At 39.2% G+C, this 288358-nt stretch overlaps 1 long non-coding RNA gene across 1 annotated transcript; it reads left to right on the top strand.

Annotated features, from left to right (window-relative positions):
- Nucleotides 1-85249: 85249 nt before the first annotated feature.
- On the top strand, nt 85250-194364 carry LOC137155584 (uncharacterized). Its single transcript, XR_010920554.1, has 3 exons — nt 85250-85438; nt 97121-97196; nt 193782-194364. It is a non-coding gene; the product is annotated as an uncharacterized lncRNA (long non-coding RNA).
- Nucleotides 194365-288358: the final 93994 nt, after the last annotated feature.

The following is a 288358-nucleotide window of genomic DNA, read 5'->3' as shown; positions in this document are numbered from 1 at the left end:
TATGGAGGGAAAAATAACTTGGCAGTTTTTCTTAAATTATCAGGCTTTCATCAAATAGAATTTTTGGTTTTACAGTTTAAAAAACTTTTGTAGTTTTTGGAAAAACTTGGAAACTTGGGGGGAGGGGAGATTTTTTTTTCCGCACAGATGTCATTGTTTCAAAGAAACACTTTGGATAGAAGTTTGATGGGAAAAAAAATCAGTCAGTTGAACCACAGACTTCGCATAGCCTGTACAGAGCTGGCACTGAATGCCTCTCTACTGAATGCAAGATGGAGATTCAGCTCCACAAATTAAGCTCCATGGTCACTAAGCAGTTTTCCACAGCTAATGTATCTGGCTAAGACTACATTTAATTAAGCCTTAAGTAATAAAAGTTAGTGCCGCCTGAGTCTGCTTCAATTAATGCACTTAGTTTTAAGAATACTTTTCTAAGTTTGCAAATTGCAAAACTTGCTTTTATGTTAAATTGCCTTCTTATCTTTTCTCACCCACCCCCTCATTTAAATTTGTGCTTGCTCTTAGTGTGTCTTAACTATAAAAGTTAACCTTTTCAAATAAAATAGTAGATAAAGGTGACTCAGGAGACATAATATAAGTGGATTTCCAACAGCTTTTGATAAAGTCCTCATGGGAGACTATTAAAGAAAATAAAAAATCCTAGGCAAAGAGGCACTGTTTTACCATATATGTAAACCTGGTTAATAACAAGGAACAAAGGCATAGGCAGCTTTCTCAGAGTGGGGAGAAGTTAACAGTGGAGTATCCCTGAGGCTGGTATTTGGACTAGCATAACTTAATGCATTTACTGTAGGCTCATTTAATGTTGCAAGTGTTCTACGAAGTGGTGTTCATGCACTTTTTAATCTGATATAACACTGAACACTCCTTCCTGCTATTTTAGGAGAACACTAGGTTATCATCCTTTTTGGCAGTTTTTTCCTTGAAAACACTTGAATAAAAACTTGAATTATTTTCAAAATAAAATGAAAACTTTTTAACTTTTAAATAATTTTTTTCCTTTCTTGGTGTCTTCATTTCATTCCCTCTCATTTCCTTTCCCAACTTAAAAAAAAAAAAAAATCCTGAAAAAAATTTGAATAGAAAATTTTGCTTTTTTGTATCAAAAGTGAAATGAAATAGTTTATTCATTTAATTGTGAAATTGCATATAAAAGGGGGAAAAAATAACAATTTCATTTCTCAGACATTTTTCAATGAAGTAAATTTTATTAAATATGTCCAGCCAGCTGAAATGTTGTCTTAACTTCAGGGATCCCCTTAGAGATGCAAACTACTTCACACATTCACCCTTCCGCAGAACTACAGATGGGCTATTACAGAAACCAGTTTTATTTGATTGGGGAAACATGGCTGCTCCCTACTTACATTAACACTCTGCTGGAACAACATTGTGTAATGGCGTATCTCAGGATATACTTTGATTCACAACATCTGATCAAATTTTCTTGTCAGATTTTGTTTGAATACCTTTTTTTGCCTGTGAAGGAAGAATCTCAGTAATGTCTGTTGGTCAATGTGCTGGTATGTGGAGGGACTCTGACTGCTGTTAAGAGATGCTGTTCTTCTTGAAATAGTCCATATTGTCTTCAAGTTCATAGCCCAAAAATACAGGGAAGTTTAACCTCAGGTCCGGTTGCTGCCTAATATTTTCCTTAAGCTGCTTCTTAGTTTCTGCTCCTGCCCCTTACTGCAAGTGGCTTCGGTCAGGCCTTTTTTCTTCTGTGGGATGGAGAGATTCTGCTCCTCGCTGCAGATCATTCCAGCCAGGCCTCTTCATCCGGCTGGGGTGGAGTGTTGATTCCCTGCAGGAGTTTCCCTGTAGGTAGATCCCTATCTAACTGAGAGAACTTAATCTCTTTGGAAGTACTGCCCCCAGCCTACCATGCTCTGATGGCTGATCATCTGACTCAGCCATCAGACCAAGATCAATCCATTTACTGGGAGGTCGATAACTAGTCATGGGTGGGACATAGTGTTAAGCCCTCCTGTGACAGTGGGCTATGTCCGTATCAAATTAGACTTCATTTGGTATTATGTATTGAACACATGTCGAAACTTGCCCAAGACCCCTGTTGAATTGCTTTACAGCTAGAAAGACTGAAATCTAGGGCCATAAACTTTGACTTTGTCTGTCAGCTACTGGATTACCCCGCCTAGAACAATGGCTCTTCCGACACAGAAGCCCGCAGGTGGAGCAGGCATGAGTAGGGGAAGGGGCTGGCATGTCCCATTGGAGCACATAGCAAGGAGATGGAGGTTACCTAAGATACCTCAATACAGGAGGTCTGATCATCACCACACAGCAGAAGGACTTACAGGGGAATGGAGAGAGGACTGGAGAGACACTGTCCAGCTGGAAATGTTAACAGACCTTGGATTCATAGATGGGGTGAGCTCAGATTAGGGCAAGATGCATCTCAGGACTTTTATTATCCAAGTTCTGTAACTCTAGATTTTTTTAAGAGTAAAGTCACTGTGGTTAAATTACTCTGTTGCTACATCTGGGTCTCTTGCTTTATGCCATGTTGTTCCCAAAAGGACTAAGCTAGAAGCCAGAGTGCTCACAGATGAAGTGGAGCTCTGTGGGAGTATATATGTGCTGTTGGGCTTGAGAGGTTGAATGCACTAATTTTCAGATATAGGGCAGCTGGACTGCAACATCCCATGGCCAAGGAAGGGTGTCAGATGAGGTCTGAGCCTGAGTCCTAGAGCTAGGAATGTGTGTTCTCCCCAGACCCCACTGGCTTGAAAGCCTGTTGTCCCAAGAATTGGGTCTCCCCCAAAAGACTAGTGACTATACAGAGTGGTACTGGGCCAAGTTGTAATAAAGCCTATTAAGAAAGCAAAAGGGAAGCACAAATAAAAGAAACCATTTTTCACACCATATAATAACCTTCCAAGAAGCTGAGTCCACCTTTCTTCAAGTTGGGGGAATCAGGTTAGGAGGACTCCATTAAGGGTGAGTGTGATCAGGTGTTTGATTTGTCAGAACCATAAGTCAGGAAACATGAGTCACGCTGGGGTCAAGATGCCAGGAAATCAAGCTGGGAGAGGGAGAATTGGAACAGGAAGCACAAAGCGTGTGGTCCAGAACAGGAAGGAGTTCAGTTTTGACAACTGCCTATTCCTGCTGTTGGTTTAAGTAGCACCAGCAAGCCAATCAGTTATTCTGGGACTCTGCCAATAGGACTTCAGGGGTGGAGCCTCAAACTGGGGCTGTGCTTCATTGATCCTAGAGAAGCAGTTGTGATCGAGCTGCTAGATGGAATGTTGGAGCATGGCTACCCTTATGAATCCTACAGATCTGGGGTCAAGACCATGGGTCATAACATCATCCCTCTCTCCTAGGGATGCCCCGTGAGCAATGTGGGTCCGAGTTTCTCAGGATGGCTTCTGTGAAAGTTCTGAACCAGGATGGGAGTGTGAACATTTTCAGCTGGCTCCCCATGTGTGCTTTTCTGGGATGTTACCTTCCCAGTTCATTAGATATCATTTGCCCTGCTTGATCTTAGAACTGAGACCTTCATGGACAATATATTCCTCCTGACCTGGTACTTGCATTGGTAGGGATGACTATTAGGGTATATGGGGAAGTGTTCTGAGTGTAGGGTTCTAAAAGTGAGCCATGGAATGCTCAGTGGACTCTAAAGGATCAAGGGAGCTGGAGCCAAAGGTGCAGGCCAAGGAACTGGTAGTCTAGGCTGCATTATAGCATGCCAGGTTCTTGTATAATAACAGTGAAGACCAGTAGTCCTGGTGATGTTTGGTGCAGCATCATAAATATTGCTTTAGGATCTGGTTGGTGTATTGTTTGGGCATTTGACTGAGGATGGTAGGCAGAGGACAGGAGTGCATGGACCCCTAATAGATGTAGGGCTTTGTGCCAGAAGCAGGAAGTGAACTGGCACCCCTGCTCTGAGGTGATGTGATCAGGAGGCCATGAAAATGGATTATGTTGTTTATCCAGAGCTGGGTGGTTTTCCCCTGCAAAGGGTAAACCTGTGCAGGGAATGAAGTTGGTCATTTTGGAAAAGCAATCCACTACTGTCAGGATGGTTGTGGAAACCATTGAATTCTGGTAGTTCCACCAAAAAGTCTAAGGAAATGGCATCCCAGGGATGAAATGGGGTGTCCAGAGGTTGCAGGAGACCACAGGATTTCTGGCAGGGAATCTTGGTCTGGGCATAAACCTGGCAGGAAGTGATAGAGGTCTCCTGTGGGGTGCATACAGGGACCCCAGAAGTACCAGCGTGTTAATTGTCATATTTTATATTGCCCCAAGTGTTCTGTTATGGTGGAGTCAGGGCACAGTTGAAGATCCTTCACTCACAGGTCCTGGGGGGGTAAATAGAAGAGGTCCCTTATGAATGTGATCCCCCTCATGGATGTCACTGTTCCTTGGTTTATAAAGGTAATCTTTTCAGGTGGAATTCCAGAGACAAAGGCAGAGCAGATGAGCATGAGCTGGTCCTGGTAGTGGGTCATGTTGAGGAAATTATGGGACTTCGGAATGTGGGCTGGTTTCAGCCTGGGAACTTATGGGCTGGAGCCATATGTTCAGGACAAGGCATCGGTATTGCTATGTCTACTTCCAGGGAAGTAGAGCAAGGTAAAATTGAACTGGAAGAAGAATAAGGTCCATTAGAGCTATCATTGGTTTAGGGCCTTGGTTCTTGTGATTTGTAAACGCTTGGACTGGATGATGGGCCCCTTCCAAGTAGTGTAACCAATCTTTTTTTAAGGTAGTCTTAATTTCCAAGAGCTCTTTGTCCAAGATCTCGTAGTTTAACTCAGCAGGGGTAAGCTTTCTTGAATAGTAAGTGATGGGGTACAGTATTTGCTTGTGTATGTGCCTCTGGGAGAGGACAGCCCCTATCGCTATGCTAAAGGAATCTGCTTTGGCAATGAAAACTTGTCATGTCTGGCTGGGCCAGTAGTGAAGCAGTGGTGAAAGTAAGCTTTATCTGTTTGAATGCATGCTGGGCTTTGGCAACCAGTGGAATTAGGTGTTCTTCCAGAGTAAGGCAGTGAAGGGCTCGGCTTGTTTTGAAAAATGTGAGATGAACCTCTGGTAAGTTTGCAGACCCTTAAAATTGTAGAGCGTGCACACATTTCAGGGGTCTGTCAAGTAGCAGAGAGACTGGACTTTGTGCAGCTCCATCTTGATTTCCTGGGTTTCATCCTGTCCCCAGAAGGACTCAGCTGAGGTCTGATCAAATGCATGTTGTCAAGTTTAGTGTGGAGACCATGTTGTTGCAGTCTCTAGGACTGTGCGGATGTGCGTGGTGTGATGGTGCAGCTCATGTGAGACATTCAGTATATTTAAGTACCCCACTACAAACTGGTCCCGTATGTCTCATAGCACATCATTAATGTCCCAGCAATGTTCTAGTATTTAACTAATCAATCCAAGTGACATGACTAAATCTACAAAGTGGCCATAACAGGGTTCAAAAGGCAGTCTTCCATTTGCCGGCCTCTCAGATATGGATGAGACTATAAGCTCCCTAGGTATTTGGTTCAGTAAATAGGCAGGTAGCCAACCCACCTGGTCTGAACAGTTGGGTCATGGGAAGCTAGACCTAGTGGTCAGAGCTGGCGTCCACACTCACGAGACAGGGTTTGGGTCAGCTGGTATCAGGAAATCAGAAGCAGGAGACAATTGATTGGAAACCGTGTCAGCCCCAGTCAGGATACCAGGAGGTCAAAGACAGGAGAAAAACTGGACATCAGAACCATGAATCAGATGCTGTCAGGATGCCAAGAAATCAAGCCTAGGGAACACAAGACGCAAAGTCCAGAAAAGGGAGAAGCCGAGGTGTTCAGATAGCTTCCTTTTCCTGCTGCTGGCTTAAGTAGGGCCAGTAGGCCAATCACCTGATCTTGGACTCTGCCAATAAGACCTTGGATGGAGCCTCAAACTGGGGCTGGGTTTCATGGGTCCTAGGTAAGCAGTTGTTGTCAAGATGCTAGGTGGAATGCTGGAGTGTGGCTGTTCTCATGAACCTGGGGTTGTAGGGTTCAAGACCTATGGGTCATGACATACTGATAAGATCCCCTCTGTCCATTGTGGAAAACTTGCTGTAATCTTGCTGTTTTTAAATGCTCTAGAAAATAATAAAAATCGGTATCTCACCAATAATTCATCTAGTTCAGTAACGTTCTCCAGAAGTAGCCATATAAAGTAGTATACTTTAGAGGAAAGTGTGAAGCTCTAAAAAATTGCAAATCCATGATTTTATCCATTTTTGGGACCAGATTGCCATAGATACATCTTGTGAATTGTTGCTGTAGAATAATGCCATACTCGTTCAGAAAGTGGAGTACTTTGTATAATTACAGTATGTTGTGCTTATAGACAAAATGTTCACTGGTGTTATAGTTTGGGCTAGCAATGAAAAAATACTTACTGCTAAAGAGGAATACATGCAAATATACCTGCATCACTTTGGAAAAAAAATTATTCAGGCTTCCAGAGTAATTGCATCAGGAGAGAAATTAAAGCAATCCAGTCAGTGTAAGAAAACTGGAGTGACTTAGAATGTAAATGCAACCTGAAAGTGTGCAGTAATCACATCAGGAAAAAAAAACTCAAATAAGCTTTTAACACTAATCCAGTGTTTTAGACATCTGCGAAGATTGTCATAATGGAATGTCACATTAACACTGATTATGATCATCCCATAATCAAATTTGCCTGCTACTAGAAGGCTATTTAAACACAACTGAAAAACATGCTTTAATGTCTGAATAGTCTAACTTGTAGTGCAGAGGCATCATCATTTTAGAATATGGAATAATTTGCTCATTTACTGGCGTACACAGGAAATTAAAGTGTCACCACCAAAAATTAATGCTAGAGCTGACTGTTAACTAGATTTTAAGCTAATACATGCTAGGCCCTTGACTACTAGGGAGATGGGGGGTAGGGGCATAAGAATAGCAAACTAGATTGATAGATATTAGGGCTCAATCCTATAAGTCTACTAGACTTGAAGCTCCTGTTGGGAGTTTATCTGGAGGATTTATGTGAACGAAGCCCTATGAGTAAGCCCTGATCTTACTCTTGTTGAAGTCAATGGGAGTAGGTTTGAGACTACTGGCAGGTAGCTCTAGATGAAAAGCCATGTGAGCCTTTTCTTTAACAGGAGATTTTAAACCTTAAGTTTAACTGAGTGGATCATATGATGCCAAATGTCACTTGTCTACGTGGATTGCAAAGCTGTGGGCAGCATCGTGCTAGCTATCTCGATTGTTAAAAATCATGTTTAAAGAAGGCAACATTCCCTACTGTAGACAAGTCTATAATTCCATGATCTACATGTGCCACTTCCGCTAATGCTAAAGGGAGCTGTGCTGTGGATTTAGAACCCAGACTGCAAGTTGTAAACTAGTTGTTATATAAATTGGGTTGTTTTTTTACAGTGTGCTCTTGCATTAACAAATGAACACGTGGTGTTCCAGAGATAAGGAATAGTATCTTAGAGAATTGTGTAAAACTGGTAGAGTCTACTTTAGCTGAAATTAGACAAACATGTACTCCTGGATATCAAGAGCAATTTAATTTTTGAAAGGCAGGTAAATTATTTAAGGCAGGTTTTGCTTCACATGGAAAGGGGTTTACTCTAGGATAAGGCCACAGCTGCTAATCTGTCTAGGCACAAGATGAGTTGAGAGCACACCAGCCTCTCACCCCAACTGTTCTGGGTTTGATGTAATCAGCAGAAGGAGCAGGTAGAACAGAATCCCACATTACCCTCATTCACCAAGTCCCTGCTGTGCCTGATTACAGAAGGAATTTGAACCTGGGTCTCCCACATCAGAGCTAGATGCAGAGCCAATCTCTGGCTGATTTTATAGCCTGGTGGCTAGGACTACTATAGTGCCTGGTCTCAAGTTCATCCTGGACCCAATAAACCTTCCTGATTAAATTTTCATCAAAACTGGCTTTGACAAATCAGCATTTTCTGATGAAAAACATGGCCAGAAAAATTTCAGCCAGCTCTAACCATAAGGTCTCAGTAATTTGTTTCACAGCTATACTGGTACATTCTTCCACTTACTAGAGGATAAATTATTTTTTTTCTTTTCTCCTTCAGCCCCAAAAGGGTGCAGTTATCTTCTTCCTTTGGATCCCATGACTCTATTTAAAAGCCCCCTGATTTATAATTAGGATTTCTGCTTTTAGGTTTTAATTAAATAGCTCAATTTTTTGTCAAACATTTAATAGAAATAGGCTGTTTGGCCAAAACCAAAATGTTTGGAGACATCACTTTGGACTAATTCTCTATAGCCTGGTAATTAGGGCCTTGGCCTGGAATATGGGAAAACCCAAATTTAAGTCCCTGATGTGCCTGATTCAGAGCACAGTTGTTCATCCCAGTTTGCTATGAATCAGGCAGAGCAGCAGCTTCCTGAGGCAGATGCAGATTCATTCCAGGCCAGTGTTCTAACCACCTGGTTATGTGCACACAGGTTTTGTTCCAATATGGAATGAAAACAAATCTTGAAAGTTTCTATAGAATTGGTGTCTGATGGCCAATTCTTGGGGGGTGTGTGAAATTTCCTACTAAGGTGAAGGCATTTTTCACATCAGTTGTTTTTGTTACCTAATTTAAAAATCAAAACAAACTGATGTTAGTTACATTAAAATTACAATTTGCCTTTCCAAATTTCTGTTGGATTGTTTCAAGATTAGTTGCTGACCAATTAAATATATCTAGGGAATGATCTTTTTAATCCTGTATCTTCCGTATTACATGAGAGGAAAATTTAAATTAAAACTCTTTAGTCCAAATTATGATCACCTCACTTATGTCTATGAACCTACAGAAGTCAAAGTAACTTAACTAATTTTCCAGCTGTATGTTAAAAATATCCATTATTTTTTTTTATGTCTCAATCCTGCAAGATTTAGAGCACTCTGGGCCTGGTGCACATGCTTAACTAAGTACAAGAGAACTCCCATTGAGATCTGGTCGGTGATCAACTCCTGTGCTTACATCTAGGCATGTGTTTACGTGCTTTTCTGAGTTGGGGGACAATGTGCTCAAACTTGCAGAATGAAGCCCTATTTGCATAAACTAACACACCTCTAACTGTAAACCCATTTTACAAGTAAGTCCTTGCAGCCCCCATGTAGAATATACATACACCAAAATAATATTGTTTTTTGGCTATTCCTGTACGGAATTATGGATTTTGAGTTGCTCAGTTGTGAGGAATTTCCAAGGCCTCATGTAGCAGCTGGAGTACCATAAAGAATTATCGGTGACTCAGAAAATTCCTCCAGGGAATATGAGAGAATGTACTTCTTGGGGTGGTTTTTTTTTTTTTTTAAGTGACACTTTCTCCTTGATCTGGCTTAGAGTTGTGGAGCAGTGTTGCAGGATTGTGCCCGAACATTGGCTTTTTGGTCACAGTCTACTACCACCTACTGGAATTGCAGGTGGCTGCTGAACCAGGGCACAAATGGGTGAGTGGGAAAGAAGGCTTCTTGTGTTCTTCCCAGCTATCTGGCAGTTACAATTGGTCCTTAATACCTGAAGTACAATTCCTACAATACACACCCGTGCTCATTATTAGAAGTATATTTTGCAAGATCTTCAGATATTTTTGCAAGGATGCTTCTTCCTCTTTTGACCGTTACATGACTAGGATTTCAGTGGAATGATTTATAGAAGATCACACTTAAGCGCTGAAAATGGTACAATGTTTTTAAAGACTGCTTCCCCTCCCTCCTCCGCAAGTCTCCTGGAAAAAACAGAGGAAGCAACAAAGACTTGTTCAAGAACTCAAAATGTTGAACATAGCAGTTTAAAGACTAAATGTTTTGAAATATATTTACTTAGAAACCTCTTCAGGGAAGGAAGCTTTATTAACCTAAAATTGATCTTAATTATCTTTTGGAAGCAGTGGTTAAAAAGTGAATGCATTCAGTTTCTGCTGCTGGGAAGGATTGATCTCTAAATGATCACTTGCTTGGACCAAAAGTTGGGTTTCACAGATAAAATACCATGGGTTTTAGCACAGAAGCAGCTAAAGTCAGAAACCTCAAACTGTGAACCCACTTCTCTGCCTATGGAAAATCTGAAACTTGACATTTTGAGCTAATCTTACTTTCATTAAATATGTGGGGGAGACCTTTTATCACTAAATATCAAATGCTTTGCATGAATTTAAATATCAAACACATTTTGCATTAAGTACATGACATGATCTCTTTATATTTTTTCTGAATGCAAATAACTAAAAAAAAATTTTATATAAGAGAATGGGGTGTCCCGTTCAGAAACTTGATATATTGAAATATTGTGCAAAAAACAAAACTGTAAAAGTTTATTGGTTACAAGCAACATAAATCGTAAGGAAAATCAGTGAGGTATCTATATAGTTACATTCTTAGCCTACCTCTTCATAAGCAATTTAGAGGGCTGGACCCAGAGTGTGCTTTTCAAAGGTGCTAAGAACTTGCATGCCAATTTAAGTCTATAGGAAGTACAAGTACTCGGCACTTCTGCAAAGGTTTCTAGGGCCAAATGTTCAGAAAGGGATGCCTGAGTTCCGTTCTCCATTGCACATGCAAATATTGGGTCAGATCCTCTGTAATGATAGTTTATGCCAGCTGGCGGTCTGAAGCCTGGTGACTGCCTGTGTGGTTGGTTATCAGTTCATTAGATGTCTGAATAGCTAGAGCATGTTTAATCAATCAAATTGCAGCTTTGATCAAAATAAATGAGGTAAATTCAGTCCCCTCCTCGGAATTTTGGCAGTAGAATCAATATGGCAAATCAAATGTAGGAGGAGAATGCATTCCCCTCTGTGCGATAGACCTCCACACCATGTGAATTCTGTGTATAACACACTAAAAGGGCTTTCCAGACATTTCTATGACTTATCTTAAAATGGGTCTCTTTTTTTCCTTTTGGGGAAGGAACTTTCTAGCATAATGGGACACTGATTCCCATTTGAGGAGTCTGAGCACTACTTTAATACATTACATAATAAGTAATGCACATTGAGTTTCTTCCCCCTCAATATTGTGTGGCTCTTAAATTTGTAAACAATTATTTTTACTGAATTGTTTCCATTAATGAATGATTGAGAAGATTACAACTTGAATTGATTTGTTCAAAACTGTTAGTCAAATAACTTCTGAAAATATTTCTTGCTCTGAAGCTTATTCACAAGCATACACATCACTTAATATATACACCATTTGATGAGACAGAGTTCCCTTGGCATGTTTTTATGCTATTATAGGATCAATTTTCTAATGCAAATACTCATGATTACAAAATTTGAAATTAGCTTTCCATGAATATTCTGAAATAGCCTTTATTTCTTTGAGTGTTCTTGTTAGCTAAACTAATTTGCTATCATGCAATATTCATGGAAAGCAAACATCAAAAGGAAGTTATTAAAATTCAATGAATATTTAGTGTTTATTATATTGTACTTATCCAGCTCGTGACCATGTCTTCATTTTGAGGATAACAGAAAACACACATGAAACTGGATAAAATGAAGGCTTGATTCAGAAACAAACATGAAGGATAAATATGCTTTGATATGTTTTGGTTAATGTGTAAAAAGGAGGTAGCAGTTCACTCCATAGATGAAATTTCCATGGGGTGTGTAGGCTTTGTCTGGCTGAGCTTTACTGGGGGCAAGATCTGGGGGAGCAAAGGTGGCTTTTCATCATCTTTGCTGGTCTCTGATACACTAAGGGCCAACCAAGAGCTGAGGCTTATGTAATTAAGACTACTATGGTAGTCTATGCAAGACCTTGGATCTTGCAGCCCATAGCTAGCTTGCCTTCATTATATTCACTGCTTTGCATTATATTCTGCTCTTATTATATTCAGCAGTAATGCAAGGAACATACATGCCTACATTAGCTTCAGCAGTTAGCATAAGACTTGAGGCCTAAGAACTTTGGCACAGATAAACAGCCTGTGGAAAACCAAGTATTAGGGAGCTGAAAAAGTGTTTAAGGGGAATTTCTGACCACAAGAACATGAGTCCGACCACAAGAGTGTCATGGTGATGAATTGTGGTACATAAGTTGAGATCATTAATGTCCTAACCTATAGGAGAAGAGCACTCCAGCATTAGTAAGGTGTGAAATACAAATAAGGAAGGGGGAGGGGGGGAGGAACCCCTACTGAATATGGCTCAAACATAGTGGCATCAGCATTACATATTATAAAAGTTGTATCCCAGCATATTGGTTGGAGGAGGAGATGATGTATCCCTTAGGTGCCAGAATGATGACCATGGTGAGGAGAGGGAAGGTGATGGTGATGAGATGGTGGCTAATATTTCAGATGGTTTTTGCAAGGGATGGTGTGAGTGTATGGATGTGCAGATGTACATTCTGTAAGAATTTCTATCAACCTCACTGACCTGGGGTGTTTGTGACCATGCTAAATGTATTAAGAAATTATTGGTAAATATAGTGGAGTTCTTGTAGTGTGAGTATTGTGGTTGTGCACTTTGGGGTTCCCAACTATATAATAATTTGAGTTATACTGGGCTTTATCTTGGGACAGGAACCCATCAACCTTCAAAGTAATAACTGGGAATTCTTAAGTAATCAATATAATTGATACATAACCTATATATCAGACTAGTCTATGCTCCAGAAGGAGCTGTGCTGGCAGCCAGGAGTAGCCAGAGCACAGCAGGCTAGGTTTGCAAGAGGTGGTAGTGTTAGTCATTACACCAACACTACACCACCTGTGGTTTACTATACACTAAGGGATTCCAAGGTCACCAAATGTGCTAGGTTTATGGCCTCTTTGCATCAAGAGCTGAACCATAGCAGAGAATGTGTTTGTTGGGGCCAGATTAAGGAATAGGCACAACAGACTCGTGTGATTGTCAGACCCTAAACTTTACTTTTTAAAAGTAAAGCAGCTGCGAAGAATGAAAGTAACAGCTGCCTGAGTCTGCAGAGAGCCTGAAACAATGTTTCTGGGAGTTGTGTGTAATCTCAGACTCCCTGCTTTGGGCAGCCCCAACACCACCATCCAAAAAGAGAAGGAGTGCAGCACACTCATCCAAGCAGATATGCCTCAGCTACTAAGCAATGCCTCTTCAGGAGGGGAAGAAAGGAACAGTCTGTTATTGCCTCCGTGGGAGCAGTGCTGGAGCCAGCTATTCCAAGTGGGGAGCAAGACTATGGTGTAGAAGCAGTTTCAGGGGGAGAAACAAAGGGGATCCCAAGACATAATGTCTCTGGATTGCCTTTGTTTGAAACTAATAGGCCCCAAGGCCAAAGTGGTATTTACTCCTTTTCCACAAACTAACTATACTGTGATGGGAAAATATTCTGTATCTGGGGATTAGAAGACTCTAGTCTATGGTCCTATACCATCCTCGTCATTGTCATATGTGAGCATCTTGCGGTAGTGAATTAAGCAATGTCACTAATTGCTTAACAGGGGTTTGTTCTTCCGCCCCCTCCCTGGAGAATCTTGTGTGCAATGTCTTGTTTTAGGGGGAAGGGTGTCTGAGGCTATGGCTACACTGACACTGCTGTCAGATCGATTTCTCTGGATCGACTGAGCGGTCAATGAAGACCTGCTCAGTCGATCCAGAAATCGACGTACTAAGACCACCTTCACAAGTGGCGTAGGGCTGCATTGATGGGAGTGTGGTTCCCATCAGCGCAGTGCAGTGAAGACGGCGCGCAGAACCGAAGCAGAGAAGTCGACGGGAGTTACTCAAGTATTTTGCGTAGCTTGTGTAACTCCTGTCGACTGCCACCAAATCTCGGAGGTAAGTGTAAACAGGGTTTGAGAGAGCGTGTTTCTATGTATGTTACACTTTCTTGCTTTCTGTATCTTGCACTTGAAGTTGAAGGTGGTGAGACTTGGTAGGGTCCATAGTCCCACTGAGTTCATTCCATACTCTTATCAGCCCCAGAGAAACCCGTCTCCCATGCAGATGAGCTGTACGCTTGTGGCATAAAGTTCCATAGTGCCTGAGTCTGCTGACCACTGTCATCAAAGGACTTTTGGTGAGATTTTAGATAGGCTGCGTCCAGGCCACTGAGCTACTACAAGATAAGGAGCAAGAACTTGAACTTGACTCTCTAATGCATGGGGAGGCCAGTGTAAAGCGTAGAGGACAAATTGATTTGCTCGCGATAACCTGAGTTGCTGAGGAGACTTGCTGGTGTGTTTTGTCCTAGAGTTTTTAACGGATAACTGCTTTCTGTTCAGGTGTATTGTTGCTATAGTCTAGATGGGAGCTGACAAAGTTGCTGTATAACTGAGGCCAGGTCATCTGCCAGGATGGGAGTGGAGTTTCTCAGCCTGTCAGATGGCAGAAAACATTACTTGTAGATGCTGCTATGTTACAGTTTAGCACCAGGAGCAGTCCTAAATTATGGACTGGAGTGACCAAATGCAGGTGTCCTACAGGGTTCTTAAGTATTTACTGAACATGTATGACTTGCGTAACTGGATGTCAAGTGTTTCTGCAGTACTCAATATATTAAAATGGAGATTGTCTAAGTAGTCTTGAATGTGATGTATTTACACCACTTCATTCATCCTGCATTGGCGGAGGGATGGACTTAATAGTTAGGGGAGAAAATACCTACAGTTCACTGAAATATGCAATTTTCAATACTAAACCTGCAAACCTTCACTCATCTTTGGACACACAATACTTGTGTTAACAGTATTGCAGGACCAGGCCTTTAGATGTCTCCCTGTGACAGTTCTAAGCACTATTTCCAGTACTACTCAAAATGTGCTAAGTAAAATTTGAATGACTGAGTACACGATACTCAATTTCAGTCAATTTTTCAGTTCGATTCTGATATCGAACAAGGATGTATGTAGCACCAAGAAGTGGAACAACATTTTGGAGAGGCTAGAAATTGCCTGAGATGAAAACAGTAGCAGTGTCCGAATTTAGAGCCATGCAAGCAATAGTAATAAATCACTTATTCACTGAATTGAGCACATTTTTTTCATAAATCTGCAACCAGATTGGTTTTATGAATGTGTTCATCATTCAAAACTATTTGAATATTTCGTATGCCTAAGCGACAACCAGAAATGGTGGCCCCTTCATGCTAGGCACTGTATAAACAGAAGGAAGCAGACCCTACTCCGAAGAGCTTGCAATTTAAATAGATGCAGGTAGGGGAAAGGGGTAGAACAGGCAAGCAGAGTGAACATGATGGTGGCAACAGTAATGCTAGTTCCCTGATATTTTGGGCATTGGGGGTGGGGTTTACTTAGGATGGGATTGCCCAAACCTGGAAAGGAAAGGAGGTAGGGAGACAGAGCAGAACAGGAAAAGAGAGGAAGGTGTGTAGTAAAAGTCAGGTGAAGGGACTGAGGGAGAAAGAGGTGTTGGTACAAACAGCCAATCAGCATAGGACAGAGAATGTTGGAAAATTTTGTCACTTGAATGGAATGTCTAAAGATGGAAAAACATCCCTGCTTTAGCGGCTTCTGACCTTGCTGGCCGGAGTTCCTCTCTGCAATTTTCCCCCAAGACCACGTCTGTAGGGAGAGGATGCACCAACTAGATCCTAGTGACACCAGAGTTTCATAGGTGAGTGTACTTCTGCTTGAGTACTCCTCCACATAGTCAGTATTGCTAATTTAGTATCTGAACTGTTCTGATTGGCATTTAGGTCACGTGATAGACACTTGATCCTTGACTGAGTGAACATAATTCTTCAAATTAGATTGCTGGTGTTAATGCTCCTAACTAGAAATTTTGCTTTCCTTAAATATTTGCTGAAAATGCACAGTTGATGGTGACTTCCAGAAATATTCACAGAAGTAAACATTCAGAAATCAGTAAAGCAAAGCAATTATGAAAGTGCTCAACTTGAAACCCGTGATGAATCTCATTGAAGTCAGTAAAAGTTGGATTTATTGGAGGAGTGGTTTTAATTGCCTGGTTTATTAGTGGTGGGTTATTTTGCATTGTATTGACAAATTCAGGATGTACATTTAGTTTATGCAAAGGATGCCTAGAACATATGGATTAGGTACTTTATCTAGATCTCTGGAGAAACAAAATATCAACAGGTAATTTTTATACTTGATCTAATTCTAGGCAGAATATTGCTGTTGCCCAGTTTAAACAAATGCACATTCTTTGCTTTTCCTTTCCTAAACCTTGTGTACACTGTTTAAAAATTACTTGCATTAAAGTAGTGTTTGGGGTTCCAGGTAAGTTCAGTGCTCTATTATGTATGGTAAGTTCAATACAAACACATAGTAAGATGCAGTCCTGGACCCAAAGAACTTACCATCCTAAACAGAAGAAACAGAGGGTGGGAGAAATCACATTTTTATTTCCATTGGAGAGGGGTGGGGGAAGAAAGATTGTGACTTGCCCAAGGTTATATAGGATGTCTATGGCAGAATGTGGAGCTGAACCCAGATCCGAGTCCACGTCAGTGCCTTAACTACTACACTATTCTTGGTCTCTTGTAAACATCCTGAAAGTCTTAAGGGAAACTGCAGTGCGTTTTCTTGGCCTTGGGCACATTTTAGGTCAGAAGAATAGTTTGAAGTTTTTTTTTCCAATAATTAGATTTAGGCCTTGAGCAGGAAGTGACTCCATGCAAGTGATGTAGTGGACTGTGTCCATAAGAGGTGCCATTAAGGTCTGTTCTAGGAAAAAGGATGATTCTGGTCTATACACAGCTCCATTGAAGTCAAAAGTCCACCTGCATGAGACCAGTGACAGCATCCAGGCCCTAAACAATCAGACTGAAACTACAGTAATCTTCATTAGCAGTGTGGACTCCCTCAGATTCTGGATCATGATGTATTAGCAGCACCCCTAGTTACAGAATCTCACGTCCTAATGACAATTCATTGCACATAGACCTGGTCAAAAATGGGGAGAAATTTCTTGGGAAATTCTGAAATGTCATAGCTGGATCCATTCTCTGTTCTTCATAAGGTTTATAATTTGACTTAAATCAAATTTTATCAAAATCTTGCTCAATTTGTATTTCCTGTATTTATCAAAAATGCAAGTGTTTGATTGAAAATTAATGAAATCATAAGCATATTTGTTTACAAAAAGTTTTTCTTTGGAAAAAATGCAATGATTTAGCGCATGATTCAAATCCGGACTTCTTTGATTTTTAAAATACTGATTAAAAAATTATGGAAACTTCTGCAAAATTAAAATTTTGAGAATCTAAACTCCATTAAAGTGTCTTTTTCAAGATAAGCATGATTTTCTGAGAAGTCTGTGTGGAAAATATTGACCAGCTCTAATTACAGCACTTTGCATTGGTGAAATTGTATTGCTAACTAAATATCATCATGAAGGTTGGGAGAAGAGAAGAAAATACATCAACGCTTCCACTCATAGCTCTGCATTGAGTTAACATGCATTATTCACCGTATCTGCTTTTTTATCAGCAATGAGATTAAAATCTAAAGAACTGCAGCTTGAAATGACAGATTGCAAATTTCATCATGGCTGCGCTCAATCAACTCATTTGTCACTTGGGGTACAAAGTGACACATACTTCTTGCTGATTCATTTAATTGTCTCTAAATCTAGGTCAACTTCCAATTTCCAGTTAACAAACTGGAAATTTCCATTCCCTTTTCTATCTTTTTTTTTACTTTTGGAGTGTCTTCCAAAAGCAATATCAATTTCAAGTATTGTCAGTAAGGTTTTCTTTTTTCTTTTCAGTTTTTGGCAGCTTATCTGAGATAATAAGGGGGGAGAGCAGAGACTTTCTTCTACGTAGTCATGTGAATTGACATAACACGGCTGCAAGGACTCAATATTATGTCTCAGTGAGCATCTAATGACTGAAAATTCCTTTTTTTTTTGTAAGACATTTCCCATCATTATATGGTATGTATGATCTTGCTAGCTCCCAAAACATGATGTATTTTTCCAGCAAGTAATCAACTTTTCATCCATGTTGTTTATCACATTTTGTCAGCTCCCTACAAGAATCTGGCTACCAATCCTGAATACCTTAATTACAATAGAATTTGGTTCTACTCTATATAGTGCCTTTAGTATGCTAAGGGCCTAATCTTTTTATCTCTGAGCTAAAATGTGGGAGTTGATGTGGGAGCCAGCCATCTCTTTGTTCTAGCCTTCTCCTTCTTTGGGAGTCGTAATGGGTTCTTTCTGGGTCAGGACTATGTATAGGGAACGGATAGGCACACTGCAGCATGTGCATATATGGGGTGTGCTCAACAGCTATATTAGAACCTGTTTTATTGAGAGGGGAAATGCTTTTTTCCCTCTGGATTTATCTTTTATTCCCTTCTTGTAAATCACCACAGGACATTTAGACTAATGTAAATGAACTGGATATTAAATTCACCCTGGGGCCTTTTCAGGCAAGATATTTACCTCATTTATACATCTCAATTTTTGCCATCAATTTTTAGATGCCTATTGAAATCCATGGGACTACTATGTTTAAGTTAGGCATATGTTTAAACACCTTGCTGGATCAGGGTCTTAAACTCCCTAGGGAACCAGCCTGACCCAGTGAGGAGGTTGTAATGATACTTAATAGGTTGCTTCACTTTCTAATTTGTGATTCTATAATTAGTTTTAATTAGAGCTGGCCAGAAAATAGAATTTCTTTCACAGAGAAAATTTAAGGGGAAAAAATTTCATACTGAATAGCACAAAAAGTAAGGGTTTTTTTTTTTTTTTCCCCCCACATGAGGAAAAATTCTGAAAGTCCCCTTTGGGAGAACCAAAATGGAATTGTTTTGGCTTCCCCCAATTCCCCAAGGAGCAAGCAGCCTGAAGAGATGTCTGCTTGGGGAAGCTGCTATGTCATAAAACAGGGAGCTGGGGGAGCCTGGGCTGACAGAACACCAGGTAGGCTGGCTAGTCTCCTGCTTGCCTAGTTTCTGTGAAGTTTTGATGGAACTGACATGTTCCATACTGATGGTGAGAACACTGAATGTTTTCTAATAGCCTGAGGTATTTACATCAGTGTAACTGTTGAATGTAACTACTAGATAAGATAATATCTTAGTGTGTTCTATATTAAAATTAATTTCTCCAGTAATACAAAAAGTTCAAAAACAAACGAGATAGAATGGCATATGATGTATCTTATAAATGGCCTGTCAAAAATCCTTTCTGGGCACTACTTCTGGGAGTTATATAAAATAAATTCAATAATTTACTCAGAATTCTCCATATTATCGCTAATCTGAACATAATACACTTGAAGCAAATTGAATCTTCTTGTGACTTTAGGGGGTATGAAAAAAAGAGTATTTGAATAAAGTTCTGCCTGCACTAAGCAAAATGTGATAGAGCCTTATTTTGCATTGCCAAACATATTCTAATTTATAGCCACATATAGAGAGAAGGGGTTGGGGGAAGAAGGAGGAAGGAAGGGACAGAAAAAACAGAATAATTGTAAATAGTATTTATTTGATTCGTCCCATTTTGGAGGAGTAAAATGTGCTTTAGCTATCAACTAATTACTATGCAATAATATTTTAAAGCAGAAACAGAGGGTTTTTCAAAGAAAATTACTCTTTTTACCTATAGCCAAGCCAAGAAAATTTGGCAATAAGACTAGCCTTATTCCTGAGATCTGGATGATGAGGGAACTAATGGACAAAATAATACAGAAGTACTTAAAGTTTGCCTGGCAGGTGTAGAGCTAAGGTGATTTGAATCTGCCACTAACAGACAAAGCTGGAGGTGGAGCTCCCAGTTAGATCACCACTCCACAAACTGAGGAACAAATGAAGAGAATTTGGGAACTAAAAGGGGGGGAAAAATCTCTTTAAAAAAGACTATGGGGAGATAGTGTTTCTGAAGTTGTGGGATGCTCTGTTTCTAGTTGATGTACTGTCTAGGATACACCCAGACAGTGGCAAGGAGGCATTCAGTTAGATATGAACTACTTCAGAACCTATTCAGGTCACCTGTGCCTATGGAGTTTATCAAACTGAGCTCTTTGACTTCATCTGTTAAATTGGCAAAGGAAGACAGAGTTCATGGTCAGATGCGTTGTCTCATAACAGTAACAAGAATTTAAGAGAAGACAGCTCAAGGTCAGACTTCTCAAGCTTCCAGAATAGGAGCCACAACCCTGGTTTGGGCCATAAATAACTTGAGGAAAAGAAGAAGAATCCCTGAATGGATTTAAATAACTTGAATGCCAGATGGAGAGAATCACTCTCTCCATGTGCTATAGTGCCTCAGCAGTCATCAGGAAAGGTGCTTGAACTAGAATATCTTTGGTAGGAAAGAGGGCAGTAGAGCTGGTTAGAGAAATTTTGGTAGGTAATCTAGGATAAATATCTTGTAACGTCTTTCCCAATAATGCTTTTTGTAAATGAAAGATGAATGTATTTGATTGTAATAGACATATTTTAAAGCCTGTTGTCTTTTTAGTAGGTAATCTTTCATATTCCATCCCGTGCCTGTTTACAAAATCATTTGTCATTCAAAAAGTTCTGAGTCAATTCCTAGAACGTGAGTGGTGTCCAGCATTTCCAGAAGAAATAGGGTACAAAGTGGTTATTTATGGACTGTAAAAGCGCCACATTAGTATTTCACTTGTCTTAAGGTCATATAATTTGGGAGGGAAGCCTTCTTTCTCCTAACCATTGTAGAGCCATTGAGGCAGATTCTGATCTCACTTGCACAGGCTTACATCAGGTGTAATGCCAATGAGTTTTAAGGAATTACACTGGTTTAAAATTGCTGTGAGCAAGCTTAGAATCAAGTCCAAATACCCTATGGAGGAGTGAACTGGTTTCTATTCTGTCACATACATCAGGAAAATTGACATCTGAATTCTGGCTGCAGAGGTTTTATTAGTGGACAAGTCTAAGCATGCTGAAAGAGCACAGTTTGGTAGTATTGCTTTTTCTGACTGGCAGTTTTAGAACACCCTGCTTTTGACTTGTGAATTGACATCTTCTGATAGGGAAGCCACTGATGGAGAATAAATATAGAACAATGTAATGTACATTTTATAGATAACCATCTTAGAGTGCAGTTTTGTTTAGAGAAGGTAATGTTAAAATTCTGCTGAAATTCACTAAATGAATTTTAATACAGCTGGATGAGTAACTCCTCCTACTGCCTGGGAACTTGCTTTTGATTTAACATGAAGAAAAAAGCAATGAGGTCATTGTGCAGATGTACATGGGAAGAACTCAAGGAGTTCTTGCACTTTGTGGCCCATCCAAGGGCCTGGCATGGTGGTGGTAGTTCCTATAGTCACAAGAAAGTAGGGAATATTCTCTTTCAGAGGTGCATGGAACCCCAACAGGACTAGGTAGGGCTATGGCCCTCCCCTCAACACACGCACACTGGCCTGCAGGCAAGGAAAACTGGCTGCACCATCACAGCTTGCACAATGTTATTTGGGAAGATGTTGAGCTTTCTTGAGCCACTTATGGCCTGTGCTGATCTATAATGCCCTCTACTTGAGCCTTGGTTAAACTACACAACATGATTCGTGGTTGCGAAGGCTGCCATGTTTCACAGATTTCAAGGCCAGAAGGGAGACCATTGTGATCATCAAGTCTGACTTCTGATTTCAAAATGTTAGGCTACATTGGGTTGAACAAATAAGTAATGTACAATGTAGTATGTTAACTATTTATTGAAATTTTGCCTTTGAACTTGCCAAAAAAAATCCCAAAACCCTGATGTTTTTAAATATGAAATATTGGAGGGTTTTGGAATCAAATAATCTAACTTCAGATAATGCTACACTAATACCACACTTTGTTGAAATTTTGTTTTAGTTAGCTTTCTTTTTGGCTTTTCTTTTTATGTTCCAAGTATTTCCTCTCATACTTTTTCAGTGTTTGAGATAAACATGCATTCTGGGGATTGTCACCTTTAATTTGGGATGTCTGCTGTCATCTTGTATGTAGGACATATTTGAAAAATCTTTCTTTTGGATTTAGTCACATCTGCCTTCAGTCTCTCTCTAGTACATTTTAAATGGTGAATATAACAATTAGAATATAGTTAATTTTTTAAACTTTGTGCTTACACAAACCTTTCATGGATCCTAATTGCTTTTTAAAAAGCTCAGTCTTTTTTGTTTTTTATAGTCTCAAATAAGGCAAACTAAATAATCTAAAATCTTTTCACTATTCCTTTTCATTGTCCTTTACTGGTTATTTTCTTAAAGTATTTAGTGTTTCAGCAATTCCCTACCCCAACCTTGTCTCAGTTATTCTGATGCAATCAATAATCTAGCCTCCCTCTGTCTTCCCCATCATAAAAAATTCCAGTAAATAATAGTGTTCTTATTCTGAATGACCTTTCCTCTCAGCAGCACAACTGGCTCCTGTGCTTGCAAAATTAAAATTTGTCTGGCTCAGTGGTATGAACTTCTAACTTTGTCTTCGGGCTTTTTTTCTTTTCATCATAAGCCTGATGGGCACATTCGTGTCCACAGTGAAGTTCAAGGCTGCCAGGTCAACAGCAATATACTGCAAACTCATGAAGCTGAAGAAGCTTGCCCCTTCCATCTTGCTGCCTCTTTGAACAGTTCAATGAAATTATGGTAAAACTGAAGGGCTGTGTGAATTAATGGAATAGTGAGGAACAACATTTTTCATGGTTTTATACTGAAATCGATCAAAGAAAATGTTACATTTTTCGGGCTAGTCGTGAGGCAAAGCTTATTATATTTATTATACTTACAAAATATAAATCAGATTATATCACTAGCCTGTTTCTCACTTTGTTTTTGCTTAGCAGAAATTCAGAGTGGCATAGCTCCAGCTGTGGAGATTTAATAGCTCAGCAGCTGGGAAGCATAATCCTGAGGCAGGAGTCAAAATATCTTCGCTGAAGTTATTCTCATTTAGGCCCACATTCAAAGTCCCTCAATGTCAATGGGAGTCTTTCCATTGATTCAAATGCCCTTTGATTAAGGGCCATCTCACTGCACATAAAAGTTTGCAACCTACTTACCTAATTTTTCTGATAAATTCTGGTAGGCTTTTCACATACCTGCTCACTAGAAAACTCCTACTCAGCAGCTGGAGTGTAGGAAAGACATTTGTTATTTAAAGCCCCAGTGTGAGACAGGCAGCTCACTGAAATATAGACATGCTCTAGGCCCTGACGCAACACACAGCAAGTCAGAGCAATAAGACAACGTGGGAGGGAAATAAGGTTTTTACTATAGGTGTATGTGCACATCTTGATCACTGCATGTCTATATATGTATAAATAGATTCATACAAACATATACATAACTTAAGGCTTTGAAATATATATTTCAATTTATAACTTTTTTTGGTGGGTGGTCTTCAAAGGCACAAATGGTAGCTTGTTGCCAAACTCCCCTTGGAAAAACTCAATCTCTCCTCCCCCCCCCCCCCCAAAAAAAAAAAAAAAAAAAAAAAAAGGCAGCTAGGTGCCTAATCTCCCCTTAAGCTAACTTGATAAGAATAGGGGCTGCATCCCTTTCCGGATCCTACTTCAAATTTGTGGATGGTTACTATGCAGGACCTCTGATAGGTGGAATTTTTAGAGAATATGAATAGATGCGAGTTAGAAGGAAGGAGCTGTCCAGATCAGTTCACTACCTGAGTCCATCCCAGGGTACAGGCAGCAGTGAAAGGAGGCAATGAGCCAGGGCATCCTCTGTGCAGTTTCCTTCAGAAGACTCCACCAGACTTTCAATCACTATTAATTGGCTCACATGGTGTGATCTCCTTAGGGAGGACAGATTTCCTCCTGCCAATCCTGGTGAGCTCACAGGGAAGTCTATAGCAGCTGTTCTCAAAGTGGGGGGTCTGAGATAGATCATGGGGTGGTGCCATGGGTAGAGTTTGGAGGGTGTACTGGGTGAGGAACTGGACCTGCTCTATTCTCTGCTCCGCCAGCTGCTGCCACCCCTGCTTTCCGCTCCCCTGCCACTACCAGCAGTGCCGGGCTCACGGCCCGCAGCAGCCTCCCCCCACCTCTGCTCCCCTCCTAAACATCCCCCATGCCCAACGCCTGCCTGGACTGCTCTGCTGGCGGAGTGGGGGACAAAGCTGGTCCAGTTCTGCACTTTGCACATCTGCTGCTGCCCGCCACTGCTAGGCATGCTCCCTGCTTGGCACGCTGCCACTGCTCCCAGCAGCCGCCTCCTGCAGCAGTAGCCCCAGCCCCTCACCGCTGCCGGGCACACTTCCCCCGCCCCACACTGCTGTTGCCCCTCTGACCCCCACTTCCCTATCTGCTGCTGGTTTTTTTTTTTTTGTTTGTTTCATTCCTTCTCCATCTGTATATTTTTCTCGTTAAATGATTAACACCTCAGGACAGTGATTTTCCCCCCCCCCCCACACACACACACCTTATCTGTCCCAAGTGCTTAGCACATTGCTGTGGCTATATTACTGGCTTGGCTCATCCTTCAGAGATACAGGATCCATGGAGACTTCTGGTACAGGCGTTCCAATGGGAATTGCTGGAGACCAAAAAGTAACTCTTTAAAAGCAGTTGGTTTTGACTTGTCTGTGCCAGCCATACAGCAGAGGGAAGGTGCTGAGTCTATTTTGGCTTCAGTCCTGATACTGACTCGCAGAGACTAAAAATTTCTGGGTCGTGGAACCCTATGTAGCAGTACCAGTTCTCAGGGAAGGGCTAGATTATCTATTTTCATCAGTTCCCTGACTTCATCTGTGTATTGAGTGGAAAAAAATTTAGGTAATGGGGGAGGGGAACCTATTAGTCAAAACTTATTAAATACAGTGTTGATGACCTAAAATCAGTATTCAAAGCTACCTGCTTTTCCAATTGATTTCTATGCAGAATTAGTTTCTCCTTATTGAAATTGCCTTTGCTTCTTGAGACTTGGATGTTTCCATAATGTTATATCAGAGCCATTCACTTGCATAAAAATGCTGAAAATCCTTCTCCTAATTAATCAATGGTGGTAGTGCTGGAATGTTATTTATATGCTTTTTTTAGAAATATTTCAGTGTCTATTTTGAAGAATACTAGTGATATTTCCCCATTTTTTTATTTTATAAAATTTGTATAGCGTAAATGACAATAGTGAACAATATTAAATTCCTCTCTTGGCCTAGAGGGAACAAACCTTCATATATCATGCAGCCTCTTCAGCCATGGAGTTATAGGTTTATCTCTTACCATAAATGAGTCATGACATTCCTTATTGTTCATACTCCCTTGTTTATGACAGAGAGCAATAAGAATTATACAGTTTCTCCAAGTCTACCCTATAAAACTTTTTAGCTACATTTGAATGAAATATACAGAAGTACCATACAACAAAAATGGGGAAATGTTTTGATATTTTCTTTTAATCTAGACCTTGAAAAAGCATACTGGATATGTATGGTCATCAAATATGTAATCTGTTTCCCAGTGTTAGCATTCTGAAAGGCACCACTGTTTCCATGCCATCTTGTTAATGTCTCACTGAATTGTCTTGCAAGATCTGTAAGGGAAAAATCAATAACATTGGCAGAAAACGGATGTCCTATGGTATGCCATGAGATAATCATATCTTAATCTCAGACCAGAGGTTTTACACTTGTATTGCTCCTTTAATACTAGAAGATCACAGAGCACTTCCCAAATTAATGATCACTGAAGAGAACAATTTGGTAGATACCACAGAGCCAACTGCCGAGGAGTGGAAGGAAGGAAAACTTTAGTCAGGGGCCATTGGTGCAGAATGGCACAGTTTATCCAAAAGTGCCAGAGAGCTCTAGGACCAAATTTTTAGAAGCCATGCAAGGAGCAGAGTTCATGGTTTTTCCAGACCTTTGATTATATGTATGATAGTTTACATTCACAATTTGTTCACACGTACTGTGTGCTCACATTGCAAATATAAGTGGGTTTTGCAGGTATACAGTCCAGCATTTAAATCTGAAAGCTGGTGTGTAACCATTTTAAAATTGAATGGAGGTGCATATAAAGATATAGGTCATATTTTGAAAATGCGCATCTCACTGCCCCTCCATATCAGAACTCAAAATTTGATATTGTCTCTGCAGTAAACGTCATGGAACTCATTTGAACTTTGGTTCCCATGAAGCACCTATGTACCAAAAGTAATACTCCCGATTTCTAAGACATCCTCTTTTTTTGTACTTTAGGTTAGGAGAGGGAGGATGTTTTGAAGGAAATTGATCAGCAGGACACAGAAATCTAAAAGGGAGGAAAACTGACCCAGTGGATATGGCACTGGCCTGAAACAAAGGATACCTATGTTCAATTCTCACTTCAGCTACAGACTTCCTATGTGGCTTTGGTTAAGTCACTTAATTCACCCTATATCACTGTAATCTGCAAAATGGGGATAACACATGAGGGTAAATCTGACTGAAGTACCCAGATGCTATGGGGAGGGCCATATAAATATTCAGTTTGGAATATGCTTCAGTAATCCGTTAAAGGTTTAATGTCTCTAAATATATATTTTTATAGCATGATCCCCAGCCAAACAAATATTAATGTGTTTAATCATGGATGTTTATCAGTACTAAGTTGATTTGTGTTCTGAATCTATTTTTAAAGTGTTAATGACTAAACTATGTATGAACTCATCATTAAAATTTTTTATTTTTTCTAAACTCAAACCTAAATTGAGGGTTTTTAAAGAATTACTAGGTTTGATTGCATATGGGAAACCCATGAATGCTTTGCTTTTCAGGCTCACCCGAAGATACTGCTGTATCCATATTTGTATGCTTTTATTGCATCAAAAGCAAACTCTTGGGACATAAGTATAGCACCTCTGAACAGACACCACACTCACAGTGCTAAAAATATATGGCATAAGAACATTCACCAAACAAGAAAAATAGTTTGTCAATTTAGGCGCACACCTTCAAGTGTTTTTACGTTAAGGCCCTGATCCTGTATTGAGATACATTTGTTAGCATTGACCCTTGTACTTACTCAGAATCCCATGGACTAAATACCTACTTGCAAATAAGATCTACATTAATGTTACTTTTTATATTTGATGCTTTGCTCCACTTGAATTCTGTAAGTCACTCCTTGCAAAAATGCAATACTAGGTAATGAGGCTGCATGACTAAATGAAAAGAAATATAGCATATACATTTTATAGTTGAGTTTGTTTTGAAAAGCTCATTATATTTTCAAGAAATAAAACGGGGCTGGAACTGATCAATATGTAGTCTCTGATCCTGCAGTTTCTGCAGTCAGATCCATGCACTCTCATTGAGACTCAGTAAATTCCATTGGGTTGTGTGGGTGGATGGTCTCCCTGTATAGATCCAATTGCAGATCCAGGTTCTAACTGTCCTGTCTCACTTTATCTATTGGGCTTTTCTTAGAAAGGAAGGATTTTCTGGATTAAAGTAGTAGTGATTTAAGACAGCCAAATTCTGCCCTCCTCCTATAAACATGTAACATTTTCATTGAACTCAGATGAGTATCATGTTTCTATCTAATGTCTGAATTTGGTCCAAAGAGCTTAATGAATTTTAAAGATGGGAGGGAGGGGAGGACTTATACTACTATAATTTGGAGCTGGCAGACTTCCAGTGATGAGTCTCTGTTCTGTAGCTGGCTTGCATGGGACTTGCTTTGATTTTTGTCACATAGCTTTTCTTAAATGTAAATCATAATTGAAGCAGATTGTTTGCTTACATTTTGTCTTTCAAACATCAAGTATATTTGAGAAGTTTGAATATTTTTCTACAGCTCTTCAGAGGGAAAAAACCTTTAAAATCAACTGACAGAACACTTTCTCTGCTCTTGCCTATTTTTCTTGGCCTCGTTAACCTGAGTTGGCATTCCCCATAACCTGCTTTCCATCTTGTAGCACTCTTTGTAGTGGGCTCTGTTTTCATACGTCACATGGCTGAGAGTGAAGAAATATCCATTGGCTTCTGCGTGGTCCTGAAGATGACTGAAAATGTAAAATAATTCAAGGCTGTGGTGAATTCCATTGCACTTCAGACACAAACTTGTTTTTGGTGAGGGTTGAGGGGAGGAGAGTGTTTCCTTGGAACAGATCACCATCATTAATTAAATGCATTTTGCTTGTAAAGATGGCAATGAAACAAAACACTAGGTCCCAATCATGAAGTCCTTAACCATTCCTACGGAGGCAGAGCTTTCATTGAGATTAATGGGAGTTTTGCCTGAGTCAGGGTTTCAGGATTAGGCTGATAGTGTCTGATTTAAGAAAAAGAGCTCTCCTTTCATGGCCAGACAAATACTTTTGTAGCCGCTCACACTGAAGGTGGAAACACTTCCTGTTCTTGTTTTTAATGTTTTTTAAATATACTTAAGTTCACTCTGCAGGATAACATAATTGAAGTGAACGGACCACTTTAACTGAGAGGCTAGTGTGAAATAGATAATGTTTTAATCTCACTTTGGAGATTAAATGGAAACTTGCACCATTACTTGGTAGGAATAGGTCTTTGTAAAGACACGGGTAAGATTGTTATAATAGCTATCAGCTTTCTTTCCTTTGTGAGCCTGCTTCCTGCTTGGTGGTAACAGTACAGAGCTTCTAATAATAGTGGAGATGACCATGCACATATTTCAACCAACTCAGTCAAGTGGGCCTAGGGGAGGTGGTAACACAACCAAAGAGATGCAGCCACAAGAGTGGCATGTGTGGGAGGATTCCACTCCCCTCAGCTAAGTGCGTGGGGAGTGCAGCATGCACAGACCATTTTGTGAATCGATGTCCTTTACATAGTCCATCTTTGGAGAGTAGGAGGGATGGGGAGAGGAGTTCCACCTCTCAGCAACACCTTGTTCTATCTTTTGTCCCATTTTAAAATGCCTGTAGGATTTGTACATTCCTGCACTGGCCCCATTCTCCAGCCCCAATTTTTAAAAACACACCAATATCCACACCACAGTTGAATTCACATGGAGAAAAAATGCAGAGTGCTTTTTGAATCTGGGCTGCTCTTTTTTTAAAAGCAGAGTTACTGTAGGACACTTGGTATGGTAGTTTGACTTATTTTATTCACTGACAGTCTCCAAATGAAGCTCTCTACCGAGCTTTGCAAATTGTTTATAACCTCAGGTGACCTCTTGCTGAAGGGAGAGGTAACTCAGTCACCATAGTGACCAAGCCATGGGTACTTGCACTGCCCACTGTTCTGAAATGTTTTGCATAAAGTGCTGTCCCGAGGGACTGAGCTGCGATGACTAAAACAAAGCTCAAAGTGAATGAAATACTATAGTCAAAGGGCCAAATTTAAAATAATTAGTGTCTAGAATTTTTTATGTAAAACTAGTCAAATTTGTATACAGAGATTACTTTCACACAAGTCAGGAATTGTGCATCAGCTTTGGGGTTTAGTGGGTGCAAAAAGTAATAAATAGCAACTTGTGTTAGTATCAAATATACTTTGAATATGATGTCCCATATTTGACGTCCTATTCATATTTCCCCCAACTGGCAAAAATTAAATTGTATAAAGGAAATGTTTGTCTCCACACAGAAGGCTCTCTGCAGAGGAAGGATGGTCCACTGACACAGGCATTAACCTGAAACTTGAGGAATCTGAGTTTGATTCCTTACTCTGAAACAGAGTTCCTGTGTGACCTTGGGCAAGTCTTTTAGGCTATATCTACACAACCTCCAGTGATGAGCCTCCCAGCCTGGGTTGAAAGAGTTGGTCTAGCAGGGCTCATGCTAGTGGTATAAAAATAGCTATGAAGAGTATGTAGTTTTTTCAAGTTGTGACTCAGGCTCTGAAGCCCCCCGGCCTTCCCTAGACTTCAGAGCCTGAGCCACAACTTCAAAGCACTATCTGCCCATCTATTTTAAGAGCATTAGCATGAGTCCTCCCCAGCCCAAGTCTGTTGACATGGGCTGGGAGTCGAGCTGCCATGGGCTGTGTAAACAAACACTTGGGTTATGTCTACACAGCCGCTGGGATTGTGCTTGCCAACTCAGGTAGACAGATATGCACTAGCTCTGCTCAAGCTGGCTCACATTAAAAATAGCAAGGTAGCCAGGGTATCCTGGGTAGTAGATCAAGCTAGTTACCTGCATACATAGCCAAGGGGTCCAGATGCATTTGTATTCAGGTGGCTAGCCCACACTAATCCTGGTCTCACTGCTATTTTTAATGTGCTGGTTCAAGCAGAGCTAGCACAGGTTCATCTACCTGAGCTGGACACATGGACTCTTGTGCCTCAGTTTACCTTCTTAAAATGGGAATAGTAGTACTTCCTTACCTCCACAGAGGTGATGTGTGGATAAGTAAATACATTAGACTGTGAGGCACTCACAATGTTAATGAAAGGCATATAATAAAAATACCCCAGGCAAGCTAAATACTAGCTGTGCTTAATTTTGGTGAGTTCTTGTCCTGGAGGCAGAGGGAGGTTAGAGGCAGTGGTCACAATGAGTGACTAAAATTGCAGCATCCTGTTTCCTTGTATGCTTTTGGTATACTATTTGTATCATACACTATGCGTAACTTGAACATATAGGCATGGTAACCTGCTCTAAGGAACTTACAATTGGATTTTAGACATGGTTATGGAGTGGGAGTAACTAACAAAGGGGGGAGATGGAAATGGTGTGTGCATGGGAGAGGGGAAGCACAAGAGTTGGCAAACCGTGTGAAGTAATGCAAGGATTGATTGTAGATCTGCCTTTTAGTTAATATCTGTATTATTCCTAGGCCAAAACAGGGTTATAACACCTTGTTCCTGCAGTGAAACTGAATCAAGGTTCCTGATCCATGTGATGTGATTATGCCAAAGGTACATTTGCTTTGATAGTAAGAATTCCAATAACTGGAGAAATACAATGGGCCATGCCATTTTAAAGCAAACTTTTACATTCCAGGTAATCCCCAGAGTTCTAGTTTCATGCACAAAGGATTGTTTACAATTCTGATTAGTGCTTAACACTTAAATATGCTGCTGTGGAACATCAGTATGGTTCCCAAGTTGAAGAGTGACAGCCATGGCAGAGATCATGTTAAAAAAGCTAATATTCAAGGAGGGTAATAGACCACAGGAATTTGAGGAATAACCTTCCAAGAGATCAGATCAGTGATGCACTGACTTTGTAGCTAGGGTTATCTATTTGCAGATGGAATCCTCAACCTAAAAGGAAGCATTAAGAAAACAAGTGCACATTCCTTTATTCCTTATTTTTATTTCTTCTCTTGACTTTCTTTATCTGTTTGCACTCTTCTAGACAGCTAGTTCTGTTGCTCTGGATTCCTTCAGCGTCTCCTTTGCTTAATTGCAAAATAAACCCACATCCAAAACAATGATTCCTGTACTCTATTGGCATCATAATTGGTTTTTGATTTTTCAGTTCAGCCAGCAGACCAAATAAGTCATTTCAGATTGATGTGCAATTATTATGCCTGTAAGAACGGCCATAGTGGGTCAGACCAATGGTCCATCTAGCCCAATATACTGTTTTCTAACAATGGCCAATGCCAGGTGCTTCAGAGGGAATGAATAGAACAGGTAATCATCAAGAGAGCATCTCATTGGCCATTCTCAGCTTCTGGCAAACAGCAATCCCTGCCTATCCTGATTAATTGCTGTTGATGGACCTATCCTCCATGAACTTATCTAGTTCTTTTTTTGAATCCCATTATAGTCTCGGCCTTCACAACCTCCTCTGGCAAGGAATATCACAGGCTGTGACTGTGAATTGTGTGAAGAAATACTTCATTTTGTGTTTTTTTAAAACTTCCTGCCTATTTAATTTCCTTTGATACCTAGTTTGTGTTCTGAGAGAGTAAATAATACTTCCTTATTTATTTTTTCCACACCAGTCATGATTTTACAGATGTCTATCATATATCCACCTTAGTCATCTTTTCCAAGATGAAAAATCCCAGATTTATTAATCTCTCATCAGATAGAAGCTTTTCCATACCCCTAATTTTAGTTGCCCTTTTCTGTACATTCTCCAATTCCAAGACATCTTTTTTTTTTTCGATGAGGCAATGAGATCTTCGAACAGTATTCAAGATGTGGGGGTACCATGGATTTATAGAAGCAATGATATTCTGTCTTATTTTCTATTTTTCCTAATGATTTTCCAACGTTGTTAGCTTTTCTGACTGCCACTGCATGTTGAGTGGATGTTTTCAGAGAACTATCCACAGTGACTCCAAGATCTTTCTTGAATGGTAACAGCTAACTTATACATATATAAAATGATTGAGTTTAGTTGGAATTATATTTTCCAGTGTGTTACTTTGCATTTATCAACACTGAATTTTATGTGCCATTTGTTTGCCCAGTCACCCAGTTTTGTGAGATCCCTTTGTAACTCTCCGCAGTCTGCTTTGGACTTAACTATCTTGAATAATTTTGTATCATCTGCAAATTTTGCCACCTCACTATTTACCCCATTTTCCAGATAATTTACAGTACTGGTCCTAGTACAGACTCCTGGGGGACACCACTATTACCTCTCTCCATTCTGAAAACTGACAATTTATTTCTACCCTTTGTTTCTAATCTTTTAACCAGTTACTGATCCAGGAGAGGACCTTCCCTCTTATCCCAGTACTGCTTTCTTTGCTTAAGAGCCTGGGGGCAAGACCTTGCCGATGGCTTTCTCAAAATCTAAGTACGCTATATCACTAGATCACCCTTGTCGACATGCTTGTTGACACACTCAAAGAATTCTAGTAGATTGCTGAGACATGATTTTCCTTTACAAAAAACATGTTGACTCTTCCCCCAACAAATTATATTCATCTAGTGTCTGATCATTGTGTTCTTTACTATAGTTTCAACCAAATTGCCTAGCACTGAACTTAGGCTTACCAGCTTGTGATTGCCAGGATTGCCTCTGGAGCCTTTTTAAAAAAAAAAAAAAAAAAAAAAAGACATCACATTAGCCCAGTTTCTTAACCGTTCCAAAAGGATCAGGTTTTCTAAACTTCATCATTTTTTGTTGCTCTCCTCTGTACAGTTAGTTTACCTCTTTCCTAAAGTATAGTGCCCAGTATTAGACACAGTACTCCAGCTGAGGCCTCACCAGAGCAGACTAGGACAATTGCCTCCCGTATTTTGCAATCAACACTTTGTTAATACACGTAGGACTACTAACCTTTTTAGCAACTGACTGGGATGGGGGTAGTTAGGCCTGGTGGTCAGAGCAGGAGTTGGGAGTCAAGCTGGATCAGATACTGGGAGGTCAGAGTCCAAGACAAGCCAGAGGGTGACCTGAGTCAGTCATCAGGAGACAAGCAGGGTCAGTTTATCAGGAGATCCAGGTCATGCACCGGGTTACAGATAGCAGTTGAATAGTGAAGTTGAGGACAAACCACGGTTGGAAGCCAGAGTCTAGGGTATATTGCAAGCAGGATCTGGAGCACACACAGACAGGTAGTCTGTAGTGTTGCTCAGATAAATTAGGAAGCCTTGAGGAGAAGCTAAGTACTGGTATCAGCCAAACAGGGAGCTCTGATGGGCCACCGCTCACGTCCTGCTAGGTGGTACTTTCTACCAAGCCCAGTTTTGCAGGGTCCTCTTGGTCTGAAATCCACAAGATGAGAACATCACCACAACTCTCCAATTTGTTGAGGCTGTTCTGAATTCTAATCCTGTCCTCCAAAGTGCTAGCACCCCTCCCAGCTTGGTGTCATGTGCAGATTTTATAAACATACTCTCCACCCCATTATCTAAGTCCCTAATTAAAATGTTGAAAAATAATGGACCCAGGACAGACCCCATTAGAAATGTGCCCCCAGGGTTATGCCAAACCATTGATCATACTGCTTCAGTTCAGTCTTTCAACCAGTTGTGCCCCTCTTACAGTAATTTCATCTAGACTGCATTTCTTAAGTTTGCTGATGTCATGTGGTACTAGCAAAAATGCCTTATTAAAATCAAAACATATATCATGACTGAAGTTTCCCCCTTTAAACCCCCTCTACTTGGCTAGTAACTCTGTCAAAGGAGAAAATCAGGTTAGTTTGGCATAATTTGTTTTTGACAAATCCATGATGGCTATTTACTTATCCTTTAGGTACTTACAAATTGATGGTTTAATTTGTTCCAGTATTGTTTAACTAATTCTTTAACTAGATCCTAACTAGATATTTAACTTGGTTTTTTCCCTATTTTGGTTTGCATTCTTTCGCCCTTGTTAATATTAAATGTGTTAACTATCTGGTCAAAATTTACCTTTTTTAGTTGTCTGATGCAAAATAGGCATTCAACACCTTATCCATCCTGATATCATCCATTATTAGCTCTCCTTCCCCACTAAGTAGAGGAGCTACACTTTTTTCCATCTTTTGTTTGTTCCTAATCTATTTATAGAACCTCTTCTTGCCATATGTCTCATGCTAGGTGTAACTCATTTTGTACCTTAGTCATCTTCTGATTTATTTTTTTGTCCCTACATGCTTGTATTATTTTCTACTCCCTCTCCTAAGCAATTTGTCCATGTTTCCACTTATTATAGTATTCCTTTTTGACTTACAGGTCACTGGAGCTCCTGAGATCACCCAGCTTTAATCATAGTCATCTAGAATTCTAACTTCATAGTACAGATAATTACAGTGAAAGGGGTTAGTGGAACAAATGGAGAGAATTGTATACCTTGATTATACTGCACATGTTACTCTCTTCTGTTTATTTCATGGCCATTATGGCTAATTGTGAGTAGATTTTCATGGCCTCCAGGGAGAAGCTTTTCTCCCCCTTTCCCCGTCCCTTTCTACTTCTGCACAACTTGAGATGAGCACAAAGACATGGTGGGACTCCTATTGACAGTACAGCTAACCTCTTCAAAGGAATATGGAGAGGTGACAGAGGCCATGGTCCCTCTTCCCTTCCGCTTCTGCCACAGGAACAATTTTAGTTCTGTGGGGGAGGAAAGCTTGCTTAACTCAACTAGGCTGCCTGTGATCCTTGATGGATTGTTAATTAGGCCCAATGCCCCTAAAAGATGGCATCAGTACACCTCCATATCCAACCCTACTTCAAGGCTGTGGCTTACACACCAAAGTTTCTCTGCTCATGTAGTAATAAAAAATATTTTTGAGAATTGCAGCATCTGTCTTCCAAAATAAATAAATACATTTGATTCTCCAAATACTCAGAACTGTAACATTCCTTCAGAGTTCCAGAGGGGTAGCCGTGTTAGTCTGTATACAGCAAAAACAACAAGAGTCCTGTAGCACTTTAAAGACTAACAAATTTAATTTGTGCAGGCATAAGCTTTTGTGGGCTTGTCTGATGAAGTGGGTTACAGCCCACGAAAGCTTATGCCTGCAGAAATTAAATTTGTTAGTCTTTAAAGTCCTACAGGACTCCCGTTGTTGTTCCTTCAGAGCTTTCATTAAGTATGTGCCTCTCCAAATAATTTCTGAATGTAATGAGTGCAGTCCAACACAGTTAAATAGTTTGGACTTGCTGCACTTCCCCTAAAAGCTGTGCAGCACCCTTCTCGGAGGTGTTTTCAGTACATTTTAGCATTGCTTTGGAAAATGCACTTCAGAGACTTCAGGCTAGGTCCTCCAAAGGAATAGATGCCTAACTGCTACTTTAGGCATCTCAGTCCAACATTAGGCACCACTGAGATCCTCAAAAACCCTGCTCAGCTGCCTCTCAACCTGCAGGCTTCTATAGCGTCTAACTTTCTGCTGGCAAAGTCCCCTAAGGACCTACACTTCTGCCAGTGAGCACGTGTTATTGACTATAATGGAATGAAGGGATCTCTCTCAAAAAACTGTTGGGGGGGAGGCTGACTTGACTTGGTTTAGATGCTTAATTCTAGAGAGAGGTTCATGGCTGTGACTCCCAAGCAAAGAGATGCCTAAACCAGGTCAAAGGAAGGCAGCTATCTACTTTGTGGGGTGGGGCTTAGCAACACATTCTCTCCTGACATTTTCTATTTGTTACCTTAGGAGGCTCCAGGCTCGGCTTGCTGGCTTCTGTGAATCCTATTCTTAAATTTATGCCTCCTACATGGGAGAATTAGTGCCTGGGTGGCAAGGTGCCTAGAAGTTGGGAGCTGCAGTGCTGAGTGTGGCAATGCTTACATCCCTTTATGGATCCAGCCCTTTATCACTCTGTTCCAAAAGAAATGGATTTGATGTAACCCACTGCCATTTTTATGCACTGAGCCACTAAAAGCTGGAAGGGAGGACACCATGCAGCGAGAGAATTTGGCCTTACTTAAGCAGACAAAAATCGCTGCAGCAGCAGTATTGCTAACAAGGATAGTTAACCTTGAGTCTTTGTGCCTTTGATAAATTTTTGCTGAGAAGTTACTTTGCTGATCAGTAAAGATTGAGTTCTTTGCTGCTGCTATGAAAATGGTTAGCCCATTAGGGGTTATTATGAGTTGCTTTGTTTTAAGTTACCTATAAAAGCGTTTAGTCAGTGTACTTGAGAAAAATTTTGGATTTCAGGGAGTAAGGAGACACACGCCTCTCCCCAGTGGTGGTGTGGAAGAAGGTTGGCCACCTGACACCTGCTGCTGTCACTCAATACCACCTAAGATTTTGGGTAACTCTATTTTGGGGTGCTTCAAAACTATTGCTAAATTTTGATGTGTGCTTTGACTCCATACAAAAGGATTTTTGAGTGAAGCACTCGTGTGTGCCAATCATTCATCAGAAGGAGGTGCTGTCCCCCTCTGACATTGACACCCCCTGGAAAACAAATTAGTTACCATAGCTTTGGGTTCAGATAACCTGGGTAACACAATATAATTTATTTATACTGTTTAAATTACGTGGTTCAAATGATGACCACCAACCTTTAAAATGTGCATGTATAAGTGGAACATAATAACCTATAAATTCTTTATTCTTGTGCTAGTAGAGTTCATATATATCACAAGTGACTGGGTGAAACACTAGATCAATAGAGGTGTTTGACCCTATTTCTTATGGTCATGCAGTTTACCCTCAGGGGGGGCAACAAAGTATGTCCTTTGCACACTGATCCCCCTTCCTGCTTCTCCACGTGGGCACCAATGACACTGCCAAGAATGATCTTGAGCGGATCACTGCAGACTATGTGGCTCTGGGAAAAGAGATAAAGGAGTTTGAAGCGCAAGTGGTGTTCTCATCCATCCTCCCTGTTCAGGGAAAAGGCCCAGGTAGGGACCGTCGCATTGTGGAAGTAAATGCGTGGTTACGCAGGTGGTGTCGAAGAGAGGGCTTTGGATTCTTCGATCATGGGATGTTGTTTCAGGAAGAAGGACTACTAGGAAGAGACGGGATTCATCTAACGAAGACAGGGAAGAGTATCTTCGCAGACAGGCTGGCTAACCTAGTGAGGAGGGCTTTAAACTAGTTTTGACGGGGGACGGGGACCTAAGCCCGAAGGTTAGTGGGGAAGAGGGACACCGCAAGGAAGCAGAAGGAGGAGGGGGCAGCAGGGGAGGCCCCCCGATTCATACTGTGAAAGTAGGCCAGTCGGCTACTTATCTCAAGTGCCTGTACACAAATGCAAGAAGCCTGGGAAACAAGCAAGAGGAACTGGAAGTCCTGGCACAGTCAAGAAACTACGACATGACTGGAATAACTGAGACTTGGTGGAATAACTCTCACGATTGGAGCGCGGTCATGGATGGGTATAAACTGTTCAGGAAGGACAGGCAGGGGCGAAAGGGGGCAGGAGTTGCACTGTATGTAAGAGAGCACTATGACTGCTCTGAGCTCCAGTATGAAACTGGAGATAAGTCAGTTGAGTGTCTCTGGGTTAAGCTTAGAAGCAAGAACAATAAGCGTGCTGTCGTGGTGGGTGTCTGTTACAGACCACCAGACCAGGAGGATGAGGTAGATGAGGCTTTCTTTACTCAACTGGGGAAAGTTTCCAGTTCACAGGGCCTGATTCTCATGGGAGACTTCAATCACCCTGACATCTGCTGGAAGAGCAATACAGCAGAGCACAAACAATCCAGGAAGTTTTTGGAGAGTGTTGCAGACAATTTCCTGGTGCAAGTGCTGGAGCAACCAACTAGGGGCCGTGCTTCTCTTGACCTGCTGCTCACAAACAGGGAAGATTTGGTAGGGGAAGTAGAAGTGGGTGGCAACCTAGGCAGCAGTGACCATGAGATGGTCGAGTTCAGGATCCTGATGAAAGGAAGAAAGGGGAACAGCAGGATACGGACCATGGACTTCAGAAAAGCGGACTTTGATTCCCTCAGGGAACTGATGGGCAGGATTCCCTGGGAGGCTAATATGAGGGGGAAAGGAACCCAAGAGAGCTGGCTGTATTTTAAGGAGACCTTATTGAGGGCACAAGAGCAAACCATCCCGATGTGCAGAAAGAATAGCAAATATGGTAGGCGTCCAGCTTGGCTTAACAAAGATGTCCTTGGTGAACTTAAACGCAAAAAAGAAGCTTACAAGAAGTGGAAGCTTGGTCAGATGACTAGGGAGGATTATATAAACACTGCTCGAACGTGCAGGAATGAAATGAGGAAGGCCAAAGCGCAATTGGAGTTGCAGCTAGCAAGGGACGTGAAGGGGAACAAAAAGGGTTTCTACAGGCATGTTGCCAACAAGAGGAAGATTCGGGAAAGTGTAGGCCCCTTAAAGAAAGAGGGAGGCGACCTAGTGACGGAGGATGTGGAGAAGGCTGAGGTACTCAATGCCTTTTTTGCCTCTGTCTTCACAGACAAGATCAGCTCCCAGACTGCTGTACTGGGTGGCACAGAATGGGAAGGAGGCAAACATCCCGCAGTGCTGAAGGAACAGGTTCAAGGCTATTTAGAAGGATTGGACATTCACAAGTCCATGGGGCCGGATGCAATGCACCCGAGGGTGCTGAGGGAGTTGGCTGAGGTGATTTCAGAGCCATTGGCTATTATCTTTGAAAGCTCGTGGCAACAGGGGGAGGTCCCTGAGGACTGGAAAAAAGCAAATATAGTGCCCATCTTCAAAAAAGGGAGGAAAGAGGATCCGGGGAACTACAGACCGGTCAGCCTCACCTCAATCCCTGGAAAGATCATGGAGCAGGTCCTTAAGGAATCCATTTTAAGGCACTTGGAAGAGAGGAAGGTGATCAGGAACAGTCAACACGGATTCACCAAGGGAAAGTCATGCCTGACCAACCTGATTGCTTTCTATGATGAGGTGACTGGCTCTGTGGATGTGGGGAAGGCGGTGGATGTGATATACCTTGACTTTAGCAAAGCTTTTGATACGGTTTCTCACAGTATTCTTATCAGCAAGTTAAAGTATGGGTTGGATGAATGGACTATAAAATGGATAGTGAACTGGCTAGAGCATAGGGCTCAACGAGTAGTGATCAATGGCTCCATGTCTAGCTGGCAACCGGTCACAAGCGGAGTTCCCCAGGGGTCGGTCCTGGGGCCGGTTTTGTTCAACATCTTTATTAATGATCTGGAGGATGGGGTAGATTGCACCCTCAGCAAGTTTGCGGACGACACTAAGCTGGGGGGAGTGGTAGATACCCTGCAAGGTAGGGATAGGATACAGAGTGACCTAAACAAACTGGAGGATTGGGCCAAAAGAAATCTAATGAGGTTCAACAAAGAAAAGTGCAGAGTCCTCCACTTAGGAAGAAAGAATCCCATGCACAGCTATAGACTGGGGACCGACGAGCTGGGCAGCAGCTCTGCAGAAAAGGACCTGGGGGTAACGGTGGATAAAAAGCTGGATATGAGTCAGCAGTGTGCCCTGGTTGTCAAGAAGGCCAATGGCATATTGGGCTGCATTAGGAGGGGCATTGCTAGCAGGTCACGGGAAGTGATTATTCCCCTCTATTCGGCATTGGTGAGGCCGCATTTAGAATATTGTGTCCAGTTTTGGGCCCCCCAATACAAAAAGGATGTGGACAAGTTGGAGAGAGTCCAGCGGAGGGCAACAAAAATGATTAGGGGGCTGGAGCACAGGACTTATGAGGAGAGGCTGAGGGAACTGGGCTTGTTTAGTCTGCAAAAGAGAAGAGTGAGGGGGGATTTGATAGCGGCCTTTAACTACCTGAAAGGGGTTCTAGGGAGGATGGGGCTAGGCTGTTCTCGGTGGTGGCAGATGACAGAACAAGGAGCAACGGTCTCAAGTTGCAGGGAGGGAGGTCTAGGTCGGACATTAGGAAAAAGTTTTTTACTAGGAGGGTGGTGAAGCACTGGAATGGGTTACCTAGGGAGGTGGTGGAATCTCCATCCTTAGAGGTTTTTACTGCGGCTTGACAAAGCCCTGGTTGGGATGATATAGCAGAGGTTAGTCCTGCTTTGAGCAGGGGGTTGGACTAGATGACCTCCTGAGGTCCCTTCCAACTCTAATATTCTATGATTCTATGATTCTATGATTTCCAGAACTCCTCTTCCCCTCACCTCACCCACCTTGGCTGCAGCAAATTCAGGAATGAGAGTTCTGGATGGGAAACTCCATTGCACCTCCTTTTTCTGATAAACTCAATGCCCAGTCCTTCAAACACTTACATGTGGTTATAACTATAAGTAAGTGAATAGTCCCATTTTGTTAGGTCTTGTCTATGCACAAAGGTGCATGTATTTAACAAAAATCAGTTCAAATTTCTGTGTGGACATATTCAAAGCTGATTTAAATCTAGTTTATATTGATTTTACTTGTACCGATTCCTTATTGAATAACTTAAACACACAACATTGTGGAAGCTTCTGGGGAGGCCATGGAGTCCGACAATATTTCAAGAGGTGTTACTTAAACTCTATTGTGTTGATATTTCCCTACCATTTCAAGTTGGAGGGTTCATTTACTGCTATTTATTTTGTGTGTGTGTGAGAGAGAGAGGGGGGGTTATTGGTTTATTTTAACATTTGCTCTGTTTGTTGTAAGTATTGTATGCTATAGTGCTGCTTGAAATACAAATTTGTGTACCAGTGTATTCTGATTAGGCAAACCCCTGCTATTCAACATTCAGATTATCCAACCTTTAGAGATGTTCCCAAAATTTGCTTTTCTCAAATTTTATTGGTTTGTGGGTTTTTTCTGAATTTCAGAGAGATCCTCTGAATTACGGGGGGTTTATCTGGATAGCCACTGGAGGTGGGTAAAACTGCAAAATTCTTAAATTTTGCAGAGGAGTAAATTTAGGCTCAGATTAGAATGTGAAGTTGAGATTCAGGGTTTCAGTCCAGACCTAGGCGTGGTGTCTTAATGTGGATAAGGACTATGGGAATCAGAGCATGGATACAGTTGCTTAATATACATTTATGGATGGAGATATGAACAGTTAATTTTAACTTGTCAAAAGATCTGGGTTTAAGCTAATATATTCAACATTGATAAAGTGATAACAGAAATATATACTTAAGGAACATAAAGATGTACTGAATGAATTGTCTACTTGTGATACTTTTTGATTGTTTCTGGTTCTAGCTCTCAAAATTCTGTTGTGACCTTGGGCAAGTCATACAGCCTCCCTGTGCTTCCGTTTCCCCTTCCACCCTTTTTGGTCTTGTCTATTTAGACTGTAAACTGATAGTGTTAAAGACTTTCTCTTACTATGGGTTTGCATAGTGCCTAAAGTGATGGGGTTCTTCTGGGACGTAGGAGATGTGGATTCAGTTTTCTCTCTTCCTGATTCAGAGATGGGAATTGAATCCATATATTCTACCTCCAAGATGAATGCCTTAATCACAAGCTAAAGTCATTCTTTCTCTTTGGCCCAATGAATATTTATATATTTATACAAAGACTAACAGCTTCAGTGGGAGAGATGGGGAGCAACCCACTCCAGAATGGCCTATTCATAACTTTCCCACAGAAAATTTAGATTTCATGGAAGCTGCATTTTCCATTGAAAAATTGCTCCAACAGAAAATTACTGAACTCTCCTTCTCTCCACTTGATAAAAGGAGATTGTTTGTTTTTGTTTTTTTGTAATAAGGCATGGTGAGGAGAATAGAAGAAACTTGCAAGTATTTCAAAGGGAAAGCTTTTATATCTTTTGGGTGAGAGATAATTTGACAAACTAAAAATCTATATTTTAATTTACCATTACAAATGTCTTCAACAAAATGACCATCCATCTCTACTGAACTACATTTCCCCCAAGATTAGGATGCTGGTTCATACAGTCTTCCTAGATATAAAACTGCAACTTCCAGCTACACCTGAACTACAAATTGCTCTGAACTTGCAGAAAGAAGGACTCGTGTAGCCCCATATATAACCTACAAGGTTAAGATTTGAATTTCCTTCAAAACAAATACAAATGCTTTTTAGTAAGAAGTGTAGCTGTCTCTCACACACATGCATACACTAAGTACATACTTTTTACATGACTCTGTTTATTGCAGTTAGACATTGGGGTTTTTTGTTGTTTTTTAACAAATAAGCAATTTATTTTAATTTTAAGTCAGTTGAAGTTTTATTTGTGCCTGATTATCTGCATTCTTTGCAGAGCTATGAAATGACTGGTGATGGTTTCGGTGTGTTTTATGTGATAGAAAAGCTGTAGCATCTGTGCTTAAATCTGAAAAAGACTGAAGCATATAGTGTATATGGAGGGGTGACATTACTAGAATGTCAGACACAGTCCCACAGGCAGTCTAAGCACAGCTAACGCTGGAAGCATTCAAGAAGCAAATCACACAGATGTCACTGCCTGAAAGGTTCATGGACTATATAAATTTGACATTTGGGTCTCATGTTTTGTAAACATACCTCAGTTTGTGGATGTCGGTACTTACTGATTGCTTTTTGGGACTGAGGGAAATGTACTGTAACATTACTTAGATTCAAGAACAAGATTTGAGTGAGCTACAATGTGCTACGGTGAAATTGCCTTGGCCATTTATGTCTACGCAACACGGCAGCTTGGACACATGCTACCACTGCAGGTAGCTAGAGTTGTGCTAACGCTGCGTGAGCTAGCGATCTAAAAAACTGATATAACTGGGGGTAGCATGGGCAGCAGCTCAGGCTTGTTGCCCTAATTTGTGCCCCCGGGCCTTGGGTGAATATGTTGCCAATGGCTGGTTCTAGCCACTAATATTTTTAACACACTAGCTCAAGCCGAGAGAGAATTAATAAATCTATATGAGTTGGGAATAACACCTCCCATCTCAAATGTAGAGCTACTCAAGGATGTGGTATGGTTAGTGACCCACCCTTATAGAGTTATTGAACCATATATGGTTGGTGGGGGTGTAATTTGCATAACTTTGTTTGTTTTTTTTAAATGAACTTAAAGTATGTAAAACTGCCTCTGGTTACTGCCCTTAAAAGTCCATCTGCATAAATCCATCACAAATAAAGCTGCCTCAGTTTCTTATCCCTCCCCCTCTGTTACCTCACCTCCTTCTCTGGAGGAAGGTTAAACCCATACATACATACATAAGTCATTTATTTTAAATTGTTTAATTTTAAAAATCTTCTCTCCTCCCTTAGCTTCAGAAACAGAGAAGTGGGGAAGGGGATGTATTCCAGTAACTCTGGCACAGATGCACTGTTCACCCGTTAACTAAATATTCACTTAGGCATGGTGAATGAAGGAAGAAGAATGTGGCTGATGAGGTAAAGGGAGGTGGGACCAGAGAGCTTTTAAAATGCAAGTATGTAAAACAAAGTTACTCCTGTGAGTAGAGCAATACCCTTCCTAAGCCGAAGTGGGTTCAGAAGAGCAAGGCAATTGTATACATCCTGTAATTCCTCCAGGGTAAATGAGGCATATTGGCAAACAAGTATAGGGAAGTTCATAGTGCAAAGTCAGAAACAAAATTTGTTCTTCATGTAAACAGAGGAGCTGACCTTTAGACTACTGATCAGCTCCATGCATGCTCCTTTAACCCTATAAAGAGACCCACTGAAGTCAATGGGGCCATGTGTGGGTGTGAGTCTAATTACAAATTGGAATCTTTATAGGCACTGTAGTTGACCAACACAGACAATTTTTAAAAAAAAGTACTCTGGACATACCTCCCTCCCCCAGCAAAAATCAACCTGGAGATCACACAACATGGAGGACTTTTGCCTCCTCTTAATGGTTTTTGAAGTGGGTTTGTACTCTTGTCTGATGTTCTGTCCATCTAATTTGGTGATATCCAACGTTACTTATATCACAGAAGACTCAATTGCAGGCAACTAGCAAGTGTTCTGCACATGTCTGTAAACTAAAACCTAACTGCGCAGAATAGAGCTTATCCATTATTTAAATTGATTATCCCTAATCACACTTACACCAGTTTTTAATAGATATAGTGAAGTAGATATAATGTTCTGATCAAGAATAACCTTGCTTTCAACAAAGCTTTAAATTATGCTACAGAAGAATGGCGAATACTGTGCCAACAACTGACAGAATTCTCCCACTGTGTGTTTTGAAGGCACCAGTAATCCCTTGTGTCACAAAAGCCCAAGGGTCAGAATGTTTGACTGGCTAGTCTTTGCTTCCTCAATAGTACTGGGAACTGTAAGTCATATCATCAAATTATAGTACATAGAAAAGGGCAAGTTGTTGAATGTATTTGTTTATATTTAGATTTTTATCTAGCATCAAAATAATTGAAAATGACCAGCAGCAGCATGGTGTTTTTTAAACTAGCTTGCACTGAACTGGCTTATTCAACACAGCTTGCGTGTCAGAATTCTGGACAATGCTATATTGCCTGCAGATGTTTCCTCATGTTTCCCAGACTGCCTCTCGGCGCTGACTAGCCGCAAAACGAGACAGGGTCTCTTCTTGTGGAAAGCTCTACATGTTGCTCTAGGGCAAATACGAAAATAGAAAAGCTTGCAACTGGTCCTGTTTGGCTCATTACTATAGATTTGCTCATAAGAAAATAGGGATGAAGTCAGCATTAGTGGTATCTTAGGTTTCATAATGCAATTGCAGGATTTTATGCACATTATGATGACCTATATGGTTAGTGTCAAAATTTAGATTGGTTTTACAGAGCAATGACCGATCTGATTAATTTAAAGGGTTTTGCAATCCTTCTGCATGGAAGACTGGTTAATCTGCACAGGGCATGAAAGGCTCACCAGGAAATTAGAACCAATAATATTCAACCATGCAAAAAGGCATAAATGTTTGTAGAGTTATGTAATGCAAAAGTAAAATTCCCAGCAGTTCATAACAATGATGGGAACAAAATGTATCGTCTCCTGGCTTTCAGATAAATCTGAGCCATCTCTGAAGATGAGGAATAGAACTGGGAAAGTCTTCCTCACTTTCTCATCTACAAAATCTCCCAATCTAGTTCAACTCTTGCACAGAAAACTCAATTTTCAGAATCAAGAAATTTCATTAAAAGCTAGGGTGTTTTCAGAAGCACAACATCACAAATATGGATTAGCAAAACATTTTGTGTTGCAGTTAGTGACACTTTCATCTATTTTTGCCCAGCCCTCTGTTGTAGCATCCTGGAACCAATCTCACTCTAAAGTGCCCTGCGGTAAGCAATTGTCATGGTTGTAGACCTTACCTTTAAAACTTTGCATTTTCCTGAGAGAAATGTCTAGAGTCAAAGGAAAAAGGACTTTTGCATACGAGTCTCTCCTTTTAACTATAGCTGCCAAGCTGAAATAGTTTTTCACTGCATTTCAAATCTGATACTGAATCTCACAACAAATGGGGGATTCAATGAGAATAGGTGATATAGGAAGTGAATTAGAAGTGCAACAGCTGTCAGTATCTCTACTCCTAGATAGATATTAAAGAGCTGGGAGACAATATGCTTTGATGCTTAAAGTTTTCAAAAATTTTTGAAGATCTTCTTTAGGCCACTTAAATCTCTTCAGTGCAGCCAGCTTCGAGGGTATTAAGAAACAAGTATGTAATGTAAGTTCATATAAGTATTTAGGCCTGTGTATTTGCCTGAGATGGGAACCTGGGCCTGTAAGTCTGCCTGAAAGTCAGTCTCTGAGCGACACATGTTAGCGAAGAACAAAGACAGTGTTCCTCTTGCCTGTTTGCAATTGGTTTTTCTTATTAGTGTGAAAAGATAAGGGATGCAGTTAAAATGTTTCCAGCATAGTGAAGGTGTGATATGAATGTGCAAGTGAGGGAAAGCTCTGACTCCTCTTCAAGACAGATTTCAGAGACAGGCCGAGCAATGTCTGGGAAAGCGAGGGAGGCGTTAAAAAAGAAACAAACATAGGGCCATAAACTGACCATGGCCAAGATGTGACCCCACTCCCTGCCCCTCCCATGGAGTACAAAAGGGGTTGCATCAAAGCCTCAGGCCACCCAGAACCTCCAAAGCAGAATAGGCCCCTACATTAGAAGGGGTGGTACCGGGTGGGAGCTATAGCTATAACTAAAGCTATCAAGAAGATGGAGGGAGAAGGGGGTTTTCATCAGTGTACGGAACTATTGCGGGGGAGAGAGGGAGTTCTATGAGGGTATAGAACTAGGATTGGGGAGGGAGGGAAGAAAACTCTGTTGGTGTACGGAGAAACAAGGCCGACTGGGGGTGAAGGGCTTGGATGTGGTTATGGTTTTAAGCTTGTCAGTGCAACCCTCAATAAATGCTTCACAGAGTGCCTGCAGATTGGCCTCTGGACTGTTGCTTTCCAGTGAACTGTGTCTGGGAACTGAGAGGGGAAAGGGCATGGGAGCCCTACGAAGGCATTAAAAAGACACTCATTTGGCAGAAATCTGTGTTCCTGGCACCTACCTGCTGTGATGAAATGCACAAGATAGCGTAATTGTCATTAGTCGGAGCCTGATAGGTAAGGCAATTGAAGGTTATGCAAGAAAGATCTAACAAAAGTGTGTAGCTCCGTTAATTGAGGCTGTTGCCATGAGAGAGTGTCTCAGTCACATTTTTAAATAAGTAAAGCTAAACAGAAGCTGGTTTTATCAGTGCTTGAGTAAATATAAAAATACTGCATAGGAAACAAGTGAAAAGTAGCATTTTCTTCGCTTTGCTTAAAACTTCCAAGAATAATCCCAAATCTTTGACGTTCTTGCTGCATTATATTTGACTATAGAATGTCACAAACATTGGGAATCGGTGGTTGTCTTGGGTAATGTTCCTCACATCCATGCAACACCATTTACCTGTTAGAGGGGCCATGGTATATATTTTGGAAAGCAGCAATCCCAGGGGGCAATTAAAATCCAGTTGTGACAAGTCTCCCTGAATCTGTCTGTAATTCATCTTATAAATCCCTTTTTAACTTGGTCAGATAGATGAGTTCTGTCTCTTTAAAGGCAGACAGTGGTTTGGCTTCAGGTAGACATTTTAAGCAAGGACAACTAACATAACAAGTGGTCACAAGCTTGGGATGATGTGAAAGAAAGCTTTCTTTAGAAATAAGATGTGTAGTGCACAGGAAAACAGTTGAGACTAATTGTTCAGTGCATGATTACAATGGTGAGAGTGGCTTTGTTAAAAACATGACAGGCATTCACTTCTGCAGACACCTGAAATATACTGCTTTGCAGGACTCAAGGGCTGATTTGATGAGCCAGACACATCAGAGTAAAGTGAGAAGTATCATAGCACTGGGAATCAGATGTAGGAGGGTGAGTGGGTGAAAGAAAATGACACCGACTTCAGACAGGAAGCTGTATCTGACAGGGAGCCAGACCTGAAGGGGGTCTGTTAGAAAGGACTAGCTGGAACAGAGAGGTATTTTTAACATGTAAAAGGAGACAGATCTATATTTGTTCTAGAAACTTACAGTAGCTATGTAAGGCATACCATTTCTTTTGTTTTAATCTGACAATTTGCCTATATTCTTAACATATTGAAACCAGACAACTCCGATTTGAGGCTTTGTTTGAAGATTTTAAGTAGATCATGAGAAACCTTTTAATACCAAAGATTGAGAAGGAAGGGTATCTAGAGATAGGAAAGGATTTGGCTGGAAAATGAACTAAATCTTCAGTCTTGTAACTATCCGTGAGGAATCAGAGTCCAGGTAGAGCTGTGTGCAGGATTAGACAAAGGTTTTGGATAGCACAGGTTTGTGAGAGGATATTGAGGCTTAACGCACTGTACCCCATAGCACTGCTCAGGTAGCATGATAGCACATGTTAGCACTACAGCCCTCTGGGTCTTAATTAGTTGAAAACTCACTTGTTCCAAAAAGAAACCATTCTACCTTAAATGGATTGCTAGAAATGAAATTTAAGCTTTTTTAGGTACTTCTTGTAATTACTCACTCTTGGGATCAACGGATTATCATTTCTCGTACCAGGCCCCTGCACCCAAACCATATTTTCCAAGACTTGCATGCAAGAGTCTATTACTTGGAGATTGAGTCTGTTTATTTCAAGCTACAGGAAGGCCTCATAACGCTAATGATATTTAGTTATGATTTATGAACACATTACATTGATTTTTTTTTTTTGAATGGCTTGTAGATCCTGGTGGTAATCTCTTGAGATTCCATAATACGTGATGTGGAGTCAGTTATTAAATGCCTTGAGGTAACACAATCCCAGTGAGCTACTTACAAGACATAGCGGTTGATTATAAAAGTAAAAATGATTGGATTCTAGTTGTGAAGAACCATGTAAAAAAAAAAAAAAATTCCAAAATTGGTTTCTGAACAAAAGTTGAATGAAACAATTAAAAAAAAAAAAAAAAAAGTACTTAACTTTTCTTTTCCCTGTATAGTAGGGAACAATTCTGCCCTTTTAGATGCATGTTCTAGATGTCTTCTATAGACCATAGCCATCTCTGATATCACTATAAAGTGATTCACTCACTCAGTTCATACATTTGTTCAGAGGTTTTAGAACATAAGAATGGCCATACTGGGTCAGAACAATGGTCGGTCTAGCCCAGTATCCTGATGTCCAGCAGTGTCCCCTGATCTTTGGATAAATTTTGATCAAGATCTGAATCTAGACTTTGCTGATCTGGCCCAATTTAATTTGAAGTGGAAAAAGTCTCTTTCCCAGTGTCAGTTCATTTGGGGGTAATTGTGTGAGACACGAAATAAACTTCCAAAATCAATTTCTGAATGAAAATAAACCCAAATCTATGTACTTAATATAGCCACATAAGGCAAGGCATTCATGAGGCACAGGAATATGAGTAAAATACTCATTGCACAGCTGAACCAGTAATGATCCATGGTCTTAGACAGAATGCAGTTGCTGCTGTGCAGGGACAAGCTATGGATGTGGGATGTGGCCTTGACCAAGGTGTCACTTCTTTTTTTTTTTTTTTTTTTTTCTTGTCTCCTCTCCAGTGGATGCCTAAATAGGGTAATTCTTCGATGAGTTTTTAGCGCACAGTCAGACTGCCTATATTTTTCCTGCTAAGTAAAGTTTTTAATTGGGTAAAATGGACCTGAACTGATTCCAACACTAAAATCAAAATCGATCTCAAGTCAGCTGATTCACTTATCCACTTTGCTATTTTGGACCATAGCATTTTATGAAGCTTGGGGTCATAATTGTATTTAATGAGTGCTAAGCAACACGCACTCAATTTTTAAGTGGCCCCCTCAACTTCTTTTAGTCTCAGTGAGAGTTAAAAATGTTCAGCACTTCAGAGGGCTGGGCTCCTACTCAGGCTTCCATGGGTGACTCTTGAGATGAAATGTTGGCTCTATTGAAGAAAGTGGTGAAACTCCTGTTGACATTAATGGTGCCACAATTGTACTTTCAGACACTGAAGACAAGTTCTGAAAACCAGCAAGCACCTCATTGCTACCTGCCATTGAATTTTAACAAACTCCACACCCCCACCTCCAAATAGGTATTTCAAACAACTATAATGAACTCTCAAAAAGCCTTTCAGTTTGAAATATCTTGATTGAAGTCTGGAAATTTGATTTAATAAGACAACATTGGAATTAAATATTTCACTGAAAATCCAAATGATAGGCCATGACCTACAATCCTTCCTCATTCATAAAACTATTTCTATTCAATGGCATATTGACCAAGTACAGCAAGACTGTCTGATTTGACCCTGTGTCTCTACTGCTCATCTCCCTGTAAATACTCTCCCTTCTATAAAGAAATTACTTTATCTGATCCTGTAGCTTTCTGAAATGCACTGACAATTCATGGTGGCTTTCATTCAGAGGGAGAGGAACCAGTATCCTCTAGATCATCAGGAACCTTTCCTAAGCACCACCCTCATTTTCCTTTCATGTGATAACATAGGAGACGAGAGTAGATGTCTTGGATAAAACAAATGGGATAATAAGGAGAGTGGGTTTGGGGGAAAATGGTAAGTGGATTTTTAGGGGATGTGAGTTTGCAAGGAAGTAGAGGAAGGCAGAAAGTGAAGATGGAGTCGATTAGGACTGAAAAAGTGCCATTATGCTTGTTGAAATTCAGTCATGCATCCCAGAGGGATCCCAGTATATTTGATAATTATCAAGATCAATTCTAGTTGCAGATAATATCCAATGTTTTGTTCACAATACTCAATCACAATGCATTTAAAAATGTTTGATTATGAAGGCAATTAGCACATTTTTCTATGCTACAATTTTGTAACCACTTCTGTACAGATATAGAAAGATAATACCTGCCTAAACAGGTTGGAGTCTAAATTAAATTAATGATGTATCCTCTGTTATATCAATTTAGATAGTAAGACTTTATCACCCACGAGAACAGTGAATTATAATGAAACCTTTTTCTCTGTTCAGCATTTATCTATTATTGCTATCTCAAATAAGATAAAGTAACTATGCAGTAAATCTTACATTTGTATATCCTGCTGTATTTCAAACCTCTGGAATAATCACATTATTGATGTGTAACTTATTTACACTCACTTTGCAAAGGATGAATTTCAGTAACTATAAACAAATTTTTATATTTTGCTTTCTTAACCTAAGATTTGTTTGATACAATTAAGAGTTTTATGTTAATGGCACAACCAAACAAGTCTGGTGCATGCCTGTGCAAGTGTGTGTGTATATATATAGTGTATATACCCAGTGTGTATAGAGCTAGGACAGAGGCACTGACAGAGATGGAGTATGCTTACAATCAGTCTCTTTAGTATTGCAATTTCCTAAATCCCCAGAGTGTTTGTTTGGTGGAAAGCTGCACAAAGTACAGGACACAGTAATGTTTGTTTTTTTCCCAGTGGTCTGAAATTGCTTGTAATAATCAAGGCTTGAATGTCGGAAGTTACCTTTACCTAGCTTCAGTCTGAAACGAAGATCTTAATAAATAGACTGATAAACTGGAAAAATAAAGATAAGCAAATAGACAAAGGTTAAAAAAAAAAATTCAGATTCACTTGAATTAAACTAGTTAATCATTAACATAATGCAATACTGACTAATTAGGATTTAGTTAGATTTGAACTTCTCACAGCCTATTTATTACTCTTCCTCTTGCGTTGCAGCCATCTTGCAGCTTTCCAATCTGACATTCTAGGGTGCAACCCAGACCAGTGAGGGATAGTCTCACCACCTGCCTTGAAACCTGTGGTGCCTCACAGTTTTTCTGTTGTAGTTCCCATCCAGGGCCCTTCACAAACAATATGTAGGTCACACACTCTGTGTGTGCGCACAACTGAAGCCTGCTCTAATCAATTTTGGTTTCCACCAGCATTGGTTACCAATTGCAGGATGATGCAACACACACATTTTGGGGAAAAATTTAGGACTGGGAGTATTTTGCACTGTCTAGCCCTCTCCTAGACAGATGAGATATTTCTGGTCCGTTGATCTTCCTAGAGGGGCAATGTACAACAGTTTTTTTGCTATTTTTAAATGGAGTTATCCATACAATTTAATAGAACACAACATTGGTTTAGTTTTGATTTGAAAAAAATCTCTTGTTTTATTCAAGTGAGTACAAGTATAAGGCATTTATAATAAAAAATGTGTTCTAGTGATAAAACTTAACAAATATAAAATCCTTACCATATCTTCTAACAGAGCTGACCTAATTTCAGGTCAAGATCTGTCATATGGCTGTTTCTTTTGCCTTAAGTGAAAGAGAGAGAGACTGTGTGGTGGTTTTGCCCCTTACTGTTATAATCCAGTACCCTTTGAAATACATTTTGCTGAGGATTACCCCTCGATAAAGTTCATTCCCACGGTGTTGGAGTCATGGAATCTCATGTTTAAGATCTGTTTTTTCTGCCCCCCTTCCTTGCCAAAGAGAGGTGACTGCCCATCAACTTTGACACCTTTGTCTTTGAGCAACTGGTTTACCCAGACATGTCTGAACACATTTCAGACCGAATTTCAGCTTGTTTATAACTTTACATATAATGTCACTATAAACATTTTATCAAATTACTGACCAGTTAGTTACTAGTTTGCAAATTACACCTCAAAAGGAATATTTTGTACAAAGATTATTACAGTAGTGTGCAGTGTGTGAATACAGGGGTGCATAGTTATGCAGTCTTTTTCCAATTACTTACCTTTCCTTATGAGCCAGCAGAAGTTACATGCTTTCACGGTATATTCACTACCTCTGCCTTATCACCTCCTTTTATTGGAATTTTGCAACCACGCAGTCAAGTATCACCAGGAACATCCATCAATATAAAAATCTACACTGTTGGTTGAATATTTTTAATTCTCATTGTAAAAAAATATTTAATTCTTTTCAGATATAGGGCCAACTCCTGAAAGTCTCACTCAATCCTTACTCAAGGTAAATTCTCATTTACTTCAGTGATAGTTTAGGCTGAGGAAGGACTGATGTGGCTCATGAGAAGTCTCAACAGATGTGAGAGAAACTTCTTGTAATGGGCTAGGGACAGCATACTAACCTTGTCTCATATTTATAAATGAGATAATCTTTTACTGAAGCAACTTCTGTTGGCAAGAGAGAACAGAAGTTGATTCAGGAAAAGATATTACCTAGTCTCTCTCATGCTCTGGGGTCAACATTGCTACAGCCACATTGCACACTTATAAATGCATCATTTTTAACCTGTGCTGAAACTTGGACAGTGGATGGCTCAGTGGTAAAGGGATAAAGTGCTTTACATCCCTAAGATAGTGGTTTGAACTCTTACGTGTCGTAGTTAATGGAAATCATTGTCATCTTACTGCTATTTTGTTACCAATGTGTTTCACACAAGCAGTCTGAGGCCTGGTCTACACTGACAATGTTGGTCAACATAATGCAGCTTATGTCGACCACCTAAACTGTGTCTCCATTGGCATGAAAGATCTGCTGACCTAAATAGTGGTAAAATTTGACTTAATAAAACCACCTCCACCAGTAGTGTAGCACTGAAGTCAAATTCCCTGGGTTGAACAAGCATCAGAGTAGGCATAGTCCCATGTAAATTGAAGTCATTGGCCTCTGGTAGGTATCCCATAATGCTCTGTTGTGACCGCGGTGGGTGTTCGTACTCTGCTGCACCATGGCTATGTAAACAGGAAATAACCACTCCCCTCAAGGCCTGGGAAATTTTGAATTCCCTTTTCCTGTTTGGCCAGTGTGGAGAGAGCTTTGTAGCTGAACTGCTCGTGGCTATTGCATGCCCCAAATGCGCTCCAGCCTGGAGTCACCCTGAAGCCTTAGATATTATCAGCCTGTGGGGCAAAGAGTCTATTGTGGCTCAAGTCTGAGCTAGCAAAAGAAATTTAGATCTCTACGAGAAGATATCGCATGTTATGGTGGAGAAGGGCCACAACAGGGATGCACAGCAGTGCCGTGTTAAAGTCAAAGAGCTAAGGTATCAGAATCTAGGGAGGCAAATAGTCATTCTGGCTCATCACCAAAGACATGCTGCTTTTATGAGGAGCTGCATTGGATTCTCAGTGGTGATCCCACCACTGCAACCACACAGCATTGATACCTCTGAACAATCCCAGGCCAGGATGAATGAGGAGGATGCTGGAGGAGGAGAACGGGATAGGAGAGCAGGGTATCCATTCTTCCTGGGAGCCAGGACTACTTTGTTACCCCAGAGTAGTACAGCCAGGAACAAGACAAAGTTAGAGGGAGATTCCTGGAAAGGCACATCTGATGAGTGTGTATAGCAAATCATATTTCTGTGGTTATTCCCCAGTCCAGCGTCTTATTTTTGGAGAAAAAAGGGTTTTGTTTTTTTTTTGGTTTTTTTTTTGTGGGGATGGGCTTCCTGGAGGTTGGTAAACTTCAGCAGAGGGTAACCTCCTAAATAGACTATTTATGTGCAGAGGGATGCTCTAAGAATCCTCCATGGATATCTCTAGGATACTTACGTGTAGGTACTCTGCAACCATTGGCAAAAGGTTTCTAGGGAGGACAGCCTTATTTCTTCATGGTAGGACACTTTTTTTTTTTTACACTGCCACTCTGCTATTAAATGAGCAGGCATTGCAGAACACAGCATAGCAGCATAAAGGCCAGGCCTGTCCCCCCAGGGCTTGCAAGAAATCTTCCCTTTCTGCCTGCATTACCATCCGTTTCCTGAGGTATCACACATAGTCACCTAGGTAAGATAGTGCAAGTTTACAGTACATGACCAATATAGCCACTGCGTGTTATTCCCCTGCTGTGGACAGTGTCTCTGCATCCATACACAGACCACTCATAGCCATGATATTGTTGGTTTGGGGTTTGAGTGTGGGAACTAGTGCCCCTTTTATTTTATTTTTATTTTTTTTTTCAGAAACACTTCATCCACACCCTCCTCCAATCCCTTTTTGACCAATTGCTCCCAAACCAGTCTTTGGGATAGTAAAGAGGAGCCCACTGATCCTTCTCCTTGATTGTGTGGATTGGGGAAATTAGTGCTATACAGACTTCCCTGTAATGGATGCAGTTCTCCAACCCATGCCATAGGTATAGATTGGTATGCAGGTCTGGCTTTGCCTTGTGAATGTAAGGGAGTTCTTTTTACATTGTAACATTTTTTACTCCATGGGGTTAGCTAACAATGGCAACTTTGTGCTTTTCTTGCTTTACAGTGGACACCTCTGCCTTCACTCCATCTTCCATTCCCACAGAGCACCTATCCCAGATTAGGAAGCAGGGGAAAAAATATTTGACATGTTTAATGAACACCTCCGGGGCTGCTGACACGGAGCATGGAGGATGTTCTTGTCAGAAAACCTAGTTATGGAACACAGAAAATCAGCACAGGAGTGTGCAATGCAACAGGAGATGTTGCGTATGAGGGATCAGTCTGACATGCTGAGGTGTCTGGTAGAGCTCCAGGAAGATTTGCTGTTTGCACAGTCACACTTTGCACTGGCTGCACAAGGAGTCTTATGCGTGTTAAATTATTTTCCTTTCCTCCTACCCCCATAACTGATCACCAGTACAACTTTATTGTTCTAAAAAACATATCATTATAGATGGAGAGCTTGGGGATTGCAGACAGGGAAAGAAGGAGAGGGGGCTGATGGTGTGATGGTGGGGGATGGGAACAGAAGGCACAGACTACGGTTCATGGAGCAAGCAGCACCATCTTGCCTTTAAGTGCCTGAACACACATTCTGCCACCATTTTGCACTTACTGAGCTTATTGAAATGCTCCTTCTTGCTGTCCAGGTGTCGGGTGGATGGATCCATTAACCAGAGGAGTAAGGGCTAGGCAGGATCCTGTGGGATCATTACTGGCATTTCAACATCACCAATATTTATTTTTTGGTCAGGGAAGAAAGTGCCCACCTGCATCTTTTTTAACAGACCTAAGTTCTTAAAGATGCATGTGTCATACATCCCCTGTGAACCACAAAGGCCTGCAACACCATTGCGCTGTATCCCTTCCAGTTTTACTATGGCAAGGTGGTCCAGTGCTAAAATAAAGATAGGCATGCCCTCTATCACCCCCTGACACATAGAGTTTGGGAACCCCATTGCGGCAATCCCATCCACTATATCCTGCATATTTCCCAATGTCATTACTCTTCTTAGCAGAAGTCTATTAATGTCCCAGCATACTTGCATCACAGGGGCTCCCACGGCGGCTTTACTGACTCCAAATTGATTCCCAACTGACTGGCAGCAATCTGGGGTTGCTATCTTCCACAGAGTGGTGGCTACTCATTTCTCCATAGTCAGAGCAGGTCTCAAGTGAATATTTATGTGCTTCAGGGCTGGGACAGCTTTGCTCGAAGTTCAAGAAAAGTGGCCTTTCACCTATTTAATTTCTGCAGCCACTGATCATCATCCCACATCTTCATAACGATGTGGTCCCACCAATCAGTGCCTGGTTCCCGGGACCAGAAGTGGTGCTCCACTAACTAAAGATGCTACGTGACCGCCTGTAGCAAACAGAAATTGATTCGCTCTATGGCTTGTAGCAGGGCAGCCTCGGTACCATCACAATTTTCTGCACTGCGGCTCCTGTCTCGGCCTTGAGAGTACTGCAGGATATGTCCTGAGATGTTTGTGATGCTCACAATGATAGTGCAGAGCTGAACAGGCTCAATGCCTCTACAGCAATGGTGTGAAGGGTTTAGAAAAACTGCACAAAAAAGCATTTGTCTTTGTGTGGGACAAGAAGGGAGGGAGAGGGAGCACATTGCATCATGGGAGGATAACAACCTTCCCTAAAGCCTCTGTCTAGTTGCACTGTGGGATAGCTACCCATGGTGCACTGTTTTGATTGTCAACCCAAGCATGGCTAGTGGGGATGCAATACCCCGATGCGATGAGCATGGTGTGATTATGCTCCTGTGACTTCTAAAATTCAGCAGGTGAAAGTTAATTTAAAATAAATAGACTTCACTCTGTAGTATAGGCATACCCTCAGCCTATATTTTGAGTACCCATTTAACAATAGCACAGCTGACACAAATTAGCACCAATGTTAACTATTTCACCAGAGAAGCCAACATTTGAATTGGCATAAGACTTAATGACCCTCTTGTAACCCATCCATGCCTAGGGTAGCCACCTGAAAATGCCAAGGTCAGGGCAGGCTGTAAACAGAGAGCAGATTCTCCCAGCACTGGAGGGTGACACTGAAGTCAGACTTCCCAACCAGCCACAAACAATGATTCGAATTCCCTACATTGGTTATCAAGAAGCTAAAACAAAATATACACCATTTCCTTTACTGCATTTCAGCCTCTGACCCCCAAAAATCAGCCACTAGGTCCAGTAAAGAGAAAAGTTATTTAAAACTCTATGCTCTTTACCAAGGATCTCCTGACCTTAAAGGCTCAGCCACAGTACCAGATCAAGTTTGGATCTTATCCAAAATACCACGCTGACGGCCAATCCTTTAGAAACTAAAGACTTCTTATAAAAGGAAAGAAACTGAGAGAGAAATGTTATCTGATTAAAGCAATCAGATACAAATGATTGGAAAGTCCATATATATCAGGTTTCCAGTGGAATTGTGGCGTTTGCAGGCTTGTATAATCTCTCTGGTTTACATCCAGTACCTGGATGGGTCTCAGTCCTTTGATTCACAGCTTCAGTTGTAGATGAGTTGATTCCGAGGTAGATGAAGAGTGAAGACAAACTGAAGACAAAATGGATGTGGGGCAGCTGCCTTTTATGTCTTAGTCTTTGCCATGCTGGTTTGGAAAGGTACAGGAATAAGATGGAGTCCAGGGTCACATGAGTAAGTCCAGGTGACTTATCAGGTGTATCCCTGGCTTCTCCCCCTGGGCCCATTGTACCTGTGAATTTCCTTAAGGGGCCATTAAGCAGGCTAGTGCTGTAGCCATCCTGTCTGGGGTGTCACCCAGAAACACAGCACAAGATGAAATATGGATACATCAAACATAGCCATAACTTCCAACACAAATATGACACATGCACATAAACAATATAATCATACTTAGCAAATGATAACCTTTAATGGTACCTCACATGGCCTATCATGTGAATTATTGTAATTTTGAAAGTGATAAATATCATAAATGGTCCCCTTAATCCAGCCAGCGTCACACCTGTCATACCTGGAAGTGTTCTCTGAAGGTCTGTGCCATGGTGGGGAGATGTAAGAAAACTTGTAACTGTAAATCACACAGTGGGGAAAAATTTTGCTTTGGCTGATGTTAATACAATAATAGCACTTCATAGTGCATGCTCTTATATTTTGGAAATACTGCTGTAGATCAAAATATAAATAGTTTTTATCAGGAATTACTGTGATACCTGAGAAACAGGTTCTGAATATTCTCCCTTTTTAATCCACTGTTTCCTAGAAATATGCTAATGCTGAAGTATTTTTCAAGAGCAAAACCAAACTATTTTTGTATGTCTTTGCCCCAGTGCATATCGTTCTTCAGTTTCAGTTAATCTGACACAATAATGACAAAATCAATAAGCAGTGCAGCATTTTATTCTACTGATCATAAAGCCTGAAGCTGTGAGCAACAAATGTACTGATTAACAAGGAGGAACAATACCTTATCAATTTGTTCTTAATGTATCTCTTGAGGGGCAAACACAAGCAGCGAAGGGAAGGAAAAAAGATTGTGGTCCAGAAAAAGAATGCGGAAGAGATGCAGAACATGCCTTTATGTAAAGCTATGGTCCGTTCTTTTTTTTAAAGCAACTTCATTTTACCATCTTTATTTAGTTGCACATTACTATACTCAGGTTTTATTTTAATTCTGGGATTTTGCAGAAATGAATAAATTACCTACACCTGCTGCAGAAGTACAATCTTACATTCTATAAACAATGAAGCCATGTGTTTCTGTGAAATACAGAAATCCCAAATATATCATTACATTTATTCTGAAATAAAGGGGTTAGTTTTGAAGGTAACACCACTGCTTCCTTTAGATCAATTTCATTATAAACTCTTTTCTCCCATATCAAGAGTTCCTTTAAAAAAAATTAAGGAAAATAAAATAAAATGGAGAATATTTTAAAAACCTCATGTATTGATAGAAAAAAATCTTGCTAGGAAAATAGATGTTTTCCTAAAATCACCCTTGCAATTTGATCTCCAGATTAATACCCTTGCCAAGGTCTGTCGTAGACTAAAGTTGCCTCTACTTTGATTTCCACCAGTGTTTCAAGATGTTATAACACCCTTAATGCTTTAAGGAGTGGTGTATGTAAAAGAAAAGAGTTCAAACTCCAAATTTAAATCGTTTTTGCTACAGATGCTTCCATTTTTGCTATGACAAACACAGAGAATGAATGTACTTAAAGCTTATGGGTACAAAATTTCTAGACAGAACTTAATCATTTGAGGCTGTTACTCTGCATACAGCCTTTCCCCTTCCAGCAGTTTAGGAAGGTGAGAATTTGAGTGCCAACCAAGTGACTTCCTTCCATATGTAGAAAGGCAAAAAGAATAGGGAGGAAGAAGATGCTGAAATATAGCAAGTAACTGGAGAAAAATGTGGCACAGAGATGTAGTATATGAGAGTGCTGGTGCCATTGGAAGTTGAACGTCTATGTTAATGTGAAGTGTTAACGAGCAGAATGCAAATTGGAAGTTGGTTCAGCCCTGTAGCAGGATTTTTAGTAACAAGTATGGAGTAGAGAAAAGTTGTCTATCTCACTGCATATGCAGTATGTAACAATGGTGAGAAGTGCAAAAAGTCTTACCTTACGATGATGAGCATCACCTAGTGGCTACTTCCCAATATCCACAAAAGTGCAGCCAGTTGGTTGAGGAGTTGCACAGAGGCTGTGCCCAGAGATGTGTACCTCTGGATAAAGGGAAGTGGCCTGTGTCTGAGGAGGAGAATTAATTCAGGGATGATCCTAGATATCAGACTTATCTCCTCTATAACAAAATGTAGCTGAAGGAGCACATGATATAGTAGTCAAGGGTAGCTGTAACTGGCTTTCCATAAGTGCAATCTCACTCTGCTCCTCTTAAAGTCTGCAGCTGACTTTATAGCTGCAGCTGACTGATGGCTGGTGTCTGCAGCATTTCACAAATGTCACCAGATATTCTGGTTTAAAAAGTAGATGGTAGTGGGGAAATAATGTTTTATTCCCAATTACCTAATTTCAATGTTCATGTGATTATGAATCAAAGTTCATAACTTAGCTTCACTTGATATAGCTTCTGTCAAAATTTCAATAAATCCATCAAGCACAAATTGTTGTGCACAATTTGGCACATACTACTTTTGATGCAGTACTGATTCACATTTCTACCTGAATTTAAGGCACTATTACTTAACTAATCTGAAGCTCTGCCAAACATCTTTTGTTCTGGTCTAGAGTCTTCTTCAAGTTGCTCTCACTTGCTTAAATTCATCATTTATGTTCTTTGTGATATTACCTTTTGAAACAGGGTCAGAACACGCTTGATTAGAGATGAGTGAATAATTCATGATGAATTATGTATGTGAATTTATCCTTTCTGCACATCTAATGTGCTCCCACAGATTAAGTAATGCACAGTGTCATGGAAATAAAATTTATTGAACAAATATTACTTCAAATATATTTTATTCTGTGGCTTGATTATACATATTTGAAATCCAAGTGGTGGTGGTTTCGATTTGTCTGCAAGGTCACATATAGTAATACTGTTTGTTTCATCACTGCATAATTACTACTGGTGAAAACTTAATATTCACTTGCCACAAATACTCATGTGTATGACTTGAACATTTGTGCTAGTAAAGCTCAATTGTTTAAATGTTTGTGGAAACAGAACATAAATGAGCAGGACTAAAGCAAATCCATTAAACGTTTAATATATTTATTTACAGTAAATAGCTTGGATTATTTGCCTACTTCTGTGTATTAATGGCCATGTCCGGTAGATCTGTCATCAGGATAATCCCATTAACCATGTCTTTATGACATGATTAATAGTTAGGGGAGGCATCTGCCCCAGATGTGTTGGGATAGACACCTCCTATCACCATCTTCCCTCTACCCAAATCCTTTCTATCCTCTCCTACAACAACCTGATTTTTTTTTTTTATGTGGTTGTTGTGGGTTTTTTTTGTTTTTTTGTTTGTTTTTTTGAAAGGCACATGTTGGGAGGTGAAGGAGGAAATATATAGGGAAAGTTGGCGGTGGAACAAATTGTAGTGAGAAGGGGGGAATAAAACATCCTACACTTCCCTTGTTGGACAGTCATCATTCCTCTTCCTGTATGAAACATCAAAGTTTATTGAGTACATAGAGTTTAAGAACTATGGTAACTGTTTGCTGCACTTGGAACATTTGGAGCATTCTTTGTGTAGAGTCTGGAAAGTTGTTGGTAAATGCAACTAGAGAGGCATTGGACAATCTAATGGTGTTGGAAGTAGTTTTGTAACTAAGAGCCCATGCTAACTCAATTCATTTGTGATGTTTTAACTTCTTGTTGGACCAGTTAGTCATCAAAGTTAATTTAAAAGCATCTTGGCCAAATGAATTTTGTCCCATTGACTGTTTTATCCCACTTCCAGAATGATTACTTCCAGAGTTAAAAGTGATCTTTATTTTTTCTAGTTATATTGTAAGCTCTTTCTCCTTCCCAGAAATTATTTATTATTTTCCCAGAAATAATGAGGACTGAAAGAGGAAAAAACAAGAATAATAATGAAGAAAATAGTTGCTGCCAGACAAATGCAGGAAGAGTTCCTGAATCACCCATTGGTTTATCTTCAGAATAATACTCCCCACAGAGCTTTTGTATAGAGCAAAGCTATCTTTCCTTTTTATATCTACTAAAGTATTTCGGGATCTCATTAACAGAAACAGTATATTCAGGGAAGCAGTGTAAATTAGGGATAGGGCAACTAAGGCTGTAAAAGCTTTATTAAAGTCTGTTTTTTTCCTCTCTAAAATGGTTTCTGGACTTGCTATGACTTGGGGTAGTAAAGGGGGGGGGGGAACTTTTATGTTTCATATTTTATTTCAAAGCCACGATTAGAGTTCAGATGCATGACAAAATAAGGTGATTGAAAATATGAGAACCATGACATTCTAATCAGCCTATCATTGTCAGAACTAGCTCCATTTTTACTTTGTTTGCTCCTGATAAGCTGTCTGAACAGAGCTGCAGCAAGGAAGATGAAAGCAGAAGTGTTTGTTCATGAAGTAGGTGAATTTCATTCTGGAAATCCTGAACCCATCCAGGCTCATGCTTTTAAAATTTGTAGGTAGATGGTGGTTCCAACTTTTGAGGTTGCTATGTGATTTTTAATTTTGTGCTGGCCTTGACAGTATGTATTTAAATGATTAGTGACTTTCCATCCATCCATACTATCCCAGGGTATCCATCCATACTATCAAGGGTAATCCATATATAACAATGCCAAGCCCTGGTATAATTGGACTCAGCTCCTACCGAAGGCAATAGAAATATGACCAAATTCAACTACTTACGTCACGGCTGAATTTGGCCATACAAAAGTAGGAATAGATAGGTGAATGGGATGAATGTGACACAATGAAGTAGTAGCAGTAAATGGTGTTTCCATAGGACATCGCTGTGGGAAAGGCAATGGTATCAAAGGTAACACTGGAAAATGCTGCTTCAAGCCTGTGGCATGGCTTTGCAGTAGTGGGAAGAGTGTGAATTGGAGGAAAAGAAAAGGTGTGTCTATATCAGAAATTGGAGAAAACATGAGAGAGAAGGGAAAGCTTGAGAGCAGAGAAAGGAGGCTTGGATTCAGTGACTCTTCTGGACCTGGCAGATGAGAAATATGTCACAAGAAATCAAGGGAAAAATGTGGCAGAAGTGCAGAATGGTCTGTCTTCCTCACAACTGTGAAAGGATACCAGCTTTAGTAAAGTCATCCTGCCACTGGGTCAATAAGATTGAATCACATTGTATGAAAAAAGTCTCAGATCTTGCTGCTACTGCACAAAGAATACTGTCACCATATTCAAGAAGTTCTAAATATTTCTGGAAAAAAATTATAGCTCACCTTTTTTTTTTTTAAAGGTTCCAGAGTAAATAGAAATGATTGATTTCCTACCATGGTATATTCATGGTGTGAAAAGAAATGGAACATATTTGGGTGTAGTCACATTGGATGAGTGAGCTAATGTTGAAACAGCATATTATCTGAGGAAAACCTGAGCCAGTTTCTGATCTGTTGCGTGGTGTAGAGCTGGAGTATCCTCATTGGTTTCTATTGAGTTCCTCTGGGTTTAGATTGTGTAAATGTGATCAGAATTTAGCCCAATACCTTTCATTTATCCAAAATTAAAGTAGTTTGCTAGGGATGGATTCACTCAGATCTTTCAGAAATAGCTTGATAGACATGTTTTATAGTTGACATTTACCTAGTGAGCAACTGCGCCCACGTAATCCCATATGAGCCAGAAAAATAGTTGTTAAACATGCAGCTATTGCTTGGCACGTTATTTGAACTTTCCCATCAATCATTTATTGTATTACAACTGCAAGAATATAACTCTATAAAAAAGAGAACCATGAGGTCATTTGCATGGGTGGTGAAGAATGCTCTCTGACTTCCTTTCCATCAATAGGGAACTATTCCTTTACAATTCACTCCATGTGTTTTGGTTTTGTTGCATTAAATATTTTGTATTTTTTTGCATTAAATATTTTATAGTGCCACAGTCCTGTATTTTCCCTAGCTGTCTGTCCAAAACTTCAGCCAGTTTGGCGCAACTTTTATTTAGAAAATATATACGTGACTGATTTGTGTGTTACAAGGAGAGACCTACAAGTATGCATATATTCTATTTTGAATGGGCCTTGTTACAGTGGAAAATATGCAACTGAACTTTTAACTCTACTTTCATAAAAGGGAGAGATTTAAAGGAAAAGTTTGGTTGATTGCAATGGAAATTGTTTTAAGGTAATGGTTCTCTGTATAGTGGCATTACATCTTTATAAATTGTTTGTGCAAAAGTTGAGCTTTCCGTTACTATTTGCCAATAATAGTTGTCAATAAAATCATTATTCCAGTAATGAAAGCACCAGATAAGTGTCACTATGAAAATTTGAATTTTAAAGCAGAGAGGGGAGGTAATAGATTTTTATCCTTCAACTTAAAATGGAGGAATTTTTCTCCAAAATATTCTCCTATGGGGGGTAAGATCAGTCTTGGTTTGCTGCTCCCTGTCAGTTATTATGGCATCTAAAACAGTGGATTGGAGACTGAAAACCACATTGTCAATCAGTGGGGACATGGTTTCTAGCAATTCCTTAAAGTGCTTCCTCCTTCGTACAAATCCTACTTCATTTGAGCTGGAGCCAACTGCCCTTCACATAGAAACTAATTTCGTTCGCGCATGGGGTTAATTGGATGATTATATCCTGATAACTGATTCATATTGCCATTATTGATCATGAGCCTCCAACACCAGTACTGAAGGAGGTTGCAAATTTAGGGGATGGAGACATTGTTTTAGGTGGTGGTCAGATGGGAGACAAAGCTGTATTGGTTATTCTTTAAATTGTTAGAATAGTGGAATCCTGAGAAAATATGGTGCTCAGACATTTTCTTTAAGACTTGATATCACATATTGATATGTTGGAATGACTTATTCAAGAAGACTCATGGTAAATTGACGTGTATTGTCTTAATACTTCAAATAATTTGGGTGATATTTGTGTTATACTATTGCATACTTGTGAAAATCTTCTGTTTTAACCTTTGAAAATATCCACCTTATTAGAGAAACTATTTGGAAATATTTTTCATGACCCTTTAAAAATATTTATGGAACTTTATTTAAAAAAAAAAAAAAAAAGGCTTTTATCATGTGAAGTAACTTTTCACACACACAATCTGGATTGATACGCAAGACTCATGATTACAAAGGAGTCATTACATTTTTTTTGTCAGTGATCCAGAAAGAATGACTTCGGAAACATTACAATTTTTTCAAGTCAAAAATCCAAATTTTAAAAACTACAGAAATACAAATTACTGGGGAAAGATCACATGCTTTTAACGTTAGTAGGCATATCAAAATGTGCCTGATATATTTCAAGCAAAGATTTCCATTACCAGTTAGGTCTCAAAGCCTTCCATAGGAATAAACTACAATTTAAATGTAACAATCTTCATAAAGAAAAAAAGATTTTGTGGTTTTTTTAAATAGTGCTAAGGTTCAACACAACTGCCAAAAGCAGGAAAATTTAAAGTTAAGGCAAGTTTGCAGTTCTTTAAAAATGCATAACCACTTTGAATTAAGTGTGAATTACAAATGGACAAAAACAGAGAAAAGCAAGGAAACTTAGTTAAGTAACATTCATTCTGCTGTGAAACAAAGAAATAACTAGTGTGAGAGATGAGAGGTGCATCTGTCTTAACTTTCAATGGCTTTGCTTTGGTCAGTTTAATTGTTTTGTAATATAAACATAAGTATAAATTTACTTAAACTATTGTTCTACTAAGACGGAGAAGGTGACCTAAATTCATCTAATTGTGAGTAAATAATTTGCATCAAACAACACATCTTACAAATTTAGGTTCTTCTGGTTACAGAATAACCATAAGCAAGTCAGTTTCCTTGAGTACATTTGTTTAAATATATGAAAAATATATTCATTTTAAACTCTGTGGCATGATTAGAGATATTCATTACTCAAAATGGCAGCTCTGTTGCTTAGTTGTGATTAGTCAGATCAGTGATTTGATAATCTTGCTCTGACTGCGATGAGTGTGCAGTATATGAATTTGTGTGAATTCATGCATGTACTCATTTAAAATCTGATTTCCAAAGAAATTTTTAACAAAACTGTATTGCAAAACAAAACAAAAACCTGTCAATAAAATGAATATTGAATATTCATGAACAGCATAGGAACATGAGCAAGTGTAATTAAAAATTTGATGCAAAATTTCTATTCATTCAGAATAATCTAGTTCTGAGATACCTTTACAGTTTGTGCATTAACAAACTTTCAGTCATTTAATTAATCTTTATGGGAAGATGCAAGACACTGATACAAATGTCTGCCTATGAACACAGACTTGCTGGGATGTTAAAATCTTTACAGCTTTTCCTATGGTAGAAAATAGGTGTAACTACTTATTTTCTATATATAATTTGTTAATATCCTTTTACTGAGTAATGTTAAAGGGAAACATGATACATTTTATATGCCATCTGCAATTTATTCTCTTGAAACTGGAAGACAGGATTTAAGCTGACACAGGAGATGAAATCTGAGTGGGGAGTTATATAAGATGAGATGGAATGTACTTGTATAAATGTTAGGTACAGATAAAAATATCTTTTGCCACTTAAGTTCCCTTGGAGCTTTTAAGTTAGCCAGTGTATTTAGTAAATCTTCTGGGATGCTTATATACCATTAAGCAGACTGAGAAAATGCTCAAATGTGGTTTCCTCCTTTCCAGCTGCGCAGCATATTAAAAGGAACACTGAGCTGTTTTCTGCCCATGGTAGGATTGCAGAAGCATAACAGAGGAAACATTTAGAAGATTGAGACATATGGGAGGGGGGAGCTTAAGTGAAGAAAAACTAATAGTTATAATCTGAACACAAATGTTTATAAAACTGAGCTCCTCACTGAATCATGAGCATACTGTAATGGAAGGAAGCCACCTATGATGATGATTTGAAAGTTAGAGGAGTTAAATCAGCTAAATAAGGACAGAAATATGGAACTTATTCTGCAACCCTTTCTCACATTGCATATCACTGAATGATGCAAGTAGTCCTACTGAAATCATTCTTTCAAGATGTACATTAAGCACACCATTACTGCAGGGACTGAGCACCTCACCTGTTAATGGATTTATCATTGCAGCATCGTCTGTGCTGTGCTGAAGGAGAGTAGCATTATCTTGTTCTTATACAAGAACATCCTCCTTTTATAGGACTGCTCACGTTTAGTGTGAGTTATGGTTGAGAATTGGACCTTTAATTAGTATGTAAATGAGAAGGTGTGATCTTAATATGGAAGTAGCACTCATGGTAATACATGTGTTCAACTTCTGAACATGGTCTGTGAACGAGGGATGGAATTTTCAAAGCTCCAAGTCTGAGTGACAACATGCTGTTGGTTTAAGTGCACTGTTTGTTTTTGTTTTTTTAACAATGTCTATTAAATACGTATTTGCTTCAATGTCCAGGAGTTGTGTGAGCTGAGGCTGAGCATCTGTGGTCACTGACTGTGTACACTAAACTGGGATTTCCAAAAGGATTTTTGACTATTGTCTATTCAAGATGAAGTGTTCTGTTTCATGCCTTTACTTTGTAAAGGGACTGTTTTAGGTTTACTATCCAGCAAGGTCAACAAAAATACAGTCTACAGCAAATCTATAAAGCTGTAAATAAAGAAATCCCTAGCAAATTATTCAACAGTAAATTGTATAATATGCATGCTGAACATCCTATTAGAGTTTAACAAACAATTGAAAAGTACAGAACAGGTGGTGTGTATATGTTCAGCAAGCAAATTCAACCAATTCAGTCTATTTTGTTGTCTTTTTAATGAGATTAGATGTGATCTTTGCAACTGTACGTGTCATTTGTCAGGTCAGGAAGAGAGGAGCCAATTTCCATAACTTTTTCAACTCTAAGCCAGTTCAATTTTTCTTTCTTTATTTTGTGGAATGTCAGATTTTCTTTTTCCTCATCATTGATATGGAGATCGAATTGACATGACATCGCTAAGTAGAATATATTAAGTATCCACATAAATAATCTGAGTATTTCAGAATTCAATTATAATAAATGTGGCAAAGGAAGGTCTAAGACATGATTGTGTGGTGTTTTTCATGATTTTGTGTATAATATATTTTAAAGAGAAAATACTTGTGAATGCTTTAAAATATTTTGGAACTATTTCTTGTCTCTAGCCACCTTTAAAACTCAAGTGTGTTATTACCATAAATCCCAACTATATATGGCCCAGAAGGAACAAAAATGTAAAATGTAAAAAATGCTTCAAGTCTCTGGTATGTGGGGGGGATCTTTTTGATCAGACCAGCAGAAGAAAATCAACCCATGGGGTCTTGAGAGGGGGGAAGGGCTCCACTCATCCAGAATGCATAGGGAGATTATGCCTGAATAGAGAGACTGTCAATGGAGGAAGATTCTCTGCCTTTTCCTGCTGAGATTAGTTAAGCTAGGATGGACAGAAAGAGAGGGGCAAACTGACTGCTTTTCACTTTCCTTGCTTTCCTCCCCTTCTTGTATGTAAAGTCATGACAACTATTCTGCAGTGGTTGCTGCCCCATCTTTCCTGCTCTCTAAAGAAAATGTACTCCTGAACTGCTTCCAGGATTCTGTGGGATCTGATCATTGTACATTTTTGGGATCAGGAAGGAATTTTCTTAAGACAAGACTGACCAGGTTTCTGGTGGTCTTCTTTTACGTTCACAGTGCCTTTGAGGTCTGGTTTCAGAATAATGAGAAGTAAGGACAGGATTTACATTTCCTGAATTTGTAATTTCATCATTATATTCAGGAGGTGTCCAGTGCTAGTGAGAGGATCAAAATGCTAACTCCTAGAGATAACATAAGACTCAGGAGAGAACTGATGGTCCCTACTAGCCTTGAGGAAGAAGGGAAGACATAGCCCTGGTCTACACTTACCTGGTGATTTGGCGGCAGTTGACGGGAGTTACGCAAGCTATGCAGAGTAGCTTGTGTAACTCCCGTTGACTGCTGTGTTTCCTTTCTTCACTGCACTGCGCCGACAGGAACTGCGTTCCTATTGATGCAATGCTACTCCACTTGAGAGGGTGGTTTACCGATGTCGACTTCTGGATCAATTGAGCGCTCAATCGATCCAGAAAGGTCAATCTGATGATGGCGACTTTGCTGCCGTCAGTGTAGACATACCCTTAGTCTTTGCAAAATACGATACTCTTCACGTGCATCTTCATTTCCTTTGTGTGGGAGGTGAGAAGATTCAAAGGTGGGCTGACGGCGCAATCCTGAATACTTGTTTCTGCATAGTGGACAACTAAAGTACACTGGAGCCAAGTAAATGTGTGGCATTTTGGAGGGTGTGTGGATTAGCCCATCACATTAAGTTAAACAATTAAAGTTGTAGCCTCTCACTTAAAAATCCTTCCCTGTTTGTTTTACTCTCCTACATGTCTCACTCAAGTAACACTTGTAAAACATTTTTAGAAAGACCCGAAAATAGTTTTTCTTGATCTAAAACCATCATCACTTCAAAGGCCAATAGACTGGCTCTTCTAAGAGCTGGGCCCCACTGAGGAGCTGGGAATTTCTGCCAGAGGTATGGAGGTTCCCATTTCTATCAGTAAAATTGTGTGCCTGAAACAGTACCTCATCCTGTTAAAAGGCATTTGGGTGAAGAAGGAACAATTCTCAAAAGTTTCAGTCAAACACCGTTTTAAAAAAAAGCGTTAGACGGTTTGGAATGTCTAAGTCCCAGGGTGATGTGATTGCCAGCGCATGATAAATTGCATGGACACTTTTTTAAAATTTATTTATTGTATGCCTGTGCAATTTGTCACTATAAATATCACTTCTTATGCAAGATGTATGGGGGTGGGGGTGTATTATATAAACACATTCTGTGGGGCAGCAGTCAACTGCCTTAACTGTGAAACCATCCTTTCTCTTCCTGAAGTCCACTGTCTGACTCACTACACACCTTTCACCTTCATAACACATTAGATGGGGGGAAGGGGTCCTAGACAACAGACTTTATATAAGAATAGCCTCCTGGAGCTGAGGCACCGGGAACAGCCTAACCTTCCAGGCCCCAAGGACTGGATAGGGCTTCCTGGCCTCAGCGACTGGATCAAGCCCCCTGAGACTCAGGGGTTGGAGATACCCTCGGAGGCCAGCCCTGACCTGGAGGAGCTGCCTGATGCCGAGCCCCTGGAGCCCTGTGACCTGGAGGAGTTGCCCTAGGCAGAGGAACCCCAGGAACCCTGCAATCTGGAGGAGCTGCCCTCCACAGAGGAGCTCCCTGACTTGCCGCTGGTTGACGAGGAGGGACTGGTGAGCCTGCCGCGGGCCAAGTACCCCAGCGACCCCAAAGACCCGGAGGATACAGGTACCTGGGGACAAGGGGATGAAGTGGCCCGGGGCAGCCATACCTAGTGGCTGAGTCAGGGGCAAGACCCCGTCGGCGTGTTGTGGCAGGAGCCCCACCAACTCAGTGGTAAACGTCTTTGCCACTGCGAGGGCCCTGGGCTGGGATGCAGTGGAGATAGGTGGGCCTGTGTCCTACTCCCACCTTCCCTAGACACCCTGGGAGAATGTACTCTCCCCTGCCGCTACAGACAATGGACCCGCTGCCTGCCTCGCCCTGCCTGAGGGCCAGAGGCTATAAACTACTTACCAGTCCCATCTGGTCTGAGGGTTGGAGGCCCTGGACTATTTGCTTGCCTGCCTCGCCCTGCCCAGGGGCCAGAGGCGATAGGCTACTTGTTAGCCTGCCCTGCCTGAGGGCTGGGGCCAAGACTTGTGCAGGGACGCTAACACATTCCCCTTTAAGGAAGGTGCAGTGGCCTTCCTCAGAGCCTGGGCCTGAGGAAGGGCTGCAACGACTAGGCTGGATGGGACCACCGGCCTACAGCATCATATTGACACCCACATAGGTCATCAGCAGGGTTGCACTATTAGGTCCACCATACAGACCTCTGCCACTTGGGTTAATAGGAAACTGATAGTGGTACTATGTTGTCATTCTCGGAGGACCAGCACTAAAGGGGAATGGACCACTTTGTTACCTGCAAAACTTGGACCCAAGTGATCCCATGGCTGATTAGATATACTAATAACCAATCCAAATCTTAATTCTAAAAGCGGGTAATGGGAAGTGGCCTGCCCTAGGAGATTTACAAAGGCTTACTAGGGGGTTTCCATTTAAATTACTGGAAAACTCCCTAGACCTGCCTGCCTCTGTTTACCCTTGGGAGGATACAGATACAGCCTTCCACTCTAAGGATTGACACTCAGACAGTAATGTCTTTGAAAACAAAATGTCTCTCTATTAAATGCTAATTCTAATACAATTTAAATTGAAAATAAGCATAACAAATGAAATAAGCCACTTGGGACAATGCAAGATACCATAAACGCTAAAACCTAATGTGGCGCACTATCAAATATAACAAACACTAAAATTGCAATGCAGTACAAATAAGACAATACAATACTTTCTTGGCGCACATTAAAATGTTATGAATACTTAGTGGCACAGCATAACAAACATACAATGTTGCAAAATACAATATAACATAGAGGGAGAAAGAAACCCTGCTTACATATGTATAAAGTCTTAACACAACGTTGTATTAGAATACCGAACTTATTACAGCAAAAACGAGAGTCCTATAGCCCTTTAAAGACTAACAAATTTAATTTCTGCAGGCATAAGCTTTCGTGGGCTGTAACCCACTTCATCAGATGTAAGGAATAGAAATCACATGGGGGGGGTGTGTGTGTGTGTGTGTGTGTGTGTATTCATATCCAAGGGTAAGTAACAACAATGGGGAAGGTAGATAAAAGCAAAGTCCATTCAATTAGAGTAGTTGAGGCCTATTCACAACCGTTGATTAGAAGGTGAGAATGTTTGAACAATGACAATTACTTCTTGTAATAAGAGAACCATTCTAAGTCCCGATTCAGACCCAGTTTGATTGTGTCAAGTTTGCAGATGATTTCTAGCTCAGCAGTTTCTCTTTTGAAGTCAGTTCTTGAAGTTTTTTTTTTTTTGGTAGAAGTATGGCAACTTTCAAGTCAGTGACAGATTGTCCTGGGAGAGTGAAGTGTTCTCCGACTGGTTTATGGATGTTATTTTTTATGTCTGATTTGTGTCCATTTATTCTTTTGCATAGTGACAGTCCGGTTTGGCCAATGTGCCAGCAATGCCCCTCTGCCATGTACATGATGGTATATATTACATTAATAGATGTGCAGGTGAATGAATGTGGTTAGGACCAGTGATGGTGTCACTAGAGTTGTGTGGGCAGCCGGCAATGGGGTTTATTGCAGGGGTAGGTTGGTTTTCTTGTAGGGTATATGGTTGCTCGTGAATATTTGCTTCAGGTTGGGAGGGCTGCTGTAAGCAAGGATAGGTCTGCCCTCCCACAGCTTGAGCGAGTGAGGGATCATCTGCTAGGATAGGTTGTAGATCTTTAATGATGTGTTGGAGAGATTTTAGCTGGGGACTGTAGGTGATGACCAGTGGTGTTCTGTTTTCTTCGTTGGGTCTGTCCTATAGTAGGTGACTTCTGGGTATCCATCTGGCTCTGTTAATTTGTTTCTTCATCTCTCCAGGTGGGTGTTGTAGTTTTAAGAATGTTTTATGAAGATCCTGTAGGTGTTTGCCTCTGTCTGAGGGATCGGAGCAAATCCGGTTGTATCTTAAGTCTTGGCTGTAGACAATGGATCGTGTAGTGTCCAGGGTGGAAGCTGGAGGCATGAAAATATGTATTGCGGTCAGTTGGTTTTTGGTATAGCGTGGTACTAATGTGACCATCCTTTATTTGTATTGTAGTGTGCAGGAAGTGGATTTCTTGTGTGGACTGGTCCAGGCTGAGGTTGATAGTGGGGTGGAAATGATTGAAATCCCGGTGGAATTCTTTGAGGAACTTTTTCCCGTGAGTCTAGATGATGAAAATGTCATCAATGTTGCTTAGGTAAAGGAAAGGTTCTTGGGGACGAGTGTTGAGGAAGCGTTGTTCTAGGTCAGCCATAAAAATGTTGGCATACTGTGGGGCCATGCGGGTGCCCATAGCTGTGCCACTGACTTGAAGGTATAGATTGTAACTTTGTCCTCACCCACAACTACTTCAGATTTGGAGCCAAAGTTCATACAATTCCCTTTTATTTTTATATATATACACACACACACAGTAATATTACAATAACACACTTAATACTGCTACAAACTGACATTCTATGAATGTTGATCAGGCAATCATAAAATGGGTGGAATAGGAGGTCATTCAAATGCAAGCATCCCACTTTATTTACAATCATACCCATACATTCTTTATATTTAGAAGAATCGTACTTACTTTTGTTCTTAGTCAAATCCCTTTGTCTCATCTCGGGTCCTTCTGTTCAGTCAAGCTGCTGCTGCTGCATTCTGCTGTCACTGTTGCTGATGTTGCTCTAGATATCCTCTCCTGGTCTTCTGATCACCACACCCAAATCTGTCTGTTCCCTGCCTTATATACGATTTTCTGCTCTTTCCTGATTGGTTGCTTTTTTAATGTCAATCAATAGAATCTTCCCCTCCCAGTGTGATATTTTTTACCAATCAGTTGTCCCTATATGCTAATTAGTTTCACTTGTTTACTCAACTTGGACCTCCTGGAGATCCTCCTTCCTACCTAACTGATCCCTCTTCTCAGGTATTAGGAGTGACCTTTATTTCACCCCATTCTACTTTTCTGCTATTGGTCAGTTTCTTAACATCTCCATTTTGTTTTTCTCTCTCTAACATGACACCGCAGCCACCATTTTAGATTTCTAGCTAAACTTTGTTCTAAACTATCATTATTTACTACTTATCAAAAGTTTAAACTTAATAGATATATATAGTTAGTTAGTTTTTTCATGCCTAATCATTGATACTGTCACCATTTTTGTTATCGAAAATTAGAACAGAAAAAAAATACAAAGTTTTCTCCCCCTCTCTGCCTGATTTTCAGCTGTGTGGCTAAATGCTGTCTCTGATGCTGATCTTCTTACATAGACTAGAGCAGCTTAAAATTCTCTGGTATCAACTTAGCTAGTGTATATCACAGATATTTGCTGGTCACAGAGGAAGGAGGAGACTCAGGAATCTTGGATACCATTTCAGGTTCAGAAGAGGAATGTCCTTGAGTGATCTCTACCCAGTTCCTCAAATTTGACCCCTTCTGCCTCTTCCCCTACAACCTGCTCCCATCACAGAGCTGTCTTTTTTTCCCCACTCCTGGTTCTTTGTCTCAGTCCCATTGTCCTTCTGTCCCTGTCCTAGTCTCTATGCAACCCAAAGCAAGCTGCCTAGCCCGACTAGACAGATTCACACCAGCAGGGTTTGATATGGTGTGCTAAAAATAGCAGTTTGAATATTGTGGCTCAGGCTGCAGGTCAAGTTCTGATGCCTAAATAATGACCTGGTCCAAAGCACAATAGTCAATGGAAAGCTTCCCATTCCATTCAGTAGCCTTTGGATCAGTCCCTTTCACAGGTGAGATAAAAGATGGTTTTGCTAAAGATTCAGCACTTCTTTTCCTTCCAGTAAGGGCCTTGAAAGGTCACATGACGCATCTAAGGACTCCCGTACCTTTGTGGAAAAACCAGTCCTGACATCTGGTATAATTTCTTATTTTTTGCACAATTTATATTGTACCAACACCTAAAGGCTTCAACCAAGTCAGGGCCCTATTGTGTAGGCACTGCAAATATGTAGTAAATGACTGTCCCTGCTCCACAAAGCATACAACAGGGATGAGCAAGTTTAAGGAGCAGAGGACCACAAAATCCATTTACCACCTTTGGTGGGCTGTACAGAAAAACACTTTTAAAAAAAAAAAAAATGAGCCAGGTCACTGAGGGGTGCAATGTTTGTATGAAGTTGCTCTTGCCTCATACAGCTCCACTCAGATTCACCCCCCTCCCCGTCCCACACCACTCAGCTCAAGTTAGTGCCACCCCATTGGCTGATTGGCTTCCAGCTCCCAAACAATGAGTTCAGTCCAGGGTCCCTCAGCAGCTGGCAGGGCAGGCCACATAGCTACTAATGTAGAGAAATTAAGCCAACTGGGAGGCATGGGATAGAGCTAGAGCCTGTATCAATTGGGATCCCAGTGCATGCACCCCCCGACATGACAAAGCATGTGTCCATGGGGGAGCAGAGCAGAGACTGGTGGTGTGACCTGGCTCATGAGGTCCTACTGCTCCCGGTCAAAATTGGCCTGATTGTCCTTCTGTCATGCTGGCAGGGAAGGGTCTCTACCGTTATGACACCCAGCTGACTACTGCCGCCTCATTGGCAGAGGTGCACCCCAGTCTTCACATAGCTGGGGGGTAACGGTGGCTGGCCACAATCAGATTGGCCATGGGACTGGGAGCCAATGGATAGGCAGTGACCAGAGCTCAGTGGCATTGGGTGGAGCTTCTCCCCTGCATGAGTGACAGATGTGGTTGCTCCACTCCCTACCCCTATCCTCCCTCCTATTTTAAGCACTGTGCATGGTCCTCAGATTTGGGTGGGCCTGGGTGCAGATTGGCCCACCCATGTCAACACCTCTGCTCAGTTCCCCCACCCCAAATATTTTCACCAGCTGCCTATGGGCAGGCCAAATAGAGAGATCTGCCATGCTGGATGTGGCCCTTGAGCCACCAGTTACCTACCCCTGGTTTACAGTATAAAACACAAATGGGCAGGAGGAATGAGTAGGAGATAGAGTGAAGTGACAAAGACTAATTGTGTCTGCAATTCTTAGTCACTCAGAAGCAGTGCTCACAACTCACATCAGGTGGCAGTTTTCTGCATCCTGTGGCAGAGGGGAGTTTGGAGAAAAATTTGAAGGACTTGATACAGTGGTGGCTTTGGGGCTTTTTAGATGAGTTTTTCCTGCATGGCTGGCATGGAAGAAAGGCATTTTTAATATTTAAAAAAATGGAGTCAACAATATTTGAAGACCAACAAATGTCACAGCTGACTTTATAAATTATAAAGAACAAAAAAACCCTAATACTTTTCCCTTTTAGTAGAACACCTTCAAGTTCTGGCTGATAGCACATACAATTTTGTGCAGAATCCAGTCACCCCCACTTAAGTACCAAGAAACTGCCAGAATGAAAAAGACACTTTTTGCATATTTTGTTATCATGGTCTTGCTGAACTGCATATTTAAAAAGTTATAGATCATATTTATGTGTTTAGAAAGCTCAACATTTCTTCAGACCTGAAGTTTGTTTCCTGAATTTTTTTCAATCATTCACAAAAATAAGGAGGAAAATTGACATTTCTTTTGGTCTAGAACTCAGTTACGAGAGAGAGTTTCTACAGAAAATTTTTTGTCTCCCCAACACCTTTAAATACAATGTATTAAAGATAGTTAAAAAGCTCTTGGTTTTCACTTTCACTTAATTTATTCAAAAGCTAACTACCACTTTTAGCTTCACCTTGTAATTAAGTGCCAACACTAATAGTTCTAGAAGATCAGGTTCAGTGTTTATATTTAAAAAAAAAAAAAAAAAAATGCTGATACCAGACTCTTACTACATACATTTCAGCTTTGGTCTAAAATATTTCTCAGTCTTGTTTAATTCTCAGTAACATGAAAAATATTTTATGAATTCCATTGCCCAGTGCAATTTTATGTGCAGCAAAGTCAACTTACAATCATTTTTAATTCTCTGTGTTCAAAGATGAAGTTGTTTCATGTTACTAAACCGTAGTTTGCAGAATGCTAATGTAAACTCTGTCATAATGAAATATGGAATTTGTTTTGGCTTCATCTTCTGCAAATTACACTAGCAGAAGAGCTGCAGTTTATCACTGTAAACTAGATTATGTCATCATAAATGTTCCAATCAACATCTTATATCCAAACCAGATTTACCAACCTTGAAAAGATCTGGCTTATAACTCTCACTCAAAACTCAAAATCCAAAATTACAAAGAAAAAGTATGACTGACTACACTTGGGCTATATGGTAGTTAACACTCTCTTGAAACCAATAAATAATGTTTTGGTGACTATTTTAGAAACTACAGTACTGATCCATCTAGCATAATTGCTAGATAACTGTGCATAGAACTCCAGTTGAAATGAGTTCTCTTCATGGAGCATTTGCTGGAGATTGGGGGACAAAGCATATATATAATGTCAAGTCAGAAGTAACAACTAAAATTGGAACGATTTATTTTGGCTTTCAAGACGACTCTCAAATTCTGAGTTTTAGGAAAAATATGGTGCCTATTAAATCTTTTCTTCTTGGGAACATATCTGATGTAACTACATTACCAAAGGGAGAATGGACAAATATGTTTAATAGTCTAGAATGAATGGATTACTAGAATGAATGGATTACTGACCCAACTCTTGGAAACTACAGGTGGTAAGATAGGAGCAGTCAGATGGGATTGGTCTTCAAATTATTCTTTATATATTGATTTCATGGCAAGTGCAGAAGGAACACTGAATAGTAACATCTCTTGACTTCCTCATCTTTTTTCCTCTTCTTGCATTTCCTTTTAGTAAGCACAGCTGTCTTATAGATTTCTATAAAATATATAATATCTATAAAACAAATCTATATTTCTATATATGTCACTTTATTTTCATTAAAATATTTGGCAAAAGAGCTTTGGATATTCTGGTAAACTTTTTTCTTCTGTGTAGAATTGTTGCTTACTGATTTTAACTGGGCCTGTCGATCTCATAATAGTTTTTCTCGTGACAGTTCCAGGTTGAGTCCTGTTCCTGCACTGAGATCCAACAGTGCAGATCGTTTTACCCAATCTGGCCACCCAAAGTCCTATTTGAGTCCATTGTGTGAAATTCTGGCCCCACTTAAGGTTTTGAGAGTTTTCGCTTAATGGCAGCCTGGATTTCATTCAATGAGTTTGCCTGAGTAAGGACTACACAAAACAGAGTAAGGCCTTAGGATTTGACCCCAACCTTTTTTCTGAAGGAGCAAGGCATGTAGGGCTAGGTCGTGTGCTGACTAATGGCAACAGAAATAGGGGAATACATGGGGCATTCTGATTCTCTGTCCAGCGTTGTGTTCAATTAAAACAATCAGAGGACAGTTCCAACCTGTCATGTGGCAATGGACCCTAAGGGACCATCATCCATCAGGAGATGGCCAGATTCCCCCTCCATGCAACTGAAAGCCTGCCCCTCATGTGATGGGTTGTGGGGAGGGAGGGTGAAGTGGGAGCCTGTCTGCGGTAGAGGGAGCAGAGCAGGGCAGAATATTTGCCTCATAGTCATTTGTGTGTTTCATTAAATATTTTTATGTTTATATAAACATTTACATAATATAGCTATTGGTATGTATTATACAACCCATTTTGTTTCAGATCTGTACTCAGATCTGGTTTAATCCAAATGCTGCATTCCCTTTGTCAAGTTTTGTACATTTTTTGTGACAAAATTTGTGCATCCACTACAAACCGAACAATAAGTAACAGGTAAATTCTAAATGTCTAAAGATTTTTTTTTTTTTCTTGCAAGGACATTTGGTAGATATTTTTAAACTTGGTTACTGTCTTCCAAGTATAGGAAACATACATACTTCTAGTGGAGTCACCTACTGATTAATAGTTAATGTACAGTGTGTATATATAGTACCTACTGTTCTACTTAAATGAAAAGGTTTTGCTTAGGTAATATTTATTTTTGCTTGTACAAGCAATAACACCCAGGGACACCCACAAAGAATCAATGCTGCATTGTGTTAGGCACTGTGTGGACATATATTAAGGCGACAGTTTCTGCTCCAAAGAGCTCAGTTTAGGTTATACACATATGGAGTGAATAAAATATTGAGTTACTTTGGATTAATGTGATGCAAATACATCACAGCACTTGTACGAATACGAAGTATTGTATGTTTTGTATTGAATTATACACTTCTTGAGAGAATGATTTCAGTGAGCCATTGTATTATTCATGTTCATATCTCTAATTTGAACCAAAGTCTCTTATGACTTGAGTCAAGTAGAGCACAACTTTCACTATAATTCTAATAGCCAATATCTATTAGCAGATCCCACTGGGAAACTGCAGTAGCGGAAAATGCTATAATTTTTGGAGATTACAGTTCACAACCTGTTTATTGGGAGGGGGTGGGGGGAGTAAATACACTGTCTAAATCAGGAGAGGGAGTTACCTACCAACAGTCTTACTTTAAAAAACATTGTAAAAATTCACCTATAGTGTGTGTGAACCTTTTTTGAGCATAGATTTCTAGAATGCTCAGGATAATTTGTGCTGAATAGGTTAAATTCCTCTTCGAGTGATGTCCTCATGGGTGCTCTACTGCAGGTGCGGCAGTGCCTTTCTGGAGTCAGATCTTCAATAGCAGTGCCCATTGGACTGCGCATATGCACCTCCCCTAGTGCTGAGCAGTCAAACTGCCCTCAGTTCCTCCTCTACCGCCTGCAGTCCGGAATGGAACCTTTCAGAGCCCATTTTTTCGTCTTTATATATTTCAATAGCAAACACTCCCTTAGATGGTTTTGTTTTTCCTCTTTCTTAAAATAAATAAATTAAAATAAAATAAAATAAAAAATTCCTACTTCATTTTAATTTTCACAACTCTATAGTTTAGTGTAACATATGTTTTTTTTATTTTTCCTACTTTCCTCCCTTCTGGATAGGGAAGCTATTCCCTCCCCTTATGCTCAGTTCTCCTGGGTTTAAGAAGTGCATCTCATGCAGGGCTCCACTCCTCAAATGATACTTACCCCAAGTCTCTCCATCACCTGAGTCAAGCCGTGCTTCCTGCTCCCCCACAGGAATGGCTCCCCATTTCCCTAGTGATGCAGGGAAAGAGAAGGAGGAATATGAATTTATTGCCCCATCAACATCTGGGCAAATAGCACCAGCCTTGCAAACTTACCCCTCAACACTTCAGGAAACCCAATTCTGGCAGGGGCCCCCTTGGATGCAACCTTCCATTCCCTCCCACTTAAGTGGCCTTACAAGGATCCTTGGGCCATGTACAGGGCTCAGTTTGGTAATCCTCCAGCGCAACAGATATCTATCAGCCCTCAGTCTATCCCATCCTCATCACTCTCCTGACCTCCTGAAGTACAACCTCCATAAGCACCACCACAAGAGGAAGAACAGATGGAGAAACATGAGGACAACCAAGAAGAAGAGGTACTACTGGCACTACACTACATTACACCAGATGAGGTCGTGAGATCACCGCCTCCCACAGCAACCAATGACTTTAGACATTTTCATGGCTTGTTCTGTACAGTGGCAAAAATGCTACACATTCAACTGAAGGAGGTCAAGGAACAGAGGCATGAGCTGATTGACATTCTCCATACATCTTAAGCAGCAAAAATCGCACTGCCTATCAGCGGCATACTACTCAAACCTGCCAGTCTTTTATGGAAGACTCCATCCTCTATCCCACCCACATACAAACATGTGGATAGAAAATACTATGTGCCAGCAAAAAATGCAGATTTTTTGTTCTCTCATCCTTCCATGAACTCCCTTGTTAATGCTGTGCAGGAAAAGAACTGCCAATATCAACCCCACTCTGACTATCCCGCATGAGATTGGAAACTTCTAGATTTATTTGGTAGAAAATCCTACTTCTCTGCCACCCTCCAGTTTAGAATGTCAAACTGAGGCTTTCATGGCTAAATATAATTATATGAACTATTCTAAACCAGAGTTATGTCAAGACCTCCCAGAGGCTAAAAAGGAGCAATTCTTGCTCCTAATAGCAGAAGGCCACCTAATAGCCTGCACAGCTGTTCAAGTCTCCTTGGACTCAGCTGACAGGACAGTCCGATCACTGCTACCGCAATAGTAATGTGGCGAGTTTCCTGGTTACATCTGTTTGTACCTCCTTCGGGAATCCTGAAAATGGCTGAAGATCTACCATTTGAAGGACAAAAGTTGGTCTTGGAGAGTACCGACAATGCGTTCTTTGAGATGGAATCCCCATGGGTGCTCCAGTACCGGTCCTCCTCCCCTCGGCTTTGAAGCTTAACATATGGGCTCTGCAGCAGAGAAGGAACTGAGGACAGCCGAGCTATTCAGTGCTATACATACTTCCCATGCAAGGGAGTGGAGGCGTGCATGTGTGGCCCAGTTGGCACTGCTATTTAAAATCTCAGACTCCAGATACAAAGGTGCTGCTACCTTTACGGTGGAACACCCCTGGGGGGACACATCTTGAACCTCAGGTAGTGCACAAGGTGAGTAACCACCTCTTCCAAGACTCTTCAGCTTTTATTTAAATAAGTTGGCCTGATTTTTTTAAGACAGAATAATTGTATGGACTTCACAATGTAATCCAATTCTTTTCTTACTAAGATTCATTTGTATTTATTTGTTGTCTTATGATCAAATAGCCTTGATCAGAAACTCAAGTGAGCTGTTGTATTTGAGCTACATCTGTTGCAGCTCTATGGAGTTGCCAGCACGGGCATAAGGGACTATGTCAAACCACACAGAAATTGAATATGTTGAGAATCCTTAATCTCTGGAACCACAGGTTCAAATCTCTGGAGCCATAGGTTCAAATTCAAACAAGGTCAATTTGTCTTTATACTTCCTAGACGTAGTGAATATATTGTTCCATACAGTTACTTAATGGGAATCTTTAAGATAGATATTTTTTTAAAAAAATATCTGTCTGCTCTGTATGAACAAAAATTCCATTCTGCTCTTTGGAAGACTGAAGTTTTGTGGTGGTAGCTTCAGTCACAATTTCTCTTTTCTCAATATTGTGCTGTGTGTAATTCACAATAGTAAGGACTTTAGGATTTAGCCCCCATAATAGTGGTTACGTTGTTGAATTACATTAATTTACTTGCATCTAACAAAATCCAGAAATTGCCACATATTGAGTTTTCAGATAATCATTCTTTTAAAATTCAAGTGAAACCTTAGTGGATCAACCAAGCTTTTCCTAGTTTGCTTTTTTCTTTCGTAGTAGTAAAAAGTTTAAAAGTCATAAAACAAAGTTTTGTGAAATATAGCTCTGAGCCAAATCCATGGTTTTAGATGTGAAAGTGAAGAGTGTTATGAATCAAAAGTTTTCACTCTTGATCTGAATTTTGCCATTGGTCCAATCTCTACAATGGGCTTTGCAGAGAACTCAATTGCAAGCATCACTGAAATGGGATCAAAATCTAGACCTGGCAGTTCAGGTTTCTGTGTAGTTTTATGTATTACTTTGGTTCTGATTCTGCCATCACATGAGTAGAACTTTAATCTGTGAATTGTCCTATTGAGGGAGATGGGATTACTCACAAAGTAAGATACAACACTCAGCAAAGGAGGGTGGCAGAATTTAGTGCTCTATATTTTTGAAACTAACAATTGCTATTAAATTCTTTTGAGTCATTTAACAGTGTAGATGCTTATTTCTCCAAATAGGTCTTTCAGCAAAAGCAACAGAAGGGCTATTTTTAGCTTGCACCAATGAAATAAAATGTTGGAAGCTTAGCATGGTGAGGGAGAAGCAGGAAATTGTTCTGATCACTGGTGTGCACAAGGGGAAGGGGGGCAAGCAGGGAAATGCCGCCCTCCTCTCCAATCTCTGTGTTCCTCCAGACCATGGGGGGAGGAGGCAGCACTGTGACTGCCTTCAGGCTGAGGTCCTCCTCCCTGGCCACCCCTATAGCTATGGGCTGCTGCTTCTCCTTCCCTGCTATTGCAGTCCCATGCATTGTGTGTGGACTCACCTCAGCAGGCAATCTGCAAAACAGGCAGCAGCACTGGGACTTTAGCAGCAGGGAAGGAGAAGCAGCAGCTGTAGGGATGGGAAGAGAAGCTCAGCTGGCAGCCAGTCACCCTGCTGCTTCCCCTCTCCCCAGGCTGCAGGGACACAGAGAGTGCCACTGCCAGGCTGGGATGCTGACTCCTTGCTGCTGGGCATCCCCATCAGAGGTGTCTTGAGAAATCTGGGAGGCAGAGGGGAGTGTCACGTGAACCTGTCATTTGTATGTGTGTAAGGTGCCCCTCCAAAAGTACTCACATTTAAATTCCTGTGCATGCACCTGGTTCAGATGTACCATCTACCATTCCACTCTCATATCTCCAAGAGAGTAACTACTGCAGATTCCCTTTCATAGCTGCTGCAAGGGGACTAGGTCAAGCATTCCTTTCTGAAAAAACTTGAGAGAGGGTAGGAAGGCCAGCAAAGAAGTGAAGAGGGGCAGCCATCATGCAGTAAGTGTTCTTCTTTCTGCAGAACTGGGAACACCCTTCCCTAAAGATTACCATGGAATTAGAAATTGCTGCCCCTTTCCAAATGTAAGGTATCCAAAACCTCTCCCACTATAGGGAATAGCTTCTTTAAAACTGTGTGGGGAGCCTCATAGTTCACAGCCCTTGCTGGTAGCTGCTTTCTAGTGTTTTGATGCAAACAGACAATCTGTACCAGTGAAACATTATTAACCTGTCTGGTGTGAACATTTTACATTTTCCCAGATGAATTTTACAGATACACAAAAACACAGCAACAGTAAAACACTTTTTCCTGAAAATCCTTGTCAATGCTGTTGTGAAATGAAAATATAAAATACTTTTTTTCCCCCCCCTCGCCCACAAGAACAGAAGGGGAGAACGTCTTTATACTCTAACAGAACAAGATAAAGTGTTAGCAACTATATTAGCTGAAAGACGTGTACATCAAAAATTAGACATGGGCTTCCATGCCACAGGAACTAGCTAAAGAAGATGGAAGATCTAGGTATTTTTTCTGCCCAATTTTTGCTGTTCACTTTGCAATTCAATAGGGTTCCAGAGATGAATTTGCTGAGATTGTAAAGTATTTTTAAAGAAAGCCACTCGGATTTTGAGACTCTCATAATTTTCTCCTATCCCATGCTGAAAACTAATAATTCACAAATGGAGGTGGATTGCAAACCTGGATTAGTTCTGGGCTAGAGTTTAGGGTTCAAATTTGGGGTCAAATATGAGCTAAAATTCTGGGTTAGATACTTGTTGACAAAATTTTGTGAGCTGTTCTTATGCTATTTCAGTCCAAAAGAGACCAAATCATGTGAGAACAGGTAATCATTGTTGTACACACATGTGAACCAGAAGGGAGTGGGGGAGAATGTCCTTTTCAGTTCTGGACATGACTTGGAGTCAAACAAAAGGGGAAAGTCTGTACCTAGGGGCTGGAATCACTTTCTTCTTCCCCTTCCCTAAATTTTAGGAAGTTCAGATGAAAGATGGTTCTGGTTTTGGCCCATCATTGGAGCTGAATTTTCATTTGTTTGCTGCAGCATAGACTCCAGGGGATGGCATATTATCACAAAAGATGGTTACTTACCTTGTAACTGTTGTTCTTTGAGATGTTGCTCATGTCCATTCCATTGTGGGTGGTGCATGCCTCTGTGCATGGTTACTGGAACTTTTTCCCTTTAGCAGTACCCGTAGGGCCGGCTCTGGTGCCCCCTGGAGCCCTGCGAACATGCTGCGGTATATGAGGCGCCGCCGGCCCCACGCTCCCTCGGTTCCTTCTTGCCACCAACTCCGGCAGTGGGGACAGAGAGTAGGTCATGGAATGGACATGAGCAACACATCTCGAAGAACAGGTGTTACAAAGTAAGTAACCGTCGCTGCTTCTTTGAGGACTTGCTCATATGCATTCCATTGTAGGTGACTCTCAAGCAATACCTTGGAGGTGGGCCAGAGTTACGGATTAGCTGCCTGCAGCACTGCTTTGCCGAAGCCCGCATCGTCCCAGGCCTGCTGGACAATGGCGTAGTGGGACGTAAAGGTATATACAGATGACCAGGTGGCAGCCCTGCAGATGTCTTACACAGACACTCTCACTAGGAAGGCTGTGGATGAAGCTTGAGCTCCGGTTGAGTGGGCTGTAATCGTCCCTGGAAGCAGTACCTTTGCTTGCTCGTAGGAGAATTTGATGCAGGAAGTTATCCATGATGAGATGCGCTGGGCGGAAACAGGTAAGTCTTTCCTCTGATCAGCCACCATGACGAAGAGTTATGTAGATCTCTGGAACAGTCTTGTGCGCTCGATGTAGAATGCTAACACCTGTCTAACATCTAGTGCATGCCACCTCCTCTTCTCCTCCGAACCATGCGGTTTGGGAAAAAATATGGGGAGAAAAATATCTTGGTTATAATGAAACCACCTTAGTCAGGAAGGCCGAGTGTGGTCACAACTGAACTTTGTCTTTATAGAACACAGTATGAGGAGGATCCGAGTTCAGTGCCCTAATCTTGGAGATCTTTCTTGCTTAGGTAATGGCCAACAGGAAGGCCATCTTCCATGACAGCAGCAGTAAAGGGCATGTAGCCATGGGCTTGAAGGGGGGCCCCGTGATCCGTGAGAGGACCAAGTTGATATCCCAGGGTCAGGGACCTGCGGATAGAGCCTCTCCACCCCTTTCAGAAACCTAATGGTCATAGGGTGGAAGAAAACTGATCTCCCCTCCAAAGGCTGGTGGAATGCCGATATAGCTGCTAGGTGGACCTTCAGAGAGGCCATGGCTAGTCCCCAGAGTTTTAATTGCAACAAGTACATCAGGATCGCCTGTATCAACGACAACCGGGGCGAAATTCCCCAGGACTCTGCCCAACAGGTAAATCACTTCCATTTTGCCTGATATGAGACCTGTGTGGAAGGTTTCCTGCTACCTTGCAAGATTTGCTGGACTTGCACCAAACTGGCTCGCTCATTTGCGCTCAGCCATGGAGCTTCCAGGATGTGAGGTGTAGGGAGTCCAGGTCTGGGTGTAGCAAGTGACTGTGGTCCTGGGACAAGAGATCATGCCGTTTCAGTAGCTCTAGTGGGGGGCGTGATCGATAAGTCCAGCAGCATGCTGAACCAGTGCTGGCATGGCCAGGTCGGTGCAATTAAGATAACATCCACCTTGTCCCTCTTGATTTTTAGCAGGACTTTGTAAAGAAGAGAAATGGGGTGGAAACACATACAAGAAGATTCCCAATCAATGCAGCAGGAAGGCATTGGAGAGCAACCCAGCCTCCAGACCACGGAGGGAGCAGAAATGCGGGCATTTCCTGTTCCATTTTGATGCAAACACATCCACCTAGGGAGAGTCCCACCATTGGCAAATCATAGCGATCACATCTGGGTGAAGCGACCAGTCATGGCGGGGTAAGAACGATCTGCTGAGGCAGTCCGCTTCATCATTCCTCGCTCCAGGGAATTGGGAGTCTATTATGTGAAAATTGTGCCTCACCACCAGGTCCCACAGACAAATTGCTTCCTTGCAGAGGGCTGAGGAATGGGCTCCCTGCTTTCTGTTGATGTAGTACATGGCTGCTGTATTGTCTCTCAGCACCTGCACCACTTTACCTGCAATAAAGTGGAGTAACACTCCACAGGCTAGGCAAATAGCCTGTAACTCTCTCACGTTGATGTTCATGCGCCTCTCTTCCTTCGATCAGTCCCCTTGTGTGCTGAGGTTGACGCTGATATAGTCCCCCCCCCACCGTAAGTCCAAGGCATCTGATACCAGAGTGACCGAGGAGACTAGCTCCTCGAATAGCACACCCCTCATCACTAAGGACTAATCTATCTAACTCAGACAATAGCAAACGATTAAGGAGAACAAAAGGGATTGAGAACACTTACGATGTAAGTCGTAGCAGTTCCAGCAACTGTCACAGGCAGAAAGATGGAACTGAGGGGGTGTAGGGCCAGCAGTGCCTCATATACACGGCATATGCGCGGTGTTCCAGGGGGCCCCAGAGCCTGCCCTATGGGTACTGCTAAAGGGAAAAAAGTTCTGGTAACCATGCACGGAGGTGTGTACACACTTACAATGGAATGGACAAGAACAAGCATTCAAAGAACATTCAGTCCGGAAGTCCTGTATGTATATCTGCTTCAACATTCTTGTCTGGAAATGCAACTTTAAATGTTGTACATATTTATCTAGGCTACTCATTGCCATCTGTTAGGGTGGCACTTTGCCCACTCAATAAAATAGAATTCTAGTTTTAGTATAACATAGGTGCTAGTCAAACATGTATTAAGAAGAAACAGCTGGAGAATGCAGAAAGTGACAGGTTTTCTGCAAGAAATTCCCAATGATGGGGAAAAAAAGCAGGCTCAGTCACATCTGTTGACACTTACAGGCATTATACTATTGGTAAAATCCTATACCCTGTGTCTCTTCCTTGCTGCTTCAGTTCTGGGAACTCTGCCCAAAGAGAAGAAAATGTAGGTGTAGTTAATAAAACAGGGATAGGAACAAGCAGAGAAGATCAAAACACACCTGACAGAGATTTGAAAATAACTTCATAGCAAGTAGATAATCTGGTTTGAATACAGTCATCTGAGGGATAAAGAAAAAATCACTACAATACTTAGGTTTTACCATCAGACTAGAATCCAAAAAAAAGTTAGTGTAAAGTCATCATAAACATTAAGCCTGGGGATCCCAATTTAAGAGCTATGGGGAGTGGGGGGTACCACCCAATCTTGAGAAAGCTCTGAAAGAAAAACCCATCTGGGAAAATTTTTCATCACTAAGTCACTTTTGTGTGGTTTGCCTTTTATGTGCATAAGCAGTGCTGTGTTGACAATCCCATGTGCTAATGTCAGGATACAGATCTTGTAAGGCTGAGAAAGAAAGATGAATTCTTAATCATCTCCACCAATGCATACACAGTGAAGTAGAGAGAACTCATTTTCAAGAACCACAGAAATGCTGATACTACTCATGAGTGTAGAGCATCTTATATGCTCTGCCAAAATGAACAGTGAAATACATATTGTGCTTTCAAGTCTTTGTGAAATCTTTATGCTTTCAGTCAAACTTATATGATGAAAGAAATGTTTCTGGGGAAAGGCAGCAAAAATGAATTGGATGAGAGTTCAATCTTTTGGCTTTTTCAAGTGAATAAAAACCCAGTTTACAGAGTGCTTTCTAAGTGAGTTCTCAGTATGCTGCAGGCGATTGATTGATTGATCAAACCATATGATACATTTGAAAAAAAAAATTATTTTACAGGAGGGCAAACTAAGGCAGAGAGAAGTTAAATGACTTGTTCAATATGAACAAGACTGTATAAAAGATGGGATTAGAACACAGCCTAATTTCTGGCCTCCCAGGCTGTGCTTTTTTTCCACCCTTCCTCCTCTGTTAAGCAGAATCGTACAATAATATAGGGAGCATGAGGTGTTAACTTTCTACTGTAGAGTACATGAAAGTGTAATTAAAGCAGAATGAGCACTATCACTGACCTACATTGCACAGCCCTACATTAATATAGAACATTATTTTGGAAGGCAGGCACTAAAAATAAGAAAAAATGAATTAGCATTTTATGCCTGACAGTTTGTCTTCTGTAGTTCTTCATTCTCAATGTTTTTAATTTTTTTCTGTAGGATTTAAATGTGGCCTATGAAGAAAAAAGTCATCCTAAACATTTGACTTACTTTTCACACATTAAATCTTTGCAGGTGTACTGTTCATTACTTTTGCACATCAATTCCTATCTACATTAGAATGCACAATATTTGGTTATGTAAATATACTCCATGTGCAAATGCAGCTGCAATTTTTTTGACTGTTTAGATCACATTTGCTGTAGACTTTCATAAATCACTAATGAGAGTGCAAAATATTGGTACATTTTTTCCAGTTTATCCCATAGTGATGGAATACATTTTTCACTACATACGGGATGTGGCAGCAGATGAGTAACTTCATATTTACCATTCTTGCATCAAATGAAGTTACTGAGTACTTACTATGACCAGGGAGCCCTTGGTGCAAACCAGCAGAGGACATAAGGTCTGCTGAGGGGTTTACAGAGATTCCTGGGGGTTAGGTATTTATATAATAGTTTGCCAGAGGATGGCATGTAAGGTGTCTCTGAGAGCCAGTAGCTTACTGATCATAATCACGCAAAATGTCTGGATGGATGATATTTAATGAATTATGTATCTATACTGAAAACTGTGCTCTTAAGGTATGTGAGTTGACAGGCCACCCAAAGGTAATAAATGGCTTCTATTCAGACAGGGGGAAGTAGATGCTGATCTACTGACTGGTCATTGTGTATCTCAGTGTACATCTATTTGCATTACTGAGACTGATGCTAATGAAGATATTGTGAATTCTCATGGGAGAAGATCTGCAGCAAAAAACCCCAAAACAAACAGCTAGTTTCTTATTTGCAAGGAAAGAGAATGGGTTTTGGGGATACAACTATGGGATCTGAGGTGCACCCAGGATCTTTCACCAAGGAGATGAACTGTCAGCGTGTTTTAGCTTCTGAAAGCTAATCACAGCCACCCTAGCTGAAAAATGCCTCTCAGGCTTCGGGTGATAAGAGAGAGTCTTGTTAATTAAGTGTAGGCTCTAAAAGGTAAACTGATTTCATTGCATGTAATCATTTATTGCCAATACTTTGTTAAACAAATGTTTACTTGTCTCTACTATAAACATGTGTTTAAACGAAGTGGTCTTAAGGCAAACTGGTAACCTCGTGTGAGTTGCTCCTTTTAAGGAGCTGGGATGATTTAGTTGGGGTTGGTCTTGCTTTGAGCAGGGGATTGGACTAGTTGACCTTCTGAGGGCTCTTCCAACCCTAACCATCTTTGATTCTGTGATCTATGAATGGTGATCAGGGGTTGGTAACTCTAGGGGATGTGCAGAAGGCTTGCAGGTTGGAGACTGCCTATCATGAGCCTGTGTAGACATGGAGGGCAGCACCTATGGCCAGTGGAGTCAGGGAGCTGACCCCTGGCTGGTACAGTCAAGGCTTCCTCAAGCAAAAGGCAAGTGGTAGCAACGTATCTTAAACCTTGTGTACCCCAGCAAGCTTCATACCACACAGAATTTCATAGTTTAAGGCCAAAAAGAGGTTATGATTTACTCTGACCTCCTGTATCACACAGGTCATGGAACTAGAGCTGGTCAGTAAATTTTCAGCCAAATGTAATTAATTATGCTATTTCATCAAAACTCGGCAGAGAAACTAGCTATAGTCTGGTGGGACCCTGGGCTGGGGAAGACCAAGATCCCTGCTTTGCCACAGATTCAGACTTAGAACATAACTTTTCATCTCAGATCACCCAGAACAGGAAGGAGCAGGGACATGAACCTTGGTCTCTACATCTCAGTCCAGTGCCCTAATCACCAGGCTATAGAATCTGACTGAGACACACAACTATTTCAATACAGTTCCTAAAGCAAAAAGCTCAGGTTTCAATTTGAAAAGACATTTTGACAGCATTCCTTCTGCAAAAATGTTCTAAAGGTTTTGTTTTTGTTCAAGCACAGACATCGTGAAAGCTGTTACAAAAGGGAATTGCCATCCTCCAGTTAGCTGCTCATAAAACGTCACCAAGCAATTTCTGCATCAGGCCCATAACTTTTGTTTGAGCTATCATATATCTTTTTAAAAGATATTGATGGGCATAAAGTTCGTGGAAATTTAAGCTGCTGAACACCTTACGGAATCAAGTCCTATATCAATAGCTTACACATTTCATTATACAAGATAACTTTTATGTAGAAGGTATATTTCAAAAATGGAAGAAAAAATTACTACTGCTACCAACTCTGTAATTTTACAACTACGTATAGTTTTCATCCTACTAAGAAAATAATACATATTCACAAAAACTTGTTTTATTTCCACCAACTTCAGGTAAAATGATCAGCAAGTAACTGATTTTACAACCTAGTTTAATTATACTTTGCTAAATATTTCACTAACAGAAGCATGACATATTGTGTTCATTCATGCAACCTATTGATTCATGTAATCTCTGTGAGGAGGGCATAATTCATTATGACATGAAGAAATAGGCCATGAAGTTGAATTATTTGCACAGCATCAAATGTTCTGAAGCCAATTTTACTTTTGTCATTAATGATTGGTTCCATGTGCAACAAGTAAATCAGCAAAATTATTGTTTTGCAGATGGAGTAGACAGTGGCCTATTAGGAGTTAATGTCATCCAAACAGAGCAGAATATTTCCCATTACTGCCAAAAGAATGTAGTTTTATATTTCCATTAACACTTTTGACACCACTTTTAACATAGTGGCAGGTAGATACTTTATAAAACCATTTTTGTAGGTACAGTATAAAACACTCACTAGTTCAGTAGTTTTAACTAAACCTTCATCTGTATCACATTTCTCATGAATTCCTTGTAGACACAAATTCTTAAGATATTTTTATATTTACAAAGTTTAAGTGAATTAATTTAAACCAAGATGTTAAAATATATTAAGTAATAGAGCAGATCACAATAAATCAGTCTTATCACAGTTAGAATACATTCATCACTATAAACTAAATTCTATTCTGATGCAAGGATTTTGGAAGCAAAATATAACTATGGATCCTTTAATACAGATCTTTATGAATTTGCCAATAAGCCTTAAACAAATAGAATGCTATGGAAATGTGAATTAACAGTTTGATCAATAGTAACCATAAAAGTTACTCACTCACATATTAAACCAAGTATGCTGCCCAGGATTTAAAGCTATTGCTGGTTTCTCTAGATAACTCACCAGTGCATGTGTAATGATAGGTAATTTGTAATGCTAATCTTAGTTTAGTATAAATTCTTGTATTGCTCTAACCAAACGTTAAAACAATGAAATACTTTAACTGGGTATTGTAAACTAAAGAATCTTCCTCCTGTCATAACACTGACTGTTTTTCAGACATCACAGTGGAAGCTGCTGGACGAGCAGCTCTCTTGAAAACCTGTCCCTAAATTATCTTTCTCTATTACAGTGTAAAGCACACCTTAAAAGAGGGAAGTTTCTCTTTCAAAAATAAAACAAATTGAGCAGGGAGCTGCCTAAAACTCTCCAGGAGTGAAATTCAGAGGAAAGTGGTGGGGGTTAGGGCCCACTTCTCAAAGGTATTTAGGCACCTAACTCCAATTGATATGGGCCTCCAGGTGCTAGACTGACAGGCAGAAGGGAGGTGCCTACTGCTGCTGTGGATTCAGCTTTGGCTCCAAGTAGCTCATTAGCTACTGGGTAATCTCACCTCTTAGACAGCTTTGTGGGTGCTCACCTTCAGAAATGTAGGCACCAATGGGGCTAGGTGGCAGCTGAGCAGAGTTTTGAGACAGTCAATGGTGGCTAAATGGTGTACATGGCACTGAGGTGGCAGTTAGGCACCTAAGTACCTTTGTCAATCTAGCCCTCAGTTCTCAGAGGCTCCTATGAGAATCTCAGCCAAAATCAGTATTTTATGGGTACCTATGTAGTGAGGCGAATGTGCAACATTTTCAGGCTGTGCATCTTTTTACTCCCTCATTTTTTTTTTTTTTTTTTTACTGTTTACTGGTAAGTAGTTTAAGATGAATCCTACTTCATTGTACCTGCTAGTTTCTGAATTAGGTCAATCTGGGGTGCATCGGTATCAGTGTTGTGAACATCTGCAATGGTATTTGTATATTCGGCAGCTGAATATTGCGCACCAGTTTGGAGCAGATACAGCTACAGGCAACTTGTTGACACCCCGCTGTATATAGTGATGTGGTGCATCACAGGAACCCTTAAGTTGACTAACACCATGGCTTTCTGTTCTCTCTCACCTCACTCCCCCGCCGATACACCGAACTGCTGTGACACTTTGCGAAGCTCAGTGAATTCAGAAAACAGATGTCTTCCTATCCACCAAGACCTTGACAATGCCTAAAGTCCCGCAAGCCTGGATATATTCGCTTAGCCTCATGCAATCAGGCTATGATCAAAAGGAAGCTTGGAAAGCAGATTGGACTAAACAAGACTTAAAAAATCAACACCTTATGCTGGATCCCACACAGAAGGTTCCTGGGTTTGACCTCCCACAGACATCTTGGCCAACTCTGATCCAAATCTGAACCAACCATGGTAGATGCAGACATTTAATGCACAAATGGAAAATCAAGGACTTCCCAGCCTGGGAGTGTGGCTCTCCATGACAGACCATCAAACATATTACCACCTACTGTCCAATAAATATGAAAGAGGCATCCCTGCAATAAATTCTGCCACTCTCTTGATGTAGCCATCTGGTTCAATCAACTTGAGCAGCAACTACATTTTCACCTGTACACCAGCCATATGAAAGAAGATTGACAATCTATTTGAATATATGAAATACAATCAAGGAAATCAGCTGGAAAATAAAACAAACTCATTAATGCTTCTATATGAAGTCTGATTAAATGTTTATATAACCTCACTGACAGATGCTGGCAAGGGAGCAAACTCACTGCTGACTACCCATTTAGTCCTAGTAAAACTTGCATGTTTGTTTAATCATTCCCATTCCCATATGCATTAAGACTGCATGTACCAATGTAGTCATTTGTACCTTCACATTAATTAAAATGCCTATGTCTTTATCAGTCTCATGTCTTTGAAAATATCAACACAATATGCTATATGTACATCTAACGTATATTCTATGACATGATTTTAGTGAAATAGAAAATAAAGTCTCAAAAGAAATGGATTGCTGGTGTCCTAATGTATAACAAGTGCATTCTGCTTCAAAAACTGCAGAATTTCTTAGTTGGTTCATAAGATTGGTTTCATTCATGAGCAAATTTACATGTGAAGAACTTATTCATTCTGGGAGTGTTTTAGGTGTATGAGATATTCAGGAAAACATTAACAAAACTGGTAAATGGTCTGACAAACATGGTAGCAATCTTTCACAGCCATTCATCTCTTGCAATAATGTATTTAAGATAAAAAGAGAGAATCCTAAAAAATATTGCATGACAAAGGGAACCATGTGAGGGATTCTGAAAAAGCCATTCTTGTCTTTCTATCAGAAAGGGACTGAACAATGGCAGTTAGAGGAGTGATAAACAGATGTGTGATGGATAGCTCAAGGCCTAGGCCAGCCAATCAAAACTCAGGGAATTGTCCTCTCAGTTAACCAGAATGTTTTTAGGGTGGAACAGTCGGGAACTATGTTCTGTGAGGAAGCAAAAGTAGAAGAGAGGCAGTTGTCTGCTGCACCAGAGCACTGACAGATGGAATGCTTGGGCTTGCATTATAAATTTACAACCCGACTAGCCATGCAATAAGTCCTCCATGTGGACAAGCCCTCAGGAAGACATTTCTTCTCAGAAATAATCAAACTGATTCATTATTTGCATTACTTACGCTAGCTCTTATTAACAAATCATTGTAGATGTCTTTCTAAAAGGTTCTAGCTCAACCAATAAGTTATGGGCTTGATTAAATATTAATCTGCATTATGCAGAATGATGCCTTTTGGCTTTAATTTAATTGTCTCATTATTAGAACAATTATTCATAGATATTTTTTTAAGGCAAGAAGGGACTATTTTGATCATCTAGTCCAGGGGTGGGCAAACTAACTACAGCCTGTGGGCCACATATTCAAGCTTTTAATCAGGCCTTCCAGATCAACTGGTAGTTGGGGTGTGGCAGCGGCTGCTTCCCCTACAAGCCCAACCCTTTCCCTCCACCCCTCTCCCACTACGTAGCCCTGGCCCAAGCACAGTGGCCTCTCCCCCCTCCCAGTCTTGCCCCTTCTCCCACCATGTGGGCCCAGCAGTGCCCTGACTGAAGCTGCTCCCAGCCCTGGGCTGCGCTGCGTGGCAGTCGCTCCCCCTCCCACCCACAGCCCTGCCTCTTCCCTCCCATCCCTCTGTATGGCCCGCCATACAATTTTTAATGTTGATGTGGCCGTCAGGCCAAAAAAATTGCCCACCCTTGATCTAGTCTGACCTCTTGTAGAGAACATAGGCCATAGAACGTCCCTGAAAAAAATCCTAGACCATATCTTTTAGAAAAAAGTCCAATCTTGATTTAAAATTTGCTAGTGATAGAAAATCCACCATGATCATTGGTAAATTACTTCAGTGGTTAATTGCCTTCATTGTTGAAATAACACACTTTTTTCAATCTGAAATTGTCTGGCTTCAACTTCCAGCCATTAGATCATGTTATAGCTTTCTTTGCTAGATTGAAGAGACTATTATTCAAATATTTGTTCCCCATGTAGGCAGACACTATTTGTCATCCCTTAAACTTCTTTAAGATAAACAGATTGAGCTCCTTGAGTTTATCACTGTTAGGCATATTTTCTTGTCCTTTAATTGTTCTCATGGTTTTTATCTCAAACTCTCCAGTTTCTCCATCTTTCTTGACTAGTGGGTACCAGAACCATGCACAGTATTCCAGCAGCAGTGCCAAATACAAAGATAAAATAACCTCTCTACTAGTACTTGAGTGCCCTGTTTATGAATCCCAGGCTTGCATTAGCTCTTTTGTCCACAGTCTCTCACTTATATTCAGCTGATTATCCCCCATGACCCCCAAATATTTTTCAGTCACTGCTTCCCAGGCTAAATTCCTGCCCCTTCCCATTCTGTAAGTATGGCCTACATTTGTCATTCTTAAATATGTGTACATTAACCACGTTAAAACATGGTTTGCTTGTCCTAAGCTCACTGATTTGTGACTTGTCCCCTTCATTATTTACCCTGTTCCCAATTTTTGTCATCTGCAAACTTTCAGTGACGATTCTACGTTTTCTTTCAGGTCACTAATAAAAATGTATAGGGCCAAGAACTGTTACTATGAGATCCCACTAGAAACACACCCGCTTGATGATTATAATTCCCCTTTCAGAATTATATTTTGAGACCTATTGGTTGGTCAACTTTTAATCTATTTTAATATGTGCCATGTTAATTTTATATCATTCTAGTTTTTAATCAAAATGTTGTGCAGTACCAAGTCCAATGCCTTCACAGAAGTCTAAGCCTATTACATCAACACAATATTATCAGCCAAACTTGTATTCTCATCAGGAAAAGATGTCAAGTTAGTCTGACAGGATCTATTATCCATAGACCCATATTGGTTGGCATTTATTATATTACCCTCCTTTAATTCTCTATTAATTGAGTCCTATAAACTACTCAATTATCTCACCCAGGATCAATATGAGACTGACAGGCCTGTAATTACCTGGGTTAAATGGCTGTTCAATTTCAATACCAAATTGAGTATTGTTGAGGGCTTTACAAGGAGGCTTGTCTTGATGGAAAAGTCACAGAAAACAGAAGCATATGATCAAACCACAAGAGCAGCTTTACTCTTGAATGCACAACTCCTGAACATGATGGGGGATGATGAAAATATGATGGGGAAGGGAAGAGACCAAGAAGATGGTGATAAGGAGCAGCTGAAGGCCCCGGGTTATCATCAAGCCATCAGACCTAAAAAACATGGGTTGAAAGGAGCTGAAAAACCTAGAGGGTCAGAAAAGAAACTGACAACCTAGAGGGTGTTAGAGGGACCTGGGTGGGAGTGTCAATGAGATCAGATGCAGAGGGACCCAGGTGGTGACAGCAAAGAGCATCTGGCTTGTTAAACTGGAACCTGGAGCTTATTAAGACAGGAGCAGAAGGGATACTTAGAGCATTGCCAAGCACAAGGAGCTGGGGGTGGTGCTACTGATGTGAAACCTGAACCTTAATAAGCTTAAGCCATTTTCCCTTATTTGTGCTCTGTATTACTTCACATCAATATTAAAATCTTTCTTTTTACCAAGACACCGCAAAGAAGCAAAGAAGATTTTTTTTTTTTTTTTTTTAAAAGGCAAATAACCACTCAATCATCCCTCAACAGTTTGGTTGGAAATTTGCAGCCTTCCTGAACTTCTTGTCTTGTCACGAAGTTGCAGTTAGCTTAATTTCTTAATCAAGGCTAAACCGATTGCCTCTATCCTTGATACCATTGTTTAAATCATAGCTTTTAATCTTTTTGCTGTTGCGGAGGGATATTGTCTTAATTCTGCAATGGATCATGCAAAAGTAAAAGTTTCTCAGACTAGTGGTGTGGCCATGTTCCAAATGTTGAAATCACTATTTGCAGAATAGAAAGTATTAAGACATCAGATGCTTGATATTTTATACTTGATGGCTTTTACTGGACCTGGCTTTTTGTGCCAACAGTGTTTTAGTAACAAAATCTGTCACTTAAACATCTAAATTACATCCGTAAAAGATTGCAGGTTCACAAAGGGATGCCATGGTTTGAAAAAAAATTGTCCATTCAGTTAGCTACCTGGGATTCAGAAGATCTTATCAACATCTTACATATTTAGTAATTTTTGCAATTGTGGATGCAAATGGTAGCTTTAAAAATATCTGTCTAGTTTAATATGCATAAAAAGGAGGCGGCTGCATTGTGGTCTGTTTAAAAAATAAGCCCTGGATTGTTGCATCATACTCTGTCATGTAAGGTTAATGAATAAAAATGACACGGTGCTGAAGTTTTCAGATTAGTTACAGTAGCTGCTTTTCATTTAAATTCAATCTGAATGGAATGGAATGGCAGAAACAGAATGTAAAAGCAGCTTCCTCCTTACACTGTTAGAATTCTCAAATGCATTTCGGTCTTCAAGACAGTTTTATTTGAAAAAATTGTAATATAGCTTATAACATAATGAAACTTTATGGAAAATTTCCTCTAATACTTAGCATTGTTTTTTTTTTCAGTAGGATTCATCTGGCTAACTTCCCCAAATAATCTGATTGATTGTTCAGAGCATCCTCTTTTTAAATATCGATACTTTCCTTTGTAAAGTACTATGGAAGCTATGCTTGAAAAGCATTTTATAAGAGCCAATTAACAGCTTTATTTCATTTGCTGAATTCTTTCTTAGCTAAGTAGAGTGAAACAGCCAGCTGAGTTCTCAGGATGATTTCTTCTGTAACAGAACACTTTTTTAACTCTTATCACAGTATTAAACTTAAGTTTAAAAAAAAATGACTAAAATTTCTCATTTCATTTTGTTGGTTCCAGTTTTCAATGGATTAAGTATTTCCACACAAATAACACCAAAAAATTAAGGATTCTCTCAGCCAGAGGTCAGAAAAAGGTAAGATGACTTGCATTCTTACTTTCTGAAGTCAGATTTCTTGATTCTTATCATAGTTAATTTTATCCCATTTGATTACAATGGTATTCCTGTTTATCACCAGTGTGAGAGCAAAATGAAGCCTATAATCCTGTTTAATTTAGATCAGACTACTGTACTGACTAAAGACACATAATAATTACAGTTTAAAGTAGCTAAGTACTTTGGCTACAATATATGACTTTCTCAACATGTCTTGGAGCTAGCTAGAATATAAAAGGGAAGGATAGAACAGACGGGCAGGAAGTTTAAAAATATATGTATTAGAATTTGTTCTAAAGCAGTGTGCCTACGTTTTGAGGAGCGTGGACAAGTCCTATTTTTTCTTTTACACAGTTTTTGTGTCTGTGAGGTGTTGGAGATTGTTGCTTAACAGAGATCATTCTCCATCTCCTGGGCTCATCCACTCTCTCTCTGCAACCCATTGAAGGACTGATCATCATCTGAACTAAATGGGAGCTTTGCCATTGACTTCAGTGGTAGCACAGTTGTGTCCATATTTTGGAGAGGGTATTTAAGAGGATATTCTGTGGCCTTTTCCCTCAATATGATCTGTCCCCAATTGTCTATGAAATTGATGCCCTTCCATATCCTCTAGAAACATGGAAAGGAAACAGAGAGAGATTCAGAATTTTATCTATTTTAAAGTACCCATAACTAGCTTGAGATGGAAGGACCCTCTTAAAATGTAATTTAGATCATCTCCCTCAATCATAGAATGTTATTTCTTAATTAGTAATATGTCAAATCCAGCTTTAATCATCTCCAGTAAAGGTGATTCCACAATCTCCCTTAGTAGTTTGTTCCACTGTCGTCTTTACTGATATTTAGTGTAAATTTTCTCTGCTGGATTTTATTCTGACTTCTTCACAAGCAGGGCAGCATTGTCCGCATAGTTTGTTGGTGAACTCTTGGCTAACCTTGATTCCGATGAATAGAGTGGCAAGTCCAAATAACCAGTCAACAGCTCAACAGAATAGTGCCAGGGCAAGAACACATCCCTGCCTCACACCTGAAGTTGTGTATAAACAGTAAAAGACATGAACGGTGTGAAGACCACATGCCAGATCACACTAGTCCTCCACCAACTGTTTGCCTGTTTTGACTCTGCAGTGTGATCAACCATATTTGTGGTATTTTGTGCCAGTAGGTGGGAGTGAATTCCAATGAAGGGTGCCTCACAAGGAATGTCTTATGAGGACATTTAGATCAAGGGTGCTCCAGTATGAGTGCCTACATTGATCTAAATTGCACCAGTTTGGCACAGGGAGAAAGGGAGTGTTTTAGGTAGTCGGGTCCCAAGTCTTTTAGACCTTTGTAGGTTTAAAAACACCTTCTACTCTACCTAGCATCAGTGACCAGGATGTGGGGGATAGTGCCAACGGGTCAGAAAAGGCATCAGGAGTCAGAGCTCAGGATCAGAACCGGAGGCAGAGGATGCATGTCAGAGCCCATGGCCAAAGCTGGAGTCAGAGGTCAGGGATCAGAGCCCAGGGTCCATATGGAATTACCTGAACTGAGGTAAAGTTGGTGCAAGGCTGGGAATAAGCAGGTGTAGGTGTTATCTCCACCATGAACAAATGCTTTAAGCTGCTGCTTCTGGGTTTAACAGCTAGGCTGCTGACTCTCTTCCAACAAATAGGTGGTATAGCCAATTAAGCAGTTTCTCTGTGCTCATCAGTTTGCCTAGAGACTGGGCTTTCTTGTATGTCCTGATTGCTGGTGCCTAGAAACCAACAGGCAGCCAACAAAGATGCCAAAGCACTGGAGTTCTATAAAATAAACAGCCGCTGATGAACCCAGGACTGTCAATTCCAAAGAAGAGACCTCCATCACTTGAACCAAAGAGGTAACTTCATCAGCTCATAACAGTGGTAGACTGTTTTCCTCTAGTGAACCAGCCACTAGACGAGAACACAGCATATGCTTTGTCAGTATGTTTCTTTTTTACATGGATTAAAAACAACTTAATGAGGATGCATTTTGCACCTTTTTCATGGTCCAAGTTGACTTCCATGTCCATATACAGGACATTGCAGTAATGTCTGCATCAAAGAAAAAATTGCCTCCTTTGGATCTTATACAAGGAAAAAGAAATCATTCTGATCATTGGTCTTAAAAATTGTAAACTTAACTGGTAAACAGCAGGCTAGTATTTTAGGGGGGCCAATATAATCTTTGCCATATACTGCAGTTTCTTCACTCTACTGTCACACAATTAATCAATAGTGAGGTTGTGGATAGAGGGCAGAAGTTTTCATTCATAATCTATAATCTTGTGCTCTCATCAATACAGTTTACTCATTAAATAAAATTAACAATGAGAAAAATGAAAACAAAATAGGAACTTCAAAAATGAAGATTATTTTTTAACAATATCCTTTACTGGAATATTTTGTCCAGTATCAGTATCAACATTTTAAGAATTAAGTTGAAAAATTAAAGAGGATTGAGAAGTTTACAGGAATGACTCAGGGTCTGGAAACACCTTACTATGAGAGATGAGGTCTTTTAAGGAGTTCAAACTATTTAATTTATTGAGGAAAAGATTAAAGGTGTCCTAATCAGCCTATAAGGACCTTTACAGGGATAAGATTTCTGACCATAGATTTCTTGAATTTAGCTGCAGATAGACGCATGATAAGATCAATCGTGGGAAGCTGCAGTTAGCAACATTTAAAATGGAAAAAAGACAATTAAAAAAATTGATTTAACTATTGGCACATCTTACTAAGGGATGTGGTGGTTTCTCTTACTAGAGACTTTTAAATTGAGATTGGTTTTTTCTAAATATAAATCAACAGTTCTTAAACTTTTCAACATTGTGACACCACTTTACAACAGAGAGATTCAAGGACCTTTTTGCTTTCTAATCCATAACCAAAGGAAGGGTAGTTGTGACCCTCTGAAACTTGTTAGGCTCCTGAACTGTCAGGCTGAGAACCTGTGATCTAGATCAATCAGATTCTTGGACTCCCTTCAGAAATTATTGGATTAAATTCTGTGGCCTCTGTTCATAGGTCACACTAAATGGTCATTATGGTTTATTCCTTCCTTAAAATCTATGAATTTGTGCAGGGTGTGTGGGTGTATGTGTTTCAGATACAAAAACATGAGTTGCATGATTTACGAGATTATATTTATTTAAAATATGTACTTATCCAACAGACACTTCAGGCTCCACATCTTGTTCTGTGCATGAATTCTGAAAATATACGCTGTGCTATATACCTGATGAAAGGAAAAATAATCTTTGAAGCTCTTCAATCTATATTGGTGCATTCGGAAAGTCAATTTTTATCACTTGGACTATGATTATATGAGAATGCAGAGAGCTAAATCTCTTGTGGCAAAATATGTAAGACTATATGTCATGTAACTGTTAAATGCAATAGTGCCCTTGACTACATGAGAGATTAAATAGCAACAATTTGCATGTTTTAGGTGCAAACTGGACCAAGCAGAGTACAATCTCACCCTCCTCCTGATATTAACCTTGGTACTGACTGAAAGAAGTGTTGGTGCTTCCCCATTGCCACCATGCCCTTCCTGAGATACTGCCTTTGATCCGCTCTGCATGTTGGGCATGTGTCACTCTGCAGAATCCAGCACAGATCAAAGACAGCACAACAGGAGACACCTGGTGGTGAGCCAAGCACAGGTCAAGTAGATGTTATTGATTTCTTAGTGTGTTCATGAAGTGTCCTTTTGGAAGGAATCAAAGGATAATAGAAGCCTCACTTTTCCAGTCTGCTTCTGCAATATGAGTTTTACACTACTTCTTGGTTTTAGAAGATCCTTTGCACAGTGTCTCTATATTTCAGTGAAGGACTGCCCCATATTGGTAGGTTAAGTTCCTTTTTTGACATAATCAAATGAATTCCTACCCAGAGTACCATGTTGTGGTAGACACTGTTGCTCTATTTTGGTGGTTTAGTAATTGCATTATCTTTTGAAAGCCTTTGTTCCAACCAAAATTGCAAAGTTCAGGTATGTGAAGAAACAGGTGTGTGTTATGTACCAAAGTACCACTTCCACCAACAAATAATTCTTATGCACCCTCTTCCAGCTGCTGGCAAAATCTTACCCCACCAACCAAGCAACTGTGCTCTTTTTCACTCATCATCCAAAGAGAGCGAGTTCTTGTTCTTTTGGATTCACTGAACTTTCATAAGTCTCATAGACTCAATTTCCCACCACGTTTTTCACTTTCAAACACACTCTTGAGCTAAATGTTTCACATTTCAACCCATGATTTCTTCATCTCTCTTGGACCACTACAGGATCCTGGATCTATAGAGTAGATAGACTGAAGCCTCTGTTACATTATTGTACTTTAAATTGTATAGGAAAAGTATCACTCACAGAGGTGATACTTTCCTTCATGCCACTGTGGGATAATATATTCACATTACCCCAGGCTAGCATGACTCTTCTCATATCATTTCAAGTGGAAACAAGGGTTTAATACAGGCTGATGTGACAAAGGAAGCAGAATTACCCATCATGTCACAGCAGCTGTTAAAGGAACACGTCACAGCTGCAACATGTTACTTATTTTTTCATGATTTAGTGTGCCACCCATGCATTAAAATAAGACTATATATAGAAAAGCTCATAGAGATGAGTACAGGTCTTGACACTGGTATTCATAGCCTCTTCTAAACTCTGATATTCAGAGTTATTCCCATTTGTATTCAGAAAAGGCATGTCTTTAAAACAGCACACACTCCTATACAAATGCTAAGGGAAAAATAATGGTGTAGAGTGTTTTATTGACAAACTAACCTTAAGATGTGAGATATCACCTGGTTATATCAAGGCTGAGCTTGAGGTATTTATCTCCAGATGGTGCAGTTTATTAAAGATTCTGACAACACAAGCCAAAGGGAAATATATTGTACTTCTTGCATGGACCCCTCTTGCCTACCCATGTGACACATGAAAGAAATTAAGCAGCTGACTTAGTACGGCCACTGTCACTGTAACATTACTAGTAACTGTCCAATTGCTGGAAAATGGAAATTGCTGGTTTGACTAGCCAGCCAATGTTCCAAAAGCATCCCCACACAAATTCCACAAATATTTTTCTGTTTATGCTAATTTCTAGTACAGCTGGTTCCCACAGATGACTCAATGAAGCACAGACAAATAAAGATCTCAGACTGAGCCAGAAGTAACTTTTTAAAAAAAGGAGGCAGAGTAGCAGTCCTGTTCCCCTATGTTATCTGATGCAGAAGATACTGTTTATCAGTAATAATATCCTCCAAATGTACAAAGGCAGCCATATGGCCTGCAAGGTGAAAGAGAAAAGGAACCTTGGAATCCTAGTGATCTAGACTGGCAGGAGCAGACTTTGTGGAGTTCCTTGAGGAACAAATGGACCATTGGCCCAGCATGGTGCTGGCATCCCAGGCTCGTTGTTACTAGAGACTGCAAACCCTAAGTAAACAAGGCCCAGAATAGCCTTGCATGTGACCTCGCTTGCATGAAAATCATAATTTTCTCACTGTCCAGCCAGACACAGGAAGGACTTGACCTCAGGATGGTAGTGGACTTAGGGTTATGACAAACATTCTGCTCTCCTGGTCCCACCACCAATTTATCCCGGTAAGGAGCACGGCTTTCCCTCCATCACACTAGAGAAGTGAACCAGCCAAGCTGATTTGGCAGTGAAAGCTCCTGAATCATCTAGCTTTCAATCTGCCTCAGAAGAGCATCGTACCCACAGTTCTGGTGACAAACTGGCAGAAAAGTACGATTATTTGGAGATCAGAGCCATCAACACCTTAGTTTCATTCAGCCTCTGTCACACCCCCATGACAACCAAGAAGTTCACGAATACTGATTTCATCAAAGAGTATAAACAGAAGACTAAAATGCCGATGCATGAGACCTGCTTTTAGTTAATCAATCAGCATCACAAGACTTCTTCCAGGGATACACTGCCACTGTAAAGGAAGACAAGAGAGCCTTCTACTCCTTCACCATCCTAGCCAACAGAGCTAGTCTACATAATGAACCAGCTAATAAACCCAGATTGTAATCCAAACACTGGGCTAGAGCACTGATAACTGTCAAGAGTTCTCATTCTACTTTGCAGAAGGAGTCAGCTGAATTAGAGCTGAATTTAAGGCAAAACCCCACTGTTCTATATCCACTGATATTCACCATATTGCTCTCCCATCCCTGACACAAAAGCAGGAGAAACTCTGAAAAACATTTGAGCCAGGCACCTGTGAGTATAGATCCATGTCCCTGCTGGCTGCTAAACAGCACTGCAGAATAACTATGCCCACTGCTGACAGAAATCTTTAATGCTTCTTTCCCAGAAATGAAACAGGAGACTTCAGCCTGGAGGGAAGAGGAAGGTGCAAGGGACACCACATTACTGCTAGCTGCCATTTTCACTCTGTTGGATGTGGCTGGAAAGGACACTTTTGTATCCAGAGCCCTTTAAAACTCCAAATGAAAACCTGTTGGTAAACTATATATTTTGGATAAAGTAGCTATTTTGTACTCTGATTGTCTGGACAGCTCTTTGGGAACTGGGCTATATGTTTATAGACCGAGGAAAATAACAATAAAATGATTGAGCCACAGACTATTGGAAAAGGAATAGAAGAAACATTGATGTACTTTGCATATCTAATCTATATATACAGGGAGGCACATTGAGCTGAGAGACGATCCAGTGCTTTTATTATCTGCACGAACACCCAGTTCAGACTGTTTGATCAGATTTCTGGAAACATCTATTTCACACTTAGCATGTTCTATTTAATACTATATTTCCATAATTACTCCCATACTTTACTGTACTGTATCCACCAGTGTCACTCGACTTGTTTACACTAGAAAGTTGTACTGCTTTAAGTGTACTGATGTAATGAAAGTGGTACACTCTGCCCCCTTGTGTGGGTGCAGTTACATTTTTACTGGTTTTATACCAGTATAGCTATTCACATCCAGGGAGGTGAATATCTGTACCTATACCTATGCCACCTTTATACCAATATAACTGCTCACACTAGTGTTCTTCCTGGATAAAATTAGACAAAAATTCATACCCCAACTGACCTGATTATACTGACACAACTTTAAGTTGCAGATCAACACATCTTTCTGTTAAAGGACATGGCTCTTCCTCTCCCTCTTCCCCTCACCTTTTTTAGTTAAATAAGTAATTTGGCTTCCCACACTTGGAGACTTCTGTTGGTGGCTTTTCACAACTATCAATGTATCACTAGAAAAAGTCTTTTATTAAACTGGACAAAAAGCAGTTCCTAAAGTGTCAATTTCTTTTCAGTTACAGGAAATTTACTGTTTATTTTTCTCAGTATTCAGTTTTCACAGATGGTATTAAATGGATCCCCATACTCTCCTCTCTATATAGTGTAAAGCTACTTCAGACTGTCGTACCTGATAAGGCCTTAAAAGTAGTCTTAGGACTAAAAAAGAAAAAAGTCCAATTTACTCCATTCAACTGTCAATTTCACAGCTCACTACTTATTCCAAAATATATAGTGCTTTGCTGAACTACATTTGTACAGAAATATTGATTTTTTTTTGAGTTGCAAAGAGCTGCTTTTGCCCACTTTTTCCAGAAGCTTCCTCTTGGTTTGATAATGAATTTACAACACAATTGGCTACTGGAGAATTGATCAGCAGGCAGGGAACATTTGCATAAACCTTCAGTTTAAAGCAGTCTAAAAGCACACACAGTTAAGGTGTGGTTTTTAATTTTTTTAAACCTATTTTTTTTCTCCTTGCAGTATGTAATAACTCCTTACCGGAAGTTTGGAAATGAAACCTCATTTCCTTTCCAGTGTTTTCATTTTAAGTTCCATGGAGACTTTCCTCTTTTATAGGATTGCTGATGACTTGCTAGGACTGAATTGCTTTTTCTCTCTTGGAGGGGAAATCCTTTGAAGCCCCAATCCAACAAAGAACTTAGGCACATGCTTAGCTTTAACCACATGAGTAGTCCTGTTGACTTTAATGGGAATAGTCACACACATACATGCTTAAGTGTTTTGCTGAGTGAGGAACTAAATAATTTGTTCTGAAAAATAAACTGTGTAAAGAATTACATGCTTTTTGCAAACAGAGGTAAGAAAATAATTAGGCCAAATTTTGGACAAATCAGCCCTGATAACATCCTACAGCCTGCAAAACTTTGGCTTAAAACATTTCATTATAACATGTTCAGTTTAACAAACCTTTTTCAATTTGGACAAAAGTGAGAGACAAACCCCATGAATTAGGGACAGTACCAAAGCTAAATTTAAAGGCAGTCACTTTATGCCAGACTCTTCCCTTGTTAAAATTATCCTTTTTTACTAAAGCTGCAAAATACTTTTAGCAGAAATTCACTGTTCCATATGTTGTGGGAGAGATAATACTGTGGACATCAGTTGCATGAAAATAGCTGAAAGTAATTCACCTCTTCAGTGGTTTCCCGTGTGCCATAGATGAAAAATTAAAAAAAAAAAAAATAGATCCAGAGTTGGCTCATGCAGCCAGAGTCACGTTCTTGACAATATCCACACTGAGCTAGGGCTGTGATTCCTCCTGCTTTCATACACACACTTGAGCCATCTCTCATTGAGGTGGCATGAGTATAAATAGCAGTGTGGATGTGGTAGTGACAGTGGAGGCACAGCTTAGCCATGCTGAGTACGTACCCACTGATTTTGGATGGTTTTGTACTTGGCCTGGATAAGCTGTGGTGGTGCAGCTGTTGCAAACTGTGGTGATGCTAACTGTGGTTACACTATGGTTTACATGCATGCTAGCTCTCACTGAGCTAGCATGAGAATAAATATGTGAGATGGGGCAAATGCACCCCTAGCTTGTAGTATAGACCTAGTCCGCTTAGAAGTTCCTGTGTTCCACTGACACACTGGTATTTAAAGAATGATACACTATTGCACTGGAACAGAGCAACAAATAATTTAAAGAAAATGTATGGAAGTTTCAGGAAGAACTTCTGCCAGCTGGTAAATTAAGGTCCAGGTTATCCAGGGGTATAAAGGACAGGCTGAAGAAGGAAGGATCCTGATGGAGCATTCCTTCCTTGTGCAAGGATAAATGAAGCCCTTGTACTCAAGGAATTGCAATGCCTGCTCCTCTTTACTGTCTCCTAGAGGTGCAACCCACTCTAGAGGGGGTATATGGAGCCACATCCCTGCCTCACTTTTGCATAAGCCAGAAAAACAGGCAGAACACACAACAAGGACCATTGAGAGGATGAAGCAGTGTGTGTTCTACCTTGTGTATTGGGAGCTCTAGGAGGGATTGGGTTCCTTTGGGGATAGAACAGCTCTAAATAACCCCATTACTCATGGCTATCTGCAATGTGCACAATTGACATTCTGATCTCTCCTTGGCAAGCCATGGACCAAAATAGAACCATGGGACAACCTACAAGCGCATTAAGGGGATCCCTTAAAAGACAAACAAGTGCAGACATGCAAGCCCCACAGGGAAGATTTTTGGTTTCTTTGATGCTTCGATTACTAGATAACAATAGGATTGGGAGTGGCATTTCAAAATATTTCACACTGAGCTAATTCACAGATGGTTGCAAAAATTAATATTTGACTCACTAAGAACTAATGGGGTAGGAGGTAATTTTGCAAAACTCTAGTAACTAAAGCTTCCTTTTGGGATTTACTGTTTATTTGAAGAAATTCTGCCATTACTTACTTCAAAAGCATTGGTATAAACTCATAAGATCTCTTGTCAATTATTGATGATTTTCAAATCATTGCAAAAGTAATTCAATGCATATTAATGAATAGGAAAGCTGCTTTATAAAAACAAGAATAAAATGGTATCACACACCTGACACCCTGTGTCTGAGAACAACACCCCAGAAAGTCCATAGTCACCAATGTCATGTAATTATGATATGTTCTGTAAAAGGTATGCCTTGTTTGGTATTATTTTAAGTCTCAATCTGCTAAACATTGATAGCTTGTTGGATTGTATGTGCTACCTTTGTATGTGACGTTATGAAACGTTGAGCATGCTATTAGAACATGTTGCAAAGTGGGAAACTTCCACAAACAGCCTTTCAGGCACAACAATGGTGTGGCCAGACAGCTTTAATGGCTCTCTTACCCACTCAAGAATATATTCCACTAACAGGAATTGTTTACAGTGAAGGCTTCACTGTAGGACGTATGTTTGCAATGGGGTTGCTTGACCAATGGGAAGCAGTCATCACATCACATGCGTGGACTGTTCTAGTAAGCTGAAACAGATTGTAAAAGGGGGAGCATGACATCATCACTTGGCTTCACTCCCAAAACAACTGAACACCTGAAGGGTCATCTGGCAGACAAAGGACTTTGAGAGGGGAGTCTGAAGCAAGGAAGGTTGCCCCACCTGCATTTAAGAAACTTCTTATACCAACTAACAAGGGTGAGACATTGCTAATTCAAGAGCTTGTGTAGAACTTAGACTGCAATCTTATATTTATTGTGTTTGTAACTACTTTTAATCTCTTTATACTTGCCACTTATAATCACTTAAAATCTATTTTTCTGTAGTTAATAAACTTGTTTAATGTTTTATTTTAACCAGTGTGTTTTTGAGTGGAGTGTTTTTAGGCAAACTGCTCAGTAACAAAAGCTGGTGCACGTTCCTTCCCCTGTGAGGAAGGGCGGACTGGATAATAATCTTCACTAGTCAGGCTTTTTGACCAATGTAGACAGAGTAGTCCTGGGCTGAGGAGACAGCTGGAATTTATCTATTGTTGGTTAATGAGTGGCTGGAAAACGTTCATTGAACTGAGTTGATCACTGCTTGAGGAGGGCTGCAAAAATACACTACCTGCCAATGGTTTGTGGCTTGTCTCAGCATCACAATGTGAGAGGGAGTTCAAGCTGGTCAGACAGAAGGGTCAGTGATGTCTCAGCTCCCTCGTGGTACCCCAGGGGTTCTACATACCATCACAACACCCTTCACACTCGTCTCGGGAAGAGATCCAAAGTCCAAATGGCCGAAGTGATTCTGTAAGAGACACCTATACCTTAGTGGTGAGTTCCATATAGTACAAAGTGAGTTTAAAATGTATTGGATTTAAAGCCAGCACAACCAGGTATGTGGTGCAACCTACTAATCTCTATCTGTTAATAGAGCTGGTCAGAAGATTTGTTAAATGAAACGTCACCAAAAACAGGCTGTGGTGAAGATGTGTGACTAGTTCTACTATATCATCCATCTAGCTAGATAATCAGTTAAAGAACTTTAAAGTCTGCTCCTTACATTTAATTTTGAGTTGAGCTTGTTCTGAGTTTGTCTGAATTACTACATATTCAGCTGTGTGAAGGTTTTAATAATGCAATACTTCACACAGTGTAGTGAGCATCTGTGGATAATCACTCGTTTGTTGATCTGAAAATGTACTCTATGGACATTGAGTTAATTATGTGGGCCCATTTAGATTGGAAGTAGTTCTCATGTTTTTTAAAAGTGTTTGAAAAATGTTGCATTACAGTATCATGTAAAGACGATGCAAAGTTATGTTACAAAATCTGATTCTTTAAGCTACTGCCTTGTTGTTGGCTGATTGATGTCATTCTTCTCTGGATTTTTGTTGCAAGTGATGTACAGCCCATTACAACATGCTTAAGGCCCCTGGAAAAAAATATTGTGGACAAGGTGTGGGAATGGGCTAGCTGGAAATAATTTCATATAAGAAACATTTTCCAGAATGGGGAAAATGTCGAGACTATTATGGCTTCATGGAAATAAATAGAAATTATAGCAATAGCAAATTCTGTTAGTTAATGTTTCTAGTTTTTAACCCCTGGTTTATACAGTGGTTTATAAATAGAGCTGTTTGAATTATTTATTGTGAATAATATTGCTGAATCAAATGGTTTGAGTATTTAGGCTTGTAAAAGAGGAATTCTCCTCTCATTGTCATCATATATTGGTCCTTATTCAGCAAGGTATTTAACCATGTGTCTAACTTTAAATGCATGAGTAATCCCATTTTAAATTGAGCTATTCCTGTGTGAAGTTAAGTGCATGTATAAACACCTTGCTGAATCAAAAATGTATATCTTTATACTTCTGATTAGTAAAAAGTTTAAATGCAAATAGATAACTATTGACTAATTGGGCTGAATATTCCTAGATCTTTTAAGATTCTGGAATAGAACCATCACCACCTTCATAATTACATTTCATTTTGCCATCTGCCTTGAGATATATAGAGGGTATTGAGCCCACCAGTGACTTTAACAGTAGGCTAAAGCATTATTTTAGCACAGGTGTTTCTACTAATCTTATATATTAGAAGTAGTCACATTATTAATTGACTCTCAAATTGAAACAGGCTTCAACCTGTTTCATGCTATGTATAACTGAGAATTGAAAGGGAATACAACTTCACTAACAAATCGGTCACTTTTAGTTAGAGAATCAATATTAACCAATTAGAATTACACTATTCTCCATCACAAATGTGAAAGCTTAAAGGATGGTATATAATTTCAATTCATTACTCTGCTTTATATGTCATTTTATGTTTTAAATGTATCTTATTTAATAATATCTAGAAATGAAATACAGTTACATATTTTATTAATTCAATTAGGTGATGTAAAACGTTTTTATTGAATCAACGTCAGTGGAAGAGATGTAGGTTTGTTTTATATACTTCATTTTTATTAACTTTACCTGTAAAAATTATTGAACTACAATGCACATTACCAGCAGTAACTGAAGACACTAGGTTATCACCATTATATCCGTACATGAGTTAATGAAATGCATGATGATTGCAGCTTCCTCACAGCTGTGTTGTGATGTGTAATAAATAACTGGTTTTGCTTTGAGACACTTGGGCCCACATCCATAAATGTATTTAGGCTCTTAACTTCCATTGGATTCAATGGAAGTTAGGAGCATAAATACCTTGGTGTATCTGGGCCTTGGTTACATGGTATAAAGGTATTACATGGTCCTTGATGAACAAGAGGTTAATTGCAGCTTAACTTGAACAGATGTTCACTTGTTCAGTCAATTTATAGTCCTTCCAGTGAACTGAATAGTGAGGGTGCCTGAGGAAGGGGCTACCAATGACACCTGGGATTCAACCTCAACCTATGATAGGAGAGTTTTCTATTTTCTTCCTTTGAGCTGAGACAGGTCTAGGCAGAATGAGCTCAGGGGAGTTTAGTTCGAGTGGGTGTTCTAATGAATGAGCATCCATTATTTAATGTGAACCTTTCAACCTAATTGGGGAAGTTTTAATTTTAAGATTTAAATCATATTTAAAATAGAAATTTGAAAGGGGTTTAACTCCTAAGAACATAACTCAGGCAATAACTGATATCCAGGGCTGCAGTTGTTATAAGAGAAGTTAATAAAAGCAATCTCTGAAAGAAATAATTCTTTGAACTAATCTCTTTGCCATGTCTACACTAGGAAATTTTGAGAGAGCACGAGCACAAAATCCCCAGAATGGACCAGGGCCTAATAATTAGGGAATTTATCTGAGATATGAGAGATTGAGGTTCAAGTACCTCCTTCACCTGATTTGGAGCAGAGACCTGAGTTTCTCTTGCACATATCAAGGGAATGCCCTATCTACTAGGATATTGACTATTTTTTGTGGTGGGTTTCTGTCTGGTCTTTCATGAAAAAATTTACAAGGTCTTGGCTTTGGCCCATTGTGGAACAAAATCAAATTCTGAAACTGCAGTGTTTTGTGAACCAGAATTCATTTTCTAGACAACCCTAGTTGGGAGCGCTAGTATGGATGGCAACCATTTTCAGCACCCAGTTGATTAGACAGGCTACTACAAGAGGGTCCCAACATTACTTAACTCTAGTCCAGGTCTACCAGTGCTGGCAAGAATGTGAGTGTTTTTGGGGAAAAAAATACCCCTGTAGTATAAAGAAGATATTTGAAGTAAGTGTGTGTCACGTGGGTACTGGACCATTTAAGGGGAATTAGCCCCTAAGTCTGCCCATGACTGACTTCTGAAAGCTCACCTGGTAGGTAATTGACTGCCCCAAGTACCTGGACATAATGAAAAGATTATCTAAGTTAGGTTAGGTACTCTCAGGGAGAAGGTGCGTCTAGAGAGAAGGTTCTCGCAGAGAGATGGTATGCTCCTAAGGATAGGAAGCTCCTGGAAGAGCTCACTGGGGAAAGGAGATTAGAGGCACGCTCCTAAATAGGAGATACTTAATGAAAGAGCTGCAGTGGGGGGGGGAGGCCACCAGAAAGGCCTGGTACCAGCAAAGGAATCCCAAACAGCAGTAGAAGCCCAGTCTGTCAGGAGCTACGGCCTGTTCCAGAGAACAGTTACAGTTGACAGATCCCCATGGTCCCCTGGATCTGTGGAAGGATTCTTCCTAGATAGCATCAAGATACTGAACTCCAGGAAAGGGACCTGAGTGGAGAGAATCCTGTTGGTAAAGGGCCAGGACAGGTGAGCAGTGGACTCAGGTGGGATAATTTAAATTAAGACTGATTCAGTCTCACAGTTAAGACACTGGGACAAAGACTTTGCTTATGCTTTGTGTTGGCCTTTTCTATTAAAAATAACACTCCCATGGGGCATTCTTTGATACCTAAAGGCCTGCTTGGACTTGTTTATGTCCTGGCTGAAGGGAAATCAAGGCAGGGCTCATCCATAGCACCATGCCTGACTGCAAGGAGTTATACTAGGATGGCCTGCACTATGACAAAGTTATGAGTTAGACCAGGTAATTGGACAGAGCTGTTGAGCATTATATTTATTAATAACATACATAGAACTAGCTAGCAAGTATCTGTGCATGGAACACTTAGGTAAAGTCTATGTTAGTCAGGATGGAGTGCAGTCTTCCTAATCAGTGACAAAAGGAAGACACTTCTAGCAGTTGTTTCTATATTGGGGTACATTATGTTCAGAATATATATACAGGAGAGTTAAAACAGCATACATACTCTTCCTGATAGGTTGCAATGTAATGCTACTTTATTTTTAAGAATTCAGAAGTTGCACGTGTATGCAAAAGTAAGACATAGCAGGCAGCTACCTAAGGCAGAAAGGCACAATTCAGCCTACATTGTAGCAACATGCAGATGTTTACAATAGAAAAAGAGCATTCAGTGAATGTCAAGAATACAAAATAATTAAAAATATAATGGCACAAGTGTTCATTTGAAATTTTCGGATTAAAAAAATCACTAATTTTGTACTGTACTAATTCTGAGTCCCCTGTGTCCTGCATCATTATGGTTGTAGACAAAAATAAGCTGGAGTATTTGATTGATAGATCACCAGAAGCTGGGTTTTTTTGTCTTCATCACATCCCAAGGAACTGATTTGAGACATTACAGGATAAGAAATTGTTTGATAACCTGCATCAATCTTCCTTCCCCTAGAACAACGTGACCCTGACATTCTTCATGTACTGTAAGTTATATATGAGTTTGAAGTTCCTGTACTCATCTGAATCCCTTCTCTATGGGAGTTCATTGCATGCCTGTTGAAAGCACTGATTTAGACAATTCTTGTTTAATGATCCATCCATATCCATAAAATCTTCTCAAATCAGATACATACACAAGCAAAATCTTCATCTTGCAAAGATGATAAAGCAAGCTCTACTAGGCATTTTAGTGACAAAGAACTTGATTCATTTATCTGCTTTCACAACCATTTCTATGTCTTTCCACATTGCTCCCAAAACATAAAATGCTCTCCTATTTCTGGTCTGCCAAACCCTTATATTTTCCTCATTCACTTCCCTCTTTAAGTCACTTGTTCCACGAGAAGACAGACCATAAGAATGTTTTTTTAAAAGTTTAATTCGACATCCAAGATATGCACCTACCCAAACTGAGTAACCAGATGACTTATGTAGCTGCAACTCTTGTCTTTCCTCCCTGACTGTTCAATGTCCCCACATGTTACATCACATCTAATTTTAGATTGTAAATTAATCAGGGCAGGAACTTTGGTTTTTATTTCTACTCTAATGCTCCTGGAACATACTTGTGTGTTAAGAATGAGTTCAAATTGAAACTCCCAGAAGCTGTTAGTTTATCTAAACAGTACTCACAAAAATGTAGTTCTTTTCAGCATTTAATATTATTATATGATTTCCAATCTAATTCTTAAAACTAGAGCTGGTCAAATTATTCATTCATTTGCATTTTCCTTGAGCTGATTGTGGAATGTTTGGATTTATTTTAAATGATTTGTGAATTTCATCATTGAATAATTCTTGGTGTGCTGATTGAGAAATGCAAATTTTACAATCAACAGCAAATTGGTGTGGTCTTAGTTAATTACATTAAGCCTACATTCTTTCATTGGTTGATATACTTAATAAACAACAAAGTATGAATTGCACATTTTAAAAATGGAGTGTACAATCTGAAACTGATGGCCACTGTTTGGTTTTCAAGTGAGTCCAGAAAAGCTAGATTTGTCAAAATTTATACCGTAATCCAGCAAAGCAATTAAGCAAAACTTTAAGCATGCAGGTGTTTTCATTGAGTCAGGAGAAGTCTTAGTCTGTAAGAAGTGATGGATTTTACTTCATGGTGGAGTGTTTGCTTTTAAATCTACAATTCTGGTGAGTCCAATGAAATAAAGAAAAGTTTGGAGGCTCTCCACCATTGCCCGATTTTTACTCCATCTTTTTTTATCTCCCTATGTGTTTCACTCTCTCTATTTTTCTAACAGGAATCCCCCCAAAACCTTATCTGTCACAATTCAGGTGTTTTTCTTTTTAAATCCCAGTTTTTCAGAAAACTGTAAAATCTGGTGTCTTTGCATCAGCAACTCCCTTCCTTACAGCATTAAGTTTGGTTTCCTCCTCTTGGGCATAGGAGGAAATGATAAACTTCATTGGAGGAGATGTCAATTTTGGCACAAGAGCAATAGTAAACAAATATCAAAGAGAAAGGTGAAACAGAACTGGGGAAATGCTACAGGTTTTTTTTCTTCATGAGTATTCAACCCCATGACTTGGATGTATTCTCTAGCAACTTGATACCAACAAGACTATTCTGCTACATCTCCTCCTGTGTAATTTGCCAACATATTTCTGCAGATTTTTTTTTTTAGAAATGGTGCTGTTGCTGATTGAAATACTAGTTGATCTCCCTCTTGTAACTTGTCCACCACTTTCCATTGCTTTACATTTTATTCTATTTCTTTCCTTTCCTGTTTGCCTGCAACCAATTCATACTTCTTCTGATCCTCCATTTCTATATGTAGAGCTCTCTGTTAGATATCAGCACTTGCAGGTCTCTGTTAGAGGGTTTACAGTCTTTAACTGTTTCCTATAGTCTGCATATCCAAAACTAAAGCCAAGGTCGCTTTGGTTTTCTCCATATAAAAGAAAAGCTTATATGAAGTTCTCACAAATCGAATCCACGTGTCTGAGCCATCGCTAATTGAGTGCTCTCAGCTGAGTATTTTTATATCTGAGAGTTTCAGAACTAGTACTAGAACATGCTGTTGTTCTCTGGTGTATATATGTATAAAGAAACATTCTATTTATAAATTCAGTGCATTTAATGAATAAAACAAGGCATATGGCAATATATGACAATTTATGATGAAGCATGATAGAAATCAGAAACTGAAGATGCTTCATCTCACTATGGGCTTTGACTGTGGAGTTATTACAAGTTAGGAGTACGGTGCAAAGTACAGTTATGCTGCCTCAAGAGCCAGCTAAGGAGCAAATGAGGAGTCGGTCACAATTTGGTCACAAGCCCTCCCTTGCTTCACCAGTAAGAGGAGTGGGGGGTAACGACACTGTGTCAGCCCTTTAACTAACATACACTGCTTCTCCCTCTCTGCAAGTTCGGCTCATCTATTTGGTGTATCTGGGGTGGAGTCTGTTAATACTGAATGCTTAGTCATCAGTGAGGATACCAATGAGACATGGTACGCCCGATTTGCACATCAATAAGGTTTAATGTACAAGGTTTTCTTAACTATACTAGTTAAATACAAAGCCTAAAATTAACTACAATATATCATACTCACTAAACCTGGAGAGCTAAGCAGTCACTCAGAAGGCTGTATACAAGAACAGCGGATCCTCTGATCCGATTGGCAGCACCTCCCGCAGAATCAGGCATTGAAGCACACCCCTTTACCTAAGTGGTGACTTTTTATACCTTTTTATACCTTGCAAGGTGACTCAGTGATCCTATTTGTCTCTGCCACCTGGAAGATGTCAAGCTGCAGAAGCCAGAATGGTCAAGCAAGCAACTTAAGCTATGGTAGACCTCAAAACCATGATGAGGCCACTCTGATTGCACAGAGCCTCCAACAGAGTCAAGGCTCCATCTATTCCCTGCCCATCTGCATGGGAAGAGGCGTAGCAGCCCTACAGGAAGCTCTTTCCTCTGCACTTTGACCTACCAGAACTGCACAGTTGTATTGGGCAAGTGACAACCTTGATCTATGAAAAGTTATTTAAAATAGAGATTGTCACGATATTGCTCAGATACAACAATGATGTACAGAGACATTAGATATATTAGATAGATATATTACCCTTGCCTTAAATTCTTCTATGGTGCATAGATGAACTTTGTAACAGTAGATCCCGTTGATTAAGGCAAACTACCATTTAGATTTTTCAGTCCAATGCTACTCATAGAAAACAAAATCCCCACTGTCCATACTGACTTCTCTGAGACCTTTCCTTTGGAGTCACAGATGGTGTCCATGTCATCCCTTTTTGCTCTTTGGAGTCCTTTACTTTTTTCCCTTTTTTTGGTAGAAGATAGCACTGGTTGGCTGACATGTTAATTCTTGTTCTGTGAAGCCTTTATCAAATCATATCACTGTAATCTCTCATTCTCGTTTTTGTCAATTTTTTTAACTACATGCAGTTAATTAGTACAAATTGTTCCTTGCCTTTTATACTGCAGGTTTCTAGGTGAATAATAAAAAGGTCCAGTGAATGTATGTAAGGATTTAGACTGTTCTATCCTTTAGCTTTCTTTCCCTCTCTGTTTACGCCTCTTCTCTATTTCTGCCTATCTCTGTGGATTTCAGAATCAATTTCTTGACAAATTAGACAGCTAGTAACAGTACATGTGTACTGGATGTTAATTTAAACCATTACACCTGGTGTATTAGCAAATTACTAAATTATATTAGTACAGATCCTGTAAATTACATCTTCCTTTGAGTTGGCAGCATGAATGCAGAATAGACTCTGGATAGAAGAACAAACTCTTTTTTAAATATATAGCATAAGGAAGGAATGTTTTCCTTTCTATGAGCCATTTGTCACATTGACAATTGTTGCACACCTTTCATTAATAATGTGAGACACAAGGGCTGACACTAATTTTTTGATGAAAAATTAAAGAAATACAAATTTGTTGCAAAGGTAGTTCATTTCTACAGTGACTATTTAAACTGAAATGAAAATGCAGCTGCATCTCTGTACTTAAAATGAACATTAAAAGAAAACTGCTCATGTAAGTAACAGTCTTCATTACTATCACACAGGTACTAGGCTCAGTCATTCAGATTCATCCGCGGTAAAGTGTTGCCAACTCTTGCATTGTTATCACAAACATCATCTTGGCTGGTGCTGGAGCCAGTTTTGGGATGAGATAAGCTTCAATTCTCTTGTGAATGTCAGCTGTCCCTGAAAAACCTCTCTGATTGAATGCCTTCACCACTTCCCCACCTCTTTGGAAAAAGCAGCCAATTGGAGCTGCTATTGGAAGATGGAGTGCTCCATCACCTCAGCCCTCCAGAGCAGAGAGGCGATTTCAGGAATGGGAAGGGGCAGAGGGACCAGCCAACTTCAATCTCACAGGATGGGAAAAAGAAGCAGAAAGAGCCCAGCAACTCAGGGCATATCTGCTCCCTTCTCTCTCCTTTACCCTCCTTTGAACAAAGGGTCAGCTCCTCCGCATATCCATACTCACTCCATTTGGGCAACACCAGGCCTGTGAAGGGACAGAGGAGGGTGAAGAAATCACTGCAGGTGTTGCCCCAGGCGTAAAGGGGGAGAAGAACATCTGAAGCAGCAGGAGGAGCAGAGGTGAGGCTGGAGGGCTACCAGGAGCATAATTAACTGCTGGGCTGAGAGATAAGTGGATGTAGAAGACAAAGCTGATGTGGAAGTTGGGGATGCATAATTAATTGCTGGTAGGGGATGGGGCGATATGAGGTTGGGGGACACAGAATTAGAGTTTTGGCGTTTGAGGAGAAGTTTGAAGCTCTGCACTATTGGGCAGGGAGTGAGAGCTCCTGAAGTGGGGGCTGGAATCTCCTTACAGTCTCACAAATGTATTGGGTAAGTGCCACATAGAGTGAGAGTAGGCAGGGGAAATTTCAAAAATCAAATGGCAGACTAAAAAAGCTCCACAATATAATCATTAAAAAAAATAAGTCAGTGTTTTGGGGTATGACTCATGCCTTCTGAATTTTTGGAGCTGGCAATGCTGATAAACTGAATTGGATTATCATGTTTTCTTGAAATTGACTGACTAGGCCATTGAACCAAAAGATGAAATGCTCAAGCACAAAATATGGGCTGATCTTTTTGCCCCTACTTGAGAGAGCACTTCCATTGACATTTACAGACCACTCCTAGTCAAAAGCACTACTTGTCTGAATAAGGGTGTGAATAAGGAGTATGGGAGCAGGCTGTATGTTTGCAATTTTGATTGGTTAAATAAAAGGTAGTGGTTTAAAAACTATGGTAATTGCAGGGACTTGCTATAGTCTATTCATAAACACACACTCACACTGACGTTCACTCCTAAGAAGAGGACCAACATGAGGCCTATGAACTACTTAAATGCTCTAAAAATAAGGATTTAAGTAGTGGATAGGCCTCCTACTGCCTGCCTCAAAACTGGCTACATTTGAATAAAGCTGGGTTTCCTGTTCTGAAGGTTGACAATCCACTTGGTCTTCACCTATATTCAATATAGTGGCTACTCCCCTCTTAGAGTACCTTTCAGAGAAATAATGTTGCAAAAATGGGACATCAGGTATAATATCACAATTGGACATCAGCATTTAGAGCCAGCACCTCCAGGAATGATGTAAAAACATGCAGACCCTCTGGCATTAAGTGTGCCCAGATGAATTGTGTTCTTTGTTTGGTTTAACGAGGCAATCTTTGGAATCAGAACTGACTGGAAAGCTCTGCGTAGCTTGCGTAACTCCCGTCGACTGCTGCTGAATTTTGCCCACAGTGCCCTCAGTCCTTACTCAGCCTGCTTCCTACTGCAGTCAATGGGAGCACAGCCTGAATACAGAAAGAGTACAAAATAAATGAGGACCTAACTATTTGGTTCTTTTTCGGTACGGAATTAATCTTTAATTTCATCTTTATGGCACGACAAAATTTGGATGCAAATCCCATGATAAAACTTGTGACATAGATGTGTAAAATGGAACCATACAAAGTGCATTTGCTAAAATGAAATTTCAGCTATAATCCTGGGGGGGAAACTAGCTTTCCTATGCTAACTCTTTAAGGCCTCCTAGAGCATGTACACAATAGGCTTTGATATATTACAGAGAATAGTAAAATGCTGTGAAGTAAATTAATCTGCTTGTTGGCAATACCTCCGGACTGAGCTCCAGAAATCTCTTTACCCAATGTTCATAAAAAAAAGGGAGATGATTTATTTTAGAATGCATTGTGAATGGATGCTGTGCTATTTTGCAGGATACCTTAACTACCATACTCCTGCAGGTGGAGAGTGAACTGAATTATAATACACATCTAGAAGGCACCAATCCTCTACATAGCTAATGAAGCAGGAGAAGGTCCCTAATCACTATGTAAATCCATGAATTTAATTAAATTGAACTGTATTTTTCATTAGGTTCATCAGTAGCATATTCTGTATAGAATGTACCCTGGTGTTAAGAGATGAATCCCTACCTCAAATGTCAGTAGAAAGTTGAATCCATAGTCTGTTAAATAAAATGAAGAGAATTTGTACAGTTTGCACTAGTAATCTTTTCCCACACAGCAGTAAAATAATAGCAATATTTTAGGTTTTGCTAAGTAGGTGATGGGCGACTACCTATTATGACATGCTGATGACACTGAAGAAAACAATGCACATTTCCCCCTTATTTCCAAGTGTTAAGCATATTAATAAACACCTCATTATTTACATAGAACAGAATCTCTTTTCACCAAGGGATCTAGTTAGCAGAGGATTTTTATGATGGCCATCCTCCTGATTTAAGTGTGTGTGTGAAGCAGGTAAAGATGATTTCTCCTCCTGGGGTAAAACGCACTTTATTTTGATGAGTTAGAGTGACAGCTTCACTCATGAGTGTGTGACTATGGATATTATACTCCATGAACATCATGTTCATTATTCATGTTTGATCATTAGTAAACAAATAATGAAACAACAGAGAAGGGCATAAATTAACAGCACATACTCATAGCGATGACTTAGAGAACAAAACATAGGCTAAAATGTGTTCCCACAAACCATTTGTGAAAAGGGTGGGGAGGAGGGAAATAACATGCCAATCAGTAAAATTCATCAGCTAGTTGTGGGGATTACTGATGAAGAGAATGTAATTTGCTCAAATTATTCACTGTGAATATCTGACAAGTTCTAGTGATGGATTTTGGCTAAGATGGATTGGTTGTACAGCAGTCTCTCCAGGACTTTTGAAAGCTGCTCTCCGTGACCATATTGGCCAAGTTTCTGATGAGTTTGCTGTGTTCTCAGAGACTTGCCAACTCTGGGTCTAACTTTTGGCTGCTTAAAACAAGTGTTAGAACTGGGATGCCCTTATTGGAAAGGGATTATCAGTGTAGAGCTTAGTGAGAGGAGGGTGCCAACTATCCTTAAATGTGCACCTACTTGAAGTGACTTTATTTGTTTACATTTGTCTTGGTTTTTTTATAGAATGTTTTCAGCGTTATAGTATATGTGCTTCCGGTCTCCTGTTGATGTAGAAGTCTACCTATGGTGGGATTTCTACCTGAAGAGGAGCCTGGGAGTTGTTGGGAAATGTGTTTTGGAGGAAGTGTGTTTTGTAAGTTGGGAGCACAGGAATCTTGAGTTATATTTTTCACACTTGATCAAGGAAAGTAGGACACAGGCTTCATTTCTCCCTACCCCTGATTTTAGAGGCCAAAAGGAGGGAAATCAGCTTGAGAGAATTTCTTCTTCACCTTGCTGCTGAAGAGAGTCAGGAGGGCTTCATATTATCCCTCTTATCCCAAGAATGTTAAGGTAATGGAACCAGGCAGAAATAGGGTCTGCAGGAAGGGAAGTAGACTTAAGGACCTCCTTTATTTTCACTTCTCACCCTACTTGAATAAGCAACATATGTGGTCTTAGCTCTGGGTTGCTGCTGCCATCAGCAACAGAAAAAAACTGGTAGTTCTGAAAGGTGCAAGCTCAAGATGTTCAAATACACTTGAAGTTAGGCAAAGCCATCTCTAATGACAACTGCTTCAGCAATCAATCAGTTTTCCATTAAGAGTAAATTACAAATACCTTTTGTCACATTTTAAGCACCTTATTTGCAAACACTATGCACCTTCATGCCTGTCACAGTTCATGCTTTGGACTTGGTGTTCTAGCAATTTGCACTTCCTCCAACGATGCATTGTTTATTTCATTTCCCTTTTGCTTATAGAATTTTGTTTCTCAGTACTTGAAATAAGCTTCTTGTCTCAGTGACGTAAAGATTAGATTTAACTTCTGACCTGATGCAACATGGATGTAACTTGTGTTCTAAGGAAGATACAAAGGACATTGAAGTTCAAGGTATGTTTAAATCTGTATTTGTGTAGATTTGTTACGACAGGCATGCTTCAAATATAGTGTAATTAAGGAAAGCAGCACAGTGAAAACCCTACAGGCATTTACTATTTATTGAGTTTATAGGATTTCGTTGTCTGTTTTTTTTAATGCTTTTCAGTATATATTGAGAACCTGAAGTAACATCAGGAAAGAACCAAAATCTCTTTCAAATTGCTTGACTTTAGAGATGTTTGGGATGTAACTAGACATGCTGCATTAACAGTGTAGGGGGCTGAGAACAGGCAGGTTTGTTTATGAAAATTAATTTCCGGCAGTAATATTTCTCTTCCACTTTCATGTCTCTTTTATAATTTTCTACTGAGCTCTGAATGTTACCGTAATATAACGTACACATGCCTGAGAGTGCTCCAATGATGATCTCAGGTTCATTACAGAAATGCAAAATAATGATTGTGCCTTCATTCCTCTGTTGTGCACCATCTTGTTCCATCTAAGTCACAAGCTAGAGTACTGAAAATGGTGGTGATGAAAAACTGTCATCTTGAATAATAAGCACCACGTGGAGAAAGCATGAGGCATTCTTGATTGGACAAATCTATAGCTGTTTTTTTATATGTTGCTGTCATAAGTAAGCATGTTAGAAATCTGAACGTGACACACACACACAACCATTTTTATCCCTTTTAAAATAAATACATGCATGCTATAGGACAAATTATTTCTATGGGGGCATTTCTTCCCTCTCTGGAACTCTTGCACAGGAAGCAGTCAAATTTTTGCTGCTTTTTTTGCAAGAATGTAAGATGGGAAAACCAGCCAACCATGCCAGCTATGCATACTATCACAGGGGGAGTGTATATGGATGTGATAAATTACCACAACCCCAGATATGTTGTTTTACACTTGGTAAAAAGAGACAAAATATTGTCACAAGACAGCCAAACAGACCTCTAAAATATCCAAAACTTCCAAAGCAGAGACTTGCTTTTCTTCTTATTAAAAGGCAAAACCACACCCACTGGAGATGGTTGATTTCCCACACCCAAACAAATAATGACTTCTTTTTCTGATTTCATTCTAAGTTTTCTAGGTTTTCAACCAATAATCCAGAAAATTTTACCAAAAACTTCTCTCCAAAATTTTTCACAGAAATACTATTTTCCAACCAGCTGTAATACCAAAATGCACACTTCAGTCAGCATACATATGTGAAGGATGAGGGAAATGGGGTCATGGTTCAGAGGGTGAGAGAGGAAAACATTTTCTGATAAGCTGTATATCCAACTCGAGGAGCATGATTCTCACTGCTATACACTGAATTGTTTTAGTTACGTATTTGAACTTGATTCTCCATGGCCTTGTAGTTTATTTAAACTGTGCAAAGTGAGTCTTCATGAACACTTCGTTTGTGGCAAGCGGGAAAGTAAATCTACCTTGTGCTAGCCAGCCACACACTGTGTCCATGTGGGACCTGCTGCCGAGTATTCAAAATTCCCTAGTGTGCTTTGAGCCACCTTGCTTTGAAATGGTAATAGATTAAAGTGCATTAAGGAACTTTGAGTGCTCAGCACTGGGACACTTAGTGCATGGCAGGTTAGATTTACACACCAGGTTGCTGTGAACTGAGTGGTCATATAGACAAGCTCTGGGTGTGAAATGCTACTAGCAGGAGAGTCTTTTCAGAAAAAAAATTTGGGAGGGGCAGGCAAAGTTGTGTCAGTGTATGGAACAGCTTCTGTCCCAAATAGGATCATACATGAGAAACTAAGAAATGATTGCTTTCCTAATGACCATGGACAAAAGTCTGGGAGGGACAAAAAATGTAAGACCCGATGAAGCATTTAGACCTATGAAAAGTTGGGAGAAGCAAATCAAGGTTGGGGGGACAATTTTTTTCCATTCCATTGCAAACTCTATCAAACCACTTATTTTAATGTTGGTTCATAGGAAGATATTTAGGTAGAAGGAGTTCTATGACATTATATGTAACTGCTGAAATTAAATTTGTTAGTCTTTAAAGTGCTACATAATTCTCGTTGTTTTTGCTATATGTACCATTGTTTTAGTTTGCTTTCTGCATGCATGCACCTTTCACGTGGAATTTAAAAAAAATTCCCTATAAATGTGATGTAATAATGATTAATAGAAAGGGGTGGAACTAGAACAGAGAAACACAGAAGTTCAACTTATTAAGCATTTATTTAAACAACTTCCTGCTGCTTCTCTGACTCTGCATTAGATCTTGGCTCCGTCTCAAAACCCTTTTTTCTGAGTCTTCTGTAAACCGTTACTTAAGAACTTTTGTCTTCCCATCTGTTTCTCAAATATCACCTTGTACTCCTGCTCTTGATACTACAGTTGACCTTGGGCTCATTCACTCACACTTGCTGTTTAAAATGTTTCTCATGTTGTTGACTGATATTAATTCTGAAATTCTTGGATAGAAGGCATTAGAAGTGCTAAATATAATTGCCATCATAATAACTTGCACTTATATAAAAAGCTTTAGAATCACTAATAAATTAATCCTTACTGCACACCCTGAGAAGTTGGTAAGACATATTATCCTCATTTTACAGATAATACTGTTTTGTAATTATAGAGTGTTTTTTAATTTCCACATGTAAAAGTGCTTTACAGGAATTATTGCCCCCATTTTGTAGATTGGGTACCTAATGCGCATAGATGTTTAACTTGTGAGCTGACAACAGAGGTGGGAATAGAACCCACAACTTTTGACTCCTATTGACATGGTATCTCACTATTATTACCTTATTTTCTGCTTTAAAAAGTCCTGTGTATGTGAGGGGGAAAATGTAATGTAAGACTCCCAAGGGACAAAATCCTAAACTGATGTAAATTGGTGTAGCTCTGTTGAAGTCAACAAAACATTGTGTTTGGCCCAGAACTATTTTTTTTATTTTTTATTTGTTAAAAATATGGAAAACATTCAGTTTCTGGTAAACTGGAAACATATTTTTTGATTTTTGAGGGAGGGAGGTGAGGATACTGAAAAATCAGTTATTTACGTAACTCTAGCACTAACCACCCCATCTCTTCACGGTCATTTTGTTTCAGTGTGTCTTTCCAAGTCAAGTTGGTGATATAATGCAATATCAGAGGGTGCCTGTAAATGGTAATTACAGCTCTATAAGTGATCATTCAAAGTGCATATATGAACCTCCCTGAAATTTGTGGACTCTTGGATCCAGATCTAACTGTGGATCTAAACTTTGAAGTTGATTGCTAATTTCTGTAATGGACTGAAATAAACTCCTGGATCTCTGCATTTCTGCATTTTGGAAAAGTTTGGATCTAGTTCCAAATTCAAACTTTGTAGCACACCTCTAGTATTCCATTTGAAGTAAAAAAACACCCATGGAAAAAATTAGAGGTTTTTTAAAAAATTGAAATTGTTCTGCTTTCTGTGTATTGTATAACACTGTTAGGTGTGGCCTGACTATACAAATTCTGCTATTTGTATTTTTAAAAGTAAAAAGTAAAAATTTCTGGATTTTCTATTTGTTCTGCAAAACTGCTATATTTCTTACAAGAATATTTCTCATAACAGGGACGAAGGCAGAGATATTAGTCCATTGCTAGCAGGAAACATTAGAATTGTCAACAAGAATGCAGAAAAGGCAGAAGTGTTCAATAAATATTTCTGTTCTGTATTTGGGGGAAAAAACAGATGTAGTCATATCATAACAACATTCTTTCCATTCCACTAGTATTGCAGGAGCATGCTAAACAGCAACTATGAAAGTTAGACATTTAAAAATCAGCAGGTCTGGGTAACTTGGCTAGTGTCTTCCTCCCTTGCTACTGGGACTGTCCCCTTTCACTGCTAGCTCCCTCAATTTCACCCACCCATTGATGCAAGTAGGTGGCATTTGTGTCAAATGTTTTACCTGCAGTTGCTAAAGTGACATTGTAACATATCTGATCAATATTATAAGGGTCACTTTCCCTGTCTGGCCATAAATTATTCTTTTTACATCCCTTGCTGGGCATTCATATTTTATTCATGGCCTTTGTCGTCTTTTGGATCACTCTTTGGGGAACAAATGTTCTCTTCCATTTTATATGTACAACAAAGTATGAAAATGAACTCTAGAGTCTTGCATAACCCACACCAGTAAGGAAATTCATAGTTATGGATGAAATTCCCTTCTTTTTCACTTTGCCATGTAAATTTGCACAGTACTCTGAAATTAGTTCATATTGACTTAATATGTGTAGTTTGAAAGAAATATACTGAGGTATATTGTTTTGGTGACTCTAAGCCACATTATTTTAACACATTTATTCTTATGACACTTTAAAATAAGTGAATGAGAGCAATTTTGTTGTCTTCTTACTCAGTGACCAAAGATTTTACCCTGGAAAGTAAGAACTGAGCATTTTGTTCTTATTTGAGAATTTGGTCTCTGTGGTTGATACGATTGCCTCTGAAAGCCTCAGTTAAATCAAGAATTAATTTTGCTCTCCTTCCCTAGGGGCAGCCTATCAAGCCTAACATTAGATTTGGTCTACACAGGTTTTGAACTGATTTCACTATTTCACACTAGGGGGGTGATTTTTATTTTTAACTTAAATAGCTAAATCAATACAGTTCCTACTGTGGATGCAGTAATACTGATATAAAGGTATTTTTACTGGTATGGTTTATTCCCCTAAATTTATAGGAACAACCTATACTGATATAAGCATCTTTATAACAGTTTAGCTGTGCCCATATTAGGGTAGTTGTACTGTTTTAATAATACTGAATAGTTGAAACTGTACATCTTCATTGTGTCAACAAGGCCTTAGACTCTCCTCTTCTGTGGGTCATTTTGGGAGGAAAGATTGTTTGTTTTCTTCTAGTGTACCTCCTCACCAAAGTGGTTTCTTGTCATTGTGTGTCAACAATTGACTACTAAAGACATTAGAAATCTATTACTTTTTCAAGAGAATAGAACTACTATCAGAGTCCCATAAATAATATAACTTAAAATTGTATTACTGTATTATTTGGGAAACGGAAATGAAAATTAATTAAAAGCTATGGTAGCTCTGGAAAGTGCTCTATAAAGTGTTGTTGAGATACAGTACAATTCTGAGGGCAAAATTAATCTCTGGTGTAGTACCACTGATGCCAAATGTGAATGATAACTGGGAATCATTTAGGAACACTTTACTAGATGCCCAAAAAGCCCCTGTTGTAGAAGAAGGCCATACTGGTTTTTAAAAATGACCTGGTTTAGAGGGGAAGTGAAGGTGGCTTTTTTTTTTTTTTTTTTTTTTTAAAGTAGGTAATAAAGGGGAAGTTGATAGCAATGAACATAAATTAGAAGTTAGGAATTGATAAAAAAAATTGATAAAGGGATAAAGGGATATAAGGAGAAATCAAGGGCCAACAGAGTTAAGGATAATGAGTTTTAAAAATATATATTAGGAACAAAAAAGAATTATGACAATGGTATTGGTCCATTGAAATGGTAGAATTATAAAAAATGCAGAAAGGCAGAAGTGTTGAATGGTTGTAACATTCTTTCCATTCTACCAGTATTGCTGGGGGATGTTAAATAGAAGTTACTAAAATTAGACAGGTACAGATAAAATCAGAAGGTACAGATAACTTGCCTCCAAGAGTTTTAAAAGAGCTGGATGAGGAACTCACTGGATTGTTGATGTTGATTTTCAATAGGTCTTGGAACACTTTAGAAATAGAAAGTTGGGATGATTTGATTACAGTCTGTAAGAATCTACAGGGGGAACAAATGTTTCATGATGGGCTCTTTAATCTAGCAGAGAAAGGTATAACACAATCCAATAGCTAGAAATTGAAGCTAGACAAATTCAGGCTGGAAATAAGGCATAGATTTTTGACAGTGAGAGTAATTAAGCATTGGAAAAATTTACCAAGGGTTGTAGTAGATTGAATGTTTTTCTAAAAGATTTATTTGGGGGAGGTTCTATGACCGGTGTTTTACAACCAGTCGGATTAGAAGATCACAATTGTCCCTTTTGGCCTTGGAATCTATGAACAACATTGAATCACCGATGATTCTGTACTTCATTTCTTTTGAACTTGTAAAGGTGAGCATGATTTTAACCTTTATGTAAATGTCAAGTTGAAGGAAACAATCATAATAGCAGAATTTCTTACAAAAATATGTGCCCCATGCCTTCAAATCACCAGTAATTAAATCAGCAAAGGAAAACTCAGTGATATTTAGAAAATGTTTAAATAAACATTTCTGGCATCTGTTTTCCATCTGCTGCAATTTTCTCCATGAAATAGAAAATTACATACTGATTAAAGTACAGAATGACACAAACTGAAGATGTATTCTTGCTCTAGGGTGTTCATATCAGCTAATCATATGGTTTGTGGCTAAAATGCACCCACAACAATTGAGACTGTTAATCAGGCTGGAGAATAACTGTGTAGATTGGTAGCATTAATAATCCTATTTAGTTTTGCTGGAGGACAATCTTAGTAGCTTCTCTAGCAACTCAGAACTCTCCATTCATTATACTGTAAGGGTTTGATCCAGCAGTCTTTAATTATATAAAATTCCCATTGGAGTCTGAGATTTTTGCCTGAGAAAGGACTGCAGAATTAGTCCTTAAGGCTATTAGTATGTTAAATTACTGTGAACTTATTTTAAATTTGCTACTGATTGTATCTTTTTAAATATTAATATTCTACTGTGATCAAAATCAATAGCAACTATTTTTGAGAAGTAAATCACCCCCATCATAAATTTCTATTTAGTCCACATTTCACGCCCAATAAAAGCCTACTTTTATTTGATTTGATCAAGGATTCAGTCTTAAAAGTTTTTTAAAATTATTATTTCTCCCACATTTCCTCTGTATTTTCAATAAAACTTTATCGGTCTTCTCTGTCACCCCCACCCCCTCCAGCATGTCTCTGAAACTTCTAACCTGTGGCCTGTGGGAGATCTGAGTTAACAGCTCCTTCTAGAGTTATTGCTACTAGCATCAGTACATGTAGCTGTAGGGGTTGTTATTAATGCAAAATGATCTGTTCTATCTTCAAAAAACTGAATGCACTCCACCTTCATAGCCCAAGGTCTGAGAGCCAGTGTCTCTGAAAAAATCTGAGCCTCTTATATGTCATCTAAACATGTCAGGTGTAGATGAGAACCTAGTCATTACTTGGCTGAAATTTTGAGCCAAAATGAATGTAAAACGATGAAAGAATAATTTCTGTAGTGAAAAACTTTTCCCCTTGTTTCAAAATGTGTACTTCACTATATTATTTATATGAAATAGCACACATTTCAAACAGCACAAGTTTATTAGCAAGTTTATTAGTTTATTAGCAAGTTTATTAGTTTAGTTTATTAGTTATATAACTTTAGCACAATAGTGTTGTGCTTTTCATATCCAAAGAGCAACCATTTATTTTCAATCCGAATAATCTTTATTTTATAGTGGGAGAACAACTAAACAAGAAAGAACAAAAATAAAGCAGAGTGCCTAGTCATGTCTTTAGCAGGCTGCATCTAACCACAGAACAGCAGCTATCTCTGTAGCTCTCCAGTTAGACAGAAAGTAAAGTCATAATAGATACAAACAACATGTATCAGAGTGAAAACTAAACACAATTACATTGAATCAACTTATCTGTGTTCCCTACAGAGAACAAGGCTGAACAATTTGAGCTCTCTCTTTTAGCTAATTGAACTCTAAGTACTCATGGCAATGAAACAAAGATTTTGTTGCATTAGCAAAAATAGTGTCAACCTCAGATTTTTAAGAGTATGCGCCAGATAATCAGTTGGTATAAACTGGTCTACCTCTAATGGCTAAATGGAACTATGCAAATTTGAACCAGCTAAGGTTCTAGCTCTGTGAGATTTACTTTTAGGATTAATTTTTTCCATCAGTTATATTAGATTAATTCTTTTACTGTGTCTAATGGGGAGAAAAGTCAGATGTAAAATATTTACCATGTAAACAAAACTTCAAAATATATTTATAAAAAAGTAAGAAATCAGATTTATAAATAAGCAATTAATACATATAAACACATTACAAATAGCTGATATCCAAGGGTCTGATTCAATGCACATTAAGAAAAGGGGAGTCTTTCCACTGATGCTATGGACTTTGGATCAGCCCTACATGATGAAGAAAAACAGGGCACAATTTGGGTTTAGTATGGACAGGCAGGGGAAAATAGGTGGAGGAGCTGTACTGTATAAGAGAGAGTAATATGACTGTTCAGAGCTTCAGTTTGAAACTGAAGAAAAGCTTGTTGAGAGTCCTTGGGTTAAGTTTAGAGGTGAGAGCAACAAGGGTGATGTCAAGGCGGGCATCTTCTATAGACCACCAGACCAGGAGGATGGGGCTCTCTTCAGACAACTAATGGAGGTTTCCAGATCACAGGCGCTGGTTGTCATGGGGGACTTCAATCACCCTGACATCTGCTGGGAGAGCACTACAGCAGTGCACAGACAATCCAGGAAATTTTGGAGACTGTTGGGGACAACTTTTTGGTGCAAGTGCTGGAGGAACCAACTAAGGGTCATGCTTCTCTTGACCTGCTGATCACAAAAAGGAAGAATTGATCAGGGAAGTAGAAGTGAATGGCAATCTGTGCAGCAATGACCATGAGATGGTCAAGTTCAGGATCTTGACAAAAGGAAGAAAGGAGAGCAGCAGAATATGGAACCTTGACTTCAGAAAAGAAGATTTTGACTCCCTCAGAGAATTGATGGGCAGGATCCCCTGGGAGACTAGTATGAAGGGGAAAGGAGTCCAAGAGCTCTGGTTGTATTTTAAAGCAATTTTATTGTGGGCACAGGAACAAACCATCCCGATGTGCAAAAAGAATAGCAAATATGGCAGATGACCAGATTGGCTAAACAGTAAAATCTTCAGTGAGCTTAAAAACAAAAAGGAAGCTTACACGAAGTGGAAGCTTGGTCAGATGACTAGCGAGGAGTATAAAAACATTGCTCAAGCATGCAGGAGTGAAAGCAGGAAGGGCAAAGCACAACTGGAGTTCCATATAGCAAGGGATACAAAGTGTAACAAGAAGGGTTTCTACAGGTATTGTGGTATAGCAACCCCCCTTGGTCTCACCTAGTAGCAGCAGTCTCCTTTGGCAGTGGAACCTGAGGTAACCCTGTCCCCACCTGGTCAAGTCTTTTGTCTCTTCCCCTCAGCACCTCTCACATGGAGCATTTGGTGCCAGCCTTATTTCAGGCCTGTGGAGTGTCCTTCAACCCCACAGGGGTGGGGCGGGTAGTCCCAGTCCATGTATATGCCCCAGGGCCCGGGGAGGTACATTTCTGTGGCTCCTTCTCAGGGCGGTAGAGGTGGTGGTAAAGCCCTGGAGGGTTGAAGACAGTGGTCCTTCCTGCAGGCTGGAGCCAGGGCTTTTTCTTCTCTGGCTGAAGAGAAGCATTGTCTCCTAGTCCAGAGGACTCTCTTCTCCAGCCACCACAAACCTCCTGGCAGCTCCTTTTCCTTTGTCCCCTCCCCCCCTTTTAGGGAAGGCAGGGTTTAAGTACATCTGGAGTAGGCCTTAATTGGGTCCAGGTGTCTCTAATTAACCTACAGTAACCTTTCCTCTCCCTGCAGGGAAAAGGGCTTTTAGCATTCTAGGGCTCACATACTGGCCCTGGTATATCCTTTTGTAGCCATCTGGCCTGACTTTACCACAGTATGTTAGCAACAAGAAGGTGATCAGGAAAAGTGTAGGTTCCTTAATGAATGGGGAAAGCAACCTACTGACAGATGATGTGGAAAAAGATGATGTACTCAATGCTTTTTTTTTGCCTCCATCTTCACAGACAAAGTCAGCTTCCAGACTGGGCACTGGGCAGCACAGTATGGGGAGGAGGTGAGCAGCCCTCAGTGGTGAAAGAACAAATTCAGAACTATCTAGAAAAGCTGGACTTGCACAAGTCCATGGAGCCAGATGCAATATATCTGAGGGTGCTGAGGGAGTCTGCTGATGTGATTGCAAAGCTATTGACCATTATCTTTGAAAATTTATGGCAGTCAGGGGAGGTCCTGTACAATTGGAAAAAGGCAAATATTAGTGCCCATCTTTAAAAAAGGGAAGGAGAAAGACCGAGGAACTACAGACCAGACAGTCTTACCTTAGTCCCCAGAAAAATCTTGGAGCCAGGTCCTCAAGGAATTCATTTGGAAGCACTTAGAGGAGAGAAAGGTGGTCAGGAACAGTCAGCATGGATTCACCAAGGGGAAGTTGTGCCTGACAAACCTGAATGCCTTGTATGATGAGATGACTGACTCTGTGGATGTGGGGCAAGGAGATGTACATTATATACCTTGACTTTAGTAAAGCTTTTGATTCAGTCTCCCACAGTATTCTTTCCAGCAAGATAAAGAAGTATGGGTTGGACTATAAGATGGATAGAAAGCTGGCCAGATCATCGGGCTCAATGAGTAATGATCAATGGCTTAACGTATAGTTGGCAGCTGTTATCAACCAGAGTGCCCCAGGAGTCAGTCCTGGGGCCGATTTTATTTAACATCTTCATTAATGATCTGGAGGATGGGGTGTATTGCACCCTCAGCAAGTTTGCAGATGATATTAAAATGGAGGGAGTGGCAGATATGCTGGAGGGTAGGGATAGGATTCAGAGTGACCTAGACAAATTGGAGGACAGGCCAAAAGAAATATGAGGTTCAACAAGGACAAGTGTAGAGTCCTGAACTTAGGACGAAAACACCCCATGCTCTGCTATAGATTGGGGACCAACTGGCTAAACAGCAGTTCTGCAGTAAAGAACCGGGGAGTTACAGTGGACAAGAAGCTGGATATGAGTCAACAGTGTGCCCTTATTGCCGAGAAGGCTAACGGCATATTGGGCTGCATTAGTAGGAGTGTTGCCAGCATATCAAGGGACATGATTATTCCCCTCTATTCGTCACTGGTGAGGCCACATTTGGAGTATTGTGTCTAGTTTTGCCCCCCCCCCCCCCAGGAAAAATGTGGACAAATTGGGGAGAGTCCAGCAGAGGGCAATGCAAATGATTAGGGGGCTGGAGCACATGATGTATGAGGAAAGGCTGATGGAACTAGGCTTGTTTTGTCTGAAAAAGAGAAAAGTGAGGGGGGATTTGATAGCAGCCTGGACTAGATAATCTCCTGAGGTCCCTTCCCACCCTAATATTCTATGATTCTTTGATCTATTAGGAGGCTCTTGTTAAGAAATCCCATGTGCATGTGTTTAAAGGTTTTTTTAAAATCTATTCTAACTCATAGCAACAGTAACTGAAAATAGCCAGTAAAGTTTGATATCGATTCTTCATCCTTGACTTTCTGTAGCTGTCATATAAAAAAATAATATGAGAAAGACTGTTAAATGTTGTCAGTCTGCAGAATAAATGGGAAATGGAAAATATATCTTTCGCCTCTACTCTTTCACTCTTTCCTTCAGATTCACACAGAAAAGCTGTCAGATCAAATTGTTGATACCACTCTTCTTTAGCTACATTTTCATTTGTTTCACTCCTGCTGATGTTTTTATTTTTAGATTAAATTGTGTAATTTATAAATCTGTTTTTGTTTTTCCTATCCTTTACACAGCTTTTATTCACATATTACAGTACCTGCTGTATTACTGTTTTGCGTCATACATCTGTAAGTGTTCTCTCTGTTGTTACATTAAATAAAGTAGAGAGGTTGTTGAGAAAGGTGGAAAATGAAAAAAAGAAAAAAGCCTGTGTTTTGCTAATAAGTGAAGAATCACTTATGCACTTTCTTTTTTCTCATATTCCAGTATTTGGAGATTTCTAAAGAAAATGAGACTGGGGCAGAAATGTATCTTCTATTGTACCTATACAATCTCAGTCTTCATGAGTTGGTGGGGTGTCAGTGTGGAGAATATGATCCCAAATAAGTAGATCTCCCTATTTTAATCATGTTGCTTTTATTTTGAAAATGTGACTGCAATGCTGGTGCAGAGTTGAGAACTAGCTGACAATATTTCAATTATGCAAGATATAAGAAATATCTGAGAGTCTGGATCTCACTAAAACTGAGAAATCAAAGGACACTCAGGCCCTTTTCCTTGAATAAATAACATTCTAAACTGGAGAGAGGATAGAATGCAGTAACTAAAAAGAATCCATCCATGCATTGGTATGAAAGAAATTATGTAGGAAACCAGATTTCACACTCACTCCCACCCCAAATACCTGAATACTGCGCTGTTGTCTGGCAGGCTAAAATGTGTAGGTGTTTGTAGAGGAACATGTTTCAAAACTCTAAATAGGCAGGGTTTGAAGATATTTTATAGATGTATCACTCCATTTCAGGCGTCACTGTCTTTAAAATTGACTTTGTTTAGAGACAACTAAATCATTTTCTTTTCCTTTTCCCCCCTCCCCCCCTTTTACATAGACTACTTTCTGAGACAAGAATGAAAAAAGAAAGCAGTGGTTTTCAAGCACAGACTTTTTGGATCAGGGCACACTACAAACAGTTGATGACTTTGAATCTGTTTAGTGTTTGAAAGCAGTGGGTATTACATTGATAGTGTTAGCGATGAAAAGGTAGGTACTAAGGGAGATGAAAGTGGATGAGAGCTTTATGATGAAATCTTGTCAGTGCTGAGGGCGGAACATGGGGGGGAGGGATTTAAGGATAAATTGAGGAAAAGATCTGAAGACAAGCAGGCAGAAAAGACCAGCAGAGGTAGGAATTACTGGTTCATGTGAAGAAAAAATCAGCATAGAATATGGATTAGAAATCCAGCTATTTTGGATTAGAACTCAATATGCAATATGGATTAGAAATCAGCTATTTTCAGCAAAGTCGTCTTAGCTTTCCATCTTACTGAAACTTTGGCAGGAATATTTTTTATATTTTTGTCACTACAGGTTGGTGAAGGTGTGAGAGCTACATCTACCCATTGTCCTTGCCAGAAGAGTTGGACCTGATATAAACTTTGCCAGTTGCATTGACAAAGAATTCTTAAGCAGGCTTGTTGTCATTGACCTACCTACTTTAAATTAGCTTCCATGGCTTCTTGTAGACTGTGGGCAAAAAAATTAAAAAAAAAAAAAAAAAAAAAAAAAAAAAAAGATAAAATCCCAGAATATTCACTTAAAAGTGCCTATCCCATGCTCTTAGCACTTTTTGCACTGATTATAACACAGCAACCTCTCTTGCCAACAAACCATGGAGTCAGTATTACGGGGTATGCCTGGCATTCATTGTTGTTTTGACAATATGCTGGGCACAGGACCTTGAGAACCAACAGAAAGTACTTGACAGGCTGTATGAGTATGATCTTAAAATGAACAAGTCAATCTGTGAATTTTCAGACTCCATTATGTATTATGGCCATACTCCTGATAAAATGGTTTGCAATCACAAGAAAACTTGAGCCACCCCAACTGCAAAATGTGTCAAATTAAATTTGTTTCTGAGGGATACTCAATTGTTAGCATAGGTTTTTTTGCTTAATATAGTGACCATGTTACAGCTGCTGAACTGTTACACAAAGGATAGAAATGTTGTTGGTTCACACAGTCTCCAAGGCCTTTGATGATGCCAAGAAGCATATAAGATGGAAAAAGGGGCCCTTCTATATTACAATAAAACTTTGTCTATAGAGTTACTTTGACACTTCCTCACATGGAATAGGAGCAGTAATGTCACATATGATGGAAGATCATACTGAAAGGCAAATTGCCTCTGCTTTCTAGACTCTTGCCTCTGCAGAACACAAAAGCAGATTTCTTCTCTCACTTGCATTTGGAAGCACCAGATAAAATACTGAAGGGGAACCAGAGACAGTCAATATGTTTTTATATGTCACAAATTGAACCCTTGAAAGAGGGAGATGCTGTGATACAACACAAAACTAAAACATGGTAAGGTGCTAGTTAAAGTATGACTATATGATGAATGGATGGACCTATAGACATAAATAATAGTTTCCAGATTTCTTTGCCCAAAAAGAGCAGTTGCAAATTTGTATTTGTATTGTAGCACCTAGACATCTCTGTTATGGATGGTACAATGCAATGGACCCCGTTGGGCTAGGTGCAGTGCAAACATAGAACAAAAAGACAGTTCCTCCCTCAAAGATCTTACAATCTAAGTATATGGCAAGAGACAGCAGATAGGAAAATACAAGGAAACAACAGACAGCATTTGTCAGCATGGCGGACAGTGGCCTCAGCACATCTGCAGCCTAACCATTGTCAAGCTTTCTATAGGCTTCAGAGCAAAGTAGGGTTTTAAGGATAATGAGTTTGTTTCATGGATGCTTATGGGAAGCTTCTTCCAAGCATGAAGGGCAGCATGGGAGGAAAGCACAAAGATGCTTGTTTGGAATTTTAACAAGGGCATGGAGGCTGACATCCTGGGCTGGAAGTGGGAGTCAATATCTTGATAGTGAATGAGAGGTGATAGGTAGAATTGGGGTAGTTGTGATGAGAGTGTATTCTTCCTCCTGAGAAATAATTGGAAGGAATTTATAACCACGTGCACATTGTAACAAGGAGGTATAATAATTTAAGTCCCCAGAGCCTGAATAGAGCTCACTGTATGACTCAGGCCTTTAAAAAGTACTTAATGGTCACTATCTGTGTTTAAAAAAATATATATATATATTTCCTTTGGTGGTTCTTTTGCAAACTTAATCTCACCCATGCATGTTGCAGAAAAAGTATTGAACTGGAAAGTTACTGCTTCTTGATGAAGTATCATGGCTCCTTTTGTTTTGTATTCTTCTTAGTTGTCTGGTTGCTGCTGCAGTTTTCTTGTAGAGGTGAGGTAGAGCAACTAAGCTTATATATTAGGGTACTCCAATAGATTCTGCTTGAAAATGAAATGGGAACATGTTATGTTGCTCCCTAAACTCAGAGTTTTAATATTCTTCTCCTTCCAGTGTCTTACTGAAGGAGAAAGACACACCTCTTTCAGGGCTTGGCTGGATTCAAAATGTTAGCTGTTGTCACCCTTCATGGGCTGGTCTTAGTCACATCTTCAGCTCATGAACATGCAATTTCTTAATGCATATGCAGAAGAGTTCTGATTACCTTTTTTGTCTTTGTGGCAAGAAATTATCAGAACATTTTCAAAATTTAGAGGTTTAACACTACCTTTATGTAGTCCATTTTCTAAGATCCCTTTAGTTTCATCAGGGTTCGTTCAGAGTTGAAATTCTGTTTCAAATAAATCCAAACACCCATATGTCATATATATAGTTTTTAACTGAAGGTTTTTCTTTCAATAGAGAAAGTGTGGAAAAAAAGTCTATATTCATTACTTAGTTTTTGGTTCTTGATTATAGATTCCTCAGCATCACCTCTCTTGAATAGAGAATAGCTTTCTCTGTAGTTGTTACACAATTAGGTCTTTTAAATGTAAATATTTTAAAGTTTGTTTTCTTGAGATAAGATCATATCTACATCAACTGATATCTTATACAAGAAAATGTGTCCTGTTTTTCTTGATAAGACACTCTGATTGGTTTGGCTTTAGACCAAATTGGTTTTAGACTTGCGATCTGTCATTTACAGTACATTTACAACTTGCAACTAAAGACATCAAATATTATAAACAAAGCACAAATTACAATGACTAACATGGATATTCATCTTTCAAAATATAGTATAAAAGAAAATCCTAAAGAATGTTAAAGCAAAATAGAAGTTATGAAGCTGCATTTCAAAGTCTTCGTAAACCCACTTGGGTAATAAAATATGTTACTTTCCTCTGACACATTGGAATCTGTCATGTTGACAGAAAACGGAATTCGTAGGGATCTTAAAATTTAGTCAAGGGAAAGACAAGTTTGTAATATATGAATAAACCATTTTCTCTGATCATTTTTGCATCAGTAACATTTATCCCTTATGCTATGATGGACCATTTGTGTGACATAGGTTTTCAGCTGCAGTAGATGCCTATTCTAAATGGCCTGAAGTATCTTGTATGAGTTCAACTACTTCAGTGCAGCTGGTGGAAGTGTTAAGATCATGGTTTTCATGGATCGGAGTTTTTGAATAGATTGTAAGTCACATCTGAAAAGTTCCAACTATTTGTTAAAAGAAATGTTATCCAAGATGTTACATCAGCTCCTTAGCATCCTGTTCTAAATGGATTAGAGGAAAGATTTATCCAAACATTCAAGCAAATGATCTCTGTCTCTACAAAAGGTATCTTACAACACCAGATTGTAGATTTCCAATGGCACTTAGAATTGCAGTACACTAGTACAAACAGATGCCAACAATGTTGCTTATGGGATGAAATTTAGAGTCTTGTCTGAAGTTGTTTAAGTCCAGTGTAAAGAGAGATGTTCTAAATAAACAGTGTGATCAAATGGCCACAAAAAGTCATTCCTGGCAGGCAGTTTTCATGTGGGAGATGGTCTTAGTAAGAGACTACAGAGATAATTTGGTCCTTTATGTTATGGACTAGAAATGGCTCTAAATGTTAATGGAGAACACGTGTAAATCAGCTTTTAAGCACAAATTCTGCAGGATATTCTACACCAATGATGCCTACTGAAAATATTGAGCCCACAATACAGCTGTAGGCAATGACTTGTGATAATACCAGTGGATCTCATGCCCTGTTTGTACTCCAAGATTTCCTGCTCTGTAATGTCAAGATGAAGTTGCTGATACGGCACAACTAGAAAGTACAGATGCTGTTCCAGGTACTGTTGTGATGCCTTTGAATCAATTATCCCTAAGTTCCTGGGGGTGGGGAACAGTCTTTCTGTTCTGTGTTTGTACAGCTCCTCGCACAGTGGGGGTCCTGGTCTGTGATGATAATATAAATAATTATTGTCCAAAGAGAAGTTGTCATAAACTACCTCTGACACTAAATATGTAGCATGTTGTTGTGTGTGTATATATGGTGATAGCCGTTTTGATAGTAATGCATTTGTAATGTTTTTATGTCATTTCCATAAGGGGTGAAGCGTATGTCTGGTATAGGAATACAGTTGTTTCCCTTTAACTAACTAGTGAGCCCACCAGTGATGCTCACCATGTTCTATGTTTTTAAAACCAGGCAGAGTAGTAGTGTGTGTATGTAACAAGGCTTGAATGTTTGTACATACTTAGTAAACAAGGCTATTTGGTTTCTTCATTTTATTGTACAAAAGGCTAATTTCTTCTTGCGTTTTTTATCTAATAGAGGTCAGAATACCTGGAACAGTATTTATAGCAGGAGCTTTGCAGCATTTCCATTGGTGTTTTTGTAAACTCCCCTATGCTCAGGGTCAGCTTTAGTGGTATTTTGAAACAAAAGCCACATGTGATGGCATTTTAGAGGTGACGCTCACTGGTGCAGTTATGCTCTAGGTTTATCTGTCTCCCTCATAAAAGCCATGACTTCCTTCTGACCCATTAAATTTAAAGCAACATCTGCCTGCTGGGCTTCCCATGCTTGCATGTCAATGATGTTAATAACTTCTCTGCCTCTCACTGTGATAATAAGAGGACATACTTTTTGTGATATATCTTTTGGAAGGGAAGTGAAATTCTAAAGCTTTCATTTTGGATAAGGGAAAGAAATCTATTTACAACTCTCCATTCTCTAGCTCCATGTTGGATATTATAAACTAGTTGCACTTTTGGCAAGAGCAGCTCCCAACCTATGGATCTAAGGCGAATATCAGTAATTCAGTTGCTCTCCACTCTTACCATTACAGTAGTTGAATTATTTAACAGCATAGCTATACCTAATTACTCTGCAATATTCAACATCAGAAATACTAAAAATCATTGTCTTTGGGTAGTAGTGCTCCTTCTATCTCATGTTTTTATATTTCTTTTCCTGTGTTTATTATTAAAATGTTTACCTCGAAATGGGATCTGAATTTCCTAACACCTCCTCTAATACTGGTTTCTCCTCTAAATTCACTGGGCCAAATTCATCCCTGGAAAAATGCTAGTGAAAAAAATGGGATATAGTCATACCTGAGCTCTTATGACACACAGATGGATCCTTTTTCAAAAAGGGGTGGCCATACAATTGTAGAAAAAAACATAAGGCACACTCCTTGCCTGAATATTTGCCTCTCATAGAACCAAACTGAAATCAAAATGAGCATTTTGAGGTGTTTGAAATGTTCTGATACTTGTTTTTGCTTCTAAACTTCCAGCTGTGATTGAAGAAAGAATGTGTCTAGGGATTCGGGATGGCCTGACCCTGTTCTCATTAAATAGGGAACTTTCTGAAGCTGATTACAGGCTTAACTCCATCCAGAACACTCCTGAGTCTACCTTCTCTGCATTTAAATTATAAAAGGTCACTTAAGATGGAAGTTTTATGCTTCATTCCACAGGTCGGTAGCTGTGAAAACTAATTTGAGCTGTAGAGAAGTCTCATTGATTAGACTTCCCCCATTTTTTTTATCCTACTGTTTGGTGTACAGATAGTAGTGGGGGGTCTCCCATCTCCATAAGCAGAGGTAGCATTCCAGCCCTGTTCATTGTTAACGGTGCAGGTTCTCTAGATCAAAATGCAGGCTACCTCCTCACCAAAAGAAATCTTCAGCCCAGTTGGCTCTGTCTCCCATCTGACAAACATCCATAACAAATAGGATGTTGTGGAGTCTTTAACTATGCTGTCCACTCACAGGAGTTGCTTTGGACTACATGGCTCCCTACTGAGTGTTGATCAACCAGCAAAGAATATCCCATATGTCGTTAGCGGCCAAAAATGTTCTGTGCATGACCACAGCATATGGCAAATGGAATGAGCAAGTTCATGGACGCCTTGAGAAATAGGCATGTGTGCCTACCGTGGAACAGGAAGTAGGAAAGCACTCTTAAAAATGAGATTGAGCAGCCTCACATATAGGCTGGCACATTTGAGTTAGATCCTTTAGGTGATGCCCTTATTTAAATGGGCTGTAACGGATCAATAGAAGATGAGTACATGTTACACCCATTTAAATGAGGGGATACTTGAGCCCTTAACCCAATATTTCCCCCCAAAGTGGCCTGCTTTTCAGAGGTACTGAGCACTTACCTCTTTCAAATAACAGATAATGTGGGTGCAGCAATCTAGCCTGTCACATGTAGGAAGCACTGTAGCATCTAGCATCATATCTGGAGTTCCACCTTCACTAAAAGCAGCTTATCAGAATTACAACAGTTTTGATGCCTTCTCATAAGTTCAGGTCCTAGGTCACCTGAAGATAAATATATCTGTTTATTCTTTTAACTTGACACTGGAGGCTTTTACAGAATATTTTCCCTAGGCAGGAAGTTAAAAACTATGAACAATTTGTTGGTTAGGCTATTTGTTGGTTAGGCTATGGTTACTATCAGGACTAGTATATAAATCTTGTGCATCTTGCAAGCTCTTTCAGCCTGTGCACTCTGGTTTAGTAGTGCATTAGCATCTAGTATTGGGAGTAACTGAGACTGGAACCTAAACCAATGTTTTCTTTAAATCAATAAAAATAAATCTTATTCAAACTGTTGGGCAAGGTTCCTACTTTTTAGATTGATTTTTAAAATATTCATCAGTATAACTCAGTTTGATACTAAAATAAAATGCTATAAAAGGAATACTTCTAGACCTGACAGTTTTCACTGTTTGAAAATGCAGGTAAATATTCCCTTAAATAAACAGATTTTACATATTTATTGCTCCATAAATCAATACAGTGGACCAAACTTTGCTGTTATACTGATGTCAAGTATTACCATTGACTTAAGTATAAAAATTTAGGATTTGCATCGGTGTAACTGAAGCATAATTTGGTGCATTAGTTTAATATTTATACATAACACATGTTCTGGCTTGATTAAGAGCTCTAATTTCTCTGACAAACAATACTGATATTAGAGATTAGACTCTTATTAGGAAAGAATATTTCTAAATTTCTAAGAATATTTCTGGTTTTTGTTCTAAGGAACATAAAAATTAAATGAATGTATTTTATAAAATACAAAATTCTCTACTCTCCAATTCTCTACTTTGCCAAATGACTAAATCACAATATTATTTTAAATAAGTTATTTGAGGGCATCATCTTGTTTACATTTACTTCTGTTGGAGTAAGATAAGGTCTAAAACAGCACAACCAGGAGGAGCACATAACCAGGTTGAAATCTTAAGACACACAAGTCTTATTTCATTTCATAAGAATGATGAAATGGGATAACACAAAGGGCAGATAGCCAGATCTGGAAATGCAGGTTACAACCTTAGTTTGCTGGCTCAGATGTTGAAAAAGCCAATGGTGAGTGATGGTGCTTCTAGCTTTACTTAGCCTCCACTTATACATGTATAAAACTCACAGGCTTACACAATCATTCACATTTGGCAGGTACACATATCTCACATGCACATAAAGGCATGAGAATTTGCATTCTCAGAACCCATTAAAACAGAGGTTTTACAGGCACAAACCATACACACACAGATCTTAGACTTTCAAGAGGATGCATGGGAACCTACATAACATGGCTGAAAATCAGTATGCATCTACATGTGGAGGCAGGGTCTGAAAATCAGGCCTAGAATGTCATGAGTCTTTAATGAAATGTGTTTGTGGCCTTGGGGTAAAATTTTCAAAAGTGCTTCTAACTTAGGAGCCTAATTTCCATTTTCAGAAGTGATTTAGGGACTTCAAAGATTAATAAGATTAATAAGGGACCATTGTGATTATCTAGTTTGATATCATGTATAACATAGGCCCTAGAACTTTCCCAAAATACTTCCTAGAGCATATCTTTTAGGGAAAAAAAGTCCAAACTTGATTTAAGAATTGTTGTGATGGGGAAACCACCACAGCCTAGGTTAATTGTTCTAGTAATTAATTACCCTCACTGTTAAAAATGAATGCTTTATTTCCAGTCTGACCTTACGTGAAATTCAGTGTTCAGGAACTGGATCGTGTTGTACCTTACTTTGCCAAATTGAAGAGTCCATTTTAAATATTTGTTCCCCATGTAAATACCTACCACTGTAATCAAGTCACACCTTCACCTAAATAGATTGAGCTCCTTGATTTTATCTACAGTGAACCTTCTCCAATTTATCAACATCTTTCTTGAATATGGACACCAGAACTAGACTCAGTATTTGACAGGAGTCACATCAATGTAAAATCCAGAGGTAAAATAACTTCTCTACTCCTACTCAAGATTCTAATGTTTATGCATCCAAGTATCGCATTAGCTCTTTTGATCACAGTGTTGCACTGGGAGCTCATGTTCAGCTTATTATCCACCATCGCCCTCAAACCTTTTCCAGAGTCACTTCTTTCTAGGATAGAGTTCCCCATCATGTAAGTATGGCCTACATTCTTTGTTCCTAGGTGTATACATTTATATTTAGCCATATTAAAACACACAAATGTGAATGATTGTTTGCTTGTGTTGATTTATCAAATAATAATGCTCAGATTCAGTGACCTTCCCCCAATTTTTGTGTCATCTGCAAATTTATCAGTGATGATTTTATATTTTCCTCCACTTTTACCCAGGGATTTCAAAACCCCAAACTGTGATCATTTAACCTGTTTTCTCCAAGCAGTGTCAGGAATAAATCAATGGGGGCACAGCTGCTCCATCCGATGAATTCTTGGTACAAACAAGAGTGCTTTCACACAATGCTCCTTCTTTATTGAGTCTCAAGCACACACATATGCCATAGCAATAGGATGACCATATGCCCTGTTTTGGCCAGGGCAGTCCTTTTTTAAGCCCTGGCCTGTTTGTCCCAACGTTTTTGGCAAAACTGGTTATTTGATGATCAGTTGTCAAGAGCAAACAGGACAAATGCCCTGTTTTTTCCGAAAAAGTATGGTGCAACCCCTAGTGAGGCATGGAGGAATGTGCAGGGGGGGCAAGCGGTGATGCCAGCCCTGGGAGGGAGGGCTTGGGTGAGTGGTTTGGGCTGGGTCGGCTTGGCCCCATCCAGGTGGGGGATGGACTGGCCCTGAACAGATGGGGAGGAAATGGAAAAACATAGTCATCCTAGTTAGCAATAATAATAGTTTGAACCTCTCAGATAGTTACCCAAAGGTTGAGATGGTTTAGAGTGATCTACAGCCAGGCTTCTGGGGGCCCTTCTTCTGTCCGGATGATGGGGAGAAGATGTCAGTCTCTGCTCACAGAAAAGCACTCTTGAACTACTCCAAAGTGTACTCCTTTACTGAATCGTTTATAGCTAACTCAAACAAAGCACATAACTCGTAGTGACTCCTAGGGGTCACCAGTTCTCCTAGCTTCAGCAAATAGCTCATTATCTCTAATCAGCAAAGCATTTCTAGTCATGATAATAAAACTTATATGTCAGGGGCACTCAGGTCCCAGGCTGGCTGTCCATACACTCACTTCCATTCTCATGGTCCATTAACTCTGTCCCATTCTGATTAGCAAAACTGCAATCATTCAGCCATTTGGCCTTGCCTATGGAAGCCCTAGTGATAGTTTTCCTAGCTATGTGGTATTTGGTTTTCAGCTAATAGTGGGTGAACACACAAAATGGCTGCAGTTAAGCCAAATTCAATTCTCTTGTTATACTGCATCACTGCTAAAAATATTAAATAGCATAGGGCCAAGAACCAATCATTGCGGGACCGCAGTAGAAACATACCCATTAAGTGATGTCCCATTTACAATTACATTCTGAGACCTATCACTTAGCTAGCTTTTAATCCATTTAACATGTGATGTTAATTTCATATAATTTATTTTTTTAATCAGAATGTCACATGATACCTAGTCAAATATCTTACCGAAGGCTAAGTATGTTACGTCAACACTATCACCTTTGTCAGGAAAACTTGTAATCTCAGCAGAAAAAAGATATCAAGTTTGCTTGACAGGGTCTATTTTCTGTAAACCCATTTTGATTAGCGTTAATTATATTACTGTCCTTTATTAACCGAGTCCCTGATCAGCCACTCCGATACCTTGCCTGGAATAAATGTCAGACTGACCATCCTGTAATTACCCTTGTTGTCCCATTTGTCCTTTTTATATATTGGCACAATATTATCTTCTTTCAGTCTTCTGGACCTTCCCTGGTGTTCCAAAACATACTGAAAGTCAACATAAATGATTCAGTGAGCTCCTTGGCCAGTTTTCTTTTTTTTTTTTTTTTTAAACTCTTGGATGCAAGTTATCTGAGCCTGCTGCTTTAAAAATGGGTAACTTTAGTAGTTGCTATTTAATATCCTCCTGAGGCACTAGTAGAATGGAAAGAATGTTATCATATGATATGACTACATATCTGTTTTTCCCCAAAAACGAAACAGAAATATTTATTGAATACTTCTACCTTTTCTTATTGGTATTTCTGTGCTTTTCCATCTAGTAATGGTCCAATACTTACTGTTAGGATTATTTTTGTTCCTAATATACTTTAAGAACCTCCTTATTGTCCCTAACTCTGCTGCCTGTTGATTTCTCTTTCTGTCCCTTTGCTTCCCTTATCAATTTTCTATAAATCCTAATGCCTGATATTCATTATGAGCAACTTTCACTTTCTTCCATTTGTTTTATATATAATATATATATATATATAAATTATTTTTATAGCTGCCTTCAATTCTAAACCAGGTCAGATTTTTAACCAATATGACCTTCCTCTTTGACTATGGATTTTTACATATCTAAAAAAGTATTCTTAAATGATTCCCAATTATCATTCACATTTTTCTGATTAAATTCTTGCTTCCAGCTGATTTGTCTTATAATAGTTTTCAACTTCATGAAATTGACCCTTTTAAAGTCTCTCTCTTTCTTCTATTCCTTATATCTGACGAAGTGGGTTACAGCCCACGAAAGCTTATGCCTGCAGAAATTAAATTTGTTAGTCTTTAAAGTGCTACAGGACTCTCGTTGTTTTCTCTCTCTCTAATCATTGGTCTGGTCTGTTTGCATATTGTATATGTGATCAAGTCTTGATCACTTCTGCCTAAGTTACCGTTAATTTTTAGTTCTGTGAACAGTTCCTCTCTGTCTAGTTGAGGTCTGATATAGAATATCCCTGTTTTGAATACTACAGTTGTTGAGTTAAGAAATTGTCATCTATAATATTTAGAAATTCCAAGGATGTTCATTCAGGAGCCTTTCAATGAGATTTAGGGTCCTAAATATCTAAACAATTTCTGAAAATGAGTGTCAGGATCCTAAATTATGTAGGCACTTTTGAAAATTTTACTCTGTCTAGTTCCTATTGTACAGCCACTCATACCAGAATGAATACCCCAGTAAGAGGCATCTTGTTGACAATTTCTTCTGATCAATCTACACAGACATGGACCTTAGCCTTTTTACATGATAAGAAATTATGGGGAAGTTTGCCCTGCTGCTGTGCTGCCTGTATGTGACATGTGAATAAGTCATTAGAGATTTCAGTTTCTAGTGCTGTCACTTTTGATAGATTGTTTACTTTGGATTTTACTTTAATATCCTTAGAATAAAGATGAAAGAAGAAGAACACAGAAAATGTAACTATAACCATATCTGTTTTTGAACTGAGTGGCTTGTAAAGGTTTCTTTTGACATTTTTATTTTGATTTGGTTTGTGCAGACAGCAGATAGGTACGAAAGATTAAGATACTAAGGTGCCATTAAGATGAGATGGCATTATTAGATTATAGAGAAACATAGTCCATAAATAATTATTACCACATTCAACTTCACATAATAACAGTTTTTCAGCTTTATTGACACTTTTTTTATAGATCAGTTGTAGACTAAAAACTAAGAACTTAAGGAGACAAGTCTGGTTCTGTCTTTCCCCAGTAAATCAGAGAGGAAAGGAAAACTGCATTAGGGATGCCTTTTCTCTTCTATATCACTGTCTTCCCCCGCTCCCCTCCAAAAACAAAACAAAACAAACCCCAAAATCCTCAGTAAAAATACACCATTCTTGATTACTTCAAAAATGCACTGTCAAACTGCAGTGTTCTACAAATCAAACACCACCAAAAACATTGGTGGACTATAATTTATTCTTTGCTTTTATTTAACATGTCTCCTCTTAAGGAATACTCTTCTGATGTATAGTGCCACCACACACTGAATGCAGAGTACAACACTGACACAAATATGGCAAGAAAAAGTCAGTATCTGCCTTTCTATGTAGCTTGTGTTATAGAAAGGGAGTGTCAATATTTTTATCAATAACTGGACTGGTGAATAAGGCAGTTTCCAAACTCTGAGGTTGTCAATGTCATTTTTAGAATATACATTGTAGTGGTGTCCACTAGAGAATACCAAACATCTGTGTGTGAAATGCTATCTATTTAAAAAAAAAAAAAAATCCTGCATCATCGTCACCCTACATCTTGGTTGTGATGTCAATAATTAACAGAGATGGACTAATTGTAATATTTAAGTGTGAAACCAAGAGGGGAAAAATGCTGAAGGTAATTCTGTAAATGGCCCTTCTGAGTTGATACAAAACCAGTATGTGGATTCTAGACACTACAGTAAAGGGTGCATTATAAATAGCATATATCAGCATATTCTTGTCAAATATTAGAGGGCTCTTTTCCTCTGTTTTTGCATCTTCCAGATAACATGTTACTGTGAGGTCCTAATATCTGTTGCCATTAGATATGCTATTGCACTTAATGACTAAATTGCATTGTAGTTTCATTTTGCCTGCCTAAGATTCCCCCTATGGTTTCAGTTTGGGCATAGTATTTTTCTTCACTTCGTATCCTAAATTGTTCCTGTAATTGTAAGTTTTTTGTTATGCCTGCTGTTGTTGACTATTTAGTGAACAACATCATTATTTCTGAGATATATATCCCAAAGCACTTTTGGAAGTATATGTATGGATGAAAAGTATTATGTGATTGTAAGATAAAGATCATCGCTGCTTCATAGCAAACTAGAGATCTCAAACTAAGGGTACAGCACAGTTATGCTGCTGTAGCACTGTATTGTAGACTCTTGCCACAGTGATAGAAACGTTTTTTTGTCACTATAGTAAATCTATACACTTAAGAGGCGGTAGCTAGGTCAAAGAAAGAATTCTTCTGTTGACATAGCGATGTCTGTGTTGGGGCTTAGGTCAGTTTAACTACATCTCTCAGAGGTATGAATTTTTCAGATACTTGAGCTATGTAGTAGCATGGTTGACCTAAGTTTTAGATGTAGACCAGGCCTAAATCTTGCACTGCCTTTTTCTGCAAGTTTTTTCTCAACTCTCTTCCCTTTCTCCTGATGCTAACAAACACTTACAAATGTTCACATAATCATAAATAATACTTAGTTTTTATAAGGCTCTACCCTACTCCCACTGAAGTCCACAAAAAAATTCAAGTTGACTTTAATGAGAGCATGGGTTTTATTTGTCTACTTTCTAAATTATTTGTTACAGTTTACCTCATTTTATGCTATCAATATTTATGTGCTTAATTTTAGAACATTCCAGTGTTTAAATAATTTAATAGACAATAGGAAATATTTATTTGCTAATTATTTTTGAAACTTTGCAACTGGGACATGCTCATGCATTTTTATTATAAAAGTAGTAAAACAAGAAATGTTTCAGGCAGTGATTTAAACATTCAAAACATATTCTATTAAAATTCTAGGATGCTGTACTTAAACTATGCTGCGTGCCAGAAAAATCATGTGCCTAGATGCTTTAAGAAATTGTCTAAAGAAACAAAGGTCCCTATCCTGCCAACAGTGATTGTAAAGTTATTCACATCTTACACATGTAGCCAGGTTGACTTAATTGGGACTACTCATGTGCCTAATGTTACTCCCATGCATGTGTGCACATTCAGTCTAAACTCAGGGATGAGTTACTGTGATGATATACTTTGATTGCTGGAAAGGGGGTGCTAGACATTATTCTTTCCTTTTGGCAGTTTCTACACTTCATAGGCAACCATGGAACATGTATCATTTTGAAAGATAGTTTAGTTCACAGAGATCCTGTAGAAGTATTATCAGCTATTATTGCTGGTTGGGGAATGTTTCAACCTATAAATCTATTTTTATATTATTTGAATCTCATAGTTCACTTTTTTGGGGGAGGAGGAAAGGGTGTGTTTGCACTGGGTCCTGAATTCTCAATCTTGAAATCAACTGCATTGTAAGAAATGGTCACGAATCCCACCCACCCTTCTCACTAATGTGCTCATTCTGACTTAGTACAGTACATGGAGGAATCTTCCTGGAAATAAGCAGTGTATGCTGTTGATATAATTAGTCCCTACAATTAAAAAAATCTTATTCTATATTGAAAGGAAAAAATATGTTCACGAATGGTCAGATAGGTGCAGACACACAGCACAAGTGAGTTATGCATTATGCCTGCATAAGACTATTAGGATTTGGTCCGTGGAGTGAATTAGAAAAAACATAGCTGCAGTGTCATTTTTAAGAAAGATATGTGATACAAAAGATTCAGGATTTACTAGTGTGACTTCTCAGGGCTGTGAAGTGAGGTGAAGGTGTGACAGGCTAGATTTAAAATGTCTTAAACATTTTAGCTTTTGTGGGAAATTGAAAGAGTCATTTACCATCATAAATGAAGGTAAATTTAGCTGGATACCAGACTGCAGGACAGATACAATGCTGTGTCAGTAAGTCATATTTATTCTAGTCTCACATTCTGAGGATTGCACTCCCTAATATTTAGGTATAGAAGGAGCTATTTACTTTGATATTCTAACTCTGCTAGTTTATACATGCCTTCCTAGTATCCCAGCACAGTCACCAAAATCCTTGGTGTGCTGCCTTCTTTTGCTCATGTGAGTGTTTTGAATGGTAGAGATAAATGTTGAATACCTCAAAAAGTGTTAGCGAACCAGGCTGTGATGTAGATGGAATGGTTAATCATGATATTTATTTTATGCTCACATTCTGAGGATTAATAAAGACGTCTGAAGATAGCTCACCACATACAATATAAATGTAACTATCTAGAAGTTTAGCTTTCATACTTCATATGAAAATCTGTTTAGATTACATTTAGTTTCTGTAAGTGCTTATAAATAGGTTTGATTAAATCAACATTAACGAAAGAAATTAAATGAAAAAAGTAAATTTATACATTTAGAATTTAACAGTCAGAAGAAAGCCAGCCTTTAACAGATAAATAGCTTCAACAGTTGTATAAACTGAATACTTAAGTTCTGAAACTGACCATTCAAAGCCACTTGAATTAATTTCAGTAATAAAACTTGCTCTATGCGTACTATTAAGATCTGATGTAAAGAGCAGCACTGGGGAAACCAATTGAAGTACATATCAAGAATAAGCTTTGTTGTCCCTGCAAAACCCAAGTCCTATGCTAAAGAATATGCAGCAAGAAGGCCTGGAACCTGTCTGTGTTACTTAATTTTTAGAATACTTGAAATGCTTGTTTATCTCCAATCTAGCATCTGGGCTGAAAATGAATTTTTGCACTAAACGTAGATATGCTGACTTTGTAGCTATGTGTGTAAGCATGGCAGAGAAAAGTGACAGTAACAGCATCTTAGATAAAGCCGTACTTTGTCCAACCTTCTGTGGTTACATCTTTAATTGACCAGAATTATTTATTTTATTAAAATATTTTTAACAATGAACAGACACAAAATAAGCACAAATATTGTAGAGGAGAAAAGTGTAATCTATACTGGAGGCAAAAAAGAATGCAAGTCTACATATCCAACTACATATTAAAAAAGGAGACTATATGCATTATACTGAATTCATAAAAGCTCTGTTAACATTTAAAAGACAAACACTAAAATGAACAAATTTCTATATCTTCTGCTCGTGTCAGACTCTATCATATATTTCTTTTTTTTTTTAAGCAACTAAAATGTCAAACAAAGTAAAATCCTTACAGGAAAGGACTTTGTATATTTTCTGGTTAATATCTCAGGTTAGTGGTAGACTATTTAGCTCTGTTCTATTAGCCAAATCTAGATTTTTCATGCACAAGACAACATAACATGGGCCTCAGTACATTATTGGGAGAATCTGGCTTCATGAAAATCCTATAATCCCATATTGGATAAAGCTGAGTAAAGCGTGGGCACTTGTAGCTGCAGCTCCTGTTTAGGAGTGTCTTATACATGCTGTGAAATGGCTGCATAAAGTCATGTTGGTTTACAGCATGGTCATTTCCCTTTTTCACAATATCCTGCTGCATTCCTTTGTCTGGTTTCCATTGCATTTAGCTATGCCGAGCTATGTCTGCATATTCCTGCACTGTGATAAGCCTCCATGTTTTGCTCCTCACTGCACCATCCTGTTTACATGCTGACTTTGTTCTTTGCTGCTTTTCCCTTCTTCACCCTCAAATTTGGAGATTAAGAGGATTTTGCTATTACTCTCTTAGCTCCCAGGCCTAAACAATATAATGGAGTTGAGGAAAATATATTCCTTTGTTTTTATTCTTTTAACATAGTGAAGAACTTTGCTTCACTAAGTTCAGAAAAAGATAAAACTATATTCAAAGCCGTATGTTGCATGCTCATGCTACTGATATTTCAGTGACATGCCATTTCAGAAAGAAAGGTCACATGGCTCACATAGGCATGTAGTCATGTTGTCCTCACTTATTGTAAATCACAAAGGGTGTAGATGGAAAGTCATTTGATTTTTTTTTTTTTTCAGTATTTCTTTCTATCAACCTGATTTCTTCCCCGCTCCCCAGTCATTGACCACTATCTATCAGGCCTTTTTAACCATAATATCTGAGCACATTCCAAATTTTAGGAATAATTCTAAAACATGTGTGACATAAGACAATGATATTATCCCCATTTTAAAGCTGGACTGAAGCACACAGAGATGAAGTGACTTACTTACATTTACACAGAAAGTCTGTAGTTGAGCCGGGAACTGAACCCATATTCAGTTATTTTCTCTTCCCCTGTAATAAAACTGCAGTTGGCAGAATTTCAAGGCATTTGTAAAGAGTGGTCCATTTTTGACAAGGCTATTTTTATGGTGTCAGGTATACGCAAGAGCCACAGGTCCTGTTTATTATTTTTCTCTTATTTACATGATACCTGTTGATTCTTTTCATTCTAGAAATTTTTTCATTGCTTAGATACTCATTATTTCAAAAATAATATTAGACCTAGGGCAATGATAGAGTTTTAATAGTGCCAGATTAATTTGGCTGTCTAAGGTTCAATGGTTTGAGTCCCTCTAGAATTCTACTGTGTATCTCACTGCTGTTCTTTTGGTTTCTATATTAACTAAAGTTTTGATTATTCATTTGTTAATGTTAGTATGAAACTTCACAGTCTCAGAAATGTCTCTTTTCTTTCTAATAGACAAAAACAGATATGTGGCATAACTGAATGCAACACAACATAGGCCCTGATCTTGCAAAGACTTATACATGTAACTTTGTCTATTGTGAATAGACCCACTGACTTCACTGAGGCTACTCACAGGTAAGTATTAATATCGGGCTTTGCAGGATCAGGGCCCTAGTCAGCACTGTGGAAATGTGATTTACATACTGTACTAACCATTGTTAGTAACCAATCATCCATTTCTTTTTTTGCAACCCTATAGCTTTGTCTAGGCATACGTTTGGCCTGAATATTACCAGTGTCATTCTGCAAAGATTTGCATACATTATTTTTGAGTTATGGGTTATTTAAATATTACCCAATTCAAATTTTGACTTTTGTCTAACATTTCATTTCCCTTTTGCTCAGAAGGAGCTGGTAACTTTCCACATAGTCAAATTTCCTTCAGCACCCCTACAAAGACTATATTAAATAAAGTAGATTGTATTGAAGAAAAGCCATGAGTGATTTTTATGGTGGATGATTTGGAGTTCACTCCTGCTCTTATTGATATTGGTGTTAATAGGACATTTGTGGGGTTTTTTGTTGTTGTTGTTGTTGTTTGTTGTTGTTGTTTTGACATTTGACTTTAGTGGAAACAGAATGTGTGTGTAGTTTGCAGTTTAGAAAGAACATCTGAACTTTCTCTGGTCCCCTGTAGTGATGAATTTCACCCTGGAATCTTTGATTTATTTATTTTTTTTATTTTATTATGTCTTATGATCATCCCTTCTCCAGTGCTTTCCACTGTCTCTGGAATATCTTTTGAAACGCCAGAACAAACCCTTGTTGACCCAAGTTTTTATATGAAAGGAATTAGAGGTCTCTCTTCATTTTCTAGTGGTCCATGCCATAGATGTGGCCACCATCTTTGAAATGGAAATTTATTATCATTGGCAATCTCAGCCAATCTTAGACCAAGGACTAAGTGGGTATGGAAATAGTGCTATCTACTGAGTTATAAAAGTGCCGTGACAGTTCAGAGTAGAATGACATTTTGGGGTGATGTGAAGAAACATACACAGCTGCTGCTGCCTAGACTGTACTTGTTCTATGATTAAAATGATTTTGTTTACCAGGATTGTCAATCTCAGTAGCTCTCTCAAATGCTAAGTTTACTTATAAAATAGATAAGCTGGCATTTCTTGTAATTTAAATTAAAATGTTAAATAATAATAGCTCACATTTAAATATAATGGCACACAAACAGATTTGAAAAGGCCTTTCTGACTATTAATTTCTATCATCTATAATCCTACCAGAGAAATAAAGGAAAAGGAATAAAAAACTGAAATTAGTCTGCCTTGTGTTACTTCTGTGAATGTATTTGAATATCATGCTGCTGTTTATTCTGTTCCCGATCTAGCAGCATCGGTAGCATAAATACATATAATTGAATTAAATGGGTCCAGGGACTATGAAGAGTCATGCTGCAAGACTTTTCCATGCAAAGTTGCAAAAGGAAGAAAGCAACTGAAAACTCCATATTTAAAATTGAAATGATACAGGATAATTTTAAAGAGGCAGACGGTCATCATATTAGCTACCGTTTTGTGAAACTGATCTAAATTGCACCCCTCCATTTCTGTCAATTCATTTTCAGTGATTTAAACAGTGTCTCTCCACCACCACAGCCAGCACATGTTGTTCCTCAAGATTCAACAAGATGGTTCTGTAACCCCGCCCCTGAGGTATGGGTCAACCTTCCTCCCTGTTGCTTGCTACTTGAAGTGACTCCTTCTCTCTCATAATATGGTTTGGGCCCTTGGTTCTTTTTTGTGATGTCTGGTATCTCCACCCAAGGTGACTCCTCATTGTGCCTGAGACATTAGGCATGTGGGAAAATGAATAAAGCTACCACTTCTGGCAAGGAGTGTATAACCCAGTACACAAGAAATGGTAAAGTACATCAACACAAACCCCAGCAAAGAAATGACCCACCCAAGATAACAATATAACAAATAGGGACTTAATTGGGAAGAGGAAAACAGCATCTGGGAAAGGAAATGGTTAGGGTTAACAGAGAAGTACTAACATATTAATAAATATCTCACCTCCCAACAGTCTTTAACCCCCTGTTTCCTCGCTGGCACCTTCTCATGCTGATAATAGGTTGAGGATGATTCTGGAGACAAGTGCTGCAGCACTGTGAATGTTGGCTAGCTGAAAAAAAAAAAAAAAAAGGGGTGATCCTCTTATAGTGTCTTCACCCCTAGGATGGGCAGAGTTCTCTCTGGGCTCTCAAGTTTAGATCCTGAAGAAGTCTTGATAGGGTGTCAGTGGCTGGCACCAAGTCAGATCTCTGCCACTCTGGACACTTGTCTCTGCAGGGCAGGAACTGTGTGACTCATGCACTGGGCTCCCATAACAGTTTAGATTCCCTTTGTGGGGAAGGCAGTTAATCAGCACTGAGCTGTCCTGCTTCTCACAGCTCAATACTGAAATGAAAGCATTTTCTTTCTCTCAGTCCAGCTGTCCCTTGCCACTGAGGAGTGAGCAGTCCTTGCTCATCATTTATCCCAGCAAACTGCTTGTCTATATTGCCCCATGCAAAACCCTCCCTATTGGCCTCAGCAGAGGGTCTAGTCCATTCTGTCCCCACTTCTGACTCCAAGCATACTGGGAAATGGCATCAAAGAGCTCCAAAAGCCAGTATTCTTGTAGTCCATGAGGTAAGAACCCCAAGAGGCTCAGTACAGAGCTCCAGCAACTAGCAAACTCTCAATTGGGGTTAACATTCTTTTTCACATAAATCCTAACAACTGGATATTTTAAACAACCAACATTTGCCATTTGAAATTCCAAAGCTCACCTTTCACTCAAAACACATTTACAGGGTTAGCAAAAAGGGACCACTGTAAAGTGAAATATGAACTACTGTGGCATTTTTGTATGAAATTCATCCATATTCAAGTACATAAAATACAAAAACTTAATTGCCTCTGGTTGGTAAATTTTCTGTGTGTGGTTCTCACACTCTTGCTAGAAGCTTCCGTCTGCCAGCCGCAGAGGGCTTGTCTACATGAACTTGCAGTTCAGACTACAGGGGTGTGAATTGCAGCATGCACTAGCTTGCTGTTGTAAGAGCCCCTTGTAGACCTTGAGGGTATGAACTAAAAGGTACCTAATTCATATTAACTTAGTCCTGTTTGGACTTGGTTAAATGTTAACTTGATACCTATCAGTTTGTGCTCACAGAATCTGGGTGGTTACAGCACAGCAAGCTAGTGCATGCTGCAATTCACACCTCTGTAGTCTGAACTGCAGGGCCAGGTAGAGAAGCCCTTAGATGCACATTTTATGAAATGAGAGAACTCCACGGCTTAGAATTATCAGCTTGACAAAATGAATATTCCTAATATCATTTCATCAGGAGTTTTCATTTTCTGGACCTCTTCAAGGGAGTTCTACCACAGAATGAAGCAAGACTGTAAATTAAACTGTGCTACGCCTTTTATGTTTGGAATAGTAATGTAGAAGATAGTCTTTCGTTGCATCCCATGAAACTGTTCAGGATTTCTCAGGCTACCTTGGAGTGTAAGGGATTTAGTCAAGTCTCTTGGTATCCTGCAATGACATCCTGTAGTCCTTCAGCTACAGCTTTTTTTTTTTTTTTTTTGTTAAAGCCAAGTAATAAAGTTTCTAAAATAAAGAAAAGAGTTTGGCTAAGATCTGTAGGGATAAGTGCGCTGGCCTGTTCTGCAGCACACGCTTTGAACTGCAGGTATATTCAGTGAGTCTTATGGTGCTTTTGAAGAGTTGATTTCACTTTGCATCCCTATGGTGCTTCTTTCACAACCTAACATTAGTGACTGTCCTAACGGAAGCTCCCTCTGATGTCCTGAGGTCTGTCTGAAGTTAAATATGCTTTTTTCAAATCAAAATAGAAGGCAAACTAATTTTTATGGAAAGTTCTTTATACTGGTCCTGGGCTTCTATTATAAACACCGATTATAAATTCTGCTTTTATAAAAACTATTGCTACTATGTTGTTTTGGATGTGATTACTAAAAACTAGTATATTTAACATGATGATAATCTAATGGATCTATCTCTTCATAGAAGAGAAGGAAATGTGAAAAGTTAGATGATAAATTTGTTTTAAATCTCAGCAGATTATGAAGTGTAATTTTCTAATGTGTTGCATTGTTTTTGTATATATGCTTTTGAGAACTGACAAATTATTTTATTTTTTTTCTTATTAGGAATATTCCAGTTATACCCTCCCTTGAGTCCCATAAAAGATAAATCTTTGTGTACAAAATTTGCAAATACCCTCATTGTATACATTCAAAGATTAGTCTTACTGTGATTGGAGGAATGAAGAGATAAAGGAAATTGCTTATTCTCTTCTTCTTCTTCTTCTCTTCTCCCTTTGCACAGCTACGCAAAGTATAGTGGCCACCATCGGAGACAGAATCCTGAGTTAGATGGACTATTGATCTAGCCCAATATGGCAGTTCTTATGATAGATACAATATAACCCTGTTGGGTTTTGGATTTTGTTTTATTTTCGCTCCAGTTTCCTAGGTACTTAGAAACCCAAACTAAAGCTGTTTGCATTTAAATCGACCTTCCTCATATAAATTAAGCATAGTGACTTTTAAATTTCACTTCAGTTAGGCATTTTCCAGTGTGGGTCATCATCATTTCTGGCTGTGTTTTGACTTTTTATTGAAAAAAAATAAATCTGGATTCTTTCAACTTAAAACTTGCAATACCTTGGCAGAGTGGGATGGGGAGGAAGAGAATCTAGAGCTTCATGAATCAACATTTGATATTGGGCAGGAGCATCCAGAATTAGAATTTACTTAGACCCTGGCACCAGGAAAATAACTGAGTCAACAATTCACATTGGCCCCATCCATGACAGGAGTCTGGCAAGTTTTCCTAGGGGCAACAGGTCATGAACTTTACCATAAACAAAGACTTCTACTGTCTCACTTCTACTTCAAAAAACCTGACAATTCAGAGCCTATAAGTCTCTGAAAAAACTCTCTATCAACAAAACCATGTGTAAAGTGTGATGCTGCATCTGTAATAATATGGTTTAATTAGTGTTCTCCAAGGAGGTTTTACCTCTCTAGATGGTATAAGGGATGGCTCTGGATTTTAATAATTTCTGGTCAGGTTTTTTTATGGATTTCAGGAACAGCTGAGGCTTTTAAAGGGCTGTTCTCAGCCTCACTCATCAGTTTGGAAACTCTGCTGCACACAGGGAATTTCACTAATTGGACTGATACAAGGTTGTTCAGGGTTACAGCTCACACACATATTTTAAATGTTCTTTTCTTGACTGTCAGTGTCTCCTCACAAGCAGACCTTGTGCCCCCTCTTCATCCTGCAATAGCACTGAGATGAGTGTGCAGTTTTTTAACTGCCCTGCTTATTCTGGGCAGGAATTGCAATGTCAAACTACATAGAAAGATAGGGTGCAACAAGAATTTTTTTTACAGAGGGATGCTGTATATGATGTTTATTTTGAATCTTTCTGATTATTTTTCTGAAATATCAGTCCTCTGTAGATATTCTGGTCTAACATTCACCACTGATGATAGTATAAGAACGCCACTGAAATAGAAGGTAAGTTTTCAACTTCAATATAGAAATACCGAGTGACAAATTCTGCTCCTAGTTACATGCTTGTAAATCTGGAGTATTTCCATGGAATAACTCTCCATTTATGCTGGAGTTGCAAAGAACAGAATTTGGTCCTTTGTGGTTAGTCTACAGGGATGAACTTTTACTGGCTGTATGTGTAAACAGTGTCTCATTCTAAGGATGCTGTAAATGAAAAATTATCTTGAAGAAAAATGTAAGCTGGCTACAATGAAAGTGAGGTGATCATCTCCATGTGCCTGAGGTGGCAAGAGGTAAACCAAACAAATTTCAGTTTTCGGATAATAACATTGATCCTTAGTAAATGTTTGATACTTCTCTGGAAAGGAGAATTTGGCTAGACTTGAGTTAGTGTGTGAAATTCCTGATCTCTGATTCCATTAGCTCATTGACATTGAGAGCTGATGACACTGTATTTGCCTTCAAAATTCATATAAAACTTGGAACATTTGAATGGAGAAGAAAAGTTGGAAGAACTTCACAGTTCTTAATCCTCAACTTTGCTTCACTCCCTGTGACCAGTTTCTAACAAAATAACTATTTTAAACACACAAAAGTAATTTATGGCAGCATAGCTATATTATTGAATATACACTCTAATTTAACAAAATTGTGTTAGGGACAGCTTATGATGGATAAAGATGTTAACAACCTTGTCTGCAAAGCAGCAATACCACCCTAACTATCAAAGTGATATTTCTCTACTTTGAGTTCCTACTGTTTTGCACTAGGTTATTGAGAGGCTGGTAATCAATACCAAGTATCAGAAGAAATTTTATTTAAGGAACAAACCCATTATAAAGATAAAAGCTGGATCATTTAAATTTAAGAATCTTTTTCTTGAGTTCATGTGGAAACCAATATTTTTTATGTTCAATTGCTTGATAAGATCAGTAAAATGTTACTGAACATAAATCCTTCCAATTACTGCAGTTTGTGGTACTTGGTATTCTCTATAAAACATGGGAACATTGAATAATACCAAAAAGCATGTGCATGAAAAGCAGAAAGTAACAGGATGTATTGTATATAAGAGCTATCTCCTGTAATGTTTTGGGGATCACCTAGACAGGAAGGAATTCTATCACTGCCTGCTTCTGTGTTTTACTCCTATGCTGTTGTGGTTGAGACCTCTGGCACCAGTAGTCATCCTACAAACATAAAGCCACACTTTGCCTTCCACCAGACTAGTTATTTCTTGCAGGGTGAACCTCAACAATCCCTTCTGATCCTGAGTCCCCACAAATCCATCTCCCCAAAGTCCGGACACTCGGTCTTTTCCCATCTGATTTGTCACCACAAACAGTGTGAAATCTGCCCCCAATTATCAGTTCATCCATTCACACACACATTCCACACTATTTGTACAACAGAGACCTGCCTGATATAAAAAAATAAACAAGTGCATTTAACAGAAAAATCATAGACCCTGTCTACGCTTACCTCCAAGATTCGGCGGCAGTCGATGGGAGTTATGCAAGCTATGCAAAAAACTTGCATAACTCCCGTCGACTTTTCTGCTCCTCTTCTGCGCGCCGTCTTCACTGCAATGTGCCGACGGAAACCGCATTCCTGTTGACGCAGTGCTATGCCACTTGTGAAGGTGGTCTTAGTACATTGATTTCTGGATCGACTGAGTGGGTCTTCACTGACCGCTCAGTCGATCCAGAGAAATCGATCTGACGGCGGCGACTTTGCCGCCGTCAGTGTAGCCGTAGCCATAGATTCAAAGATGAAATAGTAAGGAAAAGCAAACACATGCAAATTATACAGAAAAAACCTACAGATTCAATCACAGGCTTTGCAGTTCTATATTAGCTAAATTTCCTTTTCTATTACAAATTATGCATTGCATCTGAACATTTTCCAGCATGCTTTCTGTCCTAAAGCAGATCCAATATTTCATGGACAGTACCCTGCTTAGATGCTGGCCCTCATCTGGATAGATAGCCTTCACATCAAATCCCCCTTCCCTTTAAACAGGGCTTGCAGTTGTTGTTTTTTCAGACTATGTTAATTCATGATTACACAGAGCAGGGGGGTTTCGCAGACTGGGGTTTTCTTTTCAGTTTTAAGTCATCTCAGTGTTTCCCTATTAACTTCAATGGTTCAGCATTGTCTCTTCTTGGCTGGATAATACCAATAATACTAATAATAACCAGTTTTGTGGTTTGGATGGTACCCTCTCTGCCTGATTGGCTCACCACACTGCTGAGAGGTGATGCTGCAGTTGTACTGTAGTTACTATTATAATGTTCTATATATATATAATCTGTATCTATCTCCTAATGACCTTGAATTTCAGGACACTACAAGCTTTCATAAAAGACCTTACTTGACATTTTTTTACACAATAACACTGTTTACATCTAGTTGATTCAATTGCTTATTTTGGGGGGGGGGGAATTCAGACCCCTTGTTCTCTTCTAGGGGTGTCTGAACTGTGATTGTATCACTCTGTTTTCAGAAATGTAATAAAAAAAGAGTTGAAAACTGGAAAAGAACAAATTCAATTTGAAAACTAATTGAAGGGTAGAAGTTCCTAAGGTATACTATGCTATTCTAGGCAGAGCTGGTAGTCTGTCACCTGCCTCCAGTTAAAGTTGCCAAACACTTTCCATGATAAGATCATGTTTTTGTAAATTGTGCATTACTTTCTCAAAGTTTGGAAAGACCAGGTGGGTGAGGTACTATCTTTTACTGAACCAACTTCTGTGAGTGAGACACAAGCTTTTGAGCCATGCAAAGCTCTTCTGTGTGGCTCGAAAGCCTCTCTCTCACTCACAGAGTGAGTCCCATAAGAGATATTACCTAACACAGTTTGTCTCTCTAATATCCTGGGACCAACATGGCTACAATTACACTGCATTTCCCAAACTTTAATATTTCAGGCTGAACGCCCACACTGGGTGTCTGCCTCAGGGTAATTTTTTTTAAAAGTTTCAGTTTCAATGGTACAGCTGTTTCTGAGGCAGAAATTAAGAAAAAATTGTTTTGTCCCTCTCACCCCCTTTTTAACAGGAAAAAAAAAATCTTACAATCTTTCTGAAGGAAATTCTAGCACTTCCATTCTTTGTAGTGAAGACTTGAAATCTGGCAGAGGTGTGACCAGTGTGGCTTTTGCTGTCCCTATGATGATTTGTCCAAAAGCATCCAATTTATGAGCCTCTTGAAAAACTTCAGTTTACAGACGCTTAGTTGAAACTTACTAGAGTTTTTAGAGAGTTTAGCTACCAGATACGATCTGTGTTGAAAATGCTCCAGCCTAGAGACACAAGGGCATAGCAGGAGTTTACCTTCCTCCCAACAGAATTATTACTGATAATTATTACAGAATTATCATTGTGATCTTTCCATGTCTGTGATCTGCAGATTCTACATGTTGCAGTTTAAACTTTAAGATGCTAGAGTCTTCTTTTAACAATGAGGTATGATGTGGGTGCATGGATATAATGAAATCAGCAGAGGAAACTGAGGCACGGGTGATTTTGAGACACTTTGCTCCTTAATTCCCCCATCCCCACCCCTCAGAATGTAATTCTATACCTCCTGAAAGGCAAAAAACATTTTAGACCCAAGAAAATTGTTGTACATTGTGACGTTCCCCTCTGCAATCTCTACTGTTGTATAGCAGTGTCACCCCACTCCCTCACTCCTGAAGCCCATCTTGAACTTGCTCCGCTGTGTGAACCACCACTCTGGGGCCAGCCCCCACACAGCCTCCTGCAAGTAAGTGACCATTAATTTAGTGAGTGAGTGTTTCTGGCCAGCCACTCATGGGATTATGCAATAGAATGACCTCAGCAAACACCGTTAGTCCTAGATGCAACCCTAGAAACTTCTGTCTTGCAATGTTCAGTGCTGTCCACTGAACAATGCAAGCTCGTGATTAGAAATAATATGAGGTACTTTCTTTAAACGTATAAAGTCTCTGTTTCAAGGTTTTGCATATCTAAGGACAGATAAAACTGAAGTATGTTCACACAAGGTTACCATATGTGAGAAATAAAGACAGATCTAAAATTAGTAACAGTGGTAATGAAGTACATTTGAAAATTCTCGCAAGGGGAAACGTTGCTAAGAAATATTTGTTACACTTTGTTTTCTTGGATGCTCAATTTTCTGTTTTACTCATTCTGAGAAGCACTTCTATTAATTTTTTCAGCAGTATAAACTACTGTATATGTTTTCACTTAGCATACAAGCCTGCAAACAGTACATTAAAAAAATTCCCTTTGGGGCATGAAATGTTTACTCTTTCATTCTGCCCTTTATGTATAAAAAAAATAAAAAGCAAGATATGTTTTGAAATTTTCTTTTTAATATTTGTTGAACTTGAAAGGAAAGAACACAACTGTGCTATGGGATATGAATGTTTCAAAAGATCTGAAACGTTTCAAAGAAAATGTTCCTCTTCAAAGGGACCAATCTTCAAAAAAGCATTGGAAAGAGATTCACTAACAAGTGTCTTAAAATTCCACTGGTTATGCCCCTTGGGAATATTTCACTGATGTAGCAGAGGATCAAATCTTCTGCAAGGATGTGTCATAGTAATCAGTATAATATTTTGATGGTGGCTGTGTGGCTGTTGTAAAATAAGTTGAATCTTTCAGTCAAATCTCATGGGTGTGTTAACAGTACAAAATATACTATCATAATTTGGTCTACAACATAACTCAGATGGCAGTACCTCTTCTAGGTTCATTCTCCTTCAGCATTCAACTCTTTTCCACCCAGTTTGCAAACAAGGATGACGATTATGATAGTAGGTATTATGATGTGACTCATAGAATCATAGAAGATTACGGTGAGAAGGGACCTTAGGAGGTCATCTCATCCAATCCCCTGCTCAAAGCAGGACAAACCCCAACTAAATCATCTCAGCAAAGGCATTGTGAAGCCAGGCCCTAAAAACCTCTAAGGATGGAGATTCTACCACCTCCCAAGGTAACCACTGCTTCCAGTGCTTCAGCACCCTCCTAGTGAAAATGTTTTTCCTAATATCCAACCTAGACCTCCCCGCCCCCCCCTGTAACTTGAGACCTTTGCTCCTTGTTATTTCATCTGCCACCACTGAGAACAGCCTAGCTCCATCTCTTTGGAACCCCCCTTGAGGTAGTTGAAGGCTGCTATCAAAGCTACCCTCACTCTTCTCTTCTGCATATTAATTAAGCCCAGTTCCCTCAACCTCTCCTCATAAGTCATGTGCCCCAGCCCCTGAATCATTTGCATTGCCCTCCACTGGACTCTCTTCAATTTGTCCACATCCTTCCTGTAGTGGGGGGCCCAAAACTGGACACAATACTTCAAATGTGGCCTCATCAGTGCCAAATAGAGCGGAGTAATCACGTCCCTCGATCTGCTGGCAATGCTTCCACAAATGCAACCCAATATGCCTTTAGCCGTCTTGACAAAAAGGGCACACTGTTGACTCATATCCAGCTTCTTGTCCACTGTAATCCCCAGGTCCTTTTCTGCAGAACTGCTGCTTAGCCGGTTGGTTCCCAGTCTGTAGAAGCATATGGGATTCTTCTGTCCAAAGTGCACTTGTCCTTGTTGAACCTCATCAGATTTCTTTAGGTCCAATCCTCCAGTTTGTCTATCCTCTAGTGTATCTGACAATCCCCACAGTTCAGGGTCATCCACCAACTTGCAGAGAGTGCAATCCATCCCATCATCCAGATCAGAGTTTTCAAATCTGCAATCACATCAGTCAACTCTCTCAGCACCCTCAAATGCATTGTATCTGGCCCCATGGACTTGTGCATGTCAAGCCTTTTGAAAACAGTCCTGCACCTGTTCTTTCACCACAGGTGGATGCTCACCTCTTCCCCGTACTCTGCTGCCCAGTGCAGTAGTCTGGGAGCTGACCTTGTCTGTGAAGACAGAGGCAAAAAGAGCATTGAGTTCTACATAAACCATCTCTAGGTTGCCTCCCCCATTCTTTAAGGGGCCCACACTTTCCCTTACCTTCTTCTTGTTGCTAAGATACCTGTAGAAACTAATTTCTTCTTGTTATCACCACGTCTCTTGCTAGCTGTAACTCCAGTTGTGCTTTGGCCTTCCTGCTTTCACTCCTGCATACTTGAGCAATATTTTTATACTCCTCCCTAGTCATCTGTCCAAGCTTCCACTTCTTTTAAGCTTCCTTTTTGTGTTTAAGCTCACTGAAGATTTCTCTGTTTAGCCAAGCTGGTCACCTACCATATTTGCTATTCATTCTGCAAATCAGGATGGTCTATTCCTGCTCCCTCAATAAGGTTTCTTTAAAATATAGTCAGATCTCCTGGACTCCTTTCTCCCCCTCATATTAGCCTCCCAGGGGATCCTGCCCATCAGTTCCCTGAGGGAGTCAGTCTGCTTTTCTGAAATCCAGGGTCTGTATCCTACTGTTCTCCTTTCTTCCTTTGGTCAGGATCCTGAACTCGATCATCTCATGGTCACTACTGACCACCACTACTACTACTGACCATTTCTACTTTCCCTACCAATTCTTCCCTGTTTGTGATCAGCAGGTCAAGAGGATCATGGTCCCTAGTTGGTTCCGTCAGCACTTGCACTAGGAAGTTGTCCCCAACACTCCCCAAAAACTTCCTGGATTGTCTGTGCACTGCTGTATTGCTCTCCCAGCAGATGTCAAGGTGATTGAAGTCCACCATGAGAACTAGAGTCTGTGATTTGCAAACTTTTGTTAGTTGTCTGAATAAAGCCTCATCTACCTCATCCTCCTGATCTGGTGGTCTATAACAGATGCCCACCATGACATCACCCTTGTTGCTCTTACCTCTAAACTTAACCCAGGCACTCTCTCCAGGCTTTTCTCCAGTTTCATACTAGCGCTCTGAGCAATCATTTTGCTCTCTTATATACAGTGCAACTCCTCCACCTTTTCTCCCCTGCCTGTCCTTTCTGAAAAGTTTATACCCATCCATGACAGTGTTCCATTTATGTGAGTTACTCCACCAAGTCTTCGTTATTCCAATCACATCATAGTTCCTTGACTGTGCCAGGACTTCCAATTCTTCCTGCCTATTTCTCAGGTTTCTTGTGTTTGTCTATAGGCATCTAAAATAATTAGCTGATTGCCCTACTTTCTCAGCATGAAACAGGAGGCCTCCCCTGTTGCACTCTCCTTCTTGTGTTTTCTTCCAGTATCCTACTTCCTCACTTACCTCTGGGCTTAGGTCTCCATCCCCTAGTGAACCTAGTTTAAACCCCTCCTCACTAGGTTAGCAAGACTGTCTGTGAAGATGCTCTTCCCTCTCTTTGTTAGGTGGATCCTGTCTAATACTAGCAATCCTTCTTGAAACATCACATGGTTGAAGAATCCAAAGCCCTCTCTCCAATACCTCCAACTCCAACCATGTGTTTATTTCCACAATTCAATGATCTCTACCTGGGCCTTTTTCTTCAACAGGGAGAATGGATGAGAATACCACTTGCACCTCAAACTCCTTTATCCTTCTTCCCAGAGCCACATAGTCTGCAGTGATCCACTCAAGGTCATCCTTGGCAATATCATTGGTGCCTACGTGAAGAAGTAAGAAGGGGTAGCAGTCTGAGGATGAGTCTTGGCAGACTCTGTCACATCCTAAATTCTAGCTCCAGGCAAGCAGCACACTTCTCAAGTTTCCTGGTCTGGATGGCAGATGGATGACTCCATCCCCATTAGGAAGAAGTCCCCAACCATCAACACCCGTCACCTCCATTTGGGAGAGGTGGTCATGGAACCCCCACCCATAGGACAGTGCATCCAATGCCTTCTGATTGATGGGGTCACCTTCTGAGCCCTTTCCACCAGTTGTCCATTAGGAACTAAAAACAGCCTACACATTATTTTCATATTAGGTACCTTACAGCTGTTTAGATGATGATTTTCAGTCATGAACAACATGATTAGTTCTGGTTCAGTGACGTGGAGGGAAAATCTTTGGGTTCTCTTACCATCTTGTAAGGCATGTCCAAAACTTAAGATTTTAATTAATTTAACTTCAACATTTGTTTATACTGCTCTATAAAATAAAATATATATTGAAAATAAGGGTGTAGGCTGTGGTTAAATGTTTTCTTGGTTGGTTATATAGTTGATTGTCAGTTCTAACTGGGCTCTAATTCCAACTAAATTTAGCATAAAAATGAGAGTTTAGGGGAAATGGTTAGAATAGTTAGAATAGGGCTTTTTTTCTACAGAAGAAAAATTTGGTGAGCTGCAAACAAAGCAGAACATGTAAAAACTCATTTCTGGAATACGGGACTTGACTTTGAACAGGGCAATAAGCATAAATATTTAATTTAGAAAAGATTTCATCAGTAGATGAATCAGTAGATGATCATCAGACGTAACCGCTCCATGCACACTCCTATTATGCTGGGTGGCAATGGGGTCTGGTGCAAGAGACAATGGAGATCACCCCTATACACGGAGAGTTATCCACTGTCACAAACTAGAGATTCCAAACCAAGAATCCCAAAAGTATCATGTGATTTAAACTGGTAGTGGGATTTGTGTGTGTGTTTGGATTTGTTTTGGGAACTAGAGAAATTCTGTTTGCAGAAGTGACTGAAAGGATTGATTTTTCAGAGGTTGGATGACCAAAAAAAAAAAGAGGGGGGGGGGAAGCTTAAATGGTTTAGAAATCATGTAATCAGAAGCATGATGTTCCTAAATCCCTGCTTGTCCTGCAAGCAAACAAAGTAGTGGCTTTTGGGAGTAATAAAAACTCATAAAAACATTGATGATAAAGGGGCTAAGGGAAGCTGTTACTTAAGCTAAACTCATTCTTGGATGCTTTAGTGATTCCATCATCGTCTCTTGAAATGATTGTAATTACCCTTCTAGAAAGTATATGGATGGATCAATGGATTTGATTGCATCTCTTAATTTCCTTAATGTCTCATCACCTATTATAGAACACTTTTTCATTTAAAAAAAAAAAAGAGAGAGAAAATAGGGCAAGTCAAATGTTGAATGGAAGAAATAAAGTGCGAAACTCAAAGTGAATAAATATTTTATTGGAAAGAATGGACACAAAATGGTACTTAAAAATTAGGTGGTTATACGTGTGAATGGATGATCCCCATATCAAGGATTATAACATTGTAATCAGTCACTGAAAATATTTTTTAAAATATCAGCTAAAACAGATCCTGACTTACTAAGAAGCATAAAATTCTACTGAAAATTAATAGAATTTAGGGTTCCAAGTAAAACAGATACTTCTGAAAACTTTATGTATTAGCTTAATCTTTGAGATATTTAGTTTCACTTACTAAGCTGGTGTTCTCGAAATGATGTATATTAATTTAATTGTATTAGATATCTCATATCAAAACAATTAGATGAGGAAAAGACCTGTTAGGTTTTCTAGTCCCTACCCCTTAGCTACTGCAGTGTTGGTCGTGGGCTTAAAGTGTATTTTCTAGTGTTTATTTTAACTATCTAAAAGGTTCCAAAAGCTAAGACAATATTTCACAGGCCTTGATTGAGACTTTGATGGTTTTGTTGGGGGTTTTTGGTAGTGACCAACCTACGTTTTCCTAGTCTATATTTTATCCTATTACTTGTAGTTCAAATTCATCCTCTTACACATCCCCCATCATCCTCCACACATTAAGTTTATGCATTTAATAACTATTCCTGGGGATTTGAGGGGGGTTGGGTTTCTTGCTTATAGATAGCTACTTACATTTTCAACTTTTCTTGTTTTTTTTATATACTGCAAGATTCCCTTCTTCTCTCTTCAAACATGTTCTGAAAGACTGAGCTCTCTTTGAGCCCGATTCAGCTCCTGTAGAGCTCAATGGTAGGGTGACCATATATCCCATTTTGGCTGGGATAAGCCCCTTTCTAAGTCTTGTACCAGATGTCCCTACTTTTTTGGCAAAACTGGGCATTTGTCCTGTTTGCCCCTGCTAGCTGATGATCAGTTGGATCAGACAAATGCCCAAGTTTGCCAAAAAAGTGGGACGTGTCCCTCCTTCCCCCCAGGGGGGTGCAGAGGAATATTCAAGAGGAAGCACCAACTCGAGCCCCACATGATGGGGCTTGAGCAAGCAGTGACATCAGATGTCTCAGGCCAGCCCCATGTGGGGCTGGCCTGAGGGGAGACATGTTAGCAAAGTGGGTGACTCTCAAGTTGAGTGTCAGCTTGGAAAATGAAAAGACCTGTGCACCATAGAGCAAGTGAGATTAAGTTAATTATATAGTGTACATCATATACTGTGCATCTTTGAATAAAGTGAAAGACACTGTATAAGAGGAGAGGCTCTTCACTTCACAATTGTAATGTTCTTGGGAGGAGGAGGACGAGGAACATGTAGATTTTTTTCCCTAAGGACAGCACTCCTTGCTAAGGTAACCATCTTTCTTTATTAAATTAACATGGTAGAGATCCTGATTCTGATCCTTCTCTTTTCTCTGTGCAGCTGCACTAGGGGTTAACTTCAGTATCTCCTGTGGATAGAACACATGAAGAGAGATTAGGCTTTATGGAGTATCATGGATGGAATACCTGTGGTCCTCACCACCCTACATGTCTCTCATAAAGCAAACACAGAACTGGTAAGTAAGGTCCCATAGGGAGAAAATCTAAGGCAAAAAGGAGTTCAGGAGAGCTGAAAGTTTATCAGCCAGTATTTAAGGCACAACAGCAATCTATCCCAATGTGAAGGAAAGATAGGAAGAATAGTGAGACCAATATGGCTACATCAGGAGCTTTTTAATGACCTGAAAATCAAAAAGATCCTACAAAAAGTGGGAACATAAACAAATTGCTAAGCCTGAGTACAAAAGAATAGCATGAACATGTAGGGACAAAATCAGAAAGGCTAAGACACAAAATGAATTACTCCGAGCAAGTAATATGAAAGGCAATAAGAAGATGTTCTATAAATAAATTATGAACCAGAAAAAGACAAAGGGAAATACAGGTCCTCTGCTTTGGTGAAGGAGAGCTAATAATGAAGGCTGGGGTGTTTTTGCTTGTCTTCATTAAAGAAGTTAAAGATGACTAGATACTCAACACAATTAATATTAACAGCAAGGGGAAGAAACACCAGACAAAATAGGGAAAGAACAGATTAAAGAATATTTAGGTAAATTAGATGAATTCAAATCAGCAGGATCTGATGAAATGCACCCTAGAGTACTTAAGGAACTAGCTGAAACAATCTTTGAGAACTCCGAGGACAGGTGAGATCCCTGAGGACTGGAGAAAGGCAAACCTAATACCTATCTTTAAAAAGGGGAATATGATCTTCACTAGGAAATTTAGTTTGGTATAATTACCTCTCTCAGAGGTGTGAAATATCCGCCTCACCCCCTCCCCCCAATCAGCACAGTTAAACCCACCGGACCCCTGGTGTAGAGAGATGTGAAAATTTTCCCATTGACCTAGCTCCTGCTTCTCACGGTGATGGATTACTTACACCAACAGAAGATCTCCCATCAACAGAGGTAGTGTCTTCATTGAAGTGCTGCAGTGGTGCAACTGCAGAGCTTTAAGTGTAGACAAACCCTTATTCTCCTGTTTTTCTACCTTTGTAAGGGATATATAGAATAGATATGCCTTGATTGATTGATAACTACTGATTCCTTCTGGCCATTACAATTAGCAAAGCTGTTCACCACTGTTTATCCTAAAATAGAATCCACCCAGGAAGTATATACAATAGGAAATTGCTTCACATTATGTGAAACATGTTGTTTAAGGACATACAGATCAGCCAGGATTGGGAGTTCTTCCAAATAATAAAAATTGGCTAACTGAGTATTGTCAGTCATCTAGGCAAGAATCTCTCATAATTTGCATATGGAGAAACCGCTTTTCCCCTTCCAACCTAGCTAAAAATAACTCCAAATTACCAAGTAAGAGTAACATCTGGCTTGCTTATGCAAAGTGTGCCATTGAACATTGAGAGGATCAAGAGATGAGTGGGAAAGTTGCAAGATTAGCAAACTACAAACAAGTGGCAGTAAGATTAAAAGTCAAATTGGGCAAACTACCTGTTATCCCAAGAAATCTAAGACACATGTTTTCACCCCACATTTTCTTGCCTTGTGAGTCAGATCTACATCTTTTTATGCATAGAAAATCTCTTGTTCTCTCATAAGTTCTAAATAATGTGAAATGCATATTTACAATCAAAGAATATATGGAGCATGTCCTTCAAAATTAGAAGATTGAGGGATTTTGTTGGTTTTTATTGTAAATAATTGTTGTGCTGTAGAAGTAACAGGAATTGTCTGGCACAAGGAAGAAGGAATATAAAACAGCGGCATAACTTTGGAATATTAAAAAATTGTTTAAAAGGGGTGATCCCAATTAATAGTAGGGGTTAATAATGAAATTCAATCCTTGAAATGAATAAAATTTAAAAAGCAGCCAATAAGAAAAGGATTAGAGAAATTTGCTCTACATCAGCACCATCTACTTGATATCAATGGAAGCATCAGAGAAACTAACAGGTGAAAACTGAGCTCTCACTTGGTATGTATCCAGTGGGAATCAGCAAATGGACCCCTCCAGTGAGTCCTGAAATAGATTTTCATAAAGTTGGTATTTAAGAATTAAGTTTATTCCTTTTGTTCTCTTAGGACTTTATTGTGGGGAGGCTGACCCTGTGCAATCCTTGCTGAAAATCCTCAGTCACTGAATTCTGGTTATGCATGTGATTTTCTATGGGAGTTGAGCTTTTTTAGGCACTAAGAGAATGGAGTGTGAAGTGAAGTAAACGCTATCCCACCCAAAGATTACATTTATGCCTTCCATTCAGTATCTAATTCAGTGTCAATAGCATTGTTGCTGTGGATAGTGATAATTCTCATTTTTTGTATATCTTTTTTCTCCTATAAGTGATATCTTCCAACTGGAAAATCCAGCAGCTGTGTAACTAGCAATCTTAGATGCCAAAAACAGAGAACTGTTTGTTTAAAAAATGTTTGTCATTTTATAGCTTTAGATTCTTTTATTGGAGGAAGCAGGAGTTGAGCTTGTTTTGATCTGGTTTTTTGTTTAAGGTAGGCTTTTTCTTCTTGTGGCTAACTGCCTGGAAGAGAGGAGTCTGTGGGAGTTAAAGTACAAAGAAAGCAAGTATAACCGGTAATTATATATCCAGGGAGGAGTGAGTGTTATAATCCTGAGGCCAATTTACTACAGTACCCCAGCAGTGTCTGTTGCAATGGTATGTTTACAGCAGAATGATCCTCTGATAACACCCTCTGCTGCTTCCATCCACACTCACTTTGTGGTGATGAGATACAGACCCATGTTTGTGGCAGCACATAGCTGTCCCACCGCAGGGAAATGTTCCAGGAAGCATTAAACCCAACATCTCTGCTCCCCAATGTGCAGGAGTGTACACTTTATACCAATACCTAGAATTGAATGGATGCTGCAATCTCTATGGGCAACCAGCTCATTTACTAGTGCAGAGGTGGGTGGGGATCTGTCATGGATCTATAGGATCTGTGCTACACCCCAGCTTTTAAACAGTCCCTTGGAGGAACCCCTTCAGTGTGCCAGACCCCCAAAGGTTCCCAGTCTTCCACAACACCTATGAGACTCATCCTGTGGATTCTAACAGTCCTGTTTTACACCATGAGCTCTGTCCAGTAAATCCAGCTGAATTCTATACAGACTCCTGGTCAGAGACTTTTTGTCCTTTTTCAGAAATCAGTGCACCTCAGCAAGTATCTGCAGTGATGCCAGGCGGCTTTTTCAGAGTAGGGTCTGTTAGTCAACTCTGATAGCGAAAGGAAGTACGTAGGTTACCAAAGAAAAGCAAAGGTTAAAACACAGTCTAGGCTGGCCAAGCCTGGGCTCCCCTTGAACATGCTGATGAAAGAAATCTTGTTTTCTTCTCTGTCCCTTTTTCCATCCAAGGAGAGCCCCTATGCCTCTGCGAAGGTCAGCTTTTATTCTACCTTCCTGTTACCTCTTGGTCCATTGGTGTTCCTCCTGCAGACCTGAGCTGAGTTCACATCCTGCTGGAGTTTCCAGTAGCAAGGTGTAAATTTGTCAGTCATTGGGGATCCCATTGTCATTCCAGATCCTCCATTGATATTGGTGAGTTTCAGCCAGTTCTTTAATGACCCATTTAGGTCACCCCAGACGGTTATGTGACAAATACCTTAAGCCTCCTGCTGTACCCAAGAACACCTTTTTAATCATTTTGCACCCACTAAGTAGCAATCCCTAGTCAAGTAGTCACTGTCGGGCATATCATTCATAAAAATATTATATAAAATTCCCTCTGTCACAGGGTTATATCTCCTTTGGGGTAGGCTATGACCCAAGGGGCACTGGCAGAAAACAGTTCCTGCCCTATAGGGGGTAGTATGACTCCATTTTACTTGGTCTTGAATAAGAGATACAAGGGAGTGGGAAGTCTTGAGTTTTCTGCCCCAACTTGTGCCCCTATGCAGGAACAAAGAGCAATTTGGCTCTGTATTTAATAGACTTCTTTCATGGGCTGGTCTACATTTGGGGATTTTTGCTCTGGTGTTGCTGCACCAAAGTAACTACACTGATACAAATGCCTAGTGTAGCTGCACTGGACTAGTGTGATGTGGGGCTTGCAGTGGTGTGACTTACTCCAGCCTGACTTGATTGCTGTTCATGAAAGTGCATGGGCAAGGACACTTTTTGGGATGAAGGTTAGTGATCCATAGCAGGACTTGCTAAAGAGGCTGGCTGGTGTTGGGCAGCCATTTGCTCCATTGAAGTTATCAGGAGGGAGAGGAAAGTAAATGCCAGCCTTCTACTGGGAAATTAGGGGGTTTAGGGGAGCAAGGATGCAGTTTTAAGTTGGGGAAGAGAACAAGGCTCCTGGAAATAAACTAAAACCACTAGACGAATTCAGATATAGACCCCATTAAATATGAACAGACTCCACCTGCATCCATCCAGCCCACTCTAAATAAATACATTTAGAAAATAAATCTGGGAGGCTTGGATAAATGGTTCTGGGTTGGGTTCCTCTCTAAACAGGAAGGAAATGCTAGTTATTTTCTCTTTCCTCTTAAGAACCAGCACGTTTCTGATGTGTTACAGTTTTAAAGCTTTTAAGTTCCATATCCTGCAATTGATATTTTTACAAAAGTCTCCCATTGACTTCAGGAAGTATTTGAGTGGAACAATAGGATATGTCTTCTGAAAATGCTACAGTGCCTTTTGAGAAACAAACCCATACAAAAGCTGCAATCTTAAGGCTCTGCACAACTTTGCAATTTGTCCTGTAGATTTCAGCCATAATGTTGACATTGTATATGACACTGACATATACAGCTGCAGCCATGCTACAAATAGCATATACTATACTTATCCCTTCATTATTATTTATCATAGTGCCTAGGAGCGGGAGTCATGGACCAGGACCCCATTGTGCTAGGTGCTGTACAAAGAACAAAAACAGTTCCTGCCCCATAGAGCCTACAGTCTGAGAGAAGAGGGAACAGATTGATAAAGACAGGAAAGTACAAGTAAAAATGAGTCAGTATTGATGGTGGGCAATGCATCAGACAATGTAAATAATCCATAATCTAGAAGTTACATTACATGAAAATATGAAAATGCTATAAGATGTTTAAATTCAGCAGAAGTAACGCAGACCCATATATGTAGTTTACTTTGTAACAATCTGTGAGTAATTGCTGCAATCAGAGCTATCAATCAACTTGAGAAGTAAAACAAACACAATCTGTTATTTTGTGCTTTTCCCCTGCAATCAATCTGAGTATTTCAACACCTCTGCTGAAAAACTGTGAGTAAGTATCTTCTTGAAATAAAATAAATTACCCATATTATATTTGGGGGGACAAAACACTTTGAAGAGCATTTTATTCCTGTCTTTGTTAACAATAATCATCAGTAATTTGGTTTGTATAACACCCTTCCCCCTTACCAAGGTTCGCAGAGATGTGACCACACAAAAACCAAGCAGAGAGGGTAGCATGTTAAAGACTCACAGTAATTGAAATTAAAAATCCATTTGAAATTTATGAAAGCCTTCTGGTATTTTCTAGATATAGGGAAACGTACCATGGGGAATTAAAGCCTTTGCCTTTCGGACCAGAACAGCAAAAACAGAATAGTCATGTGTCTTACATGGTTTAGACACAACAAAACATTCATCTTGGCAGCGGGTTGGACTAGATCATAGAATCATATAAGATTAGGGTTGGAAGGGACTCGGTCAACCAATCCAATCTCCAGCTCAAAGCAGGACCCAACCCCAACTAAATCATCCCAACCAGGGCTATGTCAAGCTGCACCTTAAAAACCTCTAAGGATGGAGATTCCACCACCAACCTAGGTTACCTATTCCAGTGCTTCAGCACCCTCCTAGTGAGAACGTTTTTCCTAATATCCAACCTAGACCTCCCCCAGTGCAACTTGACACCATTGCTGCTTGTTCTGTCATCTGCTATCACTGAGAACGGCCTAGCTCCATCCTCCCTGGAACCTCCTTTCAGGTAGTTAAAGGCTGCTAACAAATCCCCCCCCCTTCTTTTCTTCTGCAGACTAAAGAAGCCTAGTTCCCTCAGCCTCTCCTCATAAGTCCATGTGCTCCATCCCCCTAATCATTTTTGTTGCCCTCTGCTGCCCTCTCTCTAATTTGTCCACATGCTTTCTGTAGTGCAGGACCCAAGACTGGACACACTATTCGAAATGTGGCTTCACCAGTGCTGAATAGAGGGGAATAATCACTTCTCTCGATCTGCTGGCAATGCTCCTACTAATGTAGCCCAATATGCCATTAGCCTCCTTGGCAATAAGGGCACTCTGTTGACTCCATAGCCAGCTTCTTATCCACTGTAACCCCCTGGTCCTTTTGTGCAGAATGACTGCCTAGCCAGTTGGTCTCCAATCTGTAGCAGTGCATGGGAATCTTCCATCCTAAGTGCAGGACTATGCACTTGTCCTTGTTGAACCTCATCAGATTTTTTGTGGGCCAATTCTCCAATTTGTCTAGGTCACTCATATCCTATCCCTGCCATCCAGCGTATCTACCACTCCCCCTAGACTAGTGTCATCTGCAAATTTGCTGAGGGTGCAATCCACTCCATCCTCTAGATCATCAATGAAGATGTTGAACAAAATCAGCCAGAGCATCAACACCTGGGGCACTCCGCTTGTTACCGGCTGCCAACTAGACATTGTGCTCTTGATCACTACCCATTGAGCCTGATGATTTAGCCAGCTTTCTATCCATTTTATAATCCATTCCTCCAACCAATTCTTCTTTAACTTTCTGGCAAGAATACCGTGGAAGACCATACCGAAAGCTTTGCTAAAGTCAAAGTATATCACATCTACCACTTTCCCCACATACACTGAGCCAGACATCTCCTCATCGAAGGCAATCAGGCATGACTTGCCCTTGGTGAATCCATGCTGACTGTTCCTGATCACCTTCCTCTATTCCAAGTGCCTCAAAATGGATTCCTTGAGGATCTGCTCCATGATATTTCCAAGGACTGAGGTGAGACTGACAGGTCTGTAGTTCCCTGGATCCTCTTCCTTCCATTTTGTGAAGATGGGCACTAATTTGCCTTTTTCCAATCATCTAGGACCTCCCCCAATTGCCATGAGTTTTCAAAGATGATGACAAATGGCTCTGCAATCACATCAGCCAACTCCCTCAGCAGCTTTGGATGCATTGCATTCGGCTCCATGGACTTGAGCATGTCCAGCCTTTCTAAATAGTCCCGAACCTGTTCTTTCACCTCTTCCCCATTCTTGCTGCCCAGTGCAGTAGTCTGGGAGCTGACCTTGTCTATGAAGACAGAGGTAAAAAAAGCATTGAGTACTTCAGCTTTGTCCACATCTGTCACTAAGTTGCCTCCCCCATTCTGTAATGGGTCCACACTTTCCCTGACCACCTTCTTGTTGCTAACATACCAGTTACCCTTCTTGTTACCCTTCACGTCCCTTGCTAGCTGCAACTCCAATTGTGCTTTGGCCTTCCTAATTTCACTCCTGCATACTCAATCAGTATTTTTATACTCCTCCCTGGTTATCTGACCAAGCTTTCACTTCTTGTAAGCTTCCTTTTTGTGTTTAAGCTCACTGAAGACTTCTGTTGGAGGCCCAGTGCAATTTGAGTTGCTTGATCATTGTCCTACAGGCCTAGCATAGCTTCAGTTGCTTGCTTGGCTATTCTGACCCCTGTAGCATGACATCTTCCAGTTGGCAGAGACTGAATAACCTTATAGATGTCTCAGTTTCTGCAGAGCATGGCACATAATAAGACAAAATACAGATACTGTATGCTTGCAGCTGAACATAGATAACTTGTTGTTCCCATCACCGTTATCCTTGAACGTCTGGGGGTACGCTGTTTTATTGCCAAGGGGCATACTTTTATTCTGCCCCTCCTATCACCAGATGTTGTTGTTTTGACAACCCCAATTATTATGGTGAGAATGAAATGTAGTTAAGGGTGGTAAACCAATGTAGGTAATTAGCATATATGATAATGAGAGAGATAATTAGGTGAAGGTTGTTTATGGAAGGGTATAAGTAGTCACTACTTAGACAAATGGGGGCGCTCCATCAACACCTGACTCCGTTGGAGGTGCTGCTGGTTGGACCAGAGGCCACTGACTCCCTGGTGGGGCCCCTGAAGAAAGCCGTTCCTGTGTACAGCCTTCTGAGTAACTGCTTAGCTCTCCAGGCTTAGTGAGTATGATATATTATAGTTAATTTTAGGCTTTGTATCTAGCTAGTATATTTATAAAAAACCTTGCACATTAAACTTTATTGATCTGCAAATCGGGCGTACCGTGTGTCACTGGTATTCACACTAATCACAAAGTGTCCAGAATCAACAACTTCTTTGTTACGCCAAGCTGGTCACCTGCCATATTTGCTATTCTTTCTGCATGTCAGGATGGTTTGTTCCTGCGCCCTCAATAAGTTTCTTTAAAACACAGCCAACTCTCTTGGACTCCTTTCCCTCACCCCATCCATATTAGCCTCCCAGGGGATCCTTCCCATCAGCTCCCTGAGGGAGTCAAAATCTGCTTTCCTGAAGTCCAGGGTTTGCATTCTATTGTTCTAATTTCTTCCTTTTGTCAGGATTATGAGCTCTTGCAGTCCCTTTTAACCCTATAATTATATTAAAGACATAACTGTGTATCAATTTAAAGTACTGGCATTAATAAAGAGCTGACATTGGGACAAGCTCCTGGGAAGTGGTCTCAAAAATACCCAAAATCTGTCTTGTTTATGGCTTTTAAAACCAATCAAGGAACCGCTCTCTTTGCAATCAGCCAATATAACTTATCTACAGCAGATGCTTACTCTGAGCAACATGTTTGAGTGCTTTTATATAAAAGGTATGGGTTGAACATAACAGGATCATGATTGCTCAAGCCATTTGCAAGTATGTTTTGGTATTCTAAGTAAACTACATTTAGCTGAACTGTTGGGCTGTAATCCTTGTGAAGTGGGAGATAATTGAGCTTTGTGGTCATGACGGCACATGCTGCAGTTGCCAGTTTATCATAGGATAAATAAAGGTGTAGTATGTGCCAATTGGCCCAATGAAAAAAGAATACTTTCCAAACCACATCATACACATGGAGAGGACATGAACATAATCTGACCTGTGTCTCCAGACAAATCCCTCTAATTATCAGGAACAAAAAAGAGTCTATTGATATCCTTGATGAGGATGAGTTAGCTCCAATACACCCAGCTAGCAATTTAAGCATTGTAACCAGTAGGGCAGAAACAATATTCTCATTTTACTCTGTTTCATCGGTAGAAGTGATCTTCTCGAAGTTTTACTTATTCAAGGGAAATAGGATATTTTAAGGTATGCTACAGTTCCAATCCTTTGATGGTGAAATGTTTGCCCATTACCTCAATGACTCCTACTTCCCAGGTAAGTTTGAAGAATTGGAACGCTGTTCCAGACACAAAAGCAAGACACATAGAAACCTTCCTGGAGTGGTGGTGACGTTCAAATTCACCTGAACTAAATTGCCTTTCCCAAAAGGAGGGTTGGTAGTGGATAGTAATTGGCAAGCACTACGCTGTCAAAAAAAAGCTGCTTTGCGGGAGGGGAAGGCTGAGTCTCTGCCTATTTAAAATGATCTGCACCCCCTTAAGGAATGTGGTATTGATAATGCTTGTACAAATTGATTGCACAGCCATTTGTGTTTTGTTGGATAAGGATCAGAACTGCATGTGATGTTCCTCAAGGAACTCAGAAGACTATGGACACACTCATCTGATACCATATTGAACTCAGCCCCGTAAAGACTGTCCAGGATGCCTATATCTCGCACATCAAATGGCCCAGGACAATGTACAGTGACAGATATTTTTAAAAAAATCAGCTTTAAAACTTACTGCACAGTGATAACTGAAACATTGCAGTTCTCCTGCACATGGCACAGGAAAGAACTATGGTTGCAAGGTGGCATCTGTTTGCAAATCATGACTTTATACTCCAAATGTATAAAGAATCTGATTAACTTTCATTGCCATCCCTTGCATTTTTGCTGTGAGAATTAATCTATGATGAACAAAAAACCCATGCAAATCTATCATGAAAAGTGTATTGAGATGGTTTGCAATTATTTCCATCATTGATTTTGTGTTAGAGAAGGCCCTATGGCATTAGCCAGCAGTCTTTTATGATTGGATAAGTGAATGCCACACAGTGTTTTTTATCATTAGAATAGGAGTTCTTGTTGACTTTCAAAAGGTTTATTAATAATACTTCTCTGTGCTTGGGTATACAGTATGTGCACAAAAGACCTTGACCAAATTCAAATAAATTATATAGTCTATGTCATACACTGTACATGCTTTGAATGGACAATTGCATATCTGAATTTCCCCTAATTTCAGAAACCATGGTTTGGCTGCTGGCTCTTCTGTCAAAAGACAGTAAAAAGATTTTAGGGCCCTGATATTAGAGGATTGTTTATCTGCTAGGCAAAGGCATAACAAGATCCAGTGGCTGGATGTTCAGACTGGAAATAAGATTCCCATTGTTAATAGTTTGGATAATTAAGCATTGGAACAGATTATCAATGGATGTGGTAAATTCTCCATCATTCTAAATCTTTAAATCAAGATTAGATGTCTTTATTAAAGCTCTGCCATAAGTTATTGATCTTATTATAGGAATTAGGTCACATTAGAGGTCCATTTTCTATTGAGTTCTCCTCCCTTCCCCTGCAAAATAAGCCAACAACAACAAAGTGTTGATGGTGCAAACCTAATTGACATGAAACATGAGTTTCACCATGCTCCTGAAAACTAGAGGCCAAGATTCACTAAGATCTAATGAGGTTTGTTGGTTAACCCAGTATGGCATTTTGGGGCTCAGCACCAAATTTAAATGCTGATCTTCCTCCAGTAAGATGGAACGGACAGTTGACAATGCACATGTATTGGGTGTGAAAGATTACTAACAGTTTAAGGAATAGGTTTACATTAAGAAGATAATTTTGTTTTATCTGCTTAATTTGATAGTAAGCAAACAACACTATGAATAGAAGAGTACTTTGCACTGTACATAATCCCACTTACTAAAAGGACATTATCAGAATAAAAGATCATCCAACTTTGTGCTGTATCAAGATTGTTTTTCACTTGCACACTAAAATTGTCACTTTTCCCTTGCATGTGATTTAAACTGGATGTCAGGGAGTGGTTGACAATGGGTACAAAAGAATGCATTTAAATTAAGGACACATGAAGAGCTGCTCTGAGAGAGGACTTTGCTTTCTTTTCTGGTTAGAAAGATCTTAATATATTAGGGCTGTACTGTAAATTTAAAAAGCATGGCTTACTGGCAGCAAGATGTCTTTCAACTCTTTAGTAAAACAAGCTTTAATCCATCTCAATGCAATGGGAGGGGGGAGAGAAAGTGAATTATATGACCTCTGAGGATCCTTTCCAGCCCTACATTTCTATGAGTCTGTGACAAGCCCATGGAACCTTTCTAGGAGCTCTCTTTCCTTCCCCTCACCGACTACGCAGACACATACACACATTTTATATGCAGTCCTAGTCTCTGTGACTGCAAATCTTGCCTCAATTTAAACCACTCATAGCTTGTTAAAAGGTGCTCCAAAGAAAAATGTTTGTTTAATTCTGCTAGGAGTAATAAAACATTTATTACTTTGGTTCTCATGCAAACAATGAATAGGGAGCATTGTCAGTGAAAATTTGCTAATGGAGCATGAAGGCATGTTACTTGTCTGCAACTTTTCTTACAAAAAATAATAGATCATTTTCTCTATCAACAACGATATCTTGATGAGTTAAATAGTACAATAAATCTGTGATGCTCAGCATTCAACTGTTGTTTTAGACTGAGGGAAGTCTGATCCAAGTGCAGAGTACGGATCTAGGTCTGATCTTTGAACTTCCCAGAGTTTGTGGGTTTTTGTTTTGGGCCATTATAAAGATAGGCCAGATGTGAAATTTGTACGCATGTCCAGTTTCAGATTCTGAATACTCCAAGCATCAGAATTAGGGTTTTGTTTCAGGCCCATCTCAAGTCCATTTGCTACCTTTAGTTGCATGTCACAAGTCAAATTTTTCTAAAGACCTGTGAAAACCTGCTCGTATTTGCCAGAGCATGTTTGTGCATACAAAATAGGTTGTAGAATTTATCTACACCTGCTTAGCACTGGCAAATGAAGAGGTTTCATGTAAAAATGGGGCACCCACAAGTTTAGAAGGACATTTTTAGGGGCCTTTTAAAGATTTGGCCTGTCTTGTGATCAAATGAAAATGCCTATGTCAGAGATGTAAGCAAGACTTCTGTACCCCAACTGTGCAATTAAACCTCAGAAAAATAATATAAATTTAGGGCTGGAAGGGACCTCAAGAGATCATTGTCAGTGCAGAGGCAGGATCAAGTAAATCTAGACCATCTCTGATGTGTGTCTGTCCACACTGTTCTTAAAAACCTCCAACAATGGGGATTCCACAACCTCCCTTGGAAGTCTATTCCAGAGTATAACTATGTTATCAAGTTTTTCCTAATATCTAACCTAAATCTCCCTTGCTGCTGATTAAGCCCATTATTTGTCCTACCTTCACTGGACATGGAGAAAAATTGATCACCAATTTTTTTTATAACAGCCCTTAACTTATTTGAAGACTTATCAAATCTCCCCCTGCAGTTTTCTTTTTTCAAAGCTAATCATGCCCAGTTCTTTTAACCTTCCTCATAAGTCAGGTTTACAAAACCTTTTTTTTTTTTTTTTTTGCTCTCTTCTGGACTTTCTTCAGTTTGTCCACATCTTTCCTATAGTGTGGCCCCAGAATTGAGCATAGTACTCCAGCTAAGGGCTCACTAGTGCCGAGTTAAGCAGGACAATTATCTCCCCTGTGGGAATGTCTGACCTATGACATTCCTGTTAATACACCCCAGAACGATATTAGCCCTTCTTGCAGCTGCATTATATTGTTGGATGGAACCTTTTAGCAATATTACCACCTAACCAGTTATTCCCCATTTTCTACTTGTGTATTTGATTTATTTTTTCTTCCTAAGTGAAGTACTTTGCACTTGTCGTTACTGAATTTCATCTTGATTTCAGATCAATTCTCCAATTTGCCATTCTAATCCTGTTCTCTAAAGTGTATGTAACCTCTCCCAGCTTGGTTTGTATGTCACCTACAAACTTTATAAGCATACTCTCAACTCCATTATTCAAGTAATTAATGAAAATATTGAACCCAGGATTGACCCTGTGGGACCCCACCAGATATGTCCTCCTAGTTTGACAGCATAGCCCAGATGAGTACTCTGAGTATGGTCTTTCAACCCACTTTGCACCCACCTTTTATTAATTTAATCTAGATCACATTTCCTCAGTTTTCTTATGAGACTGTCATGTGGGATGTGTCAAAAGCGTTACTAAAATCAGGATATATCACAACTACTGTTTCCACCCTATCCAGTAGGCAAATAACTGTCAAAGAAGGAAATTAGCTTGGTTTGGTATGATTTATCTTGACATCTCCATGCTGGCTATTCCTTAAAACTCATTTATCTTCTAAGTGCTTACAAGTTGATTGTTCAATAATTTGTTCCAGTATCTTTCCAGCTATCAAAATTAGGCTGACTCGTCTATAGTTCCCTGGGTCATCTTTTCTCCTCTTCTTTAAAGATAGGTGCTATATTCTCCCTTCTCCAGTCCTCCGGGACCTCACTGTCAGCCGTTAGTTCTCAAAGACAATTGCTAATGGTTCTGAGATTGCTCCAGCTAGTTCCTTAATGAATAGTTCTACAATAGTAATATAAATAGTCACTCAGTGAAATAACTGTTGTGAATTGTGGCAGTAGAAATAAGGATTAAAGTAGTAAACCCCCATACATCTACGTACTGAAGTATGGCTAGCACCACTTCATACATCACCTTGAATCTGGTCCTCTGTTTTTTCACCGTCTATCTATGAGCCACATTGTACCTTCTGTGTTCTTAATTGTACAAGTGTCTGAAATAGAGCAGAAAGTCTACAAGAAGTCAGGTAGTATCTTATGATACAACATCCCATCAGGCAACTACATAATTTAGGGCAAGGGGCTTGACTAGACAAGGCAGTAGAAACAAGGGAAATGTAGTACAGATAGCTTGCAGGTAAGCAATGAAGGCAGGTGTAGACTTGCTGATAGGGAAGGAGTCTGGTGCATACTGTTGTTTGCTTTGGCAGGCCCCTGGCTGCTGGCTGTCATTCAGTTCCATGGGTGAGGAAGATAGATGTACTTTGTGAGTGTCTGGAGCTCCTGGAATCAGTGTAAACCACATGATTTCAGTTGCACAGGATATTCTGTTGACTTAGTTCTCATTAACTCAGGTAGGAAATTAAAGCAGATATGTTACAAGTTTACAAGAACAAGGGAATAGCCAATGAAGGTAAAAGACAACTGGTTTAAAATAAATGAAAGGAAATGCTGATTTACAGAACACATAATAAGAACCTCCACAGGTGCATTTTTCTAAATCCAGTGTAAGGGGTTTAAACCTTCATGCTTCACTGCATAAGCTAACCACTAGCTGACAAGAATTATAAATAGTTCCCTTATTGGCAGCCTTTTCTACCACTTTCCATGGCAGGACTTTTATTGCACCATTTCCTGAGACATCTGATATTCACCGCTTTCAGACACATGGCATAACACTAAATGGACCCACTAATCCAGTCTGACATGGCAACTCCTGCATCTGAGCTATGACTTTGTATGACACAACCGTGTTTTTCTACAATGTGATCTTTCCAGATACTCTTGTGTGTAACTTGCACCAATCTGTTTTTGTGTTTGCTGTATAGTTGAGGGGAGCATATGGCCTTTATGCTACTAAGTGACTTAAATGCTTACTACAAGCTGTGATGCTTTTTGGTTTAAACAATTTGCAGATGTACCATAAAACTGATTCAATATTTCAGTTATAGTGTTTTCAGTGATATTACCCTGGTACCTTATTGAGAAATCACATAGCACTTAAATTGAACAAGATCTGGTTGAAATACTCATTATGAATAATATTCATTACATTTTTAGAACAATTTTGGTTATCAAATCCTTTGCAAGCTGATTCTGGTTATTTGCAAATTTGTTTAGCATTTTCCTGACAATGGGCTGTTCACTGAGCGTTTGCTTTGATTGTTTGTTATTAATGTAATGTGATTGCTCATGTAAGTCATATGGTATTTTTCCTCATTAGAAGACAAACGTTTAAAACAGCAGAATAATGGAAAACAAACACAATTCTGGTAGTAATTTTAGGGCAATCACTTACACCTGTGCTGAAATTTGTGAAACTTTCAGGAGTTGTAATTTCATGAATACCTAATAGTGAATTCTTGCAAATAAATAACATTAATCTCATGAATTATGCTGATGTGAACTTGGCTGATTTTATTCACAAAAACATCAACAGACCAATTTTTTTTTTTTTGTCTTTTACTATTCAGTCCTCGCTAATTAGAGTAGACAGTTTGAAATTTTTACTTCAATTTTTTAGTGTGTATGACTTGGTATTACTTTTTTCTTCACAAATAACAACAACAAAGTAGTTTTTTCTCTTTCTTTATCATTCAAAACATAAAGACCAGGGTCTGATACTCTTACTGTTCAATAGCAGTGTTTTACACCATGACTAGTCCTATTGACTTCAGTTGGACCACTCAAGACTAATGTGCTACTTAACATGAGTTTAAGGGTATCAGAATCTGGCTGTAATGAGGCACTCACCTTTTGAACACTGCAAATTGGCTGGGTATGGTATCAGAGTCCTTCTCATCCTGGTGCCCCTTGCAGGTAGCCAACTGATTTTACCAGAACTTTAATCCAAAGTCCACCTGAAACCTTTTGGTGGTATTAGAGTTCAACAAATAAGCAGTCTCTTTCCCCTCATTTGGGTCTTCAGCCCCAGCTCAGGGCCCTTTAAATTCAGCCCTTTGTTCAGGCTCCCAAAGAGGATTCTTACCCTTCTTGGGGTTTACTTTACTTTATCTATGGCTTGTAGGGGAACCCAGTCCCACTCACTACTACAGGTTCCAAACCAGAGACCCTATAAACAGCATCCAAGTACTACTTGATTCAATTCCTTGCTGTTTCTTCCCTGGGCCTCTTCTTACTTGGCCCCTGTTAGCTTCTCCCTTACTTTAGGGATAAGGTTCTTAGATCCTCCCTGCAAACCCGTGGCACATGTTAGTTTTGACTCGATTTTCTTAACCTTGTGCTGATTTGCTGTTTGCTCCAACCCCACCTGTTCTCTCCCTCTTAGTCTCCTCACATCAGCCTCACTCCACATACACCATCCTTTTCACCCCGTTTTATCTTTCACCTTCCTCCCTTCAATGTCCCATCTTCCTATCCTTGTTTTTCTGTTTACCTTATTGCCTCTTCACCAAACTTTTATGTCCAATTTTCTAATTGTCTCATTAACATGACAATTGCAGGCCATCATCACATAGTTCACTCTGTGCACAATTTGTCTGTCTTCTCTATTTAGACTGTAAGCTCTTCAGGTCAGGGACTCTACTACTCTGTGTTTTTTCAGTGCCAAGCACCAAGGGGTACTTGATTGGTCTCTGGGCACTACCATAATACACACACAATTATTTTTATTATTAATATCAACAAAATATAGACAAGGCCTGCTCTTGCATGACTTATCCAGGTAATACTCTCATTTAGAGCTGGATTCTGATATATACACACTCCAATTTAGTAGCAACTTACTTCCTGGGTACTCATGTTGACTTCAGTGGAACAACTCATGGTGCAAGAACTATTCAACATGAATCAGGATATCAGAATCTGGCCCTGAGTTTAAACTGTAAGAAGAGACTTAAAATACTGGTAAGCATGTTGTATTTTGGGGAAGGATTTTCCCTATATACAAAAATTACACTGTGGATGAGCCTGACTTCCATAACTATCCAAATATGGAAACATAAGGATTGTCCTATTGGATCAGAAAAAACATCCATCTAGTCCAGTATCCTGTCTCTGATAGTGGCCATAGGAAGATAACAGAACTCCAGGTTAAGCAGATTTTGGATAATTCTCTCACTCACACACACACACCCCCTTATTTGTTCAAAGTAGAGAAGGGATTAAGCCCTGAAACACAAGGTTTAATCTTTCTTAAAATAAAAATAAAGCTTTTAAAATGTCCAACTAATGTATAATATCTGAACATGCATCATGGATGCCATCTCTAGGTCAGACATATCAATTATAGCTAATCACAGAATGGTGTATTTTTCCATGGACAATTTCTACTCCATGGCAAAATGTTTGGCCAAAAACTGTTTTGTAGTTTTTGTTTGTCTTTTTAATGAAATATCAACATTTTCCATGGAAAGCAGATAATTTCTCAAAAATATAGTTTTGAGAAAAAAACACTTTTTTCCATTGAAACAGTTATCATGAAAATTTCTGAGAAGTGCCAATATGAGTTTATTAATATATCTACTTGACAATACACATAATAAATCCATGATTTCTTTAACCATAATTAAAATTACACTCCAAAACTGTCACACATCAAAATAGCTGTCAGACATGTTTCAGTATTCTGAGATAAACTTATGGAAATTCTGGAGAATTTCTTAAGTAATTAAAACTATCTTTCACTCTCTCAAATCCCTGGAAGCTTGAAACTGAAATCTGCCCCCTTGCTGCTGTTTTCATTTGCTGCAAATAAATTCTAATAATTTGTCAACATAGGATGTCACATCATTTTTTCTTCATATAATTAAAAGAGAAGAATGTTCAAGCATTTGATTTTTATTTATATTTATTTACAAATAATTGAATGGATTTTGGATGTGTAAATAGACATAAGAAAAGAAAGACTAGTGAACTTCTGAGTCTACTAATTTCATATCCTTTCCTTTCAAGTCCAGAATAGAATGTTTAGTGTGCATATGATTTTAGGGTTTTGTACATGAACTCTTTGTAGATAAGAAAATATGAGTATAGCTTTTAGCACAAGACCAAAGAGCATATTTTTTCTTGCTGTGGTACATTAGCAAAATGTTTAATAGGTTAGTTGTGTGGTGTCATTACATGAGTTTGTTATTCCTGCTGTTTACCTATCTATCCAATGAGCCTCAAATTGTCTGTAGCCAATTATTTCCTACTACCAACATGCCTCACCAAGAAATAGTTGATTGTTATTGTAAAGAAATTGTGAAAACCGAGACTATTAACAAGAAAATGTAAACTGAAGGGTTCTGTTAGTTAGCAACCCATCAACTTTGGGAATTTAACTGTGACCCCAAAGTGACCCTTGTTTGTTGTTCAGATTGTTTTTGTCATTTTCAAATTGCCCAGATAAAACCTTTGAGTTGTTACTTTTTCATTTTGTATCTATAATTGACAGATAAAATTAAACATTGCCTACAGAACTCTTCTGCTTCTTGCTTTCTTTACAATGTTTTTGATTTATGGAAAACTCTTATTCTGTGAGTCTGCCAGCTAAACATTCTTTCAGAGTAAAATAGATTCTTATGCTGTCACTTTACACTTGTGAAATGGTATAATTAGAGTGAAATGGAAACTTGAAAAATATCCAAACATGCTCATAAATATATAACCAAATGTAATTCCTCTTTTTGTCATATCGCTTCCCCCGCCTCCAAAAAAAAAAACAAAAACAAAAAACAAAAAAAAACCCCAAAAACCAGAGAGAGAGAACAGGAAAAGTTTTGAATTATCCTAAAATTCCCCAGGAATTTCCCTATAACTCTTCCTAAGAGATGAAAGCCTCAATGATTTGGACTTCCCACTGTTAACCACTTTCCATATTGGAAACTGACCATTTTTATCTGTTCTTTGCTCTCTGTACCTTAGCCTGTTTCTAATCCATAACAGTACCATATCTCTCTCAGCACATGGCTACCAACTTTCATTAATAGACTCTTACCAGAGACTTGTCAAAGGCTTTTTGAAAGCTCCAATAAATTATATCAACCAGTTCTCCTTTGTTGACACATTTAAAAATCCTGCTAGATTAAGGGGCCCAAATTTCCTTTACAGGTTCCATATTGGAATCCTTATGTCAATTGCCCCATAGTATGTAAATGCCTTTGAGTATTAGTTACAATATTATAACTGTAACATTATTATATATGCTCTATGAGTTCATACTATACAGGACAAAGTAATACTATAGTACTTGATTATATAGAAAATACCTGCAAAATTACACCTCCCAAGATCCTAAACCTTAAATTGGGACCTTTAGACTTGATTTGATCTTAATTACACTGATGTGAAACTAAAATAAGTCCTCTTAAGTCAATTGAGTTACATGGATTAAAACTGTACCTTGACAATTTCTGAAGCTTTTTCTTATACATTACAGTATATAATTTTTAGACAATAATCCTGATGTTTTTCTAGTGCCAGTAGGATATATGCAGTGCCTCATCCAAATGATACTGTGACATCACCGGGGAAAATATAGTTGTACCTCTTGAAGATAAAGTTGTATATTTGCCTGAATAGTAGGACTATTTTTGACTCAAACATGTTAACCCAAAAATGTTCAGTTACATTTGCACACTTTGGTATCTGGATTTCTAAAGAATCAATAAATGTCAATCATTGTAACTAAGTAATATTTACTTGAATCATTCCTTTGTGTTTCTATGAGAGACTAATATGCACCCCATGCATTTACACTCACCTGAAGACCAATGTTGGGGGGGAGGGGTTGTTTTTGGTGCCGTTTTTTGTTTTTATTTTGCTGGTCTGAAGTGATGTGTTAAATAGTGACACTCAGCCTGACACTCACTACATCTTTTTCACTGGCAACTTTAAAAAACTTGAGATCCATCTGGGCTCAGTGAGGGCTACAAACTGAATTCAGAGTCAAGCCTTTCACTTTAGCTTTATCTGGGTATTGAATAGCCTTTCCTGTGCTGGTATAGAAATCATTTATTTGTTTCCTTGAGTTTCAATGAATACTGTACTTTATCTACTGCCTACCCAGGCTCATTTATTAAAGTACATCTTTTGTCAATTATCTGATCTGATCTTATCAGTTTCTAAAGTGCAATTACCATTATCTTTATCTGTACCTTTCAGCTTTGTACTGAGGGAATATGCTTCCACGCACATTAAATGGAAATATACAAGAAAGGTCAAAGCCCTTTGCTATGGCATCTCACCTCTTTGAGTTTGATTGGATATTAATTGGGAGCAGACACCAAATTTCATTTCTATCCTTGAAAAAAGGCAGAGCTGCTTGCTCTGATCGATGACAAAATACAATGTATTTCTATTTATAACAAACTACACTACCTTGCTACCAAATGATACAAAAACTTAATGTTAAATCTGAAACAAATGAATATAAATCCTGTCTGCAAATTTTAAATGTATGAAGAATGCTCTCTAAAATATGTGTAAGTAATCTGTTCTGGGAGGATAGTGGGGAATGTTGACAGTGAAAGGAGAGCTATGGTTCCCAAACAATACTGCAGTGGTTCTCAAACTTTTTGTATTGGCGATCCCTTTCACACAGCAAGCCTCTGAGTGTGACCCCTCCCATTTGTAAATTAAAAACATTTTTTTATGTTTAATACTATTTTAAATGCTAAAAGTATTTACCTTTTCTCACTGCTTTTAAATTAAGACTAAAACACATTATAAAATTATTGTTATAAGCAGAAAAGTACTTTTTAAAAATAGTTATTGTTTAATACCGGGGGGGGGTGCAAGGAAACTTGGTTAATGTCACTTTTCACAGCAGACTTAGCATTCCATTGTCACCCTTACTTCTGCGCTGCTGCTGCTGGTGACGCTGCCTTCAGAGCTGGGTGACTCACAACTCCTATGTAATAAGCTCACTACTCCTTTAGGGGTCACAACCCGCAGTTTGAGAACCCCTGCAATACTAGCTCTATTCATTGGGGTGCAACCCTTTTGCCAGGTCATTAATGGCAGCAAAAAGATCAATATATTTCAGGGTTTTTTTTTGACAAATAACTGAACTGGTTTTGTTGGGTTCAGCTGCATATTCTGGCCTGAAAAAGCTTGTTCTGACAAAATTTTAAGCATAAGTAGAACTGTGCATGTGTAAGAAATTGCAGAGTTAACATGTTTAGTAGTATTGTGCATGTGTAAGAAAGATGCAAAGTAATCCTGTTTCAGAGGAAAACAGAAGATGCAAGCAACCAGAGCTAGAAAAGACCCAGTTTGAGTTACCACAAAACTTACACAGATGGGGTGGAGAATTGATACGGAAATGAAAAACTAAGTACACGTGCATAAGAAAAGATAACACAAGTTATAAATAGTCAACCTAGCAAATAGAAGCTAAAACAGTGTGTTGTCCAGTGCTGGAGGTGACTGCGGTGAGAGCATCCTGATGTGCTTCCCACTTCTAAGAAACTGATTGTGACACTGGGCCAAAAAAGCTTAAGCAGCTTTGCAAATTGCATGGCCCAAATCTGACCTTTAAAGATATGTTAAAGGAAAATACAAATGATAGTGAGGGTCAGTCCCTATAAGTAAACTAGAGCTTTGATATGCAAGTGTATTGTTGGTAGTTATTTGATGTTTACATATATTTGGTTGGAGGTTAACAATATAGATAAACTGCTTTCCTGTCTATCGCTGTTCTATTAATTAAGAGTTCAAAAGGAACAGATTAACATTTAGATGGAACTTGAATGCAACAATACTATTGCTTTTATTTCTCTTTGAAGTTTAAGTAGTAAATACCTGTGAATGGTTGTAGATTGCCAATTACCTTGTGCTAATGTAACTAGTTACCTGTGTGTACAGGACATAGGTGATTAGTTGTGGCTCTGAAGTATCATTTCCTATTCATGTTTGAGGAGGTACCAGCTGTCAAGAAGATATGTCAGCCTGCATGGATCAATAAAAGACTCTAATGGACTGATCTTTTATCTCAAATCTGTCCAAGCTTGTCAGGGAAAGTTTGGATCACAAGATTGGGATCCCAGCACCAGCCTGGAATCACCCTGCTAATTCTCATTGAAGAATTTGAATGAACTCTGTACATGGACTATTTAGTCTTCATTTCTCTGGACTGGATTTCTAATGAAAGAAGTTCTAAACAAAAACTGATGACCCCCAAACTGTTTGGAAATTTCAGACACTTTGTAATTTAAGAACTTTGCAATTTATTTATCATCTCTACTTTGAAACAGATCTAGGAACTTAATTTTCATCTGTGTATCTATACTGTGCTTTTAACCATTACTCTTTCCTTTTATAAAATAAATATTAGTTTAGTTAATAAGCATTGGCTTTTAGCATGTATTTGGCTAAGATCTGAACTATTCATTGACCTGTTAGGTCATGTATCTGATCCTTTGAGTTTGGTAGATCTTTTTTACATATGGTGGATAAAGATAAGTAATCCCCACATCATATTTGACTTGGCTGTCTGGGTGCTAGCCAAAGGGCTGGATAGTTTAAAGTGTTTTGTTTTCTGAATGACCATTGAGGTGATCAGATGCTGTTTGTTGCTGGCTTGGTATATCTTATGGGAGAAAAAACACCAGTATTTAGGGCTTTTGCCTGTCCCATTCTTTGCAGTATGCCTTGTTTAAACCTAGCATGGCTCCCTTGGAGGCCAATGTCATACTGATCATTGTTTTTTAGTGTTTTGCCTTAATAAAGAGTTAGTAGACCCATCTGCTGTGTGGGTCTAACATTCCAGCATTCTGGTAAGCCAGCCGGTTTGCAGATTGTTTTAACATACAATTTCCCAGTGCCTGCGACGTAGGGTTATTGAGCGATTTAAGCAGTATAGGACAATGAAGTTGCTGCGGAAACATGTTGATAAATATCTGGCTGGACATGGCCAGAAGGAAGGGGATATCCTCATAAGCCAAAATCCACTTAGTGGTGACTAAACTTCTTGAAAGCAACTTTTTTGTCAATAGGTGATAAGAAAGGGGCTAAAACAGTGGTTGTTCAGAGTTTAAGGGTCACAGACAAGGTTTTTGTGAAACAACAAAGCATTGAAACAAGAAAGCAGAGAATACAAAGCTCAGGTCAGTTATGCAGGATGTTGAAATGCAGGAACTGAAAGATAACTTAATGCACTGAGCATGCAGCTCAGTATCTGCTCTGAAGCTTTGGCTGAGAAAATTACAGCGTGTGAACAGAACAGCTTTGCAAACTCATTTAGAAGCAATGCAATTGGAAAATACAGAACTGACACCCTCTTTTAATCAGATAATAAAACTTTTAGAAGGGAAAGGTGTTAATATGGAACATGTTGCATTGTCTGAGGAGGCTCCACCTTCATTTTTTCCCCCTCCTTGAACAATCTGGACTCTAAAGCTGCCTGTAAGGCACCTGTTCCCGGAGAGCCTATAATCACGTCCACAGTCCAAAACATGAAGCTTAAAACCTTTCACCAGTGAAGATAACAGCCATAATGAAAGGGATAGGTTACCCACTGCCTCTGGGGGTCACATTAACAGAGGTGAGCACAGCATGGAAAAGTTTAGGAACCACTGAACTATATTTGCTAAGTTTGTAAATGACACACAAATTTGTGGGGAGTTGTTGATGAGAACAGGTTGCTGTTACACAGTGATCTGAATTGCTTGCACAGAGCTGGAGACAGGAGAGTGGATGGGGTGAACCATTGCTCTAAGGGGGACAGAGAGTCCTCTTTCTAGATGCCTGACTAGTGTGTTTTGCTCCCGTGGTCAGGGTCAAGCTGATTGACAGATTTGGGGTCAGGAAGAAATTTTCCCCAGATCACATTAGCTGGGACCTTGGGGATGGGGGGAAGTTTGCACTCTTCTGCAGCTATGGAGCATGGTTAACCTGCTAGGATCATCTTGGTATATTCCACCTAATAAATGTCCTGCCACTGCAGGGGCCTCAGGCATTGCTGGCATCTGGTTCTCTCTCTCTGGCACACAGTTTAATCCCTTGAAATCTGAAATGCTTTAGTTTAAAGTCTGAGCTTAATCTATGAGTATCTGTATGAAAATTAATGGTCAGTGATATACAGGAGATCAGACTAGGTAATCAGTGGTCCTTTCTTATAGACTCATAGACTAGCCCGTCTCTTCCTCTGCTGGGTTCTTGCAGTCACATACTTCCACTGACCACTTTCCTCACCCAGCAGTCTCCCCTTAGAGTTCATTGGTTCTGCTTCCATCTGCAGCTCTGGGATTTTCCCTTCAGCCTCCTCAATCCTTTGCTCCATCATCTGCTCTAACCCTCTTCTAAACTCAACTAGAGTTTTGACCTGCATCTCCAACCCTTGAATCTTCTATTCCATCAGCTCTATGAGGCAGCATTTCATACAAACAAAGCTCTTTTGAGGTACTCCCACCAGGACCATGTACATCCTGCAGCTTTCACATCCAGTCATCTTCATTGTCTCTTCCACTGCTTGGGTGACTACCATTACCGCCTCAGTATCTGTCATAGCTTTTCCTCCTAGTTTCCATCAGTGAGAGATACAAAAACAAAAAAACCACCAAAACAACCCCCAACGAGCACCCCAACAATACCAGAACACCACACACTGCCTCCCCAAACTCCCTTGGCAAACTCCCCTGTTTTCAGCTCTGTTTGCTGGCTCCTGTGTCACTGCAGCTGTGGTATTCAATGGTCCATTTTTTTATTTTAAACTCTTTGAAACCCAGTCTCTGTGTGTTGTGGTTCACTATTTATAAAATGAAGATAAGGGTACTCCCCTTCTCCTCTGTCAATCTTTTCTATTTAGACAGTAAGTTCTTTGGCACCAAAGACTCTCTCTCACTATGATAAATATTTGTACTGTGCCTTCTACAATGGGACCTCCATCTGATTGGTATTATTTGTAATACGAATAATAAGTAATCATAATTTAATTTATTATTCTAAATAATTCCTCGTTCATTCTGTAGGCTGCTATGAAGTTTCACCTTAGTTCCTGCTTTAGCTACAAATACATATTTAATTTGTAATGTCTTCTTAGAACCTTACAGTTTTAAAAATATAGTAATGGAGATATGATGGTTTGCATGAGCAGAAATAGTACTAATCAGTTAGCAGACAAAGCTATATAATGCTTAAATCTCCTCCTCCTTGTTTTGATGCAAGTTTCTGGTAAGATTCTGCCATCAGATATACCCATTCAAACCGCCTGCCTTTATGCCAATGATGTGCTTATTCGCCTTGCTTCTCTGCTAGTCTCCCATCTCTAGCTTCTTGTATTATATCTCTTCCTCAATGTACACTGTACGGCCACCATCTCAAATTACATTTACATTCTCATCTCTTTTCTTAATCCTTCTTCATGCTTCCTTTCTGACTCCACTTTCAATTTCACTGTCCTTCCTGTCTTCAACTCCACATATCCAATCCTTGACAACATCTTTTCACTTTTTCCTCTTTAAAAGCTCCAATAACCACTTATCTTGTCCTGTGTTTAGCCTGGTCTAATTTACATGACAGAATCTCAGGGCAAGGGGATCGCATACCATGTTCTGTAAAGGTCTGTAAATGTACAGTACTATATAAATGTTTGATAAATGGAATACCAAGGCTATAACTGATGGTGGAATTTGGTCCATTCAGTTGAATATTAGGTCTTTAGAGAAGCATAAACAGAAGCATGCACTCAAAAACTGCAAAGCATGTAGATTATATGGGGGGAAAAACATGCTAGAAATTCAAAATGAGCATGGAATGCAGAAATATCAGTTTTCTTCTCCTTATCCACTGGCTATGCTGAAACTGACAGTTCTAACAATAAAATATCTTCTGTAAAATGCTGCATTTTACAATAGTAGATGAATAATCTGTTATATTGTCAACATAGTTTTTTATCGTGTATTTACTGTAAAATCATCTACCTCAGTGGTAGGCACTGGGGTTTTTTTTTAATGCTCTATGTAACACACGCTCAATGCCAAGCTATTTCTACTGTGGAACATTCACTTGCATGAAATGTCCCGAGAGCTGTTTGAGAGCCACTTGGCTAGAGATGAGCCATATGCCCAAAGGCCTGGAAGGAATTAAAGTACAATGACTTGTTAATAGCATTGTTTCCCTGAAGACTGCAGCAGTTAGTTGCTGGAAATATTATTTTCCTACGGCTAAAGCTAAGTTACACCTTTCAAATGTCAAATGCTAGAGACATACTTAAAATGAAGTGGGCAGACAAAGCCATCTGCACTGGAGTGAACTTCAGTCCAATTAAAAAGAGAAGCCTAATAAGGTTAACAGATATAAAATAAAATGTCATAATTCAATTGTAAGGAAAAATTATTTAATGTCAATGAGAGAATAGATTGCAATGTAAAGTAGCAGATTAGCATTACATTTCTGTTGCCAATTTTATTAGTGATTTTGTTTTCCGAACAGGTTTGCATCCAGTGAACTCCGAAGCCCATGAAAACAATCTTATTATTCTAAAGACATCACCCAAGAAGTGTTTTAACCAGAAAATCATTTGTTAATGGAGAAGTCAACTGAAAATATCAGCTATTAGAAAAAAAATGTCTTTGATAATTTAATGAAACTGTGAAGAAGAGTAATATATACAATCCTAAAGAAAACTCCTAGATACTAACACTTTCAGAACTGCTCTCTGCCCTTCAGTATAAGACATCTAATGGGGAAGATGTCAATTTTATCAACCTACCCAAGGAACCTTAATGCTCAACTTAATATGAGTTGTTTTGGGGTCTATGATTTACAATTTCTAAATAAATTATTTCTGTGTAACAACTCAGATAAGGGGATGTTAATGTTTTATCTTTCACAGCCAGGAAGATCAAAGAAAGCTTAGGAGACTTAAGCTATATAATGGATTTAAAAGTTCACATTATAATTCTGTATCACCATTACTGACCTAGTATTTATGTTGTGTAACTTTATGGCTAAATATGACTAAACTGAATGCATTAATCCTAGTCCAATAGACAATAAATACTAGGGCTGCTCCTTGCAAGTTGTCACACTTGCATCTTCTTCCTTAAATTATTACATTGTCCTGTTCTGTTCAACTTGTAGTAATAATGTCTCAATTATCCCTGCTTTCCTGTGAATTATTTCTTCTGAAAATCAAATTTAAAGCCTGACATTGAAAAATGTTATTGTATCCACAGGATTCACCTGAGTTCCTAAGAAATCTTTGATTTATCTGGAGATATCTCAGTTAATTACAGTGTAAAATACTCTATATATTTTAAAATATATATTTTTGCAGAGCCACAAAAAATCAGTGTTTGAAGCAAAATTAGAGCTTGATCCAAATCCTGTTGATGTTAGTGGATAAAATCTAATCCCACTGATGTCAGAGGGAGTTTTGCCATTGACTTCAGTAGCGGCAGAATTTCACCTAACATCTTTCCATTGACTTCAGTGGACTTTGGATGAGGCCCTTAGGTCCCACATCTCTTAATACTTAGGTCTATGCCTAATTCTTTAAACCACAGTGCCTCCCTCTCTCCCCAACCCTTAACAAGTCACTTAACTTTTCTGAGATACAATTTTTTAATCTGATTTATTTAACTACCTGTGAGTATCTGTGGACATCTTCATCCTGATTCTACACTGCCTTCTCACACTGTGCCATCATCTACACATATGTAAAGCGGGTGTAAAATGCTACCAAATCAACACTTTCCATTCTCATTGGGAAGGGCATTTTATGCCTACTTTGTGCTTGCTTTGAGAAGAGTTGAACAGCACAAAGTGCAAGTCAGTGAAGAATTGGGTAGAAGACTTTTTTTTCTATTCAACTTTTGCAAACATCAATGTCTCAGTTTTACAGATGGACAAACTGAGGTTCAGTGATGTTAAGTGTTTTTGCCTTAGTATCATTGTTGTCTACAGGCTTAAGACTAGAATCCAGTTTTCCTGATTCACAATCCTGGCTCTCTACTGACCTGCTGTGTGAACGCGAAATGTTACTTAAGCGTTCTGAACCACAGTTGCCCAAGCTGTAAAATGAGGGTAAGGATTTTTAGCTATTTATAAACTAATGTTAACAAAATATTTATGTATTATTATGAACTGTGCTAATATGGGCATCTCATAGAGGTGGGAACAGAAATTGGAACGGCTCCTTTTTATATATGTATAACTCACTAGATCATTTGTCTCTTCTTCAAAATTAACAAGTGTTACTACCCAGATAGGGAAGCTATTTCACAAGAAATTTTAAAAAGTGATACAATTTTGTGGAAATGTTATTAACTTTAAAACAGACAGGTCACCAGGACCAGATGGTATTCACCCAAGATTTCTGAAGGAACTCAAGTATGAAAATGCAGAACTACTAACTGAGGTATATAACCTATTTATTGCTGAAAATAGCCGCTATGACAGAATCAGTTAATGTAATGCCTATTTTTGGACAGGGTTGGACAGGGGATAGACAGGGTTGGACAGGGGATAGTCCCACAGAGCAGCCTGGCCGACAACCAAACAGCTGGACTGTGAAGGGGCCGGCAGACCAATCTGCCCGGCAACCCAAAAGCCGGGCCGTGATAGGGCCTCTGGAGCTGCCCAATCAGTCAAAGCGGGGCGGAGTCTCTCGAGGCACCCGCAATATAAGAGACAGGCCCCAGAGCTCAGTCTGGAGCAGACCGCTGCCGGAGGCAGACATGCTGCCCTGCCGGCTGAGGCCTAGGCCGGAGCCAAGACTCCAACCAACCCCCGACCAAACCGGGCCTAGAGACTGGGTAGGGCCATCTCGTAGCTGGACCATACAACCCGGTCAGAGAGACTGGGCCGAGACCCCTGAACCACGGCACCGGACCCAGGCCCCTGAACCCCGGGAATGGGCCGAGCCCCCGGTGCACCCTGGGTGGGTAACACCCCCTGAGGCCGGATGGAACCTGGAGGAGCTGCCGGCCGCCGAGCCCCCAGAGTCGGGACCAGACCTTGATGAGCTGCCTGAGGCCAAACCTTTCCCGGAACCCTGTGACCTAGAGGAACTGCCCCTCAAAGAGGAGCTCCCTGCACTGTCGCCGCCGGACGAGGAGGGACTGGTGGGCCTACCCCGGAAGGTGGACCCCAGTGACCCTGGGGAAGCAGGTACAGGGGGGATACAGGGAGGAAGTATCCCAGGGGAAGCCATAGACAGTGGCTGAGTTGGGGCAACCTTGCCGGCGTGTTGTGGCAGGAGCCCTGCCTGCTCTGTGGCAATGCCTTTGCCGCTGTTAGGGCCCTGGGCTGGGACGCAGTGGAGGTGGGTGGGCCTGCGTCCTCCTTCAGCCCCCCTTCTCCTAGCCATCCCGGGAGAGCCTCAACCTCCCTACTGCTACCAGAGCAGAACCACTGCTGGCTCGCCTTGCCTAAGAGCCAGAGCAACTAACTGGTTGTTTATCCGCCCCGCCTAAGGGCCAAAACACTTAACTGTTTACGTACTCGCCCTTCCTAGGGGCTAGAGCCGTTCATGGCTCACTCGCCCGGCCTGCTGAGGCCGGGGCGATAGACTACGGGAGAGTGAAATTTTCCCCTACAAAAGGCGCTGTGGCCTCCTCCGGGGTCAGGGCCACAGCGACCAGGCCGGTTTGAGGAGGCCCACCGACACTCACCAATCTATTAAAATTCTTTGAGGTGTCAACAAATATGTGAAAAAGGGGATCCAGTAGATATCGTGTCCTTGGACTTTCAGACAGCCTTTCACAGGCTGTTGTGAGATAAGAGGGAAAGTCCTCTCATGGATCAGTAACTGGTTAAAAGATAGGAAACAAAGGGTAGAAATAAATGGTCAGGTTTCACATTAGAGAGAGGTAAATGGGGGGCCCACTAAGGATCCGTATTGGGACCAGTGCTGTTCAACATTCATGAATTATCTGGAAAAAGAGGTAAACGGTGAGATGGCAAAATTTGCAGACAATACAAAATTATTCAAGATCGTGAAGACCAAAGTAGATTGGAAGAATTACAAAGGGATCTCACTAAACTGGATGATTGGGCAACAAAATGGCAGATGAAATTCAATGTTGATAAATGAAAAGTAATGCACATTGGAAAACATAATCCCAGCTATAAATACAAAATGATGGGGTCCAAATTAGCTGTTATCATTCAAGAAAGAGATTTTAGTGTTAATATGGATAGTTCTCTGAAAACATTTGCTCAACATGCAGCAGCAGTCAAAAAAAAAAAAAAAAAAAAAAAACCCTAATAGATTGTTAGGAACCATTAAGAAAGGGATAGATAATAAGACAGAAATTATCATAATGCCATGCTATAAATCCATGGTATGCCCACACCTGAATACTGCATGCAGTTGTTTGCCCCATCCCAAAAAAGATACATTAGAATTGGAAAAAGTACAAAGAAGGGGAACAAAAAATGATTAGGGATATGGAACAGCTTAGAAAAGAGGCAACTAAGGGAAGATGTGGTAAAATTATGAATGGTGTGGAGAAAGTGAATGTGTTATTTACCCCTTAACACAAGAACCAGAGGTCACCCAATGAAATTAATAGGCAGCAGGTTTAAAGCAAACATAAGGAAGTATTTCTCCAAGTAACACAGAGTCAACCTTTGGAACTTGTTGCTAGAGGATGTGGTGAAAGCCGACGTATAACTGGATTCAAAAAAAGAATTAGATACATTCCCAGAGAATAGGTCCATCAATCCTCTGACTGCCAGAAGCTGGGAGTGGACAACAGGGGATGGATCTCTCAGTAATTGCCCTGTGTTGTTCATTCTGTTTGAAGCATCTGGCATGTGCTGCTTTGGAAAATAGGATACTGGGGTGGATGGACCATTAGTCTGACCTATTGGTCATTCCTATGCATATTAATTTAATTTTGATTTTTAAACAAAATAATTCCTTTTGTTATTAATGGTTTGCCCAGATAAGTGTCCATTAGGCCAAAAGCTAACTGACTGATATTGGCAAATTTTCCCCTTTAATTTCTTTTGCAAACTAAATGTCCTAGACACCGCAGGAGGATGTTCTAACCATGTCGTCAAAAGAAAAAAGAAAAACAAACTTCAAAGCTCAGTAACTATGGGTTTTCAGAGTTTTGTACTCTGCAGGATTTACAGCTGTCTAGGCAGCCTTTCAAAGATAAGCCACCAAATAAATAAACCTGCATTGTTTACTTCATATTTCTCCAAACAGCTAGTGAATTACGTGGCTGAGTATATTGTTTGTCTAATTTAGACTGCAAGATTCTTGGAGTAGGAGCCATTTCTTCATCTATGTATTGTATGGCACTTCACAAATGGAAAGTGCTCAATAAATAATAATTCCATACCCAGTCCTGGGGCAATTACTTTTCACTGCATAATAATACATACCAATGAGCAAACATCAAAATTTGTAGAAGTTTGGATCCAAAAATGGGATACACATCTATAGCTTACAGTGGATGTGAATTTATCTGAACAGCTCTGGTGTAGAGACCAGGCTTCAAATCTCCAGAGGATAGGCTGTTTCATGAGATTGACTTTTCTTCCTGATACTGGCTAAGTTGGAAATGCCATGAGAATTGTTTTGCATTTTAATTGCAGTATTTCAGCTATTTTGCCTCCAGTGAAGAGGCATGATGAAATGAAAGGAAACCAGTCAGCTGAACAAGTTTTTTTTTTTAGATGTGGCTTGAATTTGGAGACAGGGTTCTTACTTTATCCAGTCTGGTTTGCCCATTTCTTAGGATGCAAAGTGTGTGAATCTATATGTGCACTTTAAGAAATAAAAACTTCTTTCTTCCATCTTGGAAGATGTTGCAAATGTATGAAGCAGTTGTTAAGGCCCTGCCTATCATAGAAAACTATCCATTGCTGTCAGTGGCTTTCTATACAGAAGTGGCTTTACAATTTAGCTGCAAATGTAGACCGGGACAAACCAGGTTCAGCACCATTTTAGTAAATGTGGTTAAACCCTGATCAAGGACACCCTTACCTATGGAATAACCTCTGTTGCTCCATACTAAAAAAACAGAAGAATTGCTATACTGGATCTGACTCAAGGTCTATCTAGTCCTAATTCCTCTCTCTGACAGTGGCCAGTTCCAGAAGCTTCAGTGAAAGGTGCAAGAACCCTAGAGTGGGCAGACGTTGTATAACCTGCTCCTAATCTCTAATCGTAAAAGATTGGTTTAAAACCTGAAGAATGAGGTTTTTTTATTCCTTCCCAAATATTCTGACATGTTATATTTTGTACTAATATTTTGTCAGTTGTAAAAATATATAAAAGTGAAAAAATTCATATGAAAATTTCAACATTTGTCCAAAACATGGACATTCTCAATATTTATATAAGTCTGGACTCATGTCCAGTCTCTCCTGGAATCTTACTGAGCTCTTGGCCTCCCCAAGAACTTATAGCTCATTATGCATTGTGTATGTCTGACAGAACTGGTCTTCATCGCTTGAACTCTACATGCTATTCTTCATACTGTTAGTGTTCTTCGTTTGAATACCCTGGAATTTATATACAGATGATGCAGAAAATGAAATCCTAGAAGATTGGAAAAAAGCTCAACAGCAGAAACAGAAAACTGACTCATAACATCAGTTCTGGAGAAGAGTTATGATGCTCTTCTAAAGAGTAAGGAGCAACATCCTTAAGACCTGAATACACTAGAAAAATTGTCTCTTACTGACAGCAGGTGATAACGAAGAGTACAGATGAACATAAAACTGAGTGTACACGAAGGAAACTGTGTTCATCATCTTTCAATAGATTTTAATCCTAGTTACTGAAATCCAGCAGGGCATGGTTTATGCTCTGCTGCTGTTTGAGCATTATTCTAAAGCAGAAATTCACAAATCTTCTGAATATTCTGAAGTTTGGTTTTTTTTGCCTCATGAGAACACAGGATATGCTCACTGTACATATAAGCTCCAGGGTGCACAGGAGGAGTACTACAGAGAGCTCAAGTAGTGAAAGCAAGTTGAGCTACACACACACAATGGATAAGTGCTATTATAGAGTAATGGGGACTGCTCTACAGGTAAGATTAGCTTCCCATTGTAAGACTGATTTACAACATTCCCTAACATCCGCAAAATGAAATTTCTGGAATTTTGAATGGGAAAAGGCTGGATCCCTTACCTGTTCATTGTCAGTCATCATAGCAGGATATTTTTGTTTATTTGCTTGTTTTAAAATGTACACTCTTCATAAAGAAAGATTGATAGTTTTTTTTTTGTGTTTTATCTGGACTCCGTTGAGACACCATTTAAACCTTAACTCCTTTAAAATTAAATGCTTAATTGTCATTTGTTCTAAGACCCCTAGCTATTCTGACCACACAAAGGAGACTTGAAGTGGGCATAAATAACATTTATAACACTGCAAGAGTGTTGTAAAGGGTCCTTGATGTAAAGGAGAATTGGTCCCTAAATGTGTTTTTCAAATTAAAATGGTGGAGACATGAGAAACCTAGAGACAAGTGGAGAGCTCTTCAGTAAGATGATGAGGAATGTCTCAGTGAAACATGGACTAGAAGATGAAGGTGACTATATACAAGTTAGTCCCTCATTATTCATGTTAAGAAAATGCCTGCAGAAACACTCTTATTTCTAGTGAAACCTAAAAGAAGAGGGAACGAAACACATTTTTCATAAAAAAGTAAAGGTACTATATATATATTCTAGTCATGTAATCTCTGTTTAATGCTTATCATTTACTTGCTTTGTAATTCTCAGTTGCCAGGATGAAGGTGTGACCTGCAATGCTAACTAATATAAAAAGGAATTTTCACTCTAAAATTGTTTGTTGTCCTAGTATTTTAGTCATAACTCTCATCTCATAAATGAATGCTGGGTTAGCCATTGATCCAGCAGTCCAAAATCCTGCTTAAGGGGGATAAAGAGGCAGTGCTGGTGTTCCAGGCAACAGGCTGTAAGAACAACCACTGAAGGGTAGATCTGCAGCTCCCTAGCCTGACTGTGGTTTCCCTCCTCTGCACCACACTTAATTCCCTGAGTAAAGCTCAGTTATTTGGGCTTTGTGTAAGGAGGAGTGAATTTTACTCCTAATATACATTTTGCCCTCATTTATTCATTTGAAAAAAATTATTCTCCTGAATTTACCCAATGGACCATAACTGCTCTTTGAAACAAATATTAGAGCCAAGCTTATGGGCTAATAATCAGAATTTCCAATATCTTCTCTAATTAAAAACAAGAGTCCCTTTCAGTGATAGTCTGATATGAAAGAATTGATTTTTAATTGCCCAATGAAACTAAAACTAGATTATATTTAAAATTGTTATTCTGTTACTTTTATATATTTAATTTTTAATGTACTAAATTAATTTAAAATCAAATTTGAAGTGAAGAATTTAATTGGTTTCTAGTGGGTCATATCTCTGCAATTTCCTCCTCACATAGATGGAACCACGTTTGCAAGATGAAATGCAGCAATAGACTCTGCAGACACAGAAGAAAAAGTGGAATTTGTATTTATGCAAAACCATATTAGCATAACTTTAAAAATGTGACCTTTGTGAAATACCAAGTATTTCTTCACAGAGATTTTTTGCCATTATGATAGAATAAAGAGTCTGGAGCCTTAAGGCCTTAAAGGAGAAGCTTTTGCTGTACTGTGACAGTTATTCAAAACATAGTTTGAGGAGACCAACATTTGCAGCTGGAGAAGCAGATTATGACAGCTCTTCCCTCCAGTTTAAAATGCACAATACTGATGTGAATACAATATCCATTGTTGTTGCTGTGGTAGTTTAAATATTGGCCGATTCTTATCCCGTAGATTAATGAGCACCATGACACTTCTACATTGTGAGTTAATTAAATGAGGATCTCTCAGGGCCAGATACTATCCAGAGGACAGAGTGTGCAATTCACATTGACCTCAGTGGGAACTGCACGAACTTTTCTGAAGGCACACAATGGCCCTACAAAATAAGAGACATATATTGAAATACAGTGAGCCAAGTTTAACCCAGCTGTAACATTTCTGACTTCACCTAGGATGATGCTTTGGAAGGAAATGAGATTTTTCAATCCAGTCCTCGTTGAAACTAAGGGCCATGTGGTAATGTTGCACCTGGTGCAACCAGAGGTGGACAAAGGTGGCTGTGCTGGATAGACTATGGGGGCTGTTTGTGACTCCACGGTAAGGCTAATATAATGATCCAGGGGTTCACATTTGTTACTGGCTTGGTGAAATCTCATTATAGAACATACCAACAGTTTGGAGTGTCTGTCCTGTTTTCTGACCTGAGATTGACCCTTACAGTTGTGAGCCACTCTTGACGGAGGCTATGTACCAACTTTATGCCCCTGCCTCCCAATCATGGAGCTGATTTATCCTCCAGGCTTTCCTAAATTGTGTTGCACTGCAACAGTTCCCAAGGGTCTGCTGGGGATTATTAGAGTGCAGTAGTACTCCAGCCAGTAACCTTTCCCTCTGCCTTGCCCCTGAATGCCCTCGACGCAAGAACTGTGAGGGACAGGGAGGCGGAGCACACAGCCCCTATTTCACTTGGGGATTCCCCTAATACTGTGTCACTGTCCAGGTGCTCAGTAACGTCTTCTTTCTGGACATTTACTTTCTCTAGCGGTCGAGGCATCTGCAGGCAGGAAAGAAAGATCTGACCTGACATCCAAAACTGATAGATTTTACAATTGGCCCTATTCCAAATTCCTGGATTTTGGAATGTAGGAGGATCTGAGGTATGAGAAGTACTAATCAGCTACTCTGAATTCCTCTTAACCTGCTACATGGTCTTCAAGATTATGTGTGATCTTCAAAGTGTGTAAGATTTTGTGGCATTATAGATTCAGTTACATAACATTTTATGCATAGTGTTTGAAAAATGACCAAATTCAGTGCTAAGTTGTGTCTCAGGCAAAGTGGTGAATATTGAAACTGTCAGTTAAGGATTTATTCATACAGTATTAAATATAAGCTGAAAAAAACCCACACAAATTGTAGGAACAAGCTGAAACTTAACCCAGTAGTCCTGGCACTGTCTCCTAAACAGTCAGTTAGCTGAAAGAGCTCAGATGCATCTCTGTTTTGGTCAATTCCAGGTAATATTTATGATTAGCTTATCCCAATTAGTTGGCCAAGACTCTGAGAATAATTTGGTTTCCTCCAGATTTCAGAACTACAGCAAATTATAGGTAGACATAATGCATTGCACCTTGATGCAAAGTAGTAAGTAATGCAGTAAGACACTTTACGAGTTTAACAAGTATAGAAAAGGTAACAGGATATATTCATTTCCCTGAAAACACTCCAAGAGGAGGTCAGCTGCCGCTGGAAATGTAATCATCAAAGAAGAAAGATGTTGAAACGCAAATATTACACATAGGAAAAGCTTTGTATTGTTCCCTAGTCAATATATATATTTAAATTCACACATTTTTCATTTCCTTTTTCTTCTTTCTGTCTCTCTGAACTTCTTGGATCATTTATTTAAAATACAGCGCTGGCAAAATAAAAGCCTAAGACTTTGTAATAAAAATGGAAGATTTATCAGCTGATCAGTTCAACGTATTGTTGCTGCACTGTGCAGTTCTATTCTGTTAAGATTTTTATACAGCACCTATCACTCTGTTACTGGAGCACCTTTAAGAAGCACTTTAAGCAGTGTGATAAACATCTCTTGCATATGCTTCTTTTCTTTCCCAAAAGGAAAAATTGAGAATTATTTTTATTTAATCAAGTGTGTTTTATACTTGGATTACGAGGTTGAGAGTAGCTCTTAGGTCTTGTGGGAGTTCATTCCACGGTTCTGGATGAGCCTCTGAGAAAGTTTTGTCTTCTGCTCAAACTAGTTTTAACTTCATGGTAGATAGCTCTACTGTGCCAGAAGAGCAGAGATGCCAGCTGTGTTCCTCATCCTGAAGCATGTGGTCATTGTTTAGGTTTCCTGGGCCCACATCATTGAAGATGAGTATAGAGGTGCAGAATCTCAGCTGGAGCTATGACCATTTGTCAGTTGAGGATTTGCCCTAGGGACCTTGAATTTGGCACAATACTATGTGGGCAGACAGTGTAATGAAGGGAGGACAAGTTTGGTATGCTCCTTTCTCTGCTTTATAGGCATGATTAATATTTTCCATATGTAATAAGTTGCAGATCTGTTGTGAAAACAATCCATGGTAATCTGTAAATCATGATGAGACTCACCAAAATTTTACATTTCACTCATTTGTCAGACATTTTGTTTGAGAAACCCACTAGTTAGTGTTTGTGTGCTGTGTCCAAATCACAGAGAATGAGAGTCTATGAGAACTCTCAGTTTGACAGCCTACCTCTTTAGTACATGCTGGAGAAGATGCGTGCTTTTTAGCTCTGGAGGTCATCTGTTCAATTGTTGGAATTTGCCAAGACGGTAGTCATCAGAGTGCTGGTGCCCCACACTGGCATATTGGATGGTTGAGAGGTGTGCTTCATACTTGCAGGGAAGAGGGAGAGCAATAAGCTGATCTCCTGGTGTAATGCAAGCCTGGGCACCCTACTCCTACAGGTGTTCCTCAGTATATGCAATTTTCAGAAATCCTTGAGAGACTAGATAGTGTTTTGGGAAGTGAGTGATGACAAAGACTACTTCAAGGTGCTTCCCTTCAGCTGACGACATCACTACTAAATAGAACTGGTTTAAAAAAAAAAAAAAGTATATATTTTTTTTCCATATGAAAATGCTAATTCATCAAAACCAAAAAGGTTCTGTGCAAATAAGTAGATTTTTCACAAAATTATTTTATTTTTAAATTGAAACTTTTCAATAAGGTTCCCATCTTACTGGAACAGAATCATTTGATGTTTTTGTTTTGAAATGACTTTATTTTATTTCTTATTTTTATTATCACATTTATATGATTTATGTTATATTTTATATTATAAAACATATACAATAAAACGTCAATAAAATAAAAAGGAAATGTCAAAATCAAACCCGAATGATTATTTCTTTGTTTCAAAAATTTTGTTGCATGGTAAATTTTCAAACTGAGGTGTGAGAGTCCGAGATTAGCCATCTGGTTTTCCAGGTTTATCAGGTTTTCCATCTGATAGCACAATATGCAGTCCACCTTCCCCATGCCAAATCAACAGCTAGCACAGATATGTATAATGGTAGTGATTAAATATTATTTAGTAAAACTAAGAACATTTCACATGGGATTATTTTTGTTCTGTCTTTCCCACTGACATATATTACCTGTATTTCAGTGTCAGAGGAAAGACATTTTTTTGATAAAGAAGAGACTGATGAGCTGACTGAAGTGTACAAGATTTGATTGTAGCATAGATTTTTCTAATTTATTTTAGCTTTTTTTTTTTTTTTTTTTTCTATTTGGACCAAAAAAAATTGAAATAGCAGAATTTTCTGTGAAATGGAAATTCTAGTACCCAACCAGCTGAATCACAGGTTTGTGAAGCTCCCCTTCTTTCTAACTCAGCAGTGTTGAGACATAATAACTCCCCAAATGCATGGAATGTGTGACAGTCAGGTGTGCCAATCTGTTGATATAAAAATGTCTGATGTCACTAATAAGATTTAGAGTGCAAATTTGATGAAGCTGAAGTCACTTTTAGGTGTTTGTTGAAGATGAAAGTGAAAGCCTGCTGGGCTACTGGGGTGTATTATCAAGAGTTTTGTAGGCAGCATGAAGAGGGAAAGGAATGTACAGATCTTTGCCCTGAAGTTATTTACATGTGTCTTAGTGTGAGTGGCTCTTTAATGGGTGATGGTTCCAGTCTCACTTGTAACACACTTAGGTTGCTTCTCCAGGTGGAGAAAACAATCATAGTCACATGACAGAAAGGTCACATGACAGAAAGGCTTCAGCGGTGGAGATGTGGTTAGAAGCTGGTGGAGAGCAAAGGGAGGAAGACTTGGGAGTTGCTGCTTGAAAGAGAAAAGGGAGAGACTGAAAAGAGCCAAAGGGGTTGGGGGGGCGGAGGGGCTTAAGAGACAAGGCACACCCAGGAACTTGGTGCAAGTCCAGCTTGAGCTTGGGACTGGAAGACTTTTTGGTTTTTGTTTGATTTATACTTAAATACTTCTGAAGGGATGGAATTTTGCTTTAATGATTTAGCCAGAGGGCCAAGACACTGCAGCAATCAGACTAGCCTGGAAGATTGAGGACCCAACATGAGTGTGAAGTAACTAAGGCAGCAACTAGCCTGAAACCAGACCAGGTCAGTACCATATCTCAAATATAGGTTTTAAGGTTTTGGGTAGACAGTGAATCTTCTGCTGCAACCTTAACTGTCATCAGATGTTTTTGTTTGCTAATACATTTGCACAGCACCTAGCACAACAGGTTCCTGATTCTGATTAGAGCTTCCTGGTGCTACTGTAATAAATATTTAATAATAATAATAATAATGTTCCATTTCATTGTTCATGCATTAAGGTATATTTATCTAAACATTCAGCACTAATGTTAACTTTTAAAATAACAGGATTATCATAATTTTTGCAATATGGACAAAATAATAGTGAGTCTCTGATTCCTAAAAATTGAGACAAATGTTTTACTAAATTTTCTATAAGTAAGCCTAATTCTCATTTCATCCTTATTAAGGCCATCGCAGAGCTTTATTTCAAAGCTGACTTTTAAAGGACACACACTTAAGACTTTTTGAATTATATGAAAGAGATTGACAAAGCCTTTTATTATTCAGGTTCTGTCATGTGTCTGTCACAATTGCTCTGAAAGCAAAGACGTTTAATAATCTTTTGTAGGTAAGAAAGCACATACAATAAAAATGTATTGAAAGATAAACCAGACATTGTTGAAGATCAGTATATTATAATCTCATATGAGGAACTGAGTCCACAATGAGGCCAAATGGTTGCAGAAATCTATAGGAATGCAAAGATATCAAAAATATACAATATGCCTGAAATCCAATCTGCACTTGCTTAGGTCCTCAGATTTATTATCAAAACTACCCTGAGTTGCACTATTTTTTTTTTTTTTTGCTTATCATTCAGCTCACTTGTTACAGTATGATGGAGAACAAAATATAATTATGCAAGAAAAGAAAGTAAATAGAAAATAATGAGATCTCTTCTTGAACATGTTCTATTTGTCTCTTCTTTATCTTCTAATCGTGCCAGAAAATTTCGCTTCATAAAATATACTTGAACACAAAATGGGCTCTAGAGAGAAAAGACAGGAGGGAATCAGCAATGACTTGTAGTACTTTGTTTCAGAACATCATCATCTAGAAAGAGTGTCAGTGAAGTGTTCGTTCTTTTTTTGTGGCATATTGTGAACATTTTCTTCTTTCAAACATTTGACTGATTCTGGAATATGAAGATAACAAGTAGCAGCAGTTAAACTATCACCTGGCTGCATTTTTTTTTCCTTTTGCTTTCAAATTTACTTTATATTTTATAAATTATTATACATTTTTAGACCATATAGTACAAGCATAGCCTATATGATGATGCCTTTTGTATCCACATTTCCTTGTGTCAAGTCTGCTTACAAGACTTTTAATGCTATTGAAGAATAGAGCTTGGCAAATGCTGCTAAAGGGTGTCCATGCACGTTAATGTTAGTAAAAGCAATGTATTTGATATGACAGAATTTCTAAGTTCCTTGTGTTCCCATTGGAAGAAGTTTGGCTGGGTAGGGTTTTTCACATTAATTTGTGTCAATTTTTATTTGCACTAGAACAAGTATTTGTGCTAGAAATTACGAAAGTTATGGACATCCAAATCAGCAGTCAAGCATAAGGTGTCTGAATAATTACAAATAATAAAAACTGATAAAAATCAGACTCTTCATGGGATAATCTGTAAAGGAGAAAAATGGTTACATACAATGAATTGCTTCTTGCAAAGAGTTTGACCAGCTCTACTTCCAGATCACAAATTCTGTTTCATCCAGTCACTCAGACTATCAAGTTCTCATTAGCAGTTTCAGTTATGCATATCTAACATGTCTCCACAAGCTCACTAATGTACTTAACTTGATCATCAAACTTGCTGAAGCATAGCCAGGACTCTTCCACAGACTCACTGATGCACTCGCAATGCACTGAAGACCCACCGAAGCATAATCAGTTGTCAGGTGCATAACTAGTTTTCATGCATCAAAGAATTTACAGAACCGGTTCTCCTTAGTCATGCTGCTGCACTTTTACTTTCCTGCTGTGGTCACTAGCTTGTATCCAGTTCTTTACAAACTGGGAGACACACATTCAGTTTTTCACTAAACCATTTGCACATCATACTTTTTATTTTTAGACCAACTTTGTTTATATACTGGTTCTTAGGAAGGAAGAAGAGCGTTAGAAATCTGAAGTTGAAAAACGGGTCTTGGAGTTTTGAGTGCACAGCTTTTTAGCAAGAGTCAGAGAGATGATTCATTTTTACTGCTCTATACCAAAAGAACAGCATGACTGATTTGCTTCAGTTTTTCAAAACAAATTCTTTTCTGCTCTAAGAATAATTAGGAAAATTTGCAAGTCAAAAGGAGTTTGTTTTTTTTTCTGACGAAATTAAGAAAAGGTTAAAATAATGCTTGGACCAGAATGGACCTTGAGTTAAAAGTTTACAGAGCCATACCTGTTGCTCCATAATGAAGCAACATCTGGTCTGGGAAAAGAAAAGTGATCAGTTTTCAAACCTTAGGACAATGGTTTATATAAAGGTGAATGTAATGTATGTGTTTCTTTCTACAGTTTGTGAAATGGGAGGAAAAAACCTGTTGCTGTATAAAACTTTACAGGTTTGTCAGTTTTATGGATTTTGCAGTAAGTACTTTGCCACATTTCTAAATAGTCTCCTTGTTTTCTTATTTAAAGAAACATTTAGCTAAAAACAAAGCCACCAAACTACAATAAAAACAATAAGAAAATTGAACAGAGCCCAATTCTGAAATGCTGAAATCTGGGGTGAAATTCTGTCCCTATTGAAACCAATGGAAATCTTGTCATTGAGTTCAATATTTCACACCAGGAATTTTGCCACTGATTTCAGTAGGAGCAGAAATAGGACCATTATGCAAATTTTCCTTTGCCTCTTACTCACTATTTTTCTTTTAAAATTGTTAATACAATTCACTCTAGGGACACCTATGGTATTACTGGGGCTCATAAATCTGTATGATGTAGGAAATTTCTCGAATGTATCATTTAGATACAAAATTTTTAATCCACCTCTAAATACTGTATTTTCACTTTGATCCAAAATGTTAATTATATTCATCAGCAAGTATACAGTAGAAAGATAAATGCTTAGGAATTAATGACGAAAATAATAGAATCATAGAACATTAGGGTTGCAAGGGACCTCAGGAGGTCATCTAGTCCAACCCCCTATTCAAAGCAGAACCAACTCCAACTAAGCCATCCCAGCCAGGGCTTTGTCAAGCCACACCTTAAAAATTTCTAAGGATTGAGATTCCACCACCTCTCTAGGTAACCCATTCCAGTGCTTCACCACCCTCCTAGTGAAAACGTTTTTCCTAATATCCAACCTCAACCTCTCCAACTGCAACTTGAGACCATTGTTCCTAGTTCTGCCATCTACTACCACTGAAAATTACCTAGTTTCATCCTCCCTGGAACTTCCTTTCAGGTAGTTAAACGCTGCTATCAAATCCCCCCTCATTCTTCTTTTCTGCAGGCTAAACAAGCCTAGTTCCCTCAGCCTGTCCCCATAAGACTTGTGCTCCAGCCCCCTAATCATTTCTGTTGCCTTCTGCTGGACTCCCTCTCCAATTTGACCAAATCCTTTCTGTAGTGCGGGGCCCAAAACTGGACACAATACTCCAAATGAGGCCTCACCAGTGCTGAATAGAAGGGAATAATCACTTCCCTCGATCTGCTGGCTATGCTCCTACTAATACAGCCCAATATGACATTACCCTTCTTGGCAGTAAGGGCACACTGTTGACTCATATCCAACTTCTTATCCACTGTTACCCCCAGGTCCTTTTCTGCTGAACTGCTGCCTAGCCAGTCAAGCCCCAGTCTGTAGCAGTGCATAGAATTCTTCCATCCTAAGTGCAGGACTCTGCACTTGTCCTTGTTGAACCTCATCAGATTTCTTTTGGCCAAATTCTCTAAATTTGTCTAAGTCACTCTGTATCCTATCCCTGCTCTCCAGCGTATCTACCACTCCCCCCAACTTAACGTCATCTGAACAATTGCTGAGCGTGCAATCCACCCCATCCTTCAGATCATTAAGGAAGATGTTGAACAAAACTGGCCCCAGCACCGACCCTGTAGCACTCTGCTTGTTACTGGCTGCCAATTAGACATCAATCCATTGATCACTACCCATTAATCCAGATGATCTAGCCAGTTCTCTATCCACCTTATAGTCCATTCATCCAACCCATACTATTTTAACTTGCTGATAAGAATACTGTGGGAGACCATATCAAAAGATTTGCTAAAGTCAAGGTATATCATGTCCACTACTTTCCCCACATCCACAGAGTCAGTCATTTAATTGTACAAGGCAATCAGGTTGGTGAGACATGAGTTGCCCTTGGTGAATCCATGCTGACTATTCCTGATCACCTTCCTCTTTTCCAAGTGCTTCAAAATGGATTCCTTGAGGACCTGCTCCATGATTTTTCCAGGGACTGAGGTGAGGCTGACTGGTCTGTAGTTCCCCGGATCCTCCTCCTCTTTTTTGAAGATGGGCACTAAATTTGCCTTTTTCCAATCCTTTTGGACCTCCCCCAATCGCCACAAGTTTTCAAAGGAAATGGCCAATGGATCTGCAATCACATTAGCAAAGTCCTTCAGCATCCTTGGATTTACAGCATTCAGACCCATGCACTTGTGCATGTCCAGCCTTTCTAAATACCCTGTACCTGTTCATTCAGCACTCAGAGCTGTTCACTTCCTCCCCATTCTGTGCTACCCAGGGCAGTAGTTGGGGAGCTGACCTTGTCTGTGAAGACAGAGGCAAAAAAATCATTATCTGTCACTAGGTTGTCTCCCGCATTCTGTAATTGGCCCACACTTTTCCTGACCACCTTCTTGTTACTACAATACCTGTAGAAACCCTTCTTTTTACCCTTGACATCCTTTGTTAACTATAACTCCAGTTGTGCTTTGGTCTTCCTGATTTCACTCCTGCATGCTCCATCAGTATTTTTACACTCCTCCCTAGTCATCTGTCCAAGCTTCCACTTCTTGTAAGCTTTCTTTTTGTGTTTAAGATCATTGAAGACTTGTTAAGCCAAGCTGGTCATCTGCCATGTTTCCTATTCTTTCTGCACATTGGGATGGTTTGTTCCTGTGCCCTCGATAAGGTTTCTTTAAAATACAGACTCCTTTCCCCTTCATATTAGCCTCCCAGAGGATCCTGCCCATCATTTCTCCGATGGAATCAAAATCTGCTTTTCTGAAGTCCAGGGTCCGTATCCTGCTGCTATCCTTTCTTCCTTTTGTCAGGATCCTGAATTTGACCATCTCATGGTTGCTGCTGCCCAGGTTATCACCCATTTTCTACATCCCCTACCAAATCTTTCCTGCTTGCAAGCAGCAGGTCAAGAGGAGCATGATCCCAATAGGTTCCTCCAGCACTTGCACCAGGAGGTTGTCCACAACACTCTCCAAAATCTTCCTGGATTGTCTGTGCTTCGCTGTAGTGCTCTCCCAGCAGATATCAGGGTGTTTGATGTCCCCCATGATAACCAGGTCCTGTGATCTGGAAATTTTCACTATTTGACCGTAGAAAGCCTCGTCTACCTCATCCTTCTGGTCTGGTCTATAACAGACGCCCACCACGACATTACCCTTGTTTCTCTCACCTCTAAACTTAACCCAGGGACTCTCAACAGGCTTTTCTCCAGTTTCATACTGGAGGTCTGAGCAATCTTTTTACTCTTTTATTCCTCCAATTCCTCCACCTTTTCTACCCTGCCTGTCCTTTCTGAACAGTTTCTACTCATCCATGACAGTGCTCCAGTTGTGTCAGTTACCAAGTCTCCGTTATTCCAATCACATCATAGTTTCTTGACTTTGCCAAGACTTCCAGTTCCTCCTGCTTGTTTCCCAGGCTTCTTGTGTTCATGCACAGGCACCTAAGATAACTGGCCGATTGCCCTTCTTTCTCAGGGTGCATCAGGAGGCCTCCCCTTTTGCCCCCTCCTCCTTGTTCTTTCTCCTGGTGTCCCACTGCCCTATTTACCTCAGGGCTTTAGGTCCCTGTCCGCTTGCGAACCTAGTTTAAATCCCTCTTCACTATGTTAGCCAGCTTGCCTAAAAAGATGCTCTTCTCTCTCTTCGTTAGGTAGATCCTATCTCTTCCTAGCGATCCTTCTTCCTGGAACAACATACCACAGTCAAAGAATCCAAAACCCTCTCTCCAACACCACCTGCATAACCGCGCATTTACTTCCGCAATTCAATGGTCCCTACCTGGACCTTTTTCTTCAACAGGGAAGATGGACGAGAACACCACTTGCACCTCAGTCTCCTTTATGCTTCTTTTCAGAATCACGTCGTCTGCAGTGATCCACTTAAGGTCATTCTTGATAATATAATTGGTGCCCACGTGTAGAAGTAGGAAGGGGTAGTGGTCTTAGGGCTTGATAAGTCTTGGCAGACTCTCTGTCACATCTTGAATTCTAGCTCTAGGCAAGCAGCACATTTCTCATGTTTCTGGTCCAGATGACAGATGGATGACTCCATTCCCCTTAGGAGGGAGTGCCCAACCACCATTACCCATCTCTTCCACTTGGGAGTGGTGGTTGTGGAAACCCCATCCCTGGGACAATGCATCCCATGTCTTCTGATCAATGGGTCCTCCTTCTGATCCCTTCCCTCAGATGAATTTTCCAAACCATTCTCCTCTGTATTACCTGTGTAGAGAGCCTGAAAACGATTGTTTACCTCTCCCAGCACTGCGGGTATATGGGTTCTCCTTTTTATTCTGCAGGTCACATGCAGCCAATTTTCTTCCCCATTCTTCAGTTTCCCCTGCACTGTAGATTATCGATGTTCGTTACAATATATTTTAGTGCTTTTGTAAGGAAGGCTATTAGAAAAGAAAATTAAAAACTAAGTCTTGTTTTGTGCATGGAACTACATTAATGAGTGAAGTGTTGACCCATAGAGTCCAGAACAGCAACAGATTTTCTTAGCCAAATCATACAACAGGACCCAACAGGCAGCAATTGAGCAAATCTAATTTCCTAGGATTATAAAGTATCAAGTTTATATATGAATAGTTTTATATATGCAAATCCTACTAAGTTAGTAAGGAATTAGTGGACTGATTGAAGATATAATTAAATTATTTTATGAGGAAATGTTTACTCACCATCTGCTGATGTTCAAATAAACCTCTGCTTGCTTACTCTGAATAGAAAATGTACTGACAGCATTTAATATTGCACGAGAGATCTGCATAGCTTGTGTGTATTTGAGAGTTTAAAGGAATTACGATAAGATAAAAAGCAATGCATGCAAATAGTGTAGGGTAGTGAGGCTTTCTTTAAAACATATTTCTATTTAGTGTATTTTTAACTCCAGACAGAAAAAGTTGGTGTAATTAAGTTTGCAGGTGACCAACATATGTCTCGTGGTGGCAAGGTCCATGTCCACAAGGAACAGGCACATTATCCTGCCTGGCTGAAAATGGAAAAAGTTCTCTTGGCCACACCTGAGATGTGTGTCTAGGAGTGGTGAGAAATTTAAAACCACCCCAATAACCACCTTAATGATCAAAGGTCAGATGCAGTCAACCAAGGATAAGGTCAAGTTTCTCAGCATGTATCTGTTCTTACCAACATTACTTCTGTCTTCCCTGGGGTAAGTTTGAGCCACACAACTGATGTCAGTACAACAGTTTGTCTAAAGTCTGATCTTCCAGAAGCTCATTGACAGTGAAAGCAGGGAACGAAGAACTGATTATGATGAAACTCTCTTCCTCCTCCCATTAACTCTCTTATTACAGAACTCAACCTTCTCTTCTAAAGGGCTGGCTGTCTCCGCCACGCACAGCTGCTGGCATGTGAGAGCCACAGTTAGCTTGGAACTCAGGTTTTCCATCTGATAGTACAATATGCTGTCTCCCCTCCCCCATGCCAAATCATCAGCAAGAGAAAAAAGCATAATGAATAGTAGTTAATTATTTAATAACACTAACAGCATTTCAAATGGGATTGCTTTTGTTCAGTTCCCACTGACTCTATTATGCAGTACCTACATTTCAGTGCCAGAGGAATTCCCCATGAAAGACATGTGTGATGAGGGAAGTGGGAGGTCGGATGAGCTGATTAAAGAGTACAAGATTTCTGAGTGCAGTGTAGATTAGCAAATTTGTTTTGGAGTCAAAGTGAAGGAACAAATAGTCCAGAAAAATCTAATTATTATCTCAACTAACGGAGTCAAAAGACTTCTATAAAGTCTTTATTTCTGCTGTGAGCTTCTGAAGTTGCGCTAAGTCACACTTTGGTATTTATGTCACCATAAGTGGTCTCAGTGGATTATTTATTAACATAATCATTTCAGTCACTTTCAGTATTAGATTACGGAATGGTATGGAGACAGTTGGAATATGCAAGTGTACAAATCATTAATCCATATATACATAAGGTACCTCCAGTCTCAGATAATTTCAGCTTGTTCTTGAGATTGTATTTTCTGAGGAGCTCTGAGATTCATCACTTTGCATAGCTTGCTTGTTGGTCAGGCAGCTTGGAATCTGTTTCCCAAAATTGCTGCTCTGCTAGGTTTACTATGCTTCTTTATTGTGGTAAATTACTTTACTGTTCAGTTTGCTATTAGAGATAGCTTGTGTCAGCTCGTTGCCAATCTGATTCAGATAATTGAACTCCATCTGCTCTGTTTTTGGCCAAATTATATGAAAATATGCATTCTCGATTAACATGATTTTCTGTGGGTCATCTGACTGTTCATTGTATTATGCTTGTTCTTATTAAGGCTTCTTTCTTTTACATCTCTGCATATAAAATCCTGTGCTGTATCACTATCCTAAAATCCAGTTTGAGGGGCAGATACGAGTTGAAACTTTAAATGTTGACAGAACTATTCTTTGCATTGTTTGAGACAGAATAAATGAGACAAATTAATACTTTTTGCCACTTCAGTGGAGTTACCCCAGCCATGTATATGACTTAATATTTTTAAAAGTTAATTTAAGACGACATGAATTGTTTATGTTGGGAAAACAAAATATAAAAAAAAACTGTTCAAGAATATTTCATCCTTCAAAATATTATCCCATAAAGGGGGAAAAGAGTATGTGTGTGATATAAATTCTGAAAATTACAAGTGCCTGGGATTGTACACTCAACTTTTCAGAACTATTACAAGTTAATGTCCGAGGTTTGGCATGAATAGTTCTCTTATTTTGTTTTTAACCTTTGTCATTTCGTCATTCACTTGTTGGCTTCCAATTTGACTCCCCCCTCCCCCCCCACCCCCCCGGCGAAATGTCATGTAAAGCACTGAGTAGCCCTTATTGATAAACACAGGCTTTGAATAACTTGCTCCATTCTGACTTGATTTTTATACCTATACTTCTTAAGTCATCTCCAATGTGTTTGCAGCTAAAATGCATATAAGAGAAAAAAAAGGCAAAACAAATAATGAGGAATTATGAGAAATATTACAATAATGAAATTCTGCTACCTCCATCTTCTCAAGAAACCAATTTAAGATTCATGTTCTCATGCGAATCCTTCTAAATTTTTTTTTAAATGGCTAGCAAAATTAAATACCATACAGTCTGATATGCTGTTGGTTACTATACATAGCTGAGAGTTATGAACTATGTAATATGGACCTAGAACTGACATTTTTTTCCTCTTTTAATGTCAATTTTTTAAAAAAATCAAAAATTGTTTTGCACTTTTTTATATGTGACATACAGGATCAGCAAATAACTTATTCATGTAATATGAGAGTCCAAAGTTCAAAGCTAGCTTTTTACCTTTTAGAGATGGGCCAAAACTAAAAGCATGGATAGGAACACTCTGAACTTGTTTCACAACCCAACCACCATTCAGAACCTAAATTTAAGAGCTTGGACCCTATCTCATGAATGGGCTCCATCAATACACTGAATCAGAATACCACAAACTTCATGGGGTTCAGAATGTATGCGAATTCTAGGTGAGTGCCATAACCACTGGGGAAAAGTTCCAGGGGGGTAGCTGTTTTAGTCTGTATACAACAAAAACAACAAGAGTCCTGTAGCACTTTAAAGATTAACAAATGTAATTTCTGCAGGCATAAGCTGACGAAGTGGGTTGCAGCCCACGAAAGTTTATGCCTGCAGAAATTAAATTTGTTTGTCTTTAAAGTACTACAGGACTCTTGTTTTTGTTACAACCACTGGGTTATACAGTCAGTTGATGGCTTAATGGCTATTCATATGCGGGGCAGAGAACGAATGTGAGAATGATTCTATAGCCCAGCAGATTAAAACACACACCTAGATTGCGGGAGACTCAAACTCAGTCTCTAATCCTGTAAACTAGTGTCTGAATGAACTCTCCCCTGCCTTCTATTGATGAACTGAGGCCTGGTCTACACTGCTGCCGACAGTTGACTTATGTATGTTGCCATACCACGGTGTCTCCACTGCACTGCGTTGACAGAAGATGCCCTTCGGTTGATGCAGACTTACCCCTTTCGGGGGGGTGTGGGGGCATGGATTAATTGCATCAAGCAGAAAGCACTTCTGGGATTGAGTGAGTGGGTTTCCACAGCCCACTCAGTTGATCTCGCTGCATTGATCCCTGCTGCTCCAACAGTGTAGACATACCCTGAGGCAAAAGAAATCAGGAGCAGACTGATTTGCATAGATATACCTACTCTGCCTAGGTGATCAGCAGACAGATCTGCTTTGTCAAACTGATCCGTTTGGGGTTAAAATTCACTTTCATTTTCAATGCATGGGTAATGAAACGTTGTTATTCTTACTGCATGACTAAGGGGCAAAACTGTACTTAATATGCTGTAACTACAGGAATCATCCTAACTGAAACCTCACTCGCTGAGCTGGAGATAGTGATAGGGTGCGGCAAGTGGTGACAGAGACAGTGGGCAGCAGTGGCAGAGGCAGTGGTCTACCTGTCCAATCCCCTCTTTGGGTGGGGGAGGGGAGTGATTCCACATGAACGAACTCTGGAATCTGGGACTTTGCTGACTTTAGGCAAGCAACTGTGAGTGGGGTGCAGCTGAGGAAAAGTGTGTTCAAAGGGACATTTATTCATTTTTCAGCAAACTGGGTTGTAGACAGTCATATCTAGTGGTTGAAGTCCAAATTCCAGGGCCAGAACCAGGAAGCAGAGCTGAAGGTCAGAACTGGTGTCAGTCTGAAGGTCAGAGCCAAGGCTCAAGACAGTCAGAGTCAGGAATCAGATCTGAGGATCAGAACCAGATTACCAGGAGTCTGGGAAGGCAGGAGCAGGGCTGTTGATGGAGCAGGAGCATGGCTGGGACAAGATGGGAATAAGGCTGGGTGTAGGGAAGAAGCTGGGCTGGAGCTGGGAAAGACCGGAGCAGGGCTTGGCAAGATGAACAAAGTGAGGTAGAGGGTCTGTGGGCATGTGTGTTGAGCAGCCAACGAGCTGCTGTTGCTGCTGAGCTTAAGAACCAGCCTGCTAGTTTCCTCAACCAATCAGGCAGAATGATCCATCCGGCAGCCTAGCTGACTTGTTAGGGTGTCAGAAGTACTAAACAGGTGCAGCTGCAGGGCCTTACTTCTCACACCATTGGACTTTCACACTGCAAGGTGGGAAACTGAGGTAAAGGACGCAGTCCAAGGTACTGTGGAGCAGGCGTTTGCTCATTGGTTTGCATAATTTTGAATTGTTGTGGTGGTGTATTCCCAAATCAATGCTGAGTCCCCTCTCCCTTTTAATAAGTTTTATTGTTATATTCAGATTCTGCTTTTGAGTGATGAAATATTGCTGCTTAGAGGTGCCAAGCGGTGGTGCTTAGTTTTCCCAGACTAATGGGTTGGGGTTCAAGTTGATTCTGTTTTGTAATCTTAAGAGAAACCCCTAGCTATTGAACCTGGCCCTTTTTGCTGCTGATACCACCTGGCAGAAGGGTTTCCTCTCCAATAACTATTACATTTATTTGTTCAAAGTCAAATAATCTTTGCACCACAGTAGAAGAGTATTTGAGCTAAAGCCTGTATTGCAAGCTATCGTGATTGCTAAGGAATTGTGGTTCAAATTCAGCACTTCATTATGAACTTTCTGGATAACAGCTGAATCAGAAATTTACTCAGGTGTGTCACCAATATAATAATAAATATTTTCCTGAAGTAAATTTGAAGGATGACAGATCGTACTATTTGTTACAATGTTAGGGTCATCTGGCAAAGTATAATGTTGTCTGTTTAGGAATGGGCTTACCATGTGTAGAAAAGGCTCATGTACCTCTGAACATAATTGGTCCTATAGGTGACTCGTTGGTTGCATGTATGTTGACTATTTCTAGAATTAAGGAAAACCTCCCTTATTATAACATGGAAATATTCCATATGATCAATTTCATGCACTTGAAAAGATGGAACATTGGAAGACTTAACTCTTTCCCATCGTTTGTGTTGTTTTAATCACCCTTGCTTTTAGGATTTTCAGGATCTTTTGTTGTTTACATGTTTTTAGAAAAAAAATTCTGGATGCCATTATGGCTAGAAGTCATCCTAGGAATGTATGCATTCACATGAATGTTTGGAGTGCAATGACCATAAATATTTCATAAGCATTTCATTTTGCCATTGCTTGTCAAAGCATAGGAATTATTGTGCCACAAGAAATCTATTTGAAGTTTAAATGTTAAGCAGCTTCTTACAATGTTCATGAATAACTGCTGATGCTGGCTTAACCTGTGATTGTGGTTGACTGTAGAGGTAGGCAAAAGAAAACACAAAAGAGATTATGAAAGTACAGAGTGACCTCATGAAAGCGTTGTTGTCAGAAAATTGGCAGTCTCCTTCAAAGGACTTGGCTTGATATTTTTATTAGCTTGTTGACTTTTGCACAAAGAATTACACTCTGAGTGTTATTACCATAAAATTAGTGTATTAGTTGACATACAAGCTCTTATAATATTCCAGTTTGTTCTAGTCAATAAAATTTAGTTTTCTTGAAATAATAGGAGTCAATCCCATGAAATCTTGTAACTCCTGCAACAAAAGTGCAATTATTAGGCCATAAAAAGGAATAACTCTGCTAAGGACTGTTGTGATTTACCCAAATTTACCCCAAGCTTAACTGTGAAAAGTATGTGAAAGTGCATAAGGTGTCACCATAAGCTGTGGTTGATTGGCTGCTTGAAAATTAACACTGGAAAATAGGTCAATAAATGAATGTTATGGACAGGTGCAAGAAACAGAGAGAAAAATTGAATTAGTCCAAGCAAAAATGACCTCCTGACATAAGTCAAAGACTGTGGTGAGATCATACTTAGTAAAGAAGAAAATGTGGGAACAAAGGAATATGTTCCAAGTTTGGCCTTATAGAAATTGGATTTAATTGAACAAAATAATGAAGATAAGTATGCCACCCACTTTTACTCCTTTTTTTTTTTTTTTTTTGGGGGGGGGGGAGGAGGGTTAAAAATATTCTTCTCTCATCTCATCTCCTCACCTGCCAAAACTGAAACTCCTTTTGGCTTCTTTGGCCTCAAGTCAGAGTGAGCAGACCAGGTTGAGGACTTTGATTCCAAAAGGAAGGCTGACTGGCCCTGCTCTCATTTTAAGGAACTTTGTTTTCACTTGAGAGTGCTGAAAGTCATCACATAATCATGACATCCCACTGATGGACTGAGGACTGGGATAGATAATTGGCCGCACTGCAGAGGTAAGATCTTGTAAGATCTTGCGTTGTTTCCCTTTCCCTTGTTGTGTTGCTTTCTGCCCTCCCTCTTTCCTCCTATCCTGTCTTGTTCTATCATCTTTTCATCTAATCCTAAAATCAAGTATAAAGGTGGAAGGATCCACACAGATGGCATCCCTGACCAGAGCATGCACAGGGTCCAAGCAGCAATTGTCATGGTCTACTTGCCAGCCAAAGCATCACTTGTAATTAACCAGCAGCTCAGTGTTCCAAAAACACTGACAAATGCCATGTTTCACTCATCTTTTCTATCTTGTCTCTCCTCCACCTTGTGGCTGTCTAAGTACAGGATAAACGAATGTCCTTCTCGTACCAGTATTGAGAATAAAATTAACCTTCTTCATTTTCATGAAGGACAGGCTATTCTGAAAAAGAAGAGTCTCTGATATTTTGCGTCCAAAAGGAAAGGGACTTCAAAGGTTTTGCTTCGTTTGTTTTGTATTATCACGCAATAACAGTTTCAATATGAATACTTGTTTTAATTTCTTGTTCTTTCTGGTGTTCAATCAATAAACTTTCCATCGGAATGAATGCATTTGGGTGTTTGCCAAATAACTGAGTAAAACCAGGCCTCTGTAGAAATGGAACACTGAATTTATCGATCATCGTTTATTGTTGGGCAGTGAGTTTATAAACACCTTTAACTCTTTAGGCCTTTGAGATCAATATCAATACAACAGGACTATTAATGCCTTTGTTATCGCATAGCATTTTAGTAACCTATACTAAAACCCTTTGATCAGATCCTGCAATGCCATTGAAGTGTTATATTTCACTACAAATGTATTACATAAATAACATTTACCTGTTGTTACAAGACAGTATTTTCATAAAGGCCAGAGTTTAAAAAAAAAAAAAAAAATAGGTGCCTAAATTGTGCCTGAACAGCATACAGTAATCATGCACAATTATGCAGTGGTATGCATGTTTTTGTGCATCCAAAGCACATTTTTCACAAACCTTTTTGTACCTGTGTACAAGGGACAAGTTGAACACTTATTTTTGAAACTGTACCTCTAACTGTAGTTCAAAATGGCTCAACATCCAGATTTTTGACAGAGCTTAAGTCCCATTGAGGTCCCTCGGTGAAGTGGGGCTGATTTTTTCAAAAGGACTCAGCACGCAGTGGTTCCCATTGAGAACATCTCCCTGAAGAGGTGCTGCTTGCTGAACCCTTTTGAAAAGCTCGCCCTCAATACAATGTATCTACTGCTTAATGTAGGATATCATTTTTAATGTTTGTAGGTCTTCTGATAGCAGATTATCTGATTCTTTGTCATAGTTATATATAAACTAGCCTTAATCATTGTAAGCGATGTGGTAGTTTGATCAAGAGAATAACCGTGTAAGGCTAATAAGTACAAATGTTTAAGTCAAAATAATTTATACACTTGATCGAAGTTAAATTTAGGAAATAGTTTCATACCTACCTGATTTACTTGTAAGGTCATATTTCAATGAAACTGTCACACTTAATAGCTAATGCTAATTATATTTTATTTTATTAGCTTAGAAATATATCCTGAACCAACAGTCTATGGGTAAATGCAAGTAAAATTTGTGCTTGGAAGCATCACACATATTTAGGTCAAGCCACTTTGCTGAAATTCCAGCTCTGACCAATAAAGTTTATTGATGTATTTCATATCATATGTATTCCTATGTATTTTGGGCCAGTTTGTCAGTGTTAGCCTCCTTTATTGAGGTGAAGATTTGTTCCAGAAATGGTTTTTCTAAGCTTTTTTTTTTTTTTTTTTTTTTTTTTTTTTAATTAATTCTACAAAATGAACTGTTTTCAACAAATGGAGAGTACAAATGACATCTGTTACTGACCATACAAAATGATCTGTCTAGAGTAATAATATTTAAGGAGTACATTTTCAAATGGGTGCACATGCAACCACATACATGTTTTGTGTGACCCTCTGAAAATTTGAGCCTAAGAATCTAGAGGCAATTTAGAAAAATAGCTGCTTAAGTAAAATTGACTAAACTGCATAAGCAAGAGAAAGAGGAGTATTTTGGTTGATTGCAAATCTCCACCCACAGCAGAATACAAATGACAGCATGCAGCCAGTGAAATACAAGACAGGAGTTCTAAATAATCAGAACAACCTCTCACTGTGTGGTAAGCAGGCTTGGAAAAGTTAGATGTTTATTGGTAAATATTGATTTTACCATACACACACAAACCAAACAAATATTTCCATTGATGATAATTGGAATTTACAGCCAGACTTTTTACAGAAAGTAGGAAAAATGCTGCTTCACAACTTAAGGGTTTGATTTAAGGATATTTATTTAGTATATTTTGACATGTTGACACTGTGTTTTAATGGTTATACATTTCACTACAAATGTATTACAGAAATTATTTTCCAGAACTGTGAAAATTTAAATCAGTAAAAATAAAAAATACTTAAAAATAAATATTGATATTACCTTTCAATTACATAAAAACAAACATAAATTCTAGTGGTAGGGTCATCCACCTCTCAAGCAACCTCTCATGGCCTGAGGTCACTCTGCAGGCCTCCTGCCATCAATCTTCCTCTTCTTCTGGGCACCCCAACAAAACTCCCCACAGATCAGTCTCACCAGCCCTTCTGGCAGGACTTTGTTTTCCAAAAACAGCAAACCAAAATGAAAATAACGTGATTAGGCAATTACCCTGCTGGCTTTAGTCCCTGCCCTCAGAGATCTCTCCTACCAAATGATTGCCGGGCCTCCTTTCTCTGCAGTTCTTGCAACTCTCTAAGCCCCAAACTCTTCTGCTTCTTGTAACTCCATGTAGGAAGGCAGCTGATCTCTCTCGGGTGTGCTCTTCAGTAATCCACATTGGCTGGGTCCATCTGTGGCCATTAAGAAAATCCCATGAGTCCATTGGACTGCAGTCCTGCAAGCATTACACTTTATGGAAGAATACGCCTTAATCTATACCCTTTTGACCAAGAATCCTGAGTGGGGTAAGCTCAAGAGACCCTTCCTTCACTGTCTCGTCTTAGAGGTTAAATGTTGTTTCGCATCTCAGGCGGTTGTACTTGGTTTTTTTTTAAATGAATAGATAAGTGCCTAAAGTTTATGAACAAATCAATCATCTAGCAGTAGGCAGTGGTACTATTGTGTATTTACATATTCCTTGCTACTTTCAGTGACATGGTTACTGTCCTTGGTCAGGATATCATGCAAAGAACTTTTATCAAAGATGTTTCAATTCCTCAACAAAACCCACATAGTTTTCCTAATTCTATAAATATGAAATACTAGTATGCAATGAAATCTCAGCAGGATTTCAGAAACTGCAGTAATTGGCAGCTGTTACTTGAAGGTTCATAAACTTTTTTGCATTTTTCACTTTTGACTATTCTGCAAAATGTAACTCCCTCTGCTTCAGTCACCAGGGAGCTAACTCAGCTAAATCAGGTTTATGCTGAAGTTTGTATGACATCCTGTTTGGTACCTAGTTAGTAATATAGATAAAACATGCACTTATAGCCCTGATCCACTCCTGCTCACATCATGGGGATACAATCTTGCTCCCTCTTTTGAAAACTGTAAATTGCCACACATTTGTAGGGCTTATGCTAATTGCTATTTTCCATTAAAACACCCTAAATATTCCTGTTAGTGGAGGCTTTTAAGAACAGGTGAGACACACACTTGTCAGTTGTGGTTTAGGTATGCTTAATCCCGCCTCAGCACAGAGGATTAGACTAGATAACCAGTTGAGGTCCCTTCCAGTCCTACATTTATACGATTTTATATCCCAGGCCCCTCCCAATGAAGCTTCAGGCCAAGACATGAAACACAGATAGCGCTGATGGATGATTTCCTCTTGATCATGGAAAAGGGTTATTGCTAGGCTTATCCATAGTATTTCATATAGTTGACCATGGAATCTTCCTGATCTGGTTCACAGAGGTAGGATTTCATTGAGGTAGCTTTAGTTGTACTTGTCAGACTGCACTAAGATTACTTGATATGTGTCTCTTGACTCCCTTGTCCATTTGTATTCTACACTAATTTCTAACTACCCAAGCATTCTGTTCACAATCTGTTTGACACTGTTGAGTCTAAGAGTGGTCATTAATCCATTTAACCATTAACAGATGAAATAATGTGGTTTAACTTTAAGTTAGCAAGTTCAGCAAGGAGATTTTGTAGCTGGAAATATCAGTTACTTTTTAGGACAGTTTTCACTGTAATTATGTTTTTCTTCCCCTGACCCTCCCCAAAATCTTGAGGAATAGGGTCAGTGCTAGACTAATCCCTTTTGGAGCCCTAAAGTCTCATCAGTTAGTAGACCTCCAACTCTAAAGCCACCCAAATAAGTAGAGGCATCAGAAAATGTCTCATGCAATAAATCTCAACAACCTTTTCAAAGAGCCAAATCCCAGTCCATTAATTCAGTGAAAATTTTGCCATTGACTACAAGGAGCTCAGAATTTAGTTCTAACTGCATAGTATGACAGTTTTAGATATACCAACTTAATTATTTGCCTTTTTAAGTGATTTATATAGCAAAGGGTGTATATACATTTTACTTTTATTTTAATAACAAACTAAGCAGGCTCTCAAAGTGGGTAGTGGAAAACAGTTCTTTTCACAGCTCTATGATCATGAACAATCTTGAGAAACCCTGATCAAAAGATGATACAGACACTTCTAATGTCCAAAAGGTCGGTGCCACTGGTTGCTCTCAGGCAATAGAACATGGAGACGAACTTTGAATATTTGTTTTAAGACTGAAAAAATGTTTGCTTATTTTTATCCTGAAAGACAAGAAGGTCAAATTCTCCCTTGAGCAGGAGTAGTTTTACATTACTCTCCTGCTTCAAAGAAGCTTTAAAGTTAGTTTACTTGGCAACAGTAGATCATTCCTACATAAGGAGGTCCTTGGGTGGCATAGAACTCTTATAGCAACACTTATCCCACTACCATCTCTGCCTCTGGCTGGAGAGGAAGAGAGTGTTCTTGTTCCCCAGAAATCTCTGGGTTTGTCTACACTTACCTCCGAGATTCGGCAGCAGTCGACTGGAGTTACGCAAGCTACGCAAAAAACTTGCGTAACTCCCATCGACTTCTCTGCTTCTGTTCTGCGCGTCGTCTTCACTGCACTGCGCCGACAGGAATCGTGTTCCCGTCAACACAGCGCGATGCCACTTGAGAAGGTGGTCTTAATACGTCAGTTTCACTGACCACTCAGTCGATCCAGAGAAATCAATCTGATGGCGGCAAATTCTCCACCGTCAGTGAAGAGATAGCCTTTGACTACCATGAGGCCATTGGAGCCACCCATCCTGAGTTGCACATGACTGTTTTTGTCTGAAGTTGAGCATTAGATTCTAAATGACTGACTTTATGCAGCAAAAATCAGAAGTTATTGAGTCTTGAATAGAGCTGTAACAATTCTGGCAGTTTTGCTTTACTTGGTTTAGTGCTTTTTGTTTAAAGCCATATTAGGGTCACATTCTTGAGTTTAAATCAAAGTGAAACAGTCAGACCCACTGAGTTTCACCTTTTTTTACTTGATTTTGATGCATATCTATCAAGTTTGCTGGCAGTTTTGTTAAAGTTCATGAAATTTAGTGAGCCTTTCAACAAATGTGGCTGCACTTTTGAGATTTCATGAAATCTCTTGAGGTCCCTTCTAGTCCTACACTTCTAAGGTTTATAACCTGTTAAGTTTTGCTTAGACCATTTCACACAGCTGTAGTTCTGAGACTGCAGAAAAGACTCAGGGCCAAATTCCTTCTTTACACTTAGACTCCTTTAAACTGTCTTGTTTAACATCCATTTTTCCATGTGCAACTGACCTTGTGAGACTCTGTAGTTGTTGTAAGAAGCCGAAAAGGGCTAAGCTATAGTAGATCATGCAACATAGTTTCTTATATCCTCCTGTTAGCTGCTTTTTTGCTACATTTCTTTCTTCTGGCTCCTCCCCATATGAGTTAAACCAGTTTAGCCTGCTTTCCACACAGACTCTAAGTTAATTTTGAAGCAATATGTAAGGTGAAATGTGAGTTATACAACTTTAAATGGATGAGAGTCCTCATGGAGTCTAAATTAGGTGTATAACCTGCACCCCAAGGGAGCTCGTAGAAGGTTACATCAACTCATAAACTCACTTAGACTTATTATTTGGAACCTAGGTTTTGAAATAAGATGCAATACTGCATCACGAACCTAGCATGCTGCAAATTAAATATAGAACTCAAAAACAAAGGGAGAGTGACTACAACTTTCTTTGCATAAACAGTGATGTTAGTACTGTACCAAAAAAGATGACTGATGCTGATGTAAACCACAATTCTGTTTTAGTATATTTGCTTCTTTGCACCACTTGTCTCCTTTTTTCCTTATTTTTGCCCCATTTTCTAAACTATATAGTTTGCACCAAGTATTTTATGTATGTGCCAGTTACATGAAATTCAAGTTGAAGTGGGGCATATATTATTCATTTACAAGACCATAAATTGTATACATCTAAAACAGGACAGGGCAGTTGTGCAGCCAATCGCTTCAAATGGGTTTTCTCTATGGCCCGCGATGTAGATGCAGTCAAATTCAGACTGTATCGCATATCCTTGTCAAATGCCTGTTGATTTACTTTCATGGTGGGCTACCGGCTCTTCATCTGGCTGATGATGATGCTATCAAATGACTTGGCACACTGTGAATAGGCTGAGAGAGATTAAACCTACATAATGGTAGGAATTCCCAATTGTTAATTATGGATATATTATTTTTTTCATGTTATAGATATATACAATTTCATTGTAATCCTATAATCCAGCCTGATTATGAAACATAATGAAGCTGCACTGCCCAAAGATGCTGGTTCATTCCCCAACAGCCTTCACAGGTATGCAAGAAGGCCCCCAACTGAGCTCTATATCAATATGACATAGTAGCAGGCTATCTCCCTGTCTATTCCAATTCCTTTCCAGCAAATTAAGTGTCATAGAGTTCAGTATTATTGAATTAGTATTATTCAGTATTATATCAGTATTCAGGAGAAACATTTGCAGAATTTAGTGGTATAAAGCCCATAAGATCTAAACAGATTAAATTTAATTTAAACATTTAGAAGAGCTACTGCATGTTGCTATAGTCACTTGAAAAATGTTGGAGCAACTCAATTAGAAAATGTGATTTTACTGTTAAGTGGTTTCCCTGCATAGATTTATGTCTTAAAATTTGAGTGGAAAGGAAAATTCTAAGTATGACAGCTCAAGACAGTTTTCAATCACTTCACATGAAGTACAGCAAGATTAATCATTCAAAAAGACAATATGCCAGACAGAACAACTATAGTTTAGTTTAGTTAATAGATAGTTAGATAAAACAATGAACCCTTCAAAATCTTTGGTCTGTTAAATAAAATACAGAGCATTATACACTTTTGATGGTATTGATGTGGTGACCTTTCTTAACGCTCACGTCACACTATGTGTTGACTGGCACCTTCTAATAAAATGCACTATTTAAAATGTTTCTGATTACCCTGTTATAATTCCCGAGCAATAAATATGTTAATCAATGTTGGTAGCAGTTGGTAGTAGGAGGTAAATACCACAAAGCCATTATCAGTTTGTGAATGTCTACTGCTAACCAGCGATATTTTGAACATTCTAATCTTCCTCCTGAACCATCAAGGACTAACAGATCTCAAATGAATCACATTATTTAATATATTATCATGATATTGCATGAAAGAAGGAGTAATAGCCTAAGTAAACATGCATATTCCGCTATAGCTAAGGAAATATCACTGCCCAGAGAGAAATATAACCTACATAAATTATCCTTATCACCCACCCAGCCTACCAGGAGTTGCAATCACCCCATATTGGTAGCCTGGGAGAACATACACTTAGCAGCATTATTTGACCACTGCTGGACTACTGTGTCCAGTTCTGGTGTCCACAATACAAGAAGGATGTTGATAAATTGGGGAGGGTTCAGAGAAGAGTCTTGAGATTCAGGTTTTCAGACCAAGAAGGAAGATGACAGTCCCCCTCCCAAAGGAAGATAATTACAATCCCTTCCAATAACATTCCCTGTACTACCTGGTGGAATTTTACCAGCTAAAAAACATAGGACCATTCTACAGCTTATACCTTGAATTCCCTGCCCAGCACCTTCAGAACAGGAGTGAGCAACAGTTGCTGAAACTATAAAGCCTTTACACTTGTATTCCCAGACACAGCCCTGGTGTTGTAGAAGCAGATAGTTCCATGTGAACCCTCCAAACAAGTCTGAAAACTCCTTCTAACATCACTTTCTTGACTGTGTTCGCAGATGGAGAGAGCCTGGATTAACCAGGCTGTGCATCACCTGGAACAGTGCTGTTGATTGGGACATTGCAGATGGCATGGTGGAAGTAAAGAAATCTCACTTTGCTTCCAACATAACTGTTGTTTGACTTCAAAAAGTCTCTGTGCCCCAGGCAGAGTTTGCACAAAGCCTATGACACTTGTGCTATAGTCATTTTCCCTCCCTTCATCTGTCATGGGCTATCAGGACAGTAGGGTGACTTATGGGGATGAAGCTGGGAAGAGTATGTTAAGGGGCTGTTGTGTTTATAAATAAATACGAGTCATCATACTCTCCTGCTATTCCATTGATAGAGTCAAATCACTGCTCCATATCATTTATTACCTGGATTGTAGTTTGATTTAATTCCTTTTTCATTCACTTCTTACTCCTCTTTTTCTGTGTCCTTGATTTCTATTTTTTACAATTGGTTTTGTTTTTTTTTTCTATTTATGCCTTTATTTTCTAGGTTTCTTTTTGCTTCTGTATTTCTTGGTTGACTCTATCTCCTTTCTTTCCTTTTCCCCATTTCTCTAAAAGTCTCTTCCCTCCCCAATCCCACCCCACTTGCTGCCTTTCCTAGTTGTTTCTCTTCCGAACTTGCTTAGTTTCATCTCCCACTCCACTAATCCTTCCTGAGCTGCTTTTTCCCTCTGATCCTTATATTCCATTGCTGCTTCCGTACTACATTTTTTCCCATATGTAAATTGAACTGGAAATATCATGGGGCATACTGCTTCCACAATATTTAACTGGAATTGGCACTGAAACCTCATGTCTTTTTGGAACTATCACAATAATTCTTACTGAGTTACTGCATAAAGAAAGCCAAAATATCAAACCGGTCTTTCTCTTCTGCATCCCACTAAATAATGTTTCTCACTGGCAATTTAAAATGAAAAATTACATATTAACAGATATATCAAAACGTTGAATAAAATGTACAAGGAAATACTAAAAAGGACGGCAATTTTCAGTCAATGTAAAGAAGATGACAAAATGACTACATCAGCTAAATCAACAAGAGAATTCACACAACCTTCTACTGACAATGGTTAAGAGAAATAACTATTACTGAGTTAAAGCTAAATATACAGGGCCAAATTCTGATCATTCCTGATAGTATGGAGAACACAAAACCCATCAGAATGACCTAAAATGTTTTGGATGGAAACCTACACACAGTGCAGTGAGTACTCTGTTGTTTTAGACAAAGTGTGGATGACTGACAAAGAGAGTATGGCTAGCCATTATTCCCATAGGACTTTTCCTGTAAGGATTAATGCTGACCTCATTATCATTCATTTCCACACTTTCAAACCTCCTCAGAACAAAGTACACAGACACAGATGGGGATGTATTGGCAGAATAATACCCACGTGTGCTTTGCTACCATGTGGGATAAGAAAAAGCCCCTGAGGAGCACAGAAGGGTTGGCCTTCTGTGCAAATGTGTCAGCCTTCCATAGAAGCTCAGATCTGAGAAATGTATTTATGTACATCTCAAGTCGCCTTTAGCCTTGGCTGACCACAACCCCAGTACAAACGCCTGGGTGACAAACCATGCAATTTTGACATACAAACAAAAAAATGGCCATATTGGGTTAGAACATTGTATTCCCAGACATCTAATGCAAGTATTCTGTCTCTGACAGTGGCCAGTACCAGATTCTTCTGGCACTTGAAGGTTTAGGGAAACCCAGAACACAAGGTTTTATCTCGGCTAATAGCGATTGATGGACCTATCCTCCACGAACTTGTGTAAGTGTTTTTTGAACCCAGTCATACTTTTGGCCTTCATAACATCCCTATGCTAATGAATTCCACAGGTTGACTGAATTGTGTGGAAAAAGTACATCCTTATGTTTGTTTTAAACCTGATGCCTGTTAATTTCATTGGGTGACCCTAGTTCTTGTGTTATGTGAAGTGGAAAATCACACTTCCTTATCACTTTTTCCATGCCATGCATGATTTTTATAGACCTTTATCATATCCCTCCTTAGTGGTCTCTTTTCTAAGCAGAACAGCCCCACTCTTTTTAACCTCTCCCTGTATGGAAGCTGTTCCCTACCCCTAATCATTTCTGTTGCCCTTCTCTGCCTTGTTTCCAATTCTAATGTATATATTTTTGAGATTGGAAGACCAGCATTGCATGCAGCATTCAAGGTGAGGGCATACTATGGATTTATATAGTGGCATTATGATATTTTCTGTTTTATTATCTATCATTTTCATAATGATTTCTAACATTCTGTTAGCTTTCTTGACTGTCACTGCACATTAAGCGTCTGTTTTCAGAGAACTATCCACGATGACTGTGAGATCTTTCTTGAGTATAATAGCTAATTAATTATGTATAGCTGGGGTTATTTTTTTTTCCAATGTTCTTTACTTTGCACTTATCAACACTGAATTTCACCTGCTGTCATTGTCACTGAGTTTAGTGAGATTCCTTTGTAACTCTTTGCAGTCAGTTTTAGATTTAAGTATCTTGAGGAATTTTGTATTGTCAGCAAATTTTGCTGCCTCACTATTCAATCCCTTTTCAAGATCATTAATGAATATGTTGGACAGCACAGGTCCCACTATAGAACATTGGGTAACTCAGCTATTTACCTCTCTCCATTATGAAAGCTGACCATTTATTCCTATCCTTTGTTTCCTATCTATTAACCAGTTACTGATCTGTGACCTTCCCTCTTACTTCACGACTGCTTAGTTTGCTTATGAGCCTTTAGTGAGGGACCATGTCAAAGACTTCCTGAAAGTCCAGGTACTCTATATCAATTGGGTCACCCTTGTCCCCATGCTTGTTGACTTCATCAAAGAATTCCAACAGATTTGTAAAGGGAAATCATGCCTCTCCAAAGCTGTATTGCCTCTTCCTCAACATATCATGTTTATTTATATGACTGTTGTTTACTATAGTTTCAACCAATTAGCCTGGTACTGAAGTGAGCCACCACCCCTTGTGGGAAGAGGGGGGAGACAGACAATGGGAGTGAAGCCAAGCTGTCCTTAATGAAGGCAGTGGCACCTGACAATTTTGCCCTATAGTGACATCATCGGGAGGGGGGAGAAACCAATGTCTTTAAATACTAATTTAATCTAATTCAGTATAGCAAACACTTTTATGACCTAATCATAATTATATGATTGTATGGCATCTTTCCACAGGGTGAAGTTAAGGTTATCTGAATACTTCAACTATGCATTTCTATACCTTAATAAATTTGGATTTGTTTTAAATTTAATTTTAACCCTGAATTTCCTAGGTTTTCAATGTTTTTTTGTTTGAGATAATTATAATATACCTGTCATATTTTTACCCTTAACTCCTGTTACATATAAAAACAGGAATTCAGAGCCTGTATGTATGTGTGTATTATAATTTTCTTTGTCATCGTCATCTATTTCTATGGAGGCTGTCAGTCAGAGTTGATTGTCGTGTTAAGAATTCAAATCCTATGTGCTCTGAAAATCAACAAACATTTTTTTAAAAATAAAATATATTTTCATATCTAATGTTGTTCATATAAAATACACAAATAAAAATATATGGTAACGTTATGACCAAGTATTATACAATTATTGTGACATGTACATTGAGTCACATAAGTGTAAATTTGAATAATGATGCTGGGACTTGTAGAATACTGTCAAACCTTGGGTATTTTGTATTAAGCCCTTTTAATTATCAAATAAAACTTAACACTGCCCTAAACTTCTTCTAGCTGTAAGCTTGGATTTTATTTTTTAAAGGAAATCCTTCCATTGTGAAATAAGGGAACTAATTCTTAACTGTAAGGAAACTGGGGTATTGTGACTATATAGTGTTGGCTAACGCATGTCAATGTTGTAATGTTTGATTGAATTAGTTATTTCTCATTACGTTTCACAAAACATTCACATGACTCAATCACCATAATACATGACATTCTACTGTATCAGCTGGAAAATCTGAAAAAACAGTACCTCTGAAATCATGGTGGGCCAAAATCAGAGGTTACATCAGTGGAGATTTTGTTGGCTATAAGTGGGCATATCTTAAATGTCCAGGGAGCAGAGGTCCAGATGATGTGGGGGGAGAGAGATGAGGAGGAAAAATGTGCAACAGCAGCAAGGTATAAGAGAAAATGGAAGGTGCTTGGTGATAAACCGTTACATGAACTTGGAGTGAGTTTCAAGTTTGAAATGAAACCTGAGCACATTTCTATTTTTATGTGACTACATTTTAAATGGACATTTTACACAAAGCTATTATGTGCTACTATTTGAGTGACAAAGATTAGAAGGATCATCCCCATTACAATGACCGTGAAAAATATTTTGTATAGTGCTGTTATGTAAAAGTAGGTTAGTACTAATAACTATAATTTAATTAATTATAAAGGTCAAGCCTTTAGTAAACAAAGAATATTTAAAGTGGTCTACCCACCTCTTTTCTTTGATATTTGTGATATTTACTATTCTAGTTTTTAATTTCATGTTAGTAATACAAAAATAAAAAGGTAAAACATACTTGCTAAGAAAGCAGAAAGGCAAGGTTTTAGAATGGAAAAGCAAAGTGGAGGATTTAGGAAGTTGTAAGATAAACTAGAACACTCCATTACTATATTTTACGCCTTCCTACCCTCCTGTTTTGTGTTTCCTTCTGCAATGTCATTCTTAGTCTACCCCATGTAAGTTACACTCTCACTATCCTGCAACCATGCAAAATATCACCATTTAGGTTGCCTCTCAATTTGCTCCATTGCATTTGGAACAGGGTAGGTGGATGCCGTGGCAATATTATTTAGAACACTACTGCACTCCCCCTTCTTCTTGCATCTCAGTTTAACTCCTTGTTTAAATACAGGCCAGAGATCTGTCTTTTCAGAAAGCATTACACAGAGTTAAACCTCAGGTCTATTGTATTGTATTGATTCCAAACACTTTGGAATCCTGTCAGCAAACAAACAGTCTAGGTCTCTCCGCAATCAGCAGCATTCCAGTCCTTTGGTTAATAATTGACTAGTCCTCAGTTGCTGGTGAAACAGAAATCTATAGTCTGTATCCAAATTGGTACAGGCACTTGAACCCAGCCCTCACAGCAGACATATCTCTTGATCCTAGTCAATCAACCATTGAATCCATAGGGCTGCAGTGCCTTTAACTTCTATACTTATAATCTTTTCCCAGCTGAGTTCCTATTGGCTCAGCTCTTAAATGGTGGTTATGCTTGGGACCCACAAGATTCCTTGCCCATAATGGAACAGTTTCAGAAACAGCTACTGAGTATGTCTGGAAACTGCTACACCGTACTCTGGATGTTTCAGGATCATTCTAGCTAAGTTACTCCACAGAGACACAGCATGTTCTATTCTAAAATCCATCCACCGCCCCAATTCTGGACCTGCCAGCGAGCCAAAAAATCAGTTTTTCATCCAGCTCCACCCACTAGCCCTCTTCTATTTGTTTGTTTGTTTGTGCTTTGGTTGTAGTAGTCTTTTAAATGTAAAAGAAGGAAAGTCAGGAAGGGATTATTTGTTTATTTATTAACTATGGTAGCACCTAAAGGCCCTGGCCAAGATTGGGGCATCAGTGTGTTAGACACGGCACGCACACACAGTGACAGACATTTCCTGCCCTGAAGAGCTTATTAAATAGACAAGGCAAAGGCTGGGAGAAAAAGAAACATTAGAATATCTATTTCACAATGGGGGAGAGATGAATTAAAAGGAGCAAGGGATTGGGAGAGACAAAAGGGAAGAGAAAGAGAGAGAAAGATGGGAAAAGGAAGGAAGAGGCAGAAGAGGAAGGGAAAAATGAAGAGAAGAGGGAGTAAGGTTGGAGAAATAGTGACGGAGGGGGCAGAAGAAGGTCAGAGCAAACAACCAATCAGCCACAGAAAATAGTGTCTCATGTCTAAACTAAAAAGTTCATGTGCAATAACATCACCAATGTCAAAGGGCTGTGAAGTTGGGGGCAGGGTAGAGGGTGCCTCCCCAGGGATCTGGTCTACATCCTGGTGGGTGGAAGAGGACTATGCCTGCCCCTAGTACTGCACTTTCTCCTCTGGTTGCTGGGAGAGTTCCTCTGGCTGAAGGTGCTTGTTCTGTCCCTGGGAATGTTACCTCCCTCCGAGTCCAGGAGACTAGAGGAAGGGGCATGCCATCCCCAGGTCCTGGAGAGCATTAAAAGGGACTTCCCCCATAGCTGATGGTGCTGCTGTATGTGTTGGGGGAGTCCTTCTGGCTCTATGGGCTTTCAGAGTTTTAAGGGGAAAAAGGAACTTGATAGCTGGTGATGTTAAAGATGGAAGATGTACTGTATTCCAGTGAAGGTACTCATTTATTTAGAATTTCTTGCATTCTACCCAAGCTGTTGAATACATTTATCTTTTTTTTAGGCAGCAGTGGTTCAAAGAAGGGAAAGATTTATGATCTGAAGAAATATTGAAACTTTTTGATTCACAGAGCTTCTGCATGTTTAGTGCGACGAGGAAAAAATTGGACACACTTGGTTGTGACAAGGCTCAGTGAGATTTTCTCTCACAAATATCAAATGCCAGGTGTGCTTTATCTGCACTAGAGGGCAGAGGAATATAAATGAGATCAACCAGTCTCTGTGTGCACTATGACATTTCATAGCATTTCCTTTCACTCTTGCTATATTTTGTTGCATTTTAAACTTGTCAGCTAGTAAAATTAGATGACATTTACTAACGTGTCATTAAAGAAAAACTTTGAACATAGGGATTTTCAATTAATTATGTTGCCTCTAAAATCAGTGAGACAGAAGAGTGCATTCCAAACATCACATCAGTGTGTATCAAGAATAAAGGCTGGGAATTGCATGGGCAAGTACTTGAAATATGACTTTCATTTCATGAACCTTGATTCATGCTCCTGCAGTTTTCTTTGATATAATAGACATGCTTATGTCTGCTCGTGCTCAGGAAGGGAAGTGAAATACTTTTTTCCTCTAAGCAAATCAATCATGAGCTCTGCTTCTGGTACTGAGGTAACATTGATTGTTTTCTGACCCTGTAGAGAGGAGACAGCTAATGCCAGAAAAGTAAAAAATGTTGTAATAAATTTATTGTTTAAAAAAAAAAAAACTACAAAATATTGTGGTGAGAACTGATCAATTTTTCTTTTTAATTTTTTAATGTTTTCCTCGCTTTATGAAGATGTTAATATTAAAAGCAGGTGGACAACCACTGACATGAAAAATTCAGAATCCATATAAATTATGAGGACCAAGAAGAGAGTAGCAGCAGAGCTGAAGCAACTAAAAGCCTTTTACAGGCAGGCAGCATTTGCTAATACTACTAGCATTCAGACATATTCCAGTATGTGTACTAATGCTGAGCATCACCTTACTCCAGCATGTGACTCGGCATGAATAAAAGTATCAAAATCTATCCCATCGACTCCGTTCTCCTGTATTAAGACAAGTGGAAATTTCACATTTACGTGGATAGGTTTCAGCTGAATTGAGAACTGAGAAAAATAGTTTCTATTAAGAGAACACTCATTCTGAGTCAGTAACTTGAGTTGGTTGAGTGTCCTACTGAACCATTAGGAACACACGACAAACATTTGTGAATAACAAGGGATTCTTCCACTGTTAACAATGTGGGTGCATCTAAATAGCTTCAATAAAACTAGAAGAAAGTACCGTGAAAGGAAAGAAATGTTATGAATTGTATATCATAACTGATTAGCAAGGTGATCTATTAACAATATCCAGCTTTAATTTCTTTGATTCTTGTTTCCCTGAAAAATCTTAGTATACTGAGAGAAGAGATTACTTGTCTTTTGTGAGTAATTTACATGCAAGTCTGCTGTGCACTGCTTGTTAGACACTTTTCACAATGGAATGGCAATGGAAGGGAAGGATTTGGGGGAAGAGAAGGAGGAGTGATCTGGGGGCTAGGCTATGTTCATCCATGTATTCATATGTTCATACATATGTTCATGTATGTTTTTTCTTTATTTCATATATATATATATATATATATATATATACACACACACACACACCTGTGAAAGTAGATGGTAGCTATAATGAAGTATTCTATAAGTGGGAAATTCCCTTGAGTATTTATTTGGCACAGTAAGGTATTATACATTGCCACCTTAAGGATGGTTTCTTAAAGCAGCCTCCAGGGTAAAAAATGCATTAACTCCTATTTGTATCAAGATGCAAAATTGGTTGTTTTTTCAATGTCTTTTTTAAATAGTTCTAGGTACTCACTTTCCATCATTTGGATATTGCACATGTAGGTATAATCCATATTTTGTCTGGATGATATTGGTTCTGAGTTTGGGTTATTGAGCTAAGGGTTTGGTTTGATTAAAAACATATTTTAAATTGGTGGATAGGTGGATAGTTATATAGAAGGCCATGAGACCATTAGATATGACTTATTCTAAAATGAGAGAAAAAGAGTAGAATTCAGAATTGAGAAAAATAGTTTCTATCAAGAGAACACTCATTCTGAGCCAGTAACTTGAATTGGTCGAGTGTCCTACTGACCCTGTGTCAGGAGAGTATATTTATCTGCAGATAATTACCGTAATTCTGATCTCCTTATGTTTGTAAATCAATGTAATTTCATTGCCTTCTAAATGCCACCCACCAACATCAATGGGTGGGGGAAATTGATGGGGCTGGTGGTGAAAGGGGGACAGTATAAGCAGTAAGGGAGGGAGACGCTCTCCAAGAGACAATAGGGAGCTCCTCCCCTTGGAGTCTCTGGCACTTATTGGCCAGTTGGAAGAGAAGAGTGGTGATTGGCCAGCATTCTCCAGCCCCCAAAATTTAATCCACCATGGGAGCCATGTGGAGCCTCTTTCAGCTCCGTTCCAGCAGCCCAACCTATGCATCAGAACTATCAATATGAACCCAGCCTGACAGACACTGTTGCTCTAATCAATCATTTATTTAGGGGATCAAAATGAATTTTTTCTCCAATGGGCAAAGGACCGGGGAGCTTTTTGTCTTCCTCGCACCACCTACAAACTGCAGTGGATTACGTAGGAATGTGCTTAGTACCTAACTGAGGTACTGGGGTGGAGTTGTTTATTTATTGCAACTTGTGGCTGGTTTCCAGTGCAATTAAGAGAATAAAACAAACGCTTACAGGAGGTAAAAGACCTAGGATTTTGGTGGTGGACTTGGGTTTATGTGATAGGGTGAGATCCTGTGGCCTTCACAGGCTGAGGTCCCTGCCCTGCTGCACTCTCCTTGCGTGGAGTGGAGTGCTAGGACTCTGAGCTAAATCCTGGGGGGAAGGCTGAGGAAAGCCTACCCCACATTATGGGGTAGTGGGTTATATAGTCAGGAACCCTGTAACCCCCATACTAGAACCGATTAAGTGCCTGGCATAGGAAAGAGTGGATTTTGGGTGGGTAGCACCTCTTCCCTGTGTTACTTTTATAAAAGTTGTGGCCTGCCGCTTAATACCATGCATGTGTCCATCCTCATTTTGCCATTGTGTCCACATCAATTTAGACTCAGCCAAGCCCTTAAGGATGTGGTTAAAATTAAGTATGTGCTCAAGTGCTTTGTTGAATCAGGACCTTTTACTAACAGGTGTGAGATTATATTTTTAGCCCATCATATATGCAGATTTGGGCCTACTCAGTATCTGGATGGAGATTATCAACTGGAACTCTGATATTACAGTAGATTATGTGGTAGATCCAATGGGTAATTCATTCTAAGACAGTACTAAACAAATGACACAACATGGTTCTACAAGGATTGTGCAGTTATAGAAGCCATCTTTTGGATTAGGTATAAAATTGAATGCTTTCATCATTAAAAATCTTGTGGCACTTTTGCAGTTCTACAGGTATTAATCCCAGTGTTTTGGCCAAATTCCAACCTGGATAGTTGCATTTTGTCAGTCTGAATTCTATTATAGTTTAAAATGAATAAATTATTATTTACTTTCTCTCTCAAAAAATCGATAGCACTGATGGCTGCTGTATTCTAACCTGGAGGTGGCTGTATTTTAATAATGTGCTTGAGGTTAACCCTTTTTATACAGAATCAAATCTAGTTGCTAAATATACCCTCATTGACTTCAGCGGGCTCAGCATCATGTTCATTATCTTCCCATCACTTCAAGATGCTCCTGGAAGCAAAGTATTCTATCTGTATAAGGTATTGTTATAATTCATCTTATAATGCATAAAATATAAGCAAGGGAAATCATGTTTGGAAGCAGACATTGAAAACTGAATAAAATATACAGCTAGCAGTATATTGGGTCAATATGTGTGAAGCACTAGATCTCATCACAGAAGAGTTAGAATCATTTTCTCTTATGGCCGGATTCTCTAACATGTTATGTTTCTTTTGGACCATTCAGGCAGTATATGGGCCACACTCAGTTAGCACATGGGCTAATAATGGCCAGAAGAGAATTCCCCTGTCAGAGGGCAACTCTATGCGGGATCTGGGTGTTGCTTCCTTGTTGTTAGAGGTGTGTTTTAGGTGGCAGGCCTTGGCAGGGACATGGAGGTGCAATGATCCCCTCGGCCTATTCTCCCCTGGTGCAGATCCATGGAAGTCCTGACTGCTGCTTTAAGTCTCTTTGGGGAAGAGCTAACGATCGGGAGCCATAACCAGCTCCTTGGTGCCTGTCCCCCCACTTCCACTCTCTTTTTTTGTGCTAAGAAGTGCTTTGGCACAGAAGAGAATCTAACACTTTCAGCCTTATGACAATTTTTTTAACAGCATTTTTCATTTGTTGATTATTTTGATATCTTCAAAACAATGAAGATTTGGTTATTTGAAACATCTGGTTTTTACAGTTACTGTTTTAGGGCTTGATCCTAAACACTTAAGCATGTGAATAACTTCACTCCACTGCAGCCAATGGGATTACTCTACATAAGTGTTTGCAAGTGTAGTTTGCCGATCAAGCTGCTAACTCCAGTTATTTTTTTAATTCACAGTTTTCTCAATATTTACTCTCCTTTGGAAGCTCAGCAACAAAAGAGACTTTTCAAATGCATTGTGGGGAAAGGAAATGCATTGTGAAATTCTGTGGTACTAACAAATTTGTCATTGTTTTGCAAATTTCACATTTGTGATCAATTACGTTTTTTAAAAACTTTTGTTGGCAAAACTACATTAGCTTATGAGAAACTATACAACGTTCACTGGAAATGGTGTGGGTTTTTGCTTTCCTTCTCCATCTCACAAAAAATTCCCTGTCCAAAATCAAAACATTTACTGGTTTAATGTTTCATGTCCCATATCAGACAATCAAAGTGAAAAGAGCAGAAACCACCCATAGGTCCTCTGCTGGGGATTCCTCAACTGGCTTAGAGCCCCTACCGGTGCTTACTACACCTTAACCTCCAGCCTCCAGTGTAGGAGATATTTCAATGGCATGGTAGGCGAGTGGCCTGAACATGTTAAAGCAGTATCCAGGCTGCTCTAGCTGATGCTCAGGGCTGGAGCTGGGGCTAGAACTAAGAAAAAAGAAGCCATAACTAGTTGGCAGCATCCAATATAATATGGATCACAATCTGGTCTTCCCATCATGGTACATAGCTTTAGATTATATTCTAAAGATCATACTTAGCTGCATGCTTCAATAAGCAGCAGAATTCTGCTTTTGTTCTGGTTTTTGACTCTGAGTGCTTTTAAAACAAGTTCTGGAAAATCAGTTATTCTTTGACAAAACAATTTCAACTTCTCATTCCCATTGATAGGTTCTAAATTAATTGTAACCACTCAGGAAAAAGATCTGGGCATCATTCTCAACAACTCAATGAAAACATCCACTCAAGTCACTGTGCTGGTCAAAAGAGCAAAAATGATATTAGCCTGTATTAATAATGTCATTATATAAATTGACTGTGTGCCCTCACCTTAGATACTGTGCTCCTTTTTGGCTACCATGTCTCAGAAAGAAACAGGAAAAGCCCAGAGAAGGGCAATGAAATATTAGAAGAATGAAGAATGTACTCTCTCCTTACATGGAACAATGATTAGGACTACTTAATTTATACAGGAGAGGAATAAGACTTGACACAATAAAGGTGTATAAAATAATTCATGGTAAGAAAGATGGTCATTTGAGAGAGCTTCAATTAACACATTTCCCCAACACAAGAACAAGGCAACTTCCAGTGAAACCAAAAGGTTAAAAATTTAAAACTGATTAAAGAAAATGCTGCTTTTAAAACATTACACACTTAACCAAGGGAACTCACAGCCATGGCATTTTAGTGAGACAAAGAGCTTAATAGGATTAGACCGGGGTAACATTTTCAAAAGTGCCTAAAGCCAGATTTTAAAGGTATTTAGTCTTAATGGCAGTTAAAGGCCTACGTGCTTTCGAATATCCCACTAGGCACCTATCTGCATTTTTAGGCAACTAAATACTTTTAGAAATTCAGCCTTCAGAGCCTGAGTACCATATCCAAAAGTGACTTAGATACTTAGGCTCATAAGTCTCATTGCCTTTCCATAAGACTTGGGCCCAATGGCCTAATCTTATATGGCAATTCCTCTATTCTTTATGTTCTGTTCTTGTATCAAAGATACAAATTATTTTTTTTTCTATTCACAAGTGACATCAAAAATCTGTATAAACAGTTCCAGGTATACTATTATACACTAATTACTATATTAAAAGAACATTATTAAAATTGCAAAGTCAAGAACACAAAAGTTAGGAACTGCTGGAATTAAAGTTGCCTGTGCAACCTTAATTAGCTCCCTTTGCATATGCATTATGCATTACTCACATGATTACATGCTATTTTTTCCACAGGACCCCAGCCTCAGTCAGTTCACAGAATACACAGTATTCACTTAATATGCAGTTATTCAATATTTTATCATTGTTCCATGTGTGATCCCATACTTTATTTTACTGCACACTATTCAAGCCCTGCTCTGAAGATAGATTTAATAATATCCTCATAGGTTTTTCTAAGTCTCTCGAAAGCTAATGTCTTCAAATATTAAATTTGTTAGTCTTTAAAGTGCCACAGAACTCTCGTGGTCTATAGTAGCTGAGTGCTTAACAAACCACCAATGCAGTTATATTCACAGGACCCTTGTGAGATGAGTGGGTATTAGCCCATTTTATAGACAAGGAACTGAAGCACACAGATTAACTTGAAAAGTTTCCACCAATTTTGGATGCCCAATTTGAGAAACTAAGACGTGGTTTTTCAGAATACTTAGCACCATATGTTCGAAGCACAGCTGCCAATGACTTCAGCTGTAGCTGTGAGTGACTCAGCACTTCTGCAAATCAGACCCCAGGGTACCATTCTGAGCACCCAGAAAAACGAGGAACAGTTTGGTTTAAGAAACTTTCCTAACATTACACAGTGACTTTGTGTTAGAGACAGGGCTAGAATTCACTTTCCCATGGCAGCATTCAGCTGCCCTAACCATGAGATCATCCTTTCTCTTTCAATTCACTGCCTCATTCACTACACACTTTCCAACTTCTGCAACAAATGAAGCATGGGCCCTTCAGACAACAGCTTCCTTTACTAGACAACCCCGATTCATTCCCAGAGTAGGTCCTCACTTCCCCTCTCATTCTCCTTTCCCAGCCAGTCCCAGTTTCTCTCACCACCCTGTCCCACTCTAACCAGATTCTTTGTCCCAATCGACTCCTTTCCCTCTTCCTTGATCTGGCTTTTTTCCCCTCAACACTCCAATCAGATGGCTTCATTCTTTTATTGCATGGATGCTAGTAGGGGTGTCATTGAGAGCACAGGAGAGACAAGCTTCCTGCTCTCAGGTCCAGTGTGCAGACACACCTGAGCCTAGAGCAGCTGGCAGCAACCATAAAAGGGAAATTCCAGCTTTTCCCCTGTAGCCGTGATCTGGAGGAAGCATACTCAGTCATTCAGTGGGCATGACACAAATGTTGTCTGGTCAGCATTGGGGATGTGAGGAGTTTGCACATGCTCAGTACAGATGGAATCCTTGGAAATTTTAGCTCCTCCAAGCGAGGAAGTCTCTACTTAGCACATGTGAAGTGTGATTTTTTTTTTTCCCCAATGACTTATAGTTTGGGTGGATTTTCACATGCAAAATATCCCTGACAAAATGGCCACCCTCAGCCTAATTTCAAGTCCATACATCAAAGTGAGGGGGCAATAGAGCTGTTCAAAGAAATGATCCCCAGAATGTTTTAACATGGGCAAAAAGTATAGCATTCTCCAGACTTGTTCTCAGAACAGCTGAATCATTGTGAGTAAAAATTTTGAAGAAAAAAACCAAAACAGCCTGAGGCAGAAGTTTATTATGTAATATTTCAGCCTAAATAGTTAAAGTTTACTCAAGTTATAAGCAATGGAAAATGGGGTCTGATAATGGTAAGTGTAAGGCAACTTTAATAATAGGTTGCATTACCAGCCCTATCTGGGATATATTTCCTGGTCCATCCAAAATAAAAATATTTGTGTGATACCTGTGGATAAAGTGGCATCAGTAATTGCATTAACATCATTTGGCTGCAGTTCATTATTTGGCCTATTTTCAAAAATGTACATAGTTATTGTTTTTACAGAATGTGTGTTAGAAGTTATTGGCCTGGGGTTCAGAGGTTTACCCAAAAAGCGCATTTGTAAGACATGTAAGCATGGAACCATATAATATAATGAAACTTTCAGAGCATGAAACCAAATGTCAATATCAAAATCAGCCATGACTGATCGTTTAGAGCTATACTTTTAAAATCAACTTTACAGTATTCTGGCGTATAATAAATATATCCACAAAAATGTATGTCCTTGGTGAGATAATACTGTCTAAGAGCCTCATCCTGCAAACTTCCTGCTTATCAATGTGAGTTTTCCTAAGTGCACACTATAGAGCATGTCCTCTGCTCATGCCATGGGAGTTGGGAGGTCCTTGGAACCAGGAAATTCTATCCGTTTAAAAACTGTTTTTTGTCCCCTGTTTGGGAAAAATTGGCATGGGAAGAACATGGCCACATAACTTCCTATAATTTCTTTTTTCCTGTCCTATACATTATATTCTTGTTCCCATTATAATGAATGTCAAGAGACTGACTTTCAAAGTAGACAAACCTTTTTAAAGAACATTCTCATTCTGGCATAAAGTCAATGTTTTTCAAGTATAGCAGAGGCTGGAAAAAGAATATACAGCTACCAATTCATTAGTAAAGTGTTTATGAAGACAGCTTGTCTCTGAAAGTGTCAAGTTGCAAAGATCATAGGTATGGAGTCCTGTATAATAGGTTTTAGCTGTTTTTCTAGTTTCTAAGGCAGGGGAAGAGAGGAAGACTCTTTACCCTTTACCTGAGTGACCCATGTAACAACCTAAAATTTCAAAGAATATGTAGCCCTCAATTCTTAATGTCAAAATATAACTTTCTTTTCCTGGTTCTTGTCAGGCACAAGTAATGAGATACTCTACTTGTCTGGAAAATTTTCTTCTTAACAGATGCAGAGAAATCAAATTTACGACACTAATCTCACCCACTTGTTTAACAATTATCAAATGCATACAAAGTGTTTATTATGGAATCCCCTTTTAGGGCCTGATCTACAGTTCACTGGGGAGTTTTCCATTGATTTCAGTAGGGTTTGAGCCAGGCCCTTAGAGTTTAGTTGTTTGATAAATATTGTCTCCAACATGCCTTTTAGCTTCATTGATTCTGAAGCTAATTCACAAGACTGAGACATAGCAAAGGATTAATCCCTAGCGTTTAACCTTACTTCCACCCATGCATATCTTTTGCTTGCATTAGAGAGCAATAGTCTTGGATTCAATGCTGTAAACTGCTCAAGGACATGCACTATCAAGTAGTTAGGGGCTGACCAGAAAACAGGAATTCTGTTTCACAAAAAAATTCAGTGTTTTGGAATGAGTTTTTGTTCTGCAGCAGAATGAAACTGACACCTTTTGAAATTTTTCATGGTGAAAAAAAACGAGACTGAGACCTATTCCAGAATAGCAAGTGTTGCATTAGCTAGAGCACTCACATGGGATGTCAGAAACCAACATTCAAGTCCCTGCTCTGCCTGAAAAGGAGCAAATATTTGAACATGTGGCATATCTACACTGCCCCACATTTTGGTCTACAGGTATGTGATTAGCAATGCACACCAAAGTGCTGCATTGCAATTCTGTGTGGATGCTGTAGGTACGAACTAAAATGATTCTAGTTTGAATAACTGTAATCCTGTATGAAGAATATTGTTTATTCAAACTAGAAACCTTTTCGTTCTCACCCATAGCATCCTTATGGGGGATCTGCAGGGCAACAATTTGGTGCACATTACTATTCACGTTCCTGTAGTCTGACCGGTGGGGTAGTGTATATGTGCCCTAGATCTCCCACATCTTAGGTTCGGGCACTAACAAACAGGTTATAATGTCAGTCTCAACCATTGGAACTTTTCTACTTTGCTTAAAGAATTATATATTCATTGGGCCAGAGAGAGAGACTGATTCTATATTCCACTTGTTAGGGCAATCACCTGGAACGTGGAAGACATAGGTTGAAGTCTTGAACCATGGTCTCCTACAGCCCATATGAGTACCCAAACTACCAAACTATTGGCTATTTAGAGGATCTCTTGTTCTTTCTCTCCTTCTCTCTCTCTGGTTTTGACCAGAATCCTTCTTGACAAATCAATATTTTCTATGGAAAAATTTTTTGTTGTAGCTCCCAACCAGTTCTACTTTTGGCCCATTTAGCAAATGGAAAGGAGAATTAAAATGCATTTGACTTTGATGTTGTTGTTGGCTTTTCACAGGGTCAGTAGGAATCTCTACTGATTTCATAAGTTTTGTCCCAGTTCCCTTTTTCACTTCGGCTAGTGACATGACATGATTTTTTTGTTTGGTATGCTTGGCTTTGCTTGGAGTGAGCATACCAAACAGAAAAATCATGCTTCCACACCCTTAGGCAGCATACAATAGCAGTAGGCTGCAGACGTCTATTGCAACAACAATAACTTTTCTATCTCCATCCTTTTCCAAAAACAAAATACGAAAGAATATTCAAAATGCATTGCTAATATTCTTAGCTAGAAAACTGAGGTATAAGTACCCTCATTAGTTATTCAACAGAATGGTACTAACAACTGAAAAAGAACTTCTCTCTTTTAAAGTTGATAAGTGTCTGCTTATCATTGCATAACTGATATTAAGTCTCTTTATTACTGAACCAAAATAGTTTTAGGACTAATATAAATCGTAATTTGTCATAGGAAAAATAGTTCACTTGCATATCAGTATAATTAAATGGCAATTATTCATTGTGAGTAATTTTAATAATGTGTCAGGTACTATAAATAAACTGATCCGATCCTGCAAACATTTCCATACCTGCTTAACTGTACGGGACAATTCATCTTCATAAATTTAAGCATGTGTATAAGACTCGGGAGGATAGGGGCCTTTGATTTAAAGCTCTTAGAGACAGGGAATTCTCAGTAAAGGTGAAATCCAGACCTCCTCTGAAGTCAAGTGGGGTTGTGTTAATGACTTCAATGGAGCTTGAATTTCACCCCAAAAGACTGACGCAACTCAACTGAAGTCTTTGGAAGACTTTCCTTTTGCTTCAGTGCGAGCTGGATCAGCCCATAAAGGGGAATTTTCTTCAATGAGTAATGAATTGAACTGTAAATGTTTGTGCAATGCTTATTAAAACAGAGGCCCCTGGGCACTGAAATATCAGATAGTGAGGGACAGATCCTTCCCTGAAGTGTTTACAGTTCGATTGCCATACCTGGTAACTAGCATAATATAATAATCAACAACAACAATAATTTAATGTAAGCTTCACTGTTATCTTTCCAGAGAACAATAAACTGCATTATGCTGCCATAACTCTGACTGACCATGTAAGGCTGTAACTGACCATGAAGTCAATGGCACCCATAAGTGATAGTTTACACAAACTACTTGTAAAAAAAAAAAAAAAATTGCCATGGAATAATTGGAATGAAAGCAAAATGGCTCATTTAGGACATGATTAGAGAGAGAAATAATCAATTTGTTTTTTCTTGTATAGGTTGTGTTAGGAAGTTAATAGGCACTTTGGGCCAAATTCAGTCTTTGTACAGTAGGAAGCAACTCTCTTGACATTAATGGAGTTGCGCCCTCTTATGCCCAAGATAAATTTGGCCTATTGTCAGTATATATGAAATTTCTTTAATTAAAGCTATAGATGAGTACATTTGTCTTAATCAATATAATTCCACAAACATAGATGACGAACAACACTTACAGACTATTGATGGTTGTACACCCACTGTGAAAATCAGTGTTCGTAGTTGGAAAGACTCATTATTAGTGATGATTTACCCAGTTGGATTAAGTCATTTCCATTGTATAAATGTATATAAATGATTCATAGAGAAAGGAAAAAAGAGGAATTAGACTGTGAATACTGGCAGGCACAGTTGGAAAAACAAATGTAATGCAGATGTCATGTAAAATACAGAGGTTATATGGGTTTATTTCAGTAACAATCATATAGTAAAATCTCATAGCTCCATATACAATTTTTATACACAGTTTAACAGGAAAATTATGTTCAGTAGGTTGAGTTTTCAAATGATACCTCACAAGGCATATTTTGTACAAAATATATCATAACAATATAAAAGTGGTGAGCATGGGGTATAGTGTGCTATACCTCCTCCCACAGACCTGCAGGAGTTTCAGCCATGAGATCCACCATGAACCAACCAGTGCAAATTCCAGAGCACTAGTAATTTTTGGTCAGTACTGTCATATTCCACCTTTGAACAAGAAATCTAAAGGTCTCCTTTACAGTATACAGTGTTTTTTACTTTGATTTCCAGTGCAAGACATTAGACCTCTGATAGTATCATTGGTAAGCAGCACTATGTGTGATTTGGATTCTGAATTTTTGAGAGGGGGGGTTTTTTCAACAGGTCTTCCTCTCATTATAATGCATTTGGAAAATGTAGCTGTGCTCAGCTATCCTCAGATTTCAATTTTCTCTATCTAATAATTCAGTGTTTTATAGTTCTATACACATTTGGAAGTCTCAAAACAACCTAAACAATGTATTCATATGCATCTAGCTGTATTTCTTATCTCTTCATTTACAGTCTGAAAATCAAAATAAGTGGAATATAATTCCAAGTTCAATGAGCAAAGGTGTACTGAGCACATATTCAAATTGAGAAAAATTTTAGAACTGAGTACATGAAGGAAGGCATATACAATCTTGGGACAGTTTCTCATGCTATGAACATACATTATGAAGAATCTAAAGAACGAATGCTGCGGTCCTCAGAAGTAGATTAATAGAGACATAAATGCAATATATGTCACGTATCAAGTCGATTCTTCCAATGAGTTTACAAAATAACCCAAAGATGATACATTCCCTATTCTGCAGTAAGAACACCTTATAAAACACGTTTCATAAAGTTAATCTCTTGTGAAGTGAATCACTTATTGCAATCATTTTCAAATTAACAGGCAAAAGGTCAATTCTAATTGAAGTTCATTTTCGCATGACAATGAATAATACTGACTGAGTTACTTATTGGATCAAATTAAATTATACAGTTAATTTACTTTTCCTTAATTATATCCATTACATTTTTTCCTCGGATAACATTTAAAACTCCTAAGTAATTAGAAAACAAACAAGGTGTTTTTTGTTTTTTTTTTAAACCGTACATATGCACTTGACAGTATTACAAAAAAGATTGTAAATGAAGAGAATAGTTTAGTTGTGCTAAACAAAACTAATTTTTTCCCCACAAACAAATTCAAATGCAAATGATAAATGGTGAAATATTGGCTCTATTTGTCCATGGGCATTTTGGGACAGACTTCAATGGAGCAAGGATTTCATCTAAAGTATCATATTGATTCTTTTAGGTGTGAGATACAATGGATCACAAAGTCTACTAATTAGCTATGGAGCATGTACTCTGATGTCACTGCCGTCATGAACTGTGAAGGTGCCACCAGGACCAGCCCATAATGTAACCCCCTACTCAGTTATCTAATAGACTCAAACTCTAAGACCAGAAGGGACCATCATGATCATCTAGTCTGATTTCCTACACATCACAGACCACAGAGCCTCATCTAACCCCTCCTGTACTAGGCCCATAACCTCTGGCTGAGTTATTGAAGACCTCAAATCTTTATTTAAAGATTTAAGATTACAAAGAATCCACCACGTATTCATCTTCAAACCAGCAACTGACCTCTGGCCTCTGGCCTCATGCTGCAGAGGAAGGCAGAGACCCTGGGTTATTTTTGTTTTTTGTTTTTTCTCAGTCTGACCTGAGGGAAAATTCCTTCCTTACCTCAAATATGGTGATCAGTTAGATCCTAAATGTGTGGGCGAGACGCACCAGCCAGACACCTGGGAAGCAATTGTCTGTAGTAACTCTGAGCCCACCTCCACTAGTGTCCCACCTCTGGCCACTGGAGATGTTTGTTAACAGCACGGGTGTATGGGCCACATGCCATTGTAGGCAACTTCACCATGACATCCCCTCCATAAACTTATCAAGCTCAGTCTTGAAACAAATTAGCGTTTTTTGCCCCCCTCCACTCCTCTTGGAAGACTGCTCCAGAACTTCACTCCTCTGATGGTTAGCAACCTTCACCTAATTTCAAGCCTAAACTTATTGATGACTAGTTCATATCCATTTGTTCTTGTGCCAACATTGGCCTTTTACTTAAATAACTCCTCTCCTCCCTGGTGTTTATCCCTCTGATGTATTTATAGAGAGCAATCATATTTCCCCTCATCCTTTGTTTTGCTAAATTAAACAAGCCAAGCTCCTTAAGTCTCCTCTCTTAAAGTGGGTTCTCTATTCCTCTGATCATCCTAGTAGCCCTTCTCTACACTTTTTCCAGTTTGAATTAATCTTTCTTAAACACGGGAGACCAGAATCACACATGGTATTCCAGATGAGGTCTCAGCAGTGCTTTGTATAATGGTAATAACACTTTCCTATCTCTTCTTAGGATTGCATTAGCCTCTTTCATGGCCATATCACATTAGCAGCTCATATTCATCCTGTGATGGACCAATATACCCAGGTGTTTTTCCTATTCTGTCACTTCCAACTGATATATCCTCAGTTTATAAGAATAATTTTTAAGTATTAGTCCCAAAGTGGACCTGGACTTTGGATTATTACATTTCATCCCATTTCTATTAGTCCAGTTTTCATAGTCATTCAGATGATCTTGAATGATATTCCAGTCCTCCTGCATATTGGAAATACCTCCCAACTTTGCGTCATTCACAAATTTTATTAGCACATTCCCACTTTGTGTGCCACGGTCATTAAGGCAATTGTGAAATAAGATTGGTTCCAGAAGACAGCAGAACACATCCTTGTGTTTGAATATGGCTGTCAGCAGATTCACAGGTAGTCGCCCGTCATAGATCTGGTGGAAGTACTTCCTCAAGGATGTTGGGATAGGAGAGGAACACTAACAAATATAAGTTTACAGACAACAGTCACAATCACATCCATACCTGTGTGGAGCTAAGAATAGAGTACTATGAATCAGCACCAAAAATACAGTCAACTACCTTCTGAGTTAAAAGAACAACTAGAGTTGTGGTGGTGGTATTGGTAGTAATAGTAATTCCTTTTATCCTCTGCATGGGGCAGTTACTAAAGGGCAAGTCCACTCATTCTCACACAGAGACAGTACATCACAAACCCCACAGTTAAATATTCAGACCCAGTATTATCAGAGTTTCACAATGTGATGAATTGTGCAAAAAACAGTACAATTTGGGGACCAATATGTGATGTGGCAGAAGTACCAAGACATGATTCCCTGAAGCTTTCCAAGTTAAGGCTGTGTGGGAAGAAGGAGGATGTTGGAGAAAGGAGAGGAAAGGAGAAATCTTAAGTACCCCAAACTAGCTACAGTTCTTTTGGTTTGAATTCATACCAAAACATCTCGGACTAGTTCTGATCAGGATTCCAGTCATCTGAAATTTCACTGTTTCTGGGGAAAATGGCTCCAATTTAAATTCTACTGGGAAAACGGCTGAGGGAAAATGGCTCCAGTTTAAATTTTATTTAGTTACCTATACTTTGAAATATAATCTCCCCAAGTTACTTCAGTATTATAGCTCAAAGCAGAACTGTTTCAGTCAGTAACCCTATAGTGAAAACAGAGATATGGTATCATTGGGCCTTCATAAGTTTGTAGTAACAATACAAATGTCGTGGGGTTCAGCTCTGCAACACACCCCCTTGTGGCCCTCATGGCCCTGCAGGTGGATTGCACTCAGCACCCATCAGGTGTTTTCAATAAATTATCCAGAATTAGTTTGGTTCAGAACATGTTCCACCTTCATGGGGTCTGATTTATTGTTATTCTACAAAGTGTAACTCACTTTGTTAATTTCCCCCCAGATCACCCCACTCTGGTCCATGCAAGAGTTCTGGTCAACTCTCATTACCTGATTCAGGAGATTATCTCCACCCCACTTCCTAGAGCTGAGTTTGTGCTTCAAATGATCACTCTCTCAAAACAGAAGTCCCCAGCTCTCTTCTCTGAAGCTTGGTTGTAGGTTTAGGACAGCCACAAGGCTTCAGCCAGCTTCACCTTCAGCTGGCACCCTCCCTTACCCATTTTTAATTCTAGCCTGGAGAATTCAGCAGGCAGCCTTTATTGTTGATGTCTGTTCTATTAACAGGGAGGAGGCAGTGTTTATTCAGGTCCCCTTCTTCCAGATCACCCCCAATTGGATGAGTGAGAAGGGAGCCCTAACCTTGCCCCCACCCTCTCTGCAAGGCTTATGGCCATGGGCCTTTAAGGTATGTCTACACTGCAATTATATACCCATGGCTGGCCCATGTCAGCTGACTCGAGCTACAGGACTCGGGCTACAGGTCTGTTTAATTACAGTGTATGTTTTGGGGTTGGGCTACAGCTCACGCTCTGGGACCCTCCCACCTTGCAGGATCCTAGATCCCAGGCTCCAACCTGAACCTGAATGTCTACACCACAATTAAACAGCCCCTTAGCCCAAGCCCTGTGAGCCTAAGTCACCTGGCATGGGCAAGCCATGGTGTCTAATTGCAGTATAGACATATCTTTTATGACACTGATGGGATTTCCTCCAAAGCACCACCTAGCTCCAGAACTGCTTCCTTGATCAATATTTCTTAGGTCCTTTTATATATTTCTCTCAAAATCTTAAAGGGCCCCGTGATGGGGTGGGCTGGCCACTAGGCATCACACTTCTTAAGAGGCAGACTAACTGTCGCAACAGCACTGAACAATTTCCTCTTTGAAACATCTCAGTATTAATAAATATTATGGGTCAAATCCTCAGCTGTTTTAAATCAGCTTAGTTCCATGGACTTCCATGAGTTATGCCAATTTACACCAATGGAGGAACTCGCCCTTACATTGAATACAAATGTTTTGTGGGATTTTTGTGTATATATTTTTTTTAAATCTATTTTTTTCTCCAAGTAAAATAAAAAATGTATCCAATCATTTCTAAATTTTATAATCGCTCTTGGGTTTCATTAAAAAGAAACAATGTCATCAATTAAATTAGCATGCAGTACTTAATACAAGATAATATCGTTCCACTATATGAACATTAGTTCCATTAGAATTATTCCTTTGTTTGCACATTGAAGTGTTTTATTTTCATTAGTGATAGTATTAATTGTCAAAAGTTCAATATGAGGGCTTATTCTTAATTAAACATGTATTTTTCTTAATTAACCAAATCAAGATATGACTGAAAATACTAATACATGTGCCTTGACTTCAACATAGACAGAATTCAATCATTTTGTTTATGTTGTTGACTGAAAGTTAATTTTTGCATATTTATTACTTTTTGTGATTATTGTATTTTAAATGCAAAATTCTCTTCTGAGATCCCACAGTCATGCTTTTGAACTTTAGTCAATATAGAATATATATTCTTATACAACAGAAAGCAAGACTAACTTTGGCAAAATCTGACAGGACTGTTATGCCCCTTAATTATGTGTATGCAAATGTGAATACCTCAAAGTACTGCAAACAAAATTGCTGTGCATATTTGATTTCATTTTAAACACAAATTTGCTTCATCTATGTCAGTGACCCTTTGTTTTCCACATATATGCTAACTAATGAGATTAGTGACAGAAATGTTAATCAAACTAGCAAACTTTTTTGTGATTGCAGAATATTAGTGCAATGTAAATTTCTAATTACAAGTAACCACACTTTGAATCCCATTATAGGAGTTATGCTTATGTAATCAGGGAACAGAAATATACAATGTGACATATCTGTCCAGTCATTACGGTTCAAATTCTGAATGTCATACAGAATATCATGAACTGCTTGCTGGTGAGTTACTGACTAAGAATTATTCACCAAAATTTTTGGTATGGCAATTTGAATAAGGAGCTAATTCAAGAAAATTGTACTCTGGTCATAAGTATAATTAAGACTAATAATACAGTTACTAAATATGCTTAGTAATAACACCCTGTTTCTTTCATTCCTTACTATCGTCATTTTTTTTCCTTTTCAGCTGAAATCTTCCATGTGACAGTTCCTTTCATAGGGGAATAATTTTTTAATGTTTGAGAAATGTCCATTCAAGCCTTCTGAGCTCTAGGAAGGTGAAGAAAAATACATTTTCTTCATTATGAAAACATTTGTCAGATTGTGACGCTGGGCCATGGAGGGTTAAGCCTAGCAGGATGAAATAACCAAAAATCAACTTTTGAGGACATGTTTAAAGGTATTAAAATTAGAGCAATTCATTGTAAATAGTAAAATTTTGAAGTTAAATCTTTCATTGTTAAGAGTTTGGAAGTAGATATATGTTTTTAATTAACAATAATCTTACTAGTGAGAATCGATGTAACCAAATTGTTCCTGTCTATCTCTATATTCTCTCAGTCAAAAATCAAAGGAAGATATTAACATTTAGATGGAAATTAAATGTAAGAATACTATTGTTTTTATTTCTCTTTGAAGTTTAAGTAATAAATACCTGTGAATGGTTGTAAATTGTCGATTGCCTTATGGTAATGTAGCTAGTTACCAGTGTGCATAGAAAATAGAGGATGTTACTTCAGAGCTACAAGTAATTACCTATGATCCACCCAAGAATTACCTGCTGTGATATCTGCTGTCAAGAAGATATCAATGTCTGCATGGATCTATAGAAGACGTTAAGGTTCTGATCTTGTTTATCTCAAATCTGTCCAACCTTTGTCAGGAAAATTTGGATCGCAAGATTGGGATCTCAGCACCAGCCTAGAATTACCCTGCTAATTCTCATGGAAGAATTAGAACAAATTCTGTACCTGAATTATTTGGTCTTCACTTCCTGTTTCATTTCTCTGGACTGGATTTCTAACAAGGAATCTTTAAACAAGGACTGATGACCCCCAAGCTGTCTGAGTAATTTCCAGAGACCTTTGCAAATTAAGAACTTTTACAACCCAGCAATTTATCATCTTTGCTGTGAAACTGACCTAAGAACTTTATTTTCATCTGAGTATGTATAATAATATTTTAACCATCACTTTCCTTTAAAAAAATAAATATTAGCTTAGTTAATAAGCATTGGCTTTAAGCGTGTATTTGGGTAAGAATTGAAATATTCATTCACCAGGTTAATAATGTGTCCAATCCTTTGGGATCGGTAGAACTTTTTTTTTTTTTTTTTTTACATATGATAGACAAGATTTTCAGTAATCCCTATCATATTTGATTTGGCTGTCTGGTAAGAAGCCAAAGTGCTGGATAGCTTTAAGTAAACTATGTTTTTGTCTTCTGAATGACCAGTAGGTGATCAGAAGCTGTTTGTTGCTGGCTTGGTATATCTTATGGAAGAAAAACCACTAGTATTTAGGGGTCTGCCTGCCTCATTCTTTGCAGCTTTGCTCTGTTTAAGCTATATCAGTGCGGCTTCCCTAGAGGCCAGCATCACACAGATGTTTGTTTCACCCACACACTGTGGAAAAATCAACTCAGCTTCGAAACATGACTATTGGAGTATCTCATGACCAACTTAAAAAAAATCATGGTTGAATAAGAGATGTATAAACAAAAAAAAAATCACTTCTGAATGAGTATAACTCTGCATCTGAATTTTTAATGCAGTCTAATGAAGCTCTATGTCTTTTATGACATCACAATGCACATGCTTTCTGGCAAGTCAAGGAGCTGCTAGTGGTATCACTTCCATGAGGCTGATTGTAAATGTTTCCAGAAGCACGCAAGATAGTCCTTTAAAAAAGAGATAAGAACCTAGCAGCCCTTTTATCTTACCTCATTTCATCCACCCACTCACCACCCCCACTATTTTGTCAGATATAGATGAAAGCTGTGGTCATAAAATACATCTTCCATCCATCCATGGAAGAAATTTTGAAGGAGGCAGCATTCCAAAGAGACAGTCTTATTGGCGGATAGTTCCATTAGGGAGTACAGGGAGAAAGAAGAGGGATCCACTGAACTGAATATTCTTCTACCCAGATATAGCAATTTTGATTAGAAGAGGATGAACAAGTGCCTGTTCTTTGTGGACTAGAGTAAGACCTGCTGCTCATAAAGCCCTAGTGGAGAAACAGGGACAGACAGGCCTAGGATCAAGAGGGGTGTGTGTGTGTGTGTGTGTGTGTGTGTGTGTGTGTGTGTGTGTGTGTGTGTGTGTGTGTGTGTATGCACTCTTCTTTCCTCCTCCCTCTCACTCCTTTCCTATCCTATCTCCTGAACTACTTTGCAACTTACCTGTTCAGATCAGTTTTTGTCTTGTTCAACTGAATACAGCTTTCCAATGAAGATGGTGTAACATGCAGGTAAAATCCAGCTCTGAATATATTTGTTTCACCTCCTCTCCCTTCCCACCTTCACATTGTCTGTTATGTTTCACTTTCTTATTTAGACTATCGATTCTTTGCGGTACAGACCTTATTTTTCTCTCTCTCTCTCTGTATATACACATAAAAAATATGAGCCCTAAAAAAGCTGCAAACTATGGGTAGTTTGAATCCTTATTCCATAGTTCAGTTATTTATGCATGGGATTCTTTGTGCATTGCAATGATATCATTTTTAACCCGTAGATAGAAACAGTGAATATCAATTCCAATTTAAATTTCTCTGCCTTCCTAAAAGTTTCCCTTGCTGAATCTGCCTATGAGAGTGACATTTGTTTATCAAAGGAAGCCATCAAGCTGAATCAAAAATGTGGGTTATGCTGCTGAGTTATACTACTTGCTTATATAAAAGTTTAGTAGCTAGTAAACTAAAATAAAGAATGCTTTCAGCATCTAGATTATCAAATATTTAAACTGTATGACCTTTTGAGAACATAAAAAAAGCTATTGCTGATTCTGAATTAGTTTCATTCTATGGCAATTAAGTTGGCCTGCTTGTAATACAAGAGCAGCAGACTACTTTGTTTAGGTGTGTAATATTGGAGGTTATTCATAAAACAACTTCTTATGCAGTTGATTGCAGTGGATTATAACCCACCAGTTTTGGTGGTTTATTTTTGCAAACTCAATAACAGTTAATGGGCAATGGTTTCTTTAATCATTCAATAGTTAAAGCATGGAAATACTTACTGCAGACTGATGATGGATCTGAAGCATGCGTTTATTTGAAAGGCAAGCACTTAAATTTGTTTCTCTTCTATCTTGCCCTTTTATATTCAATTAATAAGTCATGGCACTTGGGTACATTGCACCAGTTCATTTAATTTTAACCTGGCCCCCAACAGTCATTTTAAGTGCATTTCATTATATAGCTTGCTAAACCTGTTTTGATTAATGAAATATTTATTGTTATCCACCCCTATTTTTAACCTTTTGCATTTTTAAAAATTTTCCTCAGGACATACCTGTATTTTTAGTTTCCACTTTGACATAAATCCTCCCTTAGGAGCCTTTATAAAATCAAAAGATATAAGCCTTTAAAAATACAGTTCAAAAGCAAACTGTAGTAGGAAAGCACAATGATCTGGGGATTCTGGTTTGTTGAGATGTGCCAGTCTCCAAGGATTTATTTCCAATGTAAGCAGCAATACTCCATTTAGTGCATAAGTCACTACTTTTATTTGCCAAACAGTTCTGAGTTAATTTTCTGCATCTTTATCAGTGTGAGATAGGGTTGGAAATAGATCCAGGATGAAAAGTTGGGATCTATATTTTAACTGCTCCAAAATTCAAGACTGTTTTTTAAATCTGGTGTTTGGTTCAGTTTATTATAAAATCAAAAGCCACTTGCACAGTTCAGAGACAAAGTAAAGATTTCCCAGGGTTTGTGGGTGTTCAGTACTGGCTCAGACCCAACTCTAGACATTAAATTAACGTTTTCAGTATTGGATCTTTGTTGGTACATTATTTAGCATAGCTCCCAATTTGTGCATATGTCAGACGTCCATCTAATATTCATTAGATGTATATCCCATGCACTCTTAATATGTACCATACATACATCCCAATCCCAAAAATCATGTTTGCCATCCAGTGTGACTCTAATATGCAGTGGCAGAGCTATATATTTAGGGAATTGGGATCTCAGGCCACTTCCCTCAGGTTACATAGTATATAGTTGCACAACTAGTCTCTATTTGCTAAGGAAGTGTACGTATTCAGTGTACGTAAGGGTTTCAGAATTGGCCCACAGTTCATTTTGAAAGGGGACAAATTCTACATGCTTCTGGAGGGAGAAGGGGATGCTGAGGAGAAAAAGTATATGGGTCTGTGGAGGTGATTCTGCTTTTCAGGAAAGTATTTGCAAACACAGAGCTGCTTCTGAAAAAAAAGATGAGGGCACTGGAGTGATCCATATGTACATCCTTAAACTCTCACTGTGATCATCATAATCCTAATACCAATCTCAGTCACCAACAAGTATTTACACTGAACAATTTAATTCTCATTTTCTCCCCTGTGTATGTGTGAAAGCAATCATGGATATTTTCTGCTTGTACTGTTGAACTTCCCTACATCCTCCCTTGCTGTACGCTTTAAAAGCTGTAAACATTGAAATTTCTAGAAACATGGACTGTACAGTGTAGGTAATAAAGTATCTAGTATGTGTCAGTAGTGCAACATGACATGTTAAATATCATCAGAGAATCTTTTTGGCTTTTCTGTCTCCTGCTGTCTAACTCATTTGCTCTGTCATTTTACTAAATATCCTCTATGCCTCCTTTTGTGCTGAAAGGTGAACTACTGAACCAGAGGAAGGTTACTCTTAGAGTTCCTCAAGGATCAGTCATTTTTTAATATTTTTATTTATAGACATAAGAAGTGAGTATACTTATGAAGTTTGCTGATGATACAAAGTTGGGAGGCATCACCAATTCAGAGGAGGACTGGATTATTATACAGGAATTTTTCAATGACAAAACAGAAATGGGAAGAAATACAAAAGACATGAAACTATGCTCTAATAATAATTTCTGCTATAAACTTGGGTGAACATCAGTTGAAAGCAACAGAGGAGGAAAGTGAGTTGTGTGTGTTAGTCAATCACAAGCAGACTATGAGCCACCAATGTGATACGACTGTGAAAAAGACAAATGATATTCTAGCATGTATCAGGTGAGTCATTTTCAGTAGAGAGAGAGAATTAATGCCATTGTACAAAGTACTAGTAAATTCTTATTTGGAATACTGTGTATAATTTTGGTCACCCATGTTCAAGAAAGATTAATTCAAACTGAATTAACTGCAGAGAAGAGCTACTAGGATGATCAGTGCAATGGAGATCTTATCTTATGAGAGGAGACTGGAAGAGCTTGGCTTAAATAGCCTAGCAAAAAAGAAGGCTGAGAATGGATGTAATTTCTCTCTATAAATACACCAGGGGAATAAACACCAGGGAGGGTGAAGAGCTATTTAAGCTAATGGACAATGTTGGCACATGAACAAATGTGTATAAACTGTCTCTGAATACATTGAGGCTGGAAATTAGAAGCAGGTTTCTAACCATTAGATGAATGAGGTTCTGGAACAGCCTCCCAATGAGTTGTGGGGGCAAACAACTTCATTTCTTTTAAGAGAGATCTTGACAACTTTGAGTGGTGTTGTATGATGGGGTTATGATGTGGTGGTGATGGTGGCAGTGGTGGGAAGGGATTGGCAGCTCTTCTGGTTTATGTCTCATTTTCCTAAAATTTCATGCCTCAGCCGGTCACCTTCCAGGGTCAGAATGGGATTTCCTCTCCTCCCTGCCATGTATTCTGTTTTAGGTTGTTTGGTTTTATCTCCTTCCTCTGAAACTGGCTCTCCATGCTCAGGGTCTAACTAATCACCATATATGGGGTTGGGAAGGAATTTTTCCTGGGGCCAGATTAATAGTGACCTTGTTTCTTTTCCTCTTTTCTCTGCACTGCGGGACATGGATTGCTTATCAGAATCATCTGGGTATATCCCACTTAATCAATTCCCAGCTATGTAAAGATCTTGGACATTAGTTAACTTCAGCTCCTCCTAAGGTAAAACCATAAAATAAATTGGTACTTTTAGTAGATTGTACTAACTGTAGGTGCAAATCTGCAAAATTTATTTGATGTGTAATTTAAAAATAAAAAGATAATGTGTTTTGAGATAATATGTGTTTGACATAGTATGAATAATGGCTTTGTCCAATTTTAAAAGTTGAATACTCAACAGGTTTGCCACACTTCAGTGCTGATATGACAGTTTGTCATATAAATGTTCACTTCATGCATCTACCTGCCAATTGCCCAAATAAATTTGGATGCCCGATTAAGATGCCCAGGTTAAAAATCTCACTGGTGAAGAATGGTTTATTCACAGACTCAATCTGCACAATTTGCTAAGTAACATAACAAATTAATTGATAGACTCATTTACAATGATGTCTTTGGCATTTGGTTGAAAATATTAATAGTTGCCAAAGGGACAATAATACAGTTAAAGCATTAATCATCCTATTTGTTAATATTCCTAGAAAAATTGTGCAATATTTTCCCCATCTCCTGACATTTTGTTCTACATTAGCAAATCCAACTTCCCTTACTATTCATAAAAAGATATAAATGACAGAAAAATAGTTCATGCTATTCTGTGCGTGTGTGTGTGTGTGTGTGTGAGAGAGAGAGAGAGAGAGAGAGAGAGAGAGAAAATTGGCTAACTTTCCTTTAATGGGAAGAGCTTTAGTATGATACAGAATTTTACTCTACTTTCTTTTCTCTGCTTCAGGTACTTCAGATACACTCACAGATCATGAATAACTTTCTTAGAGGTCTCTATACTATTACAAGGTAAGAAACATAGCAATTTGGACCATACTGGATTATTAATTTTAAATTTTGTAACTAATATCTAAAGTAGTCCAACCTTTGATCTACTTCTGCCTCCTACCCACTCCTTTCATATGTTAAGTAAATATAAAGTAGGTTTATTTCTTGACTACTGATGTAGAGACTATGAAAGGTATGATTTTTGGATAAGCATCTCAAAGTTCAGATGCTTAGCAAAACCTCCGTGGCAGAGAAATAAGCTTTGCTGGAATTTTTCTTCCACTTTCTGATGTTTGGTTTAGAAATGTCATGTGAATAGAATAGTAATTTTTATGGTATTTTTGCTTCTTGATCCCAAATGAGAACATAAAGTACAGAGGACATTTAATTAAAATGTTAAAAACCACATCTTTAAACATTTGAGTTTTGTGGGGAAAATTTAGATCTGTACTAACCAAACAAGTTCACCCCCGTGTTGTCTCAATGTGATATAAAGACTGCAGATCCCTTCTAAGTATGCATAGTGAAAAGGGGTGCCTAATATTGACTGTCAGAAGTTCCTCCCAGCACAAACTCCTATTTCCACTCCTTTAATTTTTACAGGCAACTGTTTTTGTAGCTTCATGGATTGTTATGTGGTTCCTCAAGCTGTTACATCAAAATCATAATTATGACAGAATAATCTCTGTATAGAAATGTCCAAATTCAAGTCTTCTCCTGCTGTAAGTGGGGATTAATAAAGGAGAAAGGGAAGATAACAGATAAATGAGCTTGAAGAAAGACCAATAAAAAGATCACTAAAATATGGGGAAAATAAAGTAAAGAGGTTGGGTCAAATCCTTCTTACTTTAATCAAGCAAACAAGATTTGACTCATTAAAGCCTTTATCATACAAGGTGCTGAGCAACTCCAACTTCTGTTGATTTCAATGGGAGTTTAAGGTGAGTCCTAATTGACTTGTCTAAGATTAAAGCAGGAGTCAGGACTGAAAGAAGGTTAAGAACACAGGAATTCCTTGCTCCAAAACCTGTGTTCAGGTCACACGTCTCTCTGTAGAATGCCCCTCTCTGACTCGCTGACCCTAGTATGACTTCGCTGCTGTGAAACTGGCAGTGAAACTAAAAGATAAGTAAGGGAAAGAAGGTATTTCCCCCCCCTTTTACTCAATGATAACTTATGTAAGGGAATCAGGGGCCTAGATTCTTTTTCACTATGTGAAAGAACCTACATAGACTACCCCTGCATAAGCACCACTAGCTTGTTTTGTTAGTAGTTGGGTTTTTCTGGGGGTTGATGAGGGACTGATCATATGGCACTGAGATTTCTACTAGTGAAGAAAGAATTAGCTTCACCTGTTTCCTGTGCCACACATAAGGTAGTGTAGGATTGGAGCCAGGGCCTAACCTACACATGTTTGTTTTAAAAAAATACGCTAATGAATGATAATCAAATTTTTATCTTGAATTATATCTGTAATAAATGAGGAAAAAATGACTTGATAAAGGTAGTTTTTGTGTGTTTGTTTTGGTAAAGAGCACCTAGAGAGCAAATTAGATGGTGATGCAATTATGCCGATTAGATTAGTTTAAATTATTGCTATTGTGTGGCACATTTATGTGGTGTAAGAGATACTGAGCATTATAAAGTAAACTGTGTAAAAATAGTTAGATCTAATCTTTTAGGAAAACCAAAAAGAATTAAGGACCAAGTACAAAAGAATTATGTGGGGCTAACTGTGGAAAAGAATTTGTAACAAGCAGCACAACAGTACACTGTTGTGGAGATAGGCAACGAGGAATAAGCGGTTTACTTCTGATAAATACAGTGTAGGAATTCAACTAATATATTTAAGGTGTATCAGCGCATTTAACTGTGACCACATTGCGTTTCAAGATAATGCAATTCAGTCTTTATAATTGCTTTTTTTATTGCATGGAGATTAGAAATACTGTCTGTTTTTCTCTATGATACAGAGAGGATGTGTCATGTCCTTGCTGAATATAAATTGCTCTTTAATGCATATATAGATTTTTTGCTCCTTAAGAGTACATGAAAAGATCTAAAACTATTAGCTATTTAGTAATCATGACTTTTTAGTCTTTCAACTGCTGTTTAAACACACATTTCCTTAGTTCTAAAGAGACAGACAGCTCGTGTACTCCTGCTGATGCTGATGTTATATTCCCACTTTCTCTCTGAGAGAGAGAGAAAAAAAATGCCTCTGACGTACTAATTTAAGAATTACTTTCTGAGCCAAAGGCCATTCCCATACTTATGATTTTATTGTAAATCTTGCAATATTTGGTGGTTTTTGCCTTGAGTCATGTGATTATGTGATAATCTCAGAGCTCATTTTTGAGTAAATGTCTTGTCCTCATAGTTTCTGAGTAAAGCTTGACAATGAGAATACTAAAAGCTCAAATCAGAAGGCAAATAAAGAATTCTATTTTTTTTTTAAATATCCTGATTTTTTAATATTTGGGGTTGGTAACTCTGATTAGCCACACTTTTCGGGGACTTTCAGCGTGTGCTCAAAAACTACACTCAGCCAACACAACAGCAACTGTTAGAGTTCATTAACAGTTATAATTGCAAGCTTTCAAAACAACTTTTCTGCCATTGTAAGTGGAGCACTGGAGGGGAAACTATAAAAAGTAATTTTAAATTTAGAAAAATATGTGTACATTTGCATGTGGGAGAGAGATTTAGTTCTAAGAAAAAATAGCAATTACTTGATATTTGTTTGAGGTTGGAGGAAAAGATCTTGAGTTTGTGGGGTTAGCTGTAGAATTTTTTTCTTCATCCTTTCCCAGATCTGCGCATAGAGCTAGTTGAAAATGTTTCACCGCACACTTTTCTGTAAATAAATGCATATGTTACTTCTTCTCCTCCCTTCAGTAGACGTGGAAAACAATTGGTCACTGGTTTCTTTATAACAGCCCATAGCAGTCTTCAAATATGATATCTGGTCCATCATAGTCTTCTTTTCAAGACTAAACATTGCCCATTTTTTTAACCTTTCCTTATAGCTCAGGTTTTCTAAACTGTTTATCATTTTTGTGACTCCCCTCTGGACTCTCTCCAGTTTGCCCACAACTTTCTTAAAGTGTGATGCCCAGAACTGAACACAGTACTCCAGCAGAGGCCAAGTAGAGAAGGGCCACGTAGAGCAGAACAATTACCTTCCATGCCTTACATACAACACTCCTGTTAATACACCCCAGAATATTAACCTTATTTGCAACCGCATCACATTGATGACTCATTCAATTTCTGATCCACTATAATCCATGTATCCTTTTTCAGCAGTATTAACACCTACCCAGTTATTCCCCATTTTGTAGTTGTGCATTTAATTTTTTCCCCTTTCCTATGTGAAATACTTTGCACTTGTCTTTACTGAATTTCATCTTGTTGAATTCAGACCAATTCTTCAATTTATCAAGGTTGTTCTGAATTCTAATCCTGTCCTCCTAAGTGTTTGTGACCACCTCCCAGCTAGGTGTCATTTGGAAATTTTATAAGCATACTCTCCCCACTATCATCCAAGTCATTAATGAAAATATTTACTAGTACTAGCTCCAGATTGGTGCAGGTGGAACACCTCTCAGTTTGACAGTGAACCATTTATACTCTTAGAGTACAATCTTTCAGCCAGTTTTACACCTATCTTCTAGTAATTTCACCTACTTTCCTTAGTGTGCTCATGAGAATGACATATAGGACTGTGTCAAAGTAGAGATGTATCAGGTCTACTGCTTCCCCCATCCACTAGGCCACTAACCTTGTCAAAGAAGGAGAATAGCGTGGTTTGGCATGATTTGTTCTTGATAAATCCATGCTAACTACTCCTTATAATCCTATGATCATATAACAAAATTATAGAATTGCTGGAAGGTGATATAACTTAGATGTGCAATAGTGTGAGGTAAAAGAAAAGAGAACACTGCTCCTTTGGAGGAGTGTGGGGAGGAGGGCAAGACCTGGACACAAGGAGTGGGATTGGTGTTGCTTATCAATTTGTGAGGGGTTTTTATGTGCTGGTGGAATGGAACAGAAGGGACATTCATGCTTTTAAAATTTGTCTTCCTGAGACATTGAACTTGCTTGTAATTTCTGGTTGCAGGCTGCTCTCTGGACACTTCTTGGGGGAAAAAATGGTGTTTTCTGATGGTGCAAATCTTATCACCCCAGAAGCATGCCATGTAGTAGCCTATATTCTGGGTTGTGGAATTCCAGTTGTCTGGTGTTACTGCACTTTTTCTTACATGTGTAGTACTCGGTGTGTTGGTCACCAATGTTTATCAGTGTAGGCTGCGTGCGTGTGTCCCTGTGTAGATGCTGTCCCAGCTCTGGCCAGGAAACTGAGACGGCTCTCACGATCGAATGAGTCGACACGACCACAGATTAGCTGAGTAACGAAGGCGCCCAGGCCAGGTTTATTGCGTGCGGCACAATGAGAAATGACTTACAGAATATTTCTGGGTCAGCTTCGCATAGGCGGCGTTACAATGGTCTCGGCCCAACGGGGGGATTTTCCGTTATCCCCTAGACCGGACGCCAGTATTCCTTCTGACACCCTCTTTTATACACTGTTACATACACTTTCGGTCTGCCCCCTTTCACGTAGGTAGTTGCCACCCTCCTGACGTAGTCTAATACCACCTTTTTCCGTTGATTGGTTGATTTGGGCACCGCCACTCCATGTATCATTTCTATCCATAAAAGTGTCATTTCAGAGAGTTAGTATCTTGGTACCTCTTATACCTACTACATATTTTAGTAATATTTTGGCAGTCTTACAATCCTGCAGTATCAGCACTTTCCTGTACCAGTTTCAGTTAACTTGAGTGACCCCTTATACTTCTGTTCACTCGACTTTTTCCATTTAGGCCTTAGCCTGTTTTACAGGCCTTAAGCTCTCACTTCTTACTACAACATGCACAGTTTCTTTCTGAACCATAGGCAAATTATTCACTGTAGTTCATCTCTGGCAACCTACTGTTAGCACACTGCTGAATTTTACTGGTGAAATGCATTAGATACTCATCATTTGTCTTAAACTTTGCCTTGAGGGGTAATCTTAAGAAGAGTCCATTTCAAATCCTCCTTTTCCTTCCCACTTGTAAGACTAGTTTAATTGACGTTATTGGAAATATTCAAGTGCATAAAAGTTCACCAAAATGAACCAAAAAGAAATGCACATGTAACCTACTGTTTGATGTATGTTTCCCCCTCTGGCCCAATACACAGAGTACGTGAGTTGTGTCTGCCTCTGAGCTGATGGACCTGCCTTTAGCTTAGTCTATAGAGATTTATGCTTTTAGCTTTGGAAGTCCTTGGTTCAATCCCTGATGTTAGCTAAGATAGTGGTCATTACACAGAATTGGGCCTTTTGTCCTCATCAGTCAGCCAGTAAAGGAAAGCTAAATTCACAACTTCCCAAACCTCTGGAAGAAAAATGTGTTCAATACTTCCAGTCACTTGAACAATAGCTGACCAACCCCCATGAGAAATACATTCCCAGAATTCCCTAAAAACCCTCTATTTTTCAAACTCGAACAAAAACTTCATTCAAATGGACAGGTTTACAAGCCTGCCCTTTTTCCCCTTATTGCCTCTTCACACATTGGCAAAGGATCCAAACAACTGGATCACACCATCTTTTGAGTGACTGCATTGCTTCTTTTCCTTCCCACTCTATGACAATTGCCCCTTCATGCCTTGTTCTACTAACCATAACTTCCCAAGGCTGGGACGAACAGGTCAGGTCTCTTGATCAAAAATCAAGTACAGTGGTTGCCACTGAAAAGTCACTATTTGCTACCATTTGCTAATTAGTGGTATCACAGAAACCACACTTTCCTCTTCTTCTTAAAACTGGAAATAATACAGTAACAGGTTGGCATCTCTTGGCAAGTGTTGACATGGCAACTGCTGTAAGTCATCTTGGTGTGGCACAATGACCTTTGTTATACATAATAATTGCATACACATTTCTTCTCTTAAATCTTATTAATATAAATAAATGTAGATTGCAATAATAGCTGGTTTAGATCCTTGTTTTTCATCAGAATGCATTAATTCATATAATAATTATATTATATAAAACCATACATCATATTAGAAAAACAGTATTTTTCCTTTAGTAGATAGCTGCATTGAAAATAATTTTCACTCTTTATATGTCATCCTTCAGTAAGATCTAGTCTTTATATGGCTAATCCCATTTCTATGGGAAGGTGACAGTGCAGCAAGATAGTGCATCCCTATAGTAACAGACATATGCCCCTTTGCATGATGTTGAATGAGCATTATACGGCAATGATACATTTCAGAATGGCTGTTGGTTATTTAATCAACTATTGGATTTTGATTTAATACATTTAGGCATGCCAAAATCTATTTTGGTAAAACAATACAATAAATAGTTGGTTAATGATGTCATTACAAATAATTACAGTGTATCTTAGTTTGGCCAATTAATCATAAAACTCTCATAACATCATGAGGGCAATGCTGCATTAAAAAAACAACAGTAAAATCTCAGCTTGACAAGGTAGTGTCCTGATTATTACACATTGTTCAAAAAATGCAGTGGTTGCATGTGAAAATTCCCTCTTGAAAAGCATGTGGAAACTTCCATTTGCTCCAATGAAAAACTTAGAGGGCAATGCTGCCCCTCTTAACCCACTTTGTTTTTGATTTTCACAGATCCAGCAGTACAAAATTCTAGATCCTCAGTCAACAAGAGAATCCTGAACCATCTACTGATCTCTAGGAGTCATTGTAGCTTAAATGTATGCAACATTTGAGAGTTGTAGCTGTCAGGAAAATAATCTTTAATGCTTTGTTAAAGATATTTGTAGGTTTATTTGTTAATGAAAAAATGAACATTATATTTCTAATAGAGTATGAATCAATATAACTCTACTAACTTCAGTGGACTTACAGTAGTATATGCCAAATGAGGATCTGGTCCATTGCAGACAATTCTATTGTGTTATTCTCCATAAGTATACACTGTGCAAGTAGGGAACAACATATTACAGTTTTGGGTTTTGGGAACAACCCTAGTGTCAGTTAAAATTTAGGAATTACTTCTTAATGCCCTGATCTAACTGTCACCGAAGTCAGTGGAAAGATTTCCTTTTACTTCAATAACAGTTTGATTGGATTCTAATTCCTCTTGCAGAAATGATTCACTATAGTATGAAAGAGGCATAATTAGACTGAAATGCAGCAAACTTAAAAATGAGTCAAATTGTTTCAAGTATTACTCCTATCTCTGATTTCCCCTGCCCCTTTTGTTTTTTTGCATTTTAAAATATTATTTTTCTATGATTTTTCTCTTTGCTATGTCACTTTGAAAGACCGACATAAAATGGGGGAGCTGACTGTTCAGACAAGGGATGCTGTAGAACATAAACTTCTGTCAAATACACAGTATGTTTTGACACCTTTACCAGGTTGATAAGGACTTCTTGTGCCCTTATTGAGCATACTTCTGAAACTAAAACCTGTAATAGAGTTGTCTGCATACTTAATATAACTCAGTTATAATACTAACAGAACCAAAAAAGAGGCCCATTACCACTATATCTGCTACCAATCTACCTACATTTTGTCAAAAATGAAACTGTTATATTGACTAGTTAAAATATAGGCTGACCTGACTGAGCATTTATACCACATTAGTCAGCTACAAAGAGAACAACAATAGATATCTGGTAAATGGAAGGATGGTATCCAACTAACTGCATCATGATGATGATGGTAGTAGTGGTTGGTGGAGTTCCTCCCCCCCCCCCTTTTTTTGTGGTGGTGTTTTGTTTGTTTTTTATCTCTTGTATCATATGTGGTATATTGTTAATATAGAGAACATTCTGCTGAATATATGGTCAATTGATAGCTGAAATTTGGGGCCTTGTAAGGCAGTTTCCATTTGGATGAGAAATTGGTGACACGGAGTCAGGATATTTTCTTAGTTTGGCTTATCTGCAAGTTGTACACACTCATCCTGTTTCCCTAAACAGTTACAGAAACAAAGTTGCGCACAGACAACTCTTTTATAGCAGCCTTGCTCTGGCCTCTTCTGCCCTTTCCCAAGGAACAGCTTCCTTGCCTTTATTTGTCTCCAGATACACTCACAGCACAACTCAGATTCTCTTGCTGACTAACCACTCCCAGACCTCAGCCCTTCAACATTCCCTCTGAGCTACATGGTCAGCCCCCCTCCTTTGTCTGCATCTATTTTTATCACATAAAGGAGCTGCAGTTGAACGCCTAACGCACCTGTTTTCTTTAATGAGGCCTGAGATCATCTTTGCTTCAACAAAGTGCTGATTGAAAAACATAATGTCCATCCCACAGGAAATTCCAATGTTTTCATCCCAATACAGGACAAAATATTAAAACTTTACATAGAATGAAAAGTTCCAAAACTTTTTGATATGGGAATGTTGAAACATTCCATTTCCACTTTCCTGAATCAAAACATTTCATTTTGGAATCTCTCCCTCTGGCTGAACTGTGGTTCCTCAGGAGATTTGTAGATTCTGAAGCAAATTGATATGGGAAAGGAAATAATAACACACATGAGGTCTTTAAAAAAAATAGACTTGGAAAAGGTAGGACAACTTCTTTTACTACTAATGCTTCCAAAATTTTACTTCCTCTCTAAATTAATTCACTTAATACACTTTCCACACACATTCATAGAAATGATATGTGCCTCGATGAATGTTAATAAGCAAATTAGAAAGGAGTGGGGACATGGTGAATCCTAGTTTTGGTTTCTGATTCATTAAGATCTCACTAAGATCTAAGCCCTATTACTTGAGAACATTGAGTGCTGATAACCCTGATCTATGATAATGGTGTTTTATCATCCAGTTCTATGCTAGACATTGAAGAAGTGTGTGTGTGATGGGGAGAATTACATATTACTAATCATTTTCAAACTAATTATTGCTTCAAGGTCCATACTGTTTCTATATCAGACAAAATAATGTAAGGTTCAATTAAAACCAAATAAACTGACTCTGTTGACTGATGCAAGATTCATCACTCTCTACTTTTCCCAATGTACTTTCATTTTTTTTAAAAATCGACAGACTTTCACTTATTTGCCAGTCCTTAAGCACTTTATTTAATCAATTTAAAAAAAATATTCTTTAAAAAGTAAAGTCTACTGTGCTGAGTGGCAAATACAGGGGTTTGTCATCTTCCCCAGAGCAGATGAAAGATACTTTGTGATGGAATATGAGTGCTACTTATAATTGTTTGAGACAGTACAGAAACAAAAGAGCTTCTGGAAATCTGTCTTGATTTTTCTTCCTTTATACAACACTTTAACAATTGTCAAATGTCTATTGTAGCATTTGCTATATACAATCGAATTAATATCTTACATCTAAGTCAATCAAATAAAAAACTCCATTGTACTGAGATGGGGCTTTACAAATAGACTGTCCCCCACAGAAAGTTAAAGCCTATCTATGGTATGAATAAAAGATTTTAATCAACAAAAATCACCCACAGGTGATTGGCATAAAATATTTTTCAGAAATAATAGCTGGTTTTTATAGGCTGGGGTTTCTGTACTGTGCAGGGGCCTTTGATGGACCTTATAACCCAATTGTTTGCCAACCACAAGGAGCAAGTGAATATGTGAACTGAAAAGGTTATTATTCCATCATTCTGCAAAGCCTAGTGGACCACAGGGGCAGATTCATTAATACTAACATGGGGAATACTGGCAAGATTCATGAGACCAGGGTGCTGAGAAGATCAGGATTTTGTCTGAAGAGGGAAAATATTTTATTTGCCAAAAAATTATATTGTTCTGTATCTGTGCAACTGTTTGAGGAACCCCACACCAACTCCTAACTTTGCACTGTATCCTGATGTCAGTGGCCCTAGAAAAGGGAATTCAGTTTCAAGCTAAAGAACTGCGGAATGGTCGTAGCATACACTTTTGGTAAAATGAAGCCTTGTTGGTGTTGCCTACACACCTAACTAGATTCCGGTGTGGGAAATACAGTTTGTATGATGGTTGCCTGCTGCATCCTGCATAACATTTGTGAGGGTAAAGAAGAGTACTTTCAACCTAAGTGGACTCAGGATAAATCTGGTTTGCAAACTCTGTACAGACAGTTTGATCCCACCCATATGCATACTAGTCCTGGGTCTTAACAGGCAAGGGAAATTGAGGATGCCATATGTGCACACATCTTCGCTTAGCAGGGAAGCAGAATGACATCTGCCTTGTGCTTGTGCCAAAGGACACCTTCACGTCCTTTCTGTGAAGCTGGTTGAAATGTATATGAGGGTACATCCCCACAAACTTATGGAGCTACATAGCTTTTTGTTCCCATTTGGTGTTCTGCAGCTGAAGCTCGTTCTCTATTTCTGCATGTCATGTTATACACATTAAAGCCAATTGTTACCGGTCACCTACATTGTATAAATAACTAGCAGTTGGGTTTATCCTGTCAAAGTTAGTGGCTGTCTTGTTACTTGCACTTTGTTCATGTGTTTGCCCTTCTCAATATTGACACATGAATGTAAGCCAATTAATCTATTTCAGTGGTTTTCAGCCTGTGGTCCATGAAAGGTTGTCAGTACTGAAAACAGTGGTTTTCAACTTGTGGTCTGTGGACACCTGGGTGTCCACAGACTATGTCTAAGATTTCCAAAGGGAAAGTTTTTAGGGGTCTGCAAATGAAAAAGGTTGAAAACCACTGATCTACTGTGATTCATTTTTAAAAAAATAATGGCAACAGTTTCAGGCATTGCTACGTATGACTTGTTATTTAGCTTATATCTCTTTGACCCCATTTCACATAATTTATGCAATAGTTTCTGGTTTCACTTTGAACAGGTGAAGGATCCATTTGCACTTCTTTTGTGTAATATTGGGTTTCAAAATACTTAACTGAATAATACAATTCATGGCTGAATGCAATCCCTAATTTTACCCTGTTTATGGAGACAAATGCTGTTTTATTAGAGTGCCTGCATATTCGGTGCCTTAAGTGCACTGAATTCACACCTTCTTTTCAAACCTCTGCTATCAGAAGTACTTAAATGTTTGCATTGTGTTTATGAGGGATTACTGGGGGATGCGGGGGAGACAAATGCAGCCATTGTGTTAATATGGTGATTTAGAAAGGTGAATAGTACCAAGTGCAATTCACAGCTGTTAGCAATTCACTAATCCCTGGTGTACTTGAAATTGTTTAAAGTTTGGGGGACGTGGTTTCAGTAGAGATGCTGTGTTATTGCTGCTTTTTTGTGAGGGGGGTGGTGGTGGTTTTCAAATTTCAACATGTTCAGTAAAGCCATTAAGAAACAAATTGATCCTCCCTTTACTGCTTAATTCTGCTTTGTTGAAAGTTGGTGGTGTTTTTTACAGCACAGAAAACATACATGCCACTTTCCCCACCCCTCCCATGTGTTCCCAGGACTTAAAATTTTTGTGACTCTTGGGGGAAGGTGATGGTGTTCACCCCACATTGGAGAAGACAGAGTTAATGGAGGCCTCATGGGCCTGTCACGCCCTGTCCCAGAAAGGATCAGTGGAGGTGAATCTTCCAAGCAGCCTAGGAAGACTGTGCAGGAAGTAGACAATTGGACAGAGATTGCACAGAGTAGCCAATCAGGACCCCGAGGGCTAATACAAAAGGAACTACTGGGCAGAGCAGGCTCAGTTGTTGTGGAGAGCCCAGGAAGTGCAACTGTGTTCCTAGGAGGCTGCAGCCAAGGTAGCACCTTGGACAGAGCAGATGCTGGTAGGGACTAGGGGAGTAAAAGGGAGCGCCTGGCTGACTGTTGGGACTTCCTGACAGCAGTCCTGAAGAAAGGGTGAAGGTGCTGGGGCCATGGGAAAGTGGCTCAGGGGACTGAAGTAGCATTCAATAAACTTAGAGATGCAGCAGGAGGCTGATATCTACAGAGTTCCTGGGTTTAGACCCAGAATAGTGGGTGAGCCAGATTCCCCCCTCAGACACACACTGGGGAAGTGGCTTAACTGGTGGACAATGATATGTAACCGTGGAAGGGGGAAACAGATGGTGACACAGATGGAGGGCCAAGTCATGAAGAGGATGCTGCGGTACTTGGGCTGAGGTGGGTCTGCGGGCAGAGAGTATGACAGGAAAGGCACCATGAAGAGAGGGCCCACTAGCTGGCAGCACTAATCCCTGTGATGGCCAGCAGGGGGCACCGCTGTAGTGAATGGACTCTATCAAGGGAGACTCAAACATTTGCACTGTTATGCCACCAAAATGTAATACACCATTACATTACATAAGGTCAGAATCTTAGGGCCCATTTCCAAATTAAAAACAACCAAAAACCAAAAACACCCTTCAGTTCACTATACTCAGGAAGGAGGAGACTCATAGTTAAACAAATGATAAGATTTACTAAAACTAGGAGGTTGATTACTAGAACAATTAAGGCCAAAAGTAGATATATAAACAATAAACCATTAATTTCCACAGTGAAATGTTTTAAGGAAATACTATGAAAACAGAACACCAACAACATATTTTTAACAATTAAGTAATTGAAACTGACAACATAGTCCGCTGTTTAATGTCTTTGCACCTGTGTCCTTCTTCTACTCATCAGAATGGGTAATGATGGAGGGAAATGGCTCGCCATGAATCACAGGGTTATCTCCTGTGAGAGGTTTTCAGGGTGGTGTATGCTGGTGCTCCAGGACTCCTGTGGGTCCAGCATTGTCCTTCTGCCCGTTGGAAGGATACTTGAACAAGGATCTTCAGGCAAAACAGCACCTTGGGCAGCAGCTAGAGGAGGAGGAGGCAACACATGGGGAGGTTCTGGGGTCTCCACAGAAGTCAGATGCTGCACTCTGTGGGCCATGAGTCCAATTAGCCTTTCCATTAAGGAATGTTCATGTTCCCTATACCATGTCTCCCCTGCCAGGAATTTGTCTAGAAGTCTCACCTTCTGCTGAAGATATTATTCCTCTCTTTCCCTGAGGAACTCAAGTTGCTCCTGATTTCTCCCATCCATCCCTATAATCAGGTTCCTCCAGGACCCTTCTCTATCTACTCTTGCCATCTCCAGGGTGCTGCTCCTGTCCTCTTTGTGGCATGGTTTCCCCCTTGCCACCTGAAAGTCCTGCAAATTCAAAGAGAGGATTGTTTGAGGGCCTTTGGAAGAATCTGAGTAATCCTCTCACTTTGCTACAGAAGTCCAGTTGTGATATATTCCTGGAATGCTCATAAGTAACCGTCTTAATGTCCTTGGTTCTCAGAAAGCTTTTGCAGCCCATGAGGAAGGAACAGAGGCACCTCATGGTGATAAAAAAATTGTAGCTGAGGATGCCAGTTTCAGGACAAATTGCTGAGAAACAGGGCAGACTCGCCTTAAACTGGTGGTTATACTGTCCTTAGATTATATTAAGCCAGTAACAAAAGTAAATTTCTGTCTCCCTACACTGGTTAACAAGAAGTCAAAAATGCAGTTTCCTTTGACATTCTAGCCCTCATCTCACCACCCAAATGCTGGACTTTATGATGAATGGTTACTGAAAACCAATGTCATCAAACAAAGGGTTCTTCTGATCTCATGAGCTCAGCCACATAACCAGGTCATAATTTTTCGAATGACACCTTACATGAAATACTTTGTACAAGATACTTCTATAACACTTGTATAACAGTGGTAGCAACAAAGATACAAATGGTCACTTTCAATCAGACAGCATCACACTAGTTATAAAATGTTCTCTCTGGATTTGCCAAGAATCATGTGTCTTGAGTTAAGTTCATTCATGGCTTCGAAAGATATTTTATATTCCTATTCACCTATGTTGTGAAAGATTATACTTACTGAACTGGAACCTATTCAGTTATTCCTGTCCCTCTGTGTCACTTCAACATCAAAGAGGGGGGAGAAAGTTAGTGGATCAACTCAGCTGGAAATTCCCACAAAGTACTGTATGTGACTGGGTGGTTGAGAATCCAAAGCTGGCAGAAAGCTACTGTAGCTGGTTTCTATGCAACCTCCCTGTATCAAGGGTATTGGGCCGAGAGAAAGGTGTAGTCAAAGCACTTCTGCATGGAACCCACCTGAGATTCAGAGAACCACACCCAGCTCCTCTGTGCCCTAAACTCCAACCTCAAGAAGACCTGGCAAATAACATGACAGATTTATGTTCTTTATAAGAACTGGGTTATCAAGAGATACCACTAGAGGGGAAAATGAGTTATATTTCTATACTGGAATTCAGACTAGATTTTCCAAATAATCCCTTCTGGCCTTAAAATCTATAACCAAAACTCTATTATCTGTTACAAACCAGGCAACCTGTCCTACTGGCCTTTCTACAAACCATTTTAAAAGTAACATTTTCAAAGTGAAGTCTCTCATTTGGGACAAATTCTAGACAAAAACTTCATGTGAAAGAACAATACAATATCTGTATAATGTATCCAAAAGCTGAAAGAAGAAACATTCTTAAGTGGAATTGGGAAGCTTTCATTATTTTTGTTTTAGTTACATTGTATTGACACTTTGCTACGCCAAATCCATGGCATAGTTTTCATAACTATGCCATGCCAAAATTATAGCCCTAATTATATGTTACTGAAAAAATTAATGTGTAATATGATGCACCACTTTGTTGAGATCATAATTCTCTCCAGAAGTATTTTGGATCACATCATTTTTTTTTTTTCATCTTTAGTTTTAGTGCTAATGTGGCTTAATACAACTAATCATACAAAAAAAAAAAAAAAAAGACTAAACTTGTCTTGTCACTAATATAGTCACTGATGCATTGAATGCAATTTTTTCCTGTACAATAACAGTAGAGTTTTATTCTCAGTCTGGATTTTATGAAATGTTAAAGTCAACTAACACACTATGACAGATTTCAAGATGAAAGTGATCTTGTTCTTTTGTGTCTAAAGTTAATCTTCACATGTATTTAGATTGTGTTGAACATGCTAGGATGCATTCTCAAGTTTTACAGACTTCAGTGGGACTACACACAGTGCATAAAAGTTAAGCATATGCAGAAGTGTTTGCAGATTCAGTGACAGAGACTGGAAAGTTGTGTGATTTGAATGCCACATAGAGTGTGTTTCATATGTTACTGAGTATGTGAGCATATGTACTTGTGATTATTCAATAGACAGATCTTTTTTTCTTTGAAATGTCTAAAGTAATGGTAAGAAGAGGAAAAAAGTGGGAAATAAGTCCCTGATCCTGCAATTTTAGGATGTCTCGAGTTTTTTTGTATTCTAAAATATTCTATAAATTTTAAATTTCCTTTTAAAGCATGTATTATGTTTCTATATTTGTCCCTTGCAATCCTATTTCTAGCACTGTGTAAACTAAGAAACACATTTCACGAAATAGCATCTGGAGTTCTAGGAAAGGTGGGAACTTGCCTCTCCCCCACTTTACACACCTCATTAAATCTGAACTTCAGTCTCACTGGGATCATTTAAATGTTTCCATTATTAGTAATTAAGGCTAGGATTTTTCAAAGGAGCCTATGAGAGTTAGGTGTCAAATTCTACTGAAAATCAATAGAAGATGATTTTCTATGTGGCTTAAGTGCTTCTGAAAATCCCACTCCCTGATGACGTTATGAGTTTAAATAATTTTGACCTTTTTTACCCTGTCTAATTGTTTTTTTCTCTTTACAAAATGCAAAGAAATAAAATGCAAAAAGCCTTACATAAATAAACAGTAATGGTATTTGACTCGGCCTGGGTGAGTGGGCGAGTGGAATTTTGTCAGTGGCAAGATGACATATTCCATCATTCTTATTCTAGAAAGCCTTTTTTTCAGGTAGACCTCACTAAAAAGTACTATTAGGTTTCAATTATTGCTTAAGCCACACCCCCATTTGGAGCACCTCCTCAGACAGAGCTCTGAAGGGTACATAAGGTAAGCACAGCTGTTGTGCCATCCTTAGGGTTTCATCATTGGTAGATGGTACAGTGAGTAACAGCCAGTGCATGACTATGGGTCTGTTTCTTTCTGATGATTTTTGAAGCTAGTCCTGCTGTTCACATTCAGACTGTGCATTTCTGGAGCATAAGTACTGTATCGGTGCCAGTCCCCCATATGGGGGCGCAATAGGGTTACCACCTTTGAAATGCAAAAAAAGGCACCACTCCCCCACAAGAAAAGCCCGCTGCAATCCCAACCACAAAGCAGCTCTGCAACCCTTTCCCTTCAACAACCACTTGAAGTATCTAGAGAAATAACACCTATAGATAAGATTGATAACATCATTTTCTTACCTGGGTTATATTTTTCCAAGCTGCTCTGTTCATGTTTGGCTTCACTGGGATTATTTTTTTCCTAAACTGTATTGATCCCATGTTTTAACTATACACTTGAATGTGAATGTTTTGGAACTTTATACACAAAGAAAATTCATTGCGTCTATTTCTTCAATTTTGTATCTGCCGTTTGATTTTGCCGTTTCCAGCAATTTCTTATTTTTAATGGCAACTTCATAGCTTCTCTATCTGGACACAGAAACTTTTAACATTCAATATCCCAGTGGATTGTGAGAATGCAAATTTTTAGAACCACATAAAAAGCTGTGGCAGATTAAATTATTTTTCTGGCAAATCCATAAAAAAATCAACCAGGCTGGCCAGGGAGTAAACCTACAGTATAGTGTGGGGAAGGCTTGATGGTGAGCAAAGAGGCACCATCACAGAGCCAGCACAATCTTGCCTTATATTTAAATACTATATATGTGTGGCATTGTACTGAAGCAGTGTCATTTGCAATTTTCCTGCACACCCACAGCAGTTCATCTGTCATTCCACCACATGGCAGATCCTGAGCCTCCTCCATTTTAAATGACCAAGGGTTAATTGTTTAGAGTGCAAAATCACTTTCAGTCATTTAAAAATTATTTTCTTCTTGTTTTACCATTTGTAATGATAGCATTGACGTCTTATCAGTAACTCAAGGCAGGAAACCTTCCCAACATTGTCTGTTCAAGTGTTTACTGTATTAATGGCCTTGGTCTGCTGCTTAATCAATTATGCATTCTTCCACTTAATCTGTGTTCTGTAATAAATAGTCCTTGCATTAGAGATATGCCAGTAGTGGAGTATTTGCAAGTACTCAAGAAGCAACATACATAGCAGTGCCTGAAAAAAAATCTAGTCGAAGAGATTATGTGAGGCTTTGTATATGTAACTCAAAGCAATGTGATGTGTCCTGTCATCATTTTGTTTTCAGAGCCAAGTGCATATCATTGTGAAGGGAACAATAAATAACTGCACTTCTTATAGTCTGGGACTTGGCAGGCTTTTTATATTTACTGCAAGGGAATACTGTAATACATCCTAATTCTAATTCCTATCCATATACTTATTAGGAAATACTAGGGCATGTTATGAAGATGAAAAATACCATAGGCTTGCCAGCACATCACATCTACAAATTATAAGGATTTCTGTTTCTGTTTTAAACAATATACTTGTATCTGTAAGGAGTGAGAAGAGGAGAGAAGATTTTGTCTGACATGTTATTGATAAATACTATGAAAATGGAGTGAGAGCTGTAGTGATTTTTGTCTGGCCAGTTGACATTAAGAGTTCTTAAGGTTACACAAGTGGTTAAACAATTTGAATTTTAAAACTTTTTCTGGTGAGTGGAAAAAAATTCCAGACATTTGAACAGGCAAAACAGAAATGAATGAATGTCTATGAATATCTACAGAGGCAACATGAATCCCTTTTCTGTGCCATGAACCTCACAGCTACTGTGTTTTTTATTTCATTGAGTTTTCTTTATTTCTTTGTTAATGCAGTGGAATCAGTAATATTTTACTTTTTTAAACTTTTTTCTGTCCCCTTTTTTAGTGTTCTCAGATGTGACTTTTCCAGGCCACACTTACTACTCTCCCCTAAGAATAAGAGTAGTTATTCTTGGCTTCATTCATAAAACTGTACAGAAAGCAGCTGTATAGGAAACTGTTCTGTTCTCACTTCTCATTGACATAACTGGGATAATGGTTTCAGATACTTCTCAGGGAATTACAGATGTGAACAAGATAACAAGCAATTGATTGCAAATGAATAAGAGAAGAGAAATGCTTTTAGGAAATGTAACATTCATGTAGTGTTACCCCTCATGAAGCAACACTTTCTTCCCCCCAAAAATATTAAAAAGACATGATTAGAACACAACATGCAACTGGTTTGTCACTTGCTTGACAGGTGTAATGAACTGTTGGTATTATGGAGAAATGTGTGTTCATAGACCAGGTTTTAAAAAGACTAAAAATTATCTGTATACCATGAAGAATGAAGCATCAGACTTGTGCACCACAACACACATCCGTTCTGAGATAATCAGGTGCTCTAAATAACAGCAGTGTGGTTTTGTTCCAATGAGCTAACAAAGAGCCAGAGTATCTCTATCCTCTCTCAAGCATACATACCTCTCTGTTGTGTTTGTGCTGGCAGCAACAGCCTCTGTACTAATTACAACATGAAGATATGCCAATTTTACACAGGGGCACAGTAGTTGGTGCCTGTAACTAATATCAGAGACTGCATTTTCCAGAAGGCTTCAGTCTGAACTCTTATGCTAAAGTCACACAATTTATTCCCTAAAATGTCCCCCACCATGATTTCATCTCCAGCATAGGTAGGAATGAGAAGGTAGACAGTGTTTGAGGAGTTTGATAGCATTAACAACGGTGTCATCTAACCATGCTCAAGGCAGGTCTAGATGACACAGTGGTTAAAATATAGTGGCCACTTCCACTCATCTAGTTTAGCAATCCCAGTTATTGAATCTTATATCTCAGGAATCGTGATCTACAACCAAGTTCTGTTTGTCCAATTGTAAAGCTAGGTGTCTATTGTTTCCAGTGATACAAAGGATGGATTAGTAAGCAGAATGCAGGTGAGGAACCAAAAGTGCATGATAATGCAATTCATTACTTGGATATCATCACTGCATAACTTTGTGTATATATGTTCACTATATGAAACAGTAATACTAGGAAGAGAGAGAGAGAGAATATATTGATATAGTGCATATGATGTGACAGTTTGATCATTTTTTCTTCCAATCTTGTAGCTGATTCAACTCCCATTGCAGTCAATGGAAAAACTTTCTTGACAAACAGGACAGACAAGGACCATAATTTTCAGTGTCACAATTCCATGGCAAGGCCTCTGTGTAGCCTACTTTTCTATACTAATTTTTGTCATTTATCACTTGTTCGTAGGAAAATTCTGCCCTGACAGTCACTTTTCTTAACTTTGAGTGAGAATTCAATACCACTTGTCATGGTTCTCTCTCTCTCTCTCTCTCTCTCTCTCTCTTTCTCTAGATAGATATGAAAATATAATGCAAAAAAAAAGAGGCAGGAAAAATGTTAGATCTAATCCTGAAAACATTTATACACATGAGTAGCCTCAGCGGGGCTCTGTGTGTGTATATCTGTGTGTGTCGCAAACTAGTGACTTTAGCCGAAGTGTCTCAATATTTGGTGTTCTTTATAAAGTCCCAGCTCCAGGAATCAGGTGCTTATCTGAGAATCTCTACTTAATTTTTTATAATGAAAGTTTCTCACCCTCATGGCTACAGAGAAAAGCTTGACACTTGTGAATCCAAAACACACCATTACCAGAAGACAAATAAAAAGAACACCAGCCCCCTCTCTCTAATGTCATGAGATATAGATATAGATATATAAAATCATGACTTTAAGCCAGTCTCATGACTTTGGAGATTAAACTTTTAGGATAGTGGGGGTTGGCTGTAATGAATTCACCCTGTGTGGAAAGCCAGCATATGGCCTGTTTCACTTAGGCCCAAAGTCAGGCTTAAGTGGTATGAAGATGTTTGGTGCAGGCACTCTCACTGGAGAAACTTTTACTCCATGTATATCAAAGTTTGCAAGACTGGGACCTTACTCTGCTTCCGGCTCTCCCAGAAAGAAACCACTATCTACAAAAGGTTCATTTCTAAACAAGAGTGCACTATGGCTTGACTTTGTGAGAGCAACAAAAGTGGTGGTTTTTTTAGCTTTATTTTAAGATGGATCAATATTGATTAACAGCTTGTGATGACAGATGGAGGCACTCATATTTAATTCATAGTTCTTTTTTGGTTTGCCACTTCCAGAAATATCCCAAAAGCTCAAAAAATATTCTGAGAGAGAATAGAAAGTGTTTATTTCACATAGTAATACAAATACCTCACTCCAGAAGTGAAAATTCTGGCACAATTCCCTTTGATTCCAACAACACCAAGATTTCACCTCAGGATCCTAGTGGCAACAGCATTGAATATTTAAAATATTAGTTTTTCTAGCTAACCCTAATCTTTCTTTTCTGAATTAACATACGCTATTTGAGGAGCAAAAAATTAGCAGGTCAGTCATTTCAGTTCAGCAATTCCTAATATTAAGCCAAATAATACAGTCCATGTGTAAGCAAAACACCCTGTGAAGTCAATTACTAAGGACTAGTTTCTGCTGTGGGTGGCATTGAGATACTTCAGATTTACTCCAATATACCAGAGAGCAGGATTTGAGCTTGAATAAAAACTGGGATTTGGCCTGTTGTAGTATTGCCAACTCTCACGTTGTTTTTGCAAGCCCTGTGACTTTGGGGGAGTTTTTACTTACCTCTTGCAAGAAGGCAGTCTTTCAGTAGTCCAGGATTTCTGGCGAAGCTGGAACAGATGCTGCAGTTCTTGCTTTAGTCACAACTGGCCATTGTTGACAGGTGTCAGGGATCCAATTCAAGCTCCACTAGCCTGAGCCACTGCAGAGCTCGCTGCCAGCTGTGGAGACTGCTTTACTGCACTGTCTGTGCAGGGTAGGGAAACAGCAGCTTTGGGGGTAAACAGAGCCAAAGTGGGCTGAGCAGCAGAGGCAGATCCTTCCCATCCTCTTCATGACTTAAAAAAAGGCTTCACTGGGAAAGAGCAAAGATGAGGAGGAAGGACCCCAAGACTACATATCCTATGCTCTTCCCCTTCCTCACCTATTGCCTGCTGGGGATCCCATTGGGGGCAGAGAACTGTCTATTGGAGAGGTAGATGGGAAGAGGGTAGGAACAGAAATTGGAGGTGGATAGGCAGGGCAGTCTCCACAGGTATGGGTGGAGAGGGGGCTGGGCAGGGACATCTCCAGGGAAGGGAGCTGGGGATAGTGTGTGGTAAGACACAGGGATGTGCCAAGGAAGCATCCATCAAAAGTAAGAGGAGGTTCTGCTGCCCTCATCAATGTGTGTATCTGTGTTCATTTCAGGTTGTTTCCCTCAATGTACACCAGCCAAAAGAGATGATTTCCCCTGAGAATGCAGATCAGAAAACATTAATCTCGTGATTTTTGGCGGTCTGTCTCATGCTATCTGAACAGGAAGGGTTGGCAATACTTGTAATATATATAGTTAGTTCCTAAAAGTTGGAAGATTGACCTAAATATTCTCTGCACAATAAAGAGGACTCATATCCAATAGTGATGTTTTAAAAAACGCTGCTATTAGAACATTCGCTTTCTTTGTTTAGTGACTAACATCTAATCATTTCTTTACAGAATCAGTCACTTTATTCATGTATGTCTGAAAATTGCACCTGTTCCCATCAGCTAGCACTATTTGAATACTCAGAGGTACATATTTAGATCTGTGCATATGAGACAATGAAGTATGGCAATTATGGCTAGAACTGGGTATTATTTTCTGGCCAAATTTTTTGTTAAAAAAAATGCAGATTCAAGTGAAACTTTTTTCTTAGTTCTTTTAAATTTTATCTTTGAAAGTTTTAACATATCCATACACACACAGTCAAATACAAATGACAAAACCCTCTCTGAGTATTCTCTCTACTGTCCAGCCCCTTATGCATTTAACAATAACACAATGTGGAATATTCATAGCTAAATACTCCTGAGCATTATAAGAAATTCCCAAACCCACCTTTCCATCCCCTTCCCCCCAAAAAACCCATCAAAATGCCAATCTCCCTGGACTCCATTTGTAATGCTCTCATGAAAGTCTTCAGAATTAGTTCTTGTGCTTCTATAGGTCAATATCAGTTTTTTCCATGAGGGTTGTATTGGTTAGCTCAGTTAGTCAAACAAAGAACGTGAGGGGGAGGAAATAGCAGATTTCCATTTTTGTAAAATGATTCTTTCTGCCCTTATGAGTGCTGCAGCAATCCATTTCTTGCCATTACTCAATCAGGGTAGATCTTTCAGAATGCCCAAAACACAGAGGCTTGATGTAGGGGAAACCTTACAGCATTACACACTTCTTTCCAAAAACATAGATCTACTTTGATTGTCAAAGACCATATGAGACAGGTTTGCATTGGCACAGTTAGATCACCAACATTTACTATTTGGGGCAAGGATAGCTTTATGCAGTTGCTCAGAAGCCCAGTAATTTTGTTCTGAAATAAATGCAAAAACTGAGAACTGGATGTTCTACATATATTATGCCGGATACTACTCCACCTGTTGGAGGAAATGGAGATGTTTTGCTCATTCTTCCATTTTTGTTGTCTAGTATAGTCAGTAGGATAAACTGAGGGGTTCAGCCATTTGTACATGTTAGCCATAAAATGTTTTTGTCTGGCATGTTTTTTAAGATGCACTTCAAGTGGGGTGTTTGTGTCTGCCAACAATTTCCCCCACTCCTTATAACTTTGAACAAAAGCTTATTGTAGAAAGGACCTTTCTCTATTGGTAGCTGGTAGTTATCAAAAAGATATGTGAAGGAGGCTAAAGCTGTCAATTCAATAATATCTGTTATATGCCCTCAGGTAGCTAGTTTCCTCAACTTGTTTCAAGCTACAGTAGAAACCCTGAGTTATGAACACCTTGGGAATGAAGATTGTTCATAACTCTGAAATGTTCGTAACTCTGAACAAAAACGTTAGGGTTGTGCTTTAAAAAGTTTACAACTGAACACTGACTTATTACAGCTTTGATACTTTACTATACAGAAGAAAAATGCTGCTTTCCCTTTATTTTGTTTTGGTAGTTTATGTTTAACACAGTACTGTACTGTATTTGCACTTTTTTTTTTTTTTTTTGGTCTCTGCTGCTGCCTGATCTGTACTTCTGGTTCCAAATGAGCTGTGTGGTTGACTGGTCAGTTTGTAACTCGTGCGCTGGTAATTCTGAGATTCTACTGTATTAACAAATTTTAAATTGGGGATTCTTCCATGCCACACTAGAATAAGAGTTGGTGAGATTAGAAGAGGCAATTGACTTGAACATTCCAAGAGCAGGTAACTACTGTGAGGGTTTTTTTTGTTTTTTTGTTTTTTTTGGTTTTTTTTGCATTAAAGGAGCTTTTTAAAAATGAAAGTGCAGAGAGAGCCAAAGGGCTTAACTAATTATTCTTCAATCTCAAATCATGCTGGGGCTTAGGAAGAGTTGGTGGGCCAGAACCATTTTATTAAAAATCTTAATTGAAAATCTAGGTGTTAATTAGGTAATCCTACCTTTGCATTTGGCCATGATTTCTTAAGTATCTTGTGGGATATACGTGGTGCGTCTGTGTTCCATAAGAATTGTATAACTATTTATTCAGCTAAAACAATTAGAGAATTCATGTTTTCAGCTAATTATTTCAATGGGAACAAAGAAGAGAATTTCAGAAACATCACAACAAATAGTTTCACCATTAAGAAACCGCTTGCTTTCATTTGCTTTGAGCTAGATTCACACACCACAACAGAAGTGATTGTAGTGTCTCATTTATAACATTTATGCCAGTGTTTCAGGCACTCACCTGGGATGTGGGAAACCCACTGTCAAATCCCCCTGTGGATCATGGGCTTGAACCTAGTTCTCCCGCTTCCCAGATAAGTGCCCCAATCACTGAGTTATAGTAGAGGTCTGCTTGGGCTCAGTTTGAAAGCCTGACTTGAACCTGACTAGATCACAGCTGACCAGACCAAACCAAAACCACCATAACTCCGAGAGAGAGAGTCCTTTTCGGATCTGACCTCAGCCTGACACTAACACCTCACAACCCAAGGCATCCCTGCGGAGTATCTCCCCACCACCTACCCTGGAGCATGAGGAAGCCTTGTCTGTCCCTGCTGTAAATTGGTTCCCTGAACCCACCAGCCCTTGCTCCCTCTATGCAAGTTAGTGAATGACAAACACAAGCACCCACGCCCACTCCGAGTGTTTCCTGTTCTGTCCATCCCCTTAACAAATGAACAGTTGCAGAAATAATAGGCCTGCTGTTTCCAAAAGAACAGTACACGCCAGCTTTTCAGATTCAGCTCAGGACCACCCCTCTGCCTTATGCCATACCACTTGGATATAGCTACAGTGAAAACAAATATGTTTATTGTCAAAGAATATGAGAAGTAATGGGCTTAATCTGCAGCAAGGGAGATTTAGATCAGATATTAGGAAAATCTTTCTAACAATAAGAGTAGTTAAGCTCTGAAACAGTCTTCCAAGGAAGGTTTTGAAATTCCTGTCACTGGAGATTTTTAAGAACCGGTTGGACAAACACCTGTTGGATGATCTACATTTGCTTGGTTCTGCCTCAGTGCAAGGATTGAACTTGATAACATCTCAAAGTCCCTTCCAGCCCTACATTTCTATGATTCTAGTGATACTAAGGATATTGGAAACATATGGTTACATGTAGAACAATCATAACATGCTTTCTATGGACTACGCTTAACTAACAAGTTACTTTTGTCTGAAGAAGTTTTCTCATCCAAAATTTTCTTCAGCAATTCTAATTATACCTGACTGACCACCCCTCTTTCTGGAAGAAAAATCACTGTCCTTTTGCTTCCTTAGTGAAGGGTGCCTGTATGTCTTCTCTGCTTCCCAAATATAGTCAAGCAAATGCACCCACCAGGAAGGATCTCTTCTCTGTCATCCTAGCAGCTTTTCTTTTCCTATTAGATTTTTTTTCTTTCTCTAATGTCACACAATCTTTCACCTGCATTCAATTCAGACTGGTGACCCATTGTAAATGAGAATACTCAATATACATCTAAACAGGTTTCCTCTCTGGCAGAAGCTATAGTTATTCATCTGTTCTTCACCTTCGCTGGTGATGAATATCTTGATGCAGATTTTAAAAACATATTTTCAGTTTGTGTGTTTGTATATACATATATTTCACAAGGCTATTAATAACCAGTGTGACACCAGCTTTCATTTCAGACCTCAGATGACATTCTGTGAATCTGAATGTATAAAGCAGACTCGTGAGAGATCTGTAACCCCACTTCCTCTCCCACACCAGTGTCAGTGCCCCAGCCCTCTTCCTTGGGGCTTAGCCTGTGATCCGCCTCTTTTCCATGTGGTTGGTGTGGCGGCCTTGCTTTGCCATGTGTGCTGCAGAGTGAGAGGCACTGCAACTTATTGGCACCAGGGTCATGCAAAGCTGGAGGAAACACTAAGGGAAGGCTCTGGGGTAAGGGATTGGAGAGCAAGATCACCCTATAGTAGCAGTTCATGTCCCTCAGGACCGGGCTTGGTTCCCTTGTTCAGGTACTGCATTCTGGCATACAGGGTCACAGCACCAGTTGGGTTTGGCCCAGCATGACAGATGGCAGCAGCAGCCAGGCAGCAGGTTATTAAACTGCTGCCACCTTGATCCAATGGGTAGCAGGAGGGGGTCAGGCAACCTGACCTGACCAGACCCAAGCCCAAGAGAGTTGGGTGATTTTCCTACATGAACCAGATGCTTGTAGTTGGGTTCTGTCGGGCTGCAAGGCTCTTGGTCATAGTTATTCTCTCTCTCTCAATAACTACCCAAATATTTCATACAAAAGGGAACAGCTGCAGTAAGAGCGACTGAAAGAGACCCAACCCAGAATAGCCTACAGCCTGAAGAGCAGGGAACTCAGTGGGAGGGCAGAGACCTGGTTTAAGTTTCAATTCTAGAATGGGAATTGAACCTGGGTCTCCCAAATCCCCAGCTGAATACACCAGAATTAAATTTTTTCAACTTCTTTTGATATACCGAGAATTTTGAGAAACTTAACTGACTGATCATTGTTAAACTAAAATATCTTGTATAGGGCAACTCTTGTAATAGCAAGGAAATTGACCTTATATGCTTTTTTCTAGAGTTCACTGAAATATTTGTTGCGAATAACATTAATTTCAAATGTAACCCTTTTTTTTTTTTTTTAAGTCAATCATTCATAAACCAACCCAGAGTTCAGTGGATGTCTTTGTTGTATCAAGTTCCTTTGGGAGAAAAAAAAAATTGGAAAACCAACTTTAAGCTTATAGGTTTCTCACTGACTATTCCTCATCCGTTGTCATTATTTTCAGTGTGTCATCTAATTCATATGGTAAATTTTCTCCTGACTGGATGACTAAACATCTTAAACAAGATGACCGAGAAAGAAGGACAAGGAAGAATGCATTTCCAGTACAGATTTTTGGATGAATTACCATTCATGATCAAATCTGTGAAGCTCTGTTTACTCTCATCTTCACCAACATGCAGTGGTCATATGAATACTTATGAATAATACAGTGATCCTACAGATAGTAGCAGAGTGTGGTTGGCACAGTTATTTGTAAATATATTCTCAAATCTGTTTTCTCATTATTTAGCCAGCCCTAGCCTTAGCCATTTTCATTACTTTGATTCCAGAACATTTAATACTGAAGGAAATCCAGTGTATAGCTTGTGCCACACAAAAGGCCTGATTTTTGCCATTGTGTTCCATGGGAATTCAGTTCAAGTTACAATCATAGAAGAGCTAGCTAGATATTTTTCTTTCATACAATAAAATCGGAAAGATTCTCCATTTTGTGTATATTCTGTCAGTGAACATCCTCAGAGCTTTAAACTTATGAATCATGTATACATCAAGGATTATATTTTTTTAAAGCTTTACAATCTAATGATTTTGAATATTAACTCTTAATTTAAATACCTAAGACATTTCTACCTACTTGCAACTTCTATCAGTCATTATATGGTGGTGGCGAGTTAATTAAGCTTGAAGCAAGGCTACTATTGAGAACAGAAAAAGAACAAGAAATGTGTTGGATAGAGCATTTCAAAGAATTACTGAACAGGGAGCCACCTAAAGAGGAAGCAAATATGTGGGAGGCAGAAGAAGATCTTGAAATTAATACAGATACCACAACAAGGGAATAGATCGTTCAAGCCACCAAATCTTTAAAAAATGGGAATGCTCCTGCAAGGTTAATTCTGTGTTAGCAGCATCTATCATGGCCCCTATATCATTACATCAGATTGAGGAAAGGGAAAAAGCGTCAGATGAGTGGATCAATGGGGTTATAGTGAAGACACCAAAGAAAGGAGCTCTCAAGAGACTGCAATAATTGGCACTTTTTTCTGTGCCAAGTAAGGTATTAGTAAGATTATTGGCCAGCGTATATCAGACGCAGTTGATAGTATTCTCAGAAAAGAGCAAGGTGCCTTTCGGAAAGACCATGGCTGCACAGTTCAGATCTTGACTCTATGAAATATAACAGAACTATACTTAGAATGGAAATGACAACTTTACATAAATTTCATAAACTTTGAGAAGGTGTTTGACAGCATTCACAGGATCAGCCTATGGAATATTCTGCAAGCTCATGGAATCCCTCTTTGTATAATTTTAACATCATTAAAAGCTTCTATTCCAACTTTACATGTAGTGTTGGTCACAGTGAACTTAATTTTGAAGTTAAAACAGGTGTATGGCAGGGGAGTGTTATGTCTGCAATCTTTTTAACATTGCCATTGAATAAGTAATGCTGTGTACAATAGAAGACATACCAAGAGGTATTAGATGGACACCCTTCTCATCTGGACTTCACAGATTAGTTTCCTCTCATCACATACCCATCGCCATATACAAAAGAAAAGAGCCTGACTCAACATATTCACTCAGAAAATTGGACAGAAAATCAACCACAATAAGTCGGATACCATGACTTTTAATATTGCCTCACCATAACCAGTATGGATTAATGATTATGTTCTCACTAATGTAGAAACATTCACATACCTAGGCAATACCATTAACCAAGATGGTGGAACAAATCAGGACATTCGGAACAGAATCAATAAAGCCAGGAATACCTTTAGGAGCTTAAATACAGACTGGAAATCACAGTCTGGAAATACATCAAAACTAAACTCAAGATTTATCAGAGTTGTGTACTTTCAACACTACTTTATAGTGCAGAATGCTGGGGAATGGCAAAATATGCCATGTCCAAGCTGTCTTCATTTCATACAACCTGACTCAGAAAAATCCTCAGTATCTTTTGATCCGGAACAATCTCAAATCAAGATCTATTCATAGAGTGTAGCCAAGAAGATATGAGCACCATTGTCATGCTGGTTAGATTGGGGAGAGTGGGGTTTAGTATATGTTTTAACATCAATATGTCCAAATCATAATAATTCATGTGAGATATGCCATGTCAGGTACTGTTAGAAAGGTTAAAATGTATTAGGTAAGATGATAATACTTATGTTCATGTGTGCTATATGTAATGGAAGTTACGGATATATTTGATATACCCGTATTTCAAATTGTAATGCCTGAGACACAACCTAGATAGG

This window comes from Emydura macquarii, unplaced genomic scaffold (genome assembly GCF_026122565.2).
Source record: "Emydura macquarii macquarii isolate MOO-44397 ecotype Brisbane River unplaced genomic scaffold, CSIRO-AGI_Emac_v2 contig_1363, whole genome shotgun sequence".
In the NCBI taxonomy this organism is placed as follows: domain Eukaryota; kingdom Metazoa; phylum Chordata; order Testudines; family Chelidae; genus Emydura; species Emydura macquarii.
This window is presented reverse-complemented; position numbering and strand designations above follow the sequence as displayed.